This window comes from Pinus tabuliformis, chromosome 2_1 (assembly GCF_031772625.1).
Source record: "Pinus tabuliformis cultivar Carrire ecotype Pingquan chromosome 2_1, CPIR1, whole genome shotgun sequence".
Taxonomy (NCBI): Eukaryota; Viridiplantae; Streptophyta; class Pinopsida; order Pinales; family Pinaceae; genus Pinus; species Pinus tabuliformis.
In genome coordinates this window covers 153712061-154000418 of record NC_142299.1, presented here as the reverse complement: position 1 = coordinate 154000418, position 288358 = coordinate 153712061, and the positions used below count along the sequence as shown (strand labels likewise).

The 288358-nt window shown below is 39.3% G+C and overlaps 1 pseudogene across 1 annotated transcript; it reads right to left on the bottom strand.

The window, feature by feature from the left end:
* Positions 1–141371: 141371 nt before the first annotated feature.
* On the bottom strand, positions 141372–265994 carry LOC149199200 (uncharacterized; annotated as a pseudogene). The gene is made up of 7 exons (XR_016253756.1): positions 265798–265994; positions 265563–265680; positions 171154–171265; positions 170904–170982; positions 169812–169898; positions 142503–142565; positions 141372–141736 (listed from the first exon to the last, which is right to left on the bottom strand). The product of XR_016253756.1 is annotated as an uncharacterized LOC149199200 (transcript).
* Between the last annotated feature and the right edge of the window lie 22364 nt (positions 265995–288358).

The window sequence follows — 288358 nt, the reverse complement described above, 5'->3', positions numbered from 1 at the left end:
CCCATCTCGATGTGCACTCCAAGATCTTTCTCATCCAGATCAGAAAATAAATCTCGATCTCCTGTCATGTGAAAAGACGCACCACTGTCCAAGAACCATACCGATCCCATCACACTTGATACTAAGCATGCGATCAATGAAAAATCTAGCTCAAACTGCGAGGTTAAGGCCTCTCCCGTTGCAGATCTAGCAGCTTGCTTATTTTTCTTCTTCTGCGGACAATTTGTGGCATAATGTCCATGCTGGTGACAGTGAAAGAACTTCACCTTGGACATGTCCTGCTTCTTGCCTTTCACACTGGAATGAGAAGCTTTCTTGTTCTTCCTCTTCTTTGCTTTGGTAGCCAAAGCGCAATTTTCTTCATCAGATGCCTTTGATGAAGATCCGTCCCTGGTATTCTGCCTGATTTCCTCTTGCACAAGATCAGACCAAAGTCTCTCCCATCCTGGCAATTTCTCTCGACCATTGACAGAGTCCTGATAGGAATGCCAACTCTTCGGAAGACCAAGGAGAGCCAAGCTCACCAAGTCCTCATCATCGACAGTCACCCCCACACTTCCCAGCTCATCCCGGCATTGGGTGAACTTCGTGAGATACTTGGGCATACTGTCTCCTTTCTCACACTTAATGTTTCTGAGTTTATCCTTGAGTGCCAACTTCCTTTGGTCACTCTTGCTTTGGAATAAATCTGTCAACGCTTTCCACATCAAGTATGGAGAAGCCTTTCCATGCAGGCTGGATACAATGTGATCCTTCACGCCCTCCAACAGAATCCTTCGACACTTTGCTGTCTTCTTTTGCCAAGCCTCAACGTGAACAACATTAGTAGGCTTTGGGACCTCAGCCTCTATGAACTCCTTCAACCCATTGTCATCTAACACTGCCTCCATCCTGTCTTTCCATGCAATATAATTCAAGCTACCTTCAAGGGCATACTCTAATCGCAATCTGTTGAATGACATTTCAACTTCGACACCAAGAAAACACTACTGCAAATTCGAATTCCACCAGCTCAAAACTCAACCGCTTCTGATCTAAAATTCGTGAGAACAAAGTATTTCTCGTACAGAGATTGACTGTATGGGCATTTACCAGATATCTCACCTTCCAAAAGAAGGATGAATCCAGAGGCTACCTGGCCCGATTACAGACTCTGCCTAAAGAAATAAAATGTAATCACTTTCTGAATAATAGATCTGATGATCAACTTCGCTCTGATACCATGTAGAAATTTTGAATAATATAACACTTATTCACAGAGATTATCTTGATTATACACTATTTGCAGAATGCATGCATAATACATAACCTCCTCTACGTTGATCATCAATTTGCGGAATTAAAGACAATCGCATGCGCACATTGAAACATCAATCACACATATCAACACAGTATGTAATGGGGAAAGCATACAGCTGAAAACCCCCAACTATCTGTATATTATAATGATAGAGAACATGTAACAATACATAGTACAATACTCCTCACAAGTACTCAGTACTATCTCCACCTGCTACACACAAACGAGCTCAGATCTGAATCAAGTCACAGGTTCAAATCTACTCCACTGTTTGCCTGCCTCTACTGCGCAATCCAAGATGAGAATAGATCTGATCCAAGCTCGTTTTCCCTTTGCTTGTCCTGCACAATCCTCATTGGCAATCTCAATCAATGATTGTGCAAATATCATGCACAACTATAGTCACAACTGATAGTAGACTCACCCTTTCACCCACCTCTAACACTTGTCTCCACTGAACTGTCCATGCACTAAGTTAACTGATGTATTCTTTAGTTAATTTATGAGTTAATAATTAGTGAATTAATTAATAATTAATTCACATCACTCATCACTAGTGTATTTGGCAGTTAGACTAAATACAACTAGTTCAACTAAGTCAAACTGAACACAACTCCATCAACTCCTCAATCAACTCCACCAAACTCAATCACTTGAGTTCTAACTGAAGTCCATCATGCAATAGCTCAACTAACCCATAGGAAAAGCGTATTTCCTTTTGGCAGTTGCATGTTCCACACCCGTAGCTCGAACTGAAGTGCTGCAAGAGGATAAGATAATTTTTATAGTCCAAATATTATTAAGAGCTAATAATATTCGATTGTTCTATTTTTAGACTGGCAGTCTAAAAATAGACTCCGCCCATATGTCTAAAAATAGAGGTCCATCTATTTTTATCAACATGACCAATCATCCATAAATAGCATCCTGCAACTCATAGACCATGATCCATATGTCTAAAAATAGACTTTGCGCCAAAAATAGCCTGCGGGCCCACTTAGTGAAGGCGACTTCTTTTCACTAAGCTCCATCATCTTGTTGCATTTTTAACAAAAGAAGCAGTTTGATAGGGGGAGTACTTGGGTACCCCATTTTCCATTGATGTCAAAGGGGGGGAAATTGTTGAAAGTGCAAGAATATTTCCATCATTGACAAAGGCGGAGACTGTTGGTCAAGGTTGTCATTGATGTCAATATGGCATTGTTGGAGATGGAAAATATTCTTGTCATACATGTCCTAAAGATGGTGCCCTAACCCTAAGCATGAACATGATGCATGATCTAATAATGAACATTGAAGCCCTAGAAACCCTCCTAGGCACATGCATGCATAATAATGACAATATGATATTCTAGCCTTGTTGAAGATGCTTAATAATAATGGCCCTTAAATCCTTGCTCTAATAAAACCCCAGCTATATGAAATCCTTTTTCTTGATGAAGAAGCCCCAAAGCCTCATGATAATAATTGCTAGATGTCCTAATCCTAAGGCCTATGTCTATATAGAAGGTGCCCTAACATTGTCCAAATAATAAATTCCTAAAGGCTGCCATGGATAAATTCATTGATAAAAATATGATCTCATTACACTTGATGACATGGATTGATGACCACACTTAGAGCTCCAATGAAGGTTCCTCAACCCTTATCCTTGTCCCATTGACCTTATACATGAAAAATTCAAATATTCCCAAGGTCTATACTACATTTCTTGAATAGTCATACATAAAATTGCTTATATCTTTTTGAAGACATCATTTCACAATGGCCCCTTCTCCAACATGTAGAGGATTTCTTCACCTTTCTAATGAGCCCTCACTTTCCCTCAAACTCCATGTAGTTTAGGAGAAAATGAATTTTTAAGATAGAATATCAAATAATTTTCCTAGCCGACCTATGCTCAGTTATAATAAGTCGGAGTCACTTCAAAAAGACATGTCCCTTCATGTCTAGACGAAAGTCAAAGCATTTCATTTTAGATCATAAAAAGTGGTGATTATTTCATAAATAAGACACAAAAAAGAAAGGAAAGTTCGCATCTCAGGAACCAAGGGTGAGGAGGATTTTTAGATCACAATTTGGGAATTTAAGATATCTCTTATAAATTCAGATCTGCACTTATGAGTATTGTATGTGGACAATGTTGTCGCACAGATTGTCTGGGTAGCGCGGCAATGCTCAGACCGGGCGCTGTCACCCTGATCCTCGATCCCTCCATTTAAGCCGTCTCCCGAGGTTGAGGGGAGTAGACCCTGTGGGATAAAGGAAGACCAACTGTGGACCAGTTGGGTTGGGAGACACAACAAGGAAATTTAGCACCTGATTGATTTTAGAAATTAATGTACCAGTGCCTTATGGAGTTAATGATTAAATGATTACTTATTAAATGTTGCAGAAATATGAACCTTGTAAAACAATCATTTATCATCAAATATCCCCAACAATACAAGCTATTCAATAAACTCACAATGCTTTAATAATGATCCAGCAATTAAATTTCTAAAGATTGAAAGCTTTGAACAACCATACAATTTAAATGCTAACCAGTTATCACTTTCATATAGCTAATCTTCAAATAAACATTTAAGCATGTTTAACTATATAAAAATGATAAATATTAATCATGCAATAGAAAAAAGACATGAAAAGGTATTTTCAATTTTTAATTAGTCTTTTTTCAAAAATTTTTATTTTTTTTAAATATTTTTATTTTTTTTATGACTTTTTGATTTACTTTAAAGTTAAAACAAGACTAAACTTAAAAAAAATCTGATTATCAAAACTAAAGCCTAACCCAAAGGAAAAAATCGAAACTAAACCTAAGAATATCTAAAAAATAAAACTAAAACTTAAGCAAAAGTAAATAAATAAAAAGTCTAACTCTGAAAATCGAATTTTTTTATTTATTTTCAAACTTTTTATCATTTTTTATATTTTATGATTTTTTTATCATTAAAATCTAAATTTAAACACAACTAAATCTAAATTTAAAGAAATCTAAATCTAAAACTAAAACAAAAATTTAATAATCTAAAACGAAAATGAACTAACGTATATCTAAAACTAAAACTAAAATTTTTTAATTCAAAATCTACAACAAAAAATTATCCGCTACCAAAACCAAAACAAAGCTAAACTAATGCATATACGCAACACAAGAAATCGAATTGCACGATTGTTTTGCAGCTGCAGGAATGGGAAGGTAGGCTTGCAGATAGCGTGAAGAGGATGGAGAGGTCGACAACGAGGTAGGAAAGGCTGCAAGGAAGAGCGAATGTGATGAAGTCTGTCACAGAGGTGGAATCACTGTGTGCAACAACATGGAGCCCCAAAAAAAATCAATGCTGAGGCCACAGGTTCCAATATTTGTTTGCAGGTTTGGCAACGAGGAGAAACTTTGCAGGGGCAAAGGATATGACTGCGCAGGTTTGAATGGCTGCGTGGAAGAGTGTGGAGAGGAAACAAGCAGAGCTGGAGAAAGACGATGGGTAACATGCAATTTCAGAATGGAGCAGAAAAAGACTGCGTGGGGTGAGCTTTGAGCAATGCGTGGATGAGGAGGGATGGAAGAGAGATAATGAACAACTGTGTGGGGACTCTTTGCAGGTGTGTGGATGGAGCAGCGATGGAGGAAGGGCCACGTGAATGGAAAAAATTGCGTGAAGGAAGGGGGCCACGCAGGAGGCTAGCTTGTGTTGAAAAACTGAGAGCAAACGTGGCAGCGTGGGAAAGTTTGCTGCGAATGAGGGTTGGATGGCAGCATTGCAGATTCGGTGATGGTGAGAAGAGAGGCAATAGTACTGAAGGATCTGGGCAGCGAATGGAGAGATTTTGAAGGCACCAACAACGATGAGAGAGACCTGAGGGTCCTGAATTTTTTTTTGAAATTTTGATGCAGCATGAAACCCTACCAGGCAGCTAATCGATCCCAAAAATTTCACCAGAACTTAAAAATATTTTCCAGAAATCTTAAAAAAAATTTAAACCGCTCTGCTTCAGATTTCTCAACGAAAACCTTCGAATAACAGTTCCCAGATCCAAAAAAAACTTGGAATGCAGGAGTAATGTCTTTGCAAGAGATGGTTCTGAGGCCAGATATTATCCTCGAGGGCCTAGATCTGGCTTTAGAATCAGATTTTGTCTTCAGATCTGCAACCTGCAACCTATTCCTGAAAACAAACAGCCACAACCTGAAAATGCAAAAAATAAATGAAACCCTAAAAACCCTAAGAACAACTAAATAATTACAGTAATTACAAACTGAAGGCTCTAAGTAGCTAGATTTATTGTTGTGCCACATAAGTATTTTTAGAATTTTAAATTTAAGGTGAGGTGCTTCAGAAAACCCTTCATGCATCTGCAAGAAAAAATTTCAAATGATAAGCCCGGAATCAAAACTCGCTGGGCTCTTCAAAAAATGCAATCCGGGAGTTGGCTGGTTCAGTCGAGAACTTCCTCGAACGCCCGGTAATCTCAAAAAAAGGATTTCCTACACAGCTTAAATCAACCATTAACGAAGAAGGAGAAAACGATACTAAAATCCAAATGTAATGGAGATACCTGCCATCATATCCAGAAATTTAACTACCATTCAAACCCTAGTGACTAAACAAGATACTTGTGTTTAAAATCACTCTTCATTAAGCTATCATCAATGGCTGAAAATAAATTTATGCAGAAAAATAAAACATCTTACAACAATTCCAGAAGAGTAACACCAACAAGATTTCAACCCCAAAGTCTTTCTTTATTGCACAAAAAATGACTACAAGAGAGCTTTCTTTAGCACAAGACTCACCGATCGAATGATCTCAAATGACCCCTGACACCCTATTTAAACGAAAATTTCCCAACGGCTAGTTCGAGTGATCCATGTCAAAATGATCTCGACCGTCAATGAGGATCAAAATCTCTTTTAATCTCATCCGTCGAAATTTTAAATGCATTATATATATATATATATATTTAACAAAAACAATTATGGAGTGTTTGTATTCATCTTGGCCTGAATGCCGAAAATCTGATTACATTGGAGATCTCTTTGCCCTGTTGCTGCTCACTGCAGTGACTAAGTATGCAGCTGGAGCTTGCAGAATTCTTTCTTACTAAAGAGTCCATGGAATCAATTTCAGAGATTTTCCCCCACTTGAAGATGCAGACAAATTTATTTAATATCAAGCAGTAGAACATGGTAGCGATCAGATTATGGAATGGGTTCCCATGATTCTTTTCCGTCTTTCATCTTGGTTCCGATAGAGAGGAGGACAACTTTGTTGGCTTCTATGTCCACCTCTTTATTATGGGTTCTCAGCACATGATAATAATTCAAGTCCTGAAAGTAGCTTTCCAAGCCTTTGATTCTGGTTATCAGTCTTGCTAGTTTAAGATCCAGAGCTGGGGATTTGGAAGCCATTGCGTTTATGATGATCTGGGAGTCGCCTATAACATTGGCTTCTTTTATGTTTAATTCTTTGAGGATCTTGAGACCTTGAAAGAGGGCTAAGGCCTCCGCTTGAATGCTGGAAGAATATCCGAGACCCCAAGCATAGGAGTGGAATTTTTCTCCTATTGGGTTTAAAACAACACCTCCTGCTCCAGCTTTGCCCAGATTACCCTTTGCTGCCCCGTCAAAAAAGAGGGAGTGTCTTGCTTGCGTTTTGATCCAGTCTTGAAAGTCACTTTCAGACTTCCTTATTTGCCAGTCTTTAGTGATAGGGGCGTTTCTGACTGCTAGTTGGAATTGAAGGCCTAGAATCGATCCCCAAATGATGTCCTGTTGACTGAGGTTGGAGTCATCTTTTATATCAGCCAAGCACTCCTTGATTTGGCATTTGATTTTGTTTTCTAAAATCTTGTGATTCTGCTTTGTATTTCTGAAGATTCTTCTGTTACGTTCTAGCCATATCTGCCAGCTTATGATCTTTGGGAGGACTGCCCACGCAGTTTTAATGATCTGATTTTTAGGAGCTGGGCCAGGGTATCTGGTTGCCCAGTTTGAAAAGAGATCCGCCATGGTGCAAGGGAGCTTGAAATTTGGATCTGGATTTTGAATAAGTGAAATCCATACCTGCTTGGAGAAGTTACACTCAAGAATCAAATGAACTGCTGACTCTGCGTTCTCACTGCACAATGAGCAGATGGAGGGACTGTAGAAACCTTTCTTCTGTAAGATGTCATAGGTTAAGATTTTACCGTGGCAGAGCAGCCAGGCAAAGAAGTCAATTTTGGGCCATGAAGGAGTGCGCCATACACCTCGCCATGGAGCTGGATTAGGGGGAACATATGGTCGCTCATTCAATTTGATATACCCCAGGGAGACTGCGTAACCTCTGATGCTCATCCCCCAACCTTTTTGATCTCTTTTCCTCATATGCGTGGGCGCCATTCCATGCAAGCAATCAAGTAACATGGCCCATTCATTTGTCAATTGCTCCGGCACCTCGATGCGTTTCCAACCTGCCCAAATATCATTGTTCCATAGTGAAATATCCCACAGCGTGTGCAGTCCCTCTTTGTCCATCCAACAACGCAGCATGTTAATGGAGGCTCTGTTTTCAACTGATTCTTTATTCATGGTTCTGTCAGTGCAAATGCTGATCTTTTTGCCATTACCTGGAATCCAATAGGAGTGCGCTGTAATTAGAGGGGCAACTTTAGCATACAGCTTCAGGAATGCCGAGTTAGGCCTTTGAATAACATTATCCAAACATCTGGTGCGGGATCCCCTGAAATATTTTTTCCAGAGAGCCACTTGAGCCCAGCCAGGATTGGGTGCAATGATTTTCCATATGATCTTTGCTGCCATTGCCACATTCTGCTGGCAGAGATTTTTAAAATTTAAGCCACCCTCCCACAAAGGCTTGGTAATGGTTTCCCAACTGATAAGAGGAATCTTATTTTCGTTTTGTTTTCCTCCCTTCCAGAAGAACCTCCGAATATATTCTTCCATTTTTTTGATGATGGTTGCCGGAGCAAGAAGCCCAGTGAATTGGAATAAAGGGAGACTGATAAGCACTGATTTAATTAAAACTGATTTTCCAGCAGTATTGAGCCAAGAGTAGCCCCAGGCTTGTATTTTTGACTTGAATTTTTCCAGCTGTGGGAGCCAGTCTTTGCTTGTAGGTCTCTTATGGTAAACAGGTAGTCCCAAGTATTTGAAAGAAGACCATGAGGAAGAGGCTGCGAAGCCCAAACATCTAGAAATATCAGATAACACCCTGGGTGTAATATTCCAGCTGTAGATGTGGCATTTGCTCTTATTTACAGCGCTGCCTGAGGCCTTACTGAAATCATCCAAAACCACTTTGAATTTTGATGCAGAGGTGAGTGTGGCAGGTCCCAGTAACAAAGTGTCGTCCGCGAACAAGGCATGATTTATGTTTTTTACCCCTCTTGCAATACACAATCCATTGATGTCTTGATCTTGCATCTTTTTGTTTAACAGGAAGCTGAGGACAGAAGCTTGGATGACAAATAGCAGAGGGGATAGAGGACACCCCTGTCTAAGTCCTCTCGAAGCTTTGAAAAAGTCAGTGGCTCTTCCATTCACTAGTGGGGCAATCCATGGCTCCGAGATGCATGAACGGATCCATTTAATGAAATTTTCTCCAAACCCAAATTTGCTCATAACATTTAAACAAAAGCTATGATTTAATCGGTCAAATGCATTGGCTAAATCAAGTTTAATTACCATACCTTGCTCTTTTCGGAGAAGACTTGAGTGAATTGCCTCTTGGACGAGAATGAAGTTGTCCACGATCTGCCTTCCTTGGATGAAGCCTCCTTGGTTCTCAGGGATTATTTTGGGTAGAATGAGCTTCAATCTGTTTGCAATTATTTTGGTGATTAATTTGTATCCAGTGTTACATAGGGAGATCGGACAAAATCTGTTGAAGATGTTGGCGCCTTTCTCCTTGGGGATAAGGGCTAAGAAAGAAGAATTTGTGCTGCCTCCTATTTTCTAAGTGTTCTGAGACTATTGCACCATTTTGAGCAGATCCTTTTCTATAATCGGCTAGCAAGCTTGGAGAAATCTGGCTGAGAAGCCATCCGGCCCAGGGGCCTTATTCGGATCCATATTAAAGAGGGATTTTTTCACTTCATCTTTAGTGATTTTGGCCTCAAGAGTTTCCTTTGTTCGGTGAGATATTACAGAAGGTATAACATCTAGCAGATCTGAATATTGATTCGGATCCTTGTCCTCACTATACAAGCTTTGAAAGTGTAAAAAGGTTGCTTTCTTTATATACTCAAAATCCTTATGAATGTCATTATCCTCTTTAATCTCCGAGATAGTGTTAAAACATTTCCTTGCCTGGGCTTGTTTGTGAAAAAAGGCAGTATTCCTATCCCCTGCTTTAAGCCAGAGATTGCTGGATTTTAATCTCCAACAATATTCTTCAGCTAAGAAAGCCTTGTGGTAGCACTGTTGCAAATTAGGTTCCTGTTCTAGCACCTCCTTAGTGATTGTATCATTCTCCATACGCTTTTGGTGGGAGGCAAGCGAGGCTTTCATGAATTTTCTGTCTGTAGCCGGATTAGACAGAGTTTTAGCCCATCTTTTGAGAGCTCCTTTTACCCTTCTGAGCTTTTCTTCCCAGATATAGAAAGGCGAACCTTTGACCAACTGATTCCAACAATCCTTGACAATTTGCATGAAGTCTGGCTCCTTTATCCAGAGCGGGCTAAAACGAAAGGGGATAGGACCCAAATCAAGATGAGATAGAAGCTCTAGTTTAATGGGCTTATGGTCCGATATGCTATTAGGAAGAATATGCATTCTTGGTTCTAGGCCTAGCAACAAGAAGGAACTTTGAATAAAGAATCTATCTAGTCTGGCAGCAATATGGCCAGGGCCCATTCTTTTATTAGACCAAGAGTACTTACTAGAAGAGGGCTTGATATCCAGCATGTCCCGGTCCTGCAAAATGTCCTCCACCCATTCCCTTGCTGGATCCCGTACTATGCTGCCTCCCCTTTTTTCGGATGAATGGAGAGTGAGATTGAGGTCTCCGGCTATAATTATATTTTCCATGTTTTTCAAATCTGCTTGTTGTCTTATGGAGTCCCAACAGTTCTTTTTTTCCCAACATTGACTGGAGAGTAAACATTTAAAAGACAAAAAATTTCCTTGGTGTCTAGGTTCTGCATTTTCAGCAGCAACCAGTGGGTATTTCTAGCCTCAAATAGGACTGCAAATTTGCTAATGTTCCATAAAGTGCCGATTCCTCCCGAGGCTCCCCGGGCAGAGATTTCTCTTGCTTCACTTTTGAACCAGAGTTTCTTGCTTGTTTGAAGGAAGACTATGTCTTCCAACTTTGTCTCCTAGACAAGAAGTATGTTTGGAGTCTCTGTTCTGATTAAGTTTCTGATGGCTTCTTCCTTAGCTTTTCTCCCCATACCTCTACAATTCCAGGAGATGATCTTCATTATTTGTGTTTCTGGTGGGCTCCCTTGGAGCCTTGGATCTGGCTTTTCAACATCTTTGACTTTGGAGCTAGCAGTTTTTCCAAGGTTGGTTGGCTGCCCTGAAGTTTTTCTTTGTAGGTCTCCTGCTCCCTTTTTTCCCTGTTAGTTTTCCGGCCTCTTGTAGATCTTCTTACCAAGGTTTGGGACTCTCCTATTTCCCCTTCCTCTTCTGATTCTTCAGATTCCTGTTCTTCTTCCTCCTCTTCTAAAATCTTACCTTTGGGATCTTCAGTATTGGCTCCTTTGAGGGAGGCTGAGGGGGTACCTTTTCCTGAAGGAGCTGTTTTATGGACCTCGGTCTCCTGAGTCATTTCTGTCTCCTTTTGTACCTCGACCTCCTGGGTGCCCTCTGTTTGCGAGCTCAGAGGGTCGAACTTGTTTTCTGGCGCAGTCTTGGTCGGGATCTGGTGAGCAGTAGTCTGATGAGGCCCTTTGCCGTTAGGGCCTCCCGGTTTCTGATTCTTAGGATGTGATTTGGATCTCTTGACTTGGTTCCATTCGTCCTCCTTCCCCTGCGCAGGCTCATTGTTGGTCGGGAAATCTCTGGCGAAGTGTCCATAAACATGACATTTCCGGCATTTGAAGGGCAGCTGTTCATAATCCAGTTTCTGTAAATGCGTCCAACTTCCGACCTTTATTGTGATGGCCTCTGGTAGTCCCACCTCCAGATCAACCTCTACGCAGATCCTGGCACAGTCATATTGGTCTTTATTATTTGCTCGGTCTATGAATTTCCCCAGGGCATTTCCAATGTGTCTCAGTGAGTCCCAATTCCAACAATGCACTGGAAGATTTGGAAGTCTGACCCACACCGGGACTGCTTTGGGTACATCAACTGTCGGATCGAAGTCTGGGGTCCAGTTGTTCAGATACAAACCCTGAGGGCCCATGAAGTAGGGGCCATTTTGGAAGATCAGGTCTTTGTCTTCCTTTGATGTGAATTCGAAGAGGAAGTATCCTCTCCCCAGAAAGTATGAGGTGACATTTTCTTTGATTAGTAGCGCCCAGTTTCTGATGACCTAGCTCTCGGTGGATTTTGGAGATGGCCATAGCCCAGTGAACTGGCCGATGAGAGCCCGTTCAGCTAACGACAGAGCAACTTGGATCGGGGTTTCTGGAGGAAGAGAGATCACCAGAATATCATCTAGTTTTTTAACAAACTTCGCAGCTTCAGCTATTTTCTTCTTTGGGAGACCAACCAAGAGCTGGGAGAAGGCCTCAGCAGGCGAAATTGGCGGAGGAGGCAGGGGAGCCGCCTGAGGAGAGCCCAACCCCTCCATAGATTCAATCCCCAGGAGCGGGAGCGTCAATATCCAGCAGATCAGCTCATGAAGCGGCCCAACCACTGCATGCAGAAGACCGCGGGATTTAGATTGGCTGAGAGCGGGCAAGCTCGCTGCTTGCAGGACGCGCAATGTGCAGGCCTCAAGGTTCAGCTGTGGGTTGCAGAACGCGCGCTCTACGAGATCTCGTTATTGTAGACTATAAATGCATTTTAATATATTAAAAAATTAAAATCCTACATTTATTTCCTCAAAACTTTGACTTATTATTATTATATTATTTTATTTATTTATTTAATTTAATTTAATTAATTTATTATTTATTTTTTTCTCGGTAAAAGACTAAACTATTCTATTATGTACAGGATTCAAAAATACATCATGGTGAAACAGGAGAGAGTCAGGCTCTGGGCATGTCACCCGAGAGTGATTGAGTCATCCCAAAACTAGCCCACACAAGGGTGCCAGACACAGAAAACAGACTTCCATAGGAGCTCGCCCACGCAGGGGCACCAACCATTTCATCCCACGCAGGGGACACCGACCTTACCCAGATCATTGACACAAAATTCAGGAACATGGACATAGACCCAGACACGAAAGAGACCAGACGCATTGTTACTTTAACAAAGTCAAAAAACAAACAACAAAAGACCATACAGAAGGCCATAGAAACCTTATGTGCGGGCATCCTCAGTCGTCCATTTGCACCTCCTCGACCCGGCACCAGCCATAGGCTTCTCTTTCAGCCGTAGTGGGAAAGGTGTCTTCCTCCTCGCAAGTTCCCGGCTTCTTATCTTGCGTGCGTTGCATTACGTCTTCCGGGGCTGAGGCCGCATCCTTAACCTTCTGCTCCTTGTCCGCTTCAGAGGCCGCTGCTTCATGCTTCTGATTGTCATTCGTCCTCTGCCCCTGTTCATCCAGGGCATCCTCATCTTCCCTTGCATTTTCTATGAACAAGACTGAGACATGCGCGCTAATCCACGGATTGTTCATGGCACTGCTGAAATTGAATATAGCCGAACCAAAGGCAGGCAGGGCATTCGAGCTCGAAGCCCCTGCATCCATGAATTGGCTGGAGTGGAGGGGGTTGGCGTCAGTAGAGCGAGCGAGGTTACAGTGGCAACAATGGACAACATTGTTCGCTTCATGACTACGCATGGTTCCCCCCCTGGAGATACCTCGGCGGCTAAGCATACGCTGTCGAGGTCTCACCATTCTCGTGGGATGCGGAGGAGCGAAATTCCAAATGACCACAGGGTAGTTCCAATCCCCTGCAACCAGACCTCCTGCACCCAGCTCCGAATGAGGGATGAACCAGACAGACGGATAAGAAATCCCGACAGAGACGGAGAGGCCAGGCAACTTCAAAACCCCAAACATTCTCTGATCCCAAGCAGCGATTTCCCTTATAACTTCACCGGCTCTGCTTTGGAGCTCCCCCGCCATAACTGCTGCCGTCGCCTGAGCCAAGTTACCTCGCGGATCATTAACTCTCTTCTGCCATCCCACCTTATACCAGCTGCAGTCGATGGCTATGTTCTTTACTGCTGCCACGTGATGGCCACGGGCTGGCATGTGGCCATCTCCCAACGCCTGTCCCATCTCATATATCACCCGCATCCGGGGGCGCTGCATCGTTCTGGACCAGTTGAGAGCACTCTTGAGCCTTGTCATGTGGTAATATAGTGTTCAGCTGCCCTATGATTAGAGAGTGATCAGTCTCCACTCCTACATTGGCCATGAAGTCCGCAACCCTGTTGCCTTCCCGTCTTGTGTGAGTGAAGGTGATTGCTCTGTTGTTATGGAGCTCACGTTCTATGGCTTCCAGTCTTGCTTCAAGCCTCCAGCTGGTGGCGATATTCCTGGCCTGAGATCCATTAAGGATTTTTTTGGCCATGTTTATAAGGATCTGAGAATCTCCTTCCACCTCCAGGGGGTGATAGTTGTGTCCCCCAGCAAGTAGTAATCCCCGCCATAGACCCTCTAGCTCAGCTGAGTTGTTGGTGTCCCATCCAATGTTTCCGAAATACAGCATTAGGGGGGCACCTTCATGATTTCTTATTATTCCTCCAAAGCCTGCGAGACCAGGATTCCCTTTTGAAGCACCATCGAAGTTGAGTTTGAATGTAGACCTTGCTGGGGGCTTCCATGTGTTCTGATTTTTGTTGTTGGTTTTAGAGTGGTTCATCTTATGAGAGCCTTGAGTATGATGAATTTGCCAGTTGTCCATAATGGTTTTTTCGCTGGCTAGCGTAGGCCAGTCCTCCTCCTTCCAGGATTTTAGCATAAGAGTCTCCTGAAGATTTCTGCATAGCAGGTTCCAAATGTTGTCTATCGAGGAGTACTGATTTTTAAATATACGCTTGTTTCGCTCCTTCCATGTGCTCCACAAAACTAGCCCGGGTACTAGTCTCCAAAGATGATTGAGGATTTCACTCTTGTAAGGGTTCTGTGGCCACTGACGAATAGAATGTGTGATGTCATTCTCAAGTCTACATCTTCTTTGACACCGAAAGCTCGCCTTTTCCCAGAGTTGATTTGCCAGGGGGCAAGAGTCCAGCAGATGTTGGAGAGTTTCCTCATGGGCGCTGCAGTTGAAACAGATGGAGGGGCCATGAAAATTTCTTCTTCTAAGCTTGTCCCAGGTTAAAATTCTCTGATGTCCTACCAGCCAGAGAAAATGACAGATTTTGGGCCAGGAGCCCGAACTCCATATTTTACTCCAAATTGGGTCCTGAGGAACGGATTCATTGCATAAGATTTTGTAGGCCTCAGATGTGGTGTAAGCTCCTTTCGGCTGGTATCCCCACCTTAGAATGTCTCTACTCTCGTCGCACCTAATTTTCCTTTTGCTGAGTTCCCTTTCCAGCTCCACAGAGATTTGGATATCTTCATTTGTGAGTACATGGTTACCCGGTTTCCAGATCCTGAAGCCCTTCTCAGAGTCCTGAGCCCAGTATTGCCTAATCTTCGCTTGCTGTGTCTCCTCCTCAATGGTGTCCGGAGGCAGGTTCAGAACATTACTAAGAGTAGGCATTTGGTTCCAGGCGTCTGTCCAAAATCTAGTGGTGAGACCATTTCTTACTTCCCAGAAACTGTGCTGCTGAATCATTTGATAGTGTTCTTTGGCTGCATTCCAAATTAGCGATCCTTTATCATTGGGCTTTAATCTGATGAGTTCTTCCTGGGGTCGATGATTGGCATACTTTTTCGTCCATAATGTGACCCATGGTTTTCCTGGACTTGTGAGCCATTGCCACCATATTTTGGCCCCCATGATGGCATTGCTGTGCTCGGGATCTCGTAGTCCAATGCCTCCTTTTGCTTTTGGTTTGCATACAGTGCTCCACTTTACCAATGCCCATTTGCAATTAGTTGCATTGCCACCCCAAAGGAAGCGTCTCTGGATATTCCTTAGTCTTTTTAGGACCCACTTCGGTGCAGCTAGGATGGAAAATAAGTACAGCGGCATTGCTTGTAGAACGGCCTTTATGAGCACTGCGCGGCTGACTAAGTTCAATGCTCTGTGCGTCCACTGGTTGAGACGGGATTCAAGCTTTTCAATGAGGTTGCGCCAAGAGGAGTGCTTGATGGCTGAGACAGCAAGGGGGGCCCCAAGGTACTTGGAGGGAAGGGTGGCGATAGGGAACCCCAAAATGCGGACTATAGCAGACTTGACAACCGGAGGGGTATTAAAGAAGAAGATCTGCGATTTGGAGCAATTGATGCTGGTTCCAGAGGCTTCGGCGAAGTCATTGAGCACGGCTTTAAATCTGGAAGCTTCTTGAACGGAGGGGTAACCAAAGAGCATGGTGTCATCAACAAATTGCTGATGGGAAATGGCAGGCAGCTGATGAATAGAGAGACCTTTAAGCTGATGAGTGTGAAGGGCATTATTAATGTGACGTCCCAGTCCTTCAGCCATTAAAACAAAGAGGAAGGGGGAAAGAGGGTCCCCTTGCCTTATGCCTCGGGAGGGGGCAAAGGGTCGAGAAGGGATCCCATTCACGAGTATGGAGAAACTAGTGGAGGAAATGAGGCTAATGACCCAGCGAATCCATGCGGGACTAAAACCGAAAGCAGTTAGCATTTGCTGTACATAATCCCAGCTGAGTTTATCAAAAGCTTTTGAAAGATCCAGTTTTAGGAGCATACCTGCCTGTTTTGAGTGCTTGAGAGTGTGTATGATCTCATGCGAGAGGATGATGCCGTCCATGATCTGTCTCCCCTCCACATATCCTGACTGCTCCGGAGAAATGAGCATTGGCAAGAGGGGCTTTAGCCTGTTTGCAATGACTTTGGAGATGACTTTGTATATTACATTGCAGAGTGCGATCGGTCTGAACTTATCCGGTTTGATCGAGTCCTCCTCTTTTGGGATTAAGGCTATGAATGTGGTATTGAGTGAGGGAAGCAGCCAGTGATTCACTCGCGATTCCTCAACCACTTCCCATACTTCCAATTTTATTAGTTCCCAGAACTTGTGGAAGAAAGTGGTGGTGAAACCATCCGGGCCGGGAGCTTTACCTTCTTTAAGCTGAGCCATAGCTACGTCCACTTCCTGTGTTTGGATTGGACTGAGGAGGAGTTCATTGTGCTCATCCGTGATTAATTTTGGCACATTGCGTATGATTCTTTCAATTGCTGGACGTCTGTTGATGTCAGGCTCTTGATGGACTTGCTTGAAGTGGTTGAGGAATTCCTTCTCAATATCTTCGTGCTGTTCCACCCTTTCTCCTCCTGATGTTTGAATGTAAGGGATATTATTGCACATTCTACGCTGCACAGTGGTTCTGTGAAAGAATTTGGTATTTCGTTCTCCCTCTTTTAACCATCTGATTCTGGACTTTTGCTTCCAGTATATCTCCTCCTGCTTTCTTCTCTCCTCAAGTTGATTGTGGATGAGCTGCTCCTGCTTAAGGGTTCTCTCTGTGTGGCCTTTAGTACTTATTTCTTGCTGCAATTCCTTCAGAGCTTTTTGGAGATCATGTTGCGCCCTGAAGATGTTTCCAAAGGTCTCTCTGTTCCATCGCTTGAGGCAGAGCTTTAAATGTTTGAGTTTCTGTTGGAACTGGTACATCTTGGAGCCGTCTGGGGGCCTGAAGGATGTCCATGTAGAGTGAACCAAATCTTTCAATGAGGGATGGGTGAACCAAAATTCCTCGAAGCGAAAAGGTCTTCTTGTGGTGCTGCCAGGACGCTGCCATTGAAGGGCTACCGGCCAGTGGTCGGATCCAGAATGTGGAAGAATGGTTGCCGAGAAGTCTCCCCCTAGGTGAATCGAGTTGTCTGAGATTAGGAACCGATCTAGCTTGGAGGCTATTTGATGCTTGCCTGCTCTTCGATTGCTCCACGTAAAAGTGCCATTGCAATAATGTAGATCTATCATGGATGCGTTCTGGATAAAGTCTTTAAAGTGGGTATTTTCCTGTTCCAGCCTGTTTCTGCCTCCAATCTTTTCCTCCAATTTTGTTATCATGTTAAAATCCCCCCCAACAATCCAGAGCGGGTGCCTTCTATTGGAGTTAAGAGCTTCTATGGTTTGGAGGAGAGCAATTTTTTCCTTGGCTTCCTGCGGGAAATATACATTCGAGAGATTCCCATGTATATTCGTGCCTATTATGTGAAAAGCAGCCTGAATTAGACTATGAGAAGCATGAAAGTCCGTGAGGGTAAGTGCTTGGGAGTTCCATGCGATAGCCAGCCCTCCAGATGCCCCAGAGGCATCCACAGCCACCGAATGACTACCTGGCCAGGCTTTAGAGAGGATCACTTCTAGAGTTGAGCTGTTACATTTTGTCTCTTGGAGAAAGCATATTTGCGGCTTTTCCATTCTTAACATATTTTTTAGCATTCTGAGTTTTCCTGGGCTGTTGAGCCCCCTTAGGTTCCATGAAATGAGCTTCATGATTCACTATTGGTAGAGGGCTTGTAGTACTTCGTAAGCTTAGCATACCTGCCTGAGTCTACCAGGATCTTCCCTACCGCTATTGTTCTTTGGAGATCAGTTCTTCTTCCTCTTTTTTTGGAGTCTTTTGGAGTTTGGCTTAAATCCCATTGGCTTCCTGCTTGGATACCAAGCTGGTGCTGATGGTATGCTCTGGAAATTACCATTTCCAGTTTGTTAAGCTGAAACTCTGGGATGCTTTCATAAGCTTTCTTTTTGCATGCTGCTTCAAGTTCCAATATGTCTAATCCATTTAGATCTATACTCTCCGGTTCTTCCTCCATGCGTTGCATCTGGTTGTCTTCTTCCGAGGGCATGTTTGGGCTTAGGAGTGGGTCTGAGGATCCGTCAACCTCCATTTCATTTTCTTTTTCCCCTTGCTTTTCCTTGCTTTCCGAGGGGTTATCTGGGGCCGCTTTGGTTGGAGGAAGGTTCGAGGAGGGGGCTGAAAGAGGTGGTTGGGTGGAGGAGGAAGGGATATCAGTGTTGGGGGGAGAGGAAGTGTTTTTCTCTTCCGTGGTTTGAGCCAGGATTCCAAAGCTATTTCTGACCGCAGGGTCAGAGGTGTTATTTTGCTGGGGTTTCTTCCCTGTTGTTGATTTTTTGTGAGCTCGTTTGCGGGTAGGGGCTTTGGTGAAGCCATCATGGGTCAAAGAGTCAGAGGGGATAGGGGCAGTAGCTTTGACATTTAGGGGGCAATCTCTAAAAATATGCCCTATGGCATGGCATTTACGACATCGAAACGGGACATGTTCATAGTCTAAGGGTTGAATCCATTCATAGTCACGGTGAGAGAGACTTACCGATTCTGGCAAAGCTTTGTCCAGGCGCATAAAGACGCAGATGCGAGCGTATGATGTGTATCTTCGCATTTTCATTTCTTCGGCAGCCTTTATGTATTCCCCCAGACCATTTCCAATGTTTCTCAGGATATCCTCGCCCCAATACTCATCTGGGAGTGAGTATAGTCTTATCCAGACCGGAGCCCAAGTGAGGTCCTCCTTATCCGGGTTGAACCTGGGTGCCCAGTCCCTTAAGTATAGACCTGCTGAGTTGAAAAAGTAAGGTCCCTCCACTAGGATTCTGTATTTGTCTTCCAGGCAGAAGAAGATCGCTGTGAAGAATCCTTTTGGGCCTAGCTGCAGAGTTACATCGCCCTTCGGCTTCCATTTCGCTGCGATCCAACTGTGTAGGGCTTTTTCCGTCGGCCAAAACCCTATAAATTTCCCGATGAGCGCATGATCTGTCATAAACTGGATTCTTTCTTCTATTTTCTCTCCCGGCAGTTCGATTCTGGGTCGATCTGTTGCTATTGGTTTGCAGGTGGTCGAGGAGACCTTCGGGGTATCATCTGGTCGGTTATTCCGCCCTGTTTCTTCATCCACCTTATTATCCGGTTTGTTCTTGCCATTGCGCTCATGCTGGCGCGGGATCTCCTGATTGATCACATTCTCGTTGATCGATCCAAAGCGTATCGTTCCTTCTGTTTGGTTCTGCGCTTTATTTTCCATGGGGGAGGTCGCCGTAACCCCCCCCTGGGGGTTATCCATTTGCCTTCCGGTCCCTTCCAATGCAGTTGAGTGATTTCTGGGTGCAGGGTCAGGTCCTCGATGGCTGTCTGCGCAGGTCAGGCTGCGTCGTCTGAGGATAGTATGAAACCCTAGCAGTCAAGCTGCTTCAGTCCCCCATTCTCCCATTCGCCCTATTTATTTTATTTATTATTATTATTATTATTATTTTTGGATCCTCGAACTTAGCCTTTGGAAAAATCACCTAGGACCTAGGACTTAGGACTTATGAGGGGATAAAACATTTTCTAACCCTCAAGACACTTTACATCATGAATTTTACAATTTTACATCTCAATGGGGAAAACCCATTTGACATAGACCCTCATAGACCACCCAGTTCTGCGACACAAATATAATCTAGCAGATCAAGCAATTTGTAATAACCTAACCACATAATTAGGATTATTTCCAAATTACTTTTACATAGACTCGAAGCACACAGGATTCCCCTAAGATTCTAATGACAAAATCCATTCCGGCTTTGGGGTTAGGCTAAAGGAAAACTCTGTCGATCATGGATTGGTGAGACAAAAAACCTTCTGGAGCGTAGATTATCACTAGAAAATTAGGTTTGCCTAGGCAAATACATACATGACACAGATCTGCTAAGATTATTTACAATTTACACATTCAGACTGGGTTTACAACATAATATGATCGGGATGATGATGATAGTCGAATGGCACAGACATATCGATCAAACGCTATCCCTTTTGTTGAAAAAGGCGGTGTACTGCTATGGGTAGTTGACACGTAGTGGTCAACATCTGGCTCTACTTGGGGACATGTTGCTGCATTATAGGAATGTGAGAATCTAGAATCTTCAGCCACGCGACACACAATAAAACATAAGTAGCTTCCATAAAAAAATCATCATATAACATTGAGCACAGGAAAGATATAAGCTCTTGATTGATTAACTTTTTAGTAAAAAGTAAATCTAATCCTAAAACATAAATGAAATGCTGAAACGACAAGGTGTAGGGTTAGAAATACAATACAGAGGATGCCCTATGGCATCAGATGTGTTCAATATAGTGTATACTGAGCATTTGCCTGCTTTTAGGCAAATTTTTCAGCTGCTTCTCGGATGTGCCATGTCCAATTCTGCATACAATAAGACTTTTTCCTATTCGAAAATCAAGTTGCTCGCAGCCATCTGATGCATCAAATCTTCTTCTCGTTCTATTTCTTTTGTGTTTCTTCTTCGTGGCAAGTTGTATCACTTATGATGTGGAACATTCTGCTTCAAAGCTCTCAGATGAAGTATGTAAGATATGCGTGACATGTCTTTCTTCATCTTGCATATGATCTTTATCATTTTTAATTTTATCTAGATCACCTTCAATTAATCACTTTTCAATCGAACCAATGACCTCCTCATAATAAGTTGGAGCTTTTTGCAGCAGATAAGGAGGCTTCTGATCTGTCGACGTTTCCTAGTTTCTTTCCTTTTTTTACTGAAGCAAGAGACGATCCTTCTATTTCAATAAAACAAAAATATTGTTACAAAACATACAAAAAACCGTCCATCTTCATGGACCCAAGAGAAACAAAGGGCATCCTACTATAGTCATGGCCCCCCCCTACAACAGTCATTATCAAACTATCAAATTACATAGAAAATTGGACTAAAAGGTTCTCCAACCATGTGGAAAACTCTGGTGCCTTCCACCTTCACTGCCCGGAAAATCAAAAACTATCGCCATCGACCATACTTTGCGTGCCAACCACCGACTACAGAAAAAAGTGCCCCCATAAGACTCGTGGAGAAAAGGGCCTGGCCCCACTAAAACAGCACGACCGTTTCTGACCGTAGATCTGGACGACTAGATCCATCGGCCAGGAGCGATATCGCGAAGTCGAGCTGACCTAAAGTTAGTGAGCGATGGGGGGCGGTATTCCATACTACCCCTGCCACATGTAAGAGGCCTAATGGGATCGCTACCAAAAATCCAATACCATTTACCACTCAGGAGCGATGCGATCACCTGGAAACTGCTAAGAACCTAGTTTTCCGTAAAGAAAGTAGTTTGAAGGGAGATTGCTGTCGTCGAAAATCTCGCCAATCTAGACCAATGAACAACACGTTCAATCCCGGTCGTTGAATTGCCTCGCCTGATCCGAAGGCAGAGGATCATTTCACACTGCCTAATAACACTGAATATTAGCGCTTCCCGCCAACTAGACTGATAACTTGCACGATCAATATCTGCATAGAAATGCTTCGCGTGATCCAACCATTGAGGATCATTTCGCCCCGACTAAGTTCACTGGACATTAGTGTGCGATGAGGGCGGTATTTTAGCTGACCCCACCGCCATGTGTAGTCCTCTGTATGGAATCACTCCAAATTTGGCAAAACCATTTCCTACTTGTGAGGGTCGTGATCACTAGAAAACCTCTCCCAGCCCAGTAAACCGATCTCGAACGGAAAACCCTTGGTTTTGTCGGTTGCCTAGAGTGCTCGAGATCCTATCTATCATTTCTTTTTCTCTGCCAGAAACCTGGAAGGATGAAACACCCGCTAGCCGATCTTTCTTAGACGAACTCGGGCCGCCCGATTGAGTATCCAATGGAATCTCAAAAACAATGCTGACTTGTTTTAATATGGTCGAAAAAGCACTGCAACCCCCTGCGTACCTGAAAAGAGAAAAAATAAGAAACATAGAACACTTGAATTAATTGGATTCCGTCTCCATGGCCCTACTCCAAAACACAATCCTGTCTTCATCTGCCTGGTCATAACATTTCGCTTTTAACCTATTCTGAGGCATTTCTTGCCAGCCAAAAGCAACCCTGTTCTCTGTGCTGATCACTCCTTGATTGGCAAGAAGATCTGCCAATTTATTTGCCGATCTTCTTACATGTTTAAAGCTAATAGTCTGAAGGCTCTAGAGGTGCTGCTGAATCCATTGAAAGCCCTGGATCAGACGCCAGTTCCTTGAGACTTTTTTTGGTCTTGTGCCCCAGCTGATCCTCTTGACTGAATCGATGATTAACTCTGAATCAGCTTCAACAATCACATTTTTCCGGTTATCCTGTTTCAAGAAATCTAAGCACTGCTCCATAGCCATCAATTCCGCCATGTTATTCATGGCTCTTCCTAAATGACAGTAGAAGATGAAAAGTACTCCACCATGCTCATCCCTTAACACCCCTCCGTAACCTGCAGAGCCCGGGTTGCCCTTTGAAGCCCCATCAATGTTGAATTTCAAAAAGCCCTTGGGGGGAGGATGCCAGAAATCTTGCTCAGAAACCAGGGAGATAACTTTCCTATCCCATCCCTGAGGAATAAGTCCCTGCAGACCCAGATCACCGAGAGTTTTCAAATCCGCAGCAGAAGGAGGGTTCTTGGGGAGATTTCACACAATAGTGCCAACCGTTTCCTTGATTTGTTTTAAGATTTGCTCAAAAAGGCTTTGGGATGACCTCTTTTCATTCTTGAAGATTCTGTTGTTCCTTTCTTTCCAGACATTCCAAATAATGAAACTTGGCATGATGGCCCATGCTAAGCTAAGAATCTCATTGTCTAAAAAGGTTCTTCTCCATCTGTTTAGGGTATTGATGATGCTCCCTTTGTCCCTGTCAGTCTGTTGGAAAATGGTGGCAAAAGAATCCCATAAACTAGAGGTGAAGATGCAATTATTGAGAAGGTGCTCCATAGTTTCCTCTTGGGCTTCACATAGCTGACATCTGGAAGGCCCCAGGACACCCCTCTTCCTGATATTATCCCAGGTCAGGATTTTCTTATGCTGAACCAGCCACATGAAGAGTTTAATCTTCATCCATCCTTGATGTCTCCATAGGTCTTGCCAAGTCTTATCTGGAGCTTGTGAGTTGAGGTCAAGGAGAATGAGTTTTGCTTCTTTGAGATTAAAGGAACCCTTACTTTTGTTGCCCCATGTTAGCTGATCTTGCTCCCCTAATTTCAAAATTTTCCTTTGCTCTAACATATTTTTTAGAGTCTCTGCTTTAGCCTTCAGGGGGTGTTCATCCTTGAACTCCAAGTTCCTCCAGGTTCTCCATTTTCCACTACTGTTGGTTTGGACCCAAAAGTATTTTACTTTAGATAACCCTTTAGTATCTGTATCCTCCTTGAGATCCCTCAAGTCTTCCTTTAACAAAATAGGTTCTTGTTGCCATTTGTCCTCCCAGAATAAGGCAAGGTTCCCTTCTCTGATTTCCTAGAAGCTGTTTCCTTGGACTAATCCCCTATTGTCCCAGGCATTGTTCCAGATGTGAGAGCCCTTGTTGAATCCTGACATTCTTATTAGATCTTTGTTTTGCCACATGTGTGCATATTTTTCTTTCCATATCTTTGCCCATTGTGCCTCAGGATCTTTAACCCATCTCCACCATAATTTAGCTCCTAAAGCCTTACTTAGAATCTCAGGATCATCCAGACCGAGTCCTCCATAGTTTTTGGGTTTGCAAATTTTTTTCCCATGGTACCAAGGCCCATTTCTTTCTTTCTTCCCCCTTTCCCCAAAGAAAGTCTCTTTGCACATTTCTAAATTGCTGCAAAACCCCTTTGGGGGTTGGGAGAGTTGATAGCATGAAGACTGGAATTGATTGAAGGATAGCCTTGGTTAACACCAACCTTCCAGCCAAATTTAAAGATCTGAAAGTCCATTTCCTAATCTTATCTTGCAGTTTTCTAATCACTGGCTCCCAGATGCTCTTGTGAAAAGGCTTGGCCGTTAGAGGGACTCCCAAATATTTTGAAGGGAGGATCTCCCTTTGAAAGCCCAAAATTCTTGAAATATTTCTCTGAATAGCAATGTGAGTATTGAAGAAAAAAATCTTAGATTTGGAGAGATTAACTTCCATACCTGAAGCCATGGCGAAGTCTCTCAGGATTTGCTTATAAGCTAGAGCTTCTTTGACCGTGGGGATGCCCTGCAGCATGGTATCATCCACAAATTGTTGATGTGTTAAAGCTTGACCATCTTCAGTAAGTTGGAGACCTTTGACTTTACCAACTTCTTTAGCATGCTTGATAGATCTACCCAACCCTTCCATCATGAGAATGAAGAGAAAGGGAGAGAGTGGATCTCCCTGTCTGAGGCCTCTTGAAGGAATGAAAGTCTCTGAAGGAGAACCATTAACAAGAATTGAAAAACTAGGAGAAGTTACTAGGGCCATTACCCATCTGATCCAATTGTGATCAAACCCAAAAGCCATGAGAACTTTTCTGATATAGTTCCAATTCAGCTTATCATAAGCTTTGGCTATGTCCAATTGCATGATCATTCCAGCTTTCCTCTTGCTTGTTAGTGAGTGCACCACCTCATGAGCTTGAATTATGTTGTCGAGGATTTGCCTACCTTCCACATATCTAGATTGTTCCCCTGACACCAGGGTGGGGAGAAGAGGTTTGAGTCTATTGGCCACAACCTTGGATATTATCTTGTAGACCACATTGCATAGGGCAATGGGTCTGAACCTGTCAGGAGTTAGAGCTAAATCCTGTTTAGGGATCAAGGCAATAAAGGTGGTATTGAGCGCTTTCAGAATGGTTTTGTCCCTCCTAGAGTCTTCCACTACATTCAGAACATCCTGTTTTACAATATTCCAGCAAGCTTTGAAGAAATCAACATTGAAACCATCCGGACCTGGTGCCTTACCATTTTTCATTTCTTTTAGGACCTCACTGATCTCATCTTCCGATACTGGTCTATTAAGGTTGAAATTGTCCTCATTGGAAACCAGCTTTGGAATATGTCTTGATATAACCCTAATAGATTGTTCCCTATCTGAACAGGATTCCTGAGCAATACCACGAAAGTGCTGAACCAACACTGTTGCTATTTCTTCATGAGAATGAAGAAGATTACCTCCTTCATCCTTGATAGAAGAAACCTTGTTGTGAGCTGTGTTCACCACAGTGGATCTGTGGAAAAATCTGGTATTGTGTTCTCCTTCTTTTAGCCATTGCACTCTGGATTTTTTCCTCCAGAAAATCTCCTCTTGTTTACAGAAGTTCTCCCATTCTTGTTGATACTTGGTTGCCTGCTCATTTCTAACCTTATCAAAACCCTCCCTGATAAGGGTTTGGTTGAGTTCCTGCAATTTTCCTTCAATAGATTTTTTTTCCTTCAAAAATATTACCAAACTCCTTCTTGTTCCACTCCTTGAGCCTGAGTTTGATATGTTTTAGTCTTTTTTGGAGTAGGAACATGCTTGTGCCTTGAATGTTTAATTCTTCAACCCACCAGATGGCTATGTTGTTGGCGAAATCTGGGTGGGAAAGCCAGATGTTTTCAAATCTGAAAGGTCTATTCCTGGGGGTGCCAATGCCCTGCATTTCCAGTTGCACGGGCCAGTGATTAGAGCCTCCAAAGGGGAGAACTCTTGCAACTATGTCCTTGTCCTTGAGCATAAGATCTTCTGAGATAATGAATCTATCTAATTTGGAAGCCACCTAGGACTCTCCTCCTCTTTTATTGTTCCAAGTAAAGGTACCATTACTCATACCAATATCCACTAACTTCATATTGTCTAAGAAAGAAAGAAAAGAACAAGAATCTTTATCTAGAGTTCTGGTGACCCCTTTTTTCTTCGACAAAGATTTGATCATATTGAAATCACCCCCCAAGATCCAAGGGATACTTGCATGTCTTTCCCTGAGATCCTGTAGGGAGTCTAAAAGCTTGAGTTTGCCATCCAATCTTTGGGGACCATACACATTCGTTACTAGGTAGACTTCCTTATCTCCCATTGGCTATATGACCACTGATAGATAATCCCTAGCTGCCTCTGCATCTATAATGTCAATTTTTTGGGGGTTCCAAAGTGTGAGAATACCACCTGCTGTATTCTCTGCTTTGACTTCCAGAAACTCAAATTTATTGAGCCATTTATTGTGAATCTCTTTTATTTTATGAATGGAGCATTTAGTCTCCTAGATGAAGATTACATCCGGTGTTGCTTGTTTATTAACCTTTGTTTTCTTTTACTACCTAGTCCTCTAATATTCCAAGAAGTGAACTTCATTATTAAAGATTTGTAAAGGAGTAACTGGATAGGTCTTTCATCTTACCTGAGTCTATCATTAGCTTTCCACATTCCATCAAAAGCTCATTCTGCTTTTTCCTGCCTCTTTTCTTTCTTGGGTATTTGGGTGCCAAGCCTGGAGTGGTTTTCAAAGCTTTCACACCTTCGCTGCTCTACCCTTTATGAGTCCTTTGCTTTTCCAGCCCTGTGGTCTAAGTTTTCCATAAGAACAACTGTTGAACTCTATTGCACTCCTCTAGAGGCAACGAATCCACTCCCTCCCTAGTTCCTTGTTTCAGGAATCCTTCTAGATCTAGATTCTCTTTCTCAAGAATCTCCTGTAGTTCGTGATCTTCCATTTCCATCTCACTCTGGGTCATTTCCAGATCCATCTCCAATTCTGTGTCACTCATCATTTCTTCTTTCTGTTTGTTAATGGTTTGTGTGTGCTTATCCTCTTCTTCAATCTCCTCGTTCACTGGAGTGTCTCCCTTGGCTTGATCTTCTTTCGTTATCCCCTCTTCCTCTTCCAGTGCTTGAAACCTGTTTTGATTGGCTTGTTTCCTTTCATTTTGATGTGTCTTCGATCCCCTTTTTCTCCCTTTTCCTTTATGGACCACTTTGTGAAAGCTTTCAGTGTCTTTCATGGTATTGGTTTTACTATTATTTTCAGTTTTACTGAGAGGGCAATCTCTAAATAGATGCCCATGTTCATGACATTTACGACATATGAATGGGATGTGTTCGTAATCCACTGTTTGTACCCATTCTTCATCAAGCACTTCCAATATGACCTCATCCGGCATAGCTCTAGAAAGATCCATCTCCACACATATTCTTGCAAAGGATGTGTAATTTCCTCTTCTGGTGGCCTCAGAAGCTTTGAAAAAACGTCCTAACTTATTTCCTATGGTAGAAAGGGATTCCAGCTACCAGTAATGCAAAGGTAGAGAGTAGAGTCTTACCCAGACTAGGACCGAGGTAAAAATTTCACATTCTGGGACAAAATTCATGATCCAAGGTCTCATATACAGGCCTGCTACTGCATAAAAGTAGGGCCCTCCTTCAAATACTCTGTCCTTATCTTCAATGTTTGCAAAGACTACAGTAAAGAATCCCTTTGACCCAAGATGTAGTTCTATGCTTCCTTTTGGTTTCCAGTGGTATTTAATCCAAGATTGTAATGCTTTTTCAGTGGGCCATAAACCCATGAACTTACAAATGATTGCATAAGTCTGCATGTGGTCCCTATGTGCCTGCAGAGTAGGATCATTCAAAACAACTCTGGGAGTGATAGTAGTTTTGGGTTTGTATGGTCCCCTTTGAGGTTTGTATTTTGTGCCCTGTTCCTTGTCCGCTTCCTTGATTTCTTTATTGTTGTTATTCTCCTTGGATTCAGAGCCCTCCTGCTCCTTTCTCTGTTTCTTTGCTTTTCAGCTGAAGGATCTCTATCCTCTTCTACTGGTTTTTTCCCTCTGCTGGCCACTACCTGCTTGTAGGAGGGAGTGGATCTCCCTCCTTTATGGCCTTCCATGGAGAACGAACTCTGCTAACCTGTAACCCTAGCTCCAAAATCGCCCTCCTGCTCCCCGGTGTGTCATTTACCTTTCCTAGTTTCTTTCATCCTCTGACCGCTGTTGAAATTCCTGAACTGTACTTTAATGACATCCATCTGACTAGAGTGTTTAACCTTCATAGCAGTGATTTCCCGGGCATGGTCTTCTTCCATGGTCAGTAACTTATTCTGAAGACATATCTGATTAGCTTCCATATATTTTATTACTTTATCATTATCTGCTTTTATGGTCATCAAGCAATGCTGCATAGAGTTTATCTCTTTCTTATGATTTTCTTGCATGGTAGCCAACTGATTATTATGATCGAATGTCATGATAGTCATTTCTTCATCCATAGTTAATAACTTGTTTTGCATAGAATTAATTTCCCTATCATGATTAGCTTTCATGGTCTCAATTTCCTTAGCATGATGACTCTATATATCGGTTACATGATCATAGTGTTTAATTTTCATGATCTCCATCTCCTTATCACGTTTTTCTAGGTGGGTGCATAAAGTTCTTGTATCATTGGCATAATTAGTTTGATTGACCTCCATATTTTTTACCAGCCGCATTAGTTCTATCATAATTTGCTTCTGATTTTCCCTTTCATTGTCAACACTGATTTTACAATTTGTCTTTGCTTTTCCGCTATCATGGATTTGATTTGCAATGGTACAGGTGGATGGCACATTCTGATATGAAGAATTGTCTTGAAATCTCTCATCAACAGCTGGACCTTTCATAAGATTACTTTCATTCTATTGCACAATTTTAGGGGCACAAGGCGAGCTATCTGGATAACCATATATATCTTTAAAAGCATTGACAATGTCTTGTAAAGAAGTGAAAGAATCTTCAGGACAATTATTAAACCAATTCAAAGCATCACCCTCTAAAGAAAGGACAAATAGATGCATTTTGACATCTTCATGATCATACTGAGGAGATCTACAGTATATGATCATTATACGAGTAAATTTACCTAGATGCTTTCTAACAGTGACTAAATCACCACCCGAGAACAAAGGTAATTTAGAAATGGCCACTTCCGGAACATCATGGAGAACATCAATAAAATGACACGGTGTAAACGAATAATCCATGATGAATAATGAGGGACCAAATGGATGATAGAAAGAGATCTCTGCTCAAGAAAATCAAGAGATGAAAGAAGTGGAGTCACCACTTGAACAATGAATATAATTCTAGGATCCAAAAATCAACAAACAAGCAGATATGAGGGAGGCTTCTTGTCTGGGAAAAATAGAAGAAATGGAGTCGCCACCCGAACAAGAAACGAAGTGAAGAGTAGTTGATGATATGACGAAAGATAAGGTGATGAAAAGATCAAATGACGCCAAAGAATGTTGGCCGTTTGACACGCTAATGAATGGCGTAAAAGATGAGATGATGCCTTATGGAGTTAATGATTAAATGATTATTTATTAAATGTTGCAGAAATATGAACCTTGTAAAACAATCATTTATCATCAAATATCCCCAACAATACAAGCTATTCAATAAACTCACAACGCTTTAATAATGATCCAACAATTAAATTTCTAAATATTGAAAGCTTTGAACAACCATACAATTTAAATGCTAACCAGTTATCACTTTAATATAGCTAATATTCAAATAAACATTTAAGCATGTTTAACTATATAAAAATGATAAATATTAATCCCTCAACAGAAAAAAAGACATGAAAAGGCATTTTCAGTTTTTAATTAGTCTTTTTTCAAAAAAAATTATTTTATTTTTTAAATATTTTTATTTTTTATGACTTTTTGATTTACTTTAAAGTTAAAACAAGACTAAAATTAAAAAAAATCTAATTATCAAAACAAAAGCCTAACCCAAAGGAAAAAATTGAAACTAAACCTAAAAATATCTAAAAATAAAACTAAAACTTAAGCAAAAGTATAAATAAAGAGTCTAACTCTGAAAATTGAATTTTTTTATTTATTCTCAAACTTTTTATGATTTTTTATTATTAAAATCTAAATTTAAACAAAATTAAATCTAAATTTAAAGAAATCTAAATCTAAAACTAAAACAAAAATTTAATAAATCTAAAACTAAAATGAACTAACATATATCTAAAACTAAAACAAAAAAAAATTAATTCAAAATCTAAAGCGAAAATTTATACGCTACCAAAACCAAAACAAAGCTAAACTAATGCATATACGGAACAAAAGAAATCGAATTGCATGACTATTTTGCAGCTGCAGGAATGGGAAGGTAGGCCCGTGGACAGCGTGAAGAGGATGGAGAGGTCAATGACGAGGTAGGGAAGGCCGCGGGGAAGAGCAAATGTGATTAACTCTGCAGCAGAGGTGGAATCTCTGCGTGCAACAGTGTGGAGCCCCAAAAGAAATCGACGCAGAGGCCACGGGTTCCAATATTTGTTTGTAGGTTTGGCAGCGTGGAGAAACTTTGCAGGGGCAAAGGATATGACTGCGCAGGTTTAAATGGCTGTGTGAAAGAGTGTGGAGAGGAAACAAGCGGAGCTCGAGAAAAACGATGGGTAACACACAATTTCAAAATGGAGCAGAAAACCACTGCGTGGGGTGAGCTTAGAGCAACGCATGGATGAGGAGGGATGGCGGAGAGATAATGAACAACTGCGTGGGGACTCTTTGCAGGTGTGTGGATGGAGCAGCGATGGAGGAAGGGCTACATGAACGGAAAAAATTGCATGAAGGAAGGAAGGGGACCATGCAACGAGGAGATCACGCAGGAGGCTAGCTTGTGTTGAAAAACTGAGAGCAAACGTGGTAGCGTGGGAAAGTTTGCTGTGAATGAGGGTTGGATGGCAGCGTTGTAGATCCGGTGACGGTGAGAAGAGAGGCAACAGTTTTGAAGGATTTGGGCAGCGAATGGAGAGATTTTGAAGGCACCAGTAGCAATGAGAGAGACCTGAGGGTCCTGAAAAAATTTCGAAATTTTGATGCAGCATGAAACCCTACCAGGCAGCCAATCATCCCAAAAATTTCACCAAAACTTAAAAATATTTTCCAGAAATCTTAAAAAAAAATTAAACCTCTCTGCTTTAGATTTCTCAACGAAAACCTTCAAATAACAGTTCCCAGATCCAAAAAAAACTTGGAATGTAGGAGTAATGCCTCTGCAAGAGATGGTTCTGAGGCCAGATCTTACCCTCCAAGGCCTAGATTTGGCTTCAGAATCAGATTTTGTCTTCAGATCTGCAACCTGCAACCTGTTCCTGAAAACAAACAGCTAGAACCTAAAAATGAAAAAAATAAATGAAACCCTAAAAACCCTAAGACAGCTAAATAATTACAGTAATTACAAACTGAAGGCTCTAAGCAGCCAGATTTATTGTTATGCCACATAAATATTTTTAGAATTTTAAATTTAAGGCGAGGTGCTTCAGAAAACCCTTCATGCATTTGCAAGAAAAAATTTCAAATGATAAGCCCAGGATCAAAACTGGATGGGCTCTTCAGAAAATGCAATTCGGGAGTTGGATGGTTCAACCGAGAACTTACCCGAATGCCCAGTAATCTCAAAAAAAGGATTTCCTCCACAGCTTAAATCAACCATTAACGAAGAAGGAGAAAACAATACTAAAATCCAAATATAATGGAGATACCTACCATCATATCCAGAAATTTAACTACTATTCAAACCCTAGCGACTAAACAAGATACCTGTGTTTAAAATCACTCTTCATCAAGCTATCATCAATGGCTGAAAATAAATTTATGCAGAAAAATAAAACATCTTACAGCAATTCCAGAAGAGTAACACCAGCAAGATTTCAACCCCAAAGTCTTTCTTTATTGCACAAAAAATGACTACAAGAGAGCTTTCTTTAGCACAAGACTCATAGATCGAATGATCTCAAATGACCCCTGACACCCTATTTAAAGGAAAATTTCCCAACGGCTAGTTCGAGTGATCCATGTCAAAATGATCTCGACCGTCAATGAGGATCAAAATCTCTTTTAATCTCATTCGTCAAAATTTTAAATGCATTTTAATATATTAAAAAATTAAAATCCTGCATTTATTTCCTCAAAACTTTGACTTGTTATTATTTTTTAATTTTATTTTATTTTTTTATATATATATATATATATATATATATATATTATTTTATTTTTTATTATTATTATTATTAATTTTTTTATTATTTTAATTTTTATTATTATTAATTTTTTTTTTTTTAGATCCTTGAACTTAGCCTTTGAAAAAATCACCTAGGACCTAGGACTTAGGACTTATGAGGGGACAAAACATTTTATAACCCTCAAGACACTTTACATCATGACTTTTACAATTTTACATCTCAAGGGGGAAAACCCGTTTGACATAGACCCTCATAGACTACCCAGTTCCATGACACAAATATAATCTAGCAGATCAAGCAATTTGTAATAACCTAACCAAATAATTAAGATTATTTCCAAATTACTTTTACATAGACTCGAAGCACACTAGGATTCCCCTAAGATTCTAATGACAAAATCCATTCCAGCTTTGGGGTTAGGCTGAAGGAAAACTCTGCCGATCATGGATCGGTGAGACAAAAAACCTTCTGGAGTGTAATTATCACTAGAAAATTAGGTTTGCCTAGGCAAATACATACATGACACAGATCTGCTAAGATTTTTTACAATTTACACATGCAGACTGGGTTTACAACATAATATGATCGGGCTGATGATGATAGTCGAATGGCATGGACATACTGATCAAGCGCTATCCCTTTTGTCAAAAAAGGGGGTGTACTGCTATGGGTAGTTGACATATAGTGGTCAACAGAAAACATTGCTGAGGGCTGGATTTATGACAATCTTGAGGAAGTAAAGGCTCGGATCTTTTGGAGAATTTACCTTAGATTTGCGTATATGATACATACCTCAGACTTGAGGTGAACAAGGTGCTGTGGGCAGTAACTCTTGTGGTAGCCCAGTGATTGCCCTCGGTCCTGTTGCAGAGTTACACTACAACTATCTGTGGAGGATAGATTTTCAAGCCTCAGACTTGTAGATTTCTACCTCAACTCGGATCTATGTGTTAGCTTGGGTATAAGGCTTAGATTACATCTAGCTTTGGACTGTGGATAAGGAGCTCAGGTGTTGTTTTGAGGAGCCTTATTAAAGGAACTTTTGATAGTCTTTTGGACAAACTTGTGAACAAAATTTGGAGCACTACACCTCAGACCATCTTACAACAAATTGGAATTGTGTTTAAGAGCTCGGATTGAACTAAAAAAGTGAGGATTTCTATGGAGCAATGATACATTGGAATAGTCATCATTTAGAGCTCAGATCCTTGTTGGAGAAGCTAAGTTATACAACAATCCTGTAGTAGCTATTGTGTGAAGAAGCTCAGATAGCAATGTCCTTCAAAGCATCAGTATTTGGGCAACATTTAATGGTGGACCTGTAGTGTGAAAAGAGGCTCAGATCACTACCAAAAAACTTTTGGAGCTTGTTAGCATCTCATATCAGTCCTTAAACTCAGACACCTCCTAAAAGCATCATCTCAAAGCTTGTATGGGAACAAACCTACAGTGACTTTTATCTCATCCTATAGAAATCTAGTGGAGCACTGTTGAAGCTTGTAGAAGCCTTGTTAGAATACCATTGGAGACAATTTAGAAGTACCCTTGAAGAAGCCTTGTTGAAGTAGACTTGTTGGTCTTGTTGACCTTACCTTTTGAAGGGCAATTTTTGGAGCAGAAAAGGTTGATTGAAGAGCAACCCTCAACAACCTCTTGGAGACCCTGTTAGAACTATCATGTAGTAGCTGAATTGAAGCCTCTTGAAGACATTATTAGAGGCACCATGATGCCTGTTGAAGGCAAAGGCCCTTATGTTATAACCTTAAGAAACTTGTGTGGGTGACATGAAGAGCATAGAAGACACCTTCTTAGAAGATAAGTTTGTCATTGATGAAGTGATTTGGAGAAGGAATTGCTAAATATTGACAGGGCTCATTGAAGAAGATATTAGGAGCTGTGAAGAATCATTAAAGTTATCTTCACAAATTGAAGCACTGGGTTGGAGCCCTAGAGGATAGGAGTCCTCAAGAAGACTAGGTTGGTGCATGTACTAGAGATAGGGTTGGAGCCTCAAAGTGAAAAGGTTGGAGCCTTGGGAAGATAGGGTTGGATCCCTAAAGTTCAGAGGCTCATGAAGTCCAAGTCGGTGCTTGGAAAAGTACAGGTTGGTGCCTGGAAGGATTGAAGATCGGTGTCTTCATTTAGGGTTGGATCCATACACTATATTGTATTGGATTTATTGTGAAGAAGAGATTAATAAAAGTATTATTCTTATTTTTTCATTTTTTTGTTCTAAATATAAGTTATCTAACTGGTAAAAATAACAACTGAAAAGAAATATTAATTCACCCCCCTCTTAGTATTTCCAACATTTTCTGCGTGAAGATGCATTTTCCGAGTCTGTCTATCCTTATAAAATATTTTGAGAAATATTAACCTTTTTACGAAGTCGAAACCATCACTCTAGTGGTCTTGTCATGGGCATTGGAAGTGTCAAATATCCTAGCTCATTATCATCCCTATCAGAAGTGCAATCCCAACGAAATCCTCTGTACCCCCTCGACTCTGCCCAATCCTATTTTTTGGATCTTTGCCTCTCATTCTTCTTGTGAAGATTCCTCCCCTGCTCCTTGATTCTCTAAAGCTACCTCCCCTCCTTTTATATCTCTTCTCATCTCTCAGAGCCTCCCATCCCTATTTGAATATCCTCTTATTGCACTACCTAGTGTTCTCTTGGTCATTCTCATTGCTCTCTCTTCTTCTTGAGACTGGGCATCGACCCAAGTGCTCTATTTTCCTGTGTATTGTGGACTCTCTGCATCTCTGTGCGATCCTCAATCTTTTCTATTGTGACTTCACAGACAGATTCTAAGCCTTCCTCCTTTGATATCTATTGTTATGCAGTAAAGGTTCTTCTCTGGCCCCTAGCGAAAATGGATCCCCTAGAGCACTCTTCCAAGAATGAATCATGTGTTCCCTGCAAAGCTCATCAATTTATAATCGATCAGTTAAGGGAGACTGTCAGGCAGGTTCATTGCCAGACCAAAACGGAGAATGCATATCTTATGAAGCGCCTCAAGGATCAGAGTTCTGAAATCGAGGCTCTAGGCAATATGCGTGCACACCTAGAAAACTATGTCAATTTCCTCAAAGAAATCACCACCAAAAAAACTGGAGAAAAATCAGTTACGATGGATCGAAGCAGTAGAAATAAAGACAAAGAGGAGCCTACAGTGAATCATAAGAATTTGGTTCCAGTTGTTTTTTTCCAGAAAATTCTTGTTGCTCGCCGTTTGTTTCAGAACTCTCTTGTTGTTGTTCAGTTGTCTTAGCACCAACCTAATATGTTCCTTATCTAAGTAGCATTTTTTATTATGAGATGTAAATGTAAGTTTTTATTACAACAGTTCATTAGACTGTATAAGAAAGATGTAGTAGGGAGGCTAGGAATCTATGATAATAGGATAGCAGTTGATTTTGGTGGAGCAAGTCCCTCGCTCTCTTCCTCTACCTGGATAGTTCCATAATTTTGTAATGGGAGCTTTCTCCCTCATTCTATTTTTCGAAAGTAATACCAATGCCTTATCTTGTTAAAAAAAAGAAGCAATTGTAGATATAATAGTAATCCAAATGCACAATAGAAAACAACCAAGAACAACAGAGACACAAGATTTGGTCTAAGACTAGGGAAAAACCCCACAAGGGGGAAAACCCTTTCCAAATTCTTCTTCTATTAGATTTTTATCAAAGGGTCAAACCCTTTACTAAGCAAGTAAACTATCCAATATCAAATCCAAAATAAGTGATGTAGTCAAATCTGGTCCAAAGTCAAATCTATCAATTATGGTCAAAGTCAACAATAGCAAGAGAAGCCCTAACTAGTGAAAGTCAATGGTCAAATCAACCTCCAAATAATTTGGTCAAATAGTAGTCAACTTGGCCTTCCAAGCTCAGTCAAATCCAGTCAAAATATTAAACAATTCTCCCACAGAATTTGGTCAAAGTCAAAGTGTTGACCTATGGAAACCCTAGCCCAGAATCTTAAGGCAAAGTTGGTCAAAGTGCTCTAAAAAAGTTTGATCAACATTCCAGTCAACTTGGCCCTCCAAACATATAAGAAATTGAAATTCAAACCAATCTCCAAGTCCCAAAAGTCAACGTTGGTCAAAGGCCCAAAACAGAAGACAAATTCAGCCAACAAAAAATGACTCTCTCTCCTTCACACGTGTAAAAATGAACCTGCAATTTTAGAAGTAGTCGAACCACACAAGAGAAGAAATGCTTGATGTGATGATGCCTCCAAATGGCATGACATGAGGTGTATTTATTGATGAGGTAGATTTTCCTTGCCCAGGCCGACTTGTACTTTTGTGCACATATGGGTTTCACATTAAAAATAATATTTTTTCTTGACCAAATTAAATTCTTCCAAGGGCTAGTAGGGGCTTCTCTGGATGAGGAAGGATTCCTAATTGAGGAATTTTCTCCCTTAGCTACCATATTTAAACAAATTTTTTCTATCCCAAATGAAGTTGCCAAGTTGACAAAAGAAATGCATCAAGGATTGTGTGGAGGACATTATTCGACACAAAGCACAAAATTCTTAATGCAATGTATTATTAGCCTACAATATTTACAAATGTGTATAATTTTGTTAAATACTGTCACCCATGTAATTTTTTCACAAGAAAGAAGAAGTTGGCAACACTCCCTTTTCAACTAGTTGTAGTGGAAGTTCTTGCCAATAATGGGGTTTAGACTTCATTGGGGAATTCAAGGAAAAATCAAGTAATGGTCATTGATGGATCTTAATCACTATAGATTATTTCATCTGGTGGGTAAAAGTGATCCCCAAAACAAAAGTAGTTGATTTATTGTTAATGGATTTCCTAGAAGATAGGATCTTCACAACAAGTAAGATTACTACTAACAATGTTGACACATTTAGTTCAACAACAATGAAAACATTCTATTTTGATTATGGAATTTTTCTATCTCATTCTTACAACTATTACCCCCAAGGTAATGGGTTAGCAGAGTCAAGCAATAAGAATCTTATGATGATCTTCAAAAGGATAGTTGACGACAATAAAAAGAGTTGGGATAAAAAAATAATATTGTGTATGGGTTGATAAAATTACAAAGAAAGACTCCACTAGTAAAATCCGATTTGAGCTAGTCTACAAGATGGATGTTACATTTCCCATGTGATTTGGGGTAGCATCGGATGTGATCTAAGCCTCAAATTCTGTAGGGAGGTTTGGGCACAGGTATTCCATAGAACCCAGAAAGCGTTTTAGGAAATTCCACCCAGAATTGATTTTATTAAAATAATTAATGTTTTTAATGGGGTTCCTAAGTCTAAACTTAGGAAAATTAAAATATTAATGGGCATTAATCTAATTAGGGGTGAAAATTCTAAAAAAAACCATAGATCAAGTCAAAACAAACTGAGCCGTTGATTATGTTTTAATCTAGGCTATTGGTTGTCCAACTGGAAGATATAAGAAGGGTCTTTAGGGCCATTTGGAAAACACACAGAGAGATTGAGAAAATCAATTTTCGAAGGTGAGAAGTTCTCTGGAGGAAAATCGATTGAGGAGATCTTACAACAGAGGGCTAGTGAGAATCCAGGAGAAAGAATTTCTGGAGAGTACAAGGAAGAGAGAGGACAGAAAGACATACAGAAGAAACCTGATGCTGGCCTACGCAGGGCTAATGTAGAGGCATCAGAGTCAGTGAGGGGAAGTTGAGTTTCTGCTGAGGGAAGTTGAAGTTTAGTTTCCGGAAGCCAGGGTGTGAGTCCGACAGGCAGGAAAGTTGATTTCTCAGCCAGAAAAGGATCTAGAGTAGAGAGGCAACATAATACCCAGGAGGGGTGACACAGAAGCTGCCCAGGGTGACGCAGTTCTGCGTAGAAGCCACGCAGAGGGTGACACAGAGCCTCCAGAGCTGAAGGATCAGTCACTGATTCTCCAGTGACAGGGTGAGATCATTTCACCAATCTTTTGTTCATTATTCTATCTGTAAAGGATTACTAGTTAAGCAGCCTAGAATTGTACTCAAAATTTTCTCCTGCATAATAATAAACTCTCATAGTTGTTGCACCAGTTTTCCAGCATCGGGATTTTCTAGGGACTATTTGTCCAAAAGTAATTGTGTCCTATGTGTTGCATTATTCTTTCTTGCTCAATATTTTGTTTCCACATATATATAAATTAAGTGAAGGCTGCAGATGTATTTACTTTGAAATTTACCGTAGAAGACAATAAATAACTTGCATGATTTAATCAAGTAGGAGAAGTAACATCAGTTTGCTGCAGTAGGGATTCCAACTTAGGAATTTTCACATGGTATCAAAGCTAGTGGAGGTGAAGCAAGAAGAGTAGAAACATAAACCCCAACGTTGAGTAGAAGGGGAAATCGAAAAGCTGTAGGAGGCAGCAAGTCGAAACCCCAGAGGGTTTGCTTAGTTCTAGCCAAAGGATTGAAAATTCTAGGTAGTCTCTCTCTCCGAGTGAGTTGATGGAGAGAAAAGAGCTTCCAGTTCAAATTCTTGCAGTCGCAGAAGGAGAAACGTTGAGGCTCAACATGAGGAGAAGTTGATGGATGTAGATTTTTCAGTAGGCAGCTTTGCTATGCTGAAAAGACATTAGAATAAAGAAGCAACATAGCATAGTGAGGGAATACTTTCCTGAGTGATTTATTTCCGAGGAATCAACATTTCTTAACTGTTGAGTAGCAGAGGAGCAACAACTTACCAACTCCATCAGGGAGTGTGTAAGTCAGCCCAAGAGCTACGCACTAGGGAGAAACAGGGAGAAATTCGACAAATTTCGGAGGAGATGGAAACCAGTGGCTTGAGGGATGAGGAAAAGTTGGACGAGGCTTACAACTATGTCATATGGAAGGCTAGGATGACCTTCCTGCTAGATGAGCATGCCCTCAAGATGTACGTTGATAATGTGGTGGTTGAACCTGCGGATGCAGGTCCACTGGAAAAGTACAAATCTGAGATGGCTAAGGTGAAGAGGATGATCCGGGATGGAGTGAAGGATCACATTGTGCACCACGTTTCTAGCAAAGGGACCGCTAAGGAAATGCGGGATGCCTTGGCCACATTATATAAGGGAACTTCCGAGCAATGAAAGATGTACTTAGAGCAGAAGTTGAGATTTGCCTAGATGTAGAAGGGGGAGCAAGTGGATCCGTTCCTAACAAAATTGAAGGAGACCCGTGATGAGTTGTCAGATGCAGGACATACTCCTCAAGACTCGGAGTTAGTGAGATTGGCTCTAAACTCCATCTCAGATGATTGGTAGATCTTTGTCTAGAGTATCTTGGGCAAGGAAACATTTCCAAATTGGGACAAGATGTGGGTAGCTCTAAAACAAGAAAAGCTAAGGAAATACCTTCTCAAGGTAAAATTAACGGGAGCAGCAACAATAGTGGGTTGAAGCCCAAAGTGGAGGAAGAGGATAACGCAACCCTTGCATCGAAGGGACAGCTAGGGAAACAGAGATGTAAGAAGGACGTCTCCAAGGTAAAGTGCTTTAGATGTGGCGAGATGGGCCACTATGCATCCCTGTGTCCTTTTAAGAAAAAGGACAAGGATGAGAAGCATGATCACATGGCTGCAGCCGTGAAGATTGACGAGGAGGAGTTCACCATGACAACCGAGATAGTTCCAAGAGGGAGGTGGGTTGATATAGAGTTGTAGTCAGGAGGACTACAAATGGGCAGGATCATTGAGGAACCCACCTCTTGGATCATCACCTTGATATGGGAGCCCATGATTAGGAGTAGCATGATGGTGGAGTTTCAATTGGTGCCATGGAGTGATGATTCGACAGATGTAGTGGCTAGGAGAGCTAGAGATTGAGCAACGTAGCGAAGAGAGGCAACAGTGCGAGGAGGCACAATGAAAAGCTTCAACATTGCAGTGGCTTCAGAGGCAACATGGGACTAGCAACAACCAAGATGTCAGAACCAAGGAGTATCCACTGGTTATTTGTCCATTTTTGGGTGTTTTGAGTTGCTTCTCTCAGAAACTGAGTTGCAGTGTTAACAATGGTAGTGCTAGAAACATAGCAGATGCAACATTTGAGAGGGAGTTGCATTACTGATGTAGCATTAGTAGTGGCAGTGTCAAAGGAAGCAGTATAGTGGTAGAAACAATGTAGTGGTTGGTGGAAAGTATGTCAGACATCAGCAACATAGAGACGATGCTTCAGAGTCATAGTAATATGCAGAGAGGTAGCGTATTGCTAGAGCAGATTCCTCGCTAAGAGGGAGTGTTGAATTGGGGTAGCATCGGATGTGATCTAAGCCTCACATTTTGCAGGGAGGGTTGGGCACAAGTATTCCAAAGAACCTAGAAAGTGTTTTGGGAAATTCCATCCATAAGTGATTTTATTAAAATAATTAATATTTTTAATGGGGTGCCTAAGTCTAAACTTAGGAAAAGTAAAATATTAATGGGTATTAATCTAATTAGGGGTGAGACTTCTAGAAAAAGGCATGGATCAAGTCAAAATGATCTGAGCCTTTGATTATTTTATAATCTAGGCCATTGGTTTTCCAACATGGAGATATAAGAAGGGACTTGAGGGTCATTTGGAAAACACACAGAGAGATTGAGAAAATAAATTTTCTAAGGTGAGAAGTTCTGAAGAGGAAAATTGATTAAGGAGATCTTGGAGCAGAGGAGCAATGAGAATCTGGGAGAAGGAATTTTTGGAGAGTACAAGGAAGAGAGAGGAAAAAAATACGTCCAGAAGAAGCCTGAAACTAGCCTACACAGGGCTGACACAGGCAGCGTAGTCATTAAGGAGAAGTTGAGTTTCTGCTGAGGGAAGTCGAAGTTCAGTTGTCGGAAGCTAGAGTGTGAGTCTGGGAGGCAGGAAAGTTGGTTTTTTTAGCTAGCAAAGGATCCAGAGCAGAGAGGCAACGTAATACCTAGGAGGGGTGACCCAATTCTACGCAGAAGCCACATAGAGGGTGATGCAAAGCCCCCAGATATGAAGGATCAGTCACTAATTCTCCAATGTCAGGGTGAGATCATTTCACTAGTTGTTTGTTCAGTATTCCCTCTGTAAAGGATTGCTAATTGAGCATCCTAGAATTGTACTCAAAATTTTCTCCTGCATAATAATAAACCCTCAGAGTTGTTGATCCCACTACCATGAATCTTATAATGGGCTCCATCAGAGATCATGTAATCCATATTATTACAAAGCATGACACTTCCAAGAAGATGTATGATCCACTAACTAATCTATATACTATAAAGAATGTTGGTTTCAAATCATGATCTTGAAAATGAGCTTCGTGATGTAAGGATGACGAAAGATGACTCTGTGGCTTCATATTTCATAAGTATTTCACAAATAAAAGACCAAATTCAGGCAATTGGAGGTAATTTTTTGGATCAAGAGCTTACGACTACAACACTCAATGTTGTACCTAGATCATGGGATGCATTTGCATCAACTATAAGTGGCAGGAAGGAAGCTTCCTCATTTGAAGAATTGTGGACCTCTTGTGCTCAAGAAGAATCTAGGATTATATCAAGAGAAAGAAAGGAAGAAGATTCTCAAGCATTTGAAGCTTGATTCAAGAATAAAGAAAAGAAGAAATTTGGCTTTCAACCGAATAAATAAGGAATAATGTCACCTCCACAAAGGAAGAATGATATGTCAAAAATTCAATGTTACGGTTTTCATAAATTTGGGCATTACAAAAGTGATTGTCTTGAGATGACTCAAAAAGACAAAGGGAAGACAACATGCTTACAACCGACATTGAAGATGAACATCCAAAGAAGCCTAAAGGTGATAAAGGTTCATTTTACTTTCTGCTTTAACAAGTTCTATTGTAGATTATTTTGATACGTGGCTGATAGATAGTGGTGCTTCAAGACATTTGACAGGAGATCATGCAAATCTCACTAGCATGATGGAAAAGAAATTATCTTAAAGGGTAGAACTTGGAAACAACCACAACTATGCAGTCTAGGGAGTTGGAAAGGCATCCATTGAGATAGAATCTTGTAACAATGTACATCTTAGCTATATTCTATATGTGTCCAGTTTGAAAAAGAATCTAGTCTTTATTTCTTGTTTAGAAAATAAAGGAGGTAGAGTAGCTTTTTTCGATGTCAAAGTATTTGTATGGCCCAAGGGGTCTAGTATAAATGATGCTAGAGCCATTAAATTCATGAAGGAAGCCTATGTAGGATTAGAAGTCAACAATCTCAAGCCTTAGTGCATGATGAAATAAATCCAAGTGAGTTATGATATCGAAGATATGGCCACCTTCATTATAGAGCATTACCTAAATTGAATCAAACAGTTTCAGGTGTCCCTGAATTGCAGATATATCATGAGGGTGTTTGTAAAGGTTGTGCACTGGGAAAGAATATCAAGGAACCATTTCCAAGTAGTGACAATAGATCTAAATAATTTTTAGATTTAATTCACTATGATATATGTGGTTTGATGCTCGTGAGATCACTTAGAGGTTCACTAAACGACGTGACATTCACAGATGTCTTCTCTCATAAGACATGGATCTATCTCTTGAAGACCAAGGATGAATTCTTCGCTAAGTTTCAAGAATTCAAAGCTGAAGTGGAAAACTTGACAAGTAAGAAGATCAAGATTTTGAGATCTTACAATGGGGGACATTACATCTCAAAATACTTATTGCTTTCTATAAGGAAGTTGGGATAAAGAGGGAGTTGATTGTTCCCTGTAACCCATAATAGAATGGTGTGGCAAAACAAAATAATATGTCCATTGAAGAATAAATCAAGGCTATGATGCATGATCATGATTTTTCGATGTTCTTATAGGGAGAAGCATCATTGATAACTGTATATAATCAAAATATAAGTCCTCAACAAATTCTAGAAGGTATGACTCCTGAAAAAGTGTTCTCTAGATGAAAACAAGAGGTTGGACATATGAGAACCTTTGGTTGCCTGGTCGAAAACTAAATTTTTTTCTATCCATGCATACCTTATGACTAACATAATTGAAGCAGAGCCTTCCACTTGTGAAGAAATAGCTAGTTAGCAGGTGGGGAAGGAGGCCATGAACAAATAATTCCAATCCATCACGAAGAATGATGTCTGGGATATTGTGCCAAGGCTAGAAGGAAAGTCAATAGTGACTTCCAAGTCAATATACAAGATCAAGCATGTTGCAGATGGAAGTATTATAAAATACAAGGCGCAATTCATTGCTAGAGGGTTCTCCTAGAGAGAGCGAGAAGATTATGATGAGACCTTTGCTCCAGTTTCCAAGTACACTTCCATTAGATTTATCATTTCTCTTGTTGATTCGTTGAGATGAAATTTACATCAGATGGATGTAAAGACTTCTTTCCTCAATGGTGCAATTGAGGAAGAGGTGTACACAGAGTAGACTTAAGGTTTTGAGTGCATGGAAAGGAATCTCATTTTGTAGGTTAATGAAGGCCTTCTATGATCCAGGTGGATATTGGTGGCCACCTGCCAAGTCCACCTGGACCCCCACCATTGTCTTTCTCAGCATTTTCAGTTTCCTTAATTGTAGCACAACTTACTATTTTTAGCAGTTTTTCGGGTCTTGAACTTCCGGAGCCGTTTTGAGGCCCTAAACGACGTTTTTTGGGGAATCCGTTCCAACAATGATAGTGCTCGGATAGATCTTTCTAATGAGCTATTGTACGCGTCAAACGGAGATCATATGCCAAAGTTACGACCCCGGGAAGTTGATGTACCAACTTACCCCCAAACGGGGCCTACAGTTTGGCGTTTCATCTCCTAGGGTTAGGTTTTGGAATGTTAAGGGTTTTTCCATTGTTTCTCAACAATAAATAGGCCTTCGAGCCTCATTGTAACACAGTTCAGAGGCATGTAGCCATCACATCTCTTCTCAGAGATAAGCTACCATCGCCCTAGCTAGTTTATTTCCATCTCTGTTTGTAAGCATATTTCAGTATTTTCCATTAATGAAATGAAATATTATTTCCGCTGCATCTTTGTGTATATGGTTATCTCTGTAACTTGTTGCGTTCCTGTTTAAATCCAGATCAGTGGTATCAGAGCGGTCTGCTTTTTTCTCTATTTTTCTTTGCATGTCCCCAACAAGGTCGGGATATAAGGAGTTAGGGCTTGAACTGGTTGAACCTTTGCAAGACCAGCCTCGCAAATCCCGACGGCCTCCCATGGCGGACGAGAAGAAAGACGAGGGGGCAGGAGATCCCATCAAAATCTTGCTCGAAGAAGCGCTCGAGCGACAACGGAACGCGATGATGGACAGCTTTGCGCAGATCCTTCAGCGGCTACCTAGAAGCGGCGCATCGGCTTCCAACAGCTCCTCTGGAAACTCCACACCCTTTAAGGTACAAGTTAATTTTTAAATCCCCATATTCGAGGGTCAGATAGACGCCGATGCCGTAGATAAATGGTTAAATCTGCTAGAGGGTTATTTTTCTGTTCATGAATTTTCGAGTCGGGAAAAGATTGTTTTTGCTCTTCTCAAAGCAGCCCCCCACGTCAAGGACTGGTGGGAAACCTACTGCGAGCAGAAGGATGAAAGTACTGGCTCACTATTTTCAGCCGCACCCACCTGGGATTCGTTCCGGGATGCCATCAAGGAGCAGTACTACCCTGTCGGAAGCTATGAGGATGAATACATAAAGTGGACCACGCTGCGGCAGGGAAGGGACCAAGACGTGCCGGAGTTCACCAATCTTTTCCATACCCTTCGCACAAAGTTGGGTATCAAGGATTCGGAGCAACATTTGATACTCAAATACCGTGGCTGCCTGCACAAGTACATCCAGGAAGAAATACAGTTCCTAAACATCCCCTCGCTCGGCGCAGCATACCAGTATGCCGTCAAGGTCGAGCAGAAGTTTAAACAAAAGAAGCGAGACTTTGGATCTGCGAATCCAAAGCAGGGGAAAGGTGCCCCTAAACCACAGAACAAAGGACAAAGCCAAGGCGGGACAGCCCAAGACAACCAGCCGAAGCTGCAAGCAAAGAGAAACGCCGCGAAGCCGAGAAAGGACACTGGAAAATGGTGCGAGTTCCATAAGAGCTCCACTCACAACACAAGTGAGTGTCGGGCCAAGCAGTCACTGGTGGCTGAGCTAAAGGTTTCAGAATCAGATGCATGTTCCGACTCTGAGTCAGAACCCGATAAGGGGTATGAAAAAGGGAAGCAGATCATTGATGCGGATCCCAGCGCCACTGTTGCTACCGCAAAGATCCAGAAAAATGAACCCGAAGATCCAGAGGAGGAGGAGCGTCTCTTCCACTCCCAGATGTGGGTAAAGGGCTCCCCGATACAGTTCATTGTTGATAGCGGGAGTCAAAAGAACCTCATTTCGGCAGAGGTCGTGAAGCGGTTGGGCTTACCGACCACAGCACATCCACAACCATACACCATTGGGTGGCTTCACCAAGGACGAGATCTTCGCGTGAGCCAGCAGTGTCGCCTTCCATACAACATCAAGCCCTTCACGGATGAGGTATTGTGTGACATTGCTCCCCTTGAAGTTTGTGATGTATTACTAGGACAACCATACTTGTGGAAGCGACATGCTGTGTATGAATCAAGGCCCCGTGCTGTTATTATTACATTGGGAAATAAGTTGTTCAGGATACCAGAGGTAGCACCACCTGCCGCCATCTCTTTGATTACTGCAAAACAATGCAGTAAGATCATTTCCAAAACCAGGAAATTTGTTTTCCTGATGATACGCCCTCAAGGGAAGAAGAAGACAGTGGCCGCGGCCTCCAAACGGGGTCCCTCTGCACGGCAGCTACAGATGGACAAGATTGTGGAGGAGTACGAAGACATCTTCACCTCCCCGGCAGGGGTTCCTCTGCACTGTCAAGTCAAGCACTCCATCGATCTGACCCCAGGTGCGCCGCTACCCAATGGACCAATTTATCGGCGCTCCGTTCTGGAGAACAATGAAATCAAGAGGCAGATTCAGGAGCTCCTGCAGAAAGGTCACATCCGTCCGAGTTCTTCGCCCTGTGGGAGCCCGATAGTGTTGGTACAGAAGAAGGATGGGACGTGGAGACTCTGTATTGACTATCGGGCGCTGAACAAGATCACTGTCCGTAATAGGTACCCGATCCCGCGGATTGATGACCTCCTAGACCAACTAAAGGGGGCGAAATATTTCAGCAAGATCGATCTGAAGTCAGGATATCACCAGGTACCAATTGAACCCTCAGATGTGTGGAAGACTGCCTTCAAATCCAAGGAGGGCCTCTTCGAATGGTTGGTCATGCCTTTCGGATTGACGAATGCTCCTGCAACCTTTATGAGGCTAATGGATGACATCTTGCGGCCATTCACCAACTCCTTTGTAGTAGTATACTTGGATGACATTCTGATCTTCAGCCAGAGTTGGGAAGAGCACCTCCACCACATCCGACAGGTTCTCCAAACACTGCGGCAACACAAGCTATGTGCCAATTTGGAGAAATGCACTTTTGGCATGACCGAGGTTCAGTATCTGGGATACATCATTGATGAACAGGGGGTGCATGTCGATCCAGCCAAGGTCCAAGTCATTCGGGATTGGCCCTCTCCAACCACTCTAACAGAGCTCCGCAGCTTTCTAGGTCTTGCCAACTTCTACCGCAGGTTTGTGTTGGGATTTTCTCATATTTCTTGGCCCTTGAGTCAAGTCACCAAGGGCGGGGCGAAAGCAAAATTCTTTTGGTCTGAATCTCAACAGAAGGCATTCAGGGAGTTGAAGGATCGCCTCTGCACGGCACCAGTGCTCGCGTTACCAGATTTACAACAACCATTTGAGGTCGAGACAGATGCCTCTGACTATGCTATTGGGGCAGTCCTTACTCAACATGGACATCCAGTGGCATATCACAGTGAAACACTTTCAGACACAGTCCGGAAGTACCCCACTTATGATAAAGAGATGTATTCCATTGTACAGGCCTGCCGACAATGGAAGCATTACATTTTGGGGAAGGAAACGGTCATCCACACAGACCACCGACCTCTGCAGTTCATACAGACCCAAGGGAAATTGCAGAATGATCGCCATCAGAAGTGGTCTACATACCTGCAACAGTTTCACTTGAATATCAAGTATAAAAAGGGCAGCACCAATAATGTTGCAGATTGCCTCAGTCGACCACCGATCATGGCGCTAACCACCGTGCTCAACTCTTGCGGGCACGAGACTTCTGATTGGCCACTTCTCTACAAAAGCGACCCAGAATTCGGCCACACATACCAGACACTCTTGGAGGGTCGGCAGGTTGCAGATTTTCACCTCCAGGATGCCCTATTATGCCACCTCGGTCACCTTTTGTTCCTTCAAGCGAGCGTGCCAAGATGATTTGGGAAGCACACTACAGTCGGGCTGCTGGGCATTTCGGGGTCGAGAAAACAGTGGCAGTACTGCAAAACTATTTCTATTGGCCGAATCTTCGACAGGATGTTGGGAAGTACATCCGATCATGTACTGCCTGTGCCATTGCCAAACCGACCATTAAGAAGCAAGGCCTCTATACCCCGTTGCCTACCCCTAGTCGACCTTGGGAATCCATCTCCATGGATTACATGTCAGGCCTTCCTTCCACTAAGCATGGAAATGACTGTGTTTTTGTGGTCGTCGACAGGTTCTCAAAGATGGCCATTATGATGGCCTGCAAGAAGAATATCACAGCAGAAGCCACTGCTAAACTCTTCTTTGAACGAGTGTGGGTGCACTTTGGGATCCCACAGTCTATCATCTCAGATCGGGACAGTCGGTTTCTCAGCACCTTTTGGTCCAGTCTCTGGTCAATGCTGGACACCAAACTCACGAAGTCCACAGCCTTCCATCCTCAAACTGATGGCCAGACAGAGGTTGTCAATAGGATGATTGTGCACATTCTGCGCATGTATAACTCAAAGCATCCACGCACATGGGACGAGAGCCTCCCCTACGTTCAGCACAGCTACAACCGAGCTCTTCACAGCTCCACTGGCCATAGCCCTTTTCAGGTGGGTTTAGGATTCCAGCCACTATGCCCCATTGATGTGGCCATGCCACTTGCAGCTACTCACATGAATTCAGCTCATGTCCAGTCCGAAACAGATAAGGCCACCAGCTTCATTGAGCGCATCCAACATATTCGCCAGCAGGTCCATGACATTCTTGAGAAATCAAATGCCAAGTACAAGCAGCGACATGATCAACATCGGGTGCCACACAAGTTTCAGGTGGGCGACAAAGTCTGGTTGCATTTGCAAAAGGAACGCCTTACTGGAGCCTATCGGAAATTGAGACCACTCCGATATGGTCCTTACACCATTACTAAGGCTATGGGAGACAATGCATTTGAGCTCAGCATTCCCCCATTCCTTGGCCTGCACCCAGTATTCAATGTGGACCGCCTTCGGCCATACTTTCCACCATTGCTAGACACATCCGACATTGCAGAACAGCTCAAACCCAAAAAATTAAATCCAGATTGCATGGAACAAGCTGCAACTGATCGGATCATGGACACACAGATCAAGAACACTCGCCAACAGAATATCCAACTGTATCGAGTTGTCAAAGCGGGCCAACTCCTTCAGCAGGGCAAGTGGCTCACCAGGGAACAAGTTCAGCAGAAGTTTCCTCATCTCATGGAGGAGCTCAACGCAATGGGGACCATTGCTTCCTAAGGGGGGAGGAATGATCCAGGTGGATATTGGTGGCCACCTGCCAAGTCCACCTGGACCCCCACCATTGTCTTTCTCAGCATTTTCAGTTTCCTTAATTGTAGCACAACTTACTATTTTTAGCAGTTTTTCAGGTCCTGAACTTCCGGAGCCGTTTTGAGGCCCTAAACGATGTTTTTTGGGGAATCCGGGGGCAACACGAGTCCATGGAATGGACTGATCGGATAGATCTTTCTAATGAGCTATTGTACGCGTCAAACGGAGATCATATGCCAAAGTTACGACCCCGGGAAGTTGATGTACCAACTTACCCCCAAACGGGGCCCACAGTTTGGCGTTTCATCTCCTAGGGTTAGGTTTTGGAATGTTAAGGGTTTTTCCATTGTTTCTCAACAATAAATAGGCCTTCGAGCCTCATTGTAACACAGTTCAGAGGCATGTAGCCATCACATCTCTTCTCAGAGATAAGCTACCATCGCCCTAGCTAGTTTATTTCCATTTCTGTTTGTAAGCATATTTTAGTATTTTCCATTAATGAAATGAAATATTATTTCCGCTGCATCTTTGTGTATATGGTTATCTCTGTAATTTGTTGCGTTCCTGTTTAAATCCGGATCATTCTATGGGCTCAAGCAAGCTTCAAGAGCTTGGTATGATTGAATATCAAACTATTTAACGAGATTGGAATTTACCAAGAGAGATGTTGATCCAAACCTTTATTTCAAGGTTGTAAAGGACGCACCTATGATTTTATTATTATATGTTGATGACTTATTTCTGACAAGTGTTGAGCCTATCATTATTCATTATAAGAAGTAGTTGGATTCCGAGTTTAATATGAAGGATCTTGGTCTAATGCATTATTCTTGGGATTGGAAGTATGGTAAGATCCTAGAGACACTTGCCTTAGTCAATGAAAGTATGTTATTGAGATCCTTTAGAGATTTGGCATGATGAATTGTAAATCCATGGCTACTCCCATGGTTGTTGGAATCATGATTTCCATTACACCAAAACCCATAGGTGTTAGTAAACGAATGCATCACCAGAGTTAACAGATCTATGAGAGGCGGTTAAGCACATGTCATGAAACACATAGGGAGCATTGGTTTTTCCAATGTCCAACAATCTCCCCCACAACAAAAGTCGGACGTGGTTTGAACTCGAGACCTTTGGCTCTGATACCACTTGTTGGAATCACGATTTCCATTACACCAAAACCCGCAGGTGTTAGTAAACGGACGCATCGCCCGAGTTAACAGATCCACGAGAGGCGGTTAAACACATGTCACGAAATACACAGGGAGTGCTGGTTGATTGGCTCCTTGATGTATTTGATTAACACTAGGTTGGACATTTTATTTGCAACGAACACATTGAGCCAATTCCAGGTGGAACCGAGACATGAGCATTGGATTACAGCAAAGCACATTTTGAGATATCTATGTGGTACTGTGAACTATCGGTTGAAATATGTTGCAAACAAGGATGTACAACTTCAAGGATATACAGATGTCGTCTAAGCAAGAAGTACTAATGACAAGAAGAATACCTTGAGGGTTTTCTTCAGTTTGGGCTCTGCTATAATATCTTGGATGAGCCAGAAGTAGAGGTTTGTTGCACTTTGGATTGCAGAACCAGAGTACATCGCAACCAATGGGGCTTGTACTGAAGCAATGTGGCTTCAAAATTTGTTTGCATGATTGTTCGACCAAGGATTGGAGCCGACAATGATACATTGTGATAATCAAAGTTGTGTAAATCTTTCAGAGAATCACATGTTGTTGGACATTGGATAAACCAACGCTCCCCATGTGTTTGTGACATGGACTAACAGCCTCTCATGGATCCTTATCTATGGCGATGTAATCGTCTACTAACACCTATGGTCTTGGTCTAATGACAATCGTGATTCCCAACTATTGGTATCAAAGCATAAGTAACGAGTTTGATACACACCCGACTTGCGTTGGGGCAAAGATTGTTGGACATTGGATAAACCAACGCTCCCCGTGTATTTTGCGACATGGACTAACCACCTCTCGTGGATCCTTATCTCTGGCGAAGCGATCATTGACTAACACTTGCGGGTTTTGGTCTAATGACAATCATGATTCACAACATGTGTTCCATGAAAGGTCAAAGCATATTGAGATCAAGTACCACTGCATCCATGAAATGGTACAAAGGAGAGAAGTAAGGCTTGGGTACATCTCCACTGATGAGCGAACAATTGATATTTTGACGAAGTCATTGCCCAGAAAGAAGATTGTGTACTTCAAAGACAGTTTGGGGTTTATGTAGATTACCTCTCTCATTAAGAGGGAGTGATGATATGGAAACAACATGGATGGAAATTATCTCGATGGGGAAAATGGTCTGAGAGGCCCAGAATGCTCACAAAATTATGGTGGAGTAAGTGCCTCTCAGTGAGGAGACCCAATTACTCACTAGGAAGGGTTGAGTAAGGTTTGGATCCCATTAGACACCAAGGAAGGGTGGAGTGAGGTATTTCATCATCTAGACCTAATCATACACCAAGGAAGGGTGGAGTGATGTTTTTCAAGATCTAGACCCGATCACTAACCAAGGAGGGGTTGAATGAGGTCTTGGCCCATAGTACTCCCTAGGAAGGGTGAGTGAGTGCTTACTAGTTGTGTATAGTATTTTGGCCTAGAGAGAGGCCTTGCGATTTGAGCACTGATCACTCTAGAAGAGTGAGTCTTAATATGCTAATGATAAGCCATGGACTTTGTACCACACCATATATGGCTACTAGCAAATGTTGATGGTAGATGATGATGTTGATGATGATTTTATAATCTTTTCTCAAAGAAAACTTTCAACTTGAGAACATTTATGAAAGTCATTATGAATACCTCCCTAGTTAAGAGGAAGTGTTGAATTTGTAACTATGGTAAATCTTCATAATGTATATTTGGCCCTTGATGTATTTGTATTAATTATTGTAAAACAAATTTTAAATGCTAGAGTCAAAACAAAAATATATTTTGAGTGAAAGTCCCATTGCAACTTTTAAAAGAAGAAATTTTGAATTCTAAAATAGAACTGTTTAGCACCAAGTTTGTCAAGTTGGCCTCCCTCCAAGTCAAGTCAGCCGAGACAAAGTCACACCCATTCAACCTAGGAAAAACATTATATAAAGGTTGCTCAACCTCCTCCTCAAGGTACTAATTCACATCTCTCTCAAAACACATTATCTAGACAAACAAATAAAGGAGAAGAAGGAAAATGAGGACGAAATGAAGGATGAATTGCATATATATTTCTCACTCTCAAGCTTGCATGTGTGAATAGTCTCTCTCTCTTTCCAGCTTGCATATTTCTGGGCAGTTTTTGTTGCAAGGGCTGAAATTTTGGGCAATTGCAGGGGGGGGGGGGGGAATTCTAGGAATTTGGAAGTTGTAGGAAGGCCAAAATTTTGGGGCATATCTACAAGAGAAAAGGGCTAGATCAGATTAGGAGGCTTGACTAGGAGGGTTTGACCAAGTGTGACCTAGTTAATGACTAGAAGGTATAGGCATGTCTCTTATTGAATAGAAGAATTTCTCAATTGAAAAGGTTGTTGGGTTTTTCCCCTTAGTGGGTTTTCCCAAGGTAAATCGTGTCTTCTCTTGTGCATTGTGATCTATATTGTTTTGTTGTTCTTATATGTTTGAAATTATGAAGTATAATCGCCTAATGATATATTGGAATAATTTAAAATAAGATCAACATCAAAAGTAATTATCAGTTTTTTTAGAAATAGTGTGCTAGACTCTATTACACTTGGAAAATCAATAGGTTGAAGTCTTCTACAAGTCGTATGACGGTCCAAAGCAAGGAAGGGTTGTGATTCAAGCAAAATTAATCCAAATTCAAGCAAAGAAGACTAGTCAATGAAGTCGTCCTCACAAGCCTAGCAGCCAACCTTACCCACATCTGAATTGAGGTCAAATGAAGTCATTTCACCATGAAAGCAGAGCTATTTTTTCAAGCAAGTCGGCCATTAAAAAAAATAAATAAATAAAATAAATAAATAAAGGTGGTGGAATTTTTGGTCATTAGGAGTCAAAAATGTTTTTTTTACCTCTTAGTTGTAGCATGTTTCCTCTTTTGGGGTATACTTAATGTAAAATTTGAAAAATATTTTTTTTTAACTTAGCCTCCAAGCATTTTGTGGATGGAACGTTACTAATTTTGTGGGATACCAAGGGAAATATTTTGAAGAGCCTCATCTATAAATTTAGGTCTTATACTCCTTGGAAAATCATTGTGAACTTATTGAGCTATCTAATACAATGTGATTTTTTTCGTGATCAAAATTGTTTCCATGTGAATTCTCTTCTTTTGTTTGGTTGATCAAATATTTTTCAAAGACAATTTTTTGGAGCACACAAAGTTACTACAAGGTTAAGATAATTGATCCAAAAAGTCTTGGAATAGAAGGTCTAGGGTTCATCTCACACTCTTAATTCATACAAGGAATTGTTTTTCTCTTTTGGGACATGATTCACTCTCCCCACCAAAGGTAAATAACCTTATCTTCTATAATTGTTGGTTGTTTGGTTAGATGATTCGCTGCTTGGAAGGCCCTCTTAGTAGGATTTCGGTTCTATTAGTTGTCTTGTTTTGATGCTAGGGTTGTATCCTTGGTGTTCCTCCTAGATTTCCAAAACCTCAAGCATTGAGATGCCAAATCAAGAGGGAACATAATTGCATCCTTGAATCTTGTGGAAGAATGATCATATCCTTGTTCTAACAATTTGTGATGAAATTATTTATAAAATTTATCTCAAAATTCCTTGTATTGTTTGTAAATTTGTAGTTGGCATTAAAAATAAAAACCATAAAAATTTATATTTCAAAAAATCAAAATTATTCCCTAAAACAAATCCCCAAAATATTTAGATAGTGAATATCTTCACTAAATTGTGGTTTATATTGCATTTATTGAATTATACCATTGGTAAACCACCACAAAATTTGCAAGTTTGGGAAGCCCTAAACAATAAGATTTTAAGGCCCCCATTGATTTACCATACATTGTTGTAATAATTGCATTTCCAATTGTTTTGAAGCTAATTACAGGTCCTAGTAACACTTTATAGAAATTGGAAATGATTGAAGGAAAACCCTTCCTTTGGGATATGTGAAATTCAAGATAAAATATTTTATAACCATCACATTTGATCTAAGAGGTTTTCATTTATTACTATTTAGTTTTAGATCATATTTTGGCTACCCAAAACAATTTGCAAGTCTAATCATCATCTTTGGTCAAATCAATTTTCGACCCTCATGTTTGTGGGCTATTTTCGAGGTAGTTGAGTTGCAGATTGAGTATCTCCCAAAATACTTACTCAAATTCAATGTTCTCATGCTCATCGAAAAGGTATCTTATATTATTAACATCTCCAATTAAGTCCTTTGAGTTTCTGGTCCACTAAAGTCATTTTCAAGTCTCTGAAGTGGTATTCTACTTGTTGTCATGGTGTACTCCTCAATAATGTTATTAAAATTAGACGAGTCATCGAATTGGTAGACCCATCAGATAGGGAATTGGCTGGAACTAGTAAGAAAGCCAAACTAAAAAATCGGTCAATCAAAAATACATAAAATTTTAAAGAAAAAAAAAATATTCATGTGCATCCATATATATTCAAACCATTTATGCACAAATATGAAAAAGTTCTCATTTATATAACAAATGTGCATAATACCAAAATTTCACTTAGTGCAATACATCTCTAAAACAAAATACATCAAGATATAGGCTCTAATTGGCCGCTAGAGTCCAAAAAAAAGAATGCTACTAAACTACAATACTATTAGTACTAATCAGAGCCACCATCCTAATATTCATCCCTAGAATTAGTAGATTGAGCATCTATAGTGGGATTTCAATTTGATTCCCCAAGTGCTATAGGTGGAAGTGGGCCTTATTAGAAAATCAGAAAGGCAGAAGGATTTTCTCCAGTTGATAATTACTTGTTATATCTTTGTATTCTTATTATCTTTATTATGTTCCTTTTTCTCTTAGTTCATCAAGAAATTACCAAAACCAAAACACAAAGATCAGGGACATCAGATGTAGGCACTCAACCAGGGATAAAACCCCTATATAGTGGAAAACCAAGTCAGGAAATCTTCCTTTAGTAATTAAAAATGAGAAGGACCAAGACCCTATACCAATAGACCTTCCTCCTCCACCAAGTCAACACTCCAAGATGATTTAGTATTCTCTTCTTATCCAACAGCTTCAGCCCAGCAACAATCCAGAAATTTGAATTCCCAGCTACAAAATTTCGACCCCCAGCAACAAAACTTTGATCCAGTAGTAGAATTGTAGTTTCAGCCCTTCCAAAAACTCAACAAATTCACACACACACACACACACACGTGTGTGTGTGTGTGTGTGTGAGAGAGAGAGAGAGAGAGAGAGAGAGAGAGAGAGAGAATTTTCACTTCTAGTGCTTGAGAGAGACCTTCTTCCTTTTCTCTAGCCTTCTTCTTGTTCTTTCTTGAAATTCACACTTTTCTAGCCCAAAAGATACAAATCGAACTTGGTGAGTGAGTGCTCCAAATGAGGTTGAGTTGTTGCCTTTATATAGATTTTTCTGCCCCTTAGTTCAGGTCGACTTGTCCAGTTTGAGGCCGACTTGTCCAGTTTGAGGCCGACTTGGTGGAGGTGGCCTAGAAGACCTAATTTACATTAAAATAATTTTCTTTCTTAACAAATTAACCCCAAGAAGGGTTCTTTATATTATGACATGGAAAACAACACTTGACATAAACCATAGAAGCCTGCAATGGAAACTTTGACCTATAAACAAATGACCCAAGCATGAAACCCAAGACTTAATAAGTCAATTTCTTTAACAATAAAATTTCTTTTATTTTCTTTTGATAAATACATTACATCATGACTCAAGTACAATTATGAAGACCGACACTAGCTACATTCTTCAACACTCCCTCTTAACTAGGGAGGTATTCATAATTACAAATATATAGGGGTACATGGAAGATCTCCAAAATTAACTATGAAGAGTTCTAGCACACTCATTGCTACGGACTAGATACGTGACCAAGGTAATCTATTCGAGTGGGAATAAGATGGACTCAAGCGTTCAACTAGTCTAGGTACCATTAGGCTTACTTGCTAAGCATCAACCCAAGGATCTAGGTGTGTATCCAAGGTTAGAGCTTCATGAACAATGCCACCCTCCCTTTTCGAGATCGAGACAACAACACATAGTTTGTCCAGATGTCCTCCCAAGCACCGCCATTAGATGTTTCATCTATCCTTATAATCTAAACTAGGTATAATCATTTGTCCAAGCATGCTTCCCAAGTGTTCATCCTTCTTTATGGAGAGATTTACCTGGATCAACACAAACCCCAATCAACAATAAACATTCAAATATACATATCCAAGTAAACACAAAAATTCAAGGTTTTCAATCATCATGATGCCGCTTAGTTATTCATATTCAACTATTTGGAAGTCTAGAAATTCCTTGTAGATTCAAACTGCTAATTGTCATTTACTAAAACAATATACTTGAATCTACTCTACTCATCAGCGAAAACAATTAATCAATTGATAAATAACGAATCATAAAAGAGAAATAATTCAATCAGCACATTACACAATGATTTCCTAGGGAAATCCACAAATAAAAACCCCTGCTATCTGTATATTGCATTAGTCAGAAAATATGAGAAGATTAAAATGTTTTTCTCAAGCCTAAGCAACCTCTACACTATCTCTATATGTCTCACTACTTCCTAAACAAGCCTAGGCCAATACTTTACCAAATTTTGTCTTTCCCAAGCCCCTATTTCCTTGCGTTGTTTGCTTGGGAATTGTTCAAGAATATAGGGCAAAGTAGTTATGATAGGATTCTTCTATACATGATAACAATTTGTGAAGAATTTTTACTTTTGTTGTTAGCTTGATCTTCTTCTTATTATTAGGGTATGTTCTTTTACTTCATCAAACTGCTACCAAAATACAAAAGACAAGAACACAAGATGTTGGCTCTCTGCCAAGGCAAAACCTCTCTCTCTTAGAGAGGAAAACCCTTTCTCAAATTTCTCTTATTGAAGCTTCTATTGATAAATGACAAACCCTAGACCCTTGACAAGAATATCCTCCAAGCACAAGTCAAGTCTTTGTCCTTCTTCCGAAATTTCTTCCTCCTTATGGCACTTCATCCTCCTCCTTTTGGCAACTGATACTAGTTCTAGATATGCTAGCTCTAGAAGAGATATTCCTCTTTTATCCTTAGTGGACTCTTTCACATATGAGGAGTCCCTTATCTCTTACCCAACTGAGCTCTTTCTTGAGATACAGTTGCAGGTCTGATATGACAATAATGCAGCCCTATTTCTTTGCATGTGTGAGGGGATTCCTTAGGTGAATGTCCTCTTTCTTCTTCGCTTGAGTGAGCTCCTTCTTTGCTTGAGTGAGAGGCCTTATAGGCCTATTTATCTAGCCCAAACAATGATATATATATGACTGTAGTAGAGGGCTTCTATGACAGCAGAGAGACCCTCTATATCTTTGCATGTGTGATTGTAGTTGACCTTAGAACAGTCCTCTAAGGCTCGGTATACTTTCTTCTTTCTTCGCTGCACTAGAGGCTCCTTCCTTCACTTCTTTTTCACCCTTAACTCATCCTTCTATCTTGCCGATTTTAGAGTTGATGATACTGGACAACCTCTATATATAGAGGTTTGTCCTCCTTTAGAACGACTTGAGGCCGACTTGTAGACTTGAGGCAGACTTATCGTTTATACTTCAGATTGATTCTTTTAGTGATGTCGTTGCTTGGAGGAGACTTGTGACTTTTCTTGGAGGAATATATTTGACTCTAAGGCTCAATATAATTTCTTCTTTCTTCGTTGCACTAAAGGCTCCTTCCTTCACTTCTTTTTCACCCTTAACTCGTTCTTCTATCTTTCTGATTTCAGAGGTGATGATACTTGTCGTTGGAGGAGTGGACAACCTCTATATATAGAGGTTTGTTCCTCCTTTAGGCTGACTTGAGGCCGACTTATCATTTATACTTCAGATTGCTTCTTTTAGTGATGTCGTTGCTTGGAGGAGACTTGTGAATTTGCTTGGAGGAATATCTTTGACTCTAATACATATATATACATGGTGTAACATGCCCTTAAGGGTCTTCATCATTTCTTTTGACTCTTTGACTTCCCTATATCACTTTAACATGTGCTAGACATGTTCAATGAGCAAGAAACTCATTGATATAAATAGCAAAGTAATATTTATTTTCTTTTATAAATAAAAATATCAAAATTATATATATGAAGACTGAACCTAGTTACACTTTCTTCAACACTCCCTCTTAACTAGGGAGGTATTCATAAATCATTACAAGGTGTTTGGCTATTTTTTCAATCTTGAAGAATTCAGATAAGAGAAACCAGATTGGAAATCCATCTGTTATAGCATCATAGTAACCGACAATTTTTATAGCGAGGCCTTGACTAACAACGCTATCTCTCATAATACCAGAGCACAATGTTGGTGAGACCAATGATTTATAGACACCTTTATCATTGTATCTCAAGGTACATACCCACCTGGGTGTTCACTGAGTATGACCTTCTAGGAATATTCTAGTCTTGGGTTTTGAGCCCTCAAAGAATATCGGTCCTCTTGCCTACTCTTATCTTGGATTCCCTACACATCCTCAAAGAGCATTGGATGCCAGATGATTACCCAATCCTCCATTCTTTCTTCCAAAGTGAAGACAAGAATGTTGTGTCTATCTCTTCCTCTTAATTGGGGAAGGTATGCCCAAGTTTCCTCTGACAAGGAACTTGCTCAAGCTCCTTTGTAATTAGGAACTTGTTGGAACTCCCTCTTAGCTAGGGACTTGTCCATTCATCAACAACTTCTTCTCCATGGGTCCTTCAGCTACTAGATCTCCTTCTTCCTTTGATGTCATGAAGTTTTGTTGAGCTTCTTCTTTGTAGGGCATCAACCATCGATCACTTTCCTTCCTAGTTTGTCATGTCATTTCTTCCTTTGTGGAAAGTGGCCTTCTTGATATATGTCAGGATCTTTTGTCATCTAGCTACTCCTTTGTCATTTGACTATATTTCAAAATGTGTATCATATGGATGCTTAGTTATGCCTATCTTTTCCAATACTTTGATTTAGTAGCCCTTCTTGACTTCATCCTGATATTACTTCATCAAATAGTGCTTTGTTGGATGGCCTTCCATCATGACATATTTGTAGACTTGAATCAGTTATCTACATCTTAATATCTCCAAGGCCTTCATGGGTGTCAAGGGTCCTTTGATCTTTTTCTTTGTCAGAGTTGTCATGCCTTCTTTCGGGAGATGTCTTTGATGGATCTTGTCAGATAATGATTCTTTGTGACCATGATGTTCTTACATCTTTGATCTCTTTCTTCATATGCTTCTTCATAGTTTGTTTAGTCAACCATATCATACTCCTTATGTGGGTACTTCTTCATGTTGACCTTCATTGGTTTGTAATCCATGCTTTTGAGCATGTCATTGGTGAAATGGATCCTTTTATACTTAATCATGTTTAGAACTATTCCCATGATTCAATAATACATATGATGGCATGTCTAAATATTGATGCATACATACCGCATCTTGATGCTTCTTTTGATCATCTCGGCTTCTTTTGCTGGTCCTTCTTGATTGAGATTGCCTCAATTTTCTTGCTTCATATTTTCTCGCTTGCATATCATCCTTTCTTTGAATCCCATGAATGGAACTCCTATTGAGACATCTGCTCTTATTTATGAACCTTCTTTTGAATATTCTGTCAGAGGACCTTGAAGACCTTCATCTGACAAATGCTTCTTCCTTTTTGATGATGGAGGCTTTCTAAGATTTAATCATGATAAATTTTCTTTCATCATGGATGAGGTCCTTTAATAGGTATATTCTTTCTACATGAATATATTGAGCTATATCTACATCATGCTCCTATATTCTAGAGGATATCTTTAAACCATGCATTCTATCCTATTTCTATATGATCCTATGATACTCAAAGCATTGAAAGAAGACCTATGTAAAGAAGTTGACTTATTCATAGTAGAGATCTGGAGGATCTTCCTTCTTTTGCTTATTATCTTCTTCTTTCACTTCTTGAGTTATGTGAGCTTATTCTTTTTTTCCCTTGTTGTTGTCCTTCTTAAGCTTGGGACAGTCCCTTTTGTAGTGTCCATATTCTTGACAACCAAAGCATTGGACTTTGGACATATCTTTGTTGCTTGTTCTTCGTGGACCAAATTTTCCAAATTTTCCCTTTCTCTTGGCCATGGTAGAAAATTCTTGCTCTTTTGATCCCACATAATCCTTGGCTTTGAGTCTAGTCTCCTCATTTTTGCATAGAGACCAAAGTTCACTTAGTGGGGTAGCTTCCTTCTTGGCATATATGCTTGATGTGAAGTTTCCCCAATCCTCAAGTAGAGCATTGAGTATTAAAATTGTCATTTCTTGGTCAAACATGAATTCTCCTAGTTCTTGAAGTTGATCTCTCATCTCAAAGAACTTCATGAAGTAGGAATCTATTCCTTCCTTTGATATCTTCATCTTGTACAAATCATTACGTAGAGATATCACTTCTCCAGTTGTGCTTACCGGGAATAGCTCTATTAGTTTATCATAGATTTATTTTGATGTTTCAAATTTGGAGACATAAGGAATGAGAGAGTCCTTGATAGATTCTATTAAAATCCTTTGAGATATTGTCTCATCCTTATTATAATTTTCTAAGGCTTGAGTTTGTTCCTTAGCAGTGATAGTGATATTACTTTTGATGAGGTCTAGAAGTTCATTCTCCTTGAGAAATAAATCAGTCCTCTTCTTCCATGCAAGGAAGTTAGTGGTCTCGACCAATTTGTTGATTTCCTTGTAAAAATAGATTGATGTATGTTTAGGAGGGGACATATATATACTTGAGTTTGTGATGTAGTAGTCTTGATTTCTTCTTGAAGACTAGATGGCTTGCCTTCTTGGATCTTTATGATATTCAAATTGCTTCCTTCAAATAGAATTGCATGATGATGATATTTTCTTGGAGAGAAGGACTTGAAATGTAGTGTTTTTTCCCTTGAAGATGGTGTACCTTGATGTAGGTCCTTCTTTGATTGGATCTTCTTGTAGGTGCCTTTATATGAAAGGGTTCTCTTCTTGATTTGTAGTCTTCCTTGATGGATAGTAGACGGTAGACCTTCTTGTACTTGATGTATTTGAGATTTCTTGGCTTGATGCTTCAACCTTGTAGATGTACTTGAGATGTCCTTCCTTGATGTGTCACCTTATGAGTGTTCTTGAGATGCCCTTTCCTTGATGTGTCACCTTAGCTCTGATACCATGTTGAAGAATATAGTGAAAACTAGTTATGATAGTATTCTTCTAGACTTGATAACAATTTGCGAAACAATTTTACGTTTCTTGTTAGCTTGATCTTCTTCTTATTATTAGTGTATGTTCTTTTACGTCATCAAACTGCTGCCAAAATACAAAAGACAAGAACACAAGATGTTGGCTCTCTACCAGGCAAAACCTCTATCTCTTAGAGATGAAAACCCTGTCTCAAATTTCGATTATTGAAGCTTCTATTGATAAATGACAAACCCTAGACTCTTGACAAGAATATCCTCCAAACAAAAGTCAAGTCTTTGTCCTTCTTCTTCTGGCACTTCGTCCTCCTTTCGGAAATTGATACTAGTTCTACATATGCTAGTTTTAAAAGAGATATTCCTCTTTTATCCTTAGTGGACTCTTCCACATATGAGGAGTCCTTATCTCTTACCCAACCGAGCTCTTTCTTGAGATACAGTTGCAAGTCTTATATGACAACAGTGCAACCCTATTTCTTTGCACGTGTGAGGGGATTCCTTAGGTGAATTTCCTCTTTCTTCTTCACTTGAGTGAGCTCCTTCTTTGCTTGAGTGAGAGGCCTTGTAAGCCTATTTATCTAGCACAAACAACGATATATATATGACTACAATAGAGGGCTTCTATGACAATAGAGAGACCCTCTATATCTTCGCATGTGTGACTATAGTTGACCTTAGAACAATCCTCTAAGGCTCGGTATACTTTCTTCTTTCTTCGCTGCACTAGAGGCTTCTTACTTCGCTTCTTTTTCACCCTTAACTCGTCCTTCTATCTTGTTGATTTCATAGGTGATGATACTTGTCATTGGAGGAGTGGAAAACCTCTATATATAGAGGTATGTTCCTCCTTTATGCCAACTTATCATTTATACTTCAGATTGCTTCTTTTACTGATGTCGTTGCTTGGAGGAGACTCGTGACTTTTCTTGGAGGAATATCTTTGACTCTAATACATATATATACATGGTGTAACATGCCCTTAAGGGCCTTCATCAATTATTTTGACTCTTTGACTTCCTTATAACACTTTAACATGTGCTAGACCTATTCAATGAGCAAGAAAATCATTGATATAAATAACAAAAATAATATTTCTTTTCTTTTATAAATACAAATATCAAAATTACATTTATGAAGACTGAAACTGGTTACACTTTCTTCAACAGGAATTAGTCCCCTATTAATTAGGGAAATTCCTCAATTGGAATTGCACAATCCTCATAGGCCTTCCTCTCATTGCATGCACCACCTGTACAATTTGGATGATTATACAACTGATAGTACACTTCTCTTGAACTCCAATATCAAATGGGTAACTCTCACATCTAAAATGCATGAGTTATTTATGAGTGAATCATCAGTTAACTGGTTGAACACATGAAGAATCACCCCATTGTGTGACCTCCTACTAGTTCCTACATCAATTGGAACTTCTTTGACTGACTTTAACTCAGTTCAACTAAATTAATTAATTACAACTCAAAATAAACTCAAACAGGGCTCCTATAAAGTAGGATACACTCTACCTGACTCAAGTTAGACCCTCAACTCAAATTAACTGAGCTAACTAAGTCAAATTAACTTAGTTAACTTGTACAAGTTGTCTTGTGATGTGGAATTACAATTTTATTCCTAATTTAATTCAAGGACAAAATTAAATTAGGGTTTTCTTGTTGCATTTTCAACACTCCCTCTCAACAAGAAAGGGATTATAATATACCCCAATCTTGCCTCTATGGAACTCAAAATTGCCTCTTAACATTGCCTTAGTCAAGATGTCTGCATCATGTTCTTCTATAGGAATGTATTACAACAACATGATTCTCCTCTACACACAATCTCGTAGATGGTGATACCAAATGTCGATATTGTTGGAAATACTGAGAGGGGGGTGAATCAATATTTATTTTCAATTGTTAATTTTACCAGTTAGATCACTTATATTTAGAACACAAAAATTAACAATAGAAGTAAACACTTTTATTAATAAAATTTTTATAATGAATCAAGTACAATATGGGTAGGGATCCAACCCTTGATGAAGACACCCAAGCTCCAACTTGGGATGTGCCAAGAACCTACTTGGACTTTAGTGAGGCTCCAACCTCTAGGGCTTCAACCCTATCTTATCAAAGGCACCAACCTTGAGTTTAGGAGCACCAACCTTGAGTTTAGGAGCACCAACTCCAAGGACACCAATACTTTACCTTTTCTTTGTCAATATATGTTAGGTCATTCTTCACGGCTCCCAAAGTCTTCTTCAACGAGCCCTACCAATCTTCAACAATCCCTTCACTCAATCGTCACATCATATCATCAATGAAAAACTTGTCTCATATAAGGTGTCACCATTGCTCTTCATTATACCCAAGCAAAGATCTCTCCAAGTCACCTCATGATGACCAATGCATCATGGTCTCCAATGATCTCCATAAATCTTCAACGTGTCTACAATGTGCAGCACTAAGCTCTGCACCTTCTCTAAGCATCTTCAAAGGTTTCTCAAAAAATGCTTCAGATATGCCACTCAAAGGTGCTCCAAAAGGTCTTCAACCAACTTCAACGATGATGGCTTCAATAGGTCTACACACAATGTCCTTGCTTAGTCTTCAATAACCCTTCATTACTTAATGACAAATTTTTCTATTGTAGAAAGGGTCTCCTAAACAATTCTAATCTCCCCAAGATATTATTCATAAGAGTATTCCATCAAGACTTCAACAATGTCCTCAAGATATCCTCTTTTTCTACAAGTAGTACAAGAGAAGGCTGCTTCAAATGTATACAAACCTTCAAGGTTTACAACCTTGACTGTCCTCTTGTTCGGGCTACCTTAAGTTTTTTTACTAGAGGTCTATTCTAGTTGATGATATTACACAACAAGAGGTTTTTCCACTATTCTAGCTACCACAGTCAGGCTTATACCCTATCTGAGTTACCACATCAATACATTCACTGCCACAGTTACGCTTATGATCTACCACAATCACTGTATTATATGAAACAGTCTGAAGGAGAGATCCGAGCTATGTTGTTGCACCTAATCATCACTTCTGCACCACAGTCAAGCTACCACTGTCAAGCTAAAGTATCCATGCCAAGTTAAGGCTACACCATATTTCAATGTCAAGAATCTGAGCCCATAGTCTGAAGTCTAAAACACTATAATTTCCACAGTCAGTGAGATGCTACATATATGTCCCCTTAAACACCTAATCCAATTCCTGTAGCTACAATCGAACAAGGTCTGAAATATGTATTTACTCCACAGGTCCGAGCTCCACCGAGGCCTTGAAAGGTATCCAAATTTTATTATCCGAATTATGGCAGGATTGTTTTCTGTCCCAAAGTCTTCACTTCTTTCATAAAAACCAAGGCACAAGAGTCTGCAATCTATCCACAGGAGACTGTTCTTTAAGGAATGTCTATCTAAGCCACACAAGATTGTCAAAGAGTGATCTGTGCTTCCCCAAAATGTGAAACAGGTCCTGAGATAAAGAGATATTTATTACAAATAATCCTCCAAAGGTGGCTATCAAAAGTTTTGTTCTTCTGTCCATAAGTCTGAGCTCTTTAAGAATATTTTAATCATTGAAAATGCCAAAACTGTGATCTTAAAACATCCTCCTCTGCCTCCTAGCTGTTTTGTCCCTTTTCTATGTGTTTTCACCAAAATTACTTGAGGAAAATAGAGGTCCAAGCCTCTCTTTATATACCCTTTCCGTCCTTGAAATGAATAGTCACGTCCTTTATTTGGAGGCCAACTTGTGTAGGCTGCTCAAGTCAGTTGCATGTCTAGATTTAATAAATTAACTTCAAAAATCCATAACTTTCAAAGCGCTTGGAGTTTCGGGCTATCTAATAGCTCATTGGAAAGGAAAAATTATGCTCTAAAAGATGGTCTAGGTCTCATAATGAGATTTTTCCTCTAAGGAGGTGAAACATATTTTTTAATGTGATTGGTTGTTATTTAGTGCAAAAATGATTAGAACAATATGGGCATCTTCTTTGTCGCCAAGTTTTTTAAGTGAGGTCTCCACTTATTATGTATTTAATCATCATGTCATCAAGTGATCTCCAATTCCTTCATTTTCCATGTCATCAAATGTAATGTCACCATATATGTCATCATGATAGTGCAGTGATCCATTATGAACAATAGACAACTAGGACAAGACTTCTTCTTAATGGCTTGACATCTTCATCAATGACGTTGTAGCATCTCAAGAATATTTTCCATCCTGGCTACTACCATATTGACATCAATGACAACCTAGATTAACAATCTCCCCCTTTGTCATTGATGGCAATATTCTTTCCCTTTCAAATATTCTCTCCCCCTTTGACATCAATGGAAAACGCGGTGTCCAATAACTCCCCCTATCGAGCTGCTTCTTTTCTTCATGAATAGTATTTTTTCATAGGTATGTTACTCCCCCTGTCATGGTGCTCTTCTTTCTGGAAATGTGGTTCATGATATGTTTGTATTTCTTCATGTGGTGAACCAACTTCTCCTGCCTGCACAACCTCCTCTGGCTTAGGAAATATTACCTACTCAGTTGATCAAGTGGAAGACATATTAACAACAATTCATCGGATAGATAAGAGATCATGTTCTTCAATGGAGCTACTCCGAGAGATGATCTATCAACGAATTATTGTTCAAGTGTGACTCATCAAGGTTCTCATAGGATCCATCCATGACTAGCTTCTGCAAGAATGCTTAATCATCATAAGCTCCCCCTAACTATATGCATGGTATTATTTCTGATAGAGTCTCCAAATCAAATACTTAGATGATCAAGGATCAGGTCCACAACACGTGTTTTCTGCTTGAGGGTTGAAGAGATTTTCAGATTGTATTTTCTTCCTTCTCCATACTTGTGTAACTTTCTTTTCTGGCATAGTTCTAGCTTGAGTAGTTGCCCAAGTTAAGTTACAATTGCGTGCCATATGTCCAATGCTATGACACTTGAAGCACTCTATGTTGTTCATGAATAAGAATTCATGACTTCTTGCAAAATTGCTTCTCGAATATTGACGGGGACCATTATATTTATCTTTGTGATATGCCCCACAATCTTTTTCCATCTGCCCAAAGTTTGTACAAGAATAGAAATAACCAAGAAATATACTTTGGTACATGGGAGAATAAGTTTTCCTTGATGTACTTCTGAAGTCTTTTTTCCTAGGGATCCTTCGATGATAACCATTTCTTCTTGCATCCTTGACACTATCTACATTTCTTCTTGGAGCAGGATTTCTTCCAATGTCAACTTGACTCTTGCCTTTGCTGGGAGCATCAACATTTCTTCCAGGCTTCCTCACATCCTTATTGTTTGAAGCATTATCATTCTTGCTTGAGGATTCACCTGCATAGCCAAGACATGATTTATCAAGGCGAGACCTTTGATGACTTAAGATGTCATCAAGGGTTTGAGAGATTTTCATGTTCTTATTCGGCAAGTCAACTTCCTTTTAAGAAATACAATTTCGTCTTGCAACTTTTCACAATCTTCACATTTCATAACTAGTTGCTTCTTCATTTCTTCCATCAACTTGGTTGCTTCACATGATTGGGCCTTAAGAGAAGTGACTTCTGATTTTAACTTGGTGATGTCATCATCCTTTTCTTCTAGTTGGAATATCATGGTGTTTCTCTCCTTTTCTACTTCATATCATGGTGCTTCTTCTAGTTGACATCTAAGGGAGGAGACCTCTTCCTTGCATTGACCAATCTCTGCTTCAATTTTGTTCAAGATTTTGTGCCTTTGTTCAAGGTGGCTTGACAAGATATCTTCCTGTTTCTTTGCCTTATCCAATTGATTTTTCATGGATATGACTTCTTCATGATGCTTCCTCTTGTTTTGATGAAATTATTCCTTAATATTGGCGAGCTCCTCATCTCTTTCTTATACTTGAATCTTGACAAGGTCAACTTCCTTCCTTGTCTTGTCCTTGTCACCAACTTGTGCTTTCATCTTAAGTTCCTCATTTTCATTTTTCAAATTGTTAATCTCTTCCATGGTAGCCATAAGTTTAGTGTGGAGATCTTCTTCAAAATACTTTTCATTCTCTTCATCTTCTAGGTCTTCTTTAGCCTTGATGTTATCACTCTTATCTTCACCTTCCTTGATGGGCTTTGGATTTCCTTCTTGTTTTCCATCATCTTCTTGACTAGAGATTATTGTCAATGCTCCTTTTGAGTGAAGATCATGAAGTTTATCCCATATGCCTTTTCCTGATGAACATTTTTCAAAATTGGCCTTCATAGAATCATGTAGCCCATTCAAGATTGCTTTCAGTTCTCTTATATTATGTTTGTTGGATTCTCCATCCATCATGCTATTAGAAATCACTGATTTCCAGACTTCAATGCCTTGAGTCTTTAAGAAATTCTTCGCTCTTGCTTCCCATATATCAAAATTTCCATTGAACAATGGAGCCTTCACAAATTGATTGACTTCAATTTCAGTGGTTGAGGGAGACACATCTTTAGGAGGATTGGATACTTTCTTCCTTGGCTTCGCCATTGTGTTCTAATGATCAACCTTCAAGCTCTTAGGCTTTCATTGAAGGTACTGGCTCTGATACCAATTGTTGGAAATACTGAGAGGGGGGTGAACCAGTGTTTCTTTTCAATTGTTACTTTTACCAGTTAGATCACTTATATTTAGAACACAAAAATGAACAATATAATTACACGCTTTTATTAATATAATCTTTATAATGAATCAAGTACAATATGGGTAGGGATCCAACCCTTGATGAAGACACCCAGGCTCAAACCTGGGATGTGCCAAGCACCTACTTGGACGTTAGTGAGGCTCCAACCTCTAGGGCTTTGACCCTATCTTAACCAAGGCACCAACCTTGGGTTTAGGAGCACCAACTCCAAGGATGCCAATCCTTTACCTTTGGTTTATCAAGATATGTTAGGTTGTTCTTCACGGCTCCCAAAGTCTTCTTCAACGAGCCCTGTCAATCTTAAACAATCCCTTCACTTAATCATCACGTCATATCATCAATCACAACCTTATCTCATAGAAGGTGTCACCGCTGCTCTTTATTATACCCAAGCAAGGATCTCTCCAAGTCACCTCATGATGACCAATGCATCATGGTATCCAATGATCTCCACAAATATTCAATGTGTCTACAATGTGCAGCACTAAGCTCTGCACCTACTCTAAGCCTCTTCAAAGGTTGCTCCAAAAATGCTTTAGATATGATACTCAAAAGTATGTGAGATAAGCTCCAAAATATACTTCACAGGTTCTCCAAAAGGTCTTCAAGTGACTTCAACAATGATGGCTTCAATAGGTCTACACACATTGTCCTTGCTTAGTCTTCAATAACCCTTCATTACTTAATGACGACTTTGTCTATTATAGAAAGGGTCTCCTAAACAATTCATATCTCCCCAAGATATTATTCATAAGATTATTCCATTAGGACTTCAACAATATCCTCAAGATATCCTCTTTTTCTACAAGTAGTATAAGAGAAGGCTACTTCAAATGTATACAAATCCTCAAGGTCTACAACCTTGAATGTCCTCATGTTTGAGCTACCTTAAGTCTGTTTACTAGAGGTCTAATCTAGTTGATGATATTACAATGTAGGAGGTTTGTCCACTATCCAATCTACCACGGTCAGGATTATAACTTGTCTGAGTTACCACAACAGTATATTCACCGCCAACAGTTACGCTTATGAGCTACCACAATCACTGTATTAGATGAAACAGTCTGAAGGAGAGATCTGAGTTATGTTATTGCACCTAATCATCACTTCTGCACCACAGTCAAGCTGAAGAATCCATGCCAAGTTAAGGCTACGCCATAGCTCAATGTCAAGAATCTGAGCCCACAGTCTGAAGTCTAAAACACTATAATTTCTATAGTCAGTGAGATGCTATAGATCTATCCCCTTAAACAACTAATCCAAAGTCTTGCAACTACAATATAACAGGGTTTGAAATATGTATTTACTCCACAGGTCCGAGCTCTACCAAGGCCTTGAAAGGTATCCAAAGTCTATAGTCTGAACTATGGAAGGATTGTTTTGTATCCCAAAGTCTTCACTTCTTTCATAAAAACCAAGGCACAAGGGTCAGCAATCTGTCCACAGGAGACTGTTCTTAAGACGTTTCTTCAAATAATGTCTATCCAAGCCACACAAGATTTTCAAACAGTGATCCGTGCTTCCCCAAAATGTGAAACAGGTCCCAAGATAAAGATGTTTATTACAAATAATCCTCCAAAGGTTTCTATCACAAGTTTTGTTCTTTTGTCCTTAAGTTCGAGCTCTTTAAGAATATTTTAGTCACTGAAAATGCCCAAACTGTGATCTTAAAACATCCTCATCAGCCTCCTAGATGTTTTGTCCCTTTTCGCTCTGTTTTCAACGAAATTACTTGAGGAAAATGGAGGTCCGAGCCTCTCTTTATATACCCTTTCCATCCTTGAAATGAACAGTCACGTCCTTTGTTTGGAGGCCGACTTGTGTAGGCTGCTCAGGGCAGCTCCATGTCTAGATTTAATAAATTAACTTCAAGAATCCATAACTTTCAAACCACTTGGAGTTTCGGCCTATGTAATTGCTCATTGGAAAGGAAAAATTATGCTCTAAAAGATGGTCTAGGTCTCATAATGATATTCTTCCCCTAAGGAGGTGATTTTTTTTTTTTTTTAATGTGACTGGTCGTTATTTAGTGCAGAAATGATTAAGAAAGTATGGGCTTCTTCTTTGTCACCAAGTGTTTTCAAGTGAAGTCTCCACTTGTTATGTATTTAATCATCATGTCATCAAGTGATCTCCAATTCCTTCATTTTCCATGTCATCAAATGTAATGTCACCATATATGTGATCATGATAGTGCAATGATCCATTATGAACAATAGGCATCTAGGACAAGACTTCTTCTTAGTGGCTTGACATCTTCATCAATGACATTGTAGCATCTCAAGAATATTTTCCATTCCACCTACTGCCATATTGACATCAATGAAAACCTAGATTAACATATATGCTTGGATCAATCATTAAAAATTGGATTCTCAGAGAGTTTGATAAAACTCTTATTTTCATTGTAAACCACCATATGATCCATCTGCTAACCAAATAACCCAACAAGTATCTTCCTCATCTAGATAGATTCAAAATTTGCTTGACTAGTAGCCATGTCTTCTTTTGCCGAACTGAGTGCAGCTGATCTCTTCTTGTTGTAACAAGAAACTGTCATTGACCCAATACTGAAGATTCCCCCTGATTTGCTCTTCTTGTCTGATGGACTCTCACCCCAATCTGCATTCGTGAAGCCTTGCAGCTTCACTCCCTCTCTTCGTCTGTACCAAAGACCAAAATGAGTGGTGCCTCTGAGGTATTTCAACACGTATTTAGTTTCCTTCCAATAGAATTTGGTTGGCTTAACCATTGTTTGACTAAGTTGGTTAACTACAAAACATATGTTCAGTCATGTGTTTACCAAGTACATAAGTGAACCAAAAAATTGTTTGTAAATAGTAACCTCCACTACTTCACCTAAAGTAGCATCTTCCTTCCTCCAAATCTCTGCTAGAGGATTCTCCATGGGTTTGTTCCTCTCCATGTTGGAATACTTTCCCTGAGAAACAAATAGTTCCTCATCTCCTTGCCATACTTCCATACCAAGGAAATAATGCATGAGCCCTAGTTCCTTCATCTCAAATTCTCTTTCAAGATATTCTTTGCAAGAATTTACCATCTCCTCATCGCCTATTCGAATTAAATCATCAACATATAATACTATAAGCAACAATTTACCTTCAATCAGAATATGGTAAAGGTTTGCATTTGCTTCACTTTTGGTGACGCCCAACGTGGTGCAATAATTGTTGATCCTAGTGTACCAAGCACGAGGTGCTTGCTTCAATCCATACAATGCTCAGTTGAGTCTGCACACATCCGACTCTCTGTTGAAGGTCTCAAATCCTTATGGCTGCTCAATGTACACTTCTTCCTCAATCACTGTGTTGAGGAATGTTGTATTCACATCCATCTGATGTATCTTCCATCCCATCTACGCTAAAATTTTTATAATAGATATGATTGAAGAGTACCTGGGTACTGGAGAAAAATTCTACTTGTAATCAATTCCCTCCACTTGAGAGAACTCTCTGGCCACAAATATGGCCTTATGTTTCTCAACATTCCCATATGTTGCTTGATTTATCTTGTAAATCCATCTGGAACTCACCACCAACTTCTCTGCTGGTCTTGGGACCACTTCCCAAACATTGTTTCTAATAATGGATTCATGCTCCTCTAACATGGCATCAACCCATATTTGCTGCATTGCTTCCTCGAATAAGGATGGCTCAATCTCTACACTCTTGCTCATCAAAGCCATGTATCAAGTGTACAAATATGGTGATATCCTATGTTGGCACTGTGATGTGGGTGCTCCCACAATATCTCTAGCATCATGCATCAATTTTTCGGCTTCTTTGGTGCACTTCTTTCCATATTTGGAAGTCTCTGCATGAGTGGGTGCTTCCACTCTCTGCTCCACATCATCCTGAGGTTCTTCCTTTGGAGCTAAAAGCTCCTCATCTGCATGTAACTAAAGCCACCTCTCAAGGGAACATCTCATGGATTTCTCTTCATCGAACTTCACATCTCTACGAACCATTGTCATCTTGTGATATGGTAGGTACACCTGATAGTTGTGAGATTTATCATTGTACCCCACAAATATGCCAACTAAGTTGTCAGCTCTAGATTTTTCCTTGCATCCTTGGTAACATGACAGTAAAGAGATGAACCAAAGATCCTAAAGTGTGCCACATTTGGTTTCTTACTTGAAAAATCTTCTTCTTGTATACTCATCCCGAGAATCTGATGAGGACTCTTGTTCTGCACATATGCAATGGTGGTGCATGCTTTAGCCGACAAGTGCAACAGTAGGCCCTGATCATGTAACATTGTCCATTCAACTCCCACAATAATTTTGTTATTCCTTTCATCCACCTTGTTTTGTTAGGGGTTATGGGGTATTATTAACTCTCGTTGAATGCCTTCTGATGCACAGAAGTTCTTGAATTCATTTGAAACATATTCTCCACCGTTATCGCTCCTAAGAACCTTCACTTTCCTGCCAGTGTTTTTCTCAACAAGTGCTTTAAATTCGCAAAATTTAGAGAACATCAAACCTTTCTTCTGCATGAATAAAATCTAGTACTTATGTGAGAAATCATCTACAAATATTACATAATACATGTGCTTGGCTATGGAGACTGTCGAGAACGATCCACACACATCTAAGTGAACTCTTTCAAGGTTCACTTGCGATCCACCGTCCTTATCATGAAAGGTGGCTTTGGTGTACTTCCCCATAGTACACCCTTTGCATGTATGTCTCTGCTCTAATGCACCCTTTGGAAGTCTTGTAGATATATACTGCATGATTTTCAAAGCTCCATGGTGAAGATGGCCCAATATTCTATGCCATAATACACTGATGTCTCGACTCTACACCTTCTTTGCTTTTGTGCTCAAAGCAACATAGTCTTCTGCTTCCAATTTTTAGAGGTTCATCACCCGAACCCTAATTTGCTTCACTTTTCTTATGGCTATGTGACAAAGGAAATCATCTCCTTTGCTAAATATCACATCATAGCCATGGTCTTCCAACATAGAAACTGGAACTAAATTCTTCTTCAGAACCGAAACATGCATGACATCTTTTAAAGTGAGAGGAGAACCAAACTCCCTCTGAAAGGTAACAGTACCGATGTCGGTCGTGTTATACCTTCCATCATCTTCCATTTCGATGTGAATCTAGAGGTCCTTTTCCTCTAAGTCACTAAACAATTCTTTGTTTCCAATCATAGGGAATGAGGCTCCACTATCCAAATACCACACACTACCCATCATCGATGTCACCATGCAAGAAATGAGGGTGAAATCCAACTCGAATTGTGAAGGAATAGCTTCGCCTGCCACTCCTCCTGAGGGATTCTTGTGCGGAATCTTCATGGCATAATGTCCTAGCTCATGACAAGTGAAAACATTTAATCTTCGACAAGTCCTTCTTGCTACCTAACTGGAATCTCCTTTGGATTGGAATTTCTTTCATTTCCCTTTCTCCACCTTTCCAGCTAAGGCACAATTCTCCTCATCATCATGCTTGGATGAGGTTCCATATCTGGTGCTCCTCCTTATCTCTTCTTTCACCAAGTCGGACAAAAAATTCTCCCACTTTGGTAGATGCCCCCTCCCATTTACCGAATCCTGGTGGTTGTGCCAGCTCTTGGGAAGGCCTAGAAGTGCCAGGATGACCAAATCATCTTCAACAACTGTAATACTGACACTCCCAAGCTCATCCCAACATTGGGTGAATCTGCTCAAGTATTGTGGTACTGTGTCTCCCTTCTCCATATTGATATTTTGAAGCTTGTCCTTCAGTGCCAACTTCTTGTGGTCACTGTTGTTTTGAAACAAGTCAACCAAGGCTTGCCACATTGCATATGGCATATCCTTCCTATGGAGGTTTTAGACAATATGATCTCGAGCTCCTTCTAGTATGATCCTTCTCGCCTTTGCAACACATTTCCTCCACTCTACCAGATCTTGAGGCTTAGGAAGATACAACGGGTTGGAGGCTTAGGAATATCTTTGTCTATGAATTCCTTCAGGCCGTTGTCTTCCAACACTGCCTCCATCTTGTCCTTCCAAGAAATATAGTTCAAACTACCCTCAAGGACATATTTGAGTCTCAATCCATAGAACGACATCCTGCTGGCTCTGAAGAATGATATTGCAAATTCGATTTCACCTGCAAAAGACAAACTCATATTCTCCTCTTCTATACCATGTATAAATTCCTTATAGATTCAAGCTATTAATTGTAATTTACTAAAACAATAGACTTGAATCTACTCTACTCATCAGTGGGAAAAATCAATCGAACGATAAATCACGAAGCATACAAGATAAAAAAAATTCAATCAACACATTACACAATGATTTCTTGGGGAAATCCATAGCTAAAAATCATTGCTATCTGTATATTGCATCAGTCATAAAATATGAGAATATTACAATGTTTTTCTCAAGCTCGAGCAACCTCTACACAATCTTTATCTATCTCATTGCTTCATAGGCAAGCCTAGGCCAATACTTAACCAAATTTTGGCTTTCCTAAGTCCGTATTTCATTGCATTGTTTCCTTGAGAATCAGCCCCCTATTAAGTAGGGCAATTCCTCAATTGGAATTGTACAATCCTCTTAGGCCTTCCTCTGATTGCATGCACCACCTGTACAATTTGGATGATTATAGAACTGATAGTACATTTCCCTTGAACTCTAACCTCAAATGCATAACTCTCATATCTGACATGCATGATTTATTTATGAGTGAATCATCAGTTAATTGGTTGAGCACATGAAGCAGCACCCCACTATTTGACCTCCTACTAGTTCCTCCATCAGTTAGAACTAGTTTAACCGACTTTAACTCGGTTAAACTGAATTAATTAATTACAACTCAATAAACTCAATCGGGGCTTCTATAAAGTAGGAGACACTCTACATGACTCAAATTAGGCCCTCAACTCGAATTAACTAGGCCAACTAAGTCAAATTAACTTAGTTAACTTGTACAAGTTGTCTTGTGATGTGGAATTAAAATTTTGTTCCTAATTTAATTCAAGGACAAATTTAGGTGAATCTGCTCATCCCACTAGGAAAATGCAATCAACAATAAGAAAGCATCGAATTAGAAATATTCGTTCTAGTCATGTGGCTCCCATGCATTCTGCAAGATTTCATTGGTGATATAAGTCACCCAATTTATCCCCACCTAGGCCACACATACATCATAAACATGCATAGCCTATTTAGAACACTCCCACTTCCAACAAGTTTGTAGCACCCATGTTGACATCAGTTATTCCACCATAGCAACTGGCATGCTGCTAATTGAACCAATTTCATAGCCTCAACCCTTCGCATTCACATTATACTTCAATGTCAGGTCCATTTATTCTTCCACGGGCTCCTCTTTCATTGACCCCTGTGCATCTTTAGGTGGTGGTACCTTTATTATGAATGCCTCAGTAACATCCTACTCATCCTCTGGTAACCCTGTGATTGCATTCACCACCTCCAAATGAACAATAGAAACAATATATCCTTTGAACTCTGCTCTTAGGCTAATAAATGGCCCCTCTTCGCAAGCTGGCACACCTCTTCCTAATGGGAAGGCAATCTTATGCAACTATTCCCCTAGCTATGGAGATGGGAGACCAGAGAGTGGGTGGTAGGTCGATTATTCAATGATTCCTTCCCCGATCTAATGGCACTAGACTATGTCCTTCCTCGATCTAGTGGTATGATTGGTGGTACAAATGGGTATTTCCTTCCTCGATCTGATGGTACGATCAAGAAAATCCTTCCTCCGCATATCTTAGAGTGGATAGGGCTAGAATTTCCAATAACAGCATCAATGCAGTAAATTGACTCACAAACCAATCACCAATTTCTTCTCTACTACCAGGAATTAATCATCCTTGGATGCTAGAAGAGCTTCCACCCTAGATTCCACTTCATCTCTAGTTTTTTCTATGCCCTTAGTGGGAAAATTCAAAGGATACCACAGATCACCCCCCAGGGGACCATCAGTCTAGGCCATTCTCAAGGAGACATATGGAGACAACCTCTTAGGGTGGACATTGCCATTCCTAGCTCCAACGAAAAGGTTGAAGTGGACTATAGGTTGGTATATTGTGCATTTGGACTTAGATGCCATGCCAGGGTGTTACTTTTTTATAATCACGCATTTGCTGGATTGGTATTGAGCCTTTGCTCCTTTCTTTTCTACCGCAATTTCATCCCCTTTTGGGGTTGGCCTCTTTGTGGATCGACTGTAGGCAAGTACATTGTGCATTCGGAATTAGCCATCATGACATTGGCTGAATCTGCTCAAGTATTGTGTTATTATGTCACCCTTCTCTATCTTGATATTTTGAAGCTTGTCCTTCAGTGAAAAATTCCTATGGCCACTTTTGTTTTGAAACAAGTTGACCAAGGCTTGCCACATTACATATGGTGCATCCTTCCCGTGGAGGTTTCAGACAATATGATCTCGAAATCCTAGTATGATCCTTCTCGCCTTTGCAACACATTTCCTCTACTCTACCAGATCTTGAGCATCATTTTTTGGAGGCTTAGGAATATATGTGTCTATGAATTCCTTCAACCCATTGTCTTCCAAAACTGCCTCCATCCTATCCTTCCAAGCAATATAGTTCGAACTACCCTCAAGGGCATATTCGAGTCCATAGAACGACATCCTGTTGGCTCTAAAGAATGATATTGCAAATTCAATTTCACCTACAAAAGACAAACTCGTAATCTTCTATTCTAGAGTGATTTCTGCTTTGATATCATGTAGAAACTCCTTGTAAATTCAAACTTCTAATTGTAATTTACTAAAACAATAGACTTGAATATACTCTACTCATCAATGGAAACAATTAATCGATTGAGAAATCATGAAGCATACAAGAGAAAGAATTCAATCAACACATTACACAATGATTTCCTGGGGAAATCCATAGCTAAAAACCATTGCTATTTGTATATTGTATCTGTCAAAAAATATGATATATTATAATGTTTTTCTCAAGCCCGAGCAACCTCTACATTATCTCTATCTGTTTCATTGCTTCCTAGACAAGCCTAGGCCAATACTTAACCAAATTTTGGCTTCCCCAAATCCCTATTTCCTTGTTTTGTTTCCTTGGGAATCATCCCCCTATTAATTAGGGAAATTCCTCAATTGGAATTGCGTAATCCTCATACGCCTTCTTCTGACTACATGCACCACCTATACAATTTGGATGATTATACAATTGATAGTACACTGCCCTTGAACTCCAATCTCAACTGCATAACTCTTAGATGTGACATGCATGAGTTATTTATGAATGAATCATCAGTTAATTGGTTGAACACATGAAGCAACACCCCACTACCTACTAGTTCCTCCATCATTTGGAACTAGTTTAACTGACTTTAACTCAGTTAAATTGAATTAATTAATTACTCAAAATAAACTCAACCAGGGCTCCTATAAAGTAGGAGACACTCTACATGACTCAAGTTAGGTCCTCAACTCGAATTAACTAAGCCAAATAAGTCAAATTAACTTAGTTAACTCGTACAAGTTGTCTTGTGATGTGAAATTACAAGTTTATTCCTAATTTTTTTCAAGGACAAAATTGAATCAGGATTTTCTTGTTGCATTTTCAACAGGAATCTTTTCTTCTTTCATTTCTTCAACAACATCAAGACATCCTCAATACATTGCAGATCTATTCATTCTTTGATTTCTTCTACAAGGTATCTCATAATATGCCCTCCCTCTCAAATGGGGGAATGTACTCTTTTCTTCTAACCATGCTCCCTCTTAACTTAGGGAGATCAACAATTTCTTCTTTTATAACATTGGAGAAGCTTCAACATTTCACGACTTCAATAAGTTCATCTTGATCATCATCATCCTTATAACTTTCATCATGTTCACCATTATTTTCAATTACGAATATCTCCAACATATTGAAGATTATGTAGCTGCAAAACTTTAATAGAAAGTACAACCAAATACATATAAAAGCATGAGGTTAATTATGTCAAATTCTTATAATGGAAGCATTAAATCATTCAAACTTTAGACATCAAATACCTAAACCTAGTTAGGTTCATAATTGATAGGAGACACATTTATTTGCATACTAGACTTCAAATTCTTACTAGGGTTTTGTCACAAACCCTAGATTCCATTTCGAAATACAAGGCCTTAGCTAGAAAAACAAATAATAATACAATAACAGTACTATACATCTAAGGTTTCACTAACATATTTGATGATAGATTCTGTTGAACACTACGTGTCAACGACCCATAGTAGTACACCCCCTTTTTTTCGCGAAAGGGATAGCACATGATCGATGTGTTCATGTCGTACAACTATCATCATCAAATTCACGTCCAAAATGTTATGTAAACCCTTTTTGCATGTGTATAATGTAAATAATATCAGCAGATCCGTGTCATGTATGTAACGGCCTAGGTAACCTACTTTTCTGGTGACAATCTACATTCTGGGAGGTTTTTTGTCTCACCAATCCATTCTCAAATGGTCGACAAAGTTTTCCTTCAGTCTTACCCCAAGGTCGGAATGGATTTTGTCATTGGGATCTTAAGTGAGTCCTTATGTTCTAGATCGATTCTATTTAAAAGTGATTTGAGAATAATCCTAACTATTTGGTTAGGTTATTTTATTAGAAATTGCTTGGTTTGTTGGATTATATTTGTGTTGCAGAAATGGGTAATCTGTGAGGGTCTATTTCAAATGGGTTTTCTCCCTTATGATGTAAAAAATATGAAAATCATGATGTAAAGTGCCTTGATGGTTGCAAAAATAATTTATCCCCTCATAGGTTAATTAATTAAATTTTCTAGCAAAAAATTAATTAAAATCTTAAGCCAAAAATTTAATTAATTCTAGGTTCTAGGTAAATTTAAATTCTCCAAAGACAAAATTCGTCGGTCCTTAAAAATTAAATTTTTAAGAGGTCCAAGGACTAATGTAAATTAATTATTTTGATAAATTTTAAGCCTTTGATTTCTGGGGTTAAATCAAAGTCAAAATTTTGGGGAAATCAAATAAAAAATTTAATTTTTGAGTTAATTAAAATACATTTAATTGAAAATTTCAAATTTCCTCAAGAATTAAATACTTCGACAGATGAGATTAAAATAAATTTTAATCTTCATCAACAGTCGAGATTGCTTTGACAAGGATCACTCGAACTAGTCGTTGGAGGATTTATCTTTAAATAGGAAGTCATTCGTCAGTGAATGGATCCGACCTTTGAGTCATATGATTAGCAAGAAGCTCTTGTGTAATCTTTTTCCTGGATAATAAAGAAAGACTTTGGGGTTAAGTTTGTTGGTGTTACTCTTCATGGGAATACTGTAAGATGTGTTTTTGTCATGCATAATGTTTTTTTTAAAACCATTGATAATAGCTTCTAAAGAGTGATTTGAGTACAGGTATCTTTCTCAGTTGTTGGGGTTTAAATAATAATCTAAAATTTGAACGTAATAGCAGCTATCTCTATTTGTCTGAGGAGACCAGTAAAGTTAATCCCAATCTTATCATAAGATTTTTTGTTGGTGATGCACGAAGGGTTTCGAATTAGCACCTCCTTAAAATTTAATATATATATATATATATATATATATATATATATATATATATATATATATATATATATATATATCTATATGTGGTATAATGACAGATCTCGTTGATTAGAGCCTGCAATTTGTAAATTTTGTAATTATTTTTCTAACGCTGGTTTTTCTGGGTTTTACTTTTTATCATTTTACATATTGTTTGGGTGTTTACTTGTTATCGTGCAGCTACCCATCTAAGGAGGAAATTTGTATAGAGTCCAGATCTATGCCTTGAAGGGTAAGATCTGGATCTCTGGGGGTTTATCAACATATTTTTGCAGGGACATAATTAATTTTTTTGCAGTCCAAGGGTTGTGAAACTTTTAGATTTGGAAACTTTCATGAGGGTTTCAGGAATAAACCTAAAGCAAAAGGATTTAACATTTTAATCAGAATTTATGGAATTAAGGGGTTTTCTAGCTACTATTCATCTGATTTTTCCAATTTACTGGCTAGGTTTTCTCCTTTCTGCAAATTCTCGATTTTTCTCTTTCTCTCTTGCCTGGGGTTTTCAAGGTTTTCAACCTTCTTCAAATTTCAAAAAAATAATTATTTGCTGCACCGTCACAGCTCTTCAAACCCTGCCTGTTATCATCACTACATTCTACTTAGCACAATCTCCTCCCTCAATCTCAAATTTCCCTCACATCTCCTTCTCATTTCCTCCAAATACTGCTGCCACCTCCATTAACCTGCAAGGTCTTTCCGTCCCTCCTTGCTCGATCTGCACCCTCCATTTCTGCTGCATTCAAACCCTTGTTTGCATCCGTTCTCCTCCCGTCACTGCCTTTTAAAACTTGAGTGTTCCTTTGCGTGTCTGTAGCCTTTCCAACTTCGTCGAGCCCCTTCTCCTCCGTTGTTGCCAAGCTCCATGCTGGCTTCACCTACATCTATCACAACTCCCTCATTCCTTCACTCACTACTATCGTTCCTCCCTTCCGCCCTCAAGCTCTCCTTTTTGCCATCGCCCTGCAACCCTCATTCCCTCCTTGATCAAACATGAACCCTCGCACCTGCAAGCTATACCCTGCGTGCATCTCTTGCTTTCCCTCGCCATTCATCTCCATTGAGTTGCAAACCCTCCGTTGCCCCTCCGTCGAAGTCTTTCCGCCGTCGCTGCTATCTCTTTGAAATCTGCACAAGAAAAACAAACATTTCATTTTCCTTTTTTATTTTGTCTTTGCCTTAGGTTTTTCGTTTGGGGTTAGGGTTAGTGTATTTCCATTTTCATTTGAGATTCGATTTTGTATTGATTTTGATTTTTTTGTTTTTGTTTTTGTTTTTGTTTTTGTTTTTGTTTTTTTTTTTTTTGTTTTTATTTATGATTCTTTGATTTTGATTTTTGATTTCTCTTTTCTTTTTTATTTGATTTTTTTTTTTTACATTTTATCATTTTTTATGATTTTAATTTTATTTATTTTCATTTGAAAAACATAAAAAAATTCTAAAATTAAAAAAAAAATCTAAAACATTAAAACATTAAAAAAAATCTAAAGTTCAAAAAATCTTCGTTTTTGTGACTTGAGATTACTAAAGAATTAGGATTTGCGCTAATACATTAAAATTTTTAATGTGGCCCATGACCAATTAAAATTTCGATTTATTAACCCTTTTAATTTACTTTTGTCACATTAAAAATTTAATCTCTTCATTTTACCACATTAAATTAATTTCCTAAGGAACAATTGAATTGTTAATATAAATTTCCTTGGTGTCATTTTGTGGTAGTATTTCTCTATTGTCAAGTGCAATTAATGTTTCAAAAATTTTATTGACTATTGGAGAATGATAATTTTATTCTAGATCTGGGTTATTGAACAAAATCATTTTTAATCTAGAATCATTTGGAGAATGATAATTTAATTCTAGATCTAGGTTATTGAACAAAATCATTTTTAATCTAGAATCATTGCTTGGTAGTTAATTTTCATAATTCTTCATGCGATTTAATTCGTAGAACATATTGCAGTTTTGGGTGTTTACATTGATCATTCATGATTGTCACTATTCGTCACATATATAAATTACTTGGGATATCTTGTTTCTGTTCAGTCTATGGTTAATCGAATACTAAGGCACTGGTCTATAATCATTGTTATCTTGTGGTTGTGTCTTATTTTAATCTATCCATCTCAGTTGACCAAGATTTGTTCTAAATTCATCAGATTGTCCATCTTCAAGTCTCCTAGAGCCTGTGTTTCATAGGTTATTCTCATTCATTCACCTTAAGGACCACCCCCCTTAACTTGTCTAGGAGAGAGTCTAAATAGAGTGAGTAAGGATTAGAGTGACAACCCTTACTCTGAGCGTTGTCGCAGTGCCTAGACACTTTATGCAACAACATTTTTTGGTGTCGTTTCCGGGGACATTTTATTCTCGGCGTTTCAATGACATTTCCTCATCATTCTTCTCATTTCTCATTTATCATCTCTCATTCAAGCCGACAGAGCCAACATTTCTTGGCATTGCCACCAAGGACCTATTTATTGGACCTTGACTTTACGGAATTTCATCTTATTTTTCTGGCATCATTTCGTTTTTCCATCCTAACTCTCGTCATCTATCATCTAATCCTCTCATCTTCACTTTCTTCACCTGGAAATTCCAGTTGCTTTCCTGTTTGGGTGGCGACTCCACTTATTCATTCATTTAATCCTAGACAGGGAGCCCTCCCTGAATATCCATTTGCCTCCATCTAGTAACTTTTTGGTTTTTCCTTTGGAAACTTTGTGAGAGATTCACGCACAAGTGGCGACTACACGTCTGTCATTTCTTACAAGAATTTCTACTAGAAGCTCGGTTCTAGTAGATGTTTTTATTGAGCAGGGATCTCTCTCTGATATCCATTTGGCCCATCTTTTTCCTGTTAATTAGATCATCATGGATTATGACTTGTTTTCTTCTTGTGATTTTACTAATATTCAAGGAGCTCTACATAGTTATCCTTCTTTTTTGGTGACGTCGTCGATGAATTTCCTCCTTTTCAAGGTGACAATGTTTTTACTGCTGAAGCTCACCTTCAGAATGTCAGCCTCTGTATAAACAAGTGTCTCCCATTTTATAAATATGAATATGTGGAGATGAAGATTTTCATTCTTACCTTATCTGGAGATGCTTTTGATTGGTATGTTAATTTTCCTAATAAAAATTTTGATTCTATACAATCAATTATTGATTCCTTTGAAGATAAATATGGAGATAAAGACAAAGTCAAAGAAAAGGCTGAAGTAAAGAGAACTATAGAAGTTAACAATAATTTCAAGGAGTTAATTCAAATGGTTAAAGACATACAATTAAATCAGGCTCAAGTAAGTAAGAATCCAGAAGTTAATCAGGCTCAATTAAGCAAGAATGCAAAAGTTAATCACGCTCAACTTATTAAAGATATGGAACTTAATCAAGCAACATTAAGAGCTGATCATGCCAGGGAAATTAATTCTATGCAAAGCAAGTTATTAGCCCTAAAGGAAAAGATGAGGATCATGGAATTCAATCATTCAAATCAAGTAACTGCCATGAAAGAAAGTTATCAAGAAGAAATAAGTTCGATTCAGAACAGATTGTGAACTATGGATGAATAAATGACCATAATGAGATTCAATTATAATAATCAGTTAGCTACCATGCAAGAAATCCATAAGAAATAGATAAACTATATGCAAAATTTCTTTACGGGCATGAAATTAAAGAATGATAAAATTATAAAGGGCATGGAAGCTAGTCAAATATGTCTTCGGAATAGGTTATTGACCATGGAGGAAAACCATACCAAGGAAGTTAGTGCTATGAAGGTTGAACACACTAAGCAGATGGATGCCATAATAATGGAAAAGATACAGGTATAGAAATTTTAGCATCGGTCAGAGGATGAAAGGAACAAGGAAACATCAACAGATCATAAACCTCCATGTTTACTACAGCAAGCTCCATCTTATTATGAAGAGGTCATTTGTTCTATTGAAAGTGGCTACTTGCAGGCGACTAAGATAAAATGGAAATTAATAAGAATCAAATTGATGCTCACATGGTTGATCCACCGGTCATAACAAAACAAGTTCATAAAGAAGCGTAGGTCACATAAGTCTTGAACATTCCAAATTTTACATACCAATGTTTTTTTGGATCAAGAAGGAAGTTGTACATCGAACGCACCATCATCAACATCACAACCTGCCACATAGAAAATGTGCAAGAGAAAGAGAATGAGAAAGCAGTTTGATCCATCTGATGGCCATGAGCAGCTTGATTTTTGGATAGGAAAAAGTCCTACTGTGTGTAGGATTGGACGTGGTACATCTGAGAAACATCCAACAGATTTTCCTGAAAGCAGGAAAATTCTCAACATGCACTACATTTGAATGCATATGATGCCAGGGGGCATCCTTTATATTGTATTCCTAACCCTACACCCTTTTATTTCAGTATTTTATTTTGTAGGTAGATGTTTTTCATGTTGTTAGACTAGTTAATAAAAGAAGAGCTTATATCTTTCATGTGCGTAATTTTATATGATGATTTTGGATGGACGCTACTTATATTATTTTCTGTGTTGCATGGATGCAGATTCTGGATTCTCACATTCCTCTGGTGCCACCAACATGTCCCCAAGTAGAGCCAGATGTTGACCACTACGTGTCAATGACCCATAGCAATACACCCCCTTTTTTCGCAAAAGGGATAGCGCCTGATCGATGTGTTCGTGCCGTACAACTATCATCATTAGCTTCACTTCCAAGATGTTATGTAAACCCTTTCTGCATGTATATAATGTAAATAATCTCAGCTGATCTGTGTTGTGTATGTAACAACCTAGGTAAACCTGTTTTTTCTGGTGACAATCTACATTCTGGGAGGTTTTTTGTCTCACTGATCCATTTTCGGAAGGTCGACAAAGATTTCCTTCAGTCTTACCCCAAAGACGGAATGGATTTTTTCACTGGGATCTTAGGCGAGTCCTAATGTTCTAGATTGAGTCTATGTAAAAGTGATTTTGGAATAATTCTAGCTATTTGGTTAGGTTATTTTATTATAAATCATATTGAAAAACAGATATCAACTCAGACAAATATATAAATCATAGAGTCGAAAAACAACTCAATGTTGCTTTTGCTATGATGAAAGCTGCTCACTGCTGCTTCGCTGATGTTGTCGAGACTTTCAGTCTGACAACCACTTGTCAATTTCATTGACATTTTCCCCCCCTTTGTCAGCTGAAAGGAGAGACAATCTTCTCCAAAATATATTTGAACTCCCCCCTTCAGGTGTAAGAGAGTTTCACTGTCGTACTCCCTCATTTATCTGCATGAGAGTACCATCATCTGTTCACTGCTGGCTGCAATATGTATGATTGTAGTCGGTTGTAGAACTGAGATAACCGTTTGACTGTGGATGACCATTCCCAAGGATCAATCCATTCATAATGTATCTTCAATCTGCCGGATTTTTGTTGGTTGCGACATTTTGCGGAGGAATGATTGGGCTTGCCACAATGGCAACACGGATGGAGATCAAAACACTGATCTTCCATATGACCAGTTCTTTGACAATGAGAACACTTTGGTTGGACATCAACTTCACGTTGCGTGCAATTCTGTTTGTCTACAACTTTCTCAGAACCTGCTGAGGTGAGTGGTTCAAGAAATCCTGCACTCACAAACTTAATTGGCTTGGAATAATCTGGGATTTGTAAGTTGGTGTCATCAGGGACATATCCTAAGCCACGTCTATTCTTGTTATTTTGAATTTCTTCCCAAGGCTTGATGATGGGTTTGGAAGAAATTTGAATTTGATCATGAACAACTTCGACACTTGAAGTAGTTGGGATGAATGACTTATCATCTGGATGGTTCAAAGACTTGAAAGTATCACTCTTTTCTTTCAATTCATTTCTTTGAAGTTGGGACTCAAGCTGAAGAAACTCAATGGTTTCATGCGTTTGCTGTAGATGCCGTGAAATATCAGCAAGAGTTTCTTTGCTGACGTGCACCATGTCTTCATCACTGGAGATGATCAAACTGTGAAGAATGTTTAATAACTGAATATGCTGCGCCATCTGAACTTGCTCACTTGAAGTCAGGCTCTCTTGTCGTAGATGTTGTGCACTTGATTTTGTTTCACTTTACTTGAATGACAGGCTCGCTTGCTATGGGTTTTGACTGGCACGCTCGCTTGATTTGTTGATCTCAACTTGCTTGATTGGTGTTAGAGTTGAACTTGTTGTGGTTGCTGTGATGGTTGTTTCAAGGAGTTAAAACTCATGGACTCACTTGATTGTGCTTTAAAGGAAGGGTGTCAAACACTGTCGAAAATGCACCCAAAAAAGCTTACAATGGTTTTAATGATTCACTACAATGACTCAATTCAAGACTTGGGTGTCGGTTTCAACCGAGAATGCACCCTGTACAATTCAATGTGATTGGAATTTGATTTACAAGTTCTTAAATTTGTTTGCAAGAATGTCGATGTAGACTTTTGCTTTGAAATGCTTTAACTTGATTAAGTGAATTTGCTTGTTGATGTAGAATGTTGATGTTGACAATCTATGATTATGAGTTGTATTTGCACAGATGCAAGTGTCGAGTTCAATTGTCCTTCCTTGACGCTATTCTTTTACAAGTGTTGTGCTTGCTTGCATTGAACTTTATGTGTGTGGTAAATGCGATCATTTATGTGTCAAAACTAGACACAAATCATAAGAAACAACATGAAGCCATAAAAACACTCACCATCACAAATACACATGGTGTACCTAAGATCCCCTTATTCAATTTCGGGCAGATCTAGGACACAATCACCACAAAAAATATGATATCTTTATTAAGTATTGAGATCATCAACCTTTCATCTTTTACAACATTGCCATGAAAGCTTTCTCTGACGCTCGCAAGTTTTGGAAGCAAATGTGTTCAAACACTGACTCAACCTCCTACAACAATGAGGTTTCTTTTGAAAAACCAATCACTTCAAACTTACAGAGAAAGAAAAATCAATCCTTATCACTCCATTATAGGGAAATAATCCCTTTTTTTATAAAAGAATCTCACTTGTCACTCCACACTTGAAAAATGCACACTTATTGCTCCAAAATTACAAAATAAAATTTACCTTATCTCTCCATTACAAATAAATGATTTTATCCACTCCTTATCTCTCCTAAAAATCACACTTTATCACCTTATTACTCCATTACATAAAAAATGCCCCTTATCTTAAAATTACAGAATTTAAAATAAAGAACACATCTTCTTACGTAGCTTTTAAATCCTTTTCATTTTAAATCACTTTATGAAATCACTTGAAAAGTGATATAAAGTTCATTTTAAAGAAGGTCAATAAATGTTGGACTTTAATTTTAAAACGCATGCACCATGTCCTTTATAAAAAAACCATACGTACCATCACCATACGTATTTTTCAAAAGCTTGTTCATCGTAAACTTCCATTTGCACTTTTTGAATTCCATATTCTGCATATTATATCTTGAAGGACGAGATCATTTTGCTGTAGAATAGATGTTGCGCCTTTGGTGCGTTGAAAAGTCACTTTGAAAAAAGGAATTGTCAATTGCGCTGAAGCGAAACAAAATCTTTAGACTTTGCTTTTAGTTTGTTCTAACTCTCTTTGGCTTAAAGACAAAGAAGCCGCCAACATGAAGACGAAATTTGCATTAAAAGCAAAACAAATCCCTTCAAATTTGACAATGAAAACCACACCACACGAATTCGTTTGATCAGCCGTATGCTTTGAGACTCTTCGCCTTTGACGTGAAGATGGGAACTGCACAAATAATTCAACAAAATCCATCCATTTTGACCGTCAAAACACATATAAAAACCAGATTTGATTACAAAGAGCGAGATTTTATAGTCTGTGTATGTATATGTGATCCATATCTCATCCGGATTAAAGAAGGGCAGTCGATCTGATCCACATTTGATCCAGATTAAATACATTTAATTGCAGAGAACGAGATTTGACAATCTCATCTAGCTTAAAGAAGGACAGTCGATTAACCATTTCGCTCTGACAGCAAATGACGGTGTCTGACGCAGGTACGCGGTTTCAACACGCAAGCCACCGGTTTCTCCACGATCTTGCAGCCACCACGCATATCTTCCAAGTCCAATTTTCCCTTGACACGATCTACCAACTGTACACAAGCTGACGAACCTTAAAATGAAAATGCGCGGAAGAGCTATACTGGATCAGCGCGATTGGCCCTCCAAATCACGCGACTTCACTTTAATCACGCCTTTCAAACCATCCACTCAGCGTACAGGTCCCTCCATACAGCTCTGATACCACATGATGAGAATGAGATTAACTCAAACACATTACAGAAAAACACATAAATCACACATAAAAACCAGAGACACAATATTGACGGAAAAAGGCTGAAGCCTTATGTATTCTCTCTCACTCTCATTCTTACACCACTAAAAATTGAATATAGTGTTACAAATAAATAGATGAGAGATAGTGTTCTTAAGATAGTGCGTGCTATCTTAGACACCTTTGGTTGAGATAATTTCTCCTTTGGTTGAGATAATTTCTCACCAGACACACCAATATAGGAGTTACCTAAACTAACTCCTATCTTAGAGGAACAACCCAAGAGTTAGGCACAAATTCCTAACTTGGAATATTTAATTAATTTATTTATTTTTGGATTTATTATTGTTTTATGAGAGAGTCTAACAATTGTTTGGTCTGCAAGATTATATTTGTGTCGCAGAAATGGGTAGTCTGTGAGGGTTTATTTCAAATAGGTTTTCCACCTTATCATGTAAAAAATATGAAAATCATGATGTAAATTGTCTTGAGAGTTGGAAAAATAATTTATCCCCTCATAGGTTAATTAATTAAACTTTCTGGCCAAAAATTAATTAAAATCCTAAGCCAAAAAATTAATTAATTCTAGGTCCTAGGTAAATTTAAATTCTCCAAAGACAAAATTCGTCGGTCCTTAAAAATTAAAATTTTAAGAGTTCCAGGGACTAAGGTAAATTAATTATTTTGATAAATTTTAAGCCTTTGATCCCTCGGGTTAAGTCAAAGTCAATATTTTGGGGAAACTAACATAAAAATTTAATTTTTGAGTTAATTAAAATACATTTAATTGAAAAATTCGAATTTCTTCAAGAATTAAATATTTTGACGGATGAGATTAAAAAAAAATAATAATCTTCATCAACGGTCGAGATTGCTTTGACGAGGATCACTCGAACAACCGTTGGAGGATTTATCTTTAAATAGGAAGTCATTCCTCAGCCAATGGATCTGACCTTTGAGTCGTGTGCTTAGCAAGAAGCTCTTGTGTAATATTTTTCCTGGATAATAAAGAAAGACTTTGGGGTTAAGTTTGATGGTGTTACTCTTCATGGGAATACTATAAGATGTGTTGTTTTCATGCATTTTTTTTAAATCCATTGATAATAGCTTCTAAAGAATGATTTAAGTACATGTATCTTGCTTAGTTGTTGGGGTTTGAATAACAATCTAAATTTTGAACGTAATAGCAGGTATCTCTATTTTTTTGAGTTTTATTATTATTTTCTCAATCTATTTTTTAATTGATGGATCGAGTTTTGCAGGAAAATCTTTGATTTTAGATCCTCAAGTGTTAGGGGAAGTTTTCAGTTGGACCAGCCAACTCTCGATCCGTGTTTTCTGAGGAGCCCAGTAAAGTTAATCTCGGGCTTATCATAAGATTTTTTGTTGGTGATGCACAAAGGGTTTAGAGTTAGCACCTCCTTGAATTTTTTATTTTTTTTTTGTGCGGTATAATGATAGATCTCGCTGATTAGAGTCTGCAATTTGTAAATTTTGTAATTATTTTTCTAACGTGGGTTTTTCTAGGTTTTAGTTTTTATCATTGTACATATCGTTTGGGTGTTTCCTTGTTGTCGTGCAGCTATCGATCTGAGGAGTAAATTTTTGTAGAGTCTAGATCTAGGCTAGGCCTTGGAGGGTAAGATCTGGATCTCTAGGGGTTTATCAACATAATTTTGCAAGGATATCATTAAAAATTTTGCAAGCCAAGGGTTGTGAAATTTTTAGATTTCGAAACTTTCATGAGGGTTTCAGGAATAAACCTGAAGCAAAAGGATTTAACATTTTAATCAGAATTTCTGGAAATATCTTAAGGGGTTTTCTGCCTACCATTCATCTGAGTTTTTCGATCTACTGGTTGGGTTTTCTCCTTTCTGCAAATTCTCGATTTTTCTCTTTCTATGCTGCCTAGGGTTTTTGAGGTTGTCAACCTTCTGCAAATTTTCAATTTTTTTTATTTGTTGCACTGTCACAGCTCTTCAAACCCTGCATGTTATCATCACTACGTTCTGCCCAGCACAATCTCCTCCCACAATATCGAATTTTCCTCACATCTCCTTCTCATTTCCTCCAAACGCTGCTGCCACCTCCATTAACCTACAAGGTCGATCTGTCCCTCCTTGCTTGATCTTCACCCTCCATTTCTGTTGCATTCAAACCCTTGCTAACCCTCGCCCTCAATTTTTCCCTCAAACCCTTGTCTACATCCCTTGTCCTCCCATCGCTGCCTTTTAAAACTTGTGTATTCCTCTGCTTGTCCATAACCTTTCTAGATCTGTTGAGCCGCTTCCCCTCCATTACTGCCAAGCTCCACGTTGGCTTCACCTACATCTATCACAACTCCCTTATTCCTTCGCTCACTTTTGTCATTCCTCCCTTCCACCGTCGAGCTCTCCTTTCCACTGTCGTCCTGCAAGCACGCATTCCCTCCTTGCTCAGACGTGAACCCTTGCACCTGAAAGCTATACCTTGTGTGCATCTCTTGCTTTCACTCGCCATTCATCTCCATCGAGCTGCAAACCCTTCGTTGCCCCTCCGTCGAAGCCTTTCAATCGTCGCTGCCATCTTTTCAAAACTTGCAAAAGCAAAACAAACATTTTGTTTTTTGTTTTTGTTTTTGTCTTTGCCTTAGGTTTTTTGTTAGGGGTTAGGGTTAGTGTATTTCTTTTTTCATTTGAGGTTCGATTTTGTATTGATTTTGATTTTTTTCATATATATATATATATATATATATTCATTTATTTTTGTTTTTATTTATGATTCTTTGATTTTGATTTTTGATTTCCCTTTTCTTTTTTATTTTCGATTTGATTTTTGTTTTACATTTTATCATTTTTTTATGATTTTGATTTTATTTATTTTCATTTGAAAAACATAAAAATAAATAAATAAAAATTAAAAATTAAAAATTAAAATTAAAAAATTAAAAATTCCAAAATATACAAAAAATTAAAAATCTAAAACATTAAAACATTAAAAAAATCTAAGGTTTAAAAAAATCTTCAATTTTGTGACTTGAGATTACTAAAAAATTAAATTAAAAGAGGATTTGCGCTAATACATTAAAAAATTTAATGTGGCCCATGGCCCATTAAAATTTTGATTTATCAACCCTTTTAATTTACTTTTGTCACATTAAAAATATAATCTCCTCATTTTACCACATTAAATTAATTTCCTAAAGAACAATTGAATTGATAATATAAATTTCCTTGGTGTCATTTTGTGGTAGTATTTCTCTATTGTCGAGTGCGATTAATGTTTCAAAAAAATTATTGACTATTGAAAAGTGTTAATTTAATTCTAGATCTGGGTTATTGAACAAAATCATTTTTAATCTAGAATCATTGCTTAGCAGTTAATTTTCATAATTATTCATGGGATTTAATTGTTAGAACATAATGTAGTTTTGGGCGTTTACATTGATCATTCATGATTGTCACTATTCGTCACATTTATAAATTACTTGGGATATCTTATCTTTGTTTAGTCTATGGTTAATCGAATACTAAGGGACTTGTCTATAATCATTGTTATCTTGTGGTTGTGTCTTATTTTAATCTATCCACCTAAGTTGACCAAGATTTGTTCTAAATTCATCAAGTTGTCCATCTTCAAGTCTCCTAGAGCATGTATTTCATAGGCTATTCTCATTCATTCACCTTAGGGACTAACCCCCTTAACTTTTCTATGAGAGAATCTAAACGGAGAGAGTAAGGATTAGAGTGACAACCCTTACTCTGAGTGTTGTCGCAGTGCCTAGACACTTTATGCGACAACATACTCTACTAGGGTTTGTTCCAAACCCTATATTTTCATCATCAAAACTAAAACATATCAATAATATCATCAAGTCCTAGAATATCAATTTCTACTAGGGTTTTGTTAAAAACCCTAGAATTCACAAACTAAACATGAGTATCAATAAGCATATTCGCATATACATAACTCAGATTTTTTAATCACACACTAGCATATCACAACAACATCTACTAGGTAAACCCAAGACACAGACATCAATACATTAAAGTTAGATATATAAAAAATTTGACAAGACTAGGGTTTTGGTCAGATAGACGAATACACACCTAGGGTTTCATTGCTAGGATCTTACTATTACAAAGGCTTTTGCTTATAAATCCTAAAGATCTAGGTTTTCAATACATAGCTTAAACATTAACAACAAACCCTAAAGAAACAAGGTTTCGATCATAACAATACCAAATCTCTAAACATCAAGAGAATAGGATTTCTAGAATTTAACAACAACCCTGAGTATACTAAGGTTTCATAAATATAGACATACCCTTAGGTTAGGGTTTTATAGTGAAACTTTTTAGGGTTTCACAAGAATGATAATATAATTAGGGTAGATTCAATCTAATGATTAATCACCCCAACAAGAATCTTTTACAATTCAAAACCCTAGACATAACGATTTTAGTAATGTAGATCAAAATTTAAAAGAAGAATGATTGTACCTTTTACATGAAGAAAATTGTATAACAAAGCTTATAGTCTAAGACATACCTTCATTTGTTTCTTAATAAACGTTGTAGGACATCAATCCTTGAAGGGATTTCTTTGCAGCAAAACTTCTTCCATGCTTCAAGTCTATACTTTGAAGTCTTATTCATAGCCTTTGAGAATTCAACAGGCTTTCCTAACCAAGAAAAAGGTATTGCTTACAATACAAACATATTTTGATATCAGAGAGAAACCAAACACAAAAGAGGATACATGGAATAAGATACTTATATTCTCATAAAATTGTGAAGGCTCCCTCTTAATCTAGTGTTTGAGGGATACCTACAACTTATCAAAATTCAAAAGAAATATGCTCTAACAAGACATGTTATACCTATAACTTCTATAAATAAAATCATAAAGGAAAAAAAATAAAAAATAGAAGACTAAGATAGAAATGTGAGAGAGAGGACTTAGTAGTATAAGTCCTTGACTTCTGATTTTTCAATCTTATTCTTCTTAAGAGGATCTTGATCAGTAACATTTGCTTGATCCCTATCTTTCTTCTTATTCTTTGGACTTTCAAGACAATGACTTTTATAATGGCCCATCTTGTGACAATTGTAGCATTCAATCTTGGATAGGTCAACTTTCTTCTTTGGTCCTTTGAACCTTTTGAAGGTTCCTTTCTTTTTGTTATGAGCAGAGTAAGCATTAGAGGTATTTTCTTCTTTATCCTCCTTGTTGTCTACTAACGATACTCGAGCTTCTTCTTGACTGCATGCATTCTACATTTGTTCAAATGTTGGAGTATCCTTCCAACTATTGAGTCCTAATGCAAAGGCACTCCAATATTTTGGTAGTCCTAGAAGAGAAATAATTACGAGCAATTTTTCTATGACTTCTTCATATATTGCTTGGAGTTCATCTTTGATTCTAGATATCCTTATAAAGTAGGATGATATAATGTCACATTTTTTCATCTTAATAGTCCTTAATTCATTCTCGAGGATTACTATTTGACCAATGTTCTCGATGGTGAATAATTTGGAGAGAGCCTCATACATTTCTTGAGCGAGATTTATGTTGGATATGTATGGAATTAGGTTGTCTTTAACTCCATTCCACTATAAGGTTCATAGCCAAGATTTCGATTTCTCTAAACTTTGTTTTTTCTTCTCCACTTGATTCATCTGTAGGTTTCTTGATTTTTCCATGAACGAGATCTAAAACTTTGTTCTTTTAGAGAATTATATATATCCTCTTTTTCCAGACCCTGTAGTTAGAGGCACCTTCTAGTTTGTTTTCTCCCTTCATTGAATTTGACACGGTTCCTGTAGATAGTAGGCTTGTCTCTTTATATGATACATTTTCCTTAATGACCTTCCTTTGATCCCTTTTTCCTTAATATATCTTCGACCTGCCTTTTTCCTTCTTCTTCACCTTAGCTCTAATACCATATTAGAAAATCAGAAAGGCAGAAATATTTTCTCTAGTTAATAATTACTTATAATATCTTTGAATTCTTATGATCTTTCTTATGTTCCTTTTTATCTTATTTCATCAAACAATTACCAAAACTAAAACAAAAATATCAGGGACAACAGATGTAGGCACTCCACCAAGGCTAAAACCCCTATATAGGGGAAAACCCAATCAAGTACTCTTCCTTCAGTAATTCAAAAAGAGATGGACAAAGACCCTAGACCAACAGACCTTCCTCCTCCACCAAGTCAATGCTCCAATATGATTTAGTAGTCCCTTTTTATCCAGCAGCGTCTTCCCAACAAAAATCCAAAAATTTGACTTCCCAACTACAAAATTTCGACCCCCAACAATAAAACTTCCACCCAAAAGAAAAATTGCAGTTTCAACCCTTCTAGCAGCTCAGGAAATGCACACGTGAGAGAGAGAGAGAGAGAGATAATTTCGACTTCTAGTGCTTAAGAGAGATCTCCTTCCTTTTTGCTAGCATTCTTCCTCTTCTCTCTTGAAATTCACAATTTTTTGGCTCAAAAGATACAAATCAAACTTGGTGAGTGAGTTCTCCATCAAGTCGACTTGTTGCCTTTATATAAGTGTTTTTCCCCCTCAGTTTAGGTCGACTTGTCCAGTTTGAGGCTGAGTTGGTGGAGGAGGCCTAGAAGACCTAATTTACATTAAAATAATTTTATCTCTTGACAAATAAATCCCAAGAAGGGTTCATTACATTATGACATGGGAAAGGACACTTGACATAAACCCTAGAAGCCTGCAATGGAGGCTTTGACCTATAAACAAATGACCCAAGCATGAAACCCATGCTTTAATAAGTCAATTTCTTTAATAATAATAATAATAGTTCTTTATTTTGATAAATACATTATATCATGACTCAAATACAATTATGAAGATTGAAACTAGTTACATTCTTCAACAGATCCAAGTCCATCCAAGAAAGATCTTCATTGTGAAATGCTAGTTCCTGTGTCTCCACAACCTACTCTAATGATAGATCAAAGTCATCCAAAGTTATGTTGTTTGATTCATGTGTCTTGTTTGACACTGGTTTCACCTCAACCTAAGGTTGTATTGAACATAAACCTTTTAAGAACAACCTTACAATATAATGAATATCTCTCCAAAAACCCACTCATAAATCTCAGCTCAAGAAATACAATAAGCTCAAATGAATAGTGTGATGAAATAGATGGGGGAGGGTCTTCAAATAAGTTTGAGAGGGGTCGTAGTTTCCATTTTTGTGGGTCATGTTAGCTCTGCTACACTTTGTGACATTCTATGGATTGAAAACAGGTGTGATAGTGTCGTCCCGTGCCTTAGGAATGCTCACAGTAGTTGGTTTCCTTTTCTCCCTCGTTCTCCTTGTAACTCCATAGCCCCTGCTTTCCCTATTCTCCTTTGAAACTCTTCCTAATCCCATGTTTTCTCTGAGCCCTACTTTCTCTGTTTTGTCTCCTAAAACTTCTTCTTTCCCCGCTAGCCATGTTTTCTTTGAAAGCTCAACGCAAATTCATTTTTCCTATAAGCCTACATTTCCTAAAGACCGGGCGCTTAACCCACGAAGCCGCTCTCCTTCGCGCACAATCACTATGGGTCGTTTTCCCTCGATCGCCATCACAAATCACCCATATAACCCTCCGCCTTAGTCCCACCGTCTATCGTGCGTCACCTGATCCGACGGTGTCCGCTGCTTTTACCGCACGTTAACCCTGCGTATGTTCCTCGCCCTCCGACCATCCATCGCGTGATCGAACGGTAGTCGCGAGCCCTCCTCACATGACCTGCCTACCCGTTAACGTGCGATCGCGATGGTTTCCTGCCGGTACCTTCTGCCACCTGTCGCGCGCAGACTGGATCGCACGTCCATATACGGAAACCGCTGTGGGTCCAAAGGCGGTGCGGGGAATATCGCCCGCCCGCGAAACCACTGGTCCCCGCTCGTTAACCTTCTCACACTTTCATCACCTGGTAGCCATTGGATCTCCCCGCCCGAGATCTAACAGCCTACATTCTTCCCGCGCATATACCTTCCGATAGCCCGCATAATCCGATCGTCGCCGTCCAATCTGTCAGATCCGACGACTTACATTCAATTGCGCCTCCGTTGCCTCTAGACGTCTTCCGCCGATAGATCTTTGCCACCCATTCACTTGATCCAATGGCTGTCATTTACTCCCGTTCTTGCTCATTTGCTAGCCATGAAGTCTACGCCACTGACTGTTCTCTATTGCCGAAGAACGAAGGTGATCAGCTATCTTGTACCTGGCGCGGTTATTCCTCAACCACTGCATTCAACAGAAAGGATATCCGAAGGACAAGAAGGACAACCTCGAGCAGATAAATACATTTACCAGTTATGGAACCTATTCATACGGTATTCCACCTATTTGAGAAGTATATCCAAGTACCAGTTATTGTCAAATTCATCCATTAAAGAAGCAAATTATAACAGAAACCCATATCTGATTGTAAATGTGGTTGGTGGTCCATTATGACCCCTCCACGCATAGAGCAGCAGAGCGATTTTGTAAACAACCTCTATATATATATCCAGAAGATAGAATGTAATAAGGGTTGATGGTTGATGAATGTTATTTTGATGTAAACTTCAACTTCTGGAGACTGTAACTACTGTGATACCTGCAGCATCTGGTCTTCATTTTCAGCTAATGCAAGCTTCTTTTGCTATTAATTCCTCACTTTCCACTTCTTCTTCTTTGTTCCAGGTTGTGCCTGTTATTCATTTTTCATGTGCTCTTGATGTTTAGCATTAGAGGGGCTGTCATCCCACCTCTATGTTAGAATCTAGTATGTATCATTGAATTTGTATGTAGGTTTCTGTTATTTTAATGCCAGAGAGTTGTCATCCTGACTGTGCATTAGGAAATAGATTTACAGACCTCCTTATTGGTTGTAGTTGACCATCACAGGGTCCTGTGCATCTACTAGTGTGATCAGTATTCTCCATCATCACATTTTCCTTAAACTGTGAGTAATTGGTGGTCTAAAGCCTTGTAGTCTGGGGGTGTTCACCCATGTTTGGGGTTAAGCATAGTAGAAGTGGATATCTGTCTTGAATATGCATCATTCCTTCCATTCATCCACCTATTTCCAAAAATTTTGTTGAATTTGTAATGTTCTCGAGCATCTCTGATATACAACCTAGGAGAGTTTCTTGAGGTGATAACATTAATTGGCGCCATTGTCGGGGAGAGGAGAATTGACGCTCAGCTTCCCTGGGAGAACGACACAGTTCCAGATTTTGATGATAGACAAGGTCTGGGCACATATTCTGGTTGTAATCATATATCTGGTGGCTCCACTGGAGGAAGACCAACCTTTGGCGACTCCACATTGCAGTTCTGGCTCAGTTTGCGAGGAATGCTCAGAGATATCTACAGAAATCACCAGCTGAATCAGTACCTGATCCTGAGAAGATCGTTAAGCAGAAAAAAGTATCGTAGAAAGGAGCAACAAGACCAGGTAAGCCTTAGAAATCCCATGCATCTCTGCCAGTGTAGAAATACCTTCAGAGATTCATGCAGCTCCTAGTCATTCATTTCCCTTTCGGACCTCAGTTCAAAGAAGCATCCATGTTGTCTATCATATTCCTCTGTTTCTGTCATTCTTTTCATTGATTCATACCACTCAGTCTACCAGTATCCTTTCATATACCCTAGTCATGGCTGGTCAGCAAGCTCTCACAAAGATAGAAAAAATAGTTCCTGCTAGGTATGGACCCCTCGTCTTGCCTGTCCCTTTCAATGCCATGCCTGTAGGAGATTATCAAGAATACATGCCTAAGTTTGCTGGTCGAGAACGAGTAACAGCTGAAGAGCACCTCGAGGCCTATTATAGCTATGCTGATAACCTAGATATCAATGAAGAGGATGTCTAGATGAGGGTTTTTGTCCAAAGCCTAGATGGGGAGGCTAGAAAATGGTTCAGAGAATTACCCCCTAGGTCTATTGCAGACATTGAGGCCCTAGATGATGTGTTCCTAAAGCACTGGGGGAATAATAAAGACCTGCTCTTTTATCATACTAAATTTGGGAACTTGCAGAGAGAATATGGTGAGCTGCTGTCTAATTTCAACGTCATATTCAATCATATGTACAACAGAATGCCAGTTGAAGTAAGACGCACCCCTGTTTCTACCATGCTTACTTATGCTAATGCCTTCGATTCTCAGTTATGCCTATCGTTAAGAGAAAGAAGATGTACTTCTTTGGCTGATATGCAAAATGCAGCCTTTGAGGTAGAAGCAAACATCATTGCTGCAGACAGACTCGAAGGTGATGATGAAAGGAGAAGACAGGGAGGTGAATCCTCATCATCCTATGATCCTGAAATAGATGAATTGGCCAGGATGATAGAGTTTTTAACCTCTGAAGTTTCCAAACTAAAGGCTGAGTAGTATTCTGAGGAAGCAGGAGCTCCTTGTTCCTTTACTCTTTCAAAGGCAAATCCATATAGAGGAGCACATGAGAATTTGCGGATTTTGCAAAGAAATAAAGCTACAAATGAAGATGAAGGGGTAAGACCCCTTTTATAGAATATAGTCATGGAAGAAGAGTTGTTTGAAGAAGAGGAGGAGGTCCATGGTTTGGAAGATAAGGGCAGCGCCCCTTTCTTAACCAGAGCTGAATATGAAGAAGCATTATCCAGAGGCACTGTTTACCAGTTTGTTGTAACTGCAGAACAATAAGCTGGTCAGCAGAAGCACGTTGCAGTTGACCCCTTCATCCTCCAAGAATCTGTGCTCGATGCTAGCTCATCTTCACATGGCTATGAAAATCTGCAAATTAGCCAGCCTGCTTTTGTCCCCGGACCAGTGATCAAGAAGGGAGAAGAAAGCTCCCCATCATCTTTTGTCCCTCTGCCTGCTCAAATGACAATCCCTCAAAGTTGCCCCTTGAACACTGAGGCAGAACAAAATTCAATGCTCAAGGCTGAAACTGATCATCTCAGTCTTGATATTCTGATGCCTGCTCAGGTGGCCTCCACACAGATTGAAAAGGTAGCTTATCAGATGACAGAGGAAGAGGATGCTCAGCTTTTGGATTCCTCCTTGGATGTGGACTGTTCTAAGCAAGATCTAGGAGCAGATGAGGTCTCTGTGTCCTCCACACATAAACACATTGGTACGCCATTCATATTATTTGTGTAGGCCACAAGTGACAAAGATAAGTACACAACATTCATGGTTATCCAGCAGGTGTACAGAGGCTCCTGTGAAGAGCATCCAAGGAGGAGAATACACAGAAGGGAGATGAAATTTGATCCATATCTGCTTATTAAGGTCAATTGCCCCAAACTTTTTGAGGTAGAGGATCAAATAAATCTAGTTTTGTTGATCTATGATGAACTAGCCGAGAAGGAGAAACAGTTTTGATGGCCCAGAAGTTGGCCAATTTTTTAAGACTTATGTTCTTAGGCCTTAATGATTGTAATCGTATTCTTTTACAGGTTTTACTGTTGACTTAGTTTGACTCCATGCCCAACGGATACTAGGAAATATTCTAAAGTTGATTTTGTATGAAGGCATTGGTATGCAGTTCTTGAGACCTCAAGGGAGGATCTCATCCCCAGAAGGAGCCAGTGTTAGCTCTGCTACATTTTGTGGCATTCGATGGATTAAAAATAGGTGTGATAGTGTTGTCCCGTGCCTTAAGAATGCTCACAGCAGTTGGTTTCCTTTTCTCCCTCGTTCTCCTTGTAACTCCATAGCCCCTACTTTCCCTGTTCTCCTTTGAAACTCTACCTAATCCCATGTTTTCTCTGAGCCCCGCTTTCTCTGTTTTGTTTCCTAAAACTTCTTCTTTCCCCGCTAGCCCTGTTTTCTTTCAAAGCTCAGCGAAAATTCCTTTTTCCTATAAGCCTACATTTCCTAAAGATCGGGCGCTTAACCCATGAAGTCGCGCTCCTTCGCGCACAAGCGCTATGGGTCTTTTTCCCTCGATCGCCATCGCAAATCGCCCATATAACCCTCCACCTTAGTCCCACGTCTATCGCGCGTCACCTAATCCAACGGTGTCCGTTGTTTTTACCGCATGTTAAACCCTGCGTATGTTCCTCACCCTCTGACCATCCATCGCACGATCGGATGGTAGTCGCGAGCCCTCCTCGCATGACCTGCCTGCCCTTTAACATGTGATTGCGGTGGTTTCCCGCCGATACCTTCTGCCACCTGTTGCGCGCAGACTGGATCGCACGTCCATATACGGAAACCACTATGGGTCCAAAGGCGGTGCATGGAATACCGCCTGCCCGCAAAACCACCGGTCCCCGCTCATTAACCTTCTCACACTTTCATCGCTCGGTAGCCATTGGATCTCCCCGCCGGAGATCCAATGGCCTACAGTCTTCCCGCGCATATACCTTCCGATAGCCCACATAATCTGATCACCGTTGTTCAATCTGTCAGATCCGATAGCTTACACAATTGTGCCTCCGTTGCCTCTAGACGCCTTCCGCCGATAGATCTCTGCCGCCCATTCACTTGATCCAATGGCTATCGTTTACTCCCGCTCCTGCTCATTTGCTAGCCATGAAGTATACGCCACTGACTGTTCTCTGCTGCCAAAGAACGAAGGTGATCAGCTACCTTGTACCTGGCGTACTTATTCCTCAACCACTGCATTCAACAGAAAGGATGGACGAAGGACAAGAAGGATAGCCTCGAGCAGATAAATACATTTACCAGTTATGGAACCTGTTCATACGGTATTCCACCTGTTTGAGAAGTATATCTAAGTACCAGTGATTGTCAAATTCATCCATTAAAGTAGCAAATTATAGCAGAAACCCATATCTGATTGTAAATGTGGTTGGTGGTCCATTATGACCCCTCCACGCATAGAGCAGCAGAGAAATTTTGTAAACAACCTCTATATATATATCCAGAAGACAGAATGTAATAAGGGTTGATGGTTGATGAATGTTATTTTGATGTAAACTTCAACTTCTGGAGACTGTAACTATTGTGATACCTGCAGTGTCTGGTCTTCATTTTCAGCTAATGCAAGCTTCTTTTGTTGTTAATTGCTCACTTTCCACTTATTCTTCTTTTTTCCAGGCTGTGCCTGTTATGAATTTCTCATGTGCTCTTGATGTTTAGCATTAGAGGGGTTGTCATCCCACCTCTGTGTTAGAATCTAGTATGTATCATTGAATTTGTATGCAGGTTTTTGTTATTTTAATGCCAGAGAGTTGTCATCCTGTCTGTGCATTAGGAAATAGATTTACAGACCTCCTTACTGGTTGCAGCTGGCCATCCCAGGGTCCTGTGCATCTGCTGGTGTGATCAGTATTCTCCATCATCACATTTTCCTTAAACTGTGAGTAATTGGTGGTCTAAAGCCTTGTAGCCTAGGGGTATTCACCCATGTCTGGGGTTAAGCATAGTAGAAGTGGTTATTTGGCTTGAATATGCATCATTCCTTCCATTCATCCACCTATTTCCAACATTTTTGTTGAATCTGTAATGTTCCCGAGCATCTCTGATATACAACCTAGGAGAGTTTCTTGGGGTGATAACAGGCCAATAACCATCTAAGAGAGAAAAATTGAAAAATGAAACTCTGGTCCCACATGTTGCGCTAGACGCGGTTATATTGTGTTGATTTTTGTGTAGCATCAAGAGGTATTTCCGCATGCCAAATGGCCTCCTAAGTTGGCCTAATAAAAATATTAAATATGAAAAATAAAAATTATTATTTCGGATTTTCATGTAAGCCCCAAAAGACAAGTCAGCCTCACCTAGTGAATGGGTGTGACCCTCGGTCAAAATCCATCCAATTTGACCACTATAAATATTAGCTCGACCTCTTCATCTAGCACAATCTGAAACACAACAAAAGATCTCTATTTTTAATCCACACGTGAAAAGTCAACAGGAGAAGACCGAGGTTTGAGCAAACCTAAAGTTGTCATTGACCAGCATTGACCAAATCCATTTCGTCACTATTTGACTAAGTTTTCCTTCTCATTGTTTGATCAAATCTTGGACAAGTCTAACAAGCAAGAAGGGTTATTTTGACCACAAAATCTCAAACTTCGACCATAATTATGGGCATGTTAACTGCAGTTGACCACAGACTAGTTTGACCAGTTGGCTATAGGCTGAATTTCAGCCCCTCTAACCAGATTTGACTTCTCTATAGTGATGAGCACTAGTATTACAACAAGCATGTTGCAACTCTTGGGGCTACCAACTTTACTTTATCAACCCGAGGTTCATAAAAACTTGGAGGTGACAGTGTTGTATACACAAGTAAATGTGATGGGTCTGCTCTTTTTCACTACTTGGCTAGTGATAGACCACTATGGTTTTTCAAGCCAGACTTCTATGGATTCAGAAGAAGTTTGATTACTAATGAGGGAAATAGAAATCTACTCTAAGAGAAAGCTTGTCTACTGCAGTAAGGAAAACGACTGAAATCAAATGCTAAAACTCACCATTTTCTAACTGACTGCTAAGAGGATATGCTTCAAAATAATGCTAAGTTGACATGTATGCAATCCTACTATCCTAAGCATGAAAATTCAAAGCATCAAACATTCTACTGTTGTGCATGTAAATGAATAAAATAAATTTGTTTTCTTTTTGTCTTTTTTCTGTGAAAGTGTGAAAGCTAATCTCTTTTGGTGATGTGGCAGGTGGCTTAGGGATGATGGTGAATGGTTAGAAGGTTGGAGCTACCAATAGGGATCCTTTGCTAGCTTCTTAGAGGCTTTTTCCTCAATTCAGCCTCAAAACAGGCTACTACAGGTAAACCTACAAGATGTCCTAATGCATTCTACAGGATGTCCTGAAAACGTACAAGATCCCCTGTGTTTCTATAGGATACATTCGAGAGAAAAAGGATGGGTGTTGAAGGTGATGGAAGGCTTAGGTAAGGTGGTTGGTGGATGGAATGAGGTAAGGGAGTGCCTAGGGCCACTTCAGAACTCAAAACCAAAGTTGGGAGATGGCTAGATTTTCTCAACAAGCTTGGAGAAGTTTCCTTGTGAAACGATGAAATTGGTGAGGGTTTTAGTGAAAGAAAGTGGGGACCATGGGTGGATGAAGTTGGAATGAGGTTTTTAACTATGAAATTTCTCTTTACTTATGAAACACCTGCACTGCATCAAACATTTCCATTTACCCAAAAATCATGCAAACAAGAAGAATTTCAATTATTTAAGGAAAACAGAATTTCATGAGCTAGCTGCCTACTTTATGCATGAGGAAAACTTGCAGAATAAGATGGAACATTGATGAGATCTAATGTAAGACTGAAGATATAAGAAATGATAACTAAATCCTACTCTTGCAAACTGATCAAATGTTGGCCTAAGTACAGAAAACCCTAAATTCCATGAGAAAGTAGAATTCTATATTTTTGGGGCTGCATAGGAGTTCTTTCCTCGCACCATAATCCTTGTAGGAAGGAGTGAGGCCAAAACCACCTATTGACTTTTTTTTTGACGTTCCTTTATCTCTTCTAAAACATTGTTGAAGTAAAGCACAAATGGAAGAAAACTAATAAGCAAACTAATCAAATCTACACTACTTGCAATGAAATAATTCTAAAGACAATTCAACCATTAATCTATAAAATCAATCTAAGCATACAAATACAAGAAGAGGAGCCCTTGCTACTAGGGTTGGGCCCTAACCCAAGAGATTCAGCCCTCTGAGTTAACTTAGTGTCGGATCAAGGAATTTCTCATTCTCATTATCAAAACAGAAAACTACATAACAATGTCTTCCACAAGTCTTGAACTCGAAAATGACTAGTTTTTTTACAACAAAAATACGAATCCTAATGAGGCTCTAGGCCACTTTATTTATACAACTAAAGTCTCCAATGACTTCCTTGATTCTAGGGAGGCTCAGCTCCCAATCTTGAGATAAATTAATTCTTTAACTGTCACTTGCTCGGTTTCCTTTTGATCTCCATGCCTTGGTTGCTTGTACTCCGAGCTAGTGTGATTGATGGAGGAATATTCGAATGAGGGAGGAATAAATGAGGAGGATCTACCTCCTACAATATCTCCTCCTTGTCTAATTCGAGTTTCAACCCTTAATTAGCCAAAATTCCATGATTTTCTCTCACAAAATTGCAATCAATGCACATTAGTCCACTGGGCATAATATCTCACTTTGACTTATCTCATTAAACAAAATACAATCAAAGTATGTAATAAATTGTGAGAAGAATTGATTTGACTAAGCTAGGAGGTGGATTAAGGTCCATATAGTTACCCAATGATGAGGCTCATCATCACCCCCCTATTGAAAGTGTTGCTCGTCCTCTGAGCAACTCAATCAATATCCATGTCTTTCATTGCTCTAGTGGCCTCCCTAACATCTCATGCTTCTGTTGTAGTTTCCTCTTCTTATGCATAGAATCCTGGCTTCCTTTCTATTTCCTCCCACTTATTTCTTTCCTCCTCTTCCTTCCTTCCTTCTAACATCCCTAAGAGCAATGGTGGACTGAGTCTCAAGCCAATCTAATTGACTTTGAGTCTTTGGAGAGCTTGCTTGTACATGGGTGTCCTGTTCAGTGCTTCTCTCATTCTTTGAGGAGAATGGTACTCTTTGATTTTCAAATTGTAGGGTAAAGTATTCCATCTCCTTTGGCAAGCTTTCATGTTTTCATCCCCTAACAGCCTGAACATATCCTCAAAGTGTGTAATTTCTTGCTCTTGGGCAGCGAGGTACCTGGGTGCAAGTTGAGGGTCATTTGCAATCAAGGTATGTGTGCTAATGACATCCATTTGATTTGACTGCTCAACTCTTATCATGAGAGGTTCTGTTTCTTCCCTTACCATTATTTTCTTCATTTCTGCAGCCCTTACTTTCTCATGGTTCATCCATGATGCCAAAGCCATCAACTGTAAGTCCCCAAGTTTTGAATTAGGGTCCCATACATTCAGATCTATCAAGGCCAAATTATGTAGGTAGAACTCAGATAGTTTAGCCTTATCCTCCAATGTTCTTTGATCACAAAGATCAATGAATTGTCTATAATCCTGGAAGCGCATAGTGCCTATTTGAGCTAGAGTCTTGATCTAGAACTGCAGCCAATGCTCCTTAAGGTATAATGCATAGGACTTAGCTAGAATCCTGCATTGGATTGACTCTAAGGATAGACTGGCCATGGATGCCAATTGATTCTCTCTTTCTTGTAGCTGTCCTCTTAACCATGCATTTTCTGCCTCCAACTGAGCTTTCATCATTGCCTCTCTGTCCCTCAAGCTACTCAGTTCTCTGCCCATCTCTTTAACTTTTTCCTCCATGTGACCTATGTCCTCCACTCCTTTGGATTTGGAAATCTACATCCATCTATGTGTTCTTGCCCTTTCTTTCTCAAGCTCAAAGAACAAGGGGATGGAAAATTTCTGTGGAATGACCCTACCCCCTTCAATAAACCTGTAGTAGGAGTCAAGGTTAGGTTGAGGACTAGGTTCCCTTAGCTCTGGATCCTCCTTCTTTGTTTCTTGCTACATACTCCCTTCTTTATCCAATTTCTGAGTTTCTTGTAGGTTTAGCAGAGTTTCCTGTAGGATTGCCTCTGCTTCCTGTAGGTCCTTCTGTGTATCCTATAGGATGCCTTTTCCTTTGGATGAGGCAGATCTAGTCACAGGCCTTCTAACATAAGTGATAGGAGACTTGGGAGAGGCTTGTCCTGATGATCCTTCTCCTTGAGTTTTCATAAGAGGAGCCATCTTCTCCTGCTGTTTGGGTGAGTCTTCAATAACAATAGGAACCTTGGTGGGAGTTTGAGGTTTTCCCTACCTTATTCTTGTACTTTTTCTTGTCCTAAAGTACAATGGAGTTTGTCTCTGTCTTTTCCCTTTTTGTTTGATAGGGGTACTAAGGGCAGTGAGGGAAGTTGTTGCCTCTTTCTCACTAGGTTCTGGAGATACCCTTGGTGATTATTCCTTGTCTTATGCCTCCTCTTTTCCATTCCCCCTCTCATCTTTGTCTTTCTCCTTTTCTTATCCCTCTAGTTCCTCACTCTGTTCATCAATTTCCTCCTTTGCATATTCTTTTGTCTCTTCACCACTTTCCTTCTCCTTTTCTTCCTCTTCTTCCTCATCTATTTCCTCTTCAGCCCTCTCTATTTCTTCTTCCTCTTTTTTAGTTTCTTCTTCATCCTTCTCTGTTTCTTCTTCATCCCTTTCACTGGCAGTAGGGCTCTTGTCATATTCAAGGGCTTTTATATCTTCCTATGTCTGCATGTCTTTGAAATTTGCCCATGTGATAGGGATTCTGAGGTTTTGGAGGGAATCTTCTATGATAAGTCTAATTAACCCATGATGGGCTAGTTGTTGATGGTTTCCTTCCTGCACCTTCATGCTCATATCTATCATTGATTGAAGAAGGAAGTAAGGTATGTTGAATCTGTTTTTAGGAGGTGTGTCTGCTCCAAACCTCAATTCTTGAAGAAGCCTAAAGTGGTATCCATATACCACATTGTACCTACTTTCACTTGAGATATACTTTATAAGGTGGTAGCTAATTTCATTCCAAGGATAGGGTAAGCTTTCTCTTCTCACTCCATTTTTGTCTTCCATGGCCTCCTATCCTTCTAAGAAGAATTTATTCTTTGGAGTTTGGATATTTCCCTTATCCTCCTTTCTAAAAGGCACTTCTAATGGAAGTGTGGTAATTCTACCTATGATTTCAAGGGTGAGCTCTATGGAGAGGCCTCTCACCACAACAGTGGCATGGGTCCTAGTTAGTGGAATGAGAGAGAGAGAAAAATCTCTGGCTACTTCATCATCATACCCCCTCAATTTTTCAAATAAACCCATCCAATTGTGCCTTATGAATATCTCTAGCACAATAGGGTGATGATGAATCCTCACTATGTTGATGAGTTCCCTCTTATTAAATCCCCCTGTCATTTTATCTGATGGATGGAGGGGTGTATATGTCTGATACAAAATTTAATGAATGAGAAAAAGAAAATCATGTGTATACAATTCCCTTATGCTGCAATCTTTTTCAACAAACTAGAAGGTTTTTTTTATATTCTTTTCACTTGGAAAAATGTGGGGAAATATAGAGCCTACCACCTTAACACTGCTTGATGAAGCCAACCCCCATTTTTATCCCTTTGAAACTTCTCACTGCCAATCTTGTAGGTGTTGGACTGTATCCTGTAGGATTTCCTATAGGATCCTGTAGGTGGTCATGTGCAGGAAAAAAAACGAATTCTACCTTTCCTGTAGACTGCTTGAGGGTCAAGAGTGAATTTTCTAGTGTGTAGCCTCGAGAATGTGAATGCTTCTATGCATGGGGATCAACGTTTATTTCCTCATATGGGTGATTTGAGTGAGGTGGTGTGCTAGAAGCCGAGGTACGAATATCTATTTTTGGACCGTTGGTCCCACTACCACATCATCATTCTCCTCACCTTGTAATCAACTCCCACTTCGGGCATCTATAGCTTAACCACTTTCAACCTCATCTCTTCTTTTCCTTGACTTGACTGCTGCCACGTGTGTAAGGACTAACTATCTTCTCCTCGTTGACTGAGCAAAGGTGGCCAAGTTAACTGGCCACCTTTTGCTTATAAAACAACTCTTTCAAAACTTTTACATGTTTGATCATATTATGCTAATGAGAGAGTAGAAGCGAGATACTTACCTGTGGTAAAGATTCCTTGATGTTGGTTGCTGAAGAATGAAGTCTTTTTTGTGTGTTTGTTGCATGTGCTTTTCTCCCTTTTTTATCGTCCTTTGATGATTTTCTTTAATGTGTAGGTACTTGGATGTTGATGTTGATGATCCTAATGCTACTGCTAAGCTCTGGGGGAGTTTCTTCTATTTTTGGATCTCCATGCTTGAAGCTGACTACAACCTGTGATTTTTGTTTTGTGGGATAGCTGCCACTGGATGTCCTGTAGCTTCTCCCTCAAAATGTTTAATCATTTTCCATTTTTGGAGCTTGAGGATGGTTGGCATGGGAAGAGAAGGCGTCTAGGGATTTGTGAATGAGGAAAATAGCCTTCAAGTGTTGTCCCCTTGCTCTCTGTCTTCATCCTCTTTTCTCTGTTTTTTTCTTTGAAAACTGTAATTTTTTTGAAATTGATTTTTTTATGAATGCAGGGGTGATCATGGTGGAGGTATGGTGATGAGATGGTGAAGTAGGAATTTATTCTTTTGACATGGGCAGGTCATCCCCTTTCTCTAGGGTTACTTCCTTTAGGATTCCCAAGCCACTGTAATTCCTACTAGATCATCCTGTAGGTTTTCAGGGAATCCTATAGGTTTACAAGGAATCTTGTAGAAAACACAGAACCCTTGAAAACTAAGGTAAATGAGTAGAAAAATGGATGGAATTATGGAATGATACAAGATAATGAATTGATAAATAAAAACATGAGCTGGATAGGTCCATTTTGATTCTCTCTTATTGCTCTGATCGTCCTCCTGCAGACCTGCAAACAATGTTTTCATAATTTTTCTTTTCTCTTTTCTTATTATTATTTATTTATGTTATTGAGAGCAATTAGTCTGCCTCAAAAAGGTTTTCATCCTAGCTGCTTGCTCTAAGCACCTCAAAAGAGGTTTTCACCCATAAATCTTTTTATTTCTCTCTTTCTTTCTTTTTTTTACACCATTGGGCTGCCTCAAGAGGTTTTCAACCCAACAATGGGACTTACGTGCCTCATGGAGTTTTTCACCTGAGTCTCCTTATTTTTCTCTTATTTTTCTTTCCTTTTTTTTTTCTTTTTTTTTATTCTTTTTTCATTGACTTGATGAGGTAAGAGTTGAGACTTGCTCCACCACCATCACTGTTTTGTTGATGCCATTAATGAACTCTTGCTTTGACAATGGATTCTTGTAAACCTTCAATCTGTGCCCATTAACAAGTAAAGGAATAGCCTTTGCATCTATCGTTACAATCTGCACTGAATCATTATCATGACATTTCTCTATGACATAATGCCCTAACCATCTAGTCCTTAACTTTCCCTTAAATTATTTATATTTGGAATCATATAACAAAGCCCAATCACCTTCTTGAAATTGCTTGTCCTTGATGTTCTTATCATGCCAGATCTTCCTCTGAATTTGAGTCACCTATGTGTGTAGGAGGGCATGCGTTCTGAACTCATCTAACCCATTCAGTTAGAGCAATCTCTCTTTTTGTGCATTTTTGAGATCTAGATCTAGCTGGGCTGCCATCCTCAATGTATTGTACTCAATTCAATGGACAGCAGGACATTCTTCCCATATACCAACTCATAGGGTGTGAATCCAATGGTAGTCTTCTAGGTGGTATTGTAGGCCCAGGTGGCCTCAACTAATCTATCTGCTCAATATTTTCTGATGTTTCTAACCACTTGGTCAGAATTCCCTCCAGCACTCTGTTGGTCACCTCCACTTGCCCATTAGCTTATGGGTGATTTGGAGTGGAGATTCTATGCTTGATCTTATGTTGGCTTAACAAGTCTTCAATCATGTTGGATGTAAACTAGCTACCTTGATTGGTGACCAGTTCTCTAGGGTACCCAAACTTGTAAAATACATTTTTGCTTAAAAACTCAACCACCTTCTCCCCTATTGTTGCCTTGATTGCCTTGGTTTCAGCCCACTTGGTCAAATAGTCAGTCCACACAATGATGTACTGCCTTTTCTTGCAAGGAGGGTCAATAGGTCTAATGAAATCCATGTCACACTTGTCAAATGGCTCAAAAGTCACTTGAGGTTGTAGAGGCATTTCATCCCTTGGAGTAGGCTTTCCCATCCTTTGGCACTGATCACACTGACTAGTATATCTTCTCACATCTTGATGAAGAGTGGGCCAATAATAACAAACTTGTAACACCTTGAATGTTGTCCTCTTGGATGCAAAGTGACCTCCACAAGACCCATCATGACAGGTCAGAAAGATGTCAAAGACTTCCTCCTCCTTGACATGGCTTCTCAGAATTTGATCCGGGCCTAGTTTGAAGAGGTTCCCCCCAATCCAAGTGAATGGGGTGCTCTTCCTCACAATATTGCTTTTCTCTTTGGAGGACAAATTTGGTGGGAACTATGCAGACACCAAATAGTTTGCTAAGTCACTGAACTATGGAGAGAGAACTGAAATGACGAATAAGTGTTCATCTGATAACTAATCATCAACCATTCCTTCCTCCCCTGCAGGCAAAGTTAATTTGGACAAAAAATCAGCTACAACATTTTCTTTGCCAAGCTTATCAACAATAGTTAGATCAAACTGTTGTAATAAAAGTAACCATCTAATTATTTTGGCTTTCATATTAGGTTTATTCACTAAATATTTAATTGTAGCATGGTCGGTATGTACAAATGTTTGATAACCTGTAATGTAATGCCTACATTTGTTTAATGAATGCACAATAGTTAGGAGCTCCTTTTCGGTCACTGTGTATTTCAGTTCGGCCTTTGACAGATTCGTACTAATAAAGTAAATGGCATAAGGCAATTTGTCATCTATCTGACCTAGAGTTGCTCCTATGGCTTTGTGTGAGGCATCAGCGTGTATATGAAAAGGACGGGCCCAATTTGGGCCTTGAAGAATAGGTGCAGTGGTCAACCTGTCCTTTAGGGTGTCCAAGGCCTCTTGACAGCTTTTTGACCATACAAACTCAGAGTCTTTGGCCAACAACCCAAATAAAGGAGAAGCTAACTTGTTGAAGTCTTTTATAAACCTCTGATAGTATCTAGTTAAACCTAGAAAGCTTCTAACATCTCTCTGCTTTTGCGGAGGTGGGACCCTTTAGATGATAGCTATTTTGTTTGGATCCACCTGTAGTCCTTGCTGGGATATTGAATGACCTAGCATAGTCCCTGCAGTCATCAAAAATTCACATTTTTCAGGACTAAGGGACATGTTCATTTCAATGCATTTGTTCAGTACCTTACCTAAGTTGGACAGAGCCTCCTGGAAATCACATCCATAGGGTGTAAAATCATCCATATAAATCTTTATTGCATCATGGACTAGCTTGGAAAAGATACTCAAGACTACTCTCTAGAAAGTGGCAGGGGCATTGCATAGGTCAAAAGGAAGGACCCTATAGGCAAAATTACCCCAAGGACAAGTGAAGGTGGTTTTATCCTGGTCTTCCAGGTTGATTTAGATTTGATTGTACCCATTGAACCCATCTAGAAAAGAGAAAAACTTTTTCTCTGCCAAACCATATAACACTTGATCAATGAAAGGTAGAGGGAAATGGTCCTTCTTTGTGGCTTTGTTTAGCTCTCTGTAATCGACACAAATCCTCCACTTCCCATTTTTCTTTGGAACCAACACCAAAGGAGAGACCCACTCACTGTCTAAGATAGGGTAAATGAATCCTGCATCTAGCAGCTTTTGCAATTCTTCTTTGACTATATCCTTGAGAGCTAGATTCATTCTCCTTTGGGGTTGTGAGACTGGTTTTCCACCTTATTTGATATAAATGTGGTGAGTAAACATCGAGGGGTGCACTCCCTTCATTTCTTTGTAATTCCAAACAAAGGCATCCAGATGTTCCTTTAGCATGTTGCACAACTTTTCTTCTTAGTGAACAGAAAGAGATGGCTTGATCTTCAAAGTTCTCTCAGGGCCAAATTCTATGGTTTTGACATGGGTAGGGTTTGAATCAGCGAAGCATAGATCAATTTGATGGTTGTTCTGGGTAAGGAAAATGTGTTGGGAGTTGGACTTTGGAGTGTGTGTTCAATCAAATCATCTTCATCCGGTTGTCCTCCTCCCATGGTTGTTTCTAAGGTATAGAGTTGGGCTAAATAAACTTCATCTTCTTCCTCCTTTTCCAGCCATAAAGGTAAGTCATGTTCTAGAAATGGCTGAGCAGGAGGGTACAGGACTAACTGCTTGGGACATATGCCCATATTTATAGTCATATTTCCAGCCCTGCAGCTAATGTAGGCATCGATAGTGGCTAACCAAGGCCTCCCAAGGATGAGAGGGTAACCAGTAAGCTTGGCCTTAGGCTGGAGAACTAGGAAATCTGCAGGGTACTCCCAAGAGTCAATGGAGACCATCACATCCTCCACAATCCCCTCAGGGGTCACTGTGGAACAGTCTGCAAGTTGTAGGACTGTTTTGGTCTTTCTCAATGAACCCTGGAGGTTGAGCTTGAGCATGGTGTCCTTGGTCATCACATTAATGGAAGCCCCAAGATCAATCAAAGTGTGTGGGACAATGGTGCCATTGATGTGCACATATACTACAGGGCTTCCAGGGTCCAAATACTTTGGATAGATTCCCTGCCCCAGCATTAATTCGGACAGTTGTCCAATGACATTATTGGTTGGGGCATCTCTTTTTCACCTCCCTGGATGTTTGAAACACTTCTCCTTAATCAACTTGTTGTAAATAGGTACATCTTTTATAGCTTGAAGAAGTGGAATTTTGACACGTAGATTTTTCAATTCTCCCAGAAGTTCAATCTCTTCCGAGGTAGGCTAGATTGGTAGAGTTAATCTCTCAAGAAAGGGTGGTGGATTTACTTTAGGCATGCTTTCCTCTCTTTGTTCCTCACTCTCCCTAGGTGGAGGTAGAGGTTGGTTGTCCAGGAGTACTCTCCCAGATCTCAGGTTAATTTCCTGAATCTCCACAGCATAAGCAGGATAGGATGTCTCACCAATGTATACTTGTTCTTCCTGTCTGTTGTTCGGGTTCATATTTGGCTGGGCAGGCATATGGGGTTGTTTAGGTGGAGTAGGGTGTAAAAGTTGTGGTTGAGTAGGTGGTGAAGGCAATAAAGCTGGAGCATTATTGTATCGGGGCCTCCACCCCTGGGGCAGTGCATTCCACTGAGGTTGTGGCAAAGCATATGGCTTAAATGACTGGATGGTCGACTGAGAATGATACTAAGGTGCAAAGGACCAAGGAGGAGGTGTAGACCAAGAAGGATGAGAAGGGGGGCCCGAAGAGGGAATGGATAGGGTATGTTTAGGGTTGTAATATGCATGGTATGACCCTTGCATGCCCTGTTGGTATGGTCGAGGCCCATCAGGTCTCCTTTGATTTATGTAACAAAGTTGTTCAATCACCCCTTCAGCTCCCTGATATACAACTTTTAGTCCAGGTAGAGAAGGGAACTTGTCTGTGGAGTGGTTTTCTTCACAGAATGAGAATACTTCAATTGAATTCAATGGAAATTCATTCCTAGGGTGCCTCCTTGTGCATCTAGGGCAGAAAATGGCTAAGGCTCTCTTTGCTTCCTCCTGTTTTCTCTTAATTTGCATAGTGTCCATTTGTAGGGCAAGGGTTTGTAGCATCTCACTCTTGAAATCTTCTAGCATGTTTCCAATTTCACCCTTGATGGATGTATTAGAAGAGGATGGACTGACCATAGGTTGACTACCCCTACCCTTTTTCCTAGCTGCCCTAGAATGGTTTCTAAAGACATTCTTGATATCCTCATAGGGTAACTGGTAGATGTCCCCTCCTGCTAGCAAGTTTAGGGTATCCAGAAAATCTTCCCTTACCCCTCTAAGCAGGACTAGCTTCAGTGACTCAGGGTCAAGTGTGCACTTGTCCGTTTTGTAGCTAAGTTGAAATCTTTCTTCATAATCCTCTAGGGATTCATCATGCCCTAAGGTCATCCTAAAAATTTCCTCTTTAGTGTCTGCAGTATTCTCAATACTTGTTGTTGAAGGCTTGCTACATCTGAGCCCAAGTTGTGATGTTATAACTAGGTAAACCCATGAACTAGCGCAAAGCTGCATTCCTTGAGAGTGTATGGGAATAGTTTCAACTTATTCTCATCATTGGTGTAATCATAGGTTCTGCATATGACAACAAACTCAAACAAGAAAGTTTCTAGATCTTCTGAGGTCGAGCCATGGAAATGAGGAGGAGCAGAGAGGCTTATATTCTTCATCTCGGTATCCCCATTAATTTCCCTAATGGGGAAGGCACCCTCAACTCTTTCTCTATTTCCTCTGTCATTTCTATTTTTAGCCATTGGGTCAGTTGGAATGGGTTGTTCTTCTTCTTCTCCCCCTGTAGGCTCTTCAAATATCTTTGGTTGTTCACCTAAGGGTTCCTCCAATTCACAGCCATCGAAGAAGAAGGAAGGTTGGTTGTTTGAAGCGATGGGGGTATATGGCTAAAGTTTCCCTAAGTTATCCCCTATTCCTACGAGGCAAGAAAGAAGTGTTTTTTGTTTTTTTTTTTTGTGTTTTTTTCAAGCTTTGAAAATAATTGCAGAATTGAAATTGCAGACTGAATGAAAACTAATTGCTTGAATGAAATCTTACTTGCAGAATGGAAAGGAAAGCAAAGAATGTAGAATGGAAAATAAAGCAAACTAAATTACTTTTGCAGAAATGAAACTAATAGCAGAATGTCGAAGATAAGAAATGGAAGAAAGAAAATAGTAATCACATATTACTCAGACACCTCCTCGACAACGGCACCAAAAATTGATGAGCACTAGTATTGCAGCAAGAAGGTTGCAACTCCTGGGGCTACCAACTTTACTTTATCAACCCAAGGTTCGTACAAACTTGGAGGTGACAATGTTGTATACACAAGTGAATGTGATGGGTCTACTCTTTGTCAATGCTCGACTGATGATAGACCACTAGGGTTTTTCAAGCCAGACTTCTATGGATTCAGAAGAAGCTTGATTACTAATGAGGGAAAGAGAAATCTACTCTAAGAGAAAGCTTGTCTACTGCAGTAAGGAAAAAGACTTAAATCAAATGCTAAAACACACAATTTTCTAACTGACTACTGAGAGGTTATGCTTCAAAAGAATGCTAAGTTAACATGTATGCACTTCTACTGTCCTAAGCATGCAAATTCAAATCATCAAACATTCTACTATTGTGCATGTAAATGAATAAAATAAATCTGTTTCTCTTTTTGTCTTTTTCATGTGAAAGTGTGAAAGATAATCTCTTTTGGTGATGTGGAAGGTGGCTTAGGGATGATGGTGAATGGTTAGAAGATTAGGGAGAGCAGTAGGGATCCTTTGCTAGCTTCTTAGAGGATTTTTCCTTAATTTGGCCTCAAAACATGCCACTACAGGTAAACCTACAGGATGTCCTAATGTGTTCTACAAGATGTCCTGAAAACCTACAAGATCCCCTGTATTTCTATAGGATACAACCAAGAGCAAAAGGATGGGTGTTGAAGGTGATGGAAGGCTTAGGGAAGGTGGTTGGTGGATGGAATGAGGCAAGGGAGTGCCTAGGACCACTTCAAAACTCAAAACCAAAGTTGGGAGATGGTTGGATTTGCTCAACAAGCTTGGAGAAGTTTCCTTGTGAAATGATGAAATTGGTGAGGGTTTTAGTGAAAGAAAGTGAGGACCATGGGTGGATGAAGTTGGAATGAGGTTTTTGACTATGAAATCTCTTTGTACTTCTGAAACACCTGCACTGCATCAAACATTGACATTTACCCAAAAATCATGCAAACAAGAAGAATTTCAATTATCTAAGGAAAACAAAATTTCATGAGCTAGCTACCTACTTCATGCATGAGGAAAACTTGCAGAATAAGATGGAACATTGATGAGATATAATATAAGACTGAAGATAGAATAAATTATAACTAAATCCTACTCTTGCAAACTGATCAAATGCTGGCCTAAGTACAAAAAACCCTAAATTCCATGAGAAAGTAGAATTTTGTCTTTTTGGGGCTGCATAGGAGTTATTTCCTCAAACCATGATCCCTGAAGGAAGGAGTGAGGCCAAAACCACCTATTGACAACTTTTTGATGTTACTTTATCTCTTCTAAACTACTACTGAAGTAAATAACAAATGGAAGGAAACTAATCAAATATACATTACTTGCAATGAAATAATTCTAAAGACAACTCAACCATTAATCTATGAAATCAATCTAAGCATACAAATATAAGAAGAGGAGCCTTTGCTACTAGTGTTGGGCCCTAACCCAAGAGCTTCAGCCCTTTGACTTAACTCAGTCTTGGATCAAGGAATTGCTCATTCTCATTATCAAAACAAAAAATTACATAACAATGTCTTCCACAAGTCTTGAACTCGAAAATGACTAGTGTTTTTACAACAAAAATTTGAATCCTAATGAGGCTCTAGGCCTTTTTATTTATACAACTAAAGTATCCAATGACTTCCTTAAATCTAGGGAGGCTCGGCTCCCAAACTCAAGATAAACTAGCTCTTTAACTGTCACTTGCTCGGCTGCCTTTTGATCTCCATGACTTGGTTGCTTGTACTCTGAGCTAGTGTGATTGATGGAGGAATATTCAAATGAGGGAGGAGTAAATGAGGAGGATCTACCTCCTACAATCTCTCCTCCTTGTCTCATTCAAGTTTCAGCCCTTAATTAGCCAAAATTCCATGATTTTCTCTCACAAACTTGCAATCAATGCACATTAGTCCACTAGGCATAATATCTCATTTTGACTCATCTCATTAAACAAAATACAATCAAAATATGTAATAAATTGTGAGAAGAGTTGATTTGACTAAGCTAGAAGGTGGATTAAGGTCCATTTAGTTACCCAATGATGAGGCTCATCATATTGTTTGAAGGATTTTGATCGGCATTTTGACCAGTTTTGACTAGTATTTGAGCTTTGAAATTGACACAACTTTCTAGACATTTTGTATTGTAAACTTTTGAAGATTGAATTCTCCTTAGAAGAAAAGTTGGCTAGGTTTTTCCCGAGGTTGGGTTTTCCCAAGGTAAATTTGTCTCTCTCGTGTTTGGATGTCTCTTTATGATCCTATGATTATTATTGTGTTACAATTGAGATTTTATATGTATAATTGCTTAATGATATAAGTGACATAAGATAACTTAATTGTAAATCATTGGAAGTAATTATAAAATTAGAAGATTAATTATTTTATAAGAAAATTCAACATATCGAATTAGTCAATTCGATGAAAGTAGTTGGTTCGGTATTAAACCAGCCGAAAATGGTTCATGTGGCTGGTTCGATATGGTTTTTCCCTCCAATCAGTAGGACCAACTGGTTCAAACCAATTCAGTCTGGTTTTGATAACATTTCTCCTTAGAAATACAAAAATCATTGGTTTGGACAATGAGTTTCTTTCCTTCTTACAATGATATAGAACATGCATAACAACCCTATTAACTTCTATTGTGGTCAGAAGCTTTCATACTCAAATAGTGGCACTTTCAAGTTTATTTCCTTGGCATATTAGTGAAATTTTATCTATTGCAACGACTGGAAATTATTCTTCTAACTCAATTTAATTATGCAGTTTATTTGCTACAGCAAATAACGAATAAAATCACAACTACAATTTTCACCATAAAAATACTGCGGAAAATAAAATACTGGAAACTAAGACATTCAAGCACACACACAATAATTTCGACACAGTTATTTTGGACAATTTTCCCTGGGAAAACCCAACATGGGAAAACCAGTGCAAAATATTAGAGTTTTATTATTAATCTTCAACAAAAATTATGAGTAAAATAATTTAGATGCCCAGCTGGAAATCTAATCTAAGGAAAATACTAGAAAAAATATCGTGAGAAGTTTCTCACCCCACAGCAATTTGTTGCCTCCAAAATCGGCTCCCCAACCTTTACGCTGAGCTCCCTATGTCACCCTTTACGCAGAGATGATGTTAGCCCTCTAGAGATTTTAGCCTTCCTTCCATTGCCTCTTTTGGGAACTAGAAATCTTCCTCTCGAGATGATACTACTCTCCTCTTCCACCTGCTACTCACCCTCTAGCTATATCTTCTTTGTTGAGATGTTGCTACTGAGAAAATCGAATTGCCTGGGTAACTGAGTATCCGCACTAGATGATATCTCCATCACCACATTGAATTCCTCTTATAATCCACTGTTGGAGCACCAACGACTCAGATTAAAACTTTATCAATGGCTAGAATCATCTCTAGATCGATCTGTGTGAGTTTCTAGATGATTCTCACCTTTTCTCAATTAATATTTATTAATTAACCATATTCCTTAAGTTTAGACTTAGGAAATATTTAAAAATCGGTTAATAATCTAATTAAGACACTTCTAGGTGGAATTTCTAGAAATGATTTATGGGTTTTAGAGATCTCATATATTCTAGCATTTCCACAAAATTTCAAGGCTGGAAGACATCTAATGCTACAAAAATTAACACTCCCTCTTAGCGAGGAATGTGCTCTAGTTCTAATGCACATCCTGTCTCTGCATCATCTCATGTCACGTTGTTGATGTTTTTCCATGCTACCCACCAACCACTGTGAAAATCTAATATATGTTGCATCTGTGTTCTCGCTACCCCTGTTGAACTGCTGTCAACACTGCATCTGCGCTACAACTCCCTCTCATATGTTGTTGCTGCAACTGCAACATCTGCAACTGAGAAGCATCCTTAATAGCATGTCCCTGCTACTGAAATGGGTTCTCCACCATACCCATATGTTCTCTAAAATAGATGAACTTAGCTTTCCCTATAGCTTTTGTGAGTATATATGCCACCTGCTATTATGTGGGAACAGTTGGACTGCTCCACGTTGTACACAATCTCTGATGAAGCGATATCGAATATCCATGTGCTTTGACCTGTCATGAAACGTCGAATTCTCAAAGAGATTTATGCAACTCTAATTGTCACAATAGACATTGGTCACCTCCATCATTTGCCTCAACAATCTTACTAGCAGCTTCCGAAGCCATATAATTGTTGATTTATGGTAGCATCAAATGTGCTCTAAGTCTCAAATTTTGTAAGGAGGCTTAGACACATGCATTCTCCAATACCCAGAAATAGTTTTGGGAAATTCCACCCAAAAAAGGTTTTATTAAAATAATTAATTATTTTTTAATGGGACCCTAAGTCTAAACTTGGGAAATTAAAATAATTAATGGGTATTAATCTAAACTGTGGGTGAAACTTCTAGAAAAAGGCGGAGATCAAGTCAATATGATCCTAGCCATTGATTAGATTCTAATTTGGGTCGTTGATTGATCAACGAGAGGATTATAAGAGGAGACTTGATGGGCACTTGGAGAACGCACCAAAGGCAGATACTCAATTACCCAAGTAAGATCGATTTTCTCACTGGTCGAAGTTCGACAAGAGAAAATCGAATCAAAGGGAGAGTTGCAGGTGAGAAAAGGAGAGAGGGCATCAACATCCTTCGAGAGTGAAAGACAGCAAAACGCAGAGCAGGAACAGGTTGATGCAAAAAGAGGCAACACAGAGGCAGGTTGACACAGGGACTACATGGGCAGCTAGACATGCGCCAGTGTAGGAAAGTTGACGCAGAGGGATGCAAAAGGATTCAGAGGAAAGAGGGGTACTTCACCTGGATTAGAAATTTGTCAGGCAACGTCTGTAAATTTTATCACTCCTGTTTTGCTGGTTGTAATTTGTACATGAGATTTTGCCGAAGAATAATAAAGAAACCCTCATCTGTTGCATCGGTTTTCCCACATTGGGTTTTTTCAGGGATGATTGTCCAAAAATAACTGGCGCTGTGATTGTATTTGTGCCAGTATTTTTTTCTTGCATTTACTTTCTTCAATACTTCAATTGTGAAGGTTACAGTAAAATATATTTCGATATTTGTCGTAAGAACACTATGAATAACTTATTTCTAAGATAATAAGTAGAAGAAATAATATTAATCACTACAGTAAGATTTCTATTTATAAATTTTCACATGGTATCGTAGTTGAGATAAAGCAGAAGAAAGAATCTGGAAGACCCAGCATTGAAGGAAGAAAGGAATTTGAAGTTCTTGCAGGGGCAGTAATTCGAATTTCCAAGGGGTTTGCGCAGTTCAAGCCAAGAGGATTAGATTTCGTGGTAAAACTCTCTCTGAGTGAGTAGACAGAGGGGTAAGTCTTCCTGGTCGAAATTTTTCAGCAACAGAAGGAACAACGCGACAGAAGATTCAACGAGCGGGGTTGTCTCGGGTGGGACGCAAGTTTTCCTACCACAGTTGGTGGGATAGGATAACGTCAGAAATTGGCACAATATGAACACTCAAAGTGTCTCGGATTTGTCTACCAAATTATAAGAAGAATTTGCATGCCTAGCAAATACATCGTCAACAGATGTTTGGTACATTGATAGCGGGGCTTCAGCGCATATGACGGGAGTATGAGAACATTGCTCGATCTATCAAGAAGAATAAATGGACTTCCAAATTACTATGGGAAACTGAACAAAATGTACTCCAATAGGGAGAGGCACCATAGAATTTCATACGGAAGCAGGGACCAACATTCGATCCACCAATGTTCTGAATGTGCCAAAATTAGGAATGAACTTGATTTCAGTGTCCTAGTTACAGGGCAAGGGATACGATGTATACTTCATGGGAAAGAAAGTATATGTCAAGCATATAAGCTAGAAGAATAAAAGGCAAATTGGGATTTAAAGCAAAAAATTGTATAGGTTGCAGCTTGAGTCACCAATGGCATTCATAGGCAACAACTATAATGGTGAGAAGGAACGAAATGAATTATGGCACAGGCGAATGGGACACTTACACCATGGAGCATTGAGGATGCTCAGAGAGACTATTACAGGAGTACCAACCCTTAGTAGTGAGCATGATGACTTATGTCGAGGATGCGTGCTAGGGAAGTACGCTAAAGCAACTTTTTCCAGAAGTAACAATAGAGCAGAATGTGTATTGGGATTGATACACTCAAATATTTGTGGTCCAATGTCCACAAGAGCTCTTAGTGGTGGTGAATACTTCGTCACTTTTATTGATGATCACTCTAGAAAAACTTGGATCTATTTCTTAAAGACCAAGGATGAGGTCTTTGATCGGTTTAGAGAGTTTAAGGCTCTCGTTGAAAATATGACAGGGAAAAAGATAAAGGTATTGCGTTCAGATAATGGTGGAGAATATACGGACAAAGACTTCATAGATTTCTGCGCAAAGGAGGGCATCAAAAGAGAGTGGACAACTCCATATAATCCAGAACATAATGGAGTAGCAGAACGGAAAAATAGAACTATTGTTGGGGTAGCCAAAGCTATGTTGTATGATCAGGATCTACCTAAGTATTTATGGGCAGAAGCTTGCAACACAGTGGTGTATATCTAGAATAGAACTCCTCATAGAGCATTGGGGAAGAAAACGCTCGAAGGGGTCTTCATAGGGAAGAGGCTGGAAGTTAGTCATCTCAGGATATTCAGAATCATGGCATATTGTCACATTACAAACGAGAAGCACAATAAACTAGATTAGACTAAGAAAATGGGTATCTTGTAGGATACAACAAGACCTCAAAAGTATACAGAATCTACATTCCTAGCAGTAAGAAGATTGCAATGAGACGAGATGAAAAGTTCATGGAGGATAGAGCTTTCGAGAAATCTTGTGAGATTCCAACAGAAGATCAATCAGGAGATGTTCCACTAGTCCAAGAGTTGCAAGGACAACAAGGAGGACAGACAGGAGGACAAACACCTGGATCAAGTGCAGTGACTAGCACTAGTATCTCCTCAGAAGGAGAAAATCCAGATAGTTCTTAGAAGATGGAACAACGGGATTAGGAGGAGGAGTTGTATGAGCCTCCAACCACTAGTGGTAGAACCAACAAAGAAGTACGGCAAACACTGAGGGATGCAGAGGAGTTTGTTGGAGCTCCCAGAATAGAGAAAAGGCAGCATAGAAAACCTGACAGAAACCAGACATTGGTAGCTCAGGTTGAGGAACCCTCTAGCTTTCAAGAAATTGTTCAACACCAAGTATGGGTGGATGCCATGGTAGAAGAGTACAACTCTATCATGACGAATGATGTCTAGGAATTAGTACCTAGACCAGAAAAGAGATCAGTTGTAGGATCAAGATGTATCCACAAGATCAAGTATGCTACAGATGACAGTATAGAAAAGTACAAGGCTAGGTTCATGGCAAAGGGATACGCTCAAAAACAAGGAATAGACTATGAAGATACCTTCGCCCCATTTTCTTGTTACACCTCTATCAGATTTGTTATATCCCTAGCAGCTCGAATGGGATGGGAGATTCACCAGATGGACGTCAAGACAACATTCTTGAACAGGTGATAGAATAGGAGGTGTATATAGAATAACACGAAGGCTTCGAAACTCATGAGAAGAGAACTCATGTTTGTAGATTAAATAAAGCCTTGTATGGGCTCAAGCAGGTACCCAGAGCATGGTTTGGTCGGATTAATAGTTACTTGCAGTAGTTGGGATTTGTCAAAAGTGATGTTGATCACAATCTCTACTATTTGATGCTAGAGAATGAGCCACTTATTCGAATATTATATGTAGATGAATTGTTTTTAACAGGATCATCCAAGCTCATACAAGATTGCAAGAAGAATCTTGACGATGAATTCAACACGAAGGATATGGGGTTGATGCATTACTTTCTGGGATTGGAAGTTTGGCAGAAGAATGGGGAGATCTTCCTTGGGCAAGGAAGATAAGCTATAGAGATTCTGAAGAGGTTCAGAATGAAGGACTGTCAACCCATGGCTACTCCCATGATGACCAATTGGAAGAAAATAGATGCATCAGGAGATAAGGAAGTGAACCCCACCTTATATAAACAACTTATTGGGTCGCTTATGTATCTGGTCAACGCTAGGCCAGCCATTTGCTTTATTGTCAACACTCTTAGTCAGTTCATGGCAAAACCAAAAAGGGTGCATTGGGCAGCAGCTAGACATATTCTTAGATATGTGCATGAAACAGTCGGATATGAGTTGAAATAATCCCGAGGGGAGGACAACAGATTGAATGGGTTCACAAATGCAGATTGGGCAGGTAGTTCAGTAGACTGAAAAAAGTACCTTGAGGTACTGCTTCAGCGTTGGATCAGGGATAATATCTCGGTGCAACATGACGCAGAAGTTGATAGCTCTTAACTCAGCAGAAGCAAAATAAATGGCAGCCAGCACAGCTACACGCAAAGCTATATGGCTTAGAAAATTTCTTGTGAGATTGTTCAAAAAAATATGGAAGCAACCAAGGTGTATTGTGATAATCAAAGTTGTATCAAACTCTCTGAGAATCCAGTATTTCATGATCGGTCAAAACACATTGATATCAGATGTCACTTTATCAGAGACTGTGTTCAACGTGGGGCAGTACAGCTACAGTATGTCCCCGCAGGAGATCAGGTAGCAGACATACTCACAAAGGCTCTAGGAAGAGTTAAGTTTATTTAGTTCAAAGAGCATATGGGTATGGTAGAGAATCCGTTTGAGTAGCAGAAACAGGGACTTCTCATTTACAGTGACAAAGGGAGTTGTAGTATGGATGCAGTGTTGATAAGTGGCAGGGTCAAGAGCATTACAGATGCAACATTTGCACGTGTAGGGGGAGATGTTACAGAATAGGGTGATGCTTCAGCAGGTTGCATTACTAGAGTACATTCCTCGCTAAGAGGGAGTCTTGATTTATGGTAGCATCGTATGTTCTCTATGTCTCAAATTTTGCAGGGAGGCTTAGACACATGCAATCTCCAATACCCAGAAATCGTTTTGGGAAATTCCAACTAGAAACAGTTTTATTAAAATAATTAATTATTTTTAATGGTACCATAAGTCTAAACTTAGGAATTAAAATAATTAATGGGTATTAATCTAAACTGTGGGTGAAAATTTTGGAAGGAGGAGATCAATTCAATATTATCCTAGCCATTGATTAGAATCTAATCTGGGTCGTTGATTGATCAACAAGAGGATTATAAGAGGAGACTTGATGGGAACTTGGAGAACACACCAAAGGCAGATACTCAGTTACCTGAGTAAGATCGATTTTCTCACTGGTCGAAGTTCGGCAAGAGAAAATCGAATCAGAGGGAGAGTTGCAGGTGAGAAAGGGAGAGAGGGCATCAACATCCTTCGAGAGTGCAAGACAACAAGATGCAGAGCAGGAACAGGTTGACGCAGAAAGAGGCAGCACAGAGGCAGGTTGACGCAGGGACTACGTGGGCAGCTAGACGTTGGGCCAGTGTGGGAAAATTGACGCAGAAGGATTCAAAGGAAAGAGGGGTACTTCACCTGGATCATAAATTTGTCAGAAAGCGTCTGTAAATTTTCTCACTCCTGTTTTGCTATTGTAATTTGTACATGAGATTTTGATGAAGAATAATAAAGAAACCCTCATCTACTGCATCGTTTTCCCACATTGGGTTTTTCCGAGAACAATTGTCCAAAAATAATTGTGTCATTGTGATTATATTTGTGCCAGTATTTTTTCCTTGCATTTACTTTCTGCAATATTTTAATTGTGAAGGTTGCAGTAGAATATATTTCGATATTTATCGTAAGAACACTATGAATACCTTATTTATGAGATAATAAGTAGAAGAAATAATATTAATCACTGTAGTAAGATTTCTATTTAGAAATTTTCACAATAGCTTCGCATGTAGTTGTGTTGGTTTCCATATACTCTGCTTTTGCAGAGCTCAGTGCTACTGACTTCTGCTTCCTGATACGCCAAGAAATCATCCCTGATCCAACATTGAAGCAGTACCTAGAGGTACTTTTCCTGTCCACTAAACTGGTTGACCAATCTGCATCTGTGTACCCACAAAGTCTGACGTCATCCCCTCGAGTATATCTCAATCCATACCCAACTATGCCGCAAACATACCTCAAAATATGCCTCGCTGCTACCCAATGTACCCTCTTCGGCTCTACCATGAACTGACTAAGGGTATTGACTGTGAAGCAGATATCTGGCCTAGTGTTGACCAAATACATGAGAGACCCAATAAGTTGTCTATACAAGGTGGGGTTGACATCCTTGTCATCTGATGCATCTATCTTCTTCTAGTTGGTGATCATGGGTGTAGACATGGGTCTGCAATCCTGCATCCTGAACCTCTTCAGAATATCTATAGCGTATCTTCCTTGCCCAAGGAAGATCTCCCCATCCTCTTGCCACACTTTTAATATTAGGAAATAGTGCATCAACCCCAAATCCTTAATGTCAAATTTTGCTTCCAGGTTCCTCTTACAATTATCTATGAGCCTTGACGATCCTGGAAAAAAGAGATCATCCACATACAAAACTAGAATGAGTGGCTTACCCTCTACCATAAAATAATAAAGGTTGGTATCTGCGTCACTCTTGACAAATTCCATCTGCTACAGGTAGTTGTCAATCCTACCATACCATGCCCTATGAGCCTGTTTGAGTCTGCATAGAGCTTTTTTCAATCTGCACACGAGTGTGACTCTCATGACCCTAAAATCCTTTTGGATGTTCTAAGTATACTTCTTCCTTTATCACCCCATTCAAGAAGGTTGTTTGGATGTCCATCTGGTGAATTTCCCACCCATCTGAGCTACCAGAGATATAACTAATTGGATAGAAGTATATCTAGCAACTGGGGAAAAGGTATTTTCATAATATATCCCTTCTTTTTGTGCGTACCCATTTGCCACGAACCTAGCCTTGTACTTTTCCACACTGTCATCTGTCGCATAATTGATCTTATAGATCCATCTAGAACCTATAACTGATGTCTTATGGCCTTGACACTACCTCCCAAACATCATTCGTCATGATAGAGCTATACTTTTTTACCATGGCATCAACCCACACCTGATGTTGTGCAGCCTCCTGAAAGCTAGAAGGTTTTGCAACCTCAGCCACTAATGATTGGTACTTATCAATTTGTCTACACTGTCTTTTGCTCATCCTAGTAGTTCCAATAAAATCCTCTACATCTCTCAATGTTTGACGAACCTACTTGTTGACTCGACCACTAGTCGTGGGAGTTTCTGTCAGCTCTTCCTCATCCTATCTCTGTTTCTCCATCTGCTAGGAACTCTCCAGATTTCCTGCACCTGAGGAAATATTGGTAATAGTCATAGTACTTGATCCTTTTGATTTTCCTATGTCTGTCCCACTGGCTTCCCTTATTGCTGGACTAAAGGAGATTTTTCTGACTGATTCTAATCACCTGCAGGCATCTCAAGAGATCTCCTGAAATCTCGGTCTTCCATGAACTTCACATCTCGCCTTATTACAATCTTCTTATTGCTAGGAATGTAAATTCTATATGCCTTTGAGGTTTCGTTGTACCCAACGAAGAACCGCTTCTCATCAATCTAATCTGGTTTGTTCCTTTTATCATCTGGCACGTGGCAATAACCAATGCTGCCAAAAATTCTGAAGTGGCTTACTTTTGGCTTTTTCCCAGTGAAGACTCCTTATGTTGTTTTCTTCCTATTACACAGTATTTTGTCACACCTCCTTCACTTCCTTGTGACATACCCTAAAGTGCCTGAAACATTACCATAATGCAGTGTACTCATTCATATATGCAGTTCAAAGCCTTCCTAAGACATTGATTGGAAAATGCCTTCAGCTTCCCCTGAAGTAAATAACTCTAAAACCCTAATTTAAGGATCATCACTCTTGTGAGTCTTAAAACCGAGATGATCGCATGTTGCACTATTACCGACTCGCGATGGCATCATTCTATTTGCTCATATACCCGCGAACTTGCAATGATCCCAAAAAGGAAATTTCCCAAAGAGGATGAGAATTTATATGATCTAGAAGCTTACAGAGCGGCGAGCTGGAGGTTGTTCGGCGTAGATGAAGTAGAATTCTCCCAACTTGACCTCTTGATCTTATCCCTATGAACTAGCTCCTTGAGATAAGGCCCTAATCTTATCTTCGGAGAGATCCTAACTCCCTTTCCCAACCTATATATTCATCCTCTCCTATTCCCAAAGGGTTGGTCAGGTTAGAGGCTGGGTTGGGCACCCTTATGTTAATCTTGTGCCTAGAGGCTATTCATTAGACTTGGAGAAAGAGGGCTTGGAGAGTTTCTTGGCTTGGACTTGGATTACCACTCAAGGGGAGCCTTTCAACATCAAAGCTTTGGTTGTAAGCCTCCCTTTATTTCATAATAATATACAACTGTTGGTTCATCTTCCCAAAATATACATGTTCATGTGTTTATTTAGCTTCACATTCCTTGTGTTAATGCTCGAATTTGCCCCAGGCCGAGGAAGGAAAAACTCAAGGCAACATCAAACCACGCTCAGCCTCGTAGCTAGCCCTACGAGGACAGGAGAGGGCTCTCTCCGGGTCAATCTCGGAAAAATATAATCAATGAGGCTCGAGATGACTGAAATTGTAACTAATCTTAGGCTAGGTATTAAGTGCAGAGGTTTAAAGGTGATTTTTTGGGGTTTTTGTTGAATCAAAGGGAAAGGCAATTTTGGGTGCGGGGATGAGACACAGTTTCTACAGAGGTCTGATTGGAGCAAGGTAGGCAATTGTTTGATGCCTTAAAAGCTAATGAGGTGGGTAGATCAGACAGGTGAGGAGCTAAGGAGAGCAAGAAAACCTCAAGGATTCTCCTTAAACAGATGAAAACATAGGAGATCAAACAAACTTAAAGGCAGAGCATTACAGATTATGAATTCTACCTTAACACTTCATTTGTTCAATTGCAGAAGATGAGAGAAGGAAAATGATACACCTAACAACTTACAAGTACTGAAAGAAGCACACTATCAAGACATAAAGCCACATGAATTCCAAACAGTGCTGCAAAACCCTGGTCTTTCCTTTGCCAAAATGCTGAAGTAAAATGTACAATAGAGTCTCAAAACCTTTTCCCCAAGAGTCCAACCATGAAAACGACTAAGAAAATACATAATATAGGCAAGCCAACCCATTCCCTTGCCTCTAAGGGTCGAGCTCATCATCCTAGGAGCTGTTTCAACCAATTCTAAACATGGAGCAAGAATCTAGTTGACCAAAACAACCTACCTCTAAAAAGAAGGAAACTGATTCATTACATTAGTTTCTTGGTAATTTGTGAATGAACCATCTAGAAGGAGATAAATAAGTGCCATGTTACCTCACATACATCAAATTACATCATGTTTGGTCAAATATCATCTCAAGGGGTGAAACTGGTGAAGGCTGGCCGAGTTTCTGAGCTGAAAGGTGAAAACTGTGCTGAAAAACCCTGTGCGCCGCGCGCCTTTCCACCTGCTTTTGGGGCACTTCCCGGCATCCAAATTGAGCTCACAATAGCTCGTTGGAAAGGTATGGATGTCTACTTTCCAACCCAAGTGTAATTTTCCAATTTGGTGTCCATTTACCCCTCCAAAAGTTCATTCTCCCAAGACTTCTTCCTGTGTGTCCAAAAAGGGGCAGTGAGGTCATTTTTTGCATGTTTTTTGACCTTTTGGGGACCCAAACCTTGATGAAATGTCTTGGCAATAGCTGAGCATGTATATTTCATCATGACAAATCCAAAAATGCAAGCCATTTTTGATTTGAACCTCCCAATCTTATGGGTCGCGCGCGGCGCGCTACGCGTTGAGCCAAAAAACCTGTTTTTGCAAGCCAAAAATTTAAAACTGACCAAATTTTCTCCAAATTCCTTGAAATTTGGGCTGAAGGCGCCTCATCAAGTGCCATGTTCAGCCAAAGAAGCTTCGACCAATATTCGAAGTCTATCCTCCCTTTTTCGACATTTTAGTGCCCTTCTGGTACATGCAGTTCTGTGGTGGAATCACTATCTCGGTTGTATGATGTGTCGGTGTCCGTCTACATGGTGTTACCAGTGAATGCCAATGATATGTTCAGCTCATTGAAAATGAGAAATTGGTACCTTTATCTCCAATTTCCAAGTGTATGAAATGAGAATTTGGTGCCTTTGGTTTCAATTATCAAAATGTGCCAAGTAGGAAGGGGATGTGGTACATAGGGACAGTGGGTATAGGATTAGGGCATGTGAATTTAGGGGGTGGGAGAACTTAGGGAATAAGGAAATGAATGGACAAATGGAATAAGGGAGTGATGGAGGAATGATAAACTTGGTAGCAAAACTGTCAATCATAACCCTAGCACTGTTGCTTTGGAAATTATGAAGAAGTAGGGTTTGATTTCTTAAACAATCACCATTCATCAAACACCATGAAGTAAGCACCAAACTTGGATAAAAAAAACAGAGATGGAGGCCCTACCTACTTGTACAAATGATGATCCAAGCATATTGGGCAATTTTGGAGCAAAATTTTGAAGTTTTTGGGCTTGTTGGTTGTATGCGCCGCGCGCCTGCCCAACGCGCCACGCGCCTCTAATGCGTCGCGCCAGTGTATTTTTACACTATGAAAACTTGCTCAATGCGCCGCGCGCCGCTCGCCACATAGTGCATTTTGCAGGAGGCTTTCGGAGGCCTTCCTGGTGTCGAAATCGTGTGCAGGATAGCTCGTTGGAAAGGTCTTTGAGTCTAATTTCCAACCCAACCAGAATTTTTCAATTTGGATTTCATTTGCCTTGTCAAAAATCAAATCTCCCAAGACTGGTCAAAATGTGCCAAATGAGGTTGCCTCAAGGCAGAGTGCTGTTGCAGTCAACTTTTGAATGCCTTCCTCAACTCCAAATTGAGCTCATGATAGCTCATTGGAAATATATTTTTGTCTAGTTATCCTTTGACTCATCAAAAAAGTTATTTGGCCAACCAAGCTAGGAGAAAACCTGATTTTCCCAAGGTCACTTCAGAGGTGCATCAATTCTCCCAAGGCGATTGTATTTTTGACATTTCTCTAAAACCATGACACCTGTGTAAAAAGTGAGGGAGGTTTTTCTTCTTTGGCATGTTTTGGACAAAAACCTCTCTCAGTTTTCCAAAATTCATCTTTGATTGCTCTGAAACATCTTTTGAGTGAAACTTATCCCGATGTGTGAAACAAGGAATTTTGTGGAAATGAAGCGAAATGAAGGGGATGAGGGGCTTGTAAATTCTTGGGGAAATTTTGAGAAGTAGGGAGGGATGTTAGGAAGCAGGGGAAAGAGGAATCTTAGAGATGGAGTGAGGGGAAGGGGTCCAAAAGGGAAAAACACAGGCCTAGCCTAGAAAATTGTCAAGTTGTGGCAAGAAACTAGGGTTTGTGGAAAAATGAGGAATTTGGGAATCTCAGTGATGGGAAGTGTTTAATAAGGTACATTAATGATAGGGAAGGTGTATGAACATCAGGATACAAATTTTTCTGATGATTTGACCCTCCAAGAGAATTTACCTCCAAAGCCCTAGGAGAGGGAAATGAACCTTGCCTAGACGCAACTGAAGCATGAACAAGGTGTAAAATGACCCAATGGAACCTAACATGATGAGGACAACCCTATGAATGATGATAGACTCAGCTGAATGATGACATGGACCGACATTTGGACAACTTTAGAAGGAGTGAAAGCAAACCCTAGACCTAATGCCTAGTGACCAAATTTTGCTTGAAGACTCTTTGAAATGACAAAATTTGACCTTGACACTCTGAGACCACTTTGTAGAGCATATTTGATCACTGGAGGAAGGCTGGAAAGACTGACACTAACACCTTGATTAGTTAAGTAGGTTGTTATTGGATTTGTTGTTGGTTTTGGCATGCTTTGTTGTCTTTTGATCACTTGTGTAAGTACACAAATGCTGAGATAAGCAGGAACAAGTCTGTGACACAAGCGGTTTGAGGCCTTCAACAAAGGAAATCATAATAGCATCAGAAAGAGGTAGGTTATCTCTCTCGTTCTACTTTTCAATTATAATCTAGGAAGATGTCTAGTTCATTGTTACTTCAGTCGCTAGACCCACTCATTTGGCTAGTGGGATAGTCTCTGTTCGCGGAGAGGATTAACCTTGTCAACAAAATGGCGATTCTGTTGGGAACCTATGATCCTTTCCATCTAATCATTTGCCCTGATCTTTTGTCTAGTTTGACCAACTGTCGATTTTTCAACTTGTTTGCATCAGTGTGGGTTTATACCATCATTGATTACTGCCTGAGAGTGCTAATTCTGAATTGTTTCTTGAAATCTTTTTAGTTTTTTCCCATATTCCTCGCCCATCGCTGGTTTAGCCTTAACAGTCGCAATGGCATCACAGTTTTTACCTTTATAGTCGCAATGATAAAAAAAATCTTCATTATTTGGTCGCGCTAAAATCATCACTACTTTTGCTATACAAAGTAGTGATGCCATCACGAGTTTGCCTATGCAAAGTTGTGATAATCACGGATTTGGGTATATAAAGTAGTGATGATCCTTGAGTGTGAGAATTTTTTAGGTTTTTTCCTAAGAATCCAGTGTGTCTTGGCTCCTAAGGTCTTTTCCTATCCTGTATGCTTGGATTTGTCAATGTTTTGATTGATTTCCTTGATTAATTTGCAAAATTTGTCTCATTGATTTCGAAGTGAAATCTGATTGAATTCTAGGGTTTCTAGTCCTTGGTCATTGCTTATTGCTTATTGATGTCATTGAGATGTTTGTTTTGTTGATTGATTGAGTGTTGTTTTTTGTAGAATTCATTGAAAACATTGTTTTGCATTTATTTTAGCCTTTATTTCGAAATTTACTTTTCGTGAAAATGCATTAGATTAATTGCATTGAAAAGTTATTTTTTTAAAATTCATCATTAAAAATAGATCACATTTTTCAATGATTAAAAGATAAAAATTGTATTAGGTATATCAAATCATTCAAAACAAAATAAAAGCATACTTCATATAAGTGCATCTTTGTAAAGTCAAAATCATTTTGCTTTCGAAAAGTTGCATTTAGGATAGTGAAAAGTGAAAATATATTTTACTTTTGGCATTGTGTTTGGAAGATGAAAGTGAAAGTTAGTGGAAAGCATTTTGCATGATGCATTATTGATTGAAATTTCTTCTCTTGGTTAGTCTAGCTTTCATAGAAACAAAAGTTTTATTTTTCTCATATAGTTGCATCTTAGATGTTCAAGTGACATCATGTTGAGCCTTAAAACCAAAATATAATTTCAAAATCAACTCTAAAATCTATCAATTAATCTAAGGAGCATTTCAAACATTAACGTTCCTACTTAGTGGTCTAGGCTAGAGACGTGTTCTGGCGTCTTTAAAACTTAGCAATTGTCGTTCGCTCTTGCACTCGACAAGCACGGACTTATGCTCCCCATACCGTCGTGTATATAAAGGGAGACCCCCATAGGTTGCAAACCTTTATCCATAGGAAGTCAAGTCTGCCACCCTGTAAAACGTGATACACTGAACACAACATTCAGGGTGATTGTCTGCACGTAAATCAAATCCTTGGTAAATTTATTTGCTGACGTGTATATTGCAGTTCACGATTACTTGGTACTCCTTTTGCCTAGAGTTACCTGAGTGGCCATTTCGATCTTTTCTGACTCTTTAAATTTGAAAATATCATCGCGCACTTATCTTTTCAAGCTCGTTAAACCAACGAAAGCGACTAAAGTCACCTTTTCGTCCTTTTCTCGACTCTTAAAACATGAAACACAAAGTTTTTGTTTCAAATTCCAAAATCAATTAATTGACCGCAGACAAGCATCCTTCCTGTGGGAATACTCCTTAGTAGATCTTAGGTTCATACCATTGGCAACATTTCCTGAGTCTACCTGTCAAGGAATCCCCTATGATTTTCCTTCTTTTGGAAATACTGGTGCTCTCTAGATGGCGACATTGCCCCCCGTGGATTGACCATTGGTCTACCAATTTGGTTATTTTCGACCTCGGTGGTTTCGAGTGTCCAAACTGCTTTTCAACCAAGTTCTCCTCCACCTGAACAACATCAACCTCATGTTGATCCTAAAGTTGACCCCTTGCCTTATTCACTTATTTCTTCACCCCGTTCTTCCTCTTCACCTGGTGAAAGTCTAGATTCTAGTAATCAGGAAGCTAAGAAGAAGAAGAAGAGGCCGAAGAAGAAGAAGCAAAATAAGCAAGGGGGCAACCAAGCAGCCATTGCTACGGATGCAACTAATGAAGAAAAATCTTCCAACGAGCCTTGGAAAGTAAAATTCCCTTGCATGTTATGTAAGGGTGACCACCTTCTTCAGAATTGTCCTGGTATTCCCAAGGTCTTAGAAGTGTGGTCCACATGTTCACATCGACCTTTGTCATCAGCCTCTGGCAATCATGCTGGTGACAAACCCTCAACTAGTAACAGTAAAACTTATGGGAAAAAGGGAAAAGTCAAATTTCCCTGTAAGTTGTGTGAAGGTAATCATCCCATTCACCTTTGTCCTCTTATGGATGAAGCTTCCAAAGAGTTGGAAAACCTTACAGCTTCTAAACCTCGTCTTCCGACTGGGTATCGAAAGCTTTCCCCCGATCCTCCGCCAATTGATCCAGTGATTGATCAAAAGTCATCTTTGGTCAACCCCACTCTCTCTGAAAGTGAGTCTCATGAGTTCGTTCTTGACCAACCATTGGTTGTGAAACCAATAGACTTGGCTCTGCCTTCAGTTAATTGTACCTTTCCAGTAGAGAGTGAACCTCATACTGCTCAGGTTCTTCTGGTTTCTTCAGTTTCAAATGAAATGGAGGGAAATCCTCCCGTTCCTGAGGTGCATGAGAGTAGTTCCCATGGAGCAAGACGGCATCTCTCACATTGCTACGAAGCCCCCTCTAAGTAGTTTAGTCACTTCTTTTGATTGGAGTCGACTCGCAAGATATTGCCTTCCGTCTTATGTGCATTTTCAGATTACAGTACAAGCTTACCATATGGCCGCAACTAGCACAGTCATAGACAAGGGCGCATCTGTTAGTATTTTGTGCTAAACTACTTGGCAGGTTTTAGGTATTCCTCAACTTATCCCCGTCACCCAGAATCTATTAGATTTTAATAGAGGAACCAGTCAACTATTAAGGATCATTCCTAAGTTGCTTATTTCTTTGGGAAGAAAGACTGTCTATAGCGACATGATGGTTGTCCAAGGCTCATTGGATTTTAATCTACTCCTTGGTCGTGACTATGTTTATGTCATGGGAGCTCTTGCTTCTTCTCTCTTTTGAGTTATGTGTTTCCAGCACGAAGGAAGCATTGTGCTCATTGATCAACTTACATTCATTGGTCCTGAATCAACTCCCACTCAACCATCATCCCTAAATGGTTCTCATATGCAAGCGATATCACCCCTGCCACAGGTTAATTATGTGGCCACCTGTTCCATGCCCACATCTACTAATGATCTAGTAGGTGATGTAGTACACCATGTACTGGGGCAATGGAGCCCGATTTTTCATTCGGATCCCTAGACATGTATACCTTCCAGAGTGTTGTTCTCCCATCTGATGAGAACCTCTTGGAAGCCATGGTCTCTTTTGGCCTGTGACAAGGACCACGGAGCAAAGTTCTTTGTCTTGTGTCAAGCTCCTTAAAAAATGAAACAAGGGAATGGAGCAAAGTTCCTTGTCGTGTGTCAAGCTCCTTAAAAAACGAAACAATGATCATCAGGATAGTTCTTTTACTATGTCAACCTCGTTAAAAAATGAAATAGGTCTCCACGAGCAGAGTTCTTTTACTTGTGTCAAGCTCGTTAAAAAATGAAACAAGGTGTCATGAGCATGGTTCTTTTCTTGTGTTACGCACATTAAAAAATGAAACAAATCCCCTTCCAATTCAAGTATTTAATCAGATCTCGTAAAATCTCAATCGAGTCTTTCACTTGATCTTGTAAGTGAATCTTCATTCCATCCACTTAGGTGAATGAAAAGAAGCTTGGGGGGCATGTACCTCAAATTGATCATTATGCTGGGGGCATGCAAACTTATCTCAAGCATAGTTTATCTTTGTTTCAAGCTTGTGTAAAAATGAAACCAAACCCAAGCATAGTTTATCTTTGTTTCAAGCTTGTGTAAAAATGAAACCAAATCCAAGCACAATTTGTCTCTGTTTCAAGCTTGTGTAAAAATGAAACCAAATCCAAGCATAGTTTGTTATTGTTTCAAGCTTGTGTAAAAATGAAACCATTTCCATTTTACATCTCATGATTGCCATTTTTATCCGCTGATTTTTGCCAGATGAGCCTTGGTTTTTTCATTCCACGTCACCCATCTCTTTGGTCGATCATATGCTTTCAGTTGGTTGTTTTACCCTTGCCTAAGGAACATCTATGATGAAGTGGTCTTATTAGCCAGCCTCTTGACCTTTAAATGTTTTGAGTAATTCCATCATGACCGGAACCAGTTGCCATCCTTTTATAGCACTCGTTCCTCCAGGTGGTGTCATCTTTAAGCTCTTTTATGACTCTCGAAAAATGAAAAAATTGTTTAGTACTTGTCATTTGGAACTCGTTAAAATTAAATGAATTGACATCACCTCAATATACCTTTACCCATTTTTCGGGCTGAGATTGACTATTTATGAAAAAGGTACACCTTGGTCGACATGGTCAAGAGGTTCTCTCGAATATTGTTTTCTACATTTTCGGGTTCGAGAGAGAAATTACGAAAAGGGACATGATGGAGTTTGATTTTTCGTTTCTTTTTCAAACTCTCTAAATATGAAAAAGACACTGAGTTACTCTTCCGTCGAACTCGTAAAAATTAAACAACAAAAGACTTTTCACCATGACGAGCATGCGTTTCTCCTTCCTATGACTCGTAAAACTTACTATGATGGATTCATCCAAAGCATGAACTTATATGACAAGAATATGGTATCCTCTTCAAGCTTGTGTAAAAATAAAGAGGTACTCGCTAAAAATAGCGGGGAAAATTAAGATGATACATCCTTTGTATAGACAGCATGTTGCTCTTGAACATGGCTCTTCTGCTCTCGTGTTGAGTTTGAGATATCCTCACTAAGTCACTTGTCCTGCCAGGTTTGGGTGATCAATTTTGCCTCTCATTTGATTATTCCATTTTGTCATCATGACCTTTAGTCCTATGTCGAGTCAAATGTTGCCACACTCTGGAGTCGTGTCGCCAATGTTCAAGAGAAGTCCAATCTGTAGTTATTTACCTATACACTATTTGAGTCATTGTTACAATCTTGAAACTTATCCCACTTTGTTCCTCGTTTCATGTCAATGATGGGGGAATCATTATGACCTTCCTCCGATGAGTCGCTTCCTATCGACTTCAACTAATTATCCAGGAAGATGACTTAGAAACTCCCTTTCAGTACCTTAGAGTTTGCATGCCTTAATGGAAAATTCTTCGCATTCGACGACAGGTTTTCGTCATTGGCCTTTGATCGAATGATTCCATGAGTGTTTGACTTCAACTTCATTATCACATTCACGGATTGTATTGTTGTACCTTGAGATCCATTGTCATTATTGGTGGTTTCTCTCGTACTTGTTAACGGACCACATCATTGGCCGGTAATCAGGTGGTTTTCTAGCATATTTGACTTCAACACGTTCATTCACATGTTAGAATTCATACTTTGATCGGGTCGAGATGGAGCGCAAGACCCCGAGTCTTGTCTGATATGACTCAGGCTGCGTGGAGTTATATGTTATTCATGATTGTACACATGTTTCTACTATACGGATGGTTGTGACCATACCGTGGGACTTTACATTTATGATGATCCTTCTATATCGGATGGCTACGTCCATACCTTGGATCTTAGATTTACATATGATCCTTCTTATTTGGATGGTTGCACCCATGCCATGGATCCTTTCATATAGTCCTTATTATCCGGATGGTTGCGCTCATTCCGTAGAGTCATGTCATGCTCTCAGATATGTATATGTATATGCGTCCTTGATTTGTAGGTAACCTGACAGTGTGTGTTCTCTTCCTTGCTAAGTTCATAAAGCATCTCAGCCATCACTCTCATTTTGCCTTCATGCTTTAGAAGACATCTGTTACACAGTATTTTGTCACACCTCCTGCACTTCCTTGTGACATACTCTGAAGTGCCTGAAACATGACCATAATGCAGTGTACTCATTCATATATGCAGTTTAGAACCTTCCTAATACATTGATTGGAAAATGCCTTGAGCTTCCCCTCAAGGAAATAGCTCTAAAATCCTAATTTAAGGATCATCGTTGTTATGAGACTTAAAATCGCGATGGTCGCATGTTGCACTATGACCGACCCATGATGGCATCGCTCTGTTTATTCATATACCCGTGATGATCCCAAAAAGGCAATTTTCCCAACGAGGATGAGAAGCTTCGTGATCTAGAAGCTTCCAAAGTGGCAAGCTGATGTTTGTTCGGCGTAGATGACGTCGAATTCTCCCAACTTGGCCTCTTGGTCTTATCCCTATGAGCTAACTCCTTGAGATAAGGGCCTAATCCTATCTTTGGAGAGATCCTAACTCCCTTTTCCAGCGTATATATTCATCCTCTCCCATTCCCAAAGGGTTGGTCAGGTTAGAGGCTGGGTTTGTCTATGTCTATTTGCACCCTTATGCTAAGTGTGTGCCTAGAGGTTATTCATTAGACTTGGAGGAGTGCTTGGAGAGTTTCTTGGCTTGGACTTGGATTACCACTCGAGAGCTTTTCAACATCAAGGATTTGGTTGTAAGCTTCCCTTTATTTCATAATAATATACAATTATTGGTTCATCTTCCCAAAATATACATGTTCATGTGTTTATTTAGCTTGACATTCCTTGATCAGTAAAGTAGGTTGTTATTGGATTTGTTATTGTTTTTGGCATGTTTTGTTGTCTTTTGATCACTTACGCAAGGACACAAACACTTAGAGAAGTAGGAACAACTCTGTGACAAAAGCGGTTCGAGGCCTTCAACAAAGGAAATCGGAATAGCATTAGAACAAGGTAGGTCATCTCTCTCGTTCTACTTTTCAATTATAATCTAGGAAGATGTCTAGTTGATTGTTACTTCAGTTGCTAGACCCACTCATTGGGCTAGAGGGATCATCTTTGTCCGCAGAGAGGACTAACCTTGTCAACACTTCCCCAATGCTCTATGAGGGGCCTTGTTTTGAATGTATATTGTTGTGTTACATGCTTCTGCCCATAGAAATATGGGTAGATCTTGGTCATATAACATGGCCTTTGCAGCTCCAACAATGGTTCTATTTTTCGCTTTGTTACACCATTTTGTTGTGGATCTTGATGCCTTCCTTTGCACAGAAATTTGTTAAGTCTTTATCAATGTGTTCTCCGCCATTATTTGAGCGAAGCACCTTGATCTTCTTCCCTATCACATTCTCTGCGAGAGCTTTAAACTATCTGAAACGATCGAAGACCTCATCCTTGGTCTTCAAGAAGTAGATCCAGGTTTTCTTGGAATGGTCATCAACAAAGGTGACGAGATATTTGACACCGCTGAGAGCTCTAGTGGACATCGGGCCGCAAATATCTGAATGTATGAGTTCTAACACACCATCAACTCTGATATTACTTCTTATAAATGTTGCCTTAGCATACTTCCCAAGTACGCATCCTCTGCACACATCATCATGTTTTCTGCCAAGTTCTAGAACCCCTATTACGGTTTCTCTGAGTATCCTGAGTGCTCCATGGTGTAGATGTCCCATTCTCCTATGCCATAACTCATTCAGCTCCTACCCACTGCTACTGTCACTGCATATTAGTGCCATTGGAGAATCGATTTGTAATTGGTACAATCTGTTACTTCAAACTCCAATCTGTCTTACCTTTTTCCAACTCAGGTGTTTGACATATACTTTCTTCCCTATGAAGTGAATATCATATCCCTTATCTTATAACTAGGATACTGAAATCAGGTTCATATGCAATCCTGACACATGTAATACATTTGTAGCGTTGGTGCTTGCCCCTGACTCCCTCTAAAAATCTACGGTACCTCTCCCTATTGGAGTACATTTCGTTTAGTTTTCCATAGTAATCTGGAAGCCCATCTACTCCTTTATATCTAGAGAAATATTCTCTAACCCCTGTCAAGTGAGCTTAGGCTTCACTATCTATATACTAGACTCCCTGTGAAGTTGATCCTGATAAGCAAGCAAATTTGTCCTCCAATCTGGAAAACAACTCTAAAGTCTCATGAATGTTACTTTTGTCCATGTCTATACTTGAAGAATTTTAGTGTGTTGTTCCTCTTTTCCACCCTGACGTTGGCTTTGCTCTAACGAACTGCTACAAAACCACTATGTCCAACTAGAGATCTTCTTGATAAGAAAAATATGCGCTGCTCCTGCCTCTAGAATCACTTGTTCTAGAAAAATCGTATTTTTCTACTCCTCACAGAAAAATGGGTTTTCCTCAAGTAATTCGTCCCTCTAACAAAAAGACTGCACTACTTGAGAATTTCGACCTGTTGCCCACATTGAGCAGCGAAATTCCTTCTTTTCTCTTCTGAGCTCTCTGGTTGATCAATGAAGCTCTGATACCAAGTGAAATTTCATCTACTACAGTTAATGGAAATTATGCTTCTAACTCAATTTAATTATGCAGTTTATTTGCTACGGCAAATAATGAATAAAATCAAAACTGCAATTTTCACCATAAAAATATTGCGGAAAATAAAATACTGGAAACTGAGAAATTCAAGCACACACAAAATAATTTCAACACAATTATTGTGGACAATTGTCCCCAAAAAAACCCAACTTGGGAAAACCAATGTAGCAGATGAGGGTTTTGTTATTAACCTTCAACGACAATTATGAGTACAATAATTTAGATGCCTAGCTAGCTATCTAATCTGAGGAAAATACTGACAAAAATATCGTGAGAATTTTCTCTCACCCGCAACAATTTTTTGCCTCTGAAATCTCTTCCCCAACCTCTGCATTCAGCTCCCTACGTCACCCTCTGCGCAGAGCTTACACTGGCCCTCTGGAGATTTCGGCCTTCCTACCTTTGCCTCTTCTGGGAACTAGAAATCTTCCTCCCGAATGCTACTGCTCTCCTCTTCCACCTGCTACTCATCCTCTAGCTCTATCTTCTCTGTTGAGTTGTTGCTACTGAGAAAATCGAACTACCTAGGCAACTGAGTATCTGCACTGGATGATATCTCCATCACCACATCAACTTCTTCTTATAATCCACTATTGGAGCACCAATAGCCAAGATTAAAACTTAATCAATGGATAGGATCATCTCTGGATCAATCTGTGTGAGTTTCTAGATGATTCTCACCTTATCTCAATTAATAGTGATTAATTAACCATATTCCTTATGTTTAGACTTAGGAAATATTTAAAAATCGGTTAATAATCTGAGACACTTCTAGGTGGAATTTCCAGAAACGATTTTTGGGGTTTTGGAGATCTCTTGTATTCTAGCCTCTCCACAAAATTTCAAGGCTAGAACACATCCGATGCTGCAAAAACTAACAATATTAAGTATTTTTCTTTGTTGGTCTACAATATAAGTTTGCTATTACATCATTAATCAACCTGGAATTTGGTTATTTAACTAACTCCTACCTTTTCCCTACACTTCATTTAGGCGTTGGACTATCATTTGGTTAAATTGTTGTGTGTAGGGATATCACTCATGGCATTTAGTGGGAGTTGGCCTAAAAACGAGAGAAATATGCTAAGGTGACACTGGGCATATTCCTAATAGTCCTTACCGCATAGCAGTCTTGATTGAATCTTGTCAACCCTGCTAGTTTGAGCACTAACAATTGGGATACCCCATGTGGCTTTCTAGGAGTTGGCCTAAAGTGAAAAGAGCCTATATTGAGGTGATAGTGGGAATATCTCTTATGTGCTTACCCCTAGAATCTTGACCCTGATCTTACCAAGGCTGCTAATGTAGGTGGTAATGAATATTACAAAGGATCTACACATCAAGAAAATATAAATAAGATAAATACTCAAGGTTTCAAAATACTTGAGAATTAATGCTACAAGAGGATCCACAATAACGCGAGTGCTTAAATCAGAAATCACAATATCCTCATTACGGGCCATTTATTACAATGCCATCCTAATCACAATAATTGCATTATGCCCTATCAAGTATGGTACAAAGGGGAAAGGGGGCTTGCCCCCAAAAACATAAAAGAGAAGACTAAGTTCCTTTGTAAAAGAGTAGCAAATATGGACGACGATAGCAACATTCTAAGACCAAGAATTAAGCCTCATGCCATGCAACATGCAAAATAATGGATATCTAAGACATCGAAAAAATATTTTACTTCATTAAAAGTGCAAAGGCAAAGTGGTACCTTTTCAAAAATGTTCATACAAGAAAAGATTTAGCAGCACTTCATTACAATGATATCCAAATTTTCTTTCTAATGCCAAAAATATATCAAAATAGCAACATTTCGAATTAACAAAGTCACCAGGGGCAAAGGGAAGCTAACACATAGAGAAAAATGTGTAAATGCAGCTCTTGATAGGTACAATTATAATTATAAATATTGCTTGTTAGGGAAAAATTGACCCCCTCAAAGTATAATCCCAAGCCAGCCTACTTGTCTCATATTCGTTGTCTGTCAGACTAATCATCTGGCCAATATCTAAAATTAGATTGTTAGCTGGTCTTGTTAAAATGACTTGTGGACCAGTGTCTTGTATGTGAAATTTCTTTCCTTAGGGAATTAAATATCCATTAATTGAAATATACAAGATGGATATTCTTCATCTATTAAGGACGACTTCATCGGTATACTAACAACCAAGACTACTAAAACAAAAATGAAAAAACTACTCCACACATTTACATGAATTAAGATCTTTACAATCAACTTTCCATCCAAAAAATAAGATAGCTAGATGGTTAAGATTGTTTTGATGCAGTCAAGTAAATTGGAAGAAATAAAGTGCATTTGACTTGTAAATGAATTACAATATAGGTCACAATTCAAAATAACAGTACTTCCAATAAAAACTCATAAACAGTTTTCAAATAAGAGAGTAACAGTTTTCCTTAAACAAGCTATTTAGGACATTTTTTCCTGATGAGATTGAACAGTAAAAAATTACTAGAATATACACAATACAAAGTTAGCAAATTGGATGTAGCCAGAGTCTTCATATTTTAACCTCTTTGAAAGTACAACAGATTGAATTAGAAGTTAGTTATGGCATGACTGAATATTTTTTGTAAAAAGCTTTTATAATGTGCACTATCGTACATCTTCTTGCACTGGCTTCTGAGATATTGTTGACATGCCATGGCGTTTGAAAAATTCCCGAAATCCATAGGGACTTAGATCATAATTGAACTGCAAGCCACATTAACAAAAGAAACTTTTAGAAGAGTAGCTTCCTATATGCATGGTTCTAGTTTCCATTATTCCAATCCCATTGATTTTGTCACCGATTCTGGCTTTGAAATATTCCTAAGAATGATTGGATGCAAAACTAATATTCAGATGTTCTAATTATTACCTCTGAAGTAAGCTGGATGTCTTGATAAGATAAAGGAATCAATGTCTACTAATAAATAACTTAATACTAAACCTAAAGCAAAATAACTTCTATTTTCAAAGGGTATTTGAACACAACCTTGATTTATTTGAATTAAGAAAATTCAGCATGCTGTTTTTTCAAATGCCTTTATTGACTGAATGGCCACATCAAGAGACATTAAACTATGCCATTTTCTGAAACATGCAATAACGTTTCATAAAATATTTCACGAAATATAGTGAATATCGCACGATTTTCAGGCAAACGATATTTCGGCAGGTAAGTATCGCGATATTTTCAAATTTGAAAATATCGCAATATTTTGAAAATCTCGGCTAAATATTGCCATATTTTGAAAATCTCAGCTAAATACCATTATTGCTTTATATGTTTAAAAATTTGAAAAAAAATGATTTTTTATGTTTTCTGATATTTTCCGCTATTTTGCCGATATTTTTGCTAGTATTGCCAAAAAGATGTTTTCAGGAGACAATGTGTTTAGTCCTTGTGTTGGTGAATTGGGGAATTTAACAATCTAAAACTAGCTCATCTTATGAATGCCAAAATTACTTAACTCACCGGAAGAATTTTAACAGAATATCTTGTGACTGGAGCATCAAAGACCTTGCCTTGTCGTTCAGCCTGCAAGAAATCAGAATAATTAAATTAATAAAAAAAATGCCAAAAGGAGAGACCATGTAAAAGACACATTGACAGGAGTAAAGAAATAACCCTGGGGAATAATTTTAAACCCAAATTCCTTGAGCCCCTCAAAAAGGACATAAATGTACCACTCAACATGGAATATTACGAAAACTCAATCAAAAGTGGTTCTCGGTTTCATTAGTTAATACACCACCTAAAGCTGGCATACTGCACGACACACGACAGTCTTTCAATGACTAGAGGCAGCGTATATAATCAAAAAGCATAAAATGTTCTTAACATCAAATCATCACCAGCGAGTAGAACGTATGCACGATAAGCAGAACAGAACTAGCATTAAAATAAGGAAAAATAAAAGAGAACACACAGGATAACAGAAAAATAATAATAACTTATAATGTGAAAATAGATTTGAGTGACTATAGTAACACCCTTGAGTTTTTCCAGAAGGCATCTCCCTATAGGTGCCCCCAGGTTTCCATGTTGAACATCCAGGCTGATTATGAATGAAGGCATGTGTGAACATATGCAGTCTCATGCACCTTAAGGCTTAGAATGGTTGGAACACTTCTTATATCACTCATAAGATGAATGCATCACCTGTCTAACATGACATGTCTCATGCAACATTAATTTGTCATACACCTTTAACAATAATTAAAATATGGACTCGTAAAAGTAACCAAGGAAAAACATAATTGCACCAAAAGAGGAAAGGTGCATTCTACAGCACAATATAATGGAGATGTGTAATGTCAGTGCCTAATGTTCATGTTGTGTGTGGCATAAGTTGGCACAATAAAATATTTTTTAAAAATAACCCAGCATGGATCATATGTGTAACATCATGCTTGGACACCAAAATATTAAAAAAAAAGAAATTAAAATCCATAATGTGAAATAAGAAAAATATAGAAACGAATACCAAGCGTTAGTTAAAAAATATATCTGCACCAGCGAAGACTCATATTATCTTAGGATATTTTAAGCATGGATAAATTCACATCTCAGTTTCCTTTTGGTCACTCTCAGTGCTTAATAGATCTGGAGTTAAGAAGGATCTATGCTTGTACATAAAAACTAGCCTAATCTTGTCTCATGAATTAATCACCATTGGATGTGGACAATAGAAAACACTACTTGATCCAAAAATTTTGTAACAGGTTCATAACTATTGCCTCCCACTGTACATGATTCAAACTCAAATTACAGATGATAGGATGCCACTCGTAGCATCTCCCCTTCTGTTTACCTTTTTTGGGAATCTTCATAATTTCATCACTAAACAGTAAAAAGTACAGCAAGAATTATACATCATGGAGCTGAAGCATGGCAACACAGGTTACGCCTCCATACACAGACGACTAGAGCTAGCATGTCAGCTTTAGCTCCAATTTGAAGAGAATCTTCAACCTTTATTTACTTGGATGTCCCGTTAATGTAAAACTTATTAAAATATCAAAAAACAGATAAAGAAAGATCCGCTTTACTTCTAGAATAGAAGACCAAAAAAGACTACTTATGGCACACAGTGCCCTTTAAAGTCTAGACATCTCATAAAAACCTGCATCCAAAAGACAGTTTATATACTGAAACCAAAGACTGAATACAATAAGGTAGCTATAAGCATATGCAAAATCAACTACCAGCAAAGATTTATCATTAGAAAACCTACAGGAAATCACCCATGATTAGGATGACTAAGGAATGGGCAACCTCTCCGGTGGCACCCGTGAGTTCGGCATAAGATCTTACATTCAACATTTCATAGTTAGTTGTATGGCTTGTTGCCCAACACCAGTGGCTGACACCCATAGGAGACTTTTTTCTCCTAGATTTGTCCTTGGCCAGCAGCCAGCAGTCCCTTGCAGCCACCGGATAGCTCGATGTGCCAGCATTCTCTGCCACTTGAGCCAGCCATTATGTGCTCTTGCCCATCTCTTATGATCGTATGTTTGAAGGTGGGCCTTCCAACCCCAAAGGTATGGTTTTTCATTATGTAATTGGGTATTTTTGCTTACTCATCATGGACACATTTGGATATGGATTAGTGGGGGGATCCAGCGGAAAGAATGGACTTAGTCTATACTCTTGTACCCTTGTCCAACTTGGTGGTTAGTCTTGTATCTAAGTCTCGTGGGATCCCCTTTATTGGCTACTAGCTTTTGGAGTGGCACTACATGGGAAACCCTGATTTTGGTGCATAGTCCTGCTTCCCCACACCATATACATCACTCCCCTCTGCTCATTATAGTCCCTTTTCACTCTTTTCCCATTGTTGGGCCTAGAACGAAGCCACAGAGGTTGATGCAGCAAAAAAGAAAGATTAAAAGCGTAATTTGGCCACTTATAACAAGAAATATACCATAAAATGCAAAAGATGGTCGAGACATAAAAATTTAGCATGTGGGCAAAAACCAAAGATGAGCTCTACCCCTTATCGTTATGGCCATCGCCCTAGTTCCTAAGGCCCATATGTGAGTCCCCTGCATCATTGAGGAACCCATGATTGTCCCAACCCTTGGTAGACGATAAATTGTCCAACCTTAAGGGGGTAATCACTGCTATATCATACACGTCATGCTCTCATTCCTTGGATCCCCGAGCAGTTAAAAGAAAGAAAAATCAATAAAAGGCAAAAGGCATATGAAGAAGGGTGGAAAAACAAAGGTCGGGGTAACACATGTACCACGATTGCTCTCTCCTACATCTATACAGCCATGGGTGGGCATCCTTCACTATAGCTACCCTTGTACCATATGGCATGTGGCTTGGAGCCTTCCCTGCTTCCCCACTCTGTTCCATTATCATTTCACATGACACCTGCCATTTGATGGACATACCATGGACTTGTCACTCCCTTAGAGGTTGAAGTCACCTAATAGGGTCCTTTATTAACCTCCTCCTTGTGCCTGGGGACATTTGTACATTCTAAATCCCATTTGGAAGGGCATGCCACTATGAAGTGTCCACTTGGGCCCCTAATTTGTAAGCTCATTTACTCAATTGCACTAATGAATCATTGTACTGGAAGGTGAAGAGACGCATTGTATCTTATACAGGATTGTAGGTGGGTCTTTGCCTTGGGTTTGGCCTCCCTATACAAGATCCAAGACCTCTAGAGGGTCATGATGGCACTTGTAGGGTGAGTGTTGAGAGCCATGGGCTTCCTCCACAGCAGAGCATTGATTGCCACAATGGGATTCTTCAGCACCGTATTTGTCTTGTTCATGCCCACTCATGCAGAGATGATGATGTACTTGGACCACATTGCCCAGCCAGCCACATACTTGCACTAGGCACTTGACATTTGAACCAGGGCCCAGATGGGGTTTTGTCTCACCTAGAGAGACATGAGAGGGCTTGTATCATCATTTTAGCCTTCACAGATGGAGTATCGACATGTTTGATCTAGTTGGAGACCCATGAGACCATTCACTGTGCCCGCAGCCACTTGGGAGCACCACAGATGTGTTGCTTGGAAACCAAGGGGCCAACCCCTTGGTCATGATTCTGAGTGCCCTCTTCATCATTTTGGAACATGAGGGACATATATTGGCCTTCCAACGGCCCTTTGCACCATGATTCTATCATTTCGGCCTCATTAAGAAGGCTTACATTGTACTCTTTGAGCTATTTGGTGGGCTTGTCACCAATTAGATTGTTATTTCCACATTAAAGTTGTTTTTAGGGGCTTATTAGGCTAATTAGACTAAATCGAACCCCTTGAGGCTCATATAAATTGAAGAGACCTCATTTGTGTTAATCATCATCACTTGGATTTGGATTCCTCTTTAGAAAAGAATTCAGACCTGCAATTGAAGGACGGATTGGTTGTTCTGGATGCATTTTGATATTTGGAAATCTTGCTATCTTATTTTGGAGCTTCTCTTTGATGTCTGGATGGATGGATATATTCGCTTTCTCTTGTAAGTGTTATTTTCATGTTATTTTCTTTACTATGTTACATGGTTAATGTATGGAATGCCTTGTCAAGTCTTATTATGCCCTAATTGAAATGTGAATTCTTGGAAACGCTAGGATTTGAAGTATTGTATGCATTACATGTTATGATCAAGTGGATGAATGTTCCTAGAGGTCTAATCGCACATTGCATTGCCTTGAAATCCCACCAATCCTTAATAACAAAGTATAAATACCTATAGTAGTTATGTTGTTGCCTCATTAGGGTTAATGAAGTTGCTTAGGTCTCCTTAATAAAGTGAAATTTTGAGATCAAAATAACTCTTGACTCCATTCTTCCCAATTGTAAGGCATTGGGTCTGGAATCCTTGGTGATCAACCTTAACCTTTCTTTAACCTTTTTCCCCTTTTTCTTCCCTAAACCTAGTAGTCTCCTAGGGATTAGTGTGAAATACATTAGGTTGGTCCGTTTGATGAGCGAGTTGGTCTACTACTACAATGGGCTCTCCTCTAGGTGTATTCCAAGTTTGAATGAATTCTCGTGGCTAGATTTGGAGAAACCCTAAGCCCTAGCTCCAACATCATTTCTAGCCCTAGGTTTTTTTGGTTAGTGGCTTCCCACGGGTCAACCATACTAGAAAACTCATTGGAAGTTGACCATCCATTGGCCTAGCTTACCTTTGCTTGACTTAGCGCATCTTATCCCTCATTGATCTTTCAAACACTAAGCCTAATTTCGGTACCCCTAGGTCTCTCTTGGGTCCTAGTCATTATATGATCGCTACCTCACAAAACCCTAAGAGAGGTCCTTTTCTTTCTTTAGGAAGCCTTGATCTAAGCATATCTCCTCAATTGAGTATCCCCTTCAACTAAGTTTAGGCCTCCTACCCCTAAGCCTTTCTCAGAGAGCCCTTCTCTTGCTTTTGGAGCAAGCAAGCCATCATTTGAGCCTCTCCTTTGACTGAGCCTTTGGAAATCACGCCATGTCTAATCATTGACCTCATCATTCTAGTTATTTCCTTCATACCATGACTCCTCCCATAAGTGAAAGTCCGTAAAGAGCAGGGTGCACTGACTGAGGTGATAGCGGGTCTTTATCCCAGTGGTGTCATTTGGTCTAGTAGTTGTCCCTTAAGTACCCCTCCTAGGACCCTTTCTAGATTGTGTGGCAACATTTTTGGCGTCATTGCCGAGGAGGAAGCAATTCTACCTTGTTAATTTTTACACTGCTCCATGTTGTATCAATTACTTTAGCCCAATTCAATCTTTCAATTAGCAATCTTTTCAACAATAATTAAATTCTTCCAATAATCAATAGTCATTGAAGATTTAATAATAAATGTAATGACAATAGGAGACAATCAACACATCAACAAGAGACACCGATTTGGTCAAAGACCAGGGAAAAACCCCACAAGGGGGAAAGCCCTTTGAAATTCTTCTTCTATTAGATTGTCATAAAATGTTTAGCAGAGAGTACAATGACCCCAAATCCACAAATAATAATTCAAGTCAAAGTTTGACTTATCCACGAAAACAACCAGCGAAAATCCAAAATATCAACCAATAGTCAAATCTGGTCAAAGTCAAAGTACCAACAATTCTACACCTTCAACCTGTTTTGTACCAAGTTCTATACCTTCGCACTATTCTACACCCAGTTTTGTACCACAATTCCGCACCTTCGGCCTGTTCTGCACCCAATTCTGTATCTTCGATTCAGCGCCCGACTCTGTACCTTCGGCATATTCTGTACCTTAGCTAGAAACTTCATATCTATCCAAGAAGAGAGAGGGAAGTGTGTGTTATGATGTCGAAATGAGCTTGAGGTCATTGTATTTATATGAGTTTGAAGGGTTAATTTTTCATTAAGCCAACCTTGACAATTTTGACATTGTGGGCTTCATTTCAAAAATACACTTTCCCATGCCCAAATCAAGTGCTTCAAAGGTCAAAATTGGTTTTCTTGGAAAGAAGAATCTAGTCCCATGATTGGAATTTGTCACCGAGTTGCCAAATTAACATACCTCCTACAAGAGCAAAATTCTCCTCGCCTCAATCCTCACTGATCTCCCTTCTATGGTTCCTCTTCAGATCTCTTCCTATATGAAGTTAGTCCAAAACCTTCCCAATGGGGAAATTTCTCTCTCCCACTAACAGCATCCTGGAACCCTTTCCAAGACTTGTGAAATCCAAGTAAGGCAAGACTCACAAGGTCATGATCAAATACAACTTCACACACAACACCTACTTCATCTCGAACCTGAATGAACCTTGACAAATATGTGACAATGGGCTCATCTTGTTTATTCGGATACTCCTCAGTGTCTCCTTAAGATCAAGCTTCCTGGTATCACCAATACTCTAATATAACTATAAGATGGCATCAAATATCTCAAATACTATCTTCTTCTCATGGATATGAGACCTATATGATCTTTGACCCCTTCCAGAATAATCCTTCTTGCCTTGATATCATTCTTATTATGTTGGGCCAATTGCTAGGGATCTTGAGGTGGCATTATTGCTTGCTTGATGAACTCTCCCACCCCATTATCTTCCAGCATTATCATGATCCTCACCTTCCAAGAGATGAAGTTCGATGTTCCCTCTAAGCAATGATCAGCTCATAGTCCTTGACATGCCATTCTGCCAACTTAGAGAGCTCTCCAACACCTGCCCACTAACAACTTATAATCCTTCACAAGAAGTCGTACTTAGGGCTCAAATAATTTTGCCTCTCCTATCAATCTTGTGTTCCTTCACAAGGACAGAACTTAGGGCTGAATAGGGCAACTACTACCCACAAAATTGTCCAAAACTTGGACAATCAACATAGCAAACAACACCAACTTAGAAGGAAATTTACCATAACTGAGACATTAACTTTTGTCCCAAATCTTCGGTCCTGTGCATGCACTCAAGAGTGCAATTTTCAGGCCTCAGGTTAGGGTTCGCATTGGCACTACAAAACAACAAACTCGGCCTTGAACTGCCCAAAAAAACCTTCACTCCTCTCCTAACAAACCTCTGCTCTTGTGTTTCCCTTTGAGCTCACTCAGCGCCTGCTCCAACTCCCTTTTAGCCTTGAGACCCTCCCAAAACAGAGCTACAAGAGCTAGCCTCCTGCACAGAACCCTGCGACCTATTGTTGAGAGAATTAACCCACAGCACTATGCATAGAACTGTCCAGAACTCGTCCTCCAACCCTCTTCCTCAACTTGGCCTAGTCCAGTCACAAGAGAGACACCAAAACAAACTCGGCAACTTCGGCTAGACTCCTTGAGACTACGGCTGATCAGATCTCCTTGTTTATTTTCTAGTGAAATTAGGGTTAGCACAATATTTCTCAAATTCATATAACTACTTTTGATGTAGATCTTCTTTTAATTTGTTCCAATATATCATTCAAAATTATACTTCAAAAACTCAACAATAAAAAACAATAGAATAGTAGAGATCACAGTGCACAAAAGAGAGACAAGATTTACCCTCGGAAAACCCACTATAGGGGAAAACACAACTTTTTCAATAGAGAAATTCTTCTTGTTCAATGAGAGACACACCTAGACCTATGGTAAAACCTAGCCTTCTGCTCCAAGTCAAGTTACCCACACTGATCCTGCACTTAGCTCTTGATCCTGCACTTCCAGAATTTCGGCCCTGTAGTAGTTGCCCTAGTAACCTAAAAAAAATTGGCCCCTGGAACAGTTGCCCCAGAAATTGTGAATCATAGAGAAATAGATTCCTTCACATGTGTGAGTTGCTACAGAGAGAGAGGAGAGAGAAATCCGGCCTTCTTTTTCGGCCTTCTTTGTCCTTGTCCTCCATTCACTTGCCCAGAAATTGTCTTGAGAGAGGAATGTGAATTTCCCAAATGAGGAGCTCGCACTACCTTTATATAGTAGTTTGTCTAGGGTGAATAGACTCATCTCTTGGCTAGGGCCGACTTGACTTGGAGGGAGGCCAACTTGTCACTTTTGGAGCCAAAAAATTTCATTTCAAAAATTCAAATTTACATCTTTTAAAATTCTTAATGGAATGTTGACTCAAAATAAATTTTCTTTTGACTCAAGCATTTATAAATATGCTTTACAATGATAAATATAATTACATCAAGTGACCAAAAGTACATTATGAAGACCAACCATAGTTACAAATTCAACACTCCCTCTTAACTAGGGAGGTATTCATAATCATTGTCATAGATGTTCTCAAATTGAACAAATTTCTCTAAAGAAAAGGTTATCCATTATTACCAACATCATCATCTATTATCAACATCTACTAGTGGCCATATTCGAGGTGGTACCAAGCCCATGGCAATGTCATCAACATATCAGGACTCACTCCTCCAAAGTGATTGGTCCTCGAATCCCATGGCCACTACCTAGGCCAAAAATGTTGAGACCCTCAACTAGCAAGCACTCACTCACCCTTCCTAGTGAGCACTCTGGACCAAGACCTCATTCAACCCCTACCTAGTTGGTGATCGGGTCTAGATGTTGAACAGGACCTCACTCCAGATTCCACCCTGTTTGATGTGTGATTAGGGTCTAGGACCTCACTCCACCCTTCTGGTGTGTGATCAGGATCCAGATGTTGAAAGACCTTACTCCACCATTCCTGGTGTGTGATTAGGGTCTAAGACCTCACTCCACCATTTCTGGTGTGCGATTAGGGTCCTCCTCTAAGAGACACTCACTCAACACTGCCTGTTGAGCCCTCTGGGTCTCTTGGAGTCAATCTCCCCTTCGAGAGAATGTTCATCCGTGTTGTAGATAAATCAGCACTCCCTCTCAACGAGAGGAGTCATCTCCACGAGCCCCAGCTTGTCTCTGAAGTACACGAACTTGTCCCTTGGCAACGGCTTTGTTAGGACATCAGTTGGTTGCTCATCAATGGAGATGTACTCAAGCCTTATTGCTCTCCTCTGCACCATGTCATGGATGTAGTGTGTTGGAAAATACTAAAAGGGGGGGGGTGAATCAGTTTTCCTTAAAATTAGCACTTTTAAATCTTTTCAAAGAATTAGTTAATCTTCAATTATTATTAATGTTTATGCAGTAATAACAATAAATAAAAGAACATAGGAGGCACAAAAATTTTAGGTGGAAAACCCCCTCTGGGTCAAAAACCACCGAACGCTTTTCTAATAAATTCTTTAATCTTCAACCCCAACTGAAATGAAAGCAACAACTTCCTAGAATTCTAGAAAAGCATTCTTCTCCAACTCCCACTGGAAGGATGCCCCAACGCCCTGATTTCTTTAGTAATCAACTGAATGGATGCCCCAACACCCTAGACCAACCTACCACCCTGAAGTGTTCACAGGCTCCAACCTGTAGGTGACTTCATGCACCTGCCTAGCACCACCCTACCACCCTATGGAAGAATAAACGAAGAATGGACTCCCGTACTATGGAAAATGGTCCACTTTACAATGATATAGAATGATGTAGAAGAAGAAGACACACTAGACCATAACCCCAACTATGACACAACCACCTAATGATGATCCTAGACCTCCCGACACTGCCTCTTCAACTCTTGGCAGATAGACACTTGTACAACTTTTACAATGATGCTTTTACAATGACTGTATGCAATGCTACCCACTTGAAGACTTCATGTGGTGAACTTCTTGTTGTTGTTCTGCACCTTGATTGTTGCTCTTGTCATGCTACCCTTTCTCACTCTTCAGAACATTAGATTATGCATTGAGTCTTCTCTTGATGAATATATAATACCTGCAAAAAGTCTTCAAGGAAATACCCATGACATGATAATAGCAAAACTTACCTCATCCTGTAGAGCATATGTCAGTGCTAAACAAAAACAACAAATTAGAATACAAAGAACCTAATGCAATTAAGAGATGAACATGCATATACAGAAGATACTTACCTAGAGCTTACCTCTGCTACATCATTTTGTTGCACCTTGCTCTTTGTTGCCCTAGAAAGTCTGGTCCTTTGCACCCCTTGACAACACTTGATCTAGTTTTTTTTTCTTGCCTTCTAGGAGCACGATATTGAATCTGATGTATCTCTGTGATTTCAGATCCCCAATATGTGATCTTCGATATAGTAGTAGCCCTTTGATTCTTCTTTTCAATGCCACAGGTCTGACCCCATTTGGATTCTTCAACGCAAAGTTATGGCCAATCTCTCACAATGACCTAATTATGCACTAGTTCAGTAGAGCGAACTTGTACGGCGTGCCACGTGTCATTGTTTCCTCCTTCAACTCTAAAATTGATACACAGAAAACTACAGTCTGTGCATTATCCGCCAATTTTTACAGAATTCCAATCCGCTTCTCATAGAAAGAGTTATGACAATTTTCCCAAGGTCACCTTTTTCAAATGAAATCCGGGAACCTGCAAAAACCCTAACTTCCACAGATAATATCTCTGAAAATATAGCGAACCAAGCTTTGAAATTCGGTCACGACGTTCGTCAGGATTTCGGCTCAAATGGGTTTTAATTTCAACATCTGAGACTTCGCAAAAATAAAGTTATAGTGAAAATTCCACGATCACTACTTTTGGAGGATATATGAGATTTCTTTTTATAGAGTTGAGAGGGGCTTCTATAGAGAATGTTGGAGGACTTTAGGAGTTTAAAAAATTATTACTTATTGACTATTCAATGACCAAAATCAATGATAAATGCCATGCCACAACCCCATGGGGTTTTAGCCCACTAATTGGGGTTACTAACTTCAATCTTGAATAACTTACAAACTATGAGGAATTACGAGGAGAGCTATATACTGATAGAAATTTATTTTTGAGTAGAGTATTCCTATAATGGTTATGAGACGAGAAACCATGAATGATGATGCCCAATGTGCCATGGAAGTTCAAGGTCATTCTTGGTGTTGCTTGGGTTGACATCAATGACAACCTCAGATCATCTTTAGATCAACATAGTGGTACATGATTTCAATATGCTTTGACCTGTCATGGAACACGGGATTCTTTGAAACTAAGTTGCATGAGGCGCCGAAAAGTTTTCGAGTTTCCGAAACGGGTATGTTTAAAAACCTCACCTCCCAGAAAAGGAAACGTCAGCCAAAACATCGTCTGAGACATCATATATGTTTATATGTATAAAAATAAATTTATAAATAAGTGAATAACACAATATCTTCCAAAAGAAAGGGGAATAAGACCCATAGATGACAATTTAGAAGGAAAACCAAGCCTATATTAACTCTCATAAATGATTACATTATGGTTGAGTTTCGGTCGAGTTTTGGCCAAGTTTCAAAGTTTCGGGTATGGGTACATCCCAAAATGTCAGATTCCTAGAAGTTTCGTGTAACATAGCTTTGAAAGCTTCACACAACTTTGATTATCATAGTGTATCACTGTCAGTTCCAACTCTTGGTCGAACAATCCTGCAAACAACTTTCAGAGCCATATTGTTTCAGTACAAGCTCATTAGTTGCAATGTACTCTGCTTCAGTTGTGCTGAGTATGATCGACCTCTGCTTCCTGCTCATCCACAATATCATAGTGGATCCCAAACAAAAGCATACTCCCAAGGTACTCTTCCTGTCTTCAGTACTTCCTGCCAAATCAGCGTTTGTATATCCCTGAAGTTGTACATCCTAGTTTGCAACATACCCCAAGTCGTTGTTTACTATACCACGTGAATATCTCAAGATTTGCTTTACTGCAATCCAATGCTCATGTCTCAGATCTACCTAGAACTAGCTCAAGGTGTTCATAGCAAAGCAAATGTTCGGCCTGGTGTTAACCAAATACATCAATGTACCAATTAGTCACTGCTACATAGATGGATCTACCAATCTAGAGCCGAAGCCTCTTAACTTCTTCAAGTTAGTCACCATAGGAGTCGTCATGGATTTGCAATCCATCATACTAAATCTTTGAAGGATCTCTATCACATATTTTCCTTGACCGAGGAAGACTTCACCAGGTTTTTTCCATCAATGTTGCACTAATCATTATCGAGATAATTTTGGTGCAGGGGGAAATCGAGAAAAATCGTAAAAATCGGGAAAAAATTGGTAATAATTGGGAAAAAATCGTAACATACAAAAATATTCATTTTTTTTCAATTTTTTTAATATCTTAACCATCTACAACATAAAATAAATACATTGACACATAAATATGATAAAAGAACTAATATATAAGATGTTTAATATCATTTCTAGTGCTACATCACACATAACAGTGAATCATGTCCTGAATAGTAAGTCCTGACTCTTGAGTCCCAACTCAACTTCAAAATATCAACAAAAAATATAATAATGTATCTCGTGAGTCATAATGTCATATACAATGAAATGAACAAAATAACTAAAGTTTAATACTATTGATTTCCTCTACCCCTCTTGCGAGAAAATGCCATAGCTTTCCCTTTCCCTCTAGATGTAGATGTTGGTGCTGGTGGAGTTGGCAGTGGAGTCTGTTGTGCTCTAGAAGCTGAAGAACTAGGAGTAGGAGCTATAGGAGGTAGACCACATCCTCTACTGGTGGCAGGGGTAGCCCGGGCAAGTGGTGTCACCTCCTCCTCCTGTTGCTCCAACTCCTCCTCCTCCTCCTCCTCCTCCTCCTCCTCCACTACATCCTGCACTAACCAATCATTAGCAGACTCCATGAGAGGCCTCTCGGCCTCAACCCTCCATGCAGCAGTGGTGTCAATCCCATCCAATGAGATGGCCTCCATATCAGGTGTCCTCTCAAGTTGCCTCACCCACAATCAAAGATTGTAGTAGACGTAGACCATGTCATTAAGTCGTTGGGACTCCAACCTGTACAAAGATCATGAAATAATAATTATAAAAAAAATATTGTTTAATGAATTCAAAAAATTATTTGGAAATTTGCAATATTTTAAATTTTTAAGTGTTAACCTGTTGCGCTTCTTGTTGTGTATTTTTTCAAATACACTCCAGTTGCGCTCACATCCTGAGGAGCTACATGTTTGGCTGAGGATTCGAATGGAAAGCTTTTGCAGAAGGGGTACCCTGGCACCATACATTCTCCACCATGCATCTACAACAAAATTAGAAATAAAATTTTAAATAAACATAAGAAAAAAATGGAATTTGAAGAGACAATGAAATTTGAAACAAACTAAAAAATACCTGGCATTTTAATCATCCTATCAGTCACAGCCATGTCAAAGCCAAATGTGCCACCTGCCATACTATATGTCTCAATTTCTTTAGAGATTTTTGTACATTCTGCTGGAGATCACACCATCCTCTAGACACAGGTTAAGAATCCATCCATGATCTCAGCATCAAATACGAACCCACATGCCTAAGAAAATGCGTGGTTCAGATAGATCCCTGCAGCATGAATGGGACAATGGAGTGTGTTGTTCCATCGTTCATCAATCACTCCCCATGGGAGGAGTTGTCTCTGAAACCCCTCATCTCCCTTATCATCATAGTAGGCCCGAATGGATTCTTTCGCCCTGTCCATGGCCTCATACAAATGGCCCATTGCAGGCTTCTCACCATCAACTAATCGAAGAACCTTTATCAAAGGTTCAGTAACGGCGCACACCTCCTGCACTCCCGCCCAAAAGTCTTCCTGGTATGAAACTTGTCTGCATATGGCCTCTCCCTCTAGTTTGCAACTCATTGTCAAAGCACGCCACTCCTCTCAAAGAAACATTCTCTTCACATCCCACATAGAATTCAAGATGGATTGAAGAGATATGAAACAAGTGGCAAACCGTGTAATGGCGAGGCGCACCAACACTTTGTTGTTGGTGAATTTTCTCATCAAGCTAAGCACAGATATATGATTATATATAAATTTTGTAATGCTTTTGGATGACTCAACAATATCTTTAACAAAGGAAATTTTCCCTATGTCCTCCAACATCAAATCAATACAATGTGCAGCACAACGTGTCCAAAATAAAGTAGGATGTCTGTCCATAAGCATCCTGCCAGCAGCAACATAATTTGCAGCATTGTCCATTATGACTTGGACAACATTTTCTACACCCACCTCCAAAATAAACACATCTAGCAAATCACATAAAGTTCTTGCATCTTTGATTTGTGCAGATGCATCGACAGATTTGATAAACATAGTCCCCTTGGGACAACTAACCAAGAAGTTTATAAGGGTTCTCCCCTTTTGGTCAGTCCAACCATCTGACATCACAGTGCATCCTGTTTATGCCCATGATTCCCTAAAATCCTCCAATCTTTTGGTGCAGTCAAGCTTTCATTGTGAAGAATCTGGCCTCTAAAGTCATGATAAGAAGGGATTTTGTACCCTGGGCCAACAGTTGCAATAGCATCAACAGCAGGCTGGAAAAATGGATTATTCCTTACAATGTTGAAAGGAATATCACTCCAAAGGAGAAATTTGGCCAGCAACTTGTCAGCTTGTTCTTTCTCAGTTTTTTTAAGCATTGAAGTGATAGATGGCTGTGAACCAGGTGTGGTTCGAGGAACAAAAAATGATGAGGCAACTACCGGGTTGGTTGAAGTTGCAGTAGAACCACTGCCACTTCCTTGTTCAGCTGACTTTTTTAGTTGCCTCTTCATTTCTGCTTTGGCCTCTCTAGTGTGGTCAAAATTTTCCAATGATCTCATGGCTCTTCGGATGATTTCAGGATTTGTCTCTGTGCAAGGCCCTACATCAAATCCAGAGTGCAAGGTGATACTTCAATCTGTACACCCCCCTGGACATATGGTACCCACACAACTTGCAAGTCAAGTTTATTCTATCATTTGGACCATCAGGCTCACCAAATTCTCACAAAGGGTCCAATTTCCTTGGCATGTTTGACTTTGAACTTTGAAGTTGAAAACTTGAATGGTGTTTCGGTGAACCTATGGCAAAATAAGGATTGAATTTACAAGTTACAAACTTACAATTTAGTATTTACATTGTACAAAAACTATAAAAAAATTACATATAATTTAAGAAACCCCATTCCAAACCCAACCAAAAAAACTATAAAAAAAATACATTGGACAAATGTCAAAAACCCCATTCCAAACCCAACCAAAAAAACTAAAAAATAATTACATTGGACAAATGTCAAAAACCCCATTCCAAACCCAACCAAAAACATAGAAAAAAAACAAAAACAAAGTTACAAAACAGTGAAAACACAAAAAGTTGGTGCCCATACCGGTTTTATAGAGAAAATGCGTCTCCTCCTTAGCTCACACTTCGTTTTTCTCCTCCAGTTAGTTGATTTAGCTCCAAAATTACCAAGTCTCCAAACCCCCGTCGCGTGCCTATCTGCTGTCCAAATGACAAACAAAATCGTGTTTTTCCCTTTAAAACACGCGCTGCCCGACGGTGCCACGATTTTTTGAATAAAAATCGGCCAAAAAAAAAAAAAAAAAAACTCGATTTTATCTTTTTTTTGAAAAAATCGCGATAAAACGCTTTTATCATGATTTTTTGGCAATTAGTGCAACACTATTTTCCATACTTCTAATGCCAAGTAATAGTGCATCAACCCAAGATCCTTCATATCGAACTTAGAAGCCAACTACTTCTTGCATTGAATGATAAGAGGCTTGACACCTGTCAGAAACAAGTTATCAACATATAATAATAGAATCACAAGTGCATTCTTCACAACCTTGAAGTAAAGTTTTGGATCAACTTCATTCTTGGTAAATCCTAGTCTCGTCAGGTAGCTGTCAATATGAGCATACCAAGCTCTTGGAGCTTGCTTGAGTCCATACAAGGCCTTCTTCAATCTACAAACATGAGACTCCTTCCCATGTACCTCAAATCCTTGAGGTTGCTCTATGTACACCTCTTCCTCAATTACTCCATTGAGGAAAGCAATCTTTACATCCATCTGGTGTAGTTCCCATGAAGCAACAAGTGAAATGATCGATCTAATGGAGGTGTACCTAGCAACTGGAGCAAAAGACTCATTATTGTCCTCTCCCTCTTTTTGGGAGAATCCTCTAGCCATGAGTCGTGCCTTGTATTTGTCAATACTACCATCTATAGCATGCTTTATCTTGTAGATCCACTTGGAAGTTACCACTGACTTATCTTCAAGCCTTGGCACAATTTCCCAAGCATCATTCTTCATGATTGATTGGTACTCCTCATTCATTGCTTCCTTCCACACCTGTTGACTAGCTCCTTCTTCATACGTGGAAGGCTCTTCATCAATGAGTTTTGTCATGAGAGCTACATAGTTGGAGAATCTTTTAGGTTTCTTCACTTCTTTAGATGTGCCATCGGGAGTCGCATGTCCTTCCACCTCACATGTCCTTCCACCTCTTCCAATGTGGATCTAAGCCATGTTGGTCTCTTCTTGATCTTTGGAACTATAACTGGTTCTGCTGGATCTTGACACCCTTCTAGCCTATCGGTGCATTCTGTAGAACTTGAATGCTCCTCTCTTGAGGCCTCCTGCTTTACTTCATCCAAGGAATCTATGGAGACTTCCTTAGACCTCCAATATGTCACTTTCTCATCGAAGGTGACATCTCGGCTAACCTCAATTCGTCGTTGTTCTAGAATGTAAATTATGTAGGCTTTTGAAGATTCACTATATCCAACAAATATTCCTTTCTTTCCTTAAGGCTCAAGTTTGTTCTTCTTATCCTTAGGAACATGTATATATACAGGACAACTAAAGATTCTTATTTGCCCGACCTATGGCTTCCTTTTGGAGAAGGCTTCTTCAGGAGTCATACCTTCTAGAACTCTATGAGGACTTCGATTTTGAATGTACACAGTTGTCTATGATGCTTCACCCCATAAGAACAATGGCAAGTCCAAATCATGCATCATGGCCTTGACAGATTCTTTAATGCATCTGTTCTTATGTTCTGCTACACCAGTTTGTTGTAGATTATATGGAATAATTAGCTCCCTCTTAATCCCAGCCTAGTTGCAGAAAGCAACAAGCTCCTTTGAGGTGTATTCTCCTCCATTGTCAGACTTCAATATCTTGATCTTTTTACCTATCAAGTTTTCCACTTTAGCTTTGAATTACAAGAACTTGCCAAATACTTCATCTTTTGTCTTCAAGAGATATGTCCATGTCTTACAGGAGAAGTCATCAATGAATGTTACATAGTATAACGAACCACCAAGAGATTTTATGGCCATCAGACCGCATACATCAGAATGAATCAAATCCAAAGCTTCATTAGATTTGTTGTCACTGTTTGGAAAGGGTTTCTTGATGTTCTTCCCTGTTGGACACCTAATCCTAAAGGGTTAGCGTGGAAGTTGAATGGACAAAGCAGTCCAAGAGACCTTGGGATCTGAATCCCAAGAGTCACCTATTGTACTATAAATGTACATCTTTTGTTAATAAAAATTACACTCACTGATTTATCTTTCACATTCTTGTGCTGTCCATGTCTGTTTAACATGGTATCAAAGCTGCAGGCGAATTTCTGCCCTGCCCAAATTTGAGCCACTGGTTGTGGCCTTTCTGTGCATGTCAGTTCTATATTTCTGCAGATAGAATTGTCATTATTGTCTGCATGCATATTTAATGCTCGAAACTGTCTGGATGACACATCTGGGTAACGCTTGGTATTCCCATTGAATACCCGCTCTTACAGTGCTGCCAGCATTTCAGTGCAGCCTGAGGTTTGAAAACAAATGTCTGAATAACGCCATTCTGCCCTGTGGGTTACCCACTGCTTGGCTTCTGCGCATAACCATTGTCTGTCATATTCCATTTATCAGACCTGACATTACCTGCATTTTGAATAATTTCTCATTTGAATCGGTGTGTAGCGGTTTTGGACGACCATACAGCTCCAGCAAAGTGTATCAGTGCAAGCATTGATGATTTGTTGAACGATGCCTGACAAAGAATTGTGGAGGACGCAGCTGAATGAGCAGTGCATTAAAACTGGTAACGGATTTGTATATGCATTGCTTACACGCTGTCTGTATATCCGTTGGACGCTGTCGGTTCAGTTATTGAATTCATAATGTATACAATGCTGAGAATTGTTCGGGTGTTTTATGTCTGTTTGGAATTTGTTTCACATCACTACTCTGCTCTTGTACAACACATTCTGCGTTGCCCTCGAACCTTCATTTATTTTGTCATGTCAATCGAACTTTTATTCAGTCTAGTGATTCATTTTTTTCCTCAGAGAAAACCCTATTTTATGTCTGCCACCCGTTGCCATGAAAACAAAAAAAAAAAATTTAATCCATTCCGCTGAGAATTGCTGCGCCACCGGTTGCAATGAAAACAAAAATTTTCTGTTGAGTATTGTTGCGGATTTCTAGTCTACGGTTGGAACCGTCCGTGTGCTCAGCGAAAGGAATCTCATAAGGTCTGTGGTCATGATGCATTGAATCGATATGTTGTAATTATCTTTGCACGTTGTGGTGTGTTTTGGTCTCCATCATACACTTTTTTGCTTGAGTTAAATAATTGTGAAGGCAGTAAACATGAGTTTGGTATACGAAAAAAAAAGGGCTCTCTCCTTCTGCGTCGATCCCTGAAGCATTGAATCTCTGCCTACAAACTAGTTGGTTGTTGCATTGAAAGGCCATGACTATTACTTTCAATGGCGTATACCTCTATAAAATCTAGACAATTAAATGGTGTGTCAGACTGACGAAGAAGCAGAATAATTTGGATGATCGGAGGTGAAAGCACAAGGGAGCCGTGGTTGGTTGCTTGATATTTCGGTGTTGTTTTGGCATATAAATATAACATTTTGATCATTCGCATGGTTCGCTGAATGACCGACTTTGGAATTTGGGAGCGTATGCAACTGCCCGTGTGTACAAAACTGTGTTTTTCAATTCCACGAAGACAAATCATGGAAAGTGTGTTAGTATCTGGTTTCGTTGTCAATATATGAGGTGAGGGTATCTTGTGCGCTGAATTTTTATTGAAGGCCGATAACTGTCAAGCCATTCTGCAGTAAGTGACGATTGCCCACCAAAACCTGGCATAGGAGGGGTCTGAAGGATAGGCATGAAGTTTACTCCCTCCAATCGGTTGCATTTAAAGGTAGCATAAGAAAACTGGCTTGTGGTGATAGCTGGAATCTTAAAACTCTCTCCATCTGCACTACCCTGCAATGGATCTTGACACTGCAAAATCTGTCTAGTGTTGGATGACACTGTATTTACTGCCATAGGAACGATATGTGGTATGGCTCCAGACGCCTGTAGATTAAATGCTGAATTAACAGAGCTGAAGGCCTGAGGATTATTAGTTAACACGGCACTATGCTGGTACACATCTGGTTGCTGGATTGCATCCACTTTAGACAAAGACATCTTTGGCTAGCGGGAGAAGATTGAGGCCAGCGGGCATATCCACCAACACCTGGAGCTGTAGGGACTTCACTGGGTGTCTTGAAAGAAGAAAATGCTTTAGTATTATTGTTAGCAGCAGCTGAAGAACTATCTGCGTCTGTGTATATCTTTGGTCTTATCGCTGCAAGAAGAACTGGTCGTTTATTACTGCAAGAAGAACTGGTCATTTACGTGGACAAGCTGTTGGGTTTTCTGTTCGATTGATATCCTCATTCATATGGTTCCAGATATATAGGTTGGGAGTATCTTCAGATATTTCTTCTGTTTATCAACCTGCCGACTTTGAGAACAGGCCTGGTTTTTCAAATCCACCAAGTCCTGCTCATGCTAGACAAATTTCAATTGAGGATAATGTATTAGGAGGTTCTATTTATGATCCAGCTTATTACACCTCCACTTCCTCCTAACAACACAGGAAGTCCGGGGAAGCGAGGAGACACAGGATGAAGACTGTAATATGGGCATTGGTAGCTTTGTAAGCTTGAAGGTTGTCGAGGGCCATTGCCTTCTTCCAATTCCAACGTCGGCCATCTGATCTTCTTTATTCTTTTCCCCCGACAAGGGTTTTCAGGTCTCTGAGAGGTTCTTCGGTTATGAAACGAAAGTGTGGCAAAATAAAATAGGGTTTTCTCTGAGGAAAAAATGAATCACTAGACTGAATAAAAGTTCGATTGACATGACAAAATAAATGAAGGTTCGAGGGCAACGCAGAATGTGTTGTACAAGAGCAGAGTAGTGATGTGAAACAAATTCCAAACACGATTGCAATTTTCATCGCTAGCAGGTATATTCGAATTCCAATGTCGGGCATCTGGGTTATTTCAAAATAAGCTAACACCGAAGTGCAGTGATCAGTTGTGGAGATTGCAAACATTAGCGGATGGAATCGCAATTTCAAATTCCTCGACCAATTTAATAACAAAATAGCAACAGAAAACGCTAGGAAAACTGCCGAAATAAGGCCTCAGGTGGAACGAGACCAATTCTAGGCTAAGATGGGTAACAACATCAAAATATGCATGGTTTCTTTGTAGATGACGTACTCATCATGGGCAGTGTACAATTATCTGGAGGTTTCCTCTTAGATTAACAAGAAGCAGATTTTAAGAGCAGTATTGAAGCCACCTCGAAGCAGATTTGGTGTTGTCCATGGAACAATTTGAAACAACTTTTGAGTGAAGTGATTCGTGGAGAAGTGATCAGCATTGTGAAGTGAATTTGAGTCATTTTTGAAGACATTTTTTGAAGTCATTTTTTTTGCAGTTTCTTGTAGAGATTTTGGAGCAGTTTCTTGTAGAGATTTTGCATGATTTCCATAGCAGCTAGATGCTCTGAAGTTTGAAGTTAAGGACAGCGCTCATCTTCACATTTATATTTTTTTTGCATTGGTGATGTTATGCTCCAGTTCATTCTTGAAACGAACTGTGGACTGTTGATTTACCATGTGCCCAATTGTACCAATGTTTATTGTAGCTTGACGAGAAATGTTTATTGTATTTTAACTTGGTAACATCCAGCTTATTGAGGTCTGCTCCATCAACCATTTTCGCGACATTTTTGCCACTTGATAAGCCCTTACAATATCTTGTAGTAAGAGTACAATATTATTTTTCTGTTGCTGTTGCCTCAGTTGTGTTTTTTAAGTGGCATTGAAGAAAAATGGCCAGACTTGAAGATGCATTAAAGTTATTGAATATCCTAATTCATTCCACTGTTGATGAGATGGTCAAAGTTAACAAAGAAACTCTCTTTGACATCCAAACCTCTTTGCAAACTGCACATGAGAATATTGAGTTTTTGCAGCTTGAAACAAAGCTACAGCAGGAAGAATTACACCAGTGGAGTCATCATTCTGAACCTGTTTCTGTTCAGAACAATGAAGGAGACTCCCATAAACAGCAAGTCAGTAATGTTACAGTTCATTCAGATAAAGCAGCAAAGTTACATGCAGATGCACAGGTTCAGTCTGCACTTCCCAAGCCCATCATCAGACCTTGGGACCAGCTTGTCCACAACAAGCACAGAACTGGTCTTGGATATGACAAGGACTTGTCCTTTCATATTCCAGACTACTCAAAGCCCATTCAGTTTCAAAGTGCTGGATTTATTTATGACAGTTCACCTGCTCCTCATGACAGATCAGCTTCAGCTGTTCCAGATTCTGCTCCTCTTCCACAGCAACAACAACAACAAAAACAACAGATCGTGAAATGCCAACACTGTGATCGAGTTGGCCATCTGAAAGATCACTGTTTTGATCTTCATCCATGTGAGCACTGTCATAAAACCAGCCATTCTTCAAACAGATGCTTCAGAAACAAACGTCCTGCAAGAACAAAGATTCATCTTGGATGGATCGCTTCTTGGCAATGGGCATCAAAAGCCAAGAAGATATTCCAAACGCATGTTAGAACTTGTTCTAGAGTATTGAACAGTCTTGCAGTTGAGTTCTCCATCTTCTCACCTTGTACCTGACAGGGGGGGAAATGATGGTCATCTACAAGCTTCAAAGCCACATCAAGCGAGCCTGAGCCACAACCTGCCACACCAGTTTCAGAGTTGCAGCCAGAGACAAAGATGCCCGTGAACACAGATTGAGAACACTTCCTCTAGCAGAAGACTCCAGCTTCTTGCCAGTTTTGGAAGAGTTCCAGGAATTGCATTAAGCATTCCAGAGTTGTTGGTTATCCTTAAACCATCACAGGTTGAGACTTCCCTTTTCAGGTTGAAGTTTTACCTTTTATGCGGGGTGAGACCTCCCTTTTATGGTTGAAGGTTTCCCTCTTTAAAACAATAGGATCACTTCCTCTAGCAGAAAACTTTAGTTTCTTGCCAGTTTTGGAAGAGTTCCGGGAACTGCAGTAAGCGTTCCAGTGTTGGTGGTCATCCTTAAACCACCGCCCTTCTTTTTACCAACATTTCATAGAGCACATTCAGCCTAGTGCTGCCATGCATTTTTTGCACATTTTGTATTACAGCTCTCTTCTTGGACTCATACATAACCCTTCGGATTAAGGGGGGGAATGTTGGACACCTAATCCTAAAGGGTTAGCGTGGAAGTTGAATGGACAAAGCAGTCCAAGAGACCTTGGGATCTGAATCCCAAGAGTCACCTATTGTACTATAAATGTACATCTTTTGTTAATAAAAATTACACTCACTGATTTATCTTTCACATTCTTGTGCTGTCCATGTCTGTTTAACATTCCCAAGAGCACAGCCTTTGCATACACCATCATTCTTTATCTATAGTTCAGGAACCCCTAACACTATTTCACTTAATTCAAGCAATGCTCTGAAATGAAGATGTCCATACCTTTGGTGCCATAACTCACTTGGATCTATTTCGTCATGTACTAATGCTTGATTTGGTTGACTCACAAGTCTATACAGTCTTCCATCATGAATCCCAATAACCCTAGCATCATCTATACTAGAGCCCTTTGACCACACAAGTACTTTGCCATCCACAAAAGCAACCCTATCTCCTTTATCTTCTAAACAAGAAACAGAGACAAGATTCTTTTTCAAACCTGGTACATAAAGGACATTGCTGAGATGAACATTGCTACCAGATTCCAGCTCTATGGATGCCTTTCCAACTCCTTTGACTGCATAGTTGTTATTGTCTCCCAATTCAACCCTTTGAGATAACTTCTTCTCTGTCATGCTTGAAAGATTCCCATGCTCTCCGGTCATGTGTCTTGATGCTCCACTATCTACCAACCACATGTCATCATCATCTGCAAAGGAACCTATCAAAGCAAAATAGTAGAAGAAATATTTTTCACCTTTGGACTTCTTCGGCTTTTCTTCTTCAACTTCTACTGCGGAAGCATGTTGTTTCCCTTTTCTTTTCTTGTTAGCCATATTAGGAAAATCTCTCTTGAAATGTCCATATTCTTGACAACCATAGCATTGTATCTTTGATAAGTCTTTCTTCTTCTTAGAGGAAGAAGATCCCTTTCCTAACTTCTTATGTTGAGGTCCAAACTTCTTCTTTCCCTTGTTCTTGAAGCGAGTTGCAAGGGCTTGAACTTCTTCATCTTGACGATCTCTAGTCATCAACCTTGCTTTAGCCACAGTGTCATCATCAATCATCTTTGTATTTCAGAGCTCATTCGTTAAACTCATGGACTAACCAACATTCTTGATAGTGTAGATATTTATTAGGGCATCATACATCTTCTTGGAGGTATCATGCTTTGCAATGTAGGGAATGAGATGATCTCTAATGGAGTCTACTATTAGACTCATGGCAGTAATGTCATCCTCCTTAAACTTCTCTTTTCCAGCTGCATCAGTCGATTCAGTAGTCTTTCCTGTCACAATATCCAACACTTTGTTTTTGGCAAGAATAAGATCTATTCTGACTTTCCAAGCTCTGAAGTTTGATGCTCCCTCTAGCTTGTTTTCGGATTTCATGGAGGAAGCCATAGATGCCAATGTACAAGGACTTTAATAAAATGCTCTCTCTAGGGTTTCTACAAAAGTGATCTCAATGTACCTTCCTTTTGTCACCAAAGCTCTAATACCATGTTGATTTTTTAGTGCAATTAAGGTTAGCACAATATTTCTAAAATTTTGATAATTACTTTTGATGTAGATCTTCTTTTAACTTGTTACAATATATCATTTAGCAATTATACTTCAGAAATTCAACAATAAAGAACAGTAGAACAGTAGAGATCACAATGCACAAAAGAGAGACAAGATTTACCCTGGGAAAACCCACTACAGGGAAAATCCCAACAACCTTTTCAATAGAGATTCTTCTTGTTCAATGAGAGACACACCTAGACCCATGGTCAAAACCTATCTTCTCCTCCAAGTCAAGTTACCCAAACTGATCTTGCACTTTGCTCTTGATCCTGCACTTCCATTATTTCGGCCCTAATGTAGTTCCCCTAGTAAATTTTGGCCCCCTACAACAATTGCCCCCGAAACTATGAATCACAAAGGGAGAGATTCCTTCACATGTGTGAGTTGCTAGAGAGAGATAGGAGAGAAAAAATATGACCTTCTTCATCCTTCTTTATCCTTCTTGTCCTTCGCTCACTTGCCCAGAAATTGTCTTGAGAGAGGAATGTGGATTTCCCAAATGAGGAGCTCGAGTTGACTTTATATAGTAGTTTGTCTAGGGTGAATGGACGTGTCTCTTGGCCAGAGCCGACTTGCCTTGGAGGGAAGATGACTTGTCACTTTTGGAGCCAAAAAATTTCATTTCAAAAATTCAAATTTACATCTTTTAAAAGTCGCAATGGGACTTTGACTCAAAATAGATTTTCTTTTGACTCAACCATTTATAAATATGCTTTAAAATGATAAATGTAATGACATCAAGTGACCAAAAGTACATTATGAAGACCGACCATAGTTACAAATTCAACACTTCTCCTGGGAGGTGTTGCACTTGTGATGTGTTGGTCCTTATTATGATCGGCGCTCTAATACCATGTAGAAATTCCATGAAATTCTGCAACTGCTTATATGAACAATCTAAAATCTAATTTATTTTCATAAAGACACAGAATTTCCCTACTAATCTTGCAATGGAATAGGAACAGAAATAACACAATCACACAATATAAAAAACACAAATTTTCTAGGGAACCCAACTAGGAAAACCCTCCGCTTGATTGAAAATTTTATTGATAGAAGAATGAGCAATATATCTCTTACAAAAAACAATCTTGTTTCAATAGAAACCAATCTGGTGTTCTATGCTTGTACTAAGTTGAAACACCTGCAAGACTCTGAAACCTATTTCCCCATTTCCTTGCGCAAATCCCAAGGAAATTCTCGTATAACTTTTTGCACACAAGCCTCTCTTGGTACGTTGATCCTCTCACAAGCTCACACACACAAACACAAATATGTGCTCTCTATCACCTTGTCTCACCAGCTTGTGCTCACAAGACAATGAATAATTTTGTGCCTTGGTCCTTATAAGCTTTTCAAATAGGCTAAATTTGGCAAGTCTTTATTTTAGGAAATCAAATTATTGGTTGAAGAGTTAATAAAGGCTATCAAGTTGTTGTAAGTTGTAACTCGTCCTCCCTTAATTTAGAAGTTAAGGCTCTCTTAGCTCGTCCTTTCTCAAATTAACTCGCACTAGAAGACAATAACTAAGCCTTCCACATCTGCACTAGTCAAACTACTTCATGCACATGTCCTAACTTTTAGGAATTCGCCATAAATTTTAGGAACTCATCCTAATTTTTAGGAATTAGCTCCTAACTTATAGGAATTAGCTCCTAACTTATATGAATTAGCTCCTAACTTATAGGAATTGGTCTCTTTGACTTAGGCACAAGTCAAAGAAGGGCCTTTCTCGCTACTATTTTCAACATTCATTAACTCTCCCATGAAAATTACAATTTTCCATTGCATAGATAATTGCTTGAATTGTTGTTGCTAGAGCATCAAAATTTCGGCCTCCTTAGTGACCATTTGGCAAATCTAAGACATCATGGACTCCATACTCCCAAGGAATAAGGGATCGGTCCAAATGGTTGGTGATCAAACTCTCTTTTAATCCATAATTTTTCTTTCTCTAAATTTCGCCCCTTCAAGGTCAAGTGAGCTAACTAGGGCGTGGTATGAATCCCTAGGAAAGGTGAGTTTGTGGGATTAGCGTTTGCCACAAAATTTGTCCTTTTGGTGGGAATCCACTTCAATCTTCTCCATAAATTTTCTTGACCTAGTTGTTTGCACTAAGGGGGAACCCCTTGTCTAGTCTTGCTTCAACTTAGGGGATTCTTTGAAGGTTTCATGAGCCTTGGACTTGCTAATATACATTGTTTAAAGCCTTTACTCCTAGCCTTGACCTTTGGTTACACCAAAACTCAACTCATTAATGAAACCCTAGGTCAAGTGCCTCATCAAATAGGCTTCTATCAAGAAAGCAAATTGCCTCCAATTGGAGCCTTGAACCTAAATCGCGCCTTTCTTGTAGAAAGCCTTATTGTGTCACCTTGTGCCCTAACTTTAGAACATCCAGTGGGTGACCTTCTCAATCACTGGGACTCCTCCCATCAGTGAAAATCCATAAAGAGCAGGGGGTTTTGGCTATAGCGACATTGGGCCACTACCCCATTGTTCTCTCTTGGTCTAGTTGTAGCCTTGTAGGGTGCCCCTCTTCAAGGTCTACTAGATTTTGTAGCAACAACGCCCATCATTGCATGCTCAAGGGTGAGATCCATCAGATCTAGAGTGTTGTGAAGAAAGGACGTGCCTAGTCATATGGGACCCTAAGGGGCCACAAGAGAGGGAAGCCAGTGTACTCTTGGATGAAACTCTCGAGCTTGGCAGAAGCATTCCTCGTTCAGTTTTTTTGTACCACCCCTTCAGCGATGATAAATGGGGAGGTTGCTCCCTTTTCATAACCACTTCAACCCAAGAGTTTAAGTGTCTTTTGCTGTATTTTTGCCTCCTGTTTAAAAATGGCCTACTATGATTTCATCTCCTCTTGTAAATTTTTAATGTTCAGAATTTCTTTTTGGAGCACATGTGAATCCTCAATTGCTTTTTGTAAATGCAATTTTCTTGTGTTTTCATTTAGAAACCAGCTGTTTGAAGTCTATTACTTCTGAATGGAGCTGTTGGTTTTCAATTTCAAGAAATTCCACCCTCCACAGCAAATTCTTGACCTAGGAAGTCCAATATGAAAAGTCTCACTCCATGGAAATATTAGTGCAGCTATAGATTTGTCCTTGGCTGCTGTCTCTATGATTCTGTAGCAGTGATTGTGATGGAGTTTCCTCCATTCCCTACACAACACCTGCCCACACTTGATCTCTGGGCTCGCAAAAGGCATAAAAAAACAGGAAGTCTAATACAACGTGGTTATTAACATAATTAAACCCAATTTTGTATATTCAATTCTCTCTAAAGATCTTGCAAATTAAAACAAACCCTTCAAAGATAGGGACAAAGGATTGGGTAAAACAAAATATCTAGCAAACCTATATTAATCATAATTAGCATACCTGCATTGGGCTGTGAAATATCTCAATAAATGGATAGTCCTTCCTTTGACGAGCTATACAAAAGCCTGGATACTTGGGGCATTCAACCTGTTTTAGCACAAGCAAATGACAACACCTTCTCGTAAAAATGGTAGATATGAATAGTTAACATCTTAGATATTAATTTCTACAGCAACCTTTACAAGCTAGCAACAACAGCAGAGATTACAACATCAAGTGTGTTTCATGGAATATAAAAATTACAAAAATAGCAAGGATAAAAGCAGAATTTTACAGAAAGCTAGGGATCTTTCAAATCCCACATTTCTGTCATAACATTCCCGAGGATTCAATACCAATCTCATATACGCTACACAAAGAACATCTTGTGCATTCAAGACCAGTCTTCAAAGAGTATGCTCCTTGTTACCCCTCATATTGCATGAGTACACACCCAGTGGCACAGATAGACATTCTGATGACATTGATCGATCACTTGACAGATATAAGGGCCATTTTATGGACACGCACACTTCCACTGGCATTACCCTTATGGTATTCTATGCTGATTAACTGCCTCAATGGTTAGATGTGTTATGTTCATAGGGATGTGGATAGCACGCAGTTGCTTGCTTATGCCCCTAGGGCCTAGCAAGAGCACCATTGATCGATCAATGATACTTTGATGTGTTTTCAAAGATGCAATGGCACAGTCGATATGTGATACAAGCACTTTATTTTATTATTCCTTGGTGAGACATGGTTAGATGGAATTGATGATACATTTTGCCTAGGTGACAATTTCTGCTAGTAGATGGGGTCATATTTCACTTGATAATGGCACACTTTATAATTACATCACTTTATAAAGGAAGAAGCTTAACATAGGTCACCTGAAGAGAGCTTAATGAAAAAAATTTCTCAAGGAGAATAAAGATATGAAAATATCGGAAAAACTATGGTAAATATTTATTTACCCTTATCCATCAACAATAAACAAGATTAGAAAAATATAACTCACATTGAATAGCACATATACATTGAATAGTAGAATGATTAATAAGCATCCATGTTTCTAAACTATATATGGAAGTCAATTTAATGATTGCATACACGCATAAATCTTATGTGTGGATAGAATTCAGCTGCAGATGACTCCAGAATTTGATCAAGGTGACGTGTGTAAGGACATCTGCAATGAATTTTTGCAACAAAATATGTAAGTTTCAAACAAAGGCATCATGACCATTACTTCTAAGAAAAATGTTATCTAGAAGCATAAAAGGCTTTCTTTCTCAACAATAATCCATTCACAAGAAAGTGATTTGAATAACAACATCATGCACAGAACATTGCTATCTACCTTAATGTGAAGGCAACTACAACAGGATAACCTTCATGAAGAAGTTGCACAAACTAGACTGGAATTCAATAACTCGAGAGGGTCCAGTATCCTTGGATAACCTGTGTAGTATCTGAAATTGCATAGATAGTCCAAGATAATGTAAAATAAAACTGTTTCAGAAGGCATGGGAAATATAAACAAAGCTAGCCTAGAAAACAAGAACAATATAAACAAACAAAATTACACAAAATCATCTAGAAAAGTTTTGGAGCAAACAAAATTAAATTATTAAAAAAAAAATTGCATGCCACTTGTGTTTTGTTACCCCTCGTGTCGTAGGAGGACTTTTCAGCGTGTTCTAGGGGCACTTAACAGGCATTTCCGGATGACAGGTGATTCAGTGTAAAAATAGTAAATACAAGGGTATTTTATGGACGCACACACTTCCCCAACATTACCCTTACAGTCTCACTAAGCACTATTCAAGCAGTGGGTGCATGATATCTAGAGGAAAGTGGTTAGTGCAAAGTTATATGTTTACCCCCCAAGAGCCTAGTGAGATTTTATTGGTCAACTGAATCTGAGTAATAGAGTTAATTGTGATGTCATTCAGCATTGTGGTCATATGTTGATGATGGGACCTGATCTATATGTTGAGGATGTACAGATTGCATAGGCATCGATGGCATAAGGATACTCAGTCTTACCTAGACCATTGGTGGATAAAGGAAGAGGTCATTGTTCAGAATAAGGATAATATTAAAAATATTATTACATCAAAATTTAAGCAGAAATTGTGGGGTGATTAAGAGTTAGAGGGAAAAATGAATCTAAGATATTATTAGAAGGTGATTAATCCAAATCACAAAAATCAAAATAATCTCTCTATCTTCACTAGTGTAAAGAAGAAAATAAACATTGCTAAAAGTGTTAGACTAAGTCTCTAAACAATCACGAAGTCTAAAGACCACAATTGTCATGAGTTGTAAACCATATCTTTGATGATGCATTGTCAGATCCATTGATGAGTTGTCAACAAGATCTAGATCTAGAACAGTCAAAATGATGTACTATAAATTCATATCTTGAGATCAATACAATGTGTTGAAGATGGCTTAAGCCTTTTCCGCTAGTTTCTTGCTATGTCTTGTTTGTGCTCAATTCTTAGCATGGAATCAAATGTTAAATTCTGAACCTTGTAACCTGGCTAACTTATTTCCTAGCGAATTATCTCAGATCTATTGAATAAAAGCACGACTAGGATCTTTACATAAACAAAAGCAGTCAATGAAAGCAAAGAACACAACCAATCTCAATCACATATTAGCACACAAATATTCTGACCAATCAACAGTTCTTCATTTAAAATAACTTCAGAAGCAAATTGGCCTCCCTTAATGGGAAAATGGCCCTCTGAGGAAATTGCATACACAACAATGAACCTAGATTTAATCCAACTGGTCAAGTCCTAGATCTATCCTTCAATCTATCTCAGCTGATCTGGGTCTCCCTTACTGCTACTTGCACCTTCCTCAGACCCAACACACTTGAATGGAAGTTCTTTTCCACCTTGTTGACCACTCCATGTCAACTACCCCATAGCTGTACATTTTTTCGCGCATGGATTTCTATCATGTCCGAGCATTCAGATGATCCACAGATTCATCATTATCTTCTATATGTAAACTGGATTTTTGTAAACACATTCTGCATTTTATGTAGATGATCCTAGTAAGAGAAATGTATGTAACAACCTAGGTAAATTTATTTTTATGATGATGATTTCTATCCTAGGAGGTTTTTAGTCTCACGGATTCATGTGTGTTTCTAAACATGGAAGATCGACAGAATTTTTCCCTCCAGCCTCACCCCAAAGCTAGTGTGGATTCTGTCGTAAGGATTTTAAATGAGTCCTAGTGTTATTTATCAAGTCTCTGTAAAAGTGATTTGGGAATAATTCCAACTATTTTGTTAGATTATTTTATTACAAGTCACTTAGTCTACTAGATCATATTTTGTATCGCAGAAATGGGTAATTATTGAGGGTCTATAACAAACGGGTGTTCTCCCTTCATGGGTTAGAATTGTAATATTTCATGTAAAAAAAATTTACTGCATGGTCCCTCATAGTTAGATACCATGGTTAAATATTAGAGGGTTGGAAAAATTAATAATCTCCTCATGAATCAATTAATTAAAATTTCTGGCTAAAATAAATTAAAATGCTAAAGCCGGAAATTTAAGTAATTTAAGTCCTAAGAAAAATTAAAATTCTCCAACATTTAAAATTCGTTGATTTTAAAGTTCCTAATTTTTTGAGGTTCGCGTTAAAGGGAATATTGAAAATTTCAAGATATCTTGAACCCTTGGGCAATAGTAGTTAAGTCAAAGTCAATTTTTTGCAGCAATTAACTCAAAATAATCATTTTTGAGTTAATTAAAAGTGAAATTCGAATTCCTCAAAAAGTAACTTTATTTCAACGGTAATGTTGACACCTAATCCGAAACGGATGGGTGAACTGGACAGTCATCAAGAAGATGAACTGATCCGTTGTATTTATGTATATAAATATGAGTTAGCTAATAAATAATAATATCAGTTTTCTCTCCCGCTCATTCTGGAGTTACCCTGACCTGACATGGTATCAGAGCTCAGGTCCCAGTCCCTAAAATAGCTGTAACTCCTGCCTCTATCCTGAGACTGCGCATCCGTGCCTCTGTCCTGACATTCTCTGTCCTGACATTCTCTGCCCTGACATTATCTGCGCATCCGTTTTGATTTCCCTGAGCGTTCTCCTTCTGCATAGCCGCAGGGAAATGAAGGTGGACTCTGGACGGTCGTTCATACTAACGGGTGCTCCTTTGCATGAATGCTGAGACTTTGTTTGGGCGGTACGTCCTACCCCGCCACAAAAACGACGGAAAGAGCCTGCACGGAAAGCCGACTTGTCGCAGAAACTTGTTTGGTATCATCGTTTGGTAAGAAAGCCTCCCTCGACTTGTCACAGAAACTTGTGGGAACTTTCTTATTCTTCAAGGTCATTGTTCTATACTTAATCTGGATTTCTCGACTTACTTTGTCTCCCAATCAATGTGAAAGGCTCCATTTACAAGCAGAATCTCCTTGACTAAACTTGTAATTTGGTTGCATTAAATTAGTATCTCAGACTATCAGAGAGAACTCGTTTTCCTTCTTTGGTGCTCCCTTATTCTGTATCTGTGGCGGAAACATTGTATGGAGTTGGCAAAGGAACTATGAATGGGCGTAATCGACACACCGTATATTCGTTTGATCCCCAGTCCGCAGTTTTATGTGATGGTATTCGTTTGATCCCCAGTCCGCAGTTTTATCTTTGCAATTGATACGTTGAAAATATAGCCAAGTCCTTTGTCTATATTTGCTATGAAATTCCCATGCCTGCCTGATGCATTCCCGTCTGCGGATGTATGGATGATGCATCTCATCTTTGTATTTGGCTTGACTGCTATATGTATTATGTACAGAGAAAAGGGGTCAATGATAGACGGTGTTCATTTTCATATGTAATTGGATAAATTATGTACAAAAAAAGAAGATCGCTTGGCATTCGGTTGGTCTTTAGAGGAAACTTAGTACAGGGTTGATTGTAATTTTGAGTGCATGCAATCTCAAAGATCAATTTCCATTTGAGGTAACATCTGCACTATTGTCATTTGATAAAACAGCATGTTGGCTGAGATTTCAAATGTGAGCCTCCGCTATTTGCTTGAAAATTTTGGCATCTCCGACTTCTTTCTTATACATTAGCTTGCCACATTGCTCCTTTTTGGGTTCTGTGAAATGCTAGTGGGCTGCGGATTTCTTTAGGTTGGGTGTTCGAATTCCGGCAGTTTGACATGATATATTGATATATATTGAAGTGATCCTTGAGAATTTTTTTTCTCTCAAAACATAGTAATATTGCTGATATAAGAAATGCTGATGCAAATGTTAGAAGAAAATAAAGTGCATAAGGCTGTGGCATAAGGATTTTTTTTAGCAGAAGTTTTTTTATCAACAGAAGTTTTTTTAGCAGAGATATTTTTTACAGAATGCATTCAATCATTTCTATGGTAGGAATAGTTCTCACTGGCAAGGAGAACTATTCAGAATGGTCTCGGATGGTAAAACACACCCTCATCTACAATGAGCTGTGGAAAGGAGTGTGTGTCGGAGAAGAAGACAAAGACCCTGTGCAGCCTACATCAGATAAAGAACTTGTCATCTGGGAAAACAAGAATAGCAAAGCCTATGCATTGATCGCAGCATCTGTAAATGAAGAAGTAAGTCGTCATATTTCATCCTATTCCACTGCCTTTGAAGCTTTACAAAAGCTGAAAGAACTCTATGATTCACATTCTGCACTTGAAGTTGTTCAGCTCATGATTAAACTCTTCACTCTTGAACTGAAAAATAATGATCCCCTTGCTCTTGCATCTGAAATAAAGTCTATAATGCATGATATTAAATCCACTAAGGTTGAGCTGGATATCTCTCTTATTGCCTTTCTCAAAGCACTCTATCCTACCTACTCCAATTATCTTGAGTCTTTACAAGCAAATGGAAATCTTGAAGACATAACCTTTAAGTCTCTTGTGAAAAAATTTGCTGAAAGAGAGAAAGCCTTTGGAAAGAAAACAGTGCCTGAATCTTCTGAAGAGACTGTTTGCCTTGCTCATAAAGAAAAGCATCCTGCTCAAGATTCTACAAGAGGAAGAGGTGGACGAAGAGGAAGAGGAAGATACTTCAGAGGCAGGGGGGCAGACATTCTCAAGCAGAAAAGGCAGATCTGCATTGCATTCGCTGCAAACGAAATGGATCACATGATGCTTCTACATGCAAGCTACCATGGGACAAGATTGAGCAGAGAAGAAATCAGCAGAAAGGTAAAACTGATGACACAGACAAAGGTAAAGCACCTGAATCTGCTCACTATATTGAGGCACAATGTAACATTGGAGTAAATGAAGATTTGTTTAATGCTTCACTTTCTTCTTCGAAAAATGACTGGTTGCTTGATTCAGGAGCAACCTGTCATATGACTCATAGGAAAGATTTTTTTGAAGATTTCACTGATAATGTTGATGGAGCAGTATACTTTGCAGATCAGTCAAAAATCAAGCCATCAGGGCTTGGCACAATCAGGCTTAAACTGCCTGGTCTTCCAGACTTTCTTCTAGATCATGTTCTATATCTCCCACAGCTCAAGAGAAACTTGCTGTCCCTGGTCCACATCCGCCAGCAAGGTCACTCCATTCACATGTTTGATGGCAAGCTTGAGGTAAGAAAGGCATCTGACCACTCACTTGTCATGAGGGGTATAGAAGAAGAAAGACTTCTTAAACTGCAAGGAACTTCTGCTCATGCACAACATTTCTCATATATTTCTCATCATGAAGAAGGTACACTTCCGTCAAGTTTATTATGGCATGCTAGATTTGGACATTTAAACTATGATAGTCTCTGCTTGTTGAAGAAAAATGGTGTTGCTGGTTTGCCTACAATTCCTAGAAAACATAAGCAATGTGATGCTTGCATTCTAGGAAAGCATAGCAAACAGTCTTTTCATGATTCACATTCAAGAGCACATAGGGAGCTTGAACTCATTCATTCAGATTTATGTGGTCCAATGCCTGTTTCTTCTGCAAATGGAAATAAATATATCATGACATTTATTGATGATTACACCAGAATGTGTTGGGTTTATTTATTGAAGAACAAATCTGATGCTTTTCAAACATTCAAGAATTTTCATAAGTGGATTGAAAATGATGCACAATCTCATATTGGGTCTATTCGCACTGATAATGGAAAAGAATATACATCAAATGAATTTGAACACTATCTTCGCCAACATGGGATTAAACATCAAACAACTGTACCTTATAATCCCCAACAGAATGGTGTAGCAGAAAGAATGAATAGAACAATCTTGAATATGGTACGATCCATGCTTTTCTTCAAAAATGTAAAGACAATGTTTTGGGCTAATGCTGTTCTATGTGCTGCATATATAAAAAATAGATGTCCATCTAGTGCTATAAGAAACAAGACTCCTTATGAATTGTGGTATCTAGTGACATGTTCCTTCGACTCTCAGGATCTTTGGTATGGACCTGTTCCTTTAATACCAAGGAGGTACATAGAAACAATACCAAAGGTGCTAGAAGTCGTAAGTGCTATCTTCCTGGGGTATTCAAACACATCTATTCAAGCATACCGCCTCTATGATGAAGTAAATAAAAAGTTTGTTTTATCTAGAGATGTCATTTTTCTTGAATCATCCAAATCTGACAGTGTTGTTGAGCGGCAACTTGATCGCTTGGATAGATTCCACATCTTGAAGGGGGGATTCCTATACTAGATCAACATGTGGAATCTTCTTCTGAAGAACAATCTCCCCTGCATGACACTCCAACAACGAATGATGCTTTAAGTGATGTAATTGATAGAATTGGGAGACTCAATCTTGATTCAGACCCAACTCAATCAACAGAGCAGCCTGGACCATCTCAGAAAGGTCCCCCAAAGTGGCTGACAAAGACACTTGAAAGTGTTCATCCTGATGAAATTGGAAAAACAGGAACCAGAAATACAAACCGACAAGATGGAGGTGATGTAGATAACTCTAATTCACCTGTTGATATGGATGTTACTTATGATTGTGAATTGAACTTGTCTACAGATTTTGAACCAACTTCCTTCAAAGAAACTGCTTCTCATGATGAATGGAAAGAAGCGATGCAGAAGGAGTATGATGCCCTCATAAAGAATGGCACTTGGAAGCTGGTTGATCCTCCATTTGGAACAAAACCAATTGGCTGCAAGTGGGTCTACAAGAACAAATACAAAGCTGATGGCTCACTTGACAAGCACAAAGCTAGGCTTGTGGCAAAAGGTTTTGCACAGAAGGAAGGGGTCGATTATGAGGAAACTTTTGCCCCCACAGCAAAATGGGCCACCATCCGGACACTCTTTGCACTAGCTGCTCAGAACGGTTGGAAAGTCCATCAAATGGATGTAAAAACTGCATTCTTGAATGGAGATCTAAAAGAGAATGTTTTTATGTCCTAGCCTGAAGGATTTGCTATGAAAGGACATGAACACAAAGTATGCAAACTTGTGAAGTCCTTGTATGGCCTCAAACAAGCACCACAAGCCTGGTATGAAAAACTAACTGAGCATCTTCTGAAACTCAACTTCAATCATTTTGATCTTGATGATGCAACTTTATTTGTCAAGAAAGTTGGCAAAACAGTTGTATATCTTGTGGTACATGTAGATGATCTTTTAATGACAGGGAACAATGAAAGCTATATTGCATCCATAAAGAAAGAATTAGGAAAAAATTTTGAAATGACTGATTTGGGCTATGTTCATTACTATCTTGGCATTGAAGTAACCCAACATCCAAAGTCCATATTTCTTTCTCAAAAGAAATACATTGGAGATTTGTTAAACAGATTTGGCATGACAGAGTGCAATCCCCTTTGTACTCCAATGGAACAAAACTTGAAGCTCACATCTATTGAAGGAAAGGAATTTGAGGATGCAACAAAGTATAGACAGCTTGTAGGAAGTCTCATCTACCTCACTACTACCAGACCAGACATTTCATTTGCTGTTGGAATCCTCTCCAGGTTTATGGAAAAGCCTTGTGAGGGACATTGGTCTGCTGCAAAAAGAGTTCTAAGGTACTTGAAGGGAACTCAAGACCTTGGAATCAAGTATACACAGGTGGACGACTTCAACTTGATTGGATACTCTGATTCAGACTTCGATGGAGACAAAGAAACTGGGGTATCTACTTCAGGATATGCTATGAGTCTTGGATCAGGAGCTGTCTCCTGGAGATCACGCAAACAATCAGTACCAGCAGATTCCACAACCGAAGCAGAATATGTGGCAGCAGCTGAAGCAACGAAAGAAATTGTGTGGCTCAGGAAAATTCTTGAATATTTGCAGGTAAAACAAATACAATCAACTCCACTCATGATTGATAACACATCTGCAATAAAGTTGGCCAAGAACCCAAAGTTCCATGATCGTACTAAGCACATCAATACTAAATATCATCTGATCCGACATCATGTTGAGGCCAAAACAATCCATCTCCGTCATTGTTCCACAAACGAGCAAATTGCAGACATCTTCACCAAAGCGCTTGGAAGAGAAAAGCTTGAAAGATTCAGAACGATGCTTGGACTCACCAACATCCCTTCAGATTAAGGGGGGGAATGTTGACACCTAATCCGAAACGGATGGGTGAACTGGACAGTCATCAAGAAGATGAACTGATCCGTTGTATTTATGTATATAAATATGAGTTAGCTAATGAATAATAATATCAGTTTTCTCTCCCACTCATTCTGGAGTTACCTTGACCTGACAGGTAATGATTAAAAGATCATTTGATCTTCATCAACGGTTGAGATTATTTTGACGGGTATCAAGCCAACTAGCTGTTGGAGAATTTTTCTATAAATGAAAGGCTTCTCTCCATTATTTCATCCGATTTTATGAATTGTGTACTTGCTCTAAGAAAGCTCTTGTAACTTTCTCTGGTTAATAAAACGCAAAGACTTTGGGGTTTCAGATCGTGGTGTTCCTCTTTCAGATTTATATGGTAATATTGTTCTTAATACTTGCTGCTTTTATTTGCATTTGTTGGTTAATAGAATTTGAGAATTGATCTGTGTACAGGTATCTTGCACAGATTTCTGGGTTTTTTAGAATATCGTTTTAATTTGATAGAAGTAGCAGGGATCTCTATTTCTTGATAATTTTATGATCATTTTTTAGATCTTTATTAATCTAACAAGCAGATTTAAGTGTGGAGAAGTTATCATTCTGAATTTGGGCGTTTGGGGAAGTCCTCAGCTGGACCAACTGACTCTCAGTTTACATAATCTAAAAAATCTCACTATCTTTTTAATTTCTGAAGTCATTTTATAGAATATTTTACTTGCAAGGTTTTTCTTGGGTTTGTGCCTCTTTAAAATTTCAAATTTATTTTTAAATATTGTGCAAAAAATTGTTTAAATCTGGCTAATAGAGGGCTTTGATCTGCAGATCTATTAGATCTGTAGAATATTATTGTAGATTTGTAAATAGCAAATTTCTAATTCATTGGGGTTCTGAGTATTTCATATTTTTGTATATACATGCTTTGGGGTTTTCTGTCTTTTATTTGTGCAGGAAAAAATCTGAAAATTGCAAGTGATTTTTGTGGATTTTGGAGAGAGATCTGAGCCCTAGAGGGCATCTCCATTTTGTTTGCAGGTTGAGGAGAAATTTCGGAAAGATCGTGGGCAATTTTTTTTAGGGCCTTGAGGCCCAGCGCTGGCTATCTCCAGCCTCATTCTCGGCCTCTATCATTCCACCCTCAGGCCTCTCATCTTTGCAGTCTTCTTCACCATAGTTTTCTCACTAAATTTTTCCTAAAATTTCACAAAAAAAAAATTAAAAAAAAATTCTGAGTTTGGCATTTGCATTGGAGAATTTTCAATGACTTGGGCAGCCCATTTTCAAGTGTCTTCAAGCCCCTAGGGGCTGACTAGTGCACATATTCTAAACCCTTACCTTTTTCATTAATCTAATTGAAAGCAAAATTAATACTGGCATAAAATTTTAGTTATCTTTCATTGCATTACATTTCAGAAATATAATTACTTTCAGAAACTTTTGCATGTTATTTTCTTAACACTATTTCATTGTATTTTTAAGTAATTTTTTGAGTTTTTAGGTCAAATACATCAATAAATCAGAAAGAATTAAACACAAAAATTTTCTGAATTTAGCAGCAGATTTAATTTACATTTTTACGACTGTATAATTGTTGAAATAGAAGTTAGTTTCTGTAACGTTTGCAAACAAATTTCTGAAAATTGTTTTACTGTTGTTCAGTAGTATATTTCTAAGTTTTTCGATCAAATAAATTAATAGATCGGAAAGAATTAAACTCAGAAATTTTCTGAATTTAGTAGCAGATTTAATTTACATTTTTTAATTTCAGTAACTTTTGCAAACAAATTTCTGAAAATTGTTTTACTGTTGTTCAGTAGTTTATTTCTGAGTTTTTAGATCAATTACATTAATAGATCAAAAATAATTAGACTCAGAAATTTTCTGAATTATCAGTTTGTCATTCAAAATTTTCTGAGGTTATACATATTGCATGGTTACTGGACTGCTGAGTTAAAATATATTGCTGGTAATAACACTTGTTTTAAGAGCAGATTTCTACACTGATATTTCATTGATGTAATTTGAGTTTAAGCACTTAGTTTATTTCAGAAATACATTTGTTTGTTTTTTTTCATGCTCATGTGAGTTTTACTTATGCATCTAATGATCTTTGATTGAGCATTTCATACAAATAATTTTTTTAATTTAAAGGTGTTTTATTCCAACATTTTACATTTCAATCCATTGTGCATTTAGTAATTATTTGTGCAGATTTCACATTTTGCAGTGCTGGTATAAGTACCTGCTTTCACATTTAGATCACCACCTTTCTGAGCCTTAAGTTAAATAACATTTAAGACATACTTCAGAAATAATTTTAGGCCCTCATTTAACTAAAATTAACCAAGTCCCTGCATTTCTCATAGTTTTGAGTTTTACATTTGCATATGAGACAGTCGAGTCTTTTCAGCAGCAGTTTCCCATCCTTTACTTGAACTTTATTTTCTTCGCAAGATAGTTGACTCCACAAGGCACTGATATCACTTTCTTCAAATCATTTTGAATCCTTAAAATCTTGCACAATCTAAAACAAGTATTGGATGCTTAGCTGTGTCTCCCAAATTGGTTGGTTCCCAACTAATCTTTCTTTTTTCCATTTCCATAGGGTCTACCCCCCTTAGTTTGCTATTGGGAGACAACTCAAACAGAGTGATTGGGGATCAATGTGACAACCCCCGATTTGAGCCATTGTCGCGGTGCTTAGACATTCTGTGCGACAACAGTTTTTGGCGTCGTTGTCGGGGATCAATTTATTGAACCTTGGCTTTATGACAATTCTCATCTTTCATCTTCTATCCTTCATCTTTCATCTCAGGTGTCTAGAGTTAGATTCTTGTCCAAGTGGCGACTCCATCTTATGCATTTCCTACAAGGGTTTGCACTAGAAGGAATCCAAGTACCCTAATTAATCCCACTGCGGATCCTGAAAAGGTTTTTAGAGTTCGATTAAACAGGCTCTCTTCCCGTGCACACCTTCATAATCTTGGACAGGAAGCTCTCTCTGATATCCATTCGCTTTTTTCAGATCCCATTCAGCAAGACATCATGGATGACTTGTATCTTCCTTGCAATTTCGCTAACATTCAGGGTTACCCGCATGATCTTCCTACTACAGGTATGGATAAATTGCCTGTTTTCCAAGGCAATAATGCGGTAACCGTTAAAGATCATCTTAATCACTTTAGGCATTTCATTAACAAATGGGGTGGTGCTAATGTTGCTCATGAGGATGTGAAGATGAAGCTCTTTGTTTTCGCTTTGGAAGAAGATGCTTTAGAATGGTTCACCGAAAGCCCTGATCATTCCTTCAATTCATTACAAGCTCTTACTAATGCCTTTAAGGATAAGTTTGGAGATAAGAGGGAAGAAAGGCATTTTGTTAAAGCCTTAAGTATCATAAAGAACAAAGAGAATGAAACTGTTGAGGAATTTAACAGAAGGTTTAATGGTATCGTTAAGGAATTACCTCAAGATTATAAAGCTCCTAATAAATCTCTCTGGGAATTCTACATTGAGGCCTTTAATGCTGACACCTCTTATGAATTAAGACATGCTAAACTTCCTGACTATAAGGAATGTCAAACTTTAGTCGAAGAGCTTGAGAAGGATAAGAAGGCATCTGGAAAATTTGAGATTCCAGGCTTTGATAGATCTTCCACAAAGCTAAAAGAGCCTAAGGGTAAATAAGTTAAGGAATCTGAGGATGATCCTATGCAGAGGTTACTTCAAAAGTTGGAAAGCATGGAGCTCAACCAAGCAAAATTAATCTCTAACCATGTTAAAGAGATAGGTACTCTGCAATCTAGGCTAGTCCAAATGGAAAGGTCGCAAGCTCAAAGTTCCCAACCTAGAAATAATAACAAAATAATAATTCTTGGCAGAGGAAAGGGCAATCAAATGAACATCCACTGCCAAATCCCCTTGAATCTACCAATCTTGTTGAGGATGTTCCTCCATATTGTAGGGCTTGTGATGCCTTGCATGAAAAAGCTACTTGCCCCACTATCAAGAGAATTATGGATAATGGGATCTTTGGGCAAGTAATCAGATTAATGTTGTTGGTAGGGAATATCACCTATCAAATGAAAATCGGGAGGGGATTAAGGAGCATAGTCATGATGTCAAACCTTTCACGTCTTCCTATAGTATCAATAATTTTGACCATGACAATGATATGCTAGTTAAATTATTCGGTGAAAGGCCCTCTCCAGATCAAATCTTAGAAATTGCGAGAGATAAGGGGCTAACTTATCAAAGAAGGGATAAATATCAAAGCGATGATCATGCCCCCCTTCGAAATTTTAGCCCCTTCTCTGAAATGAATATTGATTTGGGAGTATGGTTGAACAATTCCAAAATTTGGGTTCCTGTTACCGAAGTTTTGAAAATCCCCTCCCAAAGGGTTAAGTTGTTAAATGCTATTGAGAATCCTCGTACTAATGTTACTTATGACAAGGCTCCTGAGACTATCTACTAGGATGCTCCTGTGTATTTGCAAAGTATGGATTCTGACAACAATGAGCATCAACCTTTTTTCATTACCTTGATGGTTAATGGTTACAGGTTGTACAATTGCATGTTAGATTTGAGCGCTTCAACTTGTGTTATGACCAAGAGGGTCATGAAGCAACTAAATTTAAGGATTTCCAGGCCTTACTACAACATACGTGCCATGGATTCTAAGAAAATCGAAGTTCATGGGTTAACAAAGGATTTGCAAGTCCATTTGTCTATCTAACCTGACATTATGATCGTAATGAACATAGTTGTAGTTGATGTTCTTGATGCTTGGGCCATGTTATTGTCTAGGAAATGGGCCTCTGATCTAGGAGGAAGTATCCAAATGAATTGGTCATATGTTATGATTCATTTTCCTAGAGTTTCCAGATTCATTGGACTAAATAGGGAGCTAGAAAGGATATTCCATGTGGAAGATCCTAAGAGACCCCATAATGAGGTGATCACCGACAAACCTAACTTGGGGAATTATGCTATTTTGTCTAATTCCATAATCCCCTCAGAAGTTAAGGTTGATGAAAAGATAAGTGATCTGCAGAGTCAAGTGTGGCATATGCATTTCAATGATGCATCATCTAGGCATGGTAAAGGTGTTGGGATTGTGTTGAAGTCTCCCCTGGGGCATGTTTTCAAATTTGCCTATAGATTAGAATTTGGAGCAACCAACAACATCGCTGAGTATGAAGCTTTGTTGTTGGGCCTTGAGTTGGCAAAGGGCTTAGGAGTTAAATTGCTTCATATTAAGGGGGACTTTGATTTGGTTATCATGCAAGTTAAAAATAAATTTACTTGTAAAAATCAGAGATCGAGAAACTGTCAGAATGCAGTCTTGGATATTTTGGAATATTTGGACGCTCTTGACCTCGAAGCTATCCCAAGCAATGTTACCAGACTCGGAATCGACAATAAATCGGCAAGGCAAAAGAGCGAAGAGTTTTAATCGGATCGGCAAAAAATCGTTGAATTCATTAAATAAAAAATATACACATATATTGATAACCAAAAAAAAAAAAATCATTAATATTCGGTAAAGGCATGTCCAAACAATGCATAATATCAATAGATGTCCAAAATATCATGAATGAATAAGTATCTCATATATGTTATGAGTCCAAACATGATCCAAAGCACTGAGTCTTGACTCCTGAGTCCTAAGTTCTAACCAATGACTACATAATACATAGAACCAGAACTTAGAAGCATATGCTTCTAAAAGTTTACAAAAAAAACTGCATACTAATCAGAAAAAATCAGCAACTAAGAGTCTAAGACTCTTAAGAGTGAGAACTAGAAGCGATTCCTTCCACTCCTTCGTTTGCTTGACTCTCAAAGTTCTCCAAGTCATGAAGGCTTAAAAGAGGAGGCTCCTCTAATTGGACCCAGTCTACCGCATTTGTAGTTTGCAAATCTATCTCTTCAAGGTCGATTGGTGAATGATCCATACCTGTCATTATCATGAGACATTGAAATGTGAATTAAAGTTTCACTTTGAAGTTTGAAGTTTGAACTTTAAAGTATGAACTAGATTATGAAACCTTCAAATTCAAGTTCTCGAGTCTCACCTAGTATTTGTTTGTTGCGAAGTCTTAGATTGTAATGGACAAATACAAGGTCATTCAAGCGTTTTTGTGTCAATCGGTTGCGCTTCTTAGAATGTATTTTCTCAAACATGCTCCAGTTGTGTTCACAACCTGAAGCACTGCATGCTTGGTTTAAGGTTCGAATGGCAAATCTCTTCAAATCTGGCGTATCACTACCAAAGTTTTGCCACCAAAGACCTAGCAAGTGGTAAAGGTTTGTGAGTAGAAGTACTAAATAATAAAAACTTAAAAAGTAAAGAAAATTTAATAAAACATTTAACATACAAAATAAAGTTTAAACAAATTTAATGAATTGATGAAACCTTCAAGCTGGGTACCTGGCAACATCTTAGACCTTTCTCTTATAGCACTGGTATAGGCAAACAATTTATATGGCGTCCTATAATCTTGTAGTTGGGAAAAGACACGACTTTGATGTTCTGGATCAGGGAAGAACCTTTCCATGCATGTCATAAGTCCTCTGCCAACCTCCCCATCCTCATTAAATTTGCACTTATCATAAAAATATTGTGGGGTTAAGAAGTACCCAGCAGCATGTAAGGGGGAATGCAATTGCCTATCCCAACGTGCATCTATAATGTCCCAAAGAGGCATATACTTTGTCTCATCATCCCCATATCCTCTTTTGATGGCCTCCTTTACGAGATCCATCGCCTCATAAATGTAACCCATAGCGGGTTTGCACCATCAACCATCCTGAAAGTTCAAGCATTCAAATTTAAAGAAACATGAAACATTGTAAATAAAAAGAAGCTTGAAATGAAATTTAAAAAATGAAAAAGTTAAAAGACTTGAAGTACCTGAGAACTCCAACAAGGGACTCTGTCACAGCAATAATCTCTTTGGCATCTTTCCAGAAACCATCATTAAACACAAGTGCAACAATTTCGATGCCTTCAAGGGTCTTGGAATGTTTAGATGCCATCCACTCAGGTCCCAAGAACATCCTCTTCAGATTTATCTTTTGCTCAACCACAGATTGCAAAGATATGAAATTTGTTGCAAATCTAGTCACTACAGGTCGAACAATTTCTTTACCTTCAGTGTATTTTCTCATCGTGTTTAGGACAATAGTGTGGTTGTATAGGTATTTGGTTATGGATTTTGCCTTCTCCACAACCTCATGTATCCAATGAAGCTTACCAATGTCCTCAAGCATTAAATCTATGCAATGGGCAGCACAAGAGGTCCAAAAAATAGTGGGGTGCCTAATCTCAAAAAGTCTACCAGCAGCCATATAATTAGTTGCATTATCGGTGACAATTTGTACAACATGTTCTTCTCCCACTTCTTGAACGACTTCCTCCATCATTTCACAGATAAGTTGGGCAGTGTTAACCTTGTCTGAAGCATCCACTAATTTGAGAAACATTGTGCCTGCGGGACAAGATACAAGGAAATTTATTAAAGTTCTATTCCTCTAATCTGTCCATCCATCACTCATGATGGTGCACCCTGTTTCTACCCATGATGCACGAAAGTCAACTAGCACAAGCATGACATCTTCCACACTCTCTAACAACATATATGTCCTAAGGCTCTCTAATGTAGGGGCTTTGAACCCTGGACCTGCAATAGCAATTGCATCAATCATAGCTTGCCAATAAGGACTTTTGGCACAGCGGAAAGGTATGTCAGAATAGTACCAAAAGTTAGCAATGGCTTTCCTTGCCTGACTATGGATATTTTTTTCCCAACCAGTGGCCTCCAAGGTAGGTTGGGAATTGGGTCTTGTGCGGGGAGCAAAAAAGGTGTTTATGTTTCCACCTCCAGTGTTGAAGGAAGGACTCGTTTGGCCTTGAGTTTGACTTGGCCTTGGAGGCATGTGTGGGAAACTTGGGAACGGCATTGAGGATTCAACAGAGTGAGGTGACAAGGGGCTAGTGGTAGAAAAACCATCAACTCCAAGAGTTCCTATTTCAATATTTTGCTTTGCTTTCTTGGCATTACGCTAACTCAACATATCAATGGCCAAGGTTGCTTGGTGTTTGACATTATCATCAACCTTGCTGCAAAGACCTATATCATGGCCAAGTATTTGTGGAAGGTGGAACTTGAATCTATAAATGCCTCCACTACCATTTGCTTTGAAAAATTTACAAAGGAGCCTGGGGTCTCTGGGAATCTTGTCACAATAAGCCAAAGCAAAGTCCTTCTCCCTCGGCATTGTTGTTGTTTTGGACTTGTGTTTAATTTGTGGCTTCTGTTAAGATTTGGAGTCGTGGCTTCTATTTAATTTGTGGTTCCTGTGAAAGACAATAAAACATCAAATTTAAAAATGATCCAAAAATTTAAAATATGCTAGAAATCTAAAAAATTAAATGAAGACAGATGTCAGTAAACATATAGAGAGTCTTCTTCCCAAGAAATTTTCTCAAAATCACTAATCAAGCAAAACTGCCTCCATTGCCAGATCTTACTGGCCTGTACATTCAAGATTTGAAGCAACACATCTAAGAGACAAACCACTAAAACAATGTTCACCCACTGCACTACATATCATATGTCCTTCATTGATTACTAGATTATGTGAGCCCACTTTCCTCCACACAACTCACAGAGGCATAGCGCAGTGTTATCTGAAAAGTGCCACCCTTGAAAGTAGTCAAGATATGGCCTCGAGAGCTTCTAATATGTTACGCTTTTACTCAAGATGTCAATGGATTGGAATATTAAATCAGAAATCAATGTCAAACCCATATTTTCCAGACCTAGTCACAGCAACAGATTGAGATAGTTTTTAATATCTGGATCTTTGGCTTCCTCAGACATGGCTTGACCGAGCTGCCATTGTTTACGCATAGATTTAGAAAATTATTACATCTTGTTTCCATCGGAGTTGTGGCAGTTATTGAACTTATTTTTATCTGAATTGTACAATGATTGAACTTATTTTTATCTGAACTATACAGTGAGACCAAGTTACAACCCACGCTTTCAATCAGCAAAATGCTCATGTGTTAGTTTATTTCCTCTGACGTGTAAAGTGGAACTCGACCACTACCCATGTGTTCAGAGTCCAGACTTGCCATGATTTGCTAAATTTCAATAACAGCATAAAAAATAAAAATAGACAAAAGTTATAGTTATACCAAAAACCCACGAGAGATTGAGGAAAACCCGTCTGTCTGGAATGCGGCTTCTGTGCGAGTCTGCTGCGTCTTAGTAGCGTCTATCTCAGCAGCGTCTGCGTCTATCTCAGTAGCAAAGTGAAATGGACTCTGTCTCAGCAGCGAAGTGGAATGCGTCTGGACTCTGTCTCAGCAGCGAAGTGAAATGGACGACAATCTCAGCAGCGTCAGGACTCTGTCTCAGCAGCGAAGTGGAATGCATCTGTCTCAGCAGCGTGAACAAGCAAACAACAATCCAAAACCCGATAAAGCGACAATCCAAAATGGCAGGACTCGGGAAAAAAACGCGAAAATAGAAAAATCGGCAAACTTGCGAGTCAAACTCGCGTAGACCACAAGTCAAACTCAATCAACGCGATTTGACTCGCAGAGTTTTGACTCCGCTCGTTTCACTAGCGATCTGATTGGGAATCGCGAGTACTCGTTGATTCCTGTTACACTGATCCCAAGAGAGCAGAATAGTTTGGCCGATGAGCTTGTTGTAGCCACATCTACCTTGCAATTGTCTGATGAATTAGTGAAGGATAAGATTAAAATGGAAATTATTTTTAGACCTTTCGTTCTAGATAACTTAGAGCATTTGCAAGTTTTTGACGATGAAAAGCAAGTGATTCGCTTTTTAAGTAACTTGGATGAGTTTGAGAATTTCTAGGTAAGATATAGGGAGGATGGATCTGATGACTATGAGGATATTATAAATCCTACTCCTAGGAATGTTGTTGCCTTAGAGCAACACTTTGATGGGCATGATGCCACAAAGAAAGAAGAAGAGAATAAGATGGATCTTGGCGAATTTATTGAAGTAAATATAGGTACCCCTAGTGACCATAAAATTGTTAAAATTGGTAAGGGTACTAGTAAGGAAGAAAGAAAATAGATAATCAATTTACTTCATGAATACCAGGATGTCTTAGCATTTTCTTATGATGAGCTAAAGGGTTATAAGGAAGATGGGAAGATGCCATGGAGCATACTATCCCTTTAAAGGATGAGAATGCTAAGCCCTTTGATCAGAAGCTTAGGTAGATAAACCCTAGGTTGGACCCCTTAGTCCAAAAGGAGCTTGCAAAAATGCTCGCAGCTGGAATCATTGCTCAGACTAGGCATTCATCATGGTGTTCCAATCTGGTGATTGTTAGAAAGAAGAATGGAACAATCAGATTTTGTGTCGATTTCAGAAACCTTAATCTAGCATGTAAGAAGGATAATTATCCTTTGCCAAATATGGAGACCATGTTGCAAAGGATAACAAGTTTTGGAATGATGTCCCTGCTAGATGGTTTCTCCGGATATAATCAAGTTTGGGTTAAAAAAGAAGATCGACACAAAACTACTTTCACCACACCATGGGGTACATTTGAATACATTCGAATGCCTTTTAGGTTAACCAACGTTGGGGATACCTTTCAAAGGGCTATGCACTATGCCTTCAAGGGTTTAATCGGTAAGATTATTGAAATTTATCAGGATGATCTTACAACTAAGAATTGTATCAGTCATATAGGGCATCTTAGGCAGGTTTTTAATAGATGCAGAGAATTTGGAATCTCTTTGAACCTTGTTAAGTCTGTTTTTGGAGTAACAGAAGGGAAGTTGCTTGGTCACATCATTTCTAGGGATGGGATCAAGATTGACCCTGAGAGGGTTGAGGCAATCCAAAAGATTCCTCTCCCTCATAATCTCAAATCCCTTCAATCTTTTCTTGGAAAAACCAATTTCCTTAAAAGATTTATTCCAAACTACGCAGAAATAGCTAAGCCTATTCAAAGTCTTCTGAAAAAGGATGTTAAATTATTATGGAAAGATGATGGCAAAAAGGCTTATCAGGAGATCAAAACTACTATTGCTAAAGCTCCTGTCTTAGCTAGTCTCGATTATTCAAAGGACTTCATGATTTTCTCTTTTGCTTCTAAAGATGTCATTGCTAGTGTCCTATTACAAAAGAACAAAGACGATCACGAACAACCTATAGCTTTCATGAGTAAAGCGCTTCAGAATTCTGAATTAAATTATACTCCTATGGAAAAGCAAGCATATGCCTTAGTTAAATCTCTTAAGCATTTCAGGACTTATGTGGGTTATTCCAAGATCATTGCTTTTGCCCCACACTCCATTGTTAAAAGATATATTAACTCAAACTGGTTGCTTAGGGACTCGTGCTAGGTGGGTTACTAAGATTCAGGAATATGATTTAGAGATTAGACACACCAAGTTAGTCAAAGGTCAAGGTTTGGCTGAAATGACGACCGAGGGAAATGAAAAAGCTCTAGTTTGATTTGTCTTAACGATTCATCTTCGCCTGAACTACAAAGATTAGGAGAGCACGAATGGTACAAGGATATTATTTATTATTTGTTAAATCTTACATGGCCTAACCATTTAGTTGCTCATAAGAGAAGGGCTCTTAGATTAAAAACCACTAAGTATTGCCTTATGAAGGAGGGCATTGGATGGAGAAATCCTAAGGGCATTATACTTAGATGTGTTGATGAGATAGAGTCTAAAAAGTTGATTTTCGAGTTTCATTCAGGGTTTTGCGGTGGTCATTATGCTACTAGAACCACCGCCCACAAAATCCTTAGAGCTGGTTACTATTGCCTTCTATTTTTCTGATGTTTATAAATTTGTTAGAAGTTGCCAAGCTTGCCAAATGTTCGTTGGGAAGCAGAAGCTAGCTGCAGCCTGCCCTACCCCTACAACCTGTTGTTGTTGAGGCACCTTTTCAGCATTAGGGTCTGGATTTCATTGGAAAATTCCATGAAAATTCTAGCAATGGCTAGTCAGGGATCTTGACAACTACCGACTATTTCACTAAATGGGTTGAGGCCATTCCTGCTAAGAATGCCACTGAAAATGTCATAATGGATTTTATTTAAAATCATATTATTACTAGATTTGGTGTTCCGGCTAAAATCACAACCGATAATGCCAAGGCTTTTAGTTCTATAGAGGTTTCATTGTTTTGTTTTAAGTATGGCATTGTGTTATCTCATTTGTCTAACTACTATCCGCAGGGTAATGGCATGGCTGAATCAAGTAACAAAAATCTTATAACCATTATCAAGAAGATAGTAGGAGATAACAAGCGATCTTGGGACAGCAAAATCAAGTACGCTTTGTGGGCAGATAGGATAACTAAAAAGAAAGCTACTGGTAAAAGTCCCTTTGAACTTGTCTATGGCATGGATGTGACATTACCTGTCCATCTTAAATTACCAGCTTACCAACTCCTTCAACATTTTTCTAGTGATAAAGATGTTGTCCAAAACAGGATTGATCAAATTGTGGAGTTGGATGAAACCCGCAGGAAAGCTTTTGATAGTATATGCAAAAATCAGTCTAACATTAAGAAAAGCTTTGACAAATCTTCTCGGTCTAGATCTTTGCAGGTTGGAGATATGGTTTTACTATGGGATTGCAAAAATGAAAAGCCAGGAAAGCATAAGAAATTTGACAGTTTGTGGTTGGGACCTTACATCATCCGAGGCATTGCTGGTCCAAATTCATTCCACTTGAGAAAATTAGATGGTGAACCACTTGACTTACCTGCAAATGGCCAAATGCTCAAGCTATTCTTCAAAGATGACATCTAATGCCATGGGGCATCCTTTGTATTGTATTTCTAACCCTACACCTTGTCATTTTAGCATTTTATTTCTGTTCTTAGATTAAGTTTACATTTCATGTTTGTAGAATTGTTACAGAGCTTCTATTTTATATAATGTTATATGATGATTTTTGGATTATATTTGGATGGACACTACTTATGTCATTCTGTGTTTTCTTTGGGTGCAGATTCTGGATTCTCACATTCCTTCGATGAAGCAACATGTCCCCAAGTAGAGCCAGATGTTGACCACTCCATGTCAACTACCCCATAGTTGTACATTTTTTCGCTCATGGATTTCTATCATGTCTAAGCATTCAGATGATCCACAGATTCATCATTATTTTCTATATGTACACTAGAGTTTTGTAAACCCATTCTGCATTTTATAATGTAAATGATCCTAGTAAGACAAATGTATGTAACAACCTAGGTAAATTTATTTTTCTGATGATGATTACTATCCTAGGAGGTTTTTAGTCTCACTGATTCATCTGTGTTTCTAAACACGGATAATCGACAGAGTTTTTCCCTCCAGCCTCACCCCAAAGCTAGGGTGGAATTTTGTCGTAAAGATTTTAAATGAGTCCTAGCGTTATTTATCGAGCATCTGTAAAAGTGATTTGAGAATAATTCTAACTATTTTGTTATGTGTCGCAAAAATGGGTAATTATTGAGGGTCTATAACAAACAGGTGTTCCCCCTTCATGGGTTAGAATTGTAATATTTCATGTAAAAAAATATTCACTGCATGGTCCCTCATAGTTAGACACCATGGTTAAATATTAAAGGGTTGGAAAAATTAATAATCTCCTCATGAGTCAATTAATTAAAATTTCTAGCTAAAATAAATTAAAATGCTAAAGCCAGAAATTTAATTAATTTAGATCTTAGAAAAAATTAAATTCTCCAACATTTAAAATTCGTGGGTTTTAAAGTTCCTAATTTTTGGAGGTCCCCGACCAAGGGAATATTGAAAATTTCAAGATATTTTGAACCCTTGGGCCATAGTAGTTAAGTCAAAGTCAACTTTTTACAGCAATTAACTCACAATACTCATTTTTTAGTTAATTAAAAGAAAATTAAAAGTGAAATTCGAATTTCATCAAAAAGTAACTTTATTTCAATGGTGACGATTAAAAGATCAATTGATCTTCATCAACGGTTGAGATTGCTTTGACGAGGATCAAACCAACTAGCCGTTGGAGAAATTTTTAATAAATGAGAGGCTTCTCTCCATTATTTCATCCGATTTTCTGAATCGTGTACTTGCTCTAAGAAAGCTCTTGTAACTTTTTCTGGTTAATAAAACGCAAAGACTTTGGGGTTTCCTCCTCTTTCAGATTTATGTGGTAATATTGTTCTTAATACTTGCTGCTTTTATTCACATTTGTTGGTTAATAGCCTTTGAGGATTGATCTGTGTACAGGTATCTTGCACAAATTTCCGGGTTTTTAGAATATCATTTTAATTTGATAGAAATAGCAGATATCTCTATTTCTTGATAATTTTGTGATCATTTTTTAGATCTCTATTAATCTAACAAGCAAATTTAAGTGTGCAGAAGTTATCGTTCAGAATTTGGGCGTTTGGGGAAATCCTCAGCGGGACCAACCAACTCTCAGTTTGCAGAATCTAAAAGAACCCACCATCTTTTTAATTTCTAAAGTCATTTTATAGAATATTTTACTTGCAAGGCTTCTTCTTGGGCATTTTCAAATTTATTTTTAAAAATTGTGCAAAAAATTGTTTAAATCTAACTAATAGAGGGCTTTGATCTACAGATCTGTTAGATCTATAGAACAATGTTTTAAAACTCTGACTCGAACTCTGACTCGACCAAGGGTCGACTCCGACTCCGACTCCGACTCGTATCGACTCGGCCAGCGCGATTTCAATGACTCGGGCATTGTAAAAAACACATTAAATATTTATTTTTTATAAAAACACATAATTTTAAAGATTTTCATTCATGTTTCCAAACACACAGCATTAGAATATAGATAGAAGACAACATATGATCAAAGTAGCCTCATGAATATATCCATTATATTAAAATGGGACCCAGTGCACTGTCTAATACATACACGATGATGATATAGAGATCAAAACAAAAACACATAACCAAGGAGGCTAGAAATGGCCTCTACAACAAAAGTTTGTGACCAGTACTACTCGCTACCGCTAGAGTTGCCAACATCATCTAGCTCAGTGTTACTTGGGAGCGGGAGCGAAAGCGGGGAGCTGGAGCAAAAACGTGAGCAGGAGCGACATTTTCGGAAGCTCCCGGTTTGGGAGCGAATCCCGGAGGAGTTCGACAACCAATGCCACTAACATCAAAGTACATAGAGGGATTGGTGCTCTTGATTAAATATGAGTTCCATACCTTAATACATGAAAAAATTCAATGGAAACATTGCAATCCCCCAATCCTGAAATCCTGAAAAACCGATAACTCTGCTGGATTTTGAATGAAATCTAAAATTCAACTTTCTCCATATGAAATCCAATGAGGCCAGAACCACTCTCAAACATCCAGAGTCATTTCATGGTAATGTTCAAAATTTAAGTAAAAGAATGAAAATGAATATTAAAGAGAATGTCACTTTTACTTTAAGAATTTAACATTACCATGAATAGCATAGTCTCAGTAGGGCAATATGATCAAATACTAGGGTTTGGGAGAGGGGAATGGACCCCAAAGACCAGCAAACTAATTCATAAACCCCTTTGGAGTCCCCACACTTAGAAAAATTTAAAAAAAAAAAATCAAAAAATGCGTGTTTTTATGGTTCACTGGCCACTGTCAGCTACCCGGCCGAGTAGTTACAGATCTGGCCGAGTCGGCCGAGTTATGACTGACTCGGCCGAGTCATGCTATGACTCGGTCGGGTCAGTCATAACTCGGTCGACCGAACCGAATTTTCTACTGGGTTGAAATTTTTTTCCAGCTCGGACCAACTCGGCCGAATCGGTTCCAAGCCGGCCAGATCTTAAAACAATGTTGTAGAATATTATTGTAGATTTGTAAATAGCAAATTTCTAATTCATTGGGGTTCTGAGTATTTCATATTTTTGTATATACATGCTTTGGGGTTTTCTGTCTTTTATTTGTGCAGGAAAAAATTTGAAAATTGCAGGGGATTTTTGTGGATTCTAGAGAGAGATATGAGCCCCAGAGGGCATCTCCATTTTGTTTGCAAGTTGAGCAAAAATTTCAGAAGGATCGTGAGCAAATTTTTTAGGGCCTTGAGGCCCAGCGCTGGCCATCTCCAACCTCATTCTTGGCTTCTATCATTCCAACTTCAGGCCCCTCATCTTTGCAGCCTTCACCATAATTTTCTCACTAAAATTTTCCTAAAATTTCCCAAAAGAAATTAACAAAATTTTCTCAAAATTTTCTGAGTTTGGCATTTGCATTGGAGAATTTTCAGTGACTTGGGCAGCCCATCTTCAAGTGTCTTCAAGCCCCTAGGGGCTGACTAGTGCACATCTTCTAAACCCTTACCTTTTTCATTATCTAACTGAAAGCAAGATTAATACTAGCATAAAATTTTAGTTATCTTTCACTATATTACATTTCAGAAATATAATTACTTTCAAAAATTTTTGCATGCTATTTTCTTAATATTATTTCACTGTTCTTTTAGTAATTTTCTGAGTTTTTAGATCAAATACATCAATAGATCAGAATAATTAAACTCGGAAATTTTCTGAATTTAGCGACAGATTTAATTTACATTTTTACCACTGTAAAATTGTTGAAATAGAAGTTAGTTTCTGTAACTTTTGCAAACAAATTTCTGAAAATTGTTTTACTTCTGTTCGGTAGTATATTTCTGGGTTTTTAGATCAAATAAATTAATAGATCAGAAAGAATTAAACTCATAAATTTTCTAAATTTAGCAGCAAATTTAATTTACATTTTTTAGTTTCAGTAACTTTTGCAAACAAATTTATGAAAATTGTTTCACTAATGTTCAGTGATTTATTTCTCAATTTTTTAGATCAAATACATTAATAGATCATAAATAATTAAACTCAGAAATTTTCTAAATTGTAGTTATCAGTTTGTCATTCAAAATTTTCTGTTGTTATACATAGAAATTTCTGAATATTGCATGGTTACTGGACTGCTCAGTTAAAATATATCGCTGGTAATAACACTTGTTTTAAGAGCAGATTTCTAGACTGATATTTCATTGATGTAATATGAGTTTAAGCACTTAGTTTATTTTAGAAATACATTTGTTTGTTTTTTTACATGCTCATGCGAATTTTACTTATGCATCTAATGATCTTTGATTGAGTATTTCATACAAACGAGTTTTTGAATTTAAAGGTGTTTTATTCCAACATTTTACATTTCAATCCATTGTGCATTTCAGTAATTATTAATGCAAATTTTACATTTTGCAGTGCTGATATAAGTATCTGCTTTCTCATTTAGATCACCACCTTTCTATGCCTCAAGTTAAATAACATTTAAGACATACTTCAGAAATAATTTTAAGCCCTCATTTAACTAAAATTAACCAAGTCCCGCATTTCACATAGTTTTAAATTTTGCATTTGCATATGAGACAGTCGAGTCTTTTCAGCGACAGTTTCCCATCCTTTCCTTAAACTTTATTTTCTTCGCAAGATAGTTGACTCCACAAGGCACTGGTTTCACTTTCTTCAAATCATTTTGAATCCTTAAAATCTTGCGCAATCTAAAACAAGTATTGGTTGCTTAGCTGTGTCTCCCAAGTTGGTTGGTTCCCAACTAACCTTTCCTTTTTCCATTTCCATAGGGTCTACCCCCCTTAGTCTGTTGTGTCACTGTTTTGGAATAATTCAGATTATGAGCAAAAATCAATTGATATGTATATAAATGGGTCTTCATTTTGAATGTATTTTTAAATATTCTTTGTTGCAACAAGAAGAAAAGTAAAACAAAAGTGTTGCTACACAAGAACCAACACTCGTTTTTGTGGTTGCCACACAAGAACCAACCACGAGAGCTGCAACTTAGATATCTTTCAAAGAAGGCTCCACAATAGCAAGCTCTAGAGAAAAATAAAGAATTGAAGAAGACTTTCCAAAAGATGCAAATCTTGGAAAAGTATCTCAAGTCACAAAACAACTTGTTGATAAAACATAATCTTTCACTCCAAAAGACTACAGAAAATGAAATGAATTTAGTTCATATGAATCAACGCAAGGTTGCATGAGGACATGCAACATCTTCAGTTGGGGGGGAATGTTGGGTCTCCAAAATGTTATCTTTTTCATAATTTTTTCATTCACTTTTAACCATATTCCACTATATTATAACCTTACACTATGACCATTTTCATGATCATATATGTATTTTCCAAAACATAGTATTTTGAGTGAATTTATAGTTAAATATTAGAAAAATAACATGTATTCAATTGTTGAATTAATGCTTTTATGACCATATCAAGTTTATGAGAAAAAGATTTTCGGTGTAAATCACATGATAATACATTTGTCGACGCGTTTCGAACCAACAAGTGTGGTTCATCGTCAAGACAAGTTGAAGAATCAGACCATGGCTGCAAATTAAATAGGGAGAGCAGATCGTCCAACGGCTAGAAAAAATGGCTATAATAGGTTAGACTGGACAAATCTGCTCTAACCTATTATAGCCATTTTTTCTAGCCGTTGGACAATCTGCTCTCCCTATTTAATTTGCAGCCATGGTCTGATTCTTCAACTTGTCCTGACGATGAACGACACTTGTTGGTTCGAAACGCGTCGACAAATGTATTATCATGTGATTTATGCCGAAAAACTTTTTCTCATAAACATGTATTCACTTATATATAAAAGTTGGGTGAGTTTTTTATGTGGGTCGGCATATTTAAAGATTCCAGCGAAGTCATATTTGGACTCCAAGTCTCAAATTCGAATTTCCTCTTCAAACTCTTGAAGATTTGAGGAATAATTGAGATGATCATTGAAACACATTTGATGGAGAAAAATCATGAAAGCTTTGATAAGATTTCTTATCAAATATTTTAGAGATTTGTGAGAGGATATGTAGAGATGTTACTTGCTAGATGTTAACACATGGTTGCAACCACATGAGATATTTGTGGATCTAGGAGAGATTTGTGAATCTACATTTATTAATTAATTACCTTAGTTTTGTATAAATAGGAGTGCCTTCTCCATCCAAAGGGAGGAACTCTTTGAGCATAATTCCAAACTATGATGGAGTTAAATATATTTGATAAGTTCTTGTGTTATTTATTTTAGAGTTTACATTCTTATTTTGTTCTAAGATATAGTTTTATTATTCATGTAGTTTCATAATATATGTTTTTTATATTACTCTTCTTATGTTTTAATTTAGTTTTTTTTACAAATCAGCAGTAGCGCTTTGTTTAATATTGCAATTGTGAGCTTTCATCACTTGATCAAAGATGGTGACTTAGATTAACAACAATTTTTGAGCAGCCAACTTCTAACGTGGTGTCTGGCCAAAATAAGACATATCTTGAAAAACTAAAACATGGGTTTTGTGCAGAATGAGCCAATTTAATTGCAAAGCGGATTTTTCTTCAAAACAATGCACAGTTTTGGAGATATTTGAGGATCTGTAAAGTATAATTTTTCAGATTTCGTGTTGCAACCAACAAATATATCAATAGAAAAAGAATTTAAATTATCCATCAAATTAAGAAAGAAATCGCTCATTTTGAACCTAAATCAATCTAGTTTTTAGGTCATCACAATCTCTAACAATTCTCTAATCTTTTTAATAAGAAATAATTTACATTTCAATGATCACTTAGGATTTGATTTATTTATTTGTATTAGATGTTTTATTTTTAAGTTTCTAATCGTCACTTCATTTTTTTCCATATTGCAATCAAGCGCTTGAGAAATATAAAAATACAAAAAAAACAATTTAAATTCTAAAACATTTTCATTTGTGATTAGAGTTGTTTTTTTTCATATAAATAGATTTCAAATGTTTCATAGATTAAATTTACAAGCTTTCATAGATTAAATTTACTCACTTTTATAGATTAGATATTTCTATGCTTTCATAGGTTAAGTTTACATGTTTTCCTAGATTAATTTTTCAATGCTTTCCTAGATTAATTTTTCATTTCATGTAAAATTTCTTTCATTGCAATTTATTTTTTTAGAATTGAAAACTAAACTCCTAGCATAGACCGTGTCGCATACTTCACAAGTTTATGATCTCGGATTGACAATGTAATTTTAAGTAATTTAAAGCACAATAAAATTACCCAACAACTGCTCAAGAGAGGTAAAAGATACACAGTTCATTGTTGATGTTATTATAAAATCTATTGAACAAATAAGACCTAACGAGGTGCTGCAAGTTATCACGGATAATGCACCAATTTGCAAAGCTACAGGTTTAATTATTGATGGGAGTGTGACCAAATCTTTTGGACACCCTACGTTGTCCATAATCTAAATTTGGTCTTAGAGGAGATCGACAATAAAGTTTCATGGATAAAGGAAATCACAAGGGAAGAAAGGGAGAATGTTAAATTCATCACCAACCACCACCAATCTCAAGCAATATTTCGAAAGTACTCCAAATCGGAGTTGTTAAAAGTTGTTGAGACAAGATATGCCTCAAACTTCCTAATGTTTGAGGTTAAGAAACCATTAGTTTCTATGGTGGTGAGTCAACTCTGCGCTGAGTGGAGACAGGCACATTCAGAGCGGGATATATGGCGCGTAGATTGTGCCTTGATGAGGAGTGGTGGAGCAAGATAAATTTCTTGCTAAAGTTCACAAACCCTGCATTTGAGCTTCTTCGGAATGCTGACAAGGACCAGCCTTTAGTAGGAGAGGTATATGATGGTATGGATACAATGGTTGAGAAAACTATGGAAATCATTTCACAAGAGTTTCCACAGCTTTTATTTGTTGATGATCATTTTGTTAATTTGGTCAAGAAAATCATTGTTGATAGGTGGAACAATTTCAACCCTACATTGCACACTTTAGTACATGCCTTGAACCCCAAATTTTATGATGAGGAGCTTATTGTTCAAAGCAAAGGGAAGACGAAGGCACCCCATAAGGATAGAGAGGTGGCTAATGGAGTGAAAAAAGTCGTTATGAGAAAGTTTCCAGCTCATCTACATAGCGAGGCGAAGGAAGAATTTGTCAGTTTTGTTGCAGGGTTACAATGATTATTCAGATATATGAACTTTGGAGGAGAGAAGCGCCATGAATCTAGTGAGATGGTGGATTTGTCATGGAGCAAAAGGTGTACATTTGCAAAAACTTGCTATTCGTGTTCTTTCACAAGTGGCAAGCCCTTTATCAGCAGAAAGGAATTGGAGCACCTGTGGTTTTATTCATTATGTGAAGCGCAACAGGTTGGGCTCACTGAAGGCAGAGGATCCTGTTTATGTGTACTCCAACCTTCGCCTTGCATCTCGTAGGGGTCCAGAATATAGCAGTAATCCTTCTAAAGAATGGGAAGTGGATCCAGAAAGCCCTGATTTGGAGCTCTCTCTTGATGCCCTGAATATTGAGAACCGGGAGCCTAGAAGTGGAATTGGCTAATCATCTTCTTCAGCTCCACCATCCACTGTTGAGCATGCTTCTGCTTCTATTTTTTATGAGGATTATGATGATGAGGATTAGTCTTTAGTCTTTATAGTACTTGCAGCCTCATAATCTTTATTGTACTTGCAACCTCATATATATAATATAGGTTGATTTTGCAATTTGGATATATAATAAAGGCTTATTTTGGATATTCCGATATTGTTATTTTCATTATGTGATCATTCATGAGTAAATTTGATGTAAATTTAGAGACATATAGTTTATGCATTGACATTGGACAATTTAATCATAATGTAATAAATTATAGTGTATCATGTACGCTTTATGGTTGCACATAACATTTCTTAAATGTTATCACGTTTCCCCGTTTCCAAATTTTGGGGGGATCACGTTTCGTACCCTTACACGTTTCCTCGTATCGTGCAACTTGGATTGAAGTGCGGAATGAGGAAATGTTACTTCCCCTTAAAGGCTAGAAACACCAAATAGAGTTGTCCTTTAGCCACTCCTACGTAGGGAGGAAACACCATTGCGAGCTCAAGGCCTCGATTTTGGTAGGGCATCCTTATTTGAAGTATTAAATAGCCCATTACATTCAAGTTTGGTTCACTTAGATGCAATAATGATTTCTATCCCTAATGACTAGTTGCTTTCACTAGAATCTATGCTTTAATTGTCAAATGGTTCAGCAGCCCATGTCTTGGGCACTCAGGTCATCAAAGGAGTATATTGGCATTAATGGGTGAAGCGTTGAGAACCTTGAACCTCCTAGCAGCAGCAACATCACACATGACCCCTGGGCACCTCCTAGGCCTAGGATGTTCTGCCACTTTTCACTGGATTTGATGGTTCTTCAGGATGACACACCTAGACCCCACATGCCCCTAGGCCAACGTTAGCACCTTATAAGGGATGGTAGTTGATTCGGGGCCTAGATGAGAATGGTCTCACCTTCAGAGACTTGGGAGGGCTAGTAGCACCTGTAAAGCCCTCAACATTGGAGCAGAGATGGGCATTATGAACAATTGAAGAACCATGGAAAGCACTTTGTGATGCCCCAGTTGGATTTTGGGACCATAGAGAGCCATTGAGGTTGATTTGGGGGCCAACCCTCAAATCATGATTTTTACATGCTATTACATCACACTTGGCATCTTATAGCACCAATGCATGGCATTTGGAGCATATTTCATGCATGATGTCAGCCCTAGAAGGCTAGCGACTCACACGCGTGAGATTGTTTTGCACTTTTTGATCAAAAGAAAGGTTGCTTGGGAGCAGGAGCGTAAGCAAGAAGCGGGAGCAGGGAACGATATTTTCAAAATCTCTTGGGTCAAGAGCGAATTTTGATATAATATACATTTTTATATATTTGGATGCATATAAGTCCACAAAATCATGTAGAATGATGTAGATATTAAAAAACATAAAAACATGGATTAAACCATATCTTCATCAACCACATGTCCATAAGTTACAAGTTCTCATTTATATAGCATGTAAGGGTGCACATAACCAAAATAGCATCAAATGCAATCCATCTCTGAATCGAAAATACATCAATAAATCTCTAGATGGCCTCTATCATCAAAAAAAATCATGCTACAACAAATACCTACATATCATCAAAATCATTGCCTATCTTGGGATCTTTGTTATCAATATCACCCTCTAAGCATTAACATAAGATAGAAAAAACGTAGCAGGTCAAGTCAATATTTTGTTTGAGTGATGGGTATATTTTTAGTAGGGTCATGATATAGGTGTTGGACAACCAATGTCACTAACATCAAGGCGCATAGAGGGCTTGGTGCTCTTGATTAAATACGAGTTCCATACCCTAGTACATGGCAAAATCCAAAGGAAACATTACAATCCCCCCAATATTGAAATCTCGAAAAATTGACAAGTCTGCTGAATTTGAGTGAGACCTAAAATTCTACTTTCTCAATATGAAATCCAATGAGGTCAGAACCACTCTCAAACATCCCAAGTCATTTCATGGTAATATTAAAAATTTAAGTAAAATGATGAAAATGAAGGATAAAATAGAATGTCACTTTTACTTTAAGAATTTAACATTACCATGAATTGCATATCAATACTAGGGCCATAGGCTTCAATATTAGGCTTCCCCACTCAAAAACTCTTATTTCCTTGAAAAAATTGTTTGGAAAATCTATGAAAAAAATTGTGAAAAAGCCAAAGAGCAAATTATTTTTTGCAGGAGCGTGCTTCTATTGCACTCAATTTGTCAAAGTTCCAAGGAAGCTGAAGGACCAAATTTTTCGAATAATCGAAGCATTTATCAGAAGTGTACATGTCATTTGTAAACCCATTCTGCAAGTTATGTAATGTAAATGATCCTAGTAAGACCTTGAGTATACGTAACAAGTTAACAACCTAGGTAACCTATTATTTTGGTGAAAAATTTCATCCTAGGAGGTTTTTCGTCTCACTGACTCATGTGTGTTTCTAAAAATATATGGTCGGCAAAGTTTTTCCCTCCAACCTCACCCCAAAGCTAGGGTGGAATTCTTCGTCAAAGTCTTAGGTAAGTCCTAGTGTTTTAGCCGAGTTTGATATAAAAGTGATTTGAGAATAATTTAAGCTATTTGGCTAAATTATTTTATTCCAAAAAACTTGGTCTATTAGATCATATTTGTGTCGCAGATGGGGTATGTATCTTGAGGATCTAACCAAATGTGTATTTCCCCTTTGAGGGTTGTAAATAAAAAATAATTATGTATTAGAGGGTGGAAACATAATTAAACCCCCTCATGTGTAAATTAATTAATTTTTTTGTCAAAATAAACTTAAATCTTAAGCTAGAAAATTAATCAATTAGAGTCAATATTAAAATGTCTTAAAAAAAATAATTCTCCAAGTGGAAAAATTCATGGATCTAAAAAGAATCATCTTTTAGAGGCCCTCCAAAAAGGGTTACAAGAAAATTTGGACCCTTGGACCTTGGTGGTTAAGTCAAAATTAAATTTTTGAGAAAAATAGCTCAAAATAATTAATTTTGAATTAATAAAAAAAGGATCAAAAGAAAATTTCGAATTTTCCTCAAAGATTTCAACAGCTAAGATTAAAATATGATAAAGTATGATTTGATGGTCGGGATTATTTTGTCAAGGATCAAAGAAACTAATCGTTATTTTGCCACTTGGAGGACTTAGCTATAAATTAGAGAGTCAGTTGAGTCTCTAGCCATCTGATTTCTCGCTAAGAAATTGTTGCTGAAACATTTGTGTAAACTATTGTCCCATTGGGAACTATTTTTTCTGTCATAATAAAGACTTTGGGGTGCAACTCAAGGTGTACTTGTTCATTGATTTGTGGTATGTAGTATGTACTGACTACAAGCTTCCTATGTTGTGCTTCTATACGATTATTTTGAGATAATACATGGTGTTTGCAGGTACTCTAGTCCTTGGTCTCCAAGTTCACAGGTTGTGGACAAGGATCATTTTGCCTAGATCCTAAGTATTTGTATAGTGGATTAAATCTTCACTAAGGCTATAGTGTGCATGGGGTTTCTGAAGCATTTTTAGCCATCTATCAAAGAAAAATACCATAAAAAATTATTTCTCAGAATTTATTTTAAAACCCTTTTATAATTTGTAAATTATTTGTGCTAATTGGGGTTTAGGATTTCAAGAAATTTTTGTATATATTAGGGGTTTGGGTGTTTTATATTCATTTTTGCAGGTTGAATCAAGAGGCTGGAGTAGAGCTAGATCTAGGCCCTAGAGAGTAAGATCTAATCTCTAGAAATTTTTGCAAGGACAACCACGGAAGAATTTTCAGAAAATTGAAGAGCTTAAGCATAAAAAAAATTGGAGCAAGGGTTTCAAGGTTTTCTGGCCCTCTGTGTCACCCCTTTTGGCCTTCCTAAGGTTGGTCGTAAGTCCTAGGGCCCTCGGCCTGCCCTCTAAATCTTGCTGCAAGCCCTAGAGGCCTTTTCGTCCCCCTTTGTGGCCTCTCCTCCTACTCTGTCCTCCTCTCCTTTAAGCCGCAACCCCTAAAGGGCTTGCGGCTGCCTCTGTTGAGGCCTCCCCTAGGGTGTCGCGAGCCTTAGGGCTTCAAAACCTTAGGCCGCAGCCCCTAGTGGACTTTTAGGCCCTTCCTAAGCCCAACAACAGCCCTTTTCGAGCTTGTCATAAGGCCTACTAGGCCTTTTTCCCTAGCCGCAGCCCCTAGTGGGCCTTTCGGCCCTTTATTAGCCCAATGACAGCCCTTTTTGGGCTTGTCGTAAGGCCTACTAGGCCTTTTGCCCTAGCCGCAAGCCTATTGAGGCCTTCTCCCTTCATTTTGGCCTCTTTCTCTCTTGCTCTCTCTTGGCCCCAATTTGCCATATGCTCATCTCTGAATTTTTTTCTAGACTAATTGTTGGTGTGTTTTGCAAAGTTGGTCCAGAGTTTGTATTTTCAAGTAACAAGTCATTCGACAAAATTTTGCACAAGTTGGGCTAATAGACTTCAAGGCCTAGGGCCTAAAGGTTTGATCCTAAGTTGCACGAAACGTCGAAATGTTGATTTGAGGTAGCATCGAATGTGCTCTAGCCACGAAAATTGGTGGAGAGGCTACGGCACATGAGATCTCCAATACCCAGAAATGGTTTGGGCAGATTCTAAATAGTTTGGGAGATATTAGAATAATTAATATTTTTAATGGAGTCCCTAAGTCTAAACTTAGGAAAAATAAAATATTAATGTGAATTAATATAAAACTGTGTTAGAATGGTCCAAAAGTCATGGATCAAGCCAGATCTAATCTTAGCCATTGATTAGGGACTTAATCTCGGCCATTGATTTGTCAACAGGAAAAGCATAAGAGGAGGCTTGAGGGTCGCTTGGAGGACACATCAAGAGATCAAGATTTCGACTTTTTTGGGCTGGGTTTGCTGAAAAAGTTGAGAGAGTGATCGGAGTTGCAGCTGAAGGGCAGTGAATACAGAAGCAAAGAGGCGGAGATAGCACCAGGAGGATCAGTGCAGTAGCCAAAGAGAGGGACGCAGAAGCAGCCAAGGGTTCACGCAGAGCTATCCAAGACTCACGCAGAGCCAGCCAGGAGCTGCGCAATGCCTCAGAGGGCCAGCGTGGGTGACGCAGAGGGCTAGAGGGTTGACGCAATGCCTCCAGAGGCTGACGCAGGCCAAGCTAGATTGACGTTAGGCTAACGTTAGGCCAGAGAGAGACTGATGCAGTCCCTAGAGGCTGACGTTAGGGTTTCGTGGGGCAGATTGGAGCTGTGAAGCTACCGGAGTGTTCATCCGGGGTTTCAGCTAGAATATCTACTTCTGAGTAGAGAGGTACTACTGCCAAGATTTTTCTCTATTGGGTGAGTCAGATTTGGCACCCAAATTATATTTTGAAACTGCTTAATAAATCAAACCCTCGGATAGCTGCACCGTTTTCCCGCATTGGGTTTTTCCGGGGACTAAACAACGGTGTCACTTCTGTGCTTGTTTCTATTTCCTTCAATTGATGATCTGTAATGTGTTGAGCATGTACTTGTATTTATTTCCAGTATTTACATGGTAAATAACTTGTTAATTAACAGAACAAGTAGGTAGGAATAAATCAGTAAAGTGCATGACGGGTTTCTAACGTGTCAGACTTAGAAATTCCAACACGAAACGTTTCGAAGTTTCCAAAACGAGTATGTTTAGAAATGTCACCTCCCAAAAATGGAAACGTCAATCAAAACGTCGACCGAAACGTCATGTATGTATAGATATAGATAAGTGAATAACACATTATCTTGCAAGAAAAAAATGGAATAATACCCATAGATGACAATTTAGAAGGAAAACTAAGTCTATATTAACTCTCATAGATGATTACATGATGGTCAAGTTTCGGGCGAGTTTATGGGTACGGCTCGAAACGTTGGGTTCCTAGAAGTTTTGTGCAACATAGGTTTGATCTCCTAACCCTTGTTTCATCACTATTTACTTCAGCAAGTAAATTAACTCATGACAGTGATAAAAACATCCAAAATTGGCCTAAAAAATCATTCATTAGTTGCTTGCCATATTGAGGAAGAAATTGCATAAGTTGGGCAATCATAGCTTGGCATGAATATAAAAGTTTTGGTGACTGTCATTTCTGCAGAATAAATCTGATATAACAGTGGTCAATTACATATTTAAAAGGCTAATCCATCCAAATTCTTAAGTTGGCTAAGTCTACTTGGTAGTTGGGTCTCTCTTTATGATATTGAGCAAGTATTTGCACTTTAAGCTGAGCATCTAAAGCAAATTTATTCATTGTTGTCATAAAAGTCACTTATTGCTCATGAAAAGATCATTGGAACATAAAGTGCACAAGTGATTTTGTAGCTCTATATTTTGTTGTTTCTTGTTCCTAGCATTTACATTGTGGAAGTGACTAACATTGTGTTTTCCATGTGAGTTTATATGCTACAACGTGTGAAATTCGCATCTAATAAGCTCACTCTTTAAGCACATTTCAAATCTTTGTTCCTAAGTCTCTCTAATCAAATTGGTATTAAAAAAAGTGTTTCATTTGTGCATCTAATTGGCGGTGATCTAGATTGCATCTAAGTGTTCTTAACTTAAAAATTGGTAAACCATATTGTGTTGAAAAACACTTGCTACCTTATTGTCCTTTGTGGATAATGGTCATTGGCTTATCATATTGAATCATTGGTTAATTGTTGCTCTATTGTTTATCAATTGTTGATCTATATTCATTAAGCAATTGCATCTTGTGGATATCTTATCTCTTGTTGGCACTGTTAAAATCTGACACTTGTCTTTTTGGTTGAGGTTACCCTTTCTAAACATTGTGAAGTACTTAACTGAGGTAAAATATAACTAAGTACTGAAAGGAAAATTTAAGTAATCTCACCTAAAAGTCTTATTCATAATCCCTTGCACAAGCATCCTAGTTCTAGATTGCATTAAAATTTACCTCCTAGCATAAGCTAGGTTCATAGAGATCTAAGGCAACCATTTTCCAATTAGCTTGGGACATTCAACTCTTCTTAGTAGTTAACACAGTGATCTTGCAGTCGTCAGAGCCACAGTCTCTACAAAGCTGGAGGCACTGGGTAGGTGGAATACAGGGGGAGATATCGTTAATCAGACCACTATCTGCTTCCCATTGGCTTCCATTTCATAACCTACTCTGAACACTGTTTCTCAAAACAATTAAGGGAGAGGTTCTATTTAGACTAGTCATATAATTAAAAATAACTAAGATCATTGCATCACACATAGATCCTAGGATTTGCACATCATATAGGTTAGTAAATCATTTAAGCAAAGGGTGTGCATCCGGTTACTTGGTTTTCAATTTATAATAAGCAAGAATTGTGACTCCATAAGGCACTGGTCTCACACTTGAAAATCTAATCGAATCATAAATCTTGCTAAAATTCAACTACGTAGCTAGGCCACTCATCCGTGTCTCCCAAGCAAGTTGGTTCCCAACTTGTTTTCCTTCACCTCATTCCATAGGGACTACCCCCCATACCCTGTTGTTGGGAGACAGCTAGAACGGAATGGGCGGGGATCAGAGTGACAGCCCCCTCCCTGAGTGGTTGTCGTAGTCCCTATACAATTTGGGCAACAACAGCTCCCAATGAGCTCCCGCTCGAAGCACGCTTCGAAAGTGGATTCGGGGGGGTGCACCCCACAACCCTGATCAAAATCTAGTGGGTTGGCTTGTAACCCAAGAGTTGTTGAAAAGTAACGAGGTTCGGTCTTCATAATGACATGTGTAATTGTGATTTTATGTAAATGATGAACAAAAAAAAAAAAAATTATTATTATGCTGGTCTCATGGGTTTCATGAGCAAGGAATTTTATTTTTAGTGATGGCTCCCATTCAAAGCCTTTAGGATTTGTCATAAAAGTCAATTTGAGTTTATGTCATGTATGAATGACCCTTCTTGGGCATACTACGTTTTATATGAGTCATTAGATAAGTATAAATAGCCCTCCAAGACCAAGAGAAGTATCCTCCTCATGTCAGCTTCAAAAAGAATAATGTAAATTCCCCAAGGACATGTCCGCTCACATACACTCATGTCATCTCATATACAGAGGCAAACAACTATTTATAGGCAACTCGACCTCATTTCATAAGGCAGATTTTAGTAAAGTTTTCTGTGATGGTCTGCGATGGACAAAAGTGCAAGAAAGGGAGATAGACGCCTCTCATAACCAGCAAAGTAAAGGATAGGAAGAGTGAGGTTCTTAGGGTACTTTATGGGACTGTTTAAAGGGCAGAAAACACCTATCCATACTAGAAGTTTGTTACAGCATTAAGGACAAAAAGAAGTCTGTTGCAGCAGTAAGGATGAAGTTTGTTGCAACAGTAGGGAGATGAAATGGAAGAAGGCTGAAAGTTAATATATTGCAGCTGTGAAGGCCGAGGAGAGGAGAAGTTTGTTGCAGTAGTAGTGTAGTCCTCTTAAGGAGCTGAAGTGGAAGAAGGTCAAAAGTCTAAAGCAAGCCAAGGTTGAAGAAGAGTCGAGAAGGAGGAAGGAGCAGAAGGTTGACTATCGTTGACTAAGAATCTTGTGTTTTGGTCTTGGAGTGGCAGATAGGTCAAGGGTCTTGGTCTTGGTATTCGTCAATTGGAAGTACTTTGAAAACCATTGTCATTATTGGTGGTTTCTCTCACGCTTGTTAACAGTTCACATCATTAACCGATAATCAAGTGGTTTCCACCATGTTTGACTACGAGACATTCACTTGCATGGTTAGATTCGTACTACGGATCGACAGATGGACATCAAGACCCTGGATATAGTTTCATCCATCCAGGCTGCATGGAGTTATTAAATATTCATGATTGTAAACATAGAGCCATTGATGGTTGCATCCATAATATGTCGTTTATTGGCATGGATCTTCAGATGTATTTACATATTGGTTCTTTGAGACATTTATGCTCTAAGTATGGGAATGCCTGTTGATTTTTGTAGCTTGGGGGGTACTCCAAGCCTTCAGGATCAAGGGTTTGGAGAAAGGAGCCCCACAAGTGGTCTTCTGGGCTTGAAACCCAAGCCTAGGATTTTCACCATCAATGTTTGGGCCAAAACCGTGATGAGATTTCAACATGTGATGGACGAGGATGATAGTACTTGTTGAGACGAATCTGACGCATCAAAAATCATCCAATTCTGAGTTATCGTTGTTGAGTTATGAATTTTTGAAGAGAAGTGTGGGTGAAGATGTGGGCTTGTTCAAGTCGGCCTAATGTTAGTAGGTTGTTTGACAGGTTGGAAGCCCTTTTAGGGTTATTTGTTGGAGCCCCATGGGATCCTATAAAAGAAGGCCTAGTGTAAAGTTATTTGACACATCCAAGGTGCAATACAAAAACAACAAAGAAAGAGAAGGGCATTCGTTCAAGGGAGAAGGTCTCTGTTTTTAGGCCGCAATTTAGGGCAACTTCAGCGAAGAAGGGAGGAACATTAGGGCCTCTCCTAGGACTATTTTGAAGTGTGAGTCAACCAGCATTAAGGCCGCATTGCAGGAGGCTAATTCAGGGTTGTTTCGGAGGATGGTTTTGGTGTTTTAAGGTGTGGTTTTCCCATGGTAAACAAGTCGCAGGCCTATTTGTAACTGGGACAAGGGACCCAAAGGCTATTCTGTGGGACAAAAGAAGAAACAGGCCTTGGATTCTCACACAGGTGGCAGCGTGGGCCTATACAGGCCTGATTTGTGCCTAGAACAATAACGAAGGAGGAGAGGAGCCTTCCAAGGGAAGACTGCAGCTCAAAAAGGCACTATGAGGTGGAAGAGAGGGGCTGACGTGGAGCTACAACCAACCCTAACTAGATCACAGAGTTGATAGCAAGTAAGCACCAAATCAGAGGTACGTTTTGCCCAGTGTTGGGTCAAGCATTGTCCAGATTGGATGGTATATCTTGGTAGCCTGTAGTAGCCAAATGAGGAGGGGCAGACTTGGTACTATGACTAGGACAGGGGGTCGAAAGGCTATTCTGTGGGATAGAAGAAAAAATAGGCCTTGGATCCTCACACAAGTGGCAACGTGGGCCTATACAGGGCTGATTTGTGCCCAGAACAACAAGAAGGAGGAGAGGAGCCTTCCAAGGGAAGATTGTAGCTAAAAAAGGCACTATGAGGTGGAAGAGGGGTCTGACGTGGAGCTACAACCAACCGTAACTAGATCACAGAGTTGATAGCAAGTAAGCACCAAATTAGAGGTATGTTTTGCCTAGTGTTGGGCCAAGCATTGTCCAAATTGGATGGTATATCTTGGTAGCCTATAGTAGCCAAATGAGGAGGGGCAGACTTGGTGGTTAGATGCCCTAACCAGTGGCAATTTCTACAGTGATTGTTCGTTGATGTATTGGACACTTGTAGGAGTCTGTTGGCAGCCAAGAGGAGGGGTTTCCTAGATGGTTGGATGTGCTAACTAGGAGCAGATGCTACAACAGGATTGGTCACTCATGGACTATTGGAGGGCAGCGTGTGAGTGGACCAAGTGTGGACATGGATTTGGCATTTATGGTCTGCTGGAGGACAACATGATAGTGCCCAAGTTAGAGCCCAATGTGCACCATCTTCATGGACATAGGTGGTTGCTAGAGTGGCAGTTGTTGAGCACATGGGTCTGATCAACCAAGAGCAGATTGAGCAGCCCTAGACTTGTGTGTGGAGAAGGACTTCTACAGCAGATGATGGGCAATCCTCCTAGCCCATGTTCACTGTGTGAGATGGACATCTTGCAATGCTAGGTGGCAGGACTCCGTGCCCTAAGTTGGTCTTCATTGGAGCAGCGTAGGAACACCATAGTGGGCTGAAGTACTTGAGTAGCTGAGGAGCAACAGTGGGCAGATTGTGAGTTGTTCACAAACGGAGTTGTGAACAACTCAACAGGAGTCTCGAAGTGTTGTGCCCTTGATGGACTAAGACACAACTAGTGAGCAGATTGATAGCCGAGGTTCAGTGGCTAGATGGACGTGGAGCATTGATAGAGGCAGGAGTTGCAGATCGGAAGCCGAAGGATCAGGAAAGTACAAGGTACGACGTAGAGGAGTTGAGAGAGCGCACTACATCAACCAGATGGTCAGCGTATCTTGTATGAGTAGATTGGTTGTCGATGGGCTGACACCAAACCCCAGTTTTGTATCTTGTACTAGTGGATGTATGAGGGCCATGATCCCTAGTACAAGAGCCCTAGACTGTTGTATTATATGTTGATTAATATAACGAAGTTGGGTTGAAATTTGTAAAAAGTTGTCTATATTTTGTGTATGTGTGAAACTATTGTTTATATTTCACTGTGCAAAGTAGTATTGTTGTGATTCTTGGTTTGGTAGCGTCATAGATTTAAGATTCTATCCCAGACACCAAGGTCGTGGAAAAACAACAATGCCTACCTTAGCAATGATTATAATCAAATGAATGGATTGAATTGATTTACAATGAGCAATGAAGCTCAATAAATAATACAAAAGTTTTTATAGAAACAGCAAGTTTCTACTAGGAAATAGAAACAGCAAGTTTCTACTAGGAAATAGAAACAGCAAGTTTCTAATAAGAAACTGCTAATAAGATCACAGACGATCTTATCTACATAGATGAGCATTAAATACTAAAATAGCATTATTCTAATACCCTCCCTTAATGCTCAATCTATTTACAACACCTATAGACCCTCTGAATTTTACAAACTTATCAGGACCAAGGGGCTTGGTGAAGATGTTTGTTGGCAGCTCCGTTGTGGGAACATACAGCAACTGAATGGATCCATCTTCAACAAGCTGTCTGTTGACCACTACTGGTCAACTACCCATGCAGTACACCTCCTTCCTGTTGGCAGAGAAGGATAGCTCCTGAGCGACATGTCCGTGCCAGCCTACAGTCATCGACAGCTTGATCATTTTTGTTGTAAACCCAGTCTGCATGTTTGAAATGTAAATGATCTAAGCAGATCAGAGTCATGTATGTAAAGTTGCCTAGGTGGACCTAACTTTCTAATGACGATCTGCGTCCCGGGAGGTTTTTAGTCTCACCGATCCATGGATCGGCAGAGTTTTCCTTCAAACCCAACCCCAAAGCCGGGATGCATTTCGTTATTAGGACCTTAGGAGAATCCTAGCGTGTTACTCTGCTAGATTATAGTTGTGTCGCAGATCTGGGTGGTCTATGAGGGTCTATGTTAAAGTGGATTCATCCTTTTGAGATGTAAATTGTAAAAAAATTGTAAAAAATCATGATGAAATGTGTCTTGAGGGTTGAAAATGTTGTAAATCCCCTCACGAGTTCTAGGTCCTAGGTGCTAGGTGATGATTCCAACGGCTGGGTTTGATGATCCGTCTTAAGATAAATTTAAAATTTTTTTTTTAATGAATAAAAATAATAAATTCATATATAATAAAAAATAAAAAATAAAAAAATAAAAAATAAAAAAAAAATAAAAAAAAAAATTAAAAAAATTAAAAGGTTTAAAAATTTAAAAATTTAAAAAAATAAAAAATAATAAAAAATAAAAAGCATAAAGCAGAAACCCTAAGCAATAAAATAATAATATTTTTGTGGATCACCCAAAACTAGCCGTTGGGATCATTTCCTTTATGTAGGGTCTTAGGAGGTCATTTTGGGTTTTTATCTGATCTGTGAGTCCGTACTGAAAGCTCTCTCTTGTAAACTGATTTCTGATTAATAAAAAGACTTTGGGGTTTCAAACTGGCTGGTGTTACTCTCTGGAACTGCTGTGAGGTGTTTGAATTTCTGCATATTTCAGTTTTCCAACAGTTAAAATAGCTGATTTTTTTTTTTTCAGAGCATTGTGAGCACAGGTATCTTGCTCACGTGCTAGGGTCTGAATGCTGTAGGGTTTCTGGAAATTGGCAGGTATCTCCATTTTCTTTTGAAATCTAGCAGCATCTCTTGCCCTTGTTTGCTGATGCTTGCTTGAGGTGTGCAGGAAACTTTAGGGTGAAGGTTATTTGTGGGCGTTTGGGGAAGTTCTGGGCTGAACCAGCCGACTCCCACAGGCTGTTCTGTGCAGAGCCCAGCTGATTGTGCCCCGGGTTAATCTGTTAAAGTTTATTGCATGTTTTACATTGAGAAATTTTTCTGATTTACAGTGAAGTTCACAGTGAATTTACTTCTGATATTTCAAAAAACATTACTGTCATTACTGTTAAATCTGGCTGTTCCAGAGCTTTAAAATTTTGATTTGAGGCTAGTTTTGAAGGGTTTCACTTTAAACTCTTGCATATATCGTTGTGTGGCTGTAGCAGGGGTTAAGCACTGAATTTTGAAGGGGACAACACCAGTAAACTACACTACGGGTATCTTACAAGGAGCTGGTCGTTGTATTGAAGTTTACTGCGCTGTCTTGTATGCCAGGTTCCACTGTTTCCTTACTGCTGTAGCCTCTGTCAATAAATATGAAATGATTGTGTAGGTTCCAGCTTGATGTTAATGCATTATATTTCCATGTAAATGCCAATTTCTGAGCACAATATTATCCATGAATTGCTAATTTGAGGTCGATTTGTATTCATTTTTTGGTGTGCCAGCGTGTATCTCTGTTCCCTTTTTTTTTGAGCTCGTATTTCTCTGGTCAATATAGCTGTTTGTATGCATTCGGAAACGTAACTTTACTTGGGCTCATATGTGGCGGTCTTTCATTGAAAAAATCGACCAAGAACATTGATTTCGTCTGGCGAATATACACATTGGCCCATCGCATCATCGTGATCCCTTCCCCTGCCTGCGTATGAGCCAGACATTTCCATTTCTCTGCGTGTGGTGAGGGTGGCGTTTTTGTGTCACTCGTACTCTCATTCAGCTTGCCCGTGGCTCATTCCCCTCAGTCTTTTAATGACAGCCACCAAAAACTATAACTGAAATCCTGCAGACGCTTCATTTATCTCGCCAGTAGACCTGTATATGCAAATCGTATCCAAGGCTATCCGCTGCCTCACGCTGTCTGCTGCCTCACGCTGTCTGCTGCCTCTGCCCTTTTGCGCTCAGAAATTATTCCATTGAACCCGTGGCGTTTGTCGACTGTGTTCCAAGCCCTCTGCCGTCACCTGAAGATGTTTCACCCATCGAAATTCTGAGCCGGCCTCGCGTTTTTTTTCTTTCTGTTGTTCTTTTCAGCCGTTGTGATTTTTCACTCACGCATTTGCCTGGGGTCACGATTCTGGTTTACGCCCTCGTCTCTTCTGGCTGCCATTCCCCGCATGTTACCTCTGCCGTCGAAGAACTGACTGTCGTTTAGCTGCATCATCTTTGTGATCAAGTTCGAATTTGTTTCATTCGCTTTGGGTATGCGTTGGTGGTAGCATAGTTAGGGTTTAGTTATAGTTTGTTTCATTTAGATTTCTTTTTTTTTTTTTTTTTTTTAAATCGTATTTGATTATAGCGTATAGTGGTATTGTAATTAGATTTTAATTCTAGTTTAGGTTTATTAACATTTAGTTTATTTAAAAATTTTCATATAGTTTTAAATTTTTAGGTTTATGGTGCTGTAGTTTAGTTAATGTTTTAGTTGTTTTTTTTTTTTTTTTTTTAAATATAAAAAATAAAAAAATATATATATATAAAAAAAAAAAAAAAAAAAAACAATAAAAAATAAGTTTTCTTTTGTTAGATTAGATTTTAATTAGATTTCTAGATTTTAGTTTTATAAAAAAAAAAAAAAAAAAAAAAATTTGGAAAATTGTTTTTGCCAGTTCAGTCTTTTATTTATGCTTATCTTTCACGCTGAGATCTGAGCACGAAATTGATATCTGGTTTCTCTGCTGTTTGAAGCGATTTATTTCTTTTAAGTTGCTGGATATCGTTACTTGATGAGCGTTGCGGTTTTACTGAATATTTAAAGCATTGCTCTCTTTTCTCTGATGATTGCTGTCCGTGGTTCATGTTCTTCGATCATCTAGCTAGTGATCATTTAGATCTTTAAAGGCACTGGTCTGCTCAATTCGTCAAGTCATTTTAGTGCTTTTCGTCTCCTGGCCCAACTGTTGTGGCAGTTGGCCTTTATCTTTCCTCAGGGTCTACCCCCCTTAGCCGTGGGAGACAGGCTTAAACGGAGAGACCGGGGATCAGAGTGACAGCCCCCCGGTCTGAGCGTTGTCGTGCCAGTTTGCGCGACAACATTTTTTGGCGCCGTTGCCGGGGATAGAGTTTTTCTGTCCTTGGTCCTTGTTTTTCAAGCTCTGCTGTGCTTAGCTTCTTGTTCAAGTGGCGACTCCACTTCCATTATTATCTGCGAGAGTGTACACTAGAAGACATCCAGGCAGTCTGTGCAACCCCACTCCAGATCCTGAAAAGGTTTACAGGGTGCGATCACACAAACTCGCTTCTCGTACACTCCTTACAAATCTTGGACAAGAAGCCCTTTCTGACGTTCATCTGCTCTTTAGGGGTCAAGTTAGGCGCAACACCATGAGTCTGTTTGCCCCTTGTGATTTTTCTAACATTCCTGGAGCCCCCAATGATATTCCATCTGTTGGGATAGACAAGTTGCCTAGCTTTCATGGAGATAATGCCATTACTGTTAATTCCCATCTGCGAGATTTCAACATATGGATGGCTAAGTATGCTAGATCTCCTGATTTTGATCATGAAGATGTCAGGATGACCCTTTTTGTCTTGACTTTAGGAGGTGATGCTCATGACTGGTATACAGAAAAACCTCCTAATACTTTTGACTCTCTACAATCACTCATTAATGCATTTAGAGAAAAATTTGGAGATAAAAGAGAGGGACGACATCTTGTAAGAGCTCTTACTCTGATGAGAAAGAGAGAAGACGAAACTGTTGAGGAATTTAATAGAAGGTTTAATAGCATTATTAAAGAGCTACCTCAAGATTATAAACCTTCAGATAAAACTCTCCAGGATTTTTATATTGATGCCTTTGGTCCTGAGCCATCTTATGAGTTAAGGCGTGCTAAACTTACTGATTATCGAGCTTGCCAAACCTTAGCTGTAGAACTTGAGAAGGACAAGGCAGCTTCTGGGAAGTCTGAAATCCCAGGTTATGACAGGGCTGCTACAAAACTGAAGGAAACTAAGGGAAAAGCAGCCCAAGAGCCTGAAAATGAACTTGTTCTCAAATTGCTTCAGAAAATTGAAACCATGGAAATTAATCATAACAAGGAGATAAACACTTTGCAGAATAGGTTAATTCAAATGGAAAGAGCGCAACCGCAAAATTTTCAGCCTCGAAATAATAATAACAGAAATAGTAACTGGCAAAGAAAGGGTCAAACTAGTGAGCAGAGGCCCCCTAATCCGCTTACCAATCTGGTGGATGATGCTCCTCCCTACTGTCGTGCTTGTGCTGATTTTCACGAAGAGTCCTCTTGTCCCATTATCAGAAGACTTCTCGATAATGGAATGCTTGGGACAGGTGAGCAAATAAACGTAGTAGGGAGCAAGTTCCCTTTGCCCATGAATGATTGGATAGAGGTTAAGGAAAGGAGCTATGATGTTGTGAATCCTCAATCCGCTTTTAGCATAAATAACCTTGAAGACGAAGATGACATTTTGGCTAGGTTATATGGTGAGAAACCTTCTCCTGAGAAAATTCTGGAAATTGCTAGAGATAAGGGTTTGACATACCAGAGAAGGGATAAGGATCAGAGCGGGAATCAAATTCCTCCTCGAACTTTAAACCCTGGTATAAATTCGGGAATAGATGTCGATTTGGGGAGTTGGTTTAATAATGCTAAAATCTGGGTTCCCGTCTCTGAGATCGCTAAGATCCCTTCCCAAAGAGACAAATTACTAAAAGCAATTCAGGGTCCTCAAGTCAACGCTTCTCAACAGAAGATTCGTGAGGTTGACTATCATGATGCTCCTATTTATCTGCAAAGCGTAGATGCTGATAACAAGGATCATCAACCCTTCTTTATCACCTTGTTAGTCAATGGGTATAAATTGAATAACTGCATGTTGGATTCAGGTGCATCTGCTTGTGTTATGACTAAAAGGGTTATGGAACAGCTTAACTTAAGAGTTTCCAGACCCTACTATAATATATGTGCCATGGATTCTAAGAAGATCGAGGTACATGGTTTAATCAAGGATTTGCAAGTTCATCTTTCAGTCTACCCAGACATCATGGTTGTTATGGATATTGTTGTCGTTGATGTACCTGATGCTTGGGGTATGCTGTTATCTAGGAAGTGGGCCTCTGATCTAGGGGGAAGCATTCAGATGAATTGGTCATATGCTATGATTCCTTCTCCTAGCGGTGACGGTTTTGTTAGACTTAATAGAGAGCCTGAGAGGAAATTTCATGTTGAAAATCCTAAAAAGCCTCATAACGAGATAATTAAAGAAAAATCTGACATCGGGAACTATGCTATCATGTCCAATTTCATAATTCCTCCCGATGATGAGATTAAAGATCTTAAGGATGAAGTCTGGTATATGTATTTCGATGGTGCGTTCTCTAGTCATGGTAAGGGTGCTGGGATTGTGCTTAAGTCTCCCCTTGGTCACGTATTCAAGTTTGCCTATCGTCTAGAATTTGAAGCAACCAACAATGTCGCTGAGTATGAAGCCATATTGTTGGGCCTTGAGTTGGCCAAAGCTTTGAAGATTAAATTGCTTAACATAAAAGGGGATTCCGATCTGGTTATCATGCAGCTTAAGAACAAATTCACATGTAGAAATCAGAGATTAAGAAAATATCGAAATGCTGTGTGGGATACTATGGAGCACTTCGATGCCCTTAACCTTGAAGCAATTCCTAGAGAGCTAAATAGTTCGGCAGATGAACTTGCCGTAGCTGCTAGCACTTTTCAGTTGTCTGATGAGTTAATCAACGATAAAATTAAAATGGAGATAATATTCAGACCATCTGTCCCAGACAACTCAGAGCATTGGCAAGTTTTTAATGATGAAAAGCAAGTCGTGCGTTTTCTCAATAGTTTAGACGAGTTTGAGGATTTCCGGTTAGTTTCTGGCGAGGATGGGTCTTTAGATCAAAGACATACCATAAATCCCACTCCCAGAAATGTAGTTGCCTTAGAGCAATATTTTGATCGGCATGATGCCACGAAGCTGAGAGAAGAAGACAAGTTGGACCCAGGCGAGTACCTTGAAGTTAACATTGGTACTTTTGAAAATCCGAAAATGGTTAAAATCGGTAAAGGTACTAGTCTGGAGGAAAGGAAAAAGTTAATTGGTTTACTTCGTGAATATCGAGATGTTTTGGCTTTTTCCTATGATGAGTTGAAGGGCTACAGGGAAGATATTATGGAGCATACTATCCCCTTAAAGGACGAAAATGCTAAACCTTTTCGGCAGAAACTTAGGCAGATTAATCCTAAGTTAGCCCCCCTGGTCCAAAAAGAACTTGCGAAGATGCTTGCAGCAGGAATCATCGCTCAAACTAGGCATTCGACATGGTGTTCGAATTTGGTGATTGTCAGGAAGAAGAATGGTACAATAAGACTTTGTGTCGATTTTAGAAACCTTAATCTGGCGTGCAAGAAGGATAATTACCCTTTGCCAAAAATGGAAACTTTGTTGCAAAGAGTATCTGGGTCTGGAATGATGTCGTTGCTAGACGGTTTTTCTGGTTATAATCAAGTTTGGGTTAAAAAGGAAGATCGACACAAGACCACATTCACAACACCATGGGGCACTTTTGAATACATCAGAATGCCATTTGGGTTGACAAACGCTGGAGCTACTTTCCAGAGGGCCATGGACTATGCCTTCAAAGGATTGATCGGGAAAATTATCGAAATATATCAAGATGATCTTACTGTTTTCTCTAGAGATGGTATCAGTCATATAGATCATCTTAGGCAAGTTCTCGATAGATGTAGAGAATATGGAATTTCTTTGAATCCGGCTAAATCTGTCTTTGGGGTAACTGAAGGGAAACTTCTGGGTCATATCATCTCTAAGGAAGGAGTCAGGGTCGATCCTGAACGGGTTGAAGCAATTCAAAAGATTCCTCTCCCGCATAACCTCAAGTCCCTTCAGTCTTTCCTTGGAAAGATAAATTTTATTAGAAGATTTATCCCGAATTATGCGGAAATAGCTAAGCCCATTCAAAGTCTTCTGAAGAAGGATGTGAAATTTGTCTGGCAAGAAGAGGGCAAAAGGGCTTTCCAAGAAATCAAGTCTGCTATCGCGAAGGCTCCTGTCCTTGTTAGTCCTGATTACTCCAAAGATTTCATGATTTTTTCTTTCGCTTCTGAGGATACCATTGCCGGTGTCTTACTTCAAAAGAATAGAGAAGGTCACGAGCAGCCTATCGCTTTCATGAGTAGAGCACTTCAAAATTCCGAATTGAAGTACAATACCATGGAAAAGCAGGCCTATGCCCTAGTCAAGGCTCTTAAGCATTTTAAAACTTATGTGGGTTATTCTAAGATCATTGCTTTCGTCCCACATTCTGCTGTTAAGGACATATTGACTCAAACTGATTGCTTAGGGACTCGTGCTAGGTGGGTTACTAAGATACAGGAGTATGATTTAGAAATTAGACCCACTAAACTGATCAAAGGCCAAGGTTTAGCTCAAATGTTAACTGAAAGTAATGAAAAGACTCTTGGTTTGTTCTGCCTTGACGATCTTTCTTCACCAGAATTAAGAAGGTTAGCTGAGCATGAATGGTATCAGGACATAGTTTACTACTTAACAAATCTTGCTTGTCCTAACCACTTAGTCGCTCATAGAAGAAGGGCTCTTAGACTAAAAGCCACTAAGTACTGCCTTATGAAGGATGGCCTTGGATGGAGAAATCCAGAGGGCATAGTGCTTAGGTGTGTTGACGATGTTGAGTCCAAAAGATTAATCTCCGAATTTCATTCAGGATTTTGTGGTGGTCATTATGCCGCTAGAACCACTGCCCGCAAAATCCTGAGAGCTGGCTATTATTGGCCTTCGATTTTTTCTGATGTGCACAAGTTTGTTAGATCGTGTCAAGCCTGTCAACTGTTCACTGGGAAACAGAAGCTTGCTGCCCTTCCTCTACAGCCTGTTATTGTAGAGGCACCTTTTCAGCATTGGGGTCTGGACTTCATAGGGAAGTTCCATGAAAATTCTAGCAATGGCTACTCTTGGATTTTGACTGCTACTGATTACTTCACTAAATGGGTAGAAGCCATTCCTGCTAAGAATGCCACTGAGAAGGTGATTATGGATTTCATTGAGAATAACATCATTACTAGATTTGGTGTCCCCGCTAAAATCACTACGGACAATGCCAAGGCTTTTAGTTCCTCAGAGTTTACATCTTTCTGTTTCAAATATGGCATTGTCTTATCTCATTCGTCGAATTACTATCCTCAGGGTAATGGTTTGGCTGAATCAAGTAATAAAAATCTCATAACCATTATCAAGAAAATAGTAGGAGATAACAAGAAGTCTTGGGACAGCAAAATCAAGTATGCTTTGTGGGCAGACAGAATAACTAAGAAGAAGTCTACTGGTAAATCTCCCTTTGAATTGGTTTATGGCTTGGATGTTACCTTACCTGTGCACCTAAAATTGCCAGCCTATCAGCTCCTCCAAAATTTTTCCACTGATAAAGATATTGTTCAGAATAGGATAGATCAGATTGTGGAATTAGATGAGACACGTCGGACAGCTTTTGAAAATATATGCAAAAATCAATCTAATATTAAGAAAAGCTTTGATAAATGCTCTAGATCTAGATCTTTGCAGGTTGGAGATATGGTTTTACTTTGGGATCGCAAAAATGAAAAACCAGGAAAGCATAAAAAGTTTGACAGCTTGTGGTTGGGACCGTACATCATTAGAGATATAGCTGGACCAAACTCATTCTACTTGAGCAGATTGGATGGTGAACCACTTCATTTACCAGCGAACGGCCAAATGCTCAAGCTGTTCTTCAGAGATGATATCTGATGCCATGGGGCATCTTTTGTATTGTATTTCTATCCCTACTCCTTGTCTTTTCAGCATTTTATTTCTGTTTTTAGGATTAGATTTACTTTCCATGTTATTAGTTAGTCAATAAATGAAGAGCTTTTATTTTTTCCTATACTTAATGCATATGATGATTTGGGAATGGACGCTACTTATTTTTATTTGTGTGTTGTATGGATGCAGATTCTGGATTCTCACATTCCTACCAGTGCAGCAACGTGTCCCCAAGTAGAGCCAGATGTTGACCACTACTGGTCAACTACCCATGCAGTACACCTCCTTCCTGTTGGCAGAGAAGGATAGCTCCTGAGCGACATGTCCGTGCCAGCCTACAGTCATCGACAGCTTGATCATTTTTGTTGTAAACCCAGTCTGCATGTTTGAAATGTAAATGATCTAAGCAGATCAGAGTCATGTATGTAAAGTTGCCTAGGTGGACCTAACTTTCTAATGACGATCTGCGTCCCGGGAGGTTTTTAGTCTCACCGATCCATGGATCGGCAGAGTTTTCCTTCAAACCCAACCCCAAAGCCGGGATGCATTTCGTTATTAGGACCTTAGGAGAATCCTAGCGTGTTACTCTGCTAGATTATAGTTGTGTCGCAGATCTGGGTGGTCTATGAGGGTCTATGTTAAAGTGGATTCATCCTTTTGAGATGTAAATTGTAAAAAAATTGTAAAAAATCATGATGAAATGTGTCTTGAGGGTTGAAAATGTTGTAAATCCCCTCACGAGTTCTAGGTCCTAGGTGCTAGGTGATGATTCCAACGGCTGGGTTTGATGATCCGTCTTAAGATAAATTTAAAATTTTTTTTTTAATGAATAAAAATAATAAATTCATATATAATAAAAAAAAAAAAAAAAAAAAAAAAAAAAAAAAAAAAAAAAAAATTAAAAGGTTTAAAAATTTAAAAATTTAAAAAAATAAAAAATAATAAAAAATAAAAAGCATAAAGCAGAAACCCTAAGCAATAAAATAATAATATTTTTGTGGATCACCCAAAACTAGCCGTTGGGATCATTTCCTTTATGTAGGGTCTTAGGAGGTCATTTTGGGTTTTTATCTGATCTGTGAGTCCGTACTGAAAGCTCTCTCTTGTAAACTGATTTCTGATTAATAAAAAGACTTTGGGGTTTCAAACTGGCTGGTGTTACTCTCTGGAACTGCTGTGAGGTGTTTGAATTTCTGCATATTTCAGTTTTCCAACAGTTAAAATAGCTGATTTTTTTTTTTCAGAGCATTGTGAGCACAGGTATCTTGCTCACGTGCTAGGGTCTGAATGCTGTAGGGTTTCTGGAAATTGGCAGGTATCTCCATTTTCTTTTGAAATCTAGCAGCATCTCTTGCCCTTGTTTGCTGATGCTTGCTTGAGGTGTGCAGGAAACTTTAGGGTGAAGGTTATTTGTGGGCGTTTGGGGAAGTTCTGGGCTGAACCAGCCGACTCCCACAGGCTGTTCTGTGCAGAGCCCAGCTGATTGTGCCCCGGGTTAATCTGTTAAAGTTTATTGCATGTTTTACATTGAGAAATTTTTCTGATTTACAGTGAAGTTCACAGTGAATTTACTTCTGATATTTCAAAAAACATTACTGTCATTACTGTTAAATCTGGCTGTTCCAGAGCTTTAAAATTTTGATTTGAGGCTAGTTTTGAAGGGTTTCACTTTAAACTCTTGCATATATCGTTGTGTGGCTGTAGCAGGGGTTAAGCACTGAATTTTGAAGGGGACAACACCAGTAAACTACACTACGGGTATCTTACAAGGAGCTGGTCGTTGTATTGAAGTTTACTGCGCTGTCTTGTATGCCAGGTTCCACTGTTTCCTTACTGCTGTAGCCTCTGTCAATAAATATGAAATGATTGTGTAGGTTCCAGCTTGATGTTAATGCATTATATTTCCATGTAAATGCCAATTTCTGAGCACAATATTATCCATGAATTGCTAATTTGAGGTCGATTTGTATTCATTTTTTGGTGTGCCAGCGTGTATCTCTGTTCCTTTTTTTTTTGAGCTCGTATTTCTCTGGTCAATATAGCTGTTTGTATGCATTCGGAAACGTAACTTTACTTGGGCTCATATGTGGCGGTCTTTCATTGAAAAAATCGACCAAGAACATTGATTTCGTCTGGCGAATATACACATTGGCCCATCGCATCATCGTGATCCCTTCCCCTGCCTGCGTATGAGCCAGACATTTCCATTTCTCTGCGTGTGGTGAGGGTGGCGTTTTTGTGTCACTCGTACTCTCATTCAGCTTGCCCGTGGCTCATTCCCCTCAGTCTTTTAATGACAGCCACCAAAAACTATAACTGAAATCCTGCAGACGCTTCATTTATCTCGCCAGTAGACCTGTATATGCAAATCGTATCCAAGGCTATCCGCTGCCTCACGCTGTCTGCTGCCTCACGCTGTCTGCTGCCTCTGCCCTTTTGCGCTCAGAAATTATTCCATTGAACCCGTGGCGTTTGTCGACTGTGTTCCAAGCCCTCTGCCGTCACCTGAAGATGTTTCACCCATCGAAATTCTGAGCCGGCCTCGCGTTTTTTTTATTTCTGTTGTTCTTTTCAGCCGTTGTGATTTTTCACTCACGCATTTGCCTGGGGTCACGATTCTGGTTTACGCCCTCGTCTCTTCTGGCTGCCATTCCCCGCATGTTACCTCTGCCGTCGAAGAACTGACTGTCGTTTAGCTGCATCATCTTTGTGATCAAGTTCGAATTTGTTTCATTCGCTTTGGGTATGCGTTGGTGGTAGCATAGTTAGGGTTTAGTTATAGTTTGTTTCATTTAGATTTCTTTTTTTTTTTTTTTTTTTTAAATCGTATTTGATTATAGCGTATAGTGGTATTGTAATTAGATTTTAATTCTAGTTTAGGTTTATTAACATTTAGTTTATTTAAAATTTTTCATATAGTTTTAAATTTTTAGGTTTATGGTGCTGTAGTTTAGTTAATGTTTTAGTTGTTTTTTTTTTTTTTTTTTTAAATATAAAAAATAAAAAAATATATATATATAAAAAAAAAAAAAAAAAAAAACAATAAAAAATAAGTTTTCTTTTGTTAGATTAGATTTTAATTAGATTTCTAGATTTTAGTTTTATAAAAAAAAAAAAAAAAAAAAAATTTGGAAAATTGTTTTTGCCAGTTCAATCTTTTATTTATGCTTATCTTTCACGCTGAGATCTGAGCACGAAATTGATATCTGGTTTCTCTGCTGTTTGAAGCGATTTATTTCTTTTAAGTTGCTGGATATCGTTACTTGATGAGCGTTGCGGTTTTACTGAATATTTAAAGCATTGCTCTCTTTTCTCTGATGATTGCTGTCCGTGGTTCATGTTCTTCGATCATCTAGCTAGTGATCATTTAGATCTTTAAAGGCACTGGTCTGCTCAATTCGTCAAGTCATTTTAGTGCTTTTCGTCTCCTGGCCCAACTGTTGTGGCAGTTGGCCTTTATCTTTCCTCAGGGTCTACCCCCCTTAGCCGTGGGAGACAGGCTTAAACGGAGAGACCGGGGATCAGAGTGACAGCCCCCGGTCTGAGCGTTGTCGTGCCAGTTTGCGCGACAACACTGTCGAATGTAGTGACAAGGGGTTTCCACATGCTTTGTTCGTTCATGGAAGACTAGATCCTTGGCAAGTTTGAGCACTCCCTAATTATCACAGAACAAGGGAGTAGGACCTGCCTGGGAAACATGCATATCCGCAAGCATACGTCGAAGCCAAATTGCCTCACAAGATGCCTTAAATGCTCCCCGATACTATGCTTCTGTCGAGGAGAGAGCCACTGCCTGCTGCTTCTTACTAGTCCATGTGACAGCACCGGATCCCAAACTAAACACATACCCAGCTGTGGATTTACGGTCATCAACCGAACCTGCCTAGTCGGAATCTGTGTAACCACTGAATGTAGGATCTGAACTCCGAGTGTACAGAAGTCCATAATCAGGAATGCCACTCACATAACGCAGCACACGCTTTGTTGTTATCCAATGATCAGCCTTAGGAGCTGTCATGAAGCATGAAATGTAGCTCACTGCAAAACTGATATCAGGTCTAGTGGCAGTAACGTAGATGAGGCTACCCACTAATTGCCTGAATAAAGATTCATCCACAAGTGGTGAGGATGACTGAGCTGAAAATTTGAGCCTTGGTTCCATAGGAGTTGTGGCAGGTTTGCAATCCTACATTCTGAACCTGTCCACAAGACTTCTGGCATACTTGGATTGAGAGAGAAAGATGTTGTTCTCAGTCTGCCAGACTTCAACCCCCAAACAGTTATGAAGAAGTCCCAAATCTGTCACATCAAAAGTGCTGCGCAAATCCTGTTTGATCCCATGGATCATATGTGCTGAACTGCCAGTAATGATAAGGTCATCCACATAGACAACCACAAGCAAAATATCATTACCAGTATGTTTGATATACAAGTTTGCATCAGATGGACTCCGCTGAAAGCCATGATCTATTAGGTACTTATCAATTTTCATGTACCAAGCCCGAGGGGCTTGTTTCAAACCATAGAGTGCTTTGACTAATATACGGACTTTCTGTTCTTGACCGGCAACCTTGAATCCTGGAGGCTGCGTCATGTAGACTTCTTCCTGTAAGTCACCATTCAGAAAAGCACTCTTTACATCCATCTGATGGACTTTCCAACTGAACTGAGCTACTAAGGCAAGGACGAGCCGTATGGTACTCATCTTGGCTGTAGGAGCAAAGGTCTCCTCATAGTCTATGCCTTCCTTCTATGAGAACCCTCGAGCAAGAAGGCGAGCCTTATACTTGTCGAGGGTTCCGTCAGCTTTGTATTTCACTTTATACACCCATTTGCAGCTAATGGGCTTCTTCCCTGTAGGAAGATCAGAAAGGGTCCAAGTGTGATTCTTCTGAAGACTCTGGAATTCAGCTTCCATAGCCTGTTCCCACTCAGGTATACCCTTAGCCTCTGAATAGGTTTGAGGCTCAAAAACATTGTGTAAGTTAGCCATACGAGCAAAATTCACTGTAGGTTGTTGTTTGCTCTTATTTTTGGAAGTTCTACCTATAAGGAGCTCATTATCCGGAGATCACCAATAGTTTTAGCCCACCATTTAGGCTGGAGAGTAGAAGAACCAATATCTGGAGTAGGTGGAGGAGGCTCAAGAACAACAGGAGCAGCGAGAAGAGGATTATTTTCTGGAGGGAACTCAGGTAGTGCATCATCAAATACTGATGCTGCATCATCCCTCCCATCAGGTGGACCTAACGGAAGAAGAACACTGGGAGGTTGATCCTCAAAACACTGCTCAAAAGGAGGGGACTGAAAGAACCCTCTGTCTTCATCAAATATACATCCTGACTGAAGATAAGATGATCAGTGTCTAAATCTATCAGCCTATAGGCCTTGTGGTGATCATTGTACCATGTCATCATGAGTTTCTGGCTTTTGGAACCCAACTTAGAGCGCTTAGCAACTGGAATCCAAACATATGCAACCGAGCCAAACACTTTGAGGTGACTGATCTTAGGCTTACAGCCAGACCAAACCTCTTTTGGAGTCTTCCCTTTAATAGCCTGAGTAGGTGATCGATTAAGAAGATAGACAACAGTAAACACTGCTTCAGCCCAAAATTTGTTCGGAACACTCCTGTGTTGTAACATGGAACGAGCCATTTCAACAACCGTACGGTTGCGACGTTCGACAACATTGTTCTGCTGAGGAGTGTAGGGAGTAGTTAACTAGCGTTTGATGTCATGGGTATCACAAAAGTTGGAGAAAGCAGAAGAACAAAATTCCCCCCCCCCCCCCCGTTATCTGTCATAAGAGTAATGATATTACAACCAGACTCTTTCAACTAAGGACTTAAACTTCTGAAAGATACTAAATACATCAGATTTGTGTTTTAGAAAGTACACCGACATCTTTCTACTGAAATCATCTACAATAAGCAAAAAATATTTGCAACCAGTAACTGAAGATGTATTCATAGGACCACAAATAGCAGCATGAATTAACTAGAGTACCTTATGCGTGCCAAGATTCTCCATCCTTGAATGAAGACCGATGTTGCTTGCCAACTTGACAGGCGTTGCACACTCCCAATTGTTGAGTCTGAATATCAAGTAACCCTGACACAAGTCCCTCCCGAGATAGCTAGGAGAGATACTGAATGTTTAGATGCCCATATCTCTGATGCCACAGAGCGCTGATGGGACAAACACGAGCTGCTAGAGCCACTTCTGGAGAACCACCAGTGCCAAGAAGCCTGTATAGACCATGATCCTCTAGGCCAACAGCAACCGTAAGAAGAGTTTCCCTGTCAATAATGGAGCACTTGTGCGCACTGAACACCACATCGAGCTGAGGAGAGTTCCTCATAATCTGGCTGACAGACAGCATATTAATTTCCATACCAAGAACATAGTACACATTCACGAAGATAAGTGTGCGCCCATCAGACTGGATCTGAACTGTACCTCTGTCAACCACTGTGTACTCCTCACCTCCGCCGAATACCACGGAATCACTGAAAGATGAGAAGTTAGTAAACCAGTCACACCTGTCAGAGAAATGACGTGATGCACCAAAGTCAATGTACCAGGCAGAAGACGGGGCATGATCTGAGGACCTCTTAGCCAGAAAGGCGTAAAAGGCAAATTCCTTCTGCTCGGAATGTTCTGCAACATTCGCTTTCTGATGAGACTCTCCCTGCTTCTTCTGTTCAGAAGCAATCCTCTGTCAGCAATCTTTCTTGATGTGGCCGAACATGTGACAGTAATTACACTACACATTTTTCTTCTTAGCACGATCAGAAGGCTAAGAAGAACCTTTTTGTTGAAAGGACTAAGAGGACTGATATTTGGCAGCAAAAGCATTTTCTGAGGAGGTTGATGAAGCACCACTACCAAACTGTTGTTTCCAACGATCCTGCTGCAGGAGTTTGGTGCATAACTCCAGAAACTTCAGATCAACATTAGTGGAGGTAATGTCGAGTGTTTTTATGAAGTGCTCATAAGGTTTTGGTAGACTTTTCAGAGTGATGACTACCATATCTTCTTCCTCCATGGTCCGACCAATGGCTTCGAGTTGATCTCGAATGTCTTTAATCTTGTTAAGATGTTCCTGTAAAGACATATGTTCGTCCATCATGATGGAGAACAACTGATTCTTTAGAAAGAAAGCTCTGCTCTTGTTGGATGTCTCATGCAGTTCCTTCAAATGTTGCCAAATTTCAGCAACTGTCTTGCCGGAAGGAATCTATGGTAACTGATCATCAGTCACAGAGAGTTTGAGAAGCATAACAGCCTCTCGATTTCGATCATCAAAGTTATCTTGATCGGCACCAGTTGTACCAGGACTGAGCTCTTTGCCCAAAACGAGCTGGTCAAGACGCTTATATTCAAAACATTCTCTGTTTCTAGATGTTATAATTGGTGCCATTAAAGCGTTGACTGCCTTCCAACATCAGATTTGTTGGTGAGGCCATCTGCACGTTTCCCAAGGCACAAAAAACAACAAAGGAGTCCGACACGGATTTCAATGCAGATGTCGGTTGATCCGGACAAAATCTGGCAAGTGCAAAAATTCCCCACGCTCAATAATTACTCTTGCAGAAACGGAAATGCCCTCGGCCCCCACCGATTATGCAATCTGGAGAATTTAGGTTGACTTAATTTGCCCTTTTATGCGGCCAACAATTAATTCGAGAAATGACGTTTAGCATAGAAGAACTCTACCAACAAAATCTTCACACTCAGCCAGCAATAAAGGACACGTTGAATACACTGTATTATTAGAATATCTCTATTTAGTATTTAATGCTCAGTCTTTTAGTTGTTGCTATTTTTATTCTTTTAGCAGTTTCTTAGATGAAACTGTTTGTTTCTATATTCTACATAGAAACCTGATGTTTCTATTATTGTAAATATCCTTGTATTATCATTGAGTTGTTTGCTCTTGGCGAATTAATTCATTCAATATTCTTTTACATGAGTGTTTCGCATTGTTTTATGGTATCAGAGCACAGGGATTTTTTTCGAAATAATTGTTCATAGATTGAAAAATTCAGTAGTTCATTTCGAAACTGCTCTCAGGGTCTGTAGATTTCTTGATCTTCATTCCTTTCTAAAGTCGAGCCCTCTGTAAGCCAGGTAGCCTTCACTGAGTCTTAGCCTCGGCTTTGCTCATTGTGATAAAAGCTTACAGTCGTCAATCTCGATACAGAAAGGGATTCATCTCCTGCATTATCATTTTATGAGGATTTAAATTTGTGGCGGTGCTCAGAATCATGAACAGTTTATTTGTTTTGAAGTCGTGTTTATTTTGTGGCCACCCGATCAACGAATTTGGAAGCCATGCAGGACCGCCGACGCCTTTGAAGAATCAAGATTCGAAAACGAGCTGTGGGGTCTGTTCTGAGGAGGGTTCCGGATCCATTCGAATCGAGGCACGCCAGAAACATATCAAAATTCCGGCACTTTCCAGTGGCACCAAAATTCGACCCAAGTTGCGAGGAGAAAACCGGCGAAAGCACCTGAACGCTGTATCGATCCTCCGATTTGCTTTGCCACACGGGAACGTGGCAACACACTCTTCGCTCACACAGTTCGACGCTCAGTCTTCGCTCACGGGAATATATCAGTAATCGCACGCCTGAATCAAATCAAAGTTACGGTAAGCACGAATCAGCTCCCGTGGTATTACATTGACGTCCCGTGGTATTACATTGACTGTCTCGAGGGCCTGAACCAAAGCCAAAGTGTTTGCGTCCGAAGCATTGGCTCACGTTTTTCTCCAGATCGAGTCCGTCCGAGACCCGATTGTGCCCGCAATTCGTATATATATTTTAGCTAAAACGTGCAGGACGTGCAGGACGAGATCCGAGCCACCATTTATTTGCTGAGAAATCAGGGGTTTTCAACAGATCGAGATTCTTCAGATTACGTGACGGCAGTTTCACGTAAAGGTATTTTCCAGCTTCACGGTTTTTGCTTAGAAATTGGATTAAAGTTTATTGTGATCTTATTTGAAGCGGTGGGACCAGAATAAGCATCACAGTTATCTTTTGAAGCGTGATCAAACCAGCATCACAGTCATTTTTAAAGTGGCGTGATCAGATCTGAGTAATTTTTTTTTGTGTGCAAGTCTATTTCTTTCACAACAGAATTTATTAACAATTTGGTACAGTCATCTTGAAAGAAGATTTTTAAGCAGGCAGCTACACTTTGTTGTGTGTTAGACTTCTGTATTAACTTTGGGAAAATGGCCACGCTCACCAATCTGATGTTAGAAGGAAATCAACGCTTTAATGGCAGCAACTATAACATTTGGAAACAAAGAATGCTGACCATTTTTTAATACAGGCGTCTTGATCAGCTCATCTTGGGCAAAGAGTCTCGTCCCGGTACAGCTGGTACCGATCAAGATAAATTTGATGATCGAAATCGGGAGGCTGTTATGCTTCTCAAGCTCTCTGTTGCTGATGATCAGTTACCACAGATTCCCTCTGGCAAGACCGCTGCCGAAATCTGGCAACAGTGGAAAGAACTGCACGAGACATCTGACAAAAGCAGAGCATTTTTTCTCAAAAATCAGTTGTTCTCCATCATGATGGATGAACATATGTCTTTACAGGAACATCTCAACAAAATTAAAGACATTCGAGATCAGCTCGAAGCCATTGGTCGGACCATGGAGGAAGAAGATATGGTAGTCATTACTCTGAAGAGTCTACCAAAATCTTATGAACACTTCATAGAAACACTCAACATTACAACCACAAATGTTGATCTGAAGTTTCCAAATTTATGTACCAAACTTCTGCAGCAGGATCGGTGGAAACAGCAGTTTGGTAGTGGTACTTCATCAGTGCCCTCGGAAAATGCATTTGCTGCAAAATACCAGTCCTCTCAGTCTTTTCAGCAGAAAGGTTCTCCTCAGTCTTTTGATCCTGCTAAGAAGAAAAGTGTGCAGTGTAATTACTGTCACAGGTTCGGTCACATGAAGAAAGATTGCCGACAGAGGATTGCTTCTGAACAGAAGAAACAGGGAGGGCCAAATCAGACAGCGAATGTTGCAGAACATTCCGAGCAGACAGATTCTGCCTTTTACGCCTTTATGGCTAAAAGGTCTTCAGAACATGTTCCTTCATCTGCATGGTACATTGATTCTGGTGCATCACGCCACTTCTCTCACAGGCGTGACTGGTTTATTGACTTCTCACCTTTCAGTGATTCAGTGGTATTTGGTGGAGGTGAAAAGTACAATGTAGCTGGCAGGGGTACAGTTCAAATTCAGTCTGGTGGACGCACGCTCATATTTCTAAATGTATACTATGTTCCTGGTATGGAGATTAATCTGCTATCTGTCAGCCAGATTATGAGGAATTCTCCTCAGCTTGATGTTGTGTTCAGTGCACACAAGTGCTCCATCATTGACAGGGAGACCAGTCTAACAGTTGCTGTTGGCCTAGAGGACCATGGTCTATACAGGCTACTTGACACCGGTGACTTTCCAGAAGTGGCTCTAGCAGCACGTGTCTCTCCCATCAGCACTCTATGGCATCAGCGATATGGGCATCTCAATATGCAGTATCTCTCTCAGCTCTCTCGGGAGGGACTTGTGTCAGGATTACCTGATATTCAGACTCAGCAGTTGGGGGTATGCAGCGCCTGTCAAGCGGGAAAGCAACATCGATCTTCATTCAAAAATGGAGAATCTTGGCGCGCATCTAAGGTACTTCAGTTACTTCATGCTGATATTTGTGGTCCTATGAATACAGCTTCTATCACTGCTTGCAAATATTTTTTACTTATTGTAGATGACTTCAGTAGAAAGATGTGGGTGTATTTTTTAAAAAATAAATCTGATGCTCTTAGTACCTTTCAGAAGTTTAAAACCTTAGTTGAAAAAGAATCTGGTTGTAATATCATGACCCTTAGGACCGACAATGGGGGGGAATTTTGTTCCTCAGCTTTTGCCAACTTCTGTGATATTCATGGCATCAAACGTCAATTAACCACACCTTACACTCCCCAGCAGAACAGTGTTGTCGAGCGTCGCAACCGCACGGTTGTTGAAATGGCTCGTTCCATGTTACAACACAGGAGTGTTCCAAACAAATTCTGGGCTGAAGCAGTATTTACTGCTGTTTACCTTCTTAACCGATCACCTACTCAGGCTGTTAAAGGGAAGACTCCTGAAGAAGTTTGGTCTGGTCGTAAGCCTAAGATCAGTCATCTCAAAGTATTTGGCTCAGTTGCATATGTTTGGATTCCATCTGCTAAGCGCTCTAAGTTGGATCCCAAAAGTCAGAAACTCATGATGACAGGTTACAGTGATCATCACAAGGCCTATAGACTGATAGATATAGCCACTGGTCGTCTTAGCTTCAGTCGAGATGTAGTATTTGATGAAGACAGAGGATTCTTTCAGTCTTCTTCTTCTGAGCAGCGTTCTGAGGATCAGCCTCACAGTGTTCTTCTTCCAGTCAGTCCACCTGATGGGAGGGATGATGTAGCATCAGTATTTGATAATACTCTATCTGAGCTTCCTCCAGAAGCTAATCCTCCTCTTGCTGTCCCTATTGCTCTTGAGCCTTCTCCACCTCCTCCTGATATTGGTTCCTCTACTCCTGATATAGGTTCTTCTTCTCTTCGGCCAAAATGGTGGGCTAAAACCATAGGTGATCTCCGGGATGATGAGCTCCTTGAAGGTAGAACTTCTAGACATAAGAACAAACAACAGTCTACAGTCAATTTTGCTCTTATGGCTAACCTACACAGTATTTTTGAGCCTCAAACCTATTCAGAGGCTAAGGGTACATCTGAGTGGGAACAGGCTATGGAAGCCGAATTCCAGAGTCTTCAGAAGAATCACACCTGGACACTTTCTGATCTTCCTGCCGGAAAAAAACCCATAGGCTGCAAATGGGTGTATAAAGTGAAATACAAAGCTGATGGAACCATAGACAAGTATAAAGCTCGTCTTGTGGCTCGAGGGTTCTCACAAAAGGAAGGCATCGATTATGAGGAGACTTTTGCTCCTACAGCCAAGATGAGTACCATAAGGCTTGTTCTTGCCCTAGCAGCTCAGTTCAATTGGAAAGTTCATCAGATGGATGTAAAAAGTGCTTTCCTAAATGGTGATCTTCAAGAAGAAGTCTACATGACGCAGCCTCCAGGATTCAAGGTTGCTGGTCAAGAACAGAAAGTGTGTCGGTTAGCTAAAGCAATCTATGGATTGAAACAAGCTCCTCGGGCTTGGTACAAGAAAATTGATCAGTACCTGACAGATCAGGGTTTTCAGCGGAGCCCATCTGATGCAAACCTGTATATCAAGCATACTGGTGATGATATCTTGTTTGTGGTTGTCTATGTGGATGATCTTATCATTACTGGCAGCTCTGCACATTTGATCCATGGGATCAAACAAGATCTATGCAAAACTTTTGAGATGACAGACTTGGGACTTCTTCATTATTGTCTGGGGGTTGAAGTGTGGCAGACTGAAAATCAGATCTTTCTCTCTCAGTCCAAGTATGCCAAAAATGTAATGACCCATCATTAATATAGAGAGCACGAGAATATTAGCATGCATACGATGCATGCATATGATAGCTACATATGAAGGAGGGGTGTATGTAATGACCCATCATTAATATAGAGAGCACGAGAATATTAGCATGCATACGATGCATGCATATGATAGCTACATATGCATGTATCGCATGCACTGCACTAGTAGCTATATTCTAAGTTACCTAAAATATTAAATATCCTGACACTCCTTCGTATAGAAAAAAATCGCATTCACCCATTAGCACATATTACTTAATTAATGAGTGCTTACCAATGTTATTAAGTTTAAAAGTGTAAAGTAAAAGGGTTATAAAGAAAATAAATGAAAAGAATTATGTAAATTCTTAAAAATCTGGTTATATAATTATCTATTTTGAGCAATTTTTAAATAAAGTATGTGAATGGATTATTAAAGAGATAAATTAAATCAAATAAAGCCCCTATGTATGAACTTAGGACTTTTAATTTAAACATATAAAAATCTTAATCAAAGTAAAATGACTCATATCAAAATATCCTTAAGGAGAGATACGACTCTGCACGTTGAGCAGGTGTCGTTGAGAAGGGAAGCGGTGGACTCATAGGTGGAGAGAGAACCACCGCTAATAATGGGTACATAAGAAGAGGCCGAGAGGGAAGAAGAGAGGTCCGGGGTTCTTGGCCTGAGAGGCTATTTGCTGTGAGTAGGAAAACTGATTCGGGTGCTGTTGAGAGGAGGAAGGAGAAATTTATACATACTGGTTATGAATCGGAACTATTGAGCCTTGCTTGTTTTGGAAGTTTCTGGGCACGGGGGAACAGTATGCATCGGTTGAGAAGCATACTGGATCGAGTATCTAGGTATATTCGGTTTGGCTGGGTGGTTTTGGTTATTCGGTAATGAGAGCGCGGGAGCAGTTCTGAAGCACCCTCACCGCAACAGCAGTAGCAGGCCAGGTAAGTACTTCATCAAATCAATAATACCATTTCAATCAGTTCAGCAATCTTTACAGTTTCACAGTTCAGAAATCTTTACAGTTTCACCGCTCAGTAATGGTTCTTTATTTAGCAAGGTCATTACATTCAAGGTTGCTGGTCAAGAACAGAAAGTGTGTCGGTTAGCTAAAGCAATCTATGGATTGAAACAAGCTCCTCGGGCTTGGTACAAGAAAATTGATCAGTACCTGACAGATCAGGGTTTTCAGCGGAGCCCATCTGATGCAAACCTGTATATCAAGCATACTGGTGATGATATCTTGTTTGTGGTTGTCTATGTGGATGATCTTATCATTACTGGCAGCTCTGCACATTTGATCCATGGGATCAAACAAGATCTATGCAAAACTTTTGAGATGACAGACTTGGGACTTCTTCATTATTGTCTGGGGGTTGAAGTGTGGCAGACTGAAAATCAGATCTTTCTCTCTCAGTCCAAGTATGCCAAAAATCTTGTGGAAAGGTTCAGAATGCAGGATTGCAAACCGACCACGACTCCTATGGAACCAGGGCTCAAACTTTCAGCACAGTCATCCTCTCCCCTTGTGGATGAAACTTTATTCAGGCAATTAGTGGGCAGTCTCATCTATCTTACTGCTACCAGACCTGACATCAGTTTTGCAGTAAGCTACATTTCTCGCTTTATGTCAGCTCCTAAAGCTGATCATTGGATAGCAGCAAAGCGGGTGCTACGATATGTGCGTGGTACTTCTGATTATGGCCTCTTATATACTCGCAGCTCCAATCCTATTCTCAGTGGCTACACTGACTCTGACTGGGCCGGTTCGGTTGATGACCGTAAATCTACAGCTGGGTATGTGTTTAGTCTAGGATCTGGTGCTGTTACTTGGACTAGTAAGAAGCAACAGGCAGTGGCTCTCTCCTCAACAGAAGCAGAGTATCGGGGAGCAGTTAAGGCATCCTGTGAGGCAGTTTGGCTTCGTCGTATGCTTGCAGATATGCATGTTTTCCAGACAGGGCCTACTTCTTTGTTTTGTGATAATCAGGAAGTGCTCAAACTTGCCAAGAATCTAGTCTTTCATGAACGAACAAAGCATGTGGAAACTCATTGCCACTACATTCGACAGCTGGTTGAAGACGGCTCAGTTCAGTTGCACTATGTTCCCACAACAGAGCAGCCCGCCGACATTTTCACCAAGCCTCTTGGTCCTGATAAATTTGTAAAATTCCGCGGGTCTATTGGTGTTGTAAATAGATTGAGCATTAAGGGAGGGTATTAGAATATCTCTATTTAGTATTTAATGCTCAGTCTTTTAGCTGTTGCTATTTTTATTCTTTTAGCAGTTTCTTAGATGAAACTGTTTGTTTCTATATTCTACATAGAAACCTGATGTTTCTATTATTGTAAATATCCTTGTATTATCATTGAGTTGTTTGCTCTTGGCGAATTAATTCATTCAATATTCTTTTACATGAGTGTTTCGCACTGTTTTATGTATAAGAAGGCTGATAAACACTAAAATAGAACCAGAAATCATTCTGAGCAGCGGGTTCAAGGAAATATATAGAGCACGATCTTTTACCAAAATAACTTACCCGGCAAGAATCCCCACAGGCTTTCAGCAGTACCCGAAACACAACAAACGAAGATACTCAAACCTGATACGTGTTACTTCATATGCCGTAAAAGCTCCACGCCGCAGTCTCTCTCACACTCTCTTCGTGACAAGCACTGGAAAAGTAGTTGAACGGCCTCAACTCCTCCCTTATTATTACAGAGCCCGCAGAGAAATTCTTACAAACATGACGACCATGTCGACAGCTCGAATACTGCCCGTATCGAAACTCCGACAAAAGGATTAACCAAAAAGTCAATGCTTTCCCGGAAAAATTTGTAAGACGCGTCCACAGAAGAGGGATCTGATGCCAATCTTTACACAAATTATCTGGTTCCCATTGATTCGATGGGTACTTTCTGTTTCAGAATGGTGAAGATCCGCTTGGTTTTGTAGAAAACCGGCACCATTGCCCTGACTAGGAGAGAGAACTCCAGTGCGTAAGACAAACCCTCCAAGAAGACCTGGCACGAGAGCAAATACACATGCGGGGCCGCAGCCTCCACACCCTTTTTTTCGCCCTCCACGAAGCCGCTGAAGATGTACGCGAGCAGGAGCAATAGCCCAACCATGCCCCCAGTCCCCACGTACAGTGTGAATAGTCGGGTCTTGCTGTAAGCTCGAACTCGCGACGTCGCTGATTCTGTCTATTGTCGGGAATATTCAACAGCAGTGAACCCGAGTTTTATTTGACCGTGTTAACAATCAAGTGGGATTTGTCGTCAACAAGTGCTGATTCCCGTCAAAATCAAGCAGGTTTTGCACTCCTGAAGCGTCTGTTTCAGCAATGTCAAAACCCTCTGCTTCGAATCCCAAATCGCAAACTAACTTCAGTGGAAAACAAACGCGACACCCAAAAAAGACTGTGGCTCAGAAATTGTGATGCCCAGTAAAAAAAAAAAAAAAAAAAAATCGAAATGAAGCACGAAATTTTTCAAACAATGAAAAATTATTTCGAAAAAAATACCTCAGCTCTGATACCATAATCAATGAATGGATTGAACCTTGGCATGATAAAGCGCTACAGTCATCAAACATCTTTTCTGACTTTGCACTTTAGGGGGCAATCTGTTACACGTCATTTTGTCGCATTAGGAAAATGAACATTGGTTTGGATCTTTCGCTATCCATCAAAGTGTTCCAAAGCATTCCCTTGCAAGGTTAAAACCCAAACAATCCCAAAGAGAATGAAATTCTTGGATATCAAGGCTCAAAAACCTATTTTTGGCTTCTTGTGCAATTCCCTAGTCCATTTCTGCGCATATACAGAAGAGACCATTAGAAACTGCGCAAAAGTACGCTTTGTCTGACACTATGGCCTACGCACATGACTTAACGCAAGAAAAAATAAAAAGTAAAGTCTAGAAGCTTTGTTAGTCGAATCTTTCCCAACTAACAGCTTTGAATGGATGCCTACTCAAGCCTAATCCCTCCCATCATGGAGCTACTTCCCTCTCTTTGTTGAAACCCTATCCCACTATTTATGAATCTCATCCCTTAAGAAATGGATCCCAAACCTCCTCCTCTTGGCCTATAAATCAAACATAGGCCGGAGGATTGAGGGGTACTATTGAAGGTAGGCTTATGCTGCAGAAATAAGGCTAGGAGGCTTTTCATCTAAGGAAAGGGTTGGAGATTGTGAGAAGAGGCTTGTATCATCAAGGCTTTGAGGTTGTAAGTTTGTTCTCCATTTTATTTAATAAAAAGCACTATTATTTCCTAATTTTGTCTTTGTCGATATCATTCGTGGGATTCCTTGATCACTCACATAGGTTATGATTGGTTATTGATTCAATTTATGATATATGTTGAGTTAAGTAGTTCATTTACCTTTCATTCTACATACTAGATGCTTTGATTCTCTGTGTGTTTCTGTCTATGCAAATCTCTTTTGAAACATCATGGAGAAGTAGTGGGAAGAGCTGGAATGGTCTCTAAAGCATCAAGAGGAAGTTAATTGTCAAAGGCACTAAAAAGGACTTCAACAGGCATTTCGATTAAACGGTAAGTGATCTCTCTCATATTGTTTGTTTCAATCAATTGTAAGCTAAGGAAAGGTAGCAGTTCTTTTCTTGTTTGTTACTAGATTTCTTTGAGGTCTAGGGAGATCTGCCTTGTCCACAAGAGGGATTAGTCCACCTAAGAGATAAGGTATATTCAATGAAGGCTTCTTCCTTGATACCATATTCAGAAAGGGGGAAAGAGGCATGGCCACTTGAGGTCATAGCAAAAGGGACGAGGGACTTACTTGAGGAAGACTTAAGGTGATGAACAAGAGGGAAAGGCAAAGGGGAGGGTGAAGAGTCATATTTGATGGTTTTTCTGATTTCCTTCCCCATAATCTAAAGGCTCAAGCGATTTGAATATATAATCATGAGGTGGGTAGGTAGGAGCCTCAATGCTTTCCTCATTATACGCATCAAAGGTTGGGTTTTCATCAAAAGGAGAATCAATCATTTCCCATTGTCCTTCTTCATGCAAGTGAAAATAATAATTCTCCTTTCCAAGGATATCGATGGGTATGCTATTGCAAGTAATGCCCGGGATAAAGGGAAAACCAATCTCAACCTCATCTTCTTTGTCAGTATCATAAATGGGGAGCATAATCAAATTGAGGCCCAACAATCTCCCATTTCTCCTTTTCAATGCAGAAATAATCTCCAATGTCATCCTCTAAGAAGCTCATGGGATCGCCCTCCTCAAGGTTCAAAAAAGGAGAGTCATCACGAGTGATACCCTTGAGAGAGGTAAGGTCAGTCTTGGCCTTACTTTCCATAGCCTCATTCTCCTCAACATGTGTGCTCTCAAAATCATCCCGGTCATCTTGTGGCCCCAACGAGGACTCATCTTCCTACTCATCGTCGAGATCCTCATGGTCATCTTCATCTAAGCGGGACCTATTTTCCTCTCTCTTCTCTTGAAGAATAACAGCTAAGATATTTGTTACATGATTTTGGTAATATGCTTCTAAGAGGAGAGCATTGGTAGTGTTCTCTTTAAATTCACATTTCATCTTATGAAGCTTCACCTCTTCATCGTATAAACGGTAGAATACTTCATTAGAATTACATTCCCTTACTAACCCCCTACATGATCTACTATATTCATGCATTCTTTCTTGCATGATTTGGAGGCTTTCAGGATCCAACTCTTCGTCATCCTCAAAGGAGATGTCTTTCAGTTCACTGCTATTGGCCCTCAATTCCATCACTGATATTTGCTCATCCTCCTCATTTTCTTGGTCATCCAAATCTTCATCTAGTAATAAGCCATATTTTTCTTTGATCTTGTGAGACAAGGAATTAAATGCACCAATATAGTAGGCAAGCTCCAAGAAGAGATAATCTGTGGGCCCTTCTTCATATTCCTGCCTTATGCTGTCGAGGTTTGGCCTGCTCCTGTTATAAAAATTGAGTACGAAGTCTTCGTTCTTGCGCTCTATCAGATGATCACAAAGCTCAAACCATGAATCCAATCTTTCCCATAGGTCTTATTCTTCTTCAAGGCTAATGTCGTGTATACTTTCTTTAACCATTTTTCATGATCTTGCATATAATGCCAAAATGGAGTCGCCAAGGTGAATTAAAATCAATCTTGCGAACATCGGCATCGGGATAAAATCGGCAAGGGTCCAAGAAACCAAAAAATCGTAAAAATCGGTAAAAATCGGCAAACATCGGCTAGGCCAAAAAATCGTGATTTCGAGATAAAATCGGGATGTTATCGAGATGTTCGCAACACAATTTAAAATGCCTTCACAAATGCCTACTTCACCCTACAAGCATTGACTTTGAAGTTCAATGAGTAACTAGGACTTTCTTCCTCCAATGGAGTCGCCAAATGATATATCAATAATGTCGAATGGGGAATAAAGCACACATTTCATGTCCCCGGCAACAGCGCCAAAATGTTACCGCTCAAAGTAGCAGGGGACCTAAAGTGGATTCCTAAAGGGTCAAATGCTAGACCAAGGGCAACAATAGAGACTTAGCCCACTGTCACCTCAGCTAAGGCTCCCTACTATTTACGAACTTTCACCAATGGGAGGAGAATCGGTATATATGGAATCACAAATGAAGGATAGATCAACAAATGGATATAAAGTGACTCAAACAATCCTTTTCCAGAAGAGAATCAAGAATGGAGCTTGCTTACTTTCTAAGCAAGGTACAATGTCTGCTAGGAGAAGGATGTGGGGATTTGAGGGTTAAGTTTATGGAATATGACTTGTGAAAGAATTTCCCAATCCCTAAAATCCTTATTTAAATTGGTATCCCAGATGGTTCTTGAAGAATCGTCTTTTCAAAGGAGTGAGACCACACGGGACCAAGTGGACCCAGCCTAGGTCAAGGGACAAGGATTTAGCAATCAATGATATTCTTAACACATACAAGGAAGGGGAAAGGATCAAAGTAAGAATTTTCACTAAAAGGTGTTGAATTGATCCTTTGAGGCACTAGCCTTGGGGATACTAGGGCAAAGTTTGATCTCGGAGCTAGGATTGGCTTTTCTCACAACTCCACAGTCAAAATGGCTTCTAAATTGGAGGAGGCCTTAAGGACACACCAGCGCAAGAAAGGCTAGGAGATCGAACTTTTTGGAGGGCTACTTTGTCGAGAAAAAGATGCCCTAGGTTGGCTAGACCTAGAAAAAGGTGAAAGGAATTGAATTTTGAGTGACCAACTCTTGGTATATGAGTGCCTTAGTCTCGGGAGAATGGAGTCTATGATAAATATGGATGAAGACCTTGTTTCCTAGTCAAGGAGGCCTTAGGACTACCTCGCTAGCCTTCTAGGGCAAAGGGAAGCAACCTTACAGCTTTTATACTTCGACTTGCAAAAGGTGATGGCTTATCAAGATGAATTCGTTGATAGAATTATCCCTAGGAAATTTCATTCAAAATTACATGGCCCATACATTGAGAGATGCTTTATGGTGACAAAATTCCACAGTTTCAGCAATAAATGCATGCAGGAATTAACCCTTAAAATAGCGAAATTCCCAATCCAATGTATATGACAAAATAAAACGAGAATAGCATTAAAAGCATGTACTTAAATGTAATAAAACATATCCAACCATCCACAATTTGACAATAGAGAAGCTCCAAGATAAGATCAACCAAATCCAAACATCAAAATTCATCCATAAAGCCCCAATTCATCCTCCAAGAAAAAGCGTGAAATTCTCAAGAGAGAGAAGAGATCCAATTCAAAGTGATGATGAGCAAATGAACTCATCTCATTTGTATTTATAAACTAATGAGGAGTTTGAGTTAGTCTCCTAGGCCTACATAAGCCCCTAGTAACCTAACTTTTGGTGACAAGCCCACCAAACTAGCTCACAAATGAAATAATAAGCTTCTTAAGAGGTCAAATGATAAATAATACATGTCATAGGGCCCTCCAAGAGGCCTAATGAGGTCCATAGGTTCCATAATGAAAAATAAGACCCTCAAAAGTGATGGACAAGGGGTTGGCCCCTTGTTCTCCAAACAATAAACCTGTGGTGCTCCTAGTGGGTGTGGGGGCACAATAATAACCTCATGGGTCTCCAAATGAATCGAAGATGTTTGTAGATCATCTGTAAGGGCTCTGATGATGATGTAGGTGATGCCACATCATCATGCAAGTCCTAGGTCAGCTATCAAGTGCATGGTACATCTGTGGGGCTGGTTGGGCAAAGGTGAACCAGATGCATCTTTCTCGTCCAATAGGTGAATCTCGAGCAATCTCTAAACATCCTCGGGGATCCATGGAGTGTTGTATACTGTTGTGGAAGCCCATGGCTCTCAACACACACCCTACATGGGCCAATGTAGCCCTCTAGAGGGTTAGGCCTTTGTATAGGGAGACCAAACCCAAGATGGAGACGATCTGTAATCCTGCATAAGATCTAATGCATCCCCTAGCCTTCCAGTACAACAATTCATTAGAGAAATCAAGCAAAAGAGCTTGCCAACCATGGACCATAGGTGGGAACTTCATAATGGCATGCCCTTCCATAATGGGCTTTGGCATGTGCTAATGTCTCCAAACTCCAAATGGGGTTAACCAAGTATCCTATTAGGTGGTTTCTACTTTTAAAGGGGACAATAGGTTCAAGGTACATCCTTTAAAGGTGGTGGTATGTGATAGAGAGGTGAATGAAGTAGGGGATGAGAAGGGGCAGCCCTGGGCCACATGCTGGGGTACAAAGGTAGCTAATAAAAGAGAAGCCCATACTTGGGTGTATAATGTATAGGAGGGAGCAATCGTGGTACAAGAGGTGCCCCAACCTTGATTTTTCCACCCTTCTTTATATGCCTTTTGCATTTTCATGATTTTTCGTCAATTAACTACTCAGGGCTCAAGGGGTAAGAGCATGATGTGTGAGATGTAGCAGTGGATACCCCCCTTTAAGGTAGGGCAGTTCATTGCCCACCAGGGGTTGGGACAATCATGGGTTCCTATATGATGAGGGAGCCTCATAGAACCTGTAGGAACCAGGGTGACGACCACGATGATGGGGTAGAGCTCATGTATTGGCTTTTGCCCACATGCTAAATGTGTTTGTCCCGACCATCTTTTGCATTTTGTAGTACGTTTTCCTGTTGAATGTGGCCAATTTTGCCTTTGCTTTTCTTTTTAGCTAAATCAACCAATGGGGCATCATTCCAAGCCCTATGTGGGCCCAATGGAAGAATGTGTACCCAAGTGGGAGAAATGACAAATGGGGTAATAATGAGAAGAAAAGGGGGGAATATATGTGGATGAGGAAGTAGGACCACGCAACCAAAATCAGGTTTTCCCATGAAATACCATCCCTGAAACTAAATGGTCAGTAAAAGAGATCCCACGAGACTAAAATCCAAGGTTAATATCCAAAAGGGGTCTAGGGGACAAGAGCACAGACATAGCCCATTCTTTCAACTGAATCCCCCATTAATCCATGCCTAGAAGAGTCCATGATAAGCAAACTACAATACTCAATTACCAAATGAGAAGGCATGCATTTAGGTTCGGGAGGCCCACCTTTAAACATACGATCAAGACAGATGGGTGAGGGACCACATGGTTGGCTTAGGTGGAGGAGAAGTGGCACAACGAGCTAGTTAGTGGTTGCAAGGGGCTGTTCGCTGCTCGCTGAGGACCATCTTGGAAAAAAAACTCTCCTAGGGATATCACCCACAAAATGGTGGGTAACACGTCCTACCATTTGCAAAACTCAATGATCAAGACCTTCAAGAACTACAAAAGAATGTGGAGAAATATGTTGAGTTTTATGAAGATTTATTGGAGAGCGTGGATAAGGAATCCATGCTCAAGTTTCATGGGTCAACACAAAAACAACTCTTGATCCGAAATGGATACTAAATCAAGAAGAACAGGTATTACAGACTCATGTGCAGGAAAATGCCTATATTACTTAGTGCAACGGATCGAAAAGATTACGAATAATATAAACAATTAACAGTCAGAAAACATAACAGACACACACATCAACATAGCCAAAATAATAAAGGAGTTCACCAGACTTCCTGGCTATGTCTCTTGGTCCAGCTTCCAATGTCGACCTCTATATTAAGTCTTTAAGAATAGATTATTACAAGAATGAGCTCAAAACAGAGTCTTAACAAACAGTGACATCAAAGAGGGATCTGCTCGAAAACCTCGAGTCTAAAAAAATGCACAGACTCTCCCTCTGTCCTGCTCCTCTATTCAATCTACCTCAATCTGACTGACTGACTATCTTTGTATGACTGTCTTCAACTGACTTCCCTCTCTGACTGTCCTTTTTTTGTCATTGGATGGCTTTTTAAGCCTAACAGTGTTGTCTGTTCATCTCCCTGTTCGGGCTCTCTGGCTTCCGGTCGTTTCCCTTCTTCCCCGGGCTCTCCGATTCCCGTCGAGCATTCATGCACTCATTGTTGAAACGCTCGGGGGCACAAGGCTGCTAACAAGACGAAATACTAGCGGGCACGGGTGGAACTGGCCGTTTGGCCTTCCCCTGGCAAAATCCTTAAAACAATGCATTTTTGGTCTCCAAAGGAAAATACACAGAAAACATAGAAAATCCGACAAAAACACTTTCTATCAGACTTCAAATAATATCCAATCGCGTCCATAATCCCTATCGGGTCCGACCTTTATCGCATGTCACAAGGCACGGCTCTTTCATATGGCTGCGATCCCCCTCCTCTGCCAATCGCCGATATTGGCGTATCGTATATTGCGGGGTCGTGGGTCTTCTGCATTGTTGCACCAATCCACTCCGCATATCACATGTCGGCCCATCGCGATGTTTTGGGTCCTTTCCCCTTCAAGTTATCTGCGATGCGATAATCGCATATCGCAAGAATCCCTGGCTTGCGGTAAGTCCTCCCTTCGGCGATATTGCGATGCGATTCAATCTCGCTTCACTGTTGATCTGCGCGCTTGATCAATGGTTTATATGTCATCGTTGATCGCAATCACTTTGAGGCTGAGTTTTGATGTGCTGCTGGCTTCTTCGATGCGATTTGATCTCATCCGTTGATCCCATGGATCCAACTGCTCTGATGCATTCTTGCTGCGCTTCCGCTTTCCTTTGGATTTTCGGGGTTTTCCGCCATTCTTTCATTTGCGCTATTAATTAATGAAGACATTAGACTTAGAGGTTTTGTATACAAGATCCATTTTGGATCACGCCTTCCCACTGAAAAGCTTTTGGACCACCAAAAGTTGGTTTTAGCATTCGAGCAAGTGAGGATACTGCTCCTTCACCTGTCTAACTTCTATCCATCATGCTTTGCTTGGATTTGACCCCTTGAGTCCTACTCTCAGGTACTCAACATCCCCTTGACGCGTAGTTCTTACCTTCCTGTCTAGAACTATGTCCTCCTGTAACTCATTGAGATATTCAGGCAACAAATCCCCAATAGAAGGCAACTGACTTTGTTCTTCAGGATCTTCAATCAATGAAGGTTCATACAATCTCAAGTTTTCTACATTAACGACTAAATAGATCTGCATATAAGCTAGCAAATCAAGGCGAAAAACATTTTCACCAATTTTATCAAGTATCTTGAAAGGTCCATACCTTATTGGTTTTAACTTCTTACCTTCACCTCGCATTCTGTCTTCGTTGATGTACAGCTAGCCTTGATCAGCAACTTGAAAACTATGTTCAACTCGATGCTTGTCATGTCTTGCCTTGTACTTGGCTTGACTTCTTTCCAACTGTTCCTGTACTGCCTGGTGAATTTCTTGGATTTGTTCAATGAACTTGGTTGCTTTGTCCACATCACTGTGTCCATCAACTGCTATATCTTTACCAAAGACAAAATCCAAGGGAGACTTTGGTATAAAACCAAAACAAGTCTCAAAAGGAGATCTCTGAGTAGAAGAGTGCTTGGCACGGTTGTAAGCATGTTGCACATAACACAAATGCTCATCCCAAAGCTTGGGATGCTTGCTGCAATAGCCTCTGAGCAATTGGATCACTGTCCTGTTGACCACTTCTGTCTGACCATCTGTTTGTGGATGAAATGTTGTGCTCTTCTTCAACCTAGTGTCCATCAACTCCCATAGATTTGACCAAAACTTCCCAACAAATCGAGAATCTCGATCAGATACAATAGAAGTGGGTAACCCAAAATGAACCCATACATTCTGAAAGAACAACTTTGCTATTTGTTCAACTATAATCTGCTTGTTGCATGGTATCAAAATACACATTTTATTGAACCTATCCACAACAATATACAAATAATCATGACCTTTCCTAGATTTTGGCAATCCCCCAACAAAATCTATGGAAACACTTTCCCAAGGACGAGAAGGAATTTTTAGTGGTGTGTACAAGCCTTATTTCTGATTATTGGGCTTGCATGTAGCACACATGGTACACCCTTTGATATATCTAGAAACTGTCTCATGCATTCTTGGCCAATAACAAAACCTTTGCAATTGTGCAACTGTTTTACTTACACCAAAATGACCTGATATGAGAGAAGTATGTGCTTCTCGGATTATGTTAACTCTTTCAGTTTGTGGAATGCATAACTTTCCCAAATGATATAAGAGTTGGTCCTTTACATAATAATCCAATTCTTCTACTTGCTTGCCATGACTTAAAGTTGCATATACATCTTTAAAATCTACATCTTGAGCATATTGTTCAATGTAACTTTCATGCATCACTGAGTTATGCTTAAGTATCGTAGATGCATTTATGATTGGTCTTGATAACATGTTTGCAACCTTATTGTGTATGCCCTTCTTATATCTGATGACAAGATGAAATTGCTATAGAAAATCCATCCACCTATAATGTCTTGATTGCTGCAATTTAGTTAGTGAGTGCAAATATTGAAGTGGTTGATGATCTGTATGTATGATTGTTTCTTTACCCATTAGGTAATGTTTCCACTTTTTCACACTTTGTACTAATGCATACAATTATTTATCATATGTGGGATAATTAACTACTGCAGAAGTAAATGTCTCAATATGATAGCATATGGGTTTTCTGTGTTGCATCAACACTGCTCCCATGGCATAGTCACCAGCATCTGTCTCAATCTCAAATAGATGTTGAAGACCTGGCAGTGCTAGCACTGGTGTTGTACTGATTTTCTCTTTTAAGGTGTTGAAGGCTTTCTGATGTTTGCCTCCCCACTTAAACACCTGTTTCAATCCTGTTAAAGCATGTAATGGAGCTGCAATCAAATGAAAGTTAGCAATAAAATTTCTCCATTATTGTGTTGCCCCTAGAAAACTCCTAACCTCTGTAGCAGATTTGGGTTTAGGCCAGTTCACAATGACTTCACCTTAAAAGGATCTATCTTCAATTCACCACCCCCTACAATATAACCCAAATAATTTAAAGATGTTCTGCCAAATTCACATTTTGACAGTTTTACATAGAGATTTTGTCTTTTTAAAACATCTAAACTCTGCTTCACATGGTCTTCCCATGTCTTACTAAGAACAAGAATGTCATCTGAATAAACAATTACAAAATCATCAATAAATGGTCTTAGTACATCATTCATGACTCTCATAAATGTAGCAAGAGCATTAGTTAAGCCAAAAGGAATAACCAACCATTCATAAAGTCCTTGCTTTGTCTTGAAAGCAGTTTTCCATGCATCCTGTTCTGCAACTCTAACCTGATGATAACCACTTCGCAAGTCTAACTTAGAAAAGTAAACTGGTTCTTTCAATTGATCTAATAAATCATCAATACGAGGAAGAAGATAACGATTCTTGATCATTATTTTATTTAGAACTCTATAATCAATGCACATTCTCCATGAACCATCTTTCTTTCTCACCAGCACAATTGGAGATCCACATGGTGATGTGCTTGGTCGTATAAACCCTTTATCGAGCAATTCCTATACCTGCTTCTTTATCTCTGCGTTCTCTAAAGCTGACAACCTGTACATTCCAATGTTAGGTAATGGAGCATCTTGCTGCAAATAAATATCATGTACTTTTTCTCACTTAGGTGGCAAACCTCTTGGTTCTTGAAATAGAACATCATGCTCTGAAACAACTTTAACTAAATCAGCTTTCTGTTTAGCATCACAGCCTTCAAATGCATTGGATTTTCAGGATCCTTTGGCTTTACAACTATTAGTAAAAATTGCTTACTTGAATTCACAATTCTTTTCATCTGCCCTGAGTTTATGAGAGAATAGTTATTTTTGAGTTTATGAGCTATTACAATGTATTCTATTCCATTTTTAGTGAGTTGATACTTATTCTCAGCTCTATAGAAGATAGCTTTCCTATCATACAAGTATGGACTTCCCAAAACAATACCATATATATCCAATGGAACTATATCTAACTCAACCTCATCTACAAATGTTGATCCAATAGCAAACCTAAATTTACATTATCTTGTTACTTGTAGCTTTGTTTTATCACGCACCCAACCTAATGGATATGGCTTCTCATGAGGTTTTGTTTGTAATCCCAACTTCTTTACAATTGTTTTAGAAATCAAATTTAATTGTGATCCACAATCAAATAAAGTATCAATCTTATTGTGCTTGGAAATTACTCTAATACGAAAAAGCTCATTTCTTTCCCTCATTACTTTCATTATCAACAGATTGTGCAGAATTACTTGTGGATGCTTCAGAATCTTTACCTTTAATACCTGTGGCTGTAACTGTTGTTTCATCGCCTGAATCTGATGCCAAGTCCTGTTGAATAGCAGCAACATTCTTTCTCTCCTTATGATCCGAACTTCTTAGGTTTTCGTTCTAGATGCAAAGACCAGCAATGTGCCTCATCGTGTCCTTCTTTCTTGCAATGAGTGCATGAAGGTTTATCCTTCTTTACAGTGTTTGCTTTCCTCTCCTTCCATTTCAGTTTCTTCTTTTCCTTGCTCTTGCTTACAGAATATTTAGATGATCCCCCAACCTTTGGGTTTACATTCTTACCTCTAGCTTCTAGATGTGTGGCTTGAACTGATACATCATCTAAGCTAGTGGGATTAAACATGAGAATAGTATGCTTTAAATAGCTATGAAGACCACCTATATACTTCAATAAAGTCTCAGGTGAATCTAATGATATACCTAGAGTTAAAGCTCTCTTTCTGAATTCCTGAGTATAACTCTGTACACTTTGACCCTTCAACTGGCGAAGAGTTTGCCAACTCATCATTGCCTGCTGCATGTAAGCTAAAGGATAGAATTGCTTTTTGATAACAAAAACAAATTCATTCCAGGTAGAAATGATTTTACCATGTTTCTACAGATCAGCTTGTGTCTTGCCTTCCCACCATACTAGTGCAGTTCCTCCAAGTCGAAGGCTAGCCAGCTAAATCTTCTTCCTTTCTGAATCAACATTCTATACCTTGCAATATACATCAATTTGTCTTATCCAATTATCTAGCTTTTCTGCATTGAGTTCTCCATCATAAATTGGCAAATCAAACTTCACATCTAATTTGATTAAGGAAGTTTTCTTCTTCTTCTTAGAAGAGCTAGTGTTATGCGAAGAAGATGATGAGGATGATGAAGGTGATGATGGAGGAGATGGTGGAGGAGGCATTTCCCCTTTCCCTTTGCCTTCTGGAGGGGCAACTAGAAAAGGTTCCTCTGCTCCTTTGTCTGGTTTGGGTGTTGCAGTGCTTTCACCTCAACCCTTCTTAAACTCCAGATACATCTCTTCCACCATGGCTTGGAGTGTCTTAAAACTTTCTATAAATTGAGATTCTGATCCCAATGGAGCTTCTTCTGCCATTCTCCTCTGAGAATAGACTCTTCCAATCTCTGGATTAGCCTCAACAAGTTCTCCTTCTCCTAGTCTGAGCTTTAATCTAGTTAGCATTCAAAATCCAGCACAAGCTTGTCTAACCTTAATAAAACCAAAACCAAATGCTCTGATACCACTTGATCCGAAATGGATACTAAATCAAGAAGAAAAGGTATTACAAACTCATGTGCAGGAAAATGCCTATATTACTTAGTGCAATGGATCGAAAAGATTGCGAATAATATAGACAATTAATAGCCAGAAAACATAACAAACATACACATCAATACAGCGAAAATAATAAAGGAGTTCACCGGACTTCCTGGCTACGTCTCCTGGTCCAACTTTCAGTGTCGACCTCTATATTAAGTCTTTAAGAACGGATTATTACGAGTGACCTCAAAACAAAGTCTCAACCAACAGTGACATCAAAGAGGGATCTGCTCGAAAACCTCGAGCCTAAAAGAGTGCACAGACTCTTCCTCTGTCCTGTTCCTCTATTCAATCTACCTCAATCTGACTGACTGACTGTCTTCAACTGACTTCTCTCTCTGACTATCCCTGTTCTGTCATTGGATGGCTTTTTAAGCCTAACAGCGCTATCTGTTCATCTCCCTTTTCGGGCTCTCTGGCTTCCGGCCATTTCCCTTCTTCCCCAGGCTCTCTGGCTCCCGTCGAGCGTTCATGCACTCATTGTTGAAACGCTCGGGGGCACAAGGCTGCTAACAGGACGAAATACTGGCGAGCACGGGTGGAACTGGCCGTTTGGCCTCCCCCGACAAAATCCTTAAAACAATGCATTTTTGGTCTCCAAAGGAAAATACACAGAAAACATAGAAAATCCGACAAAAACACTTTCTATCGGACTTCAAATAATATCCAATCGTGTCCATAATCCCTATCGGGTCTAGCCTTTATCGCATGTCGCAAGGCGCGACTCTTTCATATGGTTGTGATCCCCCTCCTCCGCCGATCGCCGATATCGGCGTATCGCATGTCGCGGGGTCGCGGGTCTTCTGCATTGTTGCACCAATCCACTCCACCGATCGCCAATCGCCGATGTCGACGTATCACATGTCGGCCCATTACGATGTCTTGGGTCCTTTCCCCTTCTGGTTATCTGCGATGCGATAATCGCAATCGCGTATCGCAAGAATCCCTGGCCTCTGGTAAGTCCTCCCTTCAGCGATATTGTGATGCAATTCAATCTCAATCCACCGTTGATCTGCACGCTTGATCAATGGGTTTTCTGCATTGTTGCACCAATCCACTCCACCGATCGCCGATGTCGGCGTATCACATGTCGGCCCATTGCGATGTTCTGGGTCCTTTCCCCTTCTAGTAATCTACGATGCGATAATCGCAATCGCATATCGCAAGAATCCCTGGCCTGCGGTAAGTCCTCCCTTCAGCAATATTGCGATGCAATTCAATCTCACTCTATCGTTGATCTGCACGCTTGATCAACGGTTTATATGTCATCGCTGAACGCAATCGCTTTGAGGCTGAGGTTTGATGTGCCACTAGCTCTTCGATGCGATTTGATCTCATTTGTTGATCCCGTGGATCCAACGGCTCTGGTGCATTCCTGCTGCGCTTCTGCTTTCCTTTAGATTTTCAGGTTTTTCCGCCATTCTTTCATTTGCGCTATTAATTAATGAAGAAATTAGACTTGGAGGTTTTGTATACAAGATCCATTTTGGATCAACTCTACTTAATGATGTGTGCTTATTAGAAGGATCCTAGCCGTCTCTTTGACTTGGTTGGCCTAACCTGTGCTTTTGATATTCTAACTGACCTAATCAACGAAAAATATTATAATCATTCACAAAGCCCCACACAATGTAATCTATTGGATGATCAAGGTGATATTGAAGAAGGTTCAAGTGTGAAGGACCATCATGAAAGTAAGGTATATACGGAAGAATGGGATCCACCTAAAGAAGATCATGATAGCCATAATACCACATAGGACCTTCAAGATGTGCACCTAAGGATTGAGAATGTGCATGACATGAGTGAGAGCCCCATTGAAGATCATAAGGATGAACGCGATGAAATGGAGGCTTACATTCACGAAAAGGGGCTTGAAGATATGAGTATTGTAGCTTACTGTGAAGATGACATTTCTCATTTCTTGTGCATTAATGAGGGAAAATGGGATGTGGGCATTCATCACTTTGACAGTGACCCTATTTATGACACTGACACGAAAAATGAGGTTGAAATTGATTCTCCTTTTCTCCAAGACATTACTCATAATGATATCCCTACTCACACCATCGAAAGGGAGGATTGTGGTTTTCCCTCACATGAAGAAGGTCTATTGGAAATGGCAGGCCCCATTTATGACACTGATGATGACACTGACAAAGGCCTTGTTTTCCCATACCTTCTCCAAGATCCCGATGGCATAGCTACATTATCAACGAACCCTCGGTTTGGCCATTCTCACATTGCCACAACTATTGATGATCCCTTTCCCTCTCCTAGGCATAATGTTGAGGAGGATATATCCATTAGATGTATCTTTCATTCCCCCTCATGCTTTCAGGAATGTGAATATGATCTTCATGAGAAACCTACCTCTTGTTGCGGAAGAAAAGGGTAACTAGGATCGGTATTTGTCAACGTAATTTTGATCTTTGTACTTGTCAAGAAAAAAAATTATTATTTTTATAATTAATATGAATGGGTTTATTGCTCATTTCATAGGTCTAGGAAAGTCAAAGAGACAAGATTATATTGAAGAGCTCTACTTGAGCATCCATGTAATAAAAATGGGTTAACCTAGTGTCTAGCAGCACTCCAAATGACAAACACCATCCTCTCTCTCACGTCGGCTTGGAAATCGAATTAAAAGACTGTCAAGTCGGCTCATAAAAGATGACACACCGGTTCAGTGGTCATGTCGGCTTATTTATGGAACCTGACTATTATATATAGGCATGGAAAGTATCCACATTACAGACAGAAAAACATTGCGGATGCCTCTGAAGTTTCGATGGTGATTACAGTAGGTAATCACAATCTCAAAGACATCCTCGAACTCCTCTCTGAAATCCCAGTCAAGTTCAAGGTTATAGAAGTCTCGAAAGAAGGTGCAGGACAGTGTTTCGATTAGGAAAAGGATCCCTCTGGCTTTTCGGATAAGGATGATTGTTGTACACACTCACATGCTCTCACAGTTTCAGATAAGAATGACTGTTGTACACACTCACATGCTCTCACAGTTTCAGATAAGGATGACTGTTGTACACACTCACATGCTCTCACAGTTTTGGATAAGGATGACTGTTGTACACACTCACATACTCTCATAGTTGCGGATAAGGATGACTGTTGTACATACATAGTTACATTCTCGGTCAAGGTGCAGTCATGATCCTAACATGGTCATGATCTCGGTAAAGGCTACGAGAAGACAATCATGATCTCGGTGGATCAAAAGGCAGCTCTCCAATACATATCTCAACATGGAAGATCTAGTTGATGAAGACTTCGGTGAAGGGACAGCAAAGATGTTGCAGTAGTAATGAAGTGATGCAGTAGTGATGACCTCGATGGTGCAGCAATGAAGATGATCTCAATAGTGACAAAGAAGAGGATTGGTGTCTTGGTCTTGGAGTGGCCTAGTAGGTTAAGGATCATGGTCTTGGTATTCGTCAAGTAGAATCTCTATAAGAAGAATTTTGTGCGGGTTTTCCTCTCCAAGAGGGAGAGGTTTTGGCCCTGGCAGAAAGCCAACACCTTGTGTTCTTGTCTCTTGTATTTTGGTAATTGTTTGATGAAGTAAGAAATGCACACACTAATGATATCAAGATAAGATTGTGCTAATAAGCAAAAAGTTAAAATACCTCACAAATAGTTATCATGCTAAGAAGAATCACAGTAACTACATTTGCCCTAGATTCTTCAACATGGCATCAAAGCTAAGGTGCTAAAGTCAAATGAAGGGCAGCAAAAGAGACATACAAGGATCTGCCTTCAAGGATATCAAAGCAGGTTGAAAGGAAGTATACAACAAGCAGGTCAACAACAATCATGGAGTATCAACTTCAGTAATTACAGTCATGCACTCAACTCATGCTCAATTTGATGGAGTATATCAGTGATCCTCACTTCTTGATCACTGAACTTTCTCCATGCCATAAAAGATAGTCTCAGGTGTATATATATATATATATATATTGCAGAAGTAATCCAAGGAATACCTCTCACAATCCATGAATACATCACTGTCTTAGTATAGTTATTACATCAAGGCAGTTTCGGTGATGAGACAGTCTATCTATACAGTGCCACCCACACTTTAGTTATGTTATTCGTTGACAAGTTTGGGCTCTTAATACATTGCCTCTCTACTCAATGCACATAGACATCATTGTGCAGTGCCATACCAATATACTTGTCACAGTCTCGAATTTTGTCTATGATTCTGATCTCAATAGCATGGTCCTCAGATCAAAACATAGTATCACTAACATGTAAACAATATGTTGAAGTCAAAAGTACCTTAAAAATGAATTGAGAAGGTCGTGAAGCAGTCTCAATGATGTGAAGACCACTGATGTCATGGTGCTAGAAGACCTCCAAGGAAGTCATGCTGAAAGGATACTAATGATGGGCAGCTCAAGCAAAAGAAGCATCAAGGTGAAGATCTCCTCTTCACACACCAAGTAAGTATCATTCAATTTCATAATTAGATTTGGTTAAATGATTTCATGATTGCAAGGGGATTTATAAATCGGTTAGATAATCAAAAGTCCTTGCATAGAATAAGGAGGATTGTCATAATCCTCATAGAAAAGATAAATCATTGATATCTATGAATAGGTCTATGAAGTTCGAGCATTGTTTGAATCCATCAAGAGATTCATAGGATTTATATGATATCACTCAAAAGTCCTCTCATACCTAAATAGCAGCAGAGAAGACATAAAGAGAGATATATGAAATGCTAGATATACTCTTGGAAATTAAAGTAAAGAAGGTCACTTAGACCTACACAATAGTAAAGGTATCAAAGAATGAAGGAACAACTTCATGAGGATCTAGGAAATATGATGAGAAGGTATTCATCATTGATGAGCAAGGTAACAAATATCAATAAACAAAGAAGGTTACCTCACCCAGCAATTTGTGGTCTCTATGCTAGATAGCGAAAGACAAGTTGCAGTCTATAGGATAAAGGAATTCAACCATGTGCAGAAAGGAAAAGCAAGGTTGGTCCTCAAGCAAAGGCAAAAATAAGTATAGTGAAGATTCAATGCTATAGAAAGATTTTGGAAGCTCATATCACTGAAAGATGGAGGAAGCTAAAGAAAAGGGCCAAGGAAAGAGGAAGTATCAAATATCTCATATGAGAAAGATAGTATCCCTCACAAAAGGATCCTATCATAAGCTCCTAAATCTTATGTTATAAGATATGACAATGATAATAAGATGCATCATTGCATCATGGAAGCATTAGAAACAAGAGATCGTGACATCACCATGGGAATCATGAAGGACAAAATCCATGGCAAACAAACATGTAGGATATATAGCTCTTGGGAACCTCAGTGGACATTGAAGAAAAGAAAGGAGTCATCTAAGGCTCATCATACATCAAGTCAAAAAGGAAACATCTGCCAGCTAGGGATATACAAGATCCTCAAAAAATTCTCTGATGGAATCCTCATCATAGGGTTCACTAATCTAGAGAGGAAGCAAGTGTTTCAACAAGAACTCCAACTTATGGAATCCATGAGATAATGGTGTGATGACATGAAGCAGATCAAGGGATTGAAGATCTCTTCAATCAAGGAAGTTGCTGGAAGAAGCCTAGATGACCTAAAGGTAAAATGAGGTGTGTACGCGTGTATTTAATTTTAATAATGTCATGTCATATGGTTGCAGGTAATATATATCATAACTTCTATCTTAAGAAGCCTAATCAAGAGAAAAGGATCTCCTCCTCTGAAAAGATGCAGAAAGGCATAAGTCACAATAGATGAAATCAACATAATATGTCCTCATATGAAGTATGAGGTGGTTGACTATAATTAAGAAACTCTGATTGAAAGATCCTGGGAATGGAACATGTGAGGAAGGAAGAGATCAATATGCAACCCTAATGAAGGAGATCAACATCCAAAAGATCAAGAAGACTTGACTAGGAAATCTCCCGGAGAGATATGAAGACTCTGATAATGAAGACCCTTGACAATGGATGTCTTTGGGAGGTGTGTCAACATGTACGCAAGACGTTGATACCTATAGGAAGATATCATGATGAAGAGCTGTTAAAATTGGCAACTAGGGCCAAACTCCATGTAGGTTAGCTTATTTGTGACAGCTGATATTTTTATTGGATCCCTCTCATCGAGAGGCGTAGGATTGATCTAAAAATCATCTGATTCCGATAAGTATTTATGAAGTTATGAATTTATTTATGTTATGGACAAATTGTTAAGTCAACCAACAACTTATGTAGGCTCAGAAGCCCAACAGTCATGTCTATTCAACCTCTACGTTTTCGTATAAATAGAAGAGGACTTCAAGTCATTTCTACACATACTTGGATCTCTTCCTCTCTCTACTTGTCTTTGGGTTTTAGTAGGAGGAGAGATCCTAAGGAAAAGCCGGAAAAGCCAGAAAAGTCGGAAAAGCGGGAAAAACTGGAAAAGCTGGAAATGCCGGAAAATGTCAAAACTGTCAAAACTGCCAGAAAATCCGAAACTGTCGAAATAGCCGAAAAAGCCGGAGAAGCCAGAAATGTCGGAATAGTTGGAATAGCCGGAAAAGCCGAAAAAGTCGGAACTGCCGAAAAAGTCGGAAAAGCCGGAACTGTCGGAACGGCCGAAAAAGCCAGAAACGCTGGAAAAGCCAAAAAAAAGCCGAAAATTTAGGAAATGTCGAAACTGTCGAAAAAGCCGGCACAGCGGGAAAAGCCGAAACTACCGGGAATTGCCGAAATAGCCGGAGCATCTACCTTCGAAGGAAGGCAACATGTTGTATGAGATCATGGGCAGCATAATAAGCAACATGATGATATGAGCATGGGCAGCATAATGATGCATGATGATATGAGCATGGGCAACATAATGATGAATGAGATCATGAGCATGGGCAACTTGATGATGAATAAGACCATGGAAGATGCAGCATGATGAGCAGCATGAAGATGAGAGCAGCTCAGTCATCAAGGTTCAACACATGTGACAGTACAGCAAGGTGTCACACAGTAATGTGCAGCAAATAGACGAGATGCAGCACTATGATAGGTGAACGAGTCACCTTAGAGAATCAGTTGAAGCAATATGTCTTCAACTAATCTCATGACGATATCAAAAGTCAAAGTGATTGACTTCTATTGTAAATGTACTATCTCTCTCACTTTCTCTGCTGAACTTTGAAGAACATAAAAGAAGAATTGATCAAGGGTTTCCCCACATTGTGGGGTTTGTCCCTGGCTAGCGCCACATCTTGTGTCCTCTTGTCTTGGCTTGTCTTCTGCGATTTATATTTATGTTCTATCTGCAGTTTACTTTATGCTGATGTGATTGCTAATGTGGAAAAGAAATTGAAATAAATTGCTCTAGCATAGAACATACCTAAAATTAACAAGATCCATCTCGTAAGGTATGATTTGATTTAATATGATGTTTTTATTTCTTGAATAATATCTGGATGAGTTCATGTAAGACTACTAGAACAAGACTTGTAAGTACAAGTACAACCAACATTCACGCAATGGATGGAAACCCCTGAAAGAAGCATGGAGAGAAAAGAAGTAGCCATATCAAGAAAGTTCCAGATGTATGCCAAGAAGGCCACTTTCCATGAAGAAAGGAATGACATGACGAAATAAGAAGGAAAGGGATCGATGGTTGTTGCCTTACAAGGAAGAAGCTCAACTAAATTTCATGATATCAAGGAGCGAAGTTAATCAAGCAGCTGAAGAATCCACGAAGAAGAAGTTGATGATGTATAAAAGAGTCCCTAGCTAAGAGGGAGCTCTGACAGGTCGCTGATCAAGAGGGAGTTTAAATTAGATCACCCCTTATTACAAAGGAGTGACAATTGTGTTTTTCCATGTAATGTGTCATGAACTAGAACAAGACTAACAGTCGTAAGTCTAAATGAAGGTTGTGAATGGAAATGTAGACACATGATAGACACATCATTCTTGTCTTCACCTAGGAAGAAAGAATGGAGGGTTGGGTAATCATTTGGCATCTCATACTCTTTGAGGATGTGTAGGGCATCCAAGATAAGAGTAGGCAAGAGGACCGATATTCTTTGAGGGTTGTGAACCCAAGATAAGAATAGTCCTAGAAGGTCATACTCTGTGAACACCCGGGTGGGTATGTACCTTGAGAGACAATGATGAAGGTGTCTATAAATCATTAGTCTCACCAGCATTGTAGCTCATGGTCTCATGGAGAGATGGAGTTGTTAGTCAAGGCCTTGCACTATGACAATGTTGATTGATATGATGTTATACAGATGGGATTACCAATCTGATTCTTCTTATGAGAAATTCTTTAGATTAAGAATAACCAAGTACCATTGTAAATACCTCCCTAGTTAAGAGGGAGTGTTGAAGAAAAGGGTAACTAGGTTCAGTATTTGTCAATGTAATTTTGATCTTTGTACTTGTCAAGAAAAAGAATTATTATTTATATAATTAATATGAATGGGTTTCTTGCTCATTCCATGGATCTAGGAAAGTCAAAGAGTCAAGATTATATTGAAGAGCTCTACTTGAGCATCTATGTAATAAAAATGGGTTAACCTAGTGTCTAGCAGCCCTCCAAATGACAAGCACCATCCTCTCTGTCACGTCGGCTTGGAAATCAAATTAAAAGGCTGTCAAGTCGGCTCATAAAATATGACACACCGATTCAGTGGTCATGTCGGCTTATTTATGGAACTTAACTACTATATATAGGTGTGGAAAGTATCCACATTATAGGCAGAAAAACATTGCGGATGTCTCTGAAGTTTCGGTGGTGATTACAGTAGGTAGTCACAGTGTCAAAGATATCCACACACTCCTCTCTGAAATCTCAGGAAGTTCAGGGTTACAAAAGTCTCGGAAGAAGGTGCAGGACAGTGTTTCGGTTAGGAGAAGGATCCTTTTGGCTTTTTGGATAAGGATGGCTATTGTACACACTCACATGCTCTCACAGTTTCGGATAAGGATGATTGTTGTACACACTCATATGCTCTCACAGTTTCGGATAAGGATGACTGTTGTACACAATCACATACTCTCACAGTTGCGAATAAGGATGATTGTTGTACATACATAGTTACATTCTCGATCAAGGTGCAATCGTGATCCTAACATGGTCATGATATCAATAAAGGCTACGAGAAGACAATCATGATCTCGGTAACGGCTACAAGAAGACAATCATGATCTTGATAGATCAAAAGGAAGCTCTCCAATACATATCTCAACATGGAAAATCTAGTTGATGAAGACTTTGGTAAAGGGACAGCAAACATGTTGCAGTAGTAATGAAGTGATGCAATAGTGATGACCTCGATGGTGCAGCAATGAAGATGATCTCAACAGTGACAAAGAAGAGGATTGGTGTCTTGGTCTTGGAGTGGCCTAGTAGGTTAAGGATCATGGTCTTAATATTCGTCAAGTAGAATCTCTATAAGAAAAAATTTGTGCGGGTTTTCCTCTCCAAGAGGGAGAGGTTTTGGCCCTGGTAAAAAGCCAACACCTTGTGTTCTTGTCTCTTGTATTTTGGTAACTATTTGATGAAGTAAGAAATGCACACACTAATGATATCAAGATAAGATTGTGCTAATAAGCAAAAAAAGGTTAAAATACCTCACAAATAGTTATCATGCTAAGAAGAATCCAAGTAACTACATTTGCCCTAGATTCTTCAATACTTGTGTCATCCCATGTCATCAGTCTCCCTTTCCTCTCAATCATGACCTTATGGTGGCCATGAAGCATGATATCAGTGATAAGGACCATGATGGAGATGATAAGCCTGAAGTTTCCATCCATCGAAATTTATGAGCTTGATTGTTGATATCTCTATCTTTTGGTTGAAAAAAAGGATCTCGTATAATAAATTACATCCCTTTCCTCTCTCTTCCCCCGTGATACTCCATGAGTGGTTACTTCATTTCCCCGCCTCCTGCCATTGTGACCCTCCATGTTGTCATTCCTGCCCTTACCTATGGATCTGTTGCATGAGTAAGCAAAAGGGCAGTTGTTTTCATATTGACTGGATGATATGTTGGTTACATTGGGTCTATGATTACACTTAGTATTTGGGTTATATAACATGCATGTTAGGGTAGGATGCATTGCATCCTCATATTCCCCATTATAACTAACATCATATGATATTGTCATGCTAGATTAGCTGCATTTAGATTAAGATTGGATTTGAAATTTTCTTTAAAATTTATTTACTAGTTGATCTTTAGTGGCCTAATACTAAGCATGGGTGATCATAAGACACCACAAAAACATGTTGCCCCATGTGCTTGGTCTTTCATATCTACAAGTAAGAGGTCTACGGTACCAAGAGATTGCTCGTGTACTCATGACCTCCAGTTCGAGTAGCTTCATGCACCTCTCTGAGAGCTCATGTCCTAGTTGGAGCCAGATGTTACCCACCACCTGTGGGTAGTGTATATAAGAGAAATGTTTTCTCCTAGATGGTCCTCAGCCGGCAGCCAACAGCCCCTTGCAACCACCAGATAGCTCGATGTGCCATTATCTCTGCCACCTGAGCCAGCCATGTGGTCCCTCACCCACTTGTTATGATTGTATGTTTGAAGGTGGGCCTCCCGACCCTGAAGGTATGGCTTTTCATTGGTATAATTGAGTAATTTTCCTTACTTGTCATGGGCACTTTTGGGCATGGATTGGTGGGGGGATTTGGTGGAAAGAGTGGGCTAGGTCTGTACTTTTGTCTCCACTACCCGATTCCATGGTTAGCCTTGTATCCTAGTCCCGTGGGATCTCCTTTACTGGCCATTAGCTTTAGGGTTGGCACTACATGGAAAATCCCAACTTTGGTTCTGTGGTCCTACTTCCCGACACCACATACATCACCCCCTTCCACTCATTTTAGCCCTATTCATCTTTTTTCCCATCCAAGTCCACATGTGTCCACTGGGTCCACATAGGGTTAGCCTCCCACTCCCCTTGTCCACACCTTGGGTCTGGCCTGGAATGATGCCCCAAAGGTTGAGGTAGCTAAAAAGAAAAGACAAAGCATAATTTGGCCACTCTCAACAGGAAATGTACCACAAAATGCAAAAGATGGTTAGGACATACAAATTTAGCACGTGGACAAATGCCAAACATGAGCTCTACCCCTTATCCATGGCCATCATCCTGGTTCCTATGGATACTAGATGAGCCCCCTCCATTATTGAGGAACCCATGATTGTCCCAACCACTAGTGGGCGATGAACTGCCCCGCCTTAAGGGGGTATCCACTGTAATATATTACACAATGTGCTCTCATTCCTTGGAGCCCCGAGCAATTATGAAGAAAAATCAATCAAAGGCAAAAGGCATATGAAGAAGGGTGGAAAAACAAAGGTTGGGGTAACTCATGTACCACAATTTGCTCCCTCCTACACTCATATACCCAGGTGTGGGCTTCCCTTATTATAGCTACCCTTGTACCATGACATGTGGTCTGGATGAATCCCCTGATCCCACTCTGTTCCATTACTATATCATCTGCCACCTACCACTTGAGGGATGTACCATGGACATGTCACCCCATTTAAAGGTTGAAACCACCTAACAAGGTCATTGATTAGCCCCTTATTGAGCTTGGAGACACTTATACATGCTAAAGCCCACTATGGAAGGGCATGCCACCATGAAGTGCCCCATTGATTCCATGACTTGTAAGCTCTTTTACTTGATTATTCTAATGATTTGTTGTATTGGAGGGCAAGGGGACGCATTGGATCTTATGCAAGATTGCAAGTGGGTCTCCATATTGGGCTTGGTCACCCTATACGGGGTCCTATCCCTCCAGAGGGCCACATTGGCACTTGTAGGGTGAGCATTGAGAGCCATGGGTCTCCACCATATTAGAGAGTACTTCATGGATCCCTAACACCACTCATTGATTGCTTGTGTTCCACCTTTTGGATGAGGATGATGCACTTGGTTCACCATGCCTAGCTGGCTCCACACATGCACCATACACTTGGCAGATGTTCCAAGGTCCAGAGGATGTCTCCCGCTGCAGAGGGAGGGCTTACGTCATCATCCTAGCTCTTACGAATGGTCTACAGTAATTTCGATCCACTTGGAGACCCATGAGGATGTCCTTCTAAACCCCACACCCACTAGGGAGCACCACAGGAAAACAAGGGACCAACCCCTTGTCCACTATGTTTGGAGTCCAGTTTTACATCATGGCACCACTTGGACTTCATTAGGCTTCCTCAAAGGCCCAACAACTCACTATATTGATCATTTTTCCCTCTTGAGAGGCTTATTCTTGTTTTATTGAGCTAGTTTGGTGGGCTTGTTACCAAAAGTTTTGTTATTATGCACATTATTTTATTTTGGGGTCATTATTAGTCCAAATTAGGCCATTCAAATCCCTTACAAGATTTTATAAATAGAAGTGAGATGATTCATTTTCATCATCATCACTTCGATTGGATTAGTATCTCTTATGAGATTTTCGGACTTTTTGTTGGGATGAATTTTTGGAGCTTTTCTTGATGCACTATGATGTTTTGGATTTTGCTATTTCCTTTGGAGCTTCTCTAATGCGAAGTTGATAAACAGATATACTCTCTCTCTCTCTCATGTAAGTCGAAATTTTGATGTTATTCTTGTTATCTTACTGGTTAACTACATGTATGTTGTTATGTTTATTCTTATATGGGTTAAATGTGATGCGAATTCTTTTGGGACCTTGAATAAGTGATTAAATGCATGTGTTGACCTTTGAGGGATTGGGCGAATGTTCTTGGATGCACCTCTTAGGTTAAAGACCTAGAAACTTTGTCTCCTTCACAAATTTGAAGTATAAATCTCTATTGATCTAGTTGTTGCCCTTGGAGAGGCTAGAAAAGATCAATTAGGGCTCCTTGGCTTACGAAATTCCATGATCTATGTGTATCTTGATTCCGTTAAGCCCAACTAAGGCACCGAACCTCGTATCCCTTTGATGGTCAAAATAACATTTATTTTCTTCATTTCTTCCAATTCTAGGCCTAGCCCAAAAGGTCTCCCAAGGCAACACATGAAATCATTTGTAGCCATCCAAAACCCTTGAAAATTGGTCCACCACTGCATTGTAGTTTGCTCAAGAGGTCCTCCAAATTTCAAGCAATTCCAACGGTGCAATCCCAAGATAAAGCAAGCCATAGCCACAAGACCATTTCTTACCCTAGGTTGATTTTGGGTTAGTGACCTCATCAGGATCATTGCATCCAAATCTCAAAAGAAAAATTGTCCTTTGATCCTCTTCTCTTCCCTAATTAGGTCAAGCCCCTCCTTGGTTGATCAACTCCATACCCTTGCCCTGATTTTGGCTCCACTTGGTCCTATCTAGTCCCGCAACTCTACAACTCTAATTCAACAAAGATCACGTAAAGGCCAATTTTCCAGTCTAAGAAACCTCTTAACAAGATAAATTCCTAAAACCTAGCCTCAAGAATCCTCTTAGCCCTTCCTAGAGAGCATATTACCTTGTTTTTTGAGCAAGAAAACCATATAATTGAGTCTATTATGAATAGGCCTTTGGAATCACTCATTATCCTCTTATTTGATCCATTCATCAAGTGATTCCCCTTATACCAGGTCTCCTCCCATCGGTGAAAGTCTATAAAAAGCAGGGAGCCTTAGCTAAGGTGATAGTGGGCTATCGCTCCATTGTTGCCCTAGACCTAGTAATTGCTCTATAGTATCCCCTCCTAGGACCCTTGCTAGTTTGAGCAGTAATAGGACAAACATAAAAATGGGTTTATTTGGCCACTTTCCTATGAATAAAATCATGGGTGTTACCATTGTCAACCAATACAATTACTTTGTGATGCTTGATGTAACCAATCAACTTTAAGGTTTGGGGTGCCAAGCAGCTTGAAGGCATGGAGAAAAATTGAGGTTCCTCAAAAGGAACTTGCAAGGAAGTTTCATCATCTATATGAGGGTGGCATCTTCCAAATCTGATGTAGGAGTAATACTCAACAGTGAGTAATATCCCTACCAATGTAAAAGGTAACCTAATTGACTATCTCCTTAGTAACCTAAAGTAAGGAGATTAGAGTAAGACCCTAATTGTCTTATTGCAAATTTAATTTTCAACTATTATTGTCTATATGGTTTGATAATTTCAAGCACTTATATGTCCTGCTGATTTGGAATGACTTAAGCTGAAATCGTTAAGAAATTTAACGTTTATATTGGAGATAATAAGACAAAGTTACTGCTGTAAATGTGTATTTAATTGCAGTGATTCGGGTTCGTTTTATGCATGAAAAGCTCGCCCTAAGGGCTGAAACCTGTTAGCACATATTTTGGTATCTTTCATTTTTTGGATTGTTTGGAATAATGGGGTTGATGTGAAGGGAAATATTGTCCACTATTTGCTGCTATAATTTATATTTCAGTTCAGCCTCAAGGCAGATATTTCACAAGGATTAGATCCATGCAGCCTCTAAAGAAGTGAAATTTCTGAAATTGCAGAGAAAACCTAAATTCATGAAATCTCCACAATGATATGTCAACCTTACATCTCTTGGTCATGTCTCACTATCAATCAGGTCCATAAATGTTTTTAGGGTTTTATTGTCATTCCTGCTTTCCAGCCAGCCAAAGATAAATAGCATTACCGGAGTGTTTTTTGTGATTCCAGGGATCAATTTATCTTAATATATGACATCCTTCAAAAAGGTATGTCGTCGGGTGCAAATCTCTGGCGACGATTTTGGCCAAATAGTTCCACGATGAAAGGTGCTCTACAACACTGGTTGGAACTTGGGGGAGGGACCAATCAACACTTCGTGTAACTCTGCATTGAATCTAGCTGGTGCATTGAATGCAATGAATATGGACTTTAGCACTGGCAGGGGTGCAGATAAATCAATACTTTCGACACATTCAATCTTAGACAGCGCATTGGGTGCAATGAATATGAACATTAGCACAGACCAAACTAAAAACATATTTGATATGCAATGTTATCGTGAAGCCGGATGATGCACAACCTAGAATTCATACAAATGACGGGCAAATAAATGTTGGAATTCGATATATGCAACATCCAGCATCATATCGGACCCAGGTTTAGATGCGTTTGTGCTGATTACCTTTAGGACTATCTAGGCCAAAAGAAGTCTGTGGTGTGCGGCGCAGCCCTCTACCTCGGGGCATGATCTTTCAAGGCAACTTTCGGAAAAGGGAAAATGAAAAACGAATAGGAAATGCAGAAGAGAAAACTGAGAGAACCGTAACCACCTGGAAACAGAACGAAGGTGACTAATGAGCTTGTTGAAAACTGGTGATTCCTCCATCTTCTCCGCCAATGCTCGCAAGCAACAACTTACCAATCAAACAAAAATCATATAGGGCTTACCTGCAATTGCATAAATAAATCTTAGTCATGCCTGTTCAAGTGAATGAATAAAATATCAGTCATGGCTGTAAAAGATTAGACTCCTTAAATCTAATGAAAGCCACAAATGCAGTGGACCTTATATCTGTTTATGTATAACAATTGAGATCAGTAGTCCGCTCCATTTTATGTGTGGAGGTGACGAGTGGCTCACAAGCGATCTGCAGAGACCGTTCGTTTTTCAATGATGCAAGGTTGCTTCTTCCCCTTGTTTCCGAATTCGTTATATCTCTGATCATTTTATTCTTTACTAAAGAAATTTCAATCACGAATGGAAAATGAGTAGCGTCATAAGTAATTATGAATTACACACTAGCATGAAGGTTTATCATTATTCACTTGCATGCCAATTTTAATATTCTAAACCTTTTTTTAAACAATTAGGTAGAAGAAAGAGATAAACTTGTTAAAGGGCAAGCATGTGTTAGACTTAAACATTCAACAGTTGATCATTGTATAATTTTAAGGCACGTCATTGAAAAAGTTTGGGAGAAAAATGAAGAAGTCTTTTGTTGCTTTGTTGATTTCATAAAAGCGTTTGATTCAATTCCTAAGGATAAGCTTTGGCACAGAATGGAGGAACTTGGCGTTCCTAAACATTTGAGAGCAGTTGTGCCTAGGCTGTATGAAGAGGTGAAAATCAAAATTAGAACTTCAACACGGATTTCTGAAAGTTTTAGAAGCGATATTGGGGTCAAGCAAGGTTGCCCACTATCGCCTACCCTTTTTGGTTTATATATCGACAAGCTTGAGGAGTGGTTAAATTCGCAAGGCGGTGATGGTATCTATTTGGGCAAGTTCGTTATAAGGTTTCTTTTATATGCAGATGACCTTATTTTGATTGCTAAATCGGCTCTTGGTTTGCAAGAGCACTTACTATCCCTTGAGCATTTTTGTAGAAGCGTGGGGATGCAAGTCAATATCAGTGAAACGAAAGTAGTGGTCTTCTCTAAGAAAATAAAACATAATCAACATAAGTTCTACTTTGAAGACAACATCTTGGAAGAAGTTGTGGATTACAAATACCTCGGAATTGACTTCAACAAAAATCTAAGCTCGAATGGTTGTAGAAAAAAAAGAACTTTGGGGGGTTGGAAAGCATTTTATGCTTTTCAAAATAGGTGTAGAGACGCAGAGTTATGGGACTGGAAAACCACTCAAACTCTTTTTGGGCTTCTAGTGATTCTGGTGATTCTCTGTGGTTGTGAACTATAGACCAACAGTACATCCGACATGCAGTGGAGACAAATTGGGAAAATTCAGAAGTGTTTGATTGCAAACAAATTTAAGATTAAAAGTGCAATTCCTTATGCTATCTTGTTAAGTGAAAGAGGGACTGCTCCTATTGAAACAATTGCTATGGTGTGAGTCATAAGGTATTTAAAAAAAATTGAGCAAATGAAAGAGGGTAGATGGTCTAAGGTTGCCTTTAATGATAGATTGTGCAAGAGCAAAAAAATTTGGATGCATCAAAATAACAAATGGTTTAGTAAATGGGGTATTTGTTTGAATGTGTGTCCCATAAACACCAAAGAGATAAAAGTCTTTGTTATGGAAAAGTTCCACAAGTGTACTTGGGATAAGGAGCTAGGAAGAAAGGAAAACACTATATTGAAGTGTTTAATCACACTCATAGTCATCAACCAAAAGCATACACAGAGGCCAATATCTCTTTGAGAGCCAAAATTCTTATTGCTCCGTTAAGGACTAATTCTCATCAACTCCATTGTGAAACAAGGCGCTAGAAAAGGCCAAAGGAAGTGTGGGAGGAAAGAGTATGCATTTTTTGTTTCTTCCGAAAAAGTGGAAACAGAAAAACATTTCATTTTAGAATGTGAGGCTTTCAAAGACAACAGGGAAAGTTATGTAGATATGTTGGCAGCTAGCTCTTGGGATAATCTATTTAGCGAGGGGTTTGTCGAGAAGTTGGGAGCATTTATTTTGAAGCTTCACATAAAAAGGACCGAATACATCAAGCAGATGAAGAAGCAATCTATGCCATAGGCTATTTTTAGCCTCGTGGACGTTAAAATAATTTATTTCTTTCTTTCTTATGTTAGAAAGTGAAAAAATATATTCTAGAAGTATAATTTTATGTTTAATTGTTGAATATATTTCTATTAGAAATATACGATTAAAGAACAAAACATAATAATCAATGTTTAATTAATATAAATAAATCATTAAGAAAATTAAACATGTTAAAAACATAAACTGATTAATGTGTAGAATGATATTTTTAAAATTTAACTCAATTAATATATGTGTTAAAAAAATTAAATTAAATTCAACTTATTTAACATATTTGATTTATTTTGTGGTAATTTTAATAATTATCATAAAAAAGGATGCTTCATTGATGAAGTTAGTGCATGGAAAGGTGGTGTGAGGTTTTCGACAGTTAGAGTGGTATGAGGGTTTTGGCAGTTAGGGTTTATGTAAGTGAATTGGTTGAGTCTGCTAAGAGTTCTGAGAATATGTAGATGTCCTAGCCATTATGGACACTAAGGTTTATGCAAGTAAATCGGTTGAGTTTGCTAAGAGCTCTCACAATATGTAGATGTCCTAGCCACCAGGGACATGGTCAGATGAGATATTGGTTTTTTAAGACACTGAATTTGGAAATGAGCTCTGAGAATATGTAGATGTCCTAGCCACTATGGACACTAGGGTTTATGCAAGTGAATCGGTTGAGTTTGCTAAGAGCTTTGAGAATATGTAGATGTCTTAGCCACTATGGACACTAGGGTTTATGCAAGTGAATCGATTGGGTTTGCTAAGAGCTTTGAGAATATGTAGATGTCCTAGCCACCATGGACATTGTTAGATGAGATATTGGTTTTTTAAGACACTGAATTTGGAAATAGATCCACAGTAGTCATTTTTAATCGACATTTCTAGAACAAGATCCATCATGAGAACCAAATGGTTGAGAGAAGTATGAGAGAGAATGACATAAATTTAAAGAAAAGAAGAAAAGAGAGGGAATGGCATATAAATATAAAGAAAAGAAGAAAAGGGCAAAAGCTAAAATAAGATGAAAAAAAAAAAAACTAAAAATGAAACCCAATCATAAAAGACTTGAAAAAACTGGAAAACTAAAAACCTGAAAACGAAAAAATAAAGCCATATAAATAAATAATATATAATAATAATTAACATCTTAGTAAATTATTATTCATTTATTAATATTTTAGAATTATAATCATATATATATATGATGATAATATATAAATAATTAAGCAAGTTATTATTAATGTTTATGTAATATAATAAAGTATAAATTTAATAGATTAGTACTAAAGTATTAATGTATTAATATCATTGTAATATATTGATATATCAATGCACTATTATATAATATAAATACATTAAAATAATATATATATATATAATTATATTAATCTATATACCCATTGATAAGTATATTAATAATGATGTATTTCATGTAATACAATAAAATATTAATATATTGATGTAATATGATATATGATATTAATATTATCTCAATTAATATTAATTTTAAGGGATGGAATTATTTATAGAGATGAGAGGGAACTAATTTCTATTTATCTCAAATCTGCCATCACGATTGAGGTTGTTAGGATGTTTCAACATCTCCAACGCTTCTCTAAATCTTCTTCTGAAGTAGTGATCCTCTTTAGAGATGATTGATTTGTCTTCTATGCAGATATGATGTTTAGAATGGAGGGAATGTTATGTTGAACCCATTGGAGTTTTGTTAGATTTGTTTGGAGTCAAGTGGCTTTGGGACCGTAACTCTTGGAGAATGGTTCAGTGAAGGGGTGATGGATCGAGGAGGGGAATAGGATGTGGAAGTTTTTGAAGGCCTACCGCAAAGTGGAGCCATCCTCCACGATTTGATTGTTGGATTGGAGTCATCCCAAGCTCCGAATGGGTGACAGATTGGCAATGTTCCCCCATACAACCCATAGGAGTGGGTTATGCTTCGAATCCTGAGACTTCTCCAGCATCGGAGGATGGTTCTACACACATGTGGAGTAGGATTTTAATCAAGGCATGTAGTTGCTCAATAAGAAGGGTTTTCTTGGTTTAAACTACGATGAAGGAAGCCTTGGGAAAGTTATTACTCTTGGTGGTTTTAATTTACTACCTAGAGAAGGGAATGGATTTTCTTGGAGTTATAGTGTTGGTCCTATGGTGGAGGGACAGTCGATGGGGTTTCATCGCTTAATCACATGGGATTGGGTCACAGTTACACAATAGGTTTTTTATTTTAGAAACATTGGAACAATTGTCGTTGCCTTGTATCAAGAGGTACACAGGAGGAACGAAGCTCTGAGGGTTGATGGGGTTCCTGGAAATAGGCCTAGCCCCCAAGATGGCAGAGGATTTATGGATGTGATAGGGCAAGAAAAGAAAGAATTAGGGACAAAACATAAGAAAGTCATATGTGCAAAGATTAAAGGGGAAAGTTCAAGATGGTGTGGGGGAGGATTTCTAGTTCAATGAGGTGTTCTAGTTGGGATATCTGGCGGTGATTGATCGTGCTCAGGGTGGAAGATTCTCTCAAAAATATCTCTGTGAATGGGTTTCCTTGACGTGGGGAGGTCAGTTGAAATCTTTACCCCCTCTTACCTTTTTGGCTCAAGATGGTTTTATTTCCATTTTAATTCCAGAGAGGAGGTAAGCTAGGTTTTGAATAGAAAATAGAGCATCAATCATTCATCGATTCTATCGAAAAAAAATGGACTCCCATTTTCAATGTTAGCGAGGAAAGATTGTACATGGCACCCACTCGCCTCCCTAGCTTGTCGATTCAATTTTGGTCAATGGAGATTTTTTAGCGCATTGCCAATTTGTTGGGGAAGTTTTTGGGGTTGATTTATCCTATAAAAACTATGGGTTGATGGCAGTAGCTCGAATTATAGTTAATGTGGACATTAGGGAGGCGTTGATTATCGATTTGGACTTGGAGGTGGTTGGGATGACCTATGATTAGATATTGGATTATGACAACATCCCTTTTCATGGCAGGCGACGCCACAATCATGGGCATATTGCCAAGGAATTCCTTCTGCTTTTTTGTGGTCAAAAGTATGCAGGGTTTCCCCATAGAAAAGGAGGAGATCATTAGGGGGAAGGATCTTAAATCGAAAAATAGCTCCCATAATATTTCTCTTGAGGATGAACCTATTCGCTAGAAGGTGATGGACAAGTCATAGTCACCACAAATGAAGGATCTGGAGACTCCTTGAAGAGTGGCAGAAGAGATACCTAAGGAGTTAATCAACAATCCTTGGTAGCGCGAGTCGGTGATGTTGATAGGTACATCCTCTTCTATGTCTTTTTTCTCTTTTAAGCATATGGATGTTTCTATAAATGAATTGGGGAAGGGAAGGGAAAGGGTTTCATTGGGACAAGATCTTAAACCCCCTTCTAGATCGGTGTCAATGATTGACGAGATCTCATGTCCTACTATGTTGGCTCTTTCCTTTGACTGCAACCTCTAATGTTACTTTTAAGATACATTGGAACCATACTCCCATTATAACTTGAGGTCATGATTGTCATTTGCACCCCCCTGGCCCTATTAGGGGGTTGACCTCATCATCCTATCCCAAAGTGGAAAGAACAGGGTGGGGTAGGAAATCCAATTTTGCAAAATACGAGATTAAGGCTCACTGTGATGTGGCCTCTGGGAAACAATTGTCCATTAATGGGGCACCTAGAGCATTCAAATCCCTGGGTGGAGTTCCCACATGATTGTTTTGTCCTTCAATTGTAGGGATTTGGCTATCCCATCTAAAAAATTAGCCTTGTGTCGGCTTCTTGACTCCAATTTCCTGAATATCCTACTCCTTCAAGAAACTCTACGAAAATGGGAGAATATCTCTAGATTGCTTGAATCAATGTTCTTGGTATGGATTTTTTTTAGTACAAATGCTCACAAAAGGTTAGGTGGAATCCTCGGCGTATTAAGCTAATCAATTCATGGGGATTGGACTATGTTTTGGGTATATAAGTCTTCTAGATGGATTTGGGGATGGAAGATCTTGAATGTCTATGACCCATATTAGGAGAGGATCCCCTTTTGGGAAGGCCTTTCTAGGAAGAGGATTTTAGACAGTAATAATCTCATTTTGGGTGAGGATCTTAATTTCTTGATTGGTGCAGCTGAGGTTTGGGGGCCCCATGCAATACTGGATCCTCTTTCGGATTTCTTTTCCCATCTCATCTTGGACCAAAAATTAATAGATTTTGGTTTGATAAAGATCAATCCAACCTAGAGGAATAAGCGAGTCGATGAGGCCAAGTTTGCTAAAAGGTTGGATTGATTTTTTATTGGTGAAGGTCTTGTAGAAGGTCAAAACATGGTTCAACAATGGATTGCTACTGGGGGTGAATCGGACAATTAACCCATCCTAATGGAGATAAGAGGGAATGGAAGGCAACCTAGAAGTCCATTCACGTTCAATTTGACCTAGATAAATCAAGAAGAATTCCTGTATCTACTCTGCATAAACTAGACTCATTTTGACCCATCATCAGAATTATTAGTTGCTTCTCATTTTGCCTGAAATTTAATTGTTGTAAAAAATTTCCACTATTGAGTGGGCAACACTTAAGAGGGTCAAGGTCAAGGATGAACATGACCTAAGAAAGATGGAAGAAGACATCTTTTCCCTCATTCATGCAAAGGAAGGGGGTTTTATTTCAGAGAAATCCAAATCTAAGCTCATAGACCTAGAATTAAAGAAGAGGAAATTATTGGAGGAGAATGAAGGGCTTTGGAGGTCGAAAAGCAAAGCAATTTGGCCGGAAACTAACAATGAAAACATAAAATTGTTTTAGGCTTATGCAAAAGGGAGGAAAATGGAAAATAGCATTTGGATTTTGGTGAACCAAAATGAAGTACAAGTCTCCTCCTATAAGGATCTAGCTAGCATGGGGAAGAGCTATTTTAACTCTCTCTACCATACTAAAGTAGGAACCTCGATTACATAAATTGTTTGGATTTCCCAACTATTTCTTAGATTCATGGATAAAGAGAACAATGCTCTCTTGAGAGAGGAAGTTTCAGAAGAGGATCTAAAACAAATTTACACAATCTCCAGAAGGACAAAATTCCTCGACCAAATGGTGGTTTGTTGAATTCCTTCTTCGTCTTTATGATCAGATTGGAGGAGACCTTTGGAGGGTGGTGGAGGGTTCAAGAGTATCTGGTAAAATTCAGGTCTCCTTCAATGCAAATTTTATATCCCTTATTCCTAAAGTTGAAAACCCTAGAATGTTTCATGATTTTAGACCAATTTTGTTATGTAATTGTATATACAAAGTGACTACGAAGGTGATATATTGTTGGATCAAGCCCATTCTATCTAAGGCCATATTTCGGGATCAATTTGGCTTTCTATAAGGAAGGAAAATTCAAGAGGTTGTAAGTGTGGCTCTAGAAGGGCTAAACATCTTAAAGACACGAAGGCACAAAGGTGTGGTTATGAAAATTGATTTGTCAAAATCTTATGATTGGGTTAGTTGGCTTTACTTCATCTTTTGTTGACTCATCTAGAGTTTGAGGTCCCCTTTATATCCCAGATTATGGGTCGTCACATGTCGATATGCTTCGTGGTTTTAATTAATGGTTCAACGTTGGGATTCTTTCATGGCCAAAGGGTTTGAGGCAATGGTGCCCCTTGTCACCCCTTCCCTTCCTTCTCGTGGCAGGAGGCCTTAGTAAATTGCTGCTATATGATACAATAAGGGGAGAATTCAAAGGTATCAAGGTTGTTTAAGACCTTTCAATCACCCACTTGTTGTTTGTAGATGATATCCTTGTTTTTTGTGATGGAGCCTAGAGATCCCTTGGGTTCTTAAACTCTGCTTTGGCTCTATTTGGTCGAGAAACTAGTATGCAGATCAACAAGGCAAAATCATCCTTATTAATCGTGCTCTTGAAGAAGATGATGTTTTAAATTTAAACAATATTATTCTATTTACTCTATCTGATTCCGATGATGGCTTAAAGTATTTTGGCTTTCATCTGAAGCCTAATTCTAATATGAAGTCAAATTGGAATTGGGTTATAGAAAAGTTAGAAAAAAAGACTTAAATCATGGAGCATGAAATGGCTTTCTAGAGCGAGTCAGTTTGTCCTCATCAAATCTTTGTTGGAGGTAATTATGGTTTACTGGATGTCTCTCTCACGGATTCCTAAAGGGGTACTAGAGCAACTTCAGAAGATTTACTTGTGGTTCTTATGGGCAGGATTAAAAGATCAATATGTGGTACCTTGGGTTAAATAGAACAAAATTTCCATTTCAAAGGGATGGGGTAGATGGGGAATGGAAAATATTCCTCTTTTCACCAAGCCTTTGACAACAAAAGTAGGTTGGAGAGATCTATCCACATATAAGCTCTAGATAAATGTGGTTGTCGAAAAATATATCCATCTTAACTCTTTGGTGGGTTGGTTTAGAAATCCAAATAAGCCCCATTCAAGAAAGTAGTAATTAAATAATTAATTCTATTTGAAGCATGATTAGTTTGGAAAGTGGGGGATTGTATACAAGTCAAAATCGAATAGGATCCCTAAATTGGTGTTGGTCAAGGATACCGACTTCCACTGAAGTTGGTTGCTTTTTTAAATAACATGGGGGTCATTACTCTCAACCAAGTCTCAAACCGGCTTTCCACAAGGTTGGGCCTCAATGACGTAGTTAGGCAATTTGGATGCCTTCGCTAACAGTTGAAATGGCTACATTGTTGACCTCAAGTTCTCTCATATCAGGCTGACAAAAAAAGGATGAGCTACAATGGACCTCTCATTAATGATGCAAAATCCAAACCGAGGATGGGACTACCACGTTCCACCCAACCATAGAATGGCTGAGCCAAATCTCTCTTCATCCATTCACCCCCATGCCATATTCCAAGCATGAATGTGGGACTCAAACCAAAGAACCAACCAGGGCATCCTGAGGCCAAACCACCTCACCCTTATCAATAGAAACCAGGCTTTACCATAATCCATATGGATCACTAGTCCTACACAATAAACATGTCATAACAGGCTTTACCGTGATCTCCACCTGATCACTATGCCAAACAAGCATGGATGCCATCGGATTTATCCACCTACATCGTGAGGAATTTTCTTGTCTCATAGTCTCTCAGGCTTTACCATAATCTAAACCCAGATCATTAGGCCCTAAACTGAGACCCACTCTCTAGGCTTTACAGCATATCCCAAACCCAGGATTACTAGGCCCAATGGAGAGCAAACCACCTCTTGGCTTTATCGTATATCTTGTCATTCACCAGCAAGGATTCCTAGGCCCACCGAGGCAACACAATCCTACCTTTATCGCAACCCAAACTCTGGCTCAAGGGTTCCTAGGCCAATGGCTTTACTGTGATCCACGGCTCGGTTTAGGGACCACTAGGCCATGTGTTCTATCATTCAGAGATCCACCTCACTCAGCGTCGAATCCATCCTACAATTTAGTTCAACCAAAACACGAGAACCCCGTCACACCATGGCTATCCAAAAATGCCAAGGCTAGGCTGAAAACACTGTTACACTTGGAAAAACTCATGCCATAATAGCAAAAGAACCACATGCAATACCATGCATGCCAAATCTAGCAAGGGAAATACACATGCAAGTTGATACCTACAAAGAATCTTATTGTAGCTGCTTGATCCTGCCTTTCCTTGCTTGATCTTTGCTTCCTCTTACCTTCTTTTCCTTTCTTGATCTAATGACAAAATGCTCCAAGAAAACCATACGTGTCCAAGAGTGAGAGAGTGAGAGAGAATAATGAGAGAGCTCCAAAACTGAACTGACAGAAGGTTACCAACTAATCCTCGTAAGCCTTTTTATTAATGAGGCCTCTATTTTCTTCATTTTCCTCCTCACATGCAACCTGTGACCTTTCACCTCCCTTTTCTCCTAATTTCCATTATTTTCATAGTTCAATGTGCCAAAAATGCAATTGTTCCTTTCCAAAACTTTAGCCATTGCCTTTGCCCATTTCCTTAGCCATAATAAATCGATGAACACCCACACTAGGATGTTTTGCCCAACATTCAACTTGGAATAAGTGTCCCATCAAGCGTAGTTATTATTTTTTCCTTTATTAACTTTTATTACATGGAATTTTCACCAGGGCTGTTACAGAACCCTCCCCCTTGGGGGACACCATCCTTAATTTTCAACCACACCTATACCTCAGCAAAACCGTTGAAAAGCAAACATACTACCCATGGAGCTTTATAAAATAGCTCGATGCAGTATTTACAATGATCACCTTGCTGAAAAGTAAACCAACATGACAACATAATGAAATGACACCCATACTATTTATTGGAGCTTTATAACATAGCTCATGGTGGTATTTACATCCATATACATATACCAAAACATCGTCAAACATATACCAAGACATACACCAAAACTACTTTGCCTCAATCAGCAAACAAAGAAGGATACATAGCCCGCATTTGATCTGCCATCTCCCATGTAGCTTCATCGGGCCTAAAGTGCTTTCGTTGCACTTTAACTTGCTTGATTTCTTGGTTCTAGAGCATGAGCACCTTTTTCTGCAATATACATTGAGGCTCCAACTGGAATTCTCCATCTGGTTCCACCTGCAATACAGACTAGTCAATCACATGATCAACATCTTTAACATACTTCTTAAGAAATGACACATGGAAAACATCATGGACTTTCACTGTCGGAGGCAGTGCAAGTTGATAGGCTACTGGCCCAATCCTCTCAATAATACTGAAGGGTCCACAAAATTGTGGTGCCAGCTTGGCACATGATCCAATCCGTAAGGAGCTCTTCTTTGGTTTGATGCGCAAGTACACATGTTCCCCAACCTGAAACTCCTTGAACAACTTGTTCCAATCTGCATAGCTCTTTTGCCTATCCTGTGCTGCCTTTAGATTCTTCTTGATTACCTGCATTTATTGTTCCATGTCTGCCAACATGTTTGGTCCAATCAACACCCTGTTAATTGGATCACTCCAACTGATAGGAGTATTACAACTCCACTCATACAATGCCTCAAACGGACTCATCTTCAAAGATTCTTGATACTCATTGTTGTAAGCAAACTCTACCAATGGAAGATACTCTTCCAACTTTCGCTGTTGATGCATCACATACATCGTCAACATGTCCTCCAATATCTTGTTCACCCTCCCTGTCTGTCCATCTGTCTATGAGTGATAAGTTGTACTGAAGGCCAACTCTATGCCCAAACCTACAAACAACTCCTTCCAAAACATGGAAGTGAACTTTGCATCCCTGTCTAACACAATCTTCTTCAAAACTCCATGCAATATGACCACATCCTTATGAATACATGTGCTACATCACTAGCTGAGTATGTAGACTTCACTGGAATGAAGTGCACAACCTTTGTCAACCTATCCACAATAACCATGATGGAATCATGTTGTCTCACTATCCTTGGCAAACCTGCAATGAAGTCCATGGAAATGACCTCCCATTTCCATTATGGAATTGCAATCGGTTGTAGTAGTCCACCTGGAAGCTTACACTTTGCCTTCACACGCTGACAATCAAAACACCTAGCCACATACTCTACTACATCTTTTTTCAGATTCGGTCAATAATAAAATCTCTTCATCGCATCCAATGTCTTATGATAACCTGGGTAACTTGAATATGGTTTCGCATGAAACTCTCTTAAGATCACCTTCTTGAGCTCACCATTATCTCGCACATATATTCTATCTCTAAACCTGACCAATCCATCTGTTGTAAGACAATAATCCACATCCTGTGCACCTGTACCTATATATGTACCTGTACTACTACTTGTACATGTACTATGTTGTAACCTGTGCACAATCTCCATATACTTGACTTCCTGCTGACCACCCTGCAAGATCCTGGCCTGTAAGTCTGTCCCATAGGATCTCATAGCTGCTAAGTGATTTACATGTATCCGCCTATTGAGAGCATCTGCCACCCTGTTATACTTTCCTTTGATGTACCTCATCTCGAAGTCAAACTCATTGATTGTGGCCAACCATCTAGCTCTCATGGCGTTCAGATTCGGTTGGTCAAACAAATACCTCAACCCAATGTGATCACTCATCAGTACAAATCTCTTGCCAAGAAGATAATGCCTACACACCTTCAATGCATGTATGATCGATGCTAACTCCAAATCATGTGTTGGGTAGTTTTGCTTGTGTTCGTTTAGTTTTTGTGATTGATAGCATACCACTTGTCCATCCTACATAAGGACTCAACCAAGTCCTCTCTTGCAATCATCTGTGCATACTACAAACTCTTTGTCCAGATTTGTAATCTGTAGCACTGGTGCATGTGTCAATAACTACTTAAGCTGCACAAACTAGCCTCACACTCGTTTGTCCATTCAAACTTCTTACATTTCCTCTACAATGATGTAATAGGATAAGCAATCTATGAGAAGTTCCTGATGAACCTCCTGTAATAGCCTGCCAATCCCATGAAAGAGTTCACCTCATCCGCATTCCTGGGAGTTACCCACTCCATGATGGCCCTTATCTTTTCTGGGTCTACTACAGTGCCTTCCTTGGAAACAACATGTCCCAACCAGTGTACCTCAATCCGAAAGAAACTGCACTTACTGAGCTTAGCATACAACTAATGCTCTCTCAACACCCTCAACATTGTTGCTAAATGTTCGACATGTTCTTACTCATTTTTATAATATACCAATATGTCATCAATGAACACAATAACAAACTTATCCAAATACGAACGTAACACACTATTCATTAAGTACATAAATGTAGTTGGAGCATTAGACAAGTCAAATGGAAGTACAACAAGCTCATAATGCCCATACCTAGTCTGGAAAGTTGTCTTGTAAATGTCCTCCTCTTTGATGTGTACCTAGCGATATCCTGACCTCAAGTCGATCTTAGAGAACATTGTTGCTCCCTTCAGTTGATCAAACAAATCATCAATCCTCGGCAATGAATACCTGTTCTTAATAGTCACTTTGTTCAACTACCTGTAGTCAATGCATAATCTGAGAGTTCCATCTTTCTTCTTCACGAATAATACCGATGTGCCCCAAGGTGATACACTTGGTCTAATGTATCCTTTGTCCAACATTTCCTTTAACTGCAACTTCAACTCAACCAACTCTAGAGCGTTCATCCTGTAAGTTGCCTTTGATGTTGGAGCTTCCCCTGGCACTAATCAATAGAAAATTCTACCAATAGAAAAGTCTACCTCCTTGCGAGGTGGTAACTCTGAAATGTTCTCAGGAAATACATCCAAAAATTGTTGTAGAACTGGGTACCTATTCAACACATCTGCATTGTAAACTTCCTTACCCTTGTCACTAGAAATGTGCACTGCAAATAACATACACCCTTTCCTGCAACTACGTTTTGCCTGCATGGCTGTCACCATCCTAACTAATGTGGCTTTCTTCTTTCCCTATAAGACTCTTGGTTCCCCATTGTCATCCACACACTCAATGGATTTGTCATAACAATCTACCTTGGTTCTATGAATATACTACCAATCCATGCCCAACAACATACTGTATGATCCCAACGGTAATACATTAGAATGTGTTGCAGTAGGCAGACCATTCAAATCAATTGCACAAGCTCTTACCCAATGATGAACTCACTTCTTTGTACCTGTAGCCAACTGCACTAACCAAGATCTTGCATGCAATTCCTTACTCAAACCACTCTTACCCACGAAGTCAATACTAACATAGCTATAATTAGATCCAGGGTCAATCAAAATAGAAATAACTTAATCATAAATCTTACCATCCATCTCAATGATAGATGTCTGATGGTCTGCCTGTTTGTTATCAAATGCTACATAAATACAAGGGACACTCTGACCAACATCCCCAACAGTCTATGCCTCATGTGTACTATATATCTGAGGCTTACCACCCTGATTTTCTGGACAATCTCTCTTAAGGTGCTCCTTACCGCATGTCCAACACTCCAACCGACCAATACCCTCACCTTTATGTTGTTGCTGCTGCTGTGACCCATGTCCCTGTCTATTTGCATTAAACAACTTTTGTGGTGCCACATTTTCTTTCTCATTTGCATTTTGAGGCCTTGTTCTTTTCGGTTGCCATTTACCTTTACCTTTATCTTTCCCTTTCCATCCTTGTTGAGATTCATTCTTATGCTTTGACTGTTCATAGCAATGCTTCAATTTCCCAATAACTTCCTCAAGTGACTGAGGCTCATCATACTCAATCCGATCTCTAAATGTTAATGGCAATCCACTGACAAATTGTTGAACTTTAGCCTTCTCATCTTTAAGATATGATACATACCTCAATAGCTCTAGAAACTTGGTCATGTACTCTTCATCTATCATTGATCCCATCTTTAATTCATATAATTATTTGGCCTTACTGTCATAGTACCTTTTTAACAAGTATTTCTTCTTGAAAAGCCTCTTGAACTCATGCCAACTCAAGTCATCTGTCCTGATGTCTCTGACCTGCTTCACATCTTCCCACCAAATGTTTGCTTTACCTTTCAAGTTGAAGATCACTACTCTAGCCTTCATGTTATCTATGTAATTATGCAACTCAAAGAATTTATTCATCCCAAGTATCCACGCCTCTACATCTTTTGGCTTCTTCACATCTCCATCAAAAGTTGATGGCTTCACTTTCTTAAACTCATCTGGAAAGTGCCCCCTATCACTCCTCCTGTAAGAATGATAACGATGACGGTCATGATGTCTATCTAAACTATAACTATAATAGTACATGTATCCATCACCTCTCCTATCCGGAATATCCAAGAACTTGCCATCTCTAATAATGTCATCTCTATCTGAAATGTGACCACCATGGGAACTACTACCATATGCCCAATTAGTTTTGTCCTCCTATCCATGGCTGATCCGAAGTGGCTTTTATCGCTGCAATTTTGACAACCTCTGAAGAAGTATAGCACTAACCTCTGCTTGTTTCTCTTATGCCTGTATGATTCGGTAATTGTCTGCCTTACAAATCCTTATTTCTAAGTTCAAGCTTCTCAATGTGTCTGCCAAATCACAAGAGTGCCCAATACCACGCTACTCATCTAACTCATAGGCAGAATCTTTGTAGTCCACCATCTTGCTAGCCATTTGATCTTTCTCCTACAAGGCATACTATGTCAGCTAAACCAAATCACAATAAACCAACGTACCTTAGCATAGGTAGGGGATGATGTCTCATCTATAAGATCATCCAATCAACGTGATACATGTATAACATAATCATAACAACATATAGACATATACAAATAAGTGCATAAACACATAAGCATCATTCTAGCTAGAGTCTAGTCATTAATGCATGACCATATCACTTACACATACCATGACCTCATGCACGACAACAACCTTTACGCCATTATACACATGGCCACATGCAAACATCAACATGCATAAGCAATGCGTAATCAACCACACACACACGTGAATGCATATAATCAAGCATAAGCGAACAATACTTGAAACGAAGCTTACAAGAACGATACATGCAACTAAGCATACAGGAATATAACAAAGTGTACAAAATGATACATGTAAGTGACATATAACAACATGTAACTAGTCATACACTCATGATGATGCATCCCACAACAACAACCTCAACTTCCACATGGTGACATCACTATAACCATGATCAACACCATGCAATGCAACAAGCATAAGAGACACACATTCAACCGACATGCATGCATGACCAACACACACAACCCATCCAATATGAGGGGTAAACCATGCTCTGATACCACTCTGTAACACCCTCCTCCCACATTTACCCAAGTAACCGACTAACTGGGGTAAACATGTGACGAGAGGTTATTATGATTAGATTCAACCTCCTATGTGACCTTAAGGAAATGGAAACGATGGAAACACAACATACAAACCTTCCACATCAACTACAAGACCCCTGAGAACCGTCCCAACACTTAAGACAGCTAGCCCCTGGGCCCCACTGAAGTTTTTGATCACTAGACCTCTAGACACTCTCATGTTATAGGCTTTCCAACATCCAAGAACTATTTTGTCCAGTGTTGTGCCAATGTCCCCAAGTTTTTGAGCCACTTTTTCAGGCCCAGAGCCCAGGTCACTGCCCAGAATTGAATGACATCTCCAGAACAGTAAAATAATAGGAAAACAATGATGCAAAAGCAAATAGTTGAACAATCCCTTAACCAGACCCTTACTAGCCATGATAGGCATTTCGTCAAACACATCACAAATATGTAATCTACATGTGTAAATAAAAGATTTAAGCGTAGGGATCTCAAACTTATATGAGAATCGCTAAGAATCATTGTTCCCTTATATCATTTGTTGCATTATCATCTATTAGGTCATAGATACATTGTCCATTCATTTATAAGTAAAAACGTGATGAGAGGCATATATAGCCACAATCATAAAACACATACGCAACCAGCATAATAGCAACAGAAATACCAATGAAATCACAACCATATAATCCACATATAAATCAATATAATAATCATAGAAATACAAGGAGAAATAACCTCTCATTTATAATGCAAAATCCAAACCCAGGATGGGACTATCACATTCCACCCGACCATAGAATGGCTAAGCCAAATCTTTGTCTAGCCTTTCACCCTCATGCCATATTCCAAGCATGAATGTGGAACTCAAACCAAAGAACCAACCAGGGTATCCCGAGGTTAAACCACATCACCCTCATCAATAGAAATCAAGATTTACCGTAATCCATCCTGGATTACTAGGCCAACACAATAAACATGTCATAACAGGCTTTACTATGATCTCCACGCGATCACTAGGCCAAACAAGCACAGATGCCACCAGAATTCTCCACCTACACCGTGACGAATTTTCATGTCTCCTAGTCTCTCAGACTTTACCGCAATCCAAACCTGAATCACTAGGCCCTAAACTAAGACCCACTATCCAAGCTTTACCGCATATCCCAAACCCGGGATTACTAGGTCCAACAGAGAGCAAACCACCACTTAGCTTTACCGTATATCCTGCCATTCACCGGCAAGGATTATTATGCCCACCGAGGCAACATAATCCTGGCTTTACCGCAATCCACAATTTGGCTCAGGAGTTACTAGGCCAATGGATTTACCATGATCCACAGTCTAGTTTAGGGAACACTAGGCCATGTGTTCTATCATTTGGAGATCCAACTCACTCATCTTCGAATCCATCCGGCAATCTAGCTCAGCCAAAACATGAGAACCCCATCACACCATCGCTATCCGGAAATGGCAAGGCTAGGTTGAAAACACTGTTACACCTGGCAAAACCCATGCCATAATAGCAAAAGAACCACATGCAATACTACGCATGCCAAATATGGCAAGGTAAATACACATGCAAATCAATATCTACAAAAGATCCTGCTGTAGCTGCTCGATCCTGCCTTTCCATGCTTGATCTTTACTTCCTCTTGCCTTCTTTGCCTTTCTTGATCCATTGCCAAAATGCTCCAATAAAACTCTAAGTGTCCAAGAGTGAGAGAGAGAGAGAGAGAATAATGAGAGAGCTCCAAAACTGAACTGACAAAAGGTTACCAACTGATCCTCATAAGCCTTTTTATTAATGAGGCCTCTATTTTCTCCATTTCCATTATTTTCCTCCATTTTCCTCCTCACATGCAACCTGTGACCTTTCACCTCCCTTTTCTCCTAATTTCCATTATTTTCATAAATAAATGTGCCAAAATTGCCATTTTGTCTTTTCCAAAGCTTTATCCATTGTCTTTTCCAATTTACTTAGCCATAATAAACCGATGAACACCCACACTAGGATGTTTTGCCTAGCTTTCACCTTGGAATAAGTGTCCCATCAACCGTAATTATTATTTTTGCCTTTATTAACTTTTATTACATGGAATTTTCACGAGGTTGTTACAAATAATGGAGAAGATTATACTTCCAAGAACTTCAAGGATCAAGAGGGAGTTTGCAATTATCTACAACCTTCAACAATTTCTTCCATGATCGAGAGATAAGTACTTCCAAATATATTTTTCTTTTCTTTTCTTGATTTTTTTATTCTATATTCTTTAAATACCAGAAAATGATTGTTTGGTTATGATTTTTCCTTTTCCATGGCCTCATGAAATGGGGTTTATGGAAAAGAAAAATAGGTCCATTATGGAGGTTGCCAAGGTGATCATTCATGCATCAAATGGCAGCATTGAGAAATACAAGCAATATTTATGGAAAGAGGGTTCTCCTAGAAAGAGGAAGTGGAATACAAGGAGACTTTTGCTCCAATCACCGAATGGAAAGGTTCTTATATGGCCTAAGGGATCAAGCATAGACTTAGTAAGAATGTTTCGTGTTTGAGAGGGAGAATTGTAGAGACTGTTAGGATGTCGAGGATCGTGCCAGATGATCGAAAGAGCTTCCTGTTCCAAGGTAGAAAACAATCAAGCAAAGTGGAAGGAGAAACCTTCTAAGAGGATGGCATGGGTTGAGACTATTAGACAAGATGCTCAAATATGTGAAGGCTCTAGTAGTTGTATGTCTTCTATGAAGGGACCATGTTAGACAACAAAATATGCCTCAGTGACAGTGGGAGCAACAATGGTAGTAGGATTTACTTCCTTAACAAGGGGAGCAATCATGATTACCATAAGAGAATCAACTTCAATGTTAGAGGGAGTTGGCCTCAGAGTTTGAGATGAATGACCTCAGTCTGATGCACTATTTCTTAGGATTGGAGGTGTGGTAAAGTCCAGGTGGCATGTTCCTCAAACAAGGGAATTACATTGTTAAAATTCTGAGGAGATTCAATATGATGGGCTATAAGTTTATGGCTACCCCTATGGTGCCAATATAAAGAAGCTGAGTGGTTTTACTTCAGATTCAGATTTGGTGGACCCCACAACATATAGGTAGTTGGTTGGATTCTTGATGTACTTGGTTAATACCAGCCCAAATATTTGATTTGCAATGAACACTCTCAGCGAGTATATGGTTGAGTCTAGACATGTAAATTAGGTTGCACGGAGGCATTTGTTGAGGTACCTACATGGTACATTTGGATATGGTTTGAGATGTGTCTCAAGTGATGAAGTGAGGTTGTAGGGATATACAAATTCAGGTTGGGTCATGATTGCATAGGATAGAAAGAGCACTTCAGGGTGTTTCTTCCGCTTGGGATCGACTATGATATCCTAGTTTAGATGGAAGCAAAATTATGTAGCACTCAATACAATAGAAGTAGAGTATATCACAACTAGTGCAGCAAATCAAGAAGCAGTGTGGTTTGAGAAGCTGCTTGCAGGGTTATTTGATTAGGCAAAGATAAAATATTACTTCATCTGAGACATGGTTAAAAAGGGAGTAATGAAGCTCCAATACATATCCACATATGAGCATACTATGAAAATTCTCACCAAGTCTGTATCTAGAGAAAGTTTGTATACTTTAGAGACAAGCCTGGCATGATGCATAATGTCTCCCTCTCATAGAAGGAGTGTTGATGTTTATGCAGGATTTGGTAGACATTCTCCCAAGAGGTCATGTTGATTTAACTAGTAGGGGAATGATATATTCACCCATGGAGCCATACTAATTTAGCCAGGGGTGAATGGCCAAGGGAAACTACAACATAGGGTAGACTTTCTCCCGAGAAGCCATGTTGATTTGGCTAGGTCATGTTGATTTTACCAGGGGAGATTGATACATGCACCTCAGGATCCATGCTGATTTGACTAGGCCATGTTGATTTGGTTGGGGGTGAATGGCCTAATGGAATACCTTCTCTTGAGAAGCCATGCTAATTTGACTAGGTCATGCTGATTTGACCAGGGGATATTGGTACATTTACCTAAGTAGCCATGTTGATTTGACGGTGGTAAAAAGCTTAGGATACTCACATTTCATACTCTAGGATGAAATGATCTATATTTATAGACGTCCATGTGAGGAGTCATATTTCCTACTCAAAGATGGAGTGATATATATATATAGTTATGTATGTGAGGGAGACACCACATCAACATTTAAGGCTCATCAACTTTTCTTGTGGAGAATAAATTTCAGCTAAGGATAAATATGTTTGTAGCCAAGGAGAATACCTCCCTTGCTAAGAGGGAGTGTTTATTTTTGTATAGCATGGGGAGGTATTCCCGTATAGAAAAATGGTCTTTGAGTTTGCCTAAAAGGATTAAATATAAATTTGGTTTTTGAGTGACAAATCAACCTAGGAGGATGAAGGGGTGTATCCCTTGGGTTATCACTTCCATTCGACTTGTATAGATACACATTGTGATGCCTCATTTCCACTCCAACGAAGAGCAAATTTGAGCAAGGAGAAATCAGTTTAGAGATCATCTTTTCTTCTCTCTCTTGGCCAAACGTGTAAAGGAGCATTGACCAGACTATTGATGAGAGTTGACTGAATCAACTGACCAACTTTTTTGACCAAGTTTTGATTGTTGTTTGACCGAGATGCTTGATTGAGTTTGACTGCAGACAAGCCAAGTTTGACCACATGTGGGAAGAGTTGACCACATTATTAACCATAGGGTCGAGTTTGACTAGGCCCAAGTTTGACTGTAGATTTAAATTTTGATTGGTTTGACCAATGTTGACTTGTTGGAGTTTTAGCCAAGTTTGATTGGTATATGACTTGGATTATTAGAACAAATATCTACATAAATTTTTGATTTGTAAACCTTGCCAAAGAATAATTTATTCTAAACCTCACATAGTTCTTAAGTGATAAAGAAGGAACAACATAATCATTTGATTCCTTTTTTTATTACCTTTATACCAACCAATGAGAGAGGCCCATTAGAATGGTTAAATGCAAACTATTTGAAGTCTAAGCACAACTAAATGGGTATTCTTTCCACCGTTGTGTCAATATGAGATGGATTCAAAGGCATATTGGAGATTGATCTAATATATAACATTCATATCAGCGGATTATTTGATCTATTTACTAGAAAGTTGTTGGGTTTTCTCCCAAGGTTGGGTTTCCTAGGGTAAAATTCTTGTTTCTAGTGTTCGTGGTTGTCTTTCTACAATCTCTACCGTTGCCCCTACATTTATTGTTGTTATTTTCTAAAATGTAATTGCTCAATGATATCAATGGCATAAGAATACTAGGTGAAAATCATTAGGAAGTAATTTTCTTATATAAATTATATTATATTGTGCATATTGTAGAAAAATCAAGAATTGGGATACCTACACCTCATTACTGATCGAGTTGGTAGAGAACAACTATGGTGGTGGAAATCCTATGAAAACTTAGGAGTCTAGCAAAATCTTGTCTCCTCATGTGGTTCCTAATCAGGAATAAAGTCCCTACAAGGGATAATATCAGGAAGAGGAACCTAGAGGGGCCTGACTGGTGTACCATATGCAAGAATGAGGAAGAATATGTGGTATACATATTTGTACAATGTCCCTTCTTGAAAGGGGTTTGGAACGATTTGCATAATCAATTAGGCTTGAGAAATTAGTGGTAAAGGGGCTCCTTTCTTATTGCTTGGTACGCTTAGGCACAAGACAAGACTATCAAAGTGTATGGTTCAATCCCCCTCCATATCTGTTAGGGACTTTAGATAGCAAGGAACAATGTTATCTTTCAAGAAAAAACCACAAATCTGGATAGAGTTGCAGCTGATGTGATAGATATCTTCTCCTTGTTACGACACTTAGCTAAACCTCAAGGAGTTCTAGTTTTAATGGTAGAATCCATCAATTTCTCTCAACCATGGGCATTTTTTGATGGCAAGTCAGGGCCCTAATAACACTTGTGGGGGTGGATTATTTTACTTTATCTGTGGGTTTGGGATCGGGCACTAATAACTATGCAGAGTTGATGACTTTGAAGCTTCTTATGCTTTTCTCTATTGAATAGTGATGTAGATCAATGCAAATTTATCGGGACTCTATGAATGTTATCAATTAGTTCAATGGAACACAAAGATGCTTAAACTTGTATTTGTTGGTGCGAGTGGAAGAAATCTTGCGAAAATAACTTAATTATGGTATATGCTACTGTTTCCATGTATATAGGAACATGATAATGTAGGCAGGTCCATTGTCTAGGGAGTCTTCTGATGGATTATGGGAAATGGCTCGTAAAAGAAAACATAGATGGAAATAAATCTGAATTCTATCACAGGCCCTTCACAAAAGGGGGTCTACCAAACCCCATCGGGAAACCTTAATATATCCTTTTGATGCTACTTTGTATGAATTGAAAAATCCAATTTTGAACAATCCATAAAAGGATTATGAGTTCATCTTTTTTGATATATGTACTTGAATGCAAAAGTCACTTTACTCTGTACAGGAACAATTATATGCCGACACAGGTAGTTATTGAATCTCAATCAAATGGGTCTATTAACATCTACAACAATGTGTCTCATTGCGTGTACAAAATACAATTTACATCCTATGAATGGAAATTGTGGTTTTTTTCAAAGGAAAAAAGTTATAATTATCATTATTTTCACTAAAAACTAAGTAGATTTAAATATTTTTGCACTATTGAAATTGGGTGACACCATCTACAACTTTAACATATAAATTATGTTTTTTTATGAGCGATTATCCTTGTTTA